Source organism: Rousettus aegyptiacus, unplaced genomic scaffold, assembly GCF_014176215.1.
Source record: "Rousettus aegyptiacus isolate mRouAeg1 unplaced genomic scaffold, mRouAeg1.p scaffold_m13_p_3, whole genome shotgun sequence".
Taxonomy (NCBI): domain Eukaryota; kingdom Metazoa; phylum Chordata; class Mammalia; order Chiroptera; family Pteropodidae; genus Rousettus; species Rousettus aegyptiacus.
In genome coordinates, this window is record NW_023416306.1 from 7,221,569 (window position 1) to 7,509,926 (window position 288,358).

Sequence of the window (288,358 nt, forward strand, 5' to 3'; positions counted from 1 at the left end):
TCATTAGGAGAAAACCAGAGCCTGGCCATAAACTCTAATGAATGCATTAATGGAAGGCTTGTGCGCCTCAAAGGGGAAAAAAAAGCGGGCCTAAATAAAGTTATTAACACAGCCCACCTGTGTTCGGCTCTTGGCCTATATTGTTCAAATAGCCCATTAACTCCTGAAGCATCCAGTCTTGAAAGTGAGCCCTGCCTCTCTGAAGCAGCCGTTTAACTGCGTTCATATAATTCAATTAGATTCCGCAGTCGTGGTCCAAAGGCATTCTCTGGGCTTTCATCTTGGTAATGGCCTGCAGGCCGGAGTGGGGAAGAGGGGGTTAAAAAGAGGGTCTTGCAACCTGCCTTTTGGCCTGGCTCACCCCATCACCTGCAGGGGCCTGCAAATGAGTTTCCTGGGGGCAGAATGCATCCATCACACGCCCAGACTCTGCAGCGGTCTTCTGCGCCTGGAGCTCGAACCTGGATCCTTCTGCCGCGTTTCCATCCAGCATCCAGGCCCCTGCCCGCCCCACCCCTGCCCCGATGCTACTCTGTCCCCTTTGTACTGTGATCCAGCAGTCCAAGGACCCTCAACTCCACTCGGCCGACCCTATTAATAAAGAGTTAAGAAAATTCATTAGGAAGTGGGCCTTTTATAGATTCCGTTAAAGCCTTCTTCCTACTTCTGTCACTGAAAAAGGATAAAAACCCTTTTATCACTCTACAACTTGTTAATGTCCCACCCCGGGAGCACTTCATCTGTAATAAACATCTTCACGAAATATGCATCCCCAGGGAGGTGCCGTTAATTTCCTCAAGGCCTCACACATGTAAGGGGTTTTATTGCCTGCAGGTGCTCCATGATATTGCGTGGGCTTCTAATAAACGTCCAGTAAACCGCAGGTAGCGCCTCGGAGAGGGATGGGCCTGTGCACCTGTCCACAAAGGCCCTCCACACACCGCACCTCCACCTTCTGTGGCCCAGCCCTGGCACGGTCCGCTCCGGAGACCGTCCTGCCCCTCGGGACGCCCGCAGGTAAGTTCTTACAGCTCGCAACTCCGTGCGACCCACTTAGGGTGGGCGAGCCAGGAAAATCGCGCCCTGGAACCCACACACCTTGGCGGGAATGGCAAACACACAGAGACGCACTGCCAGGCTCGTCCTCTGCTTTATTTCTTGGTTTCCTTTCCTCGTTCGCCGTGGGGGAGTCGCCCCCATTAGGATCCGCTGCGGAAGTGTGATTAGTGACAAATCTGACTTCCCATTTTCTTAATAACCGAGATGGAAGGAAGAGAGAGCTTGCCTCTCTTAAGGGCAATTCGTGGGAAATGTGTTTTGCATATCTTCGGGGCAATTTTTGGGACGTTAAAAAATAATTGCTAGAAAAATACGTCGGAGCTCAGTCACTAGAAAAAAAATTACTTAAGGAGCCGTTTTCATCAGCATTCTGCAAAGTAATTAGAAGTTTGCATTTAATAAATATCTCTCTCGTCTCCGGGAGTCTTTCCAAGTTGTGAAAATTAATTGTGAGGTATGTGCTGGGTGTCCGTTTGCGGATTCGATGACATGTGGCAGGGAGAGCTGGGGATGCCACCAGTGGCCTTTCAGTGAGCAATCCCCAGGCTCTTGGGGCTTCACAGAGGCCCCGGGGAGGGCGACAGGGGACGGGTATGGCTCCGAAGCCTCCTCCTCGACAAAGTGTCCCGGCGAGCCAAAGGTCGGCATGGCGTGCCCACCCCTAATCCGAGACAGCTTCTACTGCTTCGGGACGCTTCCACGGTGGTGGGCGGTGAGGGATGTGAGCCGAGGTCGGTGTGGTGGCTGAGGGCTTCTGTGAGCGTGGTTTTTGTCCAGGTCTGTAAATGCTGGACTTCGGCTGCACTGACCTTGCCCGCTCAGTGGCCAGGCTGGCTTGGGGCACGTACACTTCACCGGGGGAAGCCGCCCAAGCTAGGGAGAGAAGGGAGAGGACCCCTGGGATCGGCCCTCCTGTGACCCCGTGGAAAGGGGAGACTTCCCAAATCTTTCTAGAAGCACCGAGGAGGGAAATGGAACTCAGTTGTGTTTGCAGGGCCCCCGCAGGGCCCAGAAGGGCCAGCATCCAGGCCCGAGGTGGGAGGTGGAGCCAGGCCCGGGCAGCTGAGCCCTTGGGACGTATACTTTCTGGGTCTGGGGTGATAAATAATGACACCGTCGTCGTGATCAGCACCCACGTGTCCTAACACTCCCGAGCTCTCAGTGTGAGTCAGGGCTGAGCAAGTTAGGGACCTGTCTCTGGAATCTTCCTACCTATCCCTTTGTAGGTGAGGGAGCTCAAGTTCAAGACGTGAGGTTACTAGGCAGTTGCCCAATGGAGAAGGGGGAATCCGGGGTGGCCCAGAGCAGAAGCAGAGGGCTCAGCTTGTATCATCACCTCCTGGCATCTTCCCACCAAACTGTCGAGGGAGGGCATAGGGTCCCCCATTTCCAGATGACAAGCCGAGGCTCATCAGGCCGTGGGGGAAGCTGGCATGGGCCTGACGTCTGCCTCCTTCCTGAGACACAGCGCTCTCCCCCACCCCTACTTCTCTGGCTGGGAGGAGAGAGGGGTCATTCACCCCTTGCCCCCATCCCCGCCGGTCAGCCTGGCTCGGCCCAGCAGAAGCCATAGGAGGTCCAGGGAGCCTGGAGCGGCTTCAGAGGCCACGATGGACATGATGAAAGCCGGGGAGCACGGGACCCAGACGAAAGGTTAGAGGAAGCGGGATTATTCTGCCTGGGGAGCGGAAGGCCCAGGGGGCAGGGGCCCTGGCTAATGGCGAGCACCAGATGCTGACCAGCTGTTCTATGTCTCCCTGGAGGCCCAGCAGGACCAGAAGGGCTTCTACAGCAGGAGGGAATTAGGGGGGATAGAAGAAAGAACTGGCTAAGCGAGGGGTCGGGAGCCACCCTCTGAGGAGCCATAAGAAGCAGGACTGTGGCTCCTGACAGGGGCCCTGGGCCAGAAAGAGAGAGAGAGCTTGGAAAGTTGGCCGCCTCCTCTGGGGTCATGATTTGAATTAATCCGCCACTCAGCCCTGCCTCGTGGACCAGAGGCCCTACCAACCCAGCAGGGCCGGTGGTCTGAGCTCTCAGGTCTTGGTCAGAAGCCTCTGAGGCCACTTCCCGAAATTCACCAAGCAGTCATGGGTATGGACCCATGCAAGTTGGGGACAGCCCGACCCAGAAGTCAGAGGCCAAAGCCCCTGAAATATCATGATGCACGCCCCCCCACCCCTACAGCTCACCAAAATGGCACTAAACTGTGAAGTAAGTGTTAGGAAGGTGGGCAGAGGCCCGGTTCTCCCCACAAAGAATACTTCGGTGCCTTAAAACAATCCGACCACAGTTTCCAGGTGCCTATGCCCAGCGGGTACCCTAAACCCAGGCTCCGTCTGCTTGCCTGTGACTCAGCCTGGAGCCTCCTCCCTCAGAGTCACTGGCCTCGGGGGCTTGTGAAGCGAGGAGGCGGTGAGACCCTGTGAAGCCCCGCTCGGGGCTGGCACAGAGCCGGACGGCTTCCTTCCTTCCTGCAGACCTCCGACCTCACCCCACCTCCAAGCACGGTTTTTCTGGCGGACTCGATCTTGCTTCTGGATGGATAAACGAGAGTGCTCCTGCTCACTTCCTCCAACCCTTTCGGAACCTAGGGTGGCTGGACAAGATACAGACGCTCTGTTCAATTGTCATTTCAGATAACCGGGAATGATTTTTTTTTTTTTTTTAAGTATAAGTATGTCCACTGCAATATATGGGACTTACTTATACTAAAAAAAAAAAAAAAAGAAAGGTTATTCATTGTTTATCTGAAGTTCCAACTGAATGGCACATGCTGTGTATTTATTTGCTAAATCTGGCAGCTCTACCTAGGGATCCTTCTGGGACAGTTGAGGGTGCCTGTCCCCACCCCCTCTGAGAGAACCTCCCAGGCTTCTCTCCGGCAGGAGGTACCCGGGTCAGAGGCACCGCATCTCGAGACGCCGTCAGCATCCCTTCTATTGTTGCCAAGGGCAGCAAATGAATTTCCTCGCGATATTATTTTCTTTCAGTATATCATTTTGGAGGGGGGCTTGGGCGTTCCCTCACTGTGGGGATTATTTATCGGGGAAATGAGGGATTTTTGAGTTCATCGTTTGTAGAGAACGGGGCAGTGCCTCGGGGCTGCCTCTGATCTCTGGCTTCTTTGGAAGAAGATCGAAAACAGCCGTTGACGTCTCACGAGGGCAATTTTTCCCTCCGGCGCTTCTGAGAGCTCATCTCTATGTAAAACTTGTTAGGACACAGGTGGATCTTTAAGTACAAGACAAGGAAAAAAAAAACAAAGTGCCAGCAAAAGTTCTTGGGGCAACTTCTAGAATACGATTCCTTGGATCAGTGGTATTTTGTTTTTTCAAATTGTGGAGGGCTTTTCCAAAAAAATTATTCCCCGGAAGGCGGTTGTATTCGCATACAGACTTAGAAAGGTCTTTATTGTTCTTTCTCTGTCTCTTAAACTCAAAGTTGTTACACATTATTTGAACTAAGCAATCAAGAATAAAAGATCAACAGAACATGAGAAAGGAAACAGATAAAACGTGAATAAAACACATACTAGAAAGTCTTTATATTAGATTAAAAATTTTAACATTCACCTTTATACTTTGCTGTACTATCGTAATCACATTTAGTTTCAAAATGGTATAATTAAAAATTCAAATCTTGATGGCCTTTTCTCACTTTTTCTAAATATTTGATGGCTTTTTTTTTTTTTTTTAACCATCTCCCGCTGGAGCAGGAGAAATATTCCAATGTGGGAAAATAATGCATTCAGTGTGTTTCCTTTTTAGAATGGCATTCAAAGGCAGTCAGGCTCTGCTCTTAAGTTGGCAAACTTTTGCAAAGATAAAATCCTAGCCCCGATTCATACGAGAATGAGACCAGGGGGAGTTTACCAACATTCAGCCAAATCTGCATGGAAGGAGCGTGTCCTGTGTCACCAAGCAAAGAGCCCAGCTAAAACCCAAGGGACCCAAGCCTCACTCAGCCTGTACCCCCTTTCCATCTCTCACCCACCCTCTCCCCTCTCGGAGCATAAACCCCAGATCAGAATCTTGGCTCCAAGCCTGGAGTTGGGAGGTGCAGCTTGATGTCAATTACGGCCCAATTCCAGAGGTGCCATCAAAGAGTTAGCTAGGATGTCCCAGTGCGCAAATGTGGGATAATTGGGAAACAAATTCTACAAACATCTTGAAAGGGGCAAAAGACCTTTGATCTTTCTATAGAAAGGCAGACATTACAGACGGTGCTGCCTTTTGGGGTCTGCACACATTTCATACCAGGTTAGAGGATGCCATCTTTCTGAGAAATCAGCCGACACCTAATTCCATCGTACCTTAATTATCCTAACTGGTTTCGTATGTCCGAAGGCATTTTCCCCAAAGATTAGAGGAGAGAGAGGGACTGACAAAATAATTAAATATGCAATTTGCCAAGCGTGGGCAATATGGCTTTGAAATCACCTTTTCAGGAAGTTTTACCGCTTGTTCATGGACATGTATATTGCAGGCTGCAGACTTTTATTTAAGCTCTTTTGATTGTTCTAATGGATTAATACCCGAGTGCCATCAGCCAGGAGCTGAGACCCAGGCTGTTTCTAATTTTGCAAATATCGTGCCTGCTTCCTCTGGTGTTAGGAACCAAAAGAAGCATCTAGAATTTGCCTTCTCACTTAAAGCAACGTGACGATGCCCTCAAATAATTGCCCGATGTCAGGATCTGCGTCTCGCAAGCGGTGGTGTCGGGTACAGCAAAGTTCCGCGGTGCCAGGGGCCGGGGCGGTGGCGGTGGCGTCGGCAGGACGGGGCAGGCCTGCCCTGCACGCGGGGCCTGGATCCGTTTTGGGTGGCACGTCCCCAGCGAGTCTGCGTTTCTGGACGGCAGGGCGCTGCTCATGGTAAGGCCCCTGCAGCCGTAGGCGAGCGGAGGAATGTGCTCTCATCCCTGCTCACGCCTCCTGACACGGGTAAGAAGCATTCCACGGGCCAGGGGGCGGCTCTCGCCGGGATCTGGAGAAGAATCCGGGTTTAGACTGCGGCCGCGTCTGAGGGAGGCATCCGGAAACTGGCCCCAGCGCTCGCTCTGGGGGAATAGTTTGCATTCTGTACCCATGATGGGAGAATTGGAGTTCCGAAGGAGCTGGCCAAAGTGGCGGCATTGGTCCCATCTTCTGGCTGAGCTAGGAGTCGGGAGGGCTGTGTCTTGGGGGCCTGTTTCAAGGACGCGAGGGCAGCGTCTCCTGGGGGTGGGGGTGGGGGTGGGAGGGTGTTTGTCTGGTCTGGGAAAGCCGTGGGTACCTGGCGGACAGAGGATGGATCATTACACACATGCAGAGTAGCTCGGCGGTGAGAGGTGAAGGATGGATGGAGAGGAGAGACAGAGAACAGGAAAACAGCCAGAAAGAAAGACAAAAAAGACACAGAGAAAGAAGAGACCCACGTGGAGATTTTCTCATGTGCACGTGCGCGCACACACACACACACACACGCACACACGCACACAGAGAGACTGCCTTTGAAGGCAGAGGGACAAGGCCTAGTTGTCCTGGGGATGTGCGTGGCGGCCCGGCTTTTTCATCGTTCCCAGAACGGCCTAATGAGGCTGTGGCCTCTCCTGGTGGGAACGCTGCTCCCTGGACTCAGCTTTGATAAAGCGGACGGGCCGTCTGGGACGAGTTACCAGGTTTTCCTCTTTCTTCTTTTGAACCCTGCGGTGGTTTTGCTCTTTCATGGCAAACAGAGCGAGGCCAAAAGTTTCTGGCCTCTGTCCTTGTGGGGCGCGGGCCATCCCATCTCATGGGAGGCAGGGAGATGGCAGGTCCAGGATTAGGGATGCTGGCCCAGGCCATGAGCAATGGGTGAGGAGGGGGCTTTGCTGGCTTCCGTATTCAGATCTACTTGTCACTCACGATGAGCCTGAGGTCTCCAGTGTCAGCATTCTCTAGATCAGTGATCCCCAACCTTTTTGGCCCCAGGGACCAGTGCTCCTACGAGAGTCTAACGCCTGACGATCTGAGGTGGAGCTGAGGCGGTGATGCTAGCGCTGGGGAGCGGCTGCAGACACAGATGAAGCTTCACTCGCTCGCTGCTCACCTGCTGTGCGGCCCGGCTCCTAACAGGTCATGGACCGGTACTGGTCCGTGGCCCTGCTCTAGAACATACCTCAGCAGCCCCAGGGTAGTGGCACCATGAGCACACACAGGCCTGTGACGATGGTAACGTGATGACGATAGCATTGACTTCAGTGACCGACAGGTCTTTGGCAAGAACAGTCGAGGGCGGCCCCTGTGAGCCCCTTCTACAGCAGAGAGAATAGAGACTCTGAGAAGTAGGTGGCCTCCTCGTCAGAGTCAGGGTGGGACTGGATCTGTCACCCCACAGCCCAGCTCTTAACCGCGGGCCTTCTCGAAAGGGCTGGAGCCTCAGCTGGCCCTCAAGGCCCCGGACACACCAGCTCATAGCTGCACAGCCCCTCCCTTGTTTCTTCTTGCCCACACCTGCGCTTTCTGTCAGGCCGTAGCCACGAAGTCAGCCAGAGCCCAGTGCTGAGGTCTCCGCCCCACAACTGCAGTGTCTGCAGGTCTCTGAACCCTGACTGCCTAGGTAGCAGCTCCGAGAAGGAGGGGACATGGAGCCAGACCCTGTGGGGCAGGAGAGGAGGGTTTGGTGCCCACAGCAGCTCTTCTTGGCTGCCTGCTGGCCACTTGGGACCCCTGGGGATCCCCAGCCCAATGGGACTTGTCTTTGATCTCTGATGATTAAAACAAAACACTCTCTCAAGTGGTTCTGCGTTGTCAGAGAGGGAGCCCCCCACCCCTTTTCTGGCCAGCAGACGGTGAGCTGCCCGACAGAGGCCGTCCCACCCCAGGGCCTTCACGTGGGAGAGGCCCTGGCTTCAGAGGCCAAGCTGGAGAGGCTCCCCTGGACACCTGGACCTGAGCGGGCCAGCTTTGTCTCCGGCCTAGTGGCCCACCTCACCCCAACCCCCATCTCTGGTCCTGGCTGCCTTCCTTTGCCCTCATCCCTGACACCTGCTCCTCAGGCTGTCCCATGGTGCTCCCAGTGTGCTCCTCCCTTTACTGCTATTTCCCGCTGTACAAATGTGACCCGGAGGTCCGAGGGGACGTGTCAGTGATGGGCAGCAGCTCATTCTGGCTGCTGCTGCCCAGAAAGGCAGGTGACAGGTGTGCCCAGTTGCCCTATCACCACCTGGTCTCTGTGGTCCTCTGGGCTGTGAGGAAGGACCCTCACTTTATTCTAACTCGTGACAAGAGAACCTTGGTTCTAAGCTTTAATTCTTGCCATCAAGTGCCTGCTGTTTGCCAGGCCCTGGGGTGAAAGCAATGAGTGAGTCGCACGTGGTTCCTGAGCTCGTGGGCGCGTTTCTGATTCCAGTTAGCGGTGGGTTCTGCGTCACACACTTCACAGCCGCCTGGGACACCCCTGAGTGTGTTGCCTGGCCCGAGAGTGAGCTGGGGACAGACCCTCACACCTGGTGTCTGGTGCCAGTGCCGCTCATGGTTTTCGTGGGCCCTCGGGGCTGGCGGATGTTGGCGGCGTTAGTTGCATTCTTGCGCCTTTTACGCTCCCACCGAAACCGGCTCCTCCCGTAGCTCGTGGGCGGTCCTAACGTGGCCCTTCCGTCAGGAGATGGAAAGGCGACTATTTCTGGCGGAACGTCCTTTCCATGTCCATCACCGACACGTCCCCTCGGACCTCTGGGTCACATTCGTACAGTGGGAAAGAGCAGTAAAGGGAGGAGCACACTGAAAGCCCAGGATTTCCCCCCAACTTTTCAATGCGAAAATACGCAAACTCATAGAAAAGTTGAGCGCAGAGTTTGCCGAATGCCCAGGTAACCATTATCCAGGTGTATGCTCATCTACGGCTATGCTTTCATTTTTTATTTTTGCTCTAAGTTTAAAAGCGTCTTCCAGATGTCATCTCTAAGTATTTCAGTGGGCATTTTCTAAGAATAAAAATGTTCTCTCCATGACCATAACACCACTACCCTTTGAGGAAAATTAATGGCAATCCGAGACGGAGGGAGTTTGATAATTAGTCAACAGACAAGTGTGGGCGTCTCAGCTAGAAAGCAAAAGGCACGGCAGCGTGATACCATCTAAAACTTCTCCTGGTTTCGGTCTCCGTACGGGGCAGCTGGAGGAGGATGGAATGACGTTCTAGCGGCAAAGTCTGTGAGTCCCGTGGGAGGAGAGCGCCGGCACATAGTAGGTGCTTGGGAGTGTTTGTTGATTGAATACACCTCAGGCCAGAGGCCACCCCTGGGTCCTCGCTCACACTCCTGAGCCCAGAGGGGCCTGTTCTTCCAGCTCTGCCGCTGCCCAGAGGAGAGGAGCCTGTGGGGAGACGGGGGGCTTGAGACCTGGGCTGACTGGGGTACCCCTAAGTCTCCAGGTCCCCTTGGGGCCATCAAAGCTGAGCTGGGATGAAGACAAGATGTGGTGCCTCCTCGGGTGCTGTGCGGCCCCTTCCCCCTGCTGGGTGGGGGCGGGGCGGGGCGGTGGTGCATATTTTGATGCGTACCTGAGTATGTGACTGTGTCCTTGCACATGTGGCCATATATTTGTGTGATGTTAGAAGTACAGTTTGGTCCAAAGGAATAGTATTCAGCCTTATAAAGAAAGGAGATTGTGACACCTGCTACAATAGGGACGACAATGGAAGGACATTAGCTAAGTGAAATCAGCCAGGTACGAAAGGACAAATCTTGCATGATGTCACTTGCATGAGGTACCTAGAGGAATCCGATTCGTAGAGCCAGAAAGTGAAACTGGCTGCTGGAGGTGGGCTGGGGGGGGGTGCGGAGAAATGGAGAGTTTTTGTTTAATGGGGACAGAGTTTCAGTTTTGGGAGATGCAAAGAGCTCCAGAGATTGGGGGGGTGGGGGGGATGTGATGGATGCACAACGATGTGAACGCATTTCATGCGTCTGAGCTGCACCCTTAAAATGGTTCAGGTGGTGAATTTTACGTTATGTGTATTTTACCACAATAAAAAAAAGTAGGGTTTTGGCGCCTGTAACTGGCCACATCGTAAGGTTCCACTTCAGCCCAGTGGTCGCCCATGACCCGGTGAGGTGGCTGCTCACTGTCGCTTGCTAGGAGAGCTAGAATATTGTCAATCGGAGAAAGTCTAATGGAAAAAAGATTCTTGGGAATATCAGACTCGAGCCCCTTTGCTGTGAATGCTGCTGCCTTCGAAGCGAATCTCAGCCAGCCCGGAAATAAACGGAGGCATTTTGTCAAAGGAAAGAACTTGATGAAAAATTGTTTTATGAAACCCGAATTTTGGCATATTTTCACATTTTCGTTTGTCAGGAGGCAGAGTAATAAATGTTAAACATGTTGTTTATTATTATGCACAGTCGATTTCTTTATGATGACGATTTCATTTTGAAGTTCATCACGGAGTCACTGCAGCAAGGGGTGGGGATTCGAGGAGAGAAGGGAGAGATGTTTTATAGTTGATCCCAGCCGGACTATCGAGAGAGCAGTTTCTATTATAACAGGGCAGAAGGGGTGGCCCAGGCCCAAAGCCGCCTCGCGTGCTGGCGCCTGCCCTCGGTCCCTGGTTCGGAGCTCGGAGCTGGCTGCGGCGGGAGCCGCTGGCCGTGCAGGCCCTGGCTTGCCAAGCCCCTCGGCACTGCCGCTCCCGCCGCCTTTGTTCCCCAGGCTGATAGCCGAGTCACTGGTTTGCAGCTAGAAACAGAGGGGGCTGGGACCAAGGGCCCCAGGGCCCCTGAGCCAGGCCTCCCTTCCGCAAAGCCACCATGAAAGCCATCCTAGGGCGAGAGGGACCATTTGCACGAGTTTCCATTTGCACTTTATCTTCACGGTCAGGGTCAGTGGATGGAGAAAAGGGGTTGGTTTCTAGCCCCTGGAGAGCTGAGGGTGGTGGGACCCAGGAGGACACCCTAGGCTGTCACATAGCTGACCCTCCCGCCGTGCACAGTCTGGGCAGGGTGCCTTTCCTCTCAAAGCCTCAGTTTCTCCAACTGTAAAATGGCGTCTCCATTCCCACCCCTCGGGGCTGTTGTGAGCTCTCATTTCCGGGCGCTCACCCAAGGGCTTGTGTTTTGGAGAGAACATTCCACCCCCCTTCTCCCCCACCAACCCTAGGAGAACCCTGTGTCTAGTTCTGACCTCCTTTTTCAGATGAGGAGTCTGGGATCAGAGCGAATCCTGTTACCCAAATCGCTCATCAGCAGGGATGGGAACTGTCTGCTCAGAACCCACGCAGGAAATAGGGTGATGGCCCTGCCCTGGCCAGCCCGGGGTGGGCGCTCAGCACCCACGCGGTGACCTAGCACCTGGTCTCAGGGCTGAGGGGAAGCGTAGGTGCCTGTGGATCAGCCTGCCCAGCTCCAAGCAGAGCCTGAGATCCTGGGCCAAGGCAGCGGGTTCCGAACGGAGGGCAGAGAGACGCCCTGGTCTGTGTCACACAGCATGCTGGCAGAGGGCTCCCTGCCCATTCCTCCCTGAGGCCACTGCGGGGGCACAGGAGTCTGAGGGTGGGGATGGGTGGGACTGGGGAGAGGCTCTCCCAACCCAGCAGCTGCTCCCGCCTCGCCTCGGGCTCCGCCTCCCCTCCTTCCTTCAGCATGGGTGTGTGTGTGTGTGTGTGTGTGTGTGTGTGTGTGTGTGTGTGGTGTGTGTGGTGTGTGTGGTGTGTGTGGTGTGTGTGGGGGCATCTGAGGGCAGAAATGCGCCCACACTCTCCCCCACCCCACATTGCCTGTCACATTCTGCTTTAGCCCCAGGCCTGGGCCAGCGGGTTCGAACACAAGGCAAACTCAGGGTGCCTGGACGGGGCCTAGTTTGAGGTCTTTTTCTTAGGTTTGGCCCAGAAACGCATCCTGCCAACCCTCCGGGGTGGGGTGCTCAGTCTCCACCCCTGCTGTAGGAAACACTTTTAAGCGGCCGTGGGGGGATCGGAGAACCCTCCCACCCCACCGCTGGCTGTTGGCAGAGGGGGCGCAGCTCCTGCCCCTTCTGACCCGAAGCCTCTCCAGCCGCCAGCTAGGTCTCCTCCAGGGTGACAGCCTGATCCTCCGCGAAAGGATAAGAATCACATTCTTCACTTTTTAAGTCGCACAAAAGCCGTATGCATAATTAATGTGCAATAAACGTGAGCGGCTGGAAATTAACTAAATGAAAAAAAAAATAAAGGAATATACTTAATTGTAAAAATTTTAATTTTGCTTTTATTCTCTTTCTTTCTTTCTCTTCTCCCTCCCTACCCCCACCCCCCGGCCCCCTCCCCCGCCCTTTTCGATGTGTTATGTTCTCGGAGCCTTTCAGATCTCACCGGAGATCATATTCTGAAGGACTCGCCTCCTGACCTCTTGCTAGGGAGCCCAGCCGAGGACAAGATTAGTTTTAAGCTGCAGCCCAGTCGGTTACTTTCAACAGAGGGTCGTAGAGTGCCCACGAGCCGGGGTATTATTGAGTCACACAAAGGAATGTGGTAATCACCCCTCAAGACCTCGCTCAGGGGACCTCTGTGGCTGATCTTAAGGGCTTTGGTGGATGCGATTTTGAGAGTCGCCTCTTGAAACTTGGAGTGAGAGCCCGTCGCAGTATTTAAATATTCCTCAACATGAACCCAGTGGTTAAAAAGCCAAACAAAGGACTCGAGACATTTCCATATATTCAAACGCAGTATTTTAAGCAATAGCATCTAAGGCCCCCTTGCTTCTCCTGCTAACTTTTTAAAGGACAAGACATTTCTAGATGATAAGATCGGGTGGTGAAATTTCCCAGCGGGGTAAAAAAAAAATTTATTGACGCATCTTACTTATTGTCACATCTCTTCATAAAACCCAAGGACTCAGCTTCAAGAAACAACCCCATCCACTTGAAAGAGAAAAAAAAATTAGTATTTTTAAAGAATAAAACACTCTATTAACATACTTTAAAATATGATTTATTGCCCACACATAACAACAACAATAACTTAAAATATCAAATCCCTACAAATAAATCACTGCCGATCCTATCTCCTTACACGCCAGCTGTTTTCCTGTTTCTGCCGTCTTTCTGAGCCCTGCTCTATATCAGCAGATAATTTAAAAAGAGGCAGAAGAATCTAGAGACAGACCCCAGAGGCATCAAGGCTGTTTGGGCAAGAATCGTGTTTTCAGAATCTCCCAGTTTGTCCCGGACAGTTCATAACTGGCGCTTTTCAAGTCCTTTCAAACAGTAACAGACTCAGGGTGTTCCTTTGAGTCACTCTGTTATCAGATTAATTTATAACAAGGAAAGAGGCTGTCAGGATGGTCACTCACGCTTGCTGCCACCTCTGTCCAGGTACCTGGTCCTGTTTAAGGCGAGTTGCTGTCATCCAGGAGATGCCTGGTTGTCGGGGACCACGGGCAAGCTGTAAATAACCAGGTCCGTGGCTGCGGATCACGGGGTTCCACCGCAGCCCAGCTGGCAAAGGCGGCTGATTCTGGGAACAGGTGGCCTGCAGGAGCTGCGGCCAGGCGGTGGGCCAGGCTGCTTTTCGCAGCAGCCTTTAAGCACCAGCCTGGTTCCAGCCCGAGACAGCCATCCAGCACTCAGCCAGGCCCCAGCCGTAGACCTTTGCATTAAACAGGTTCTGACACTAAAAATCAAGGCCTGTTGGCCGTTGTCATAGGAATGCAATATCCTCTGGAGGTCCACTTATTAAAAAGCCACGTCTTGCTGCTGCTGCCTGGGATAGAGTTCTATTCCGTTTGTATTGATCACGGAGAAATGTCTCAGTCCCTGGCTGACAGATCCAGCCAGCAGGGAGGGAGTTATTCTTCGATGGAGAACATTTGCCTCCACAGTAATCTGGGGGACCCTGAACTGGAGACGTGGTTGGGTTCCCAAGGTGGTGGTGGGTAATCACTGGCTATGACACAGAATTACAAATGCGGAGATTTCTGGGTGCAGAACGGAGCCTGCCAGGGGTGTCAGAAATTATCTCAGGTAGCTGCTTCATCTCGAGGACCTCGGGCCAAGGGGAGGGACTCACCCATGCCACAAGCAGTGGCTCTGCGTGAGAAAGGATTTTCAGCACAGCACTGTTTGTAGGTGCAAATGTCCATGGCGGGAGATTGGGTAAAAAAAACAAAACAAAACAAAACATTACGTTAGGCAGCACCACGTTAAATCGCCATTTTTTTCTGGCTGGTCACAAATGGCTGGCTACTGACAAATCTCCCAGGGTTCAACCTACTGCATCTAGTGAAAGGAATGGCGTGCAGTCTGAAGGGGAACGAGATGGGGAACCCTCCAAGATGCATTACGAAGGGAAAAAAGGCGAGCTGAGGAGTAGCGTGCTTGTCACGCTCCCTGTGTGTTTTTAGAAAAGAAGTAGATGCACGTTTCCTGGCATAAGCCTGGGACTCTGGAGAGAGACACTAGAAACTGTCCAGAGTGGACGTCCCAGGGAGGGAGGAGAACAGGGGGCCGAGGAAGAGGGAGCGCAAGGTGACCCTTCCCTTTACGGCCTCCGTGCCTTGTGAATTTTAGACTCTCTCTGTGCAGGGCAGATAGAAAATAGAGTTCCTTACAATTTCGAACAAAGATCAAAATGTCAGGGAAGCCCTCGTTCCTGGGGGTGAAGGGCTCAGACTCAGGTCTGAGAATTCTGGGCTTTGAGTGGAAGTGACAATTTCCTTGAGACGTGGATGAGGAGGGCCCCGGGTCGTAGCACGGAGAATTCGGTGAATGCTACACGTCACGATGAGCGATACGTAAGTCATAACAGACACACATATAAATCCTTATGATGACTCGCTCGGTATTTTCATTTTCTTAGATGAGAGAGAAGAAAATAGCTACATGTGTTGAGGGTCAGAAGTGGAGACCCCGAGTGTCCCGTGGAGCTCTGGGGGGACCTTGTCCTGATGCAGGAATGGCCCACGCTGATTTTACAGGGTGGCTCTGACGATTTTCTTCTGAACGAGTAAATGGTCTTTCGCATCCTCGTGTACACAGGCAGGTGAACTAATAGAATTAAGCTTATTGGTTTAATTCCTCTGGGCCCCCTTGGCGAGGCGAGAGCAGCTGGATGAATATTTTAATTAAGCTCCGACACCCAGAAGTCAAAGTCCCCGAGTGGTCCCAGTGGGCAAGGTCGTGTCGTGCAGTTTGGGGTTTAATCAGGTTTGGTTTCAGAGTTCACATTTCTTCCCGGACAAAAATATGTCATTAGGCGTCCACGGTTTCCACTGGAAAAAAAAAAAAATACAACTTGACTGTATTTTCTCCAGAGAATGACACCGTGATTCGATTAGCCCTTTTTCCTTGACATTTTGCCCACTTTATTAACTTCTGCTTTGCTTTTAAGCAGGCAACTACTGTTTTACTTCCCTGAAGAAGCTCATAATATTATAATTCAAGTGTCAGGACAGATTAGGTTAAATGAACTGTGTAATTCCCGAAGGAAAACAAACTTCAAAACGGACGTGGTCCGCCTTGTAACATGTCATGGATCGCATTAGCGTCGAACGGGCGAATCTATCACCTAATGTGCTAAAGTTGGCTCAAATGTTCCCCACTCTGCAAGGTGAGAAATTACTTAGCTAACCAAACATTTCGTTTTCCTCCCTTTGCATTCTTTCTTTATGAGATCCTGAATGTGACATTTTCACCAAAAAATCTCTGCGCTTATTTGTGAAAAATGTATATTAAAACCAAAGCCCATCAAATGGAAAGAAATCACAGATGGTTTTATTCACAAGCAGCAGAATTAATGGCCTCTCTTCTCTTTATAAATATTAGAAGCAGATGAGTTCATTACGATTTCGCCCTAATAAAGAAAAGCTGCTTGATTCTGACAAGACATCGACTTATCTAATACATCTCTTAAATAACAAAGCTACTTCCCGCCCGTAAAACACGGCTCGAAAACACCGGCTTTACCTGGACTGCTTCGAAATTAATGAAAAACACTCAAGTCTAAGGAGAGCAAAAGAATCGGGGCGGTGTGTGTGTGTGTGTGTGTGTTGGGGGGGGGTGCCGTGCAGAGATGGAATTCAAGGGATTTTTTTTTGAAAACGGGATTGGATTCCGAAATGAGCGAGTTTTGAAATGTTTACTTTGCGGTGGCTTGAAATTTTTACATCTTTCAACAGAGCGGTGCAGAGAAGTGGAACCATCTGAAGGGGCTTTTCACGAGAGCGGGTCGCCGCCCGGCAGAGGAGGCTGCGGCTCTTTATCGCCGGCGATCTGCACATATCGTGAAGGGGAGCCCGGCCCTTTCCCCCCTCAGCTCCTCCCCAGCTCGGGGGCCCGCCTCGCCCCGGCTTCAAAGCCCTGCTGGCGGAGGGCCGGGCTGGGAATCGGACACCCCGCTCCGGGGACGAGGGCACGGCTGCCTGATGTGGTCATCTTGTTAGTCATGGAAAGCCGGGGTCTTTCTGTTTGCGCCGCTTTCAGCACTTATTAAGAGAGAAGTGGGAGGCTTTACGCGAAATGGCAAAAGATGTTTTTTCTCCCCAGGGTCCCGGCAGTTGGGGCCACGGCTTATCCATCATTGCAAAGATCTCTCCTAGCAATGGAACCAGTCAGCCCTGCCCAGAGGGGGGGCGGGGTGGGCGGTGGGAATGAGCGGCACATGGGGCCCCTTGGTCCCAGGACCTTCTTGGCTTGGCTCCCATGCAAGGGTGTAGGCTCTTTCGTCTGAAAACTGCCCAGGGAACGCCTTTGGGGGAGGCGAGTCACACGGCTTAAGAAATATGGCAAAAAAAAAAAAAAAACATGTCTCCGCGGCTTTCATGTCCAATTCTACCGTTCAGACTCTCAACTCAGATTCCCAAACGTCCCCCAGCCCCAAGACCAACAGGAGGCTTAACCACAGAGACCCAGACACCTGCACAAACAGGTCACTGCTTGGGGGAGGGGAGTAGAGAAGGTGGAAATTCTATTTCTGAGCAGCTCCTTAAAAGAAAACGAATCCCAGTACCTCTGCCTTGTCTCAGGAACCCGCATCTCTCTCGCTGTCTGTCTGTGCTCCCTTCCTCCAGGTGAGGGGCTGCGAATTCTCCAGCGGGCCCAGGTGCAATTCCGAGTTCTGAGATCATTGGAATCCCTCCTTTAAGCCTCAGTTCCACAAGTATCAAACTTCTGGGGAGATTTTTTTGGGAAGCGACAAGTTTGAGCCAGGAGCCCATGATTGAAATTCTCCAATAAATCCCTCCCAGCTGAGCCCGAAGGGTCTGTAGTTGGTTCAGCATGCAGGGACGGCAGGAAGGGGGGGGAGGTTTGCGAACTTCAAACAGGACTTGAGTTTGGGGTGGGGTGGGGGGGTTGTGCTGAGGGAGGAGGCCACCGACAGAGGCCTCAGAGTTAATTAAAGAGACTGCGTTTTTAGCGCCTATAAACTCAGTTCAGCCCTCTCCATATTAAAGTGCCAGCAACTCAAGTTCTGAGCAGGAATGCCCTCTCACCTAGGGGTGAGCCTGGAAATGGGGGGCTTGAGCTACATGCATTTAGGATGGACATTTGCAGGCATCTGCAGTACCCCGGCCAGGGATACACTGCATTTCTACCAGGAGTTCCAAGGGAGCCGGATTGTGTTCAGAGGCCTTGTTAAACAAGGAGGGTCTCTCGGTCGTCCAGGCACTGGACTGGCACGTCGCCTGGATATAGGGGGCGTCATCTCCCCCATTTTACAGATGAAGAAAGTAAGGCGCAGAGAGGCAAAGTCGGCCGCTCAGGGGTATGCGCTGGTGTGTGGGAAAGGCTGGGTCGGAGACAGAAACCATCGGCTTATGCCCCTGGATGGGCAGAGACCAGCAAAGGACAGGCTATCGGTGCTGACATCCTGCCCTCACCTTGGCCCTGGCCCCTCGCACTGTCCTTGACATTCAATCAGGTGCCGGTGATGTCTGGCCCGGCAGTTGGGGCTGGGCCTCCCCAGCTTCTCCGCGACGAATGGTTCTCATTTGAGAGAGAGGTTATAAAAACACATGCCCAAGGACACTGTCAGGGAACTAAGGATTAATCTCACTTCAGTCAAAGACCATTTCAAATATTTTTTTGGAGGGGATGGGGGTAGGCTGCAGCCTGGCTGGGAAGGAAGGCAGGATTCTCGGGGGGCCCCTCAGGTCAGCGGGTTTGGAGGCACATTGCGACACGGGCTGGTGGCGGTCAGGGGTCACTCCGTACCTGGCGAGGCCGAGTCTGACCCGGGGCGATGCTTTGCTTTGCTCCCCAAGGCCCCGAGGCAGGCCACCCCTCCCGCAGCTGCTCGCACCATGTTGGATGCCTTATGTTTCAGGGCGGTTTAAGTTGCCAAAAGGAAGGGGAAGGATTAGACGCCTGGGACGTTTTCATTTTCTGGATGGTGTCAAAAAGCTGAGTGTTTTTGCCTGGTGACTCAACCAGAGAGGGCCCTGAAGACCGGTGGGGGGTGGGGTTGGGGGTGGGTGCACTGCCTCCTACCCCTCCCCCCATCCTCCCAGATGCTTGTGGGCTGCACAAGCGAGGCCCCATTCTAGCCGGGAACTAGAGGGGGCATCAGCTGTGGTCTCAGCCAGCAGCCTCCAAACCGGGAGGCCTGGGTCCCTAAGAGACCACTGTGGGGTTTGGGGGCACAGGCTGTGGAATGAGGGGCCTCTGCTGAGCTTCCTTAACAACCCCAATCGCTCTGCTTATTGAGAGCTCAGCGGGAGCCAGGGAGCTGCTGCCTTCTCATCTGTGTGCTGGTCCTGTGAGGTAGGGACTTTTATCATCCCCATTATGCATTTGGGGAAACTGAGGCCCAGGGAGGTGCAGGTGGCTGGCTTCAGGTTTGGACACTGGACGACAGTCTCCTTTAACCTTCTCAGTGACTCTGCAAAGTAAGGAGGGTGGACTTCCCCCATTTTATGGATGTGGAAGTTGAGGCTCGGGGTTGAGGCTCTAATGTGACTAGTCCAAGCCCACAGGACAGGGAAGGCGGAGCTGGGGGCTTGCGGTCCCACAGCTGAGGCCCGCGCCCCTCCAGCTGATCTGGATTCGAGAGCATGGCCCGGCCCAGCCTGTTCTCCTTCGGGACTCCAGAGCCCTTGCGCACCATTCCCCGCACGAACTGGAGGGCAGAGCAAGGGTGGGACCCCCTAGAGGCTTGGAGGGGGCTGACTGCAGGCTGGACTCCGCGCAAACAAACGTCCGCAGCCCGCAGCCAACGATTTATTTTTGCAAGGTGGGGGAATCGCCTGCACGCAGTGGGATCGCAGCAAAGCCCGGGGCGGGGCCGGCGCGGCAGAGCGCCCTCATGCGGCCGGACTCGGCGTGCGCACCGGCGGCCGGAGCTACAGGCCGGTTGGGGCCTCGCGCCTAATGTGCGCTTTACCGCGACTCAGCAACCGGCAAAGGAGCTAGTAGGGCGGCCCCCATTTCAGAAGAGAAAACAGGCAAGAGAAAATACAAGAGATCTCCCGGGTTCCCCCAGCCAGGAAATGGGACTCACAGGGGTTTTTGGCACCCTACAAAGTGCCTCCTCCCTGGGAGCTGCAAGAGGCCACCCTAGGGAGCCCCGCCAGTCAGTGGGGGTGGGGGTGGAGCCCAGCCCTGTAACTATGGCCAAATCCACGGAGGCCCCCTACCCCAGCAGGAAACTCTGATGAGTGCAGAAGGGCTGGTGCTTAGCCCAAAAGCAAATTCCAAACTTGGAGCGCTCAGATTTTCTGGCAAATTCCAGCCAAGGAACACAGATGAAGCATCAGCGTGCAGGCTCCCACGCTGGATGGACAGGTCACCTTAGATCCTGTGCCCCACTTCCTGTCCACACTGAAGGAGTCTTCTGGGGCCTCCCCAGGGACAAATGTCCTGCTGGGTGCCCATCAACTCTGCGCGGCACCCTGGGCCAAGCACGTTGTGGGTCTGACCTCAGTTTCTCCTTGGGAAAGCCCTGGGTAGCTGGTGGCTGTGATTGCAGAACCTCAGAGTCACATTCAGGGTTGCTGTGCCCTGAGCCAGGCCTGTCTGACCCCAGAAGTACCCACCGCAGGACAGGACACTTCCTCTGGGGGGCACAATCCAGCTGCCCTCAGCACGGCACTGGGCGTACTTGTGCTGGACGCTCTGAGCTCCTCTGGTTGGTTGTGTGCTTCTGGGTGTCCTGGAGCCTCAGTTTCCGCGTCTGCTAAATGAGGGACTCTCCGACTGCAAGATGGAGGAACACTCACAGGTGTTCGCACCTCTGTCGTTTGCTGGTGCCCTGTGAACAATACCCCTCCCCCTCCATTTGTTTACCCCTCCCTGGAAACATCCTTCACCCACGTCCAACACTCTCTAGAGCTCAGCGCACACCTTGCCTCCTCCAGCAAGCCTTCCCCTCCCATCTTCTGGACTCCTCACCAAAGGACAGTACTGTGGGGTATATAAAAGCCATTTTTAAAGGATTTGGGAGGATAAGCAAAGATTCTTAACACAGCACTAACCATAAAGAAAACGGTTGATCATTGGACTAAGTTTGTTAATACCTTTTAAAAATTATTTTTACTGAGCTATAATTGACCTGTGACATAAATTTCAGGTGTACAACATGAGTCAATATTCGTTTATCATGAGATGTTCACCGCAGTTAAGTCTGGTTAGTGTCTGTCACCATACATAGTTACAAAACGTTTTTTTCTTGTCACAAGAACTTTTAACATCTATAGTCACCATGCTGTGCATTACATTCCAAGGACTTATTTTATACCTGGAAGTTTGTACCTTTTGATTCCCTTCACTCATTTTTGTCCACTCCCTACCTCCGCCTCTGGCAGTCACTGATCTGTTCTCTGTATCTATGAGCTATTTTTGTAGTTTTTAAAAAATTCTACATATAAATGAGATCACACGGTACTTGTCCTTCTCTGACTTATTTCACTTGGTAAATGCCCTCAAGGTCTGTCGTGTTGTTGCAATCGGCAAGACTTCATTCTTTTTCGTGGCTGCATAGTATTCGTGTGTGTGTCTATTACATTTTCTTTATCCGTTCACCCATCAATGGGCACTCAGTTTATTTCCATCTCTTGGCTATGAAAAGTAATGATAAGGTTGTCTCTCCACTCCCAAGGGCGGGGAAGGCATGTTCCACACAGGGATTTTTTTTTCTCTGCATTTAGATGGAGGAGAGTCAGAGACCTCCTCTTGCTCCCGCCGCTGCTTCTCAAGTTATCTTAACTTGAAATAATCAATATGCCATTGTGGGATCTCTTGGGGGGCACTCTGACCTGGGCCCTGATGATGTAAAAATAGACAACTACTCTATACTTAGAATGCACTATGTGTAAAAGACATGCTAGATTCTTCCTCAGTAAAATAGCATTCAAGCCCGTGAGATGAGTTTTATTATACCGATTTTACATGTGAGAAAGTTAAGGTTTAGGGAGCTTAATATTGACTAAAATAACCTAATTAGTAGAGGTCATAATCATAGTTCACACTCATATATCAGAACCCAAAGTCCATACACTCAGAGCTTGAATTATTCTGTTTACATCATATAAAGAAAATTATGATGTATACGGTGGCATAGTTTTTAAGATTTTATTTACTTTTTTTTTTAAAAATAAAAAACTGGATGAAGTAAAAAGTTTAAATCTCTCCTTCCTTGTCTTCTTATTCCACTCTAAAGAATACAGCCTCTATGGAGATTTCCTGACATTTTCTATGCACAAGAAATTACATGGTATCAATCATGGAAATCATAATAATAGCTCAATATATGCCAAAACAAGAGAGAAAAGAATGCTACAAGGAACTTGGAGCATACATCTTTTCGAGTTAGTGTTTTTGTTTTCTTTGGATAAATACTCAGAAGTGGAATTGCTGGATCAGTTCTATATTTATTATTTTTTTGAAGAACGTCCATACTGTTTTCTATAGTGGCTGTACCGGTGTACAATCCCACCAAACAGTGCGTGAGAGTTCCTTTTTCCACATCCTCGTCAACATTTATTGCTTGTCTCTTTGATAATAGCCATTCTAACAGGTGTGAGGTGATCACTCAGGTGGTTGTGATTTGCATTTCCCTGATGATTAGTGACGTGGAACATGTTTTAACATAGCTGTTGGCCATCTGTATGTCTTCTTGGAAAAAGGTCTATTCAGATCCTCTGCCCATTTTTTATTCAGATTTGTTTTTTTTTTGCTGTTGAGTTGCATGATTTCTTTACAAATTTTGGATATTATCACATACATGATTTGTAAATGTGTCTCCCATTCAGTAAGTCGCTTTTTCATTTTGTCGGTGATTATCTTTCCTGTGCAGAAGGTTTTCAGTTGATGTAGTCCCATTTTTATTTTTGATATAGTCCCAGGGTTATTTTTGCTTTTGGAATGAGATCCAAAACCTCATTGCCAAGACCAGTGTCAAGGAGCTGACTGCCTACGTATTCTTCTGGGAGTTTTATGGTTTTGGCTCTTATATGTAAGTCTTCGATCATTTTGAGTTCATTTTTGTATATGGTGTAAGATAGTGGTCCAGTTTCATTCTTTTGCACATCCCATTTTCTCAACATCACTTATTAAAGAGACTGTCTTAACCCCTTTGAATATTCTTGGCTTCCTTTTTCATAAATTAATTGATTCATATATGCTTGAGTTTATTTCTGGGTTCCCTATTCTGTTTCATTGACTTCTGTTTTTATGCCAATATCATACAGTCATATAGTTTTGATTACTATAGCTTTGTGATGTAGTTTGAAATCAGGGAGCATGATGCCTCCAGCTTTTTTCTTCTTTCTCAAGATTGCTTTGGCTATTTGGGATCTTTCGCGGGTCCATACAGAATTCCATTGGAATGTCGATAGGGATTGCATTGAGTCTGTACATTGCTTTGGGTAGTATGGCCTTTTTAACAATATTAATTCTTCCAGTGTTAATTCTAACCCTTTGTGAACATGGAATATCTTTCCATTTATTTCTGTCTTCAATTACTTTCATCAATGCCTTACAATTTTCAGTGTACGGGTCCTTCACCTCCTTAGTTAAATTTATTCCTAGGTATTTTATTCTTTTTGATGCAATTGTAAATCAGATTGTTTCCTTAACATCTCTTTCTGATAGTTCATTATTAGCGCATGGAAGCGCAACCAATTTTTGTGTATTTTCTATCCTGCAACTTTACTGAATTCACTTCTTAGTTTAAAAGGAGTTTTTTTTTTTTTTGGTGGAGTCTTTAGAGTTTTCTATATAAAATATTATCTGAGAATAGTGACCATTTTACTTTTTTTCCGATTGGGATGACTTTTATTTCATTCGATTGCTTACTTGCTCTGGCTAGAACTTCCAATACTACGTTGAACAGAAGTGGGAAGAGCAGGCACCCTCGTCTTATTCTCACTTTTAGAGGAGATGCTTTCAGCCTTTCACCACTGAGTATGATGTGAGCTTTGGGCTTGACATACGTGACCTGTATTAGGAATGTTTCCTGCTGTGCCCACTTTGTTGAAAGTTTTTATCAGAAATAAATGTCAAAGCTTGTCAACTACTTTTTCTGTATCTATTGAGATAGCCGTCTGATTTTTATCCTTTGCTTTATTAATGTGGTGTACCACGTTGGTTGATTTGCTGATGTCAAACCATCCTTGCATCCCGGGATTGAATCCCACTTGACTGTGGCATACGATCCTTTTAACATATTGTCGAGTTGGTTGGCTGATACTTTGTTGCGGATTTTGGCAACTGTCTCCATCAGGCATAGTTTTCTAGCCGTGTCCTTGTCTGGTTTTGATATTAGGGTGATGCTGGGTTGCTTTTTTTTTTTTTTGGCTCATATTTTATCAACTTGGCTACAGTTATTTTTACTTGCTCATATTTTATCAACTTGGCTACAATTACTGGGAGAGGTGTAGTAAAATCTTTAAGCGCGATTGCTGATTTATCCATTTCTTCTTTAGTATGTCAGTATTTCAAAACCGATAGGCTCTTATTCAAAATAACTTACTCCTGTCTCATATTCCCAGTGTCCTGCCATGTTTCTTGGGGGTTTTGTTTTTGTTTTTATTAAACTCATGTTCCGTCTGGTCAGGCAATTCTTTTGGTGTTGTTTGGCCCGCGTCTTGCCTACCTGTTGGTGGACCAGCTCTTCTGGTGTCTGTTTATCCCCTGTGAACTCACTGGTCCTTCGGACTCTCAGCTCTGCTGGCCGGTAACATGGAACTGAGGGGGTGGGGAACGCCCAGAATTTAGCTTGGTGGTTCTTAACCTTGGCTGCACATTGACAGCCCCTGGGGAGCCTGACAAATGACTGATTCCTGAGTCCCTTCTGAAGCGATCCTGATTTCAGTGATCTGGGTGTGGTCTGGGCACAGGAAGTTTTAAAAATTCCAGGTGGTTCTAATGTGCAGTCGAGGTTGGAAAACCTTGTGCCCCCTGCAGAGAAGGTGGGGGACGAAGGTGCTCCAGCCGGTGCTGACCTCGCCCATGTGCCCTCCCTCCCTCATTAGGGAATCTGGGCCTCCAGGGAGTCATTCAAGACCTCTGCCCAGCTCTGCCTTTCCCAAGACCATGGTCTCTGGTTCTGCTAACCTGGTCTAAGGTATGGGGACAGGAGACAAGGGAGCCCAGCTGCTGTTTTGCTGGTAAAAGGATGAAAATGAAAGGATGGTAAAAGGATGAAAAGGAGCCACCCTGGGCGATGCGGGGGAGATGAACGGGCATAGCAGGAAAACTGCCCCCCACCCCGTGCCATCTCTCAGCTGTGACAATGGCCACCTTTTGCCCCTGGTCTGCTGTTGATCCCCATCCCAAGACCTAAGCCCCTCCTAGCTTTAGCGCCGGGTCCCGTGGCCCATCAAGTCTTCTCTCCTTCTCTAACATCCCCCCGAGCTGGGGTTGAGGGAGGGAAGCAGCAGCCCATGTAGTTTACCTTCCTGCCCCCGACGCCCACCCCACCGCCGTGGATGGTGTTGGGCACCGTGACTTCAGAGAAAAGCAGGATAAAGGCCTGGCTCTCCCTCTTGCCTCTGGTCTCTTTGGGGTCGGCATCAGGACTTGTCCAGGGAGGCCTGCCACTGGTTGTCATGGTCCTTGGGGTGGTTATAAGTCTCACAGCAAGTGCCACGGGGGCTCATTCTTCATGGGCTCCTCAGCACCTGAGTTTGGCCCACCTGCCTCTTCACCTGCTTCAAGGAATTCATTCAGAGTGTTTGCTCACACCTGGTGTTTTTCTAGGCCTGTGCTGGGTGTTCAGATGGAGTATGAGTGTGGCTGGGGAGGAGGATATAATAAATGAGACGTATACCCCCTCCTCCAGGAGCAGATAATTGAATGAGAGGATTACAGGACTCCAGTGGAGCCTTGGCTCCAATGCGCAAGGAGGCGTGGAGTGGCTCGAAGGGGAGGAGGGTCATCACCTGTGACTCCAAGGGGTCAAGGAGGACATCGCAGAGGAGGCGTATGAGGCGGGTCTTGAAGGACAAACAGGAGTTTACCAGGCAGAAAATGAGGGAAATGCGTTCTAAAGAGAGGGAATCGCACATGCAAAGGCAAGGAAGCACAGAGTTTAGGGTTCGATGAACCACAGATAATTCAGCAGGGAGGTTCACGGGAAGTGAGGCTGGGACGGGAGGTGCGGGTCAGACGTAGGAGGGTGGTATGCAGAAACCCAAAGGACTTGGACTTCATTCTTAGGGTCAGGGGCAAAGTAAGTGGAGGAGTCTTGTTAAGTGGATTGTGGCCACGTGACTGGGCGCGGAGGGCGCTGGAGGAAGGGCCGTGGCTCAGGGGCCGATGCTGCGATCCAGGGGAACAGCGTCTAAGGCCAGAACTGAAAAAGGAACATCAAGAAGAGGAAAGGGCAGCTGAGTCTGAAAACAAATTTAGGCGAGAGACCCGTCCGGCCGGCGAATAGGTGGTTGCAGACGGCTCCCTCGGGTGGCGTGGGTGACTCGGGCTGTTCCGGAGATTGAGAGGTTGGAAGCAGAGCAGTCTGGGGCTTGGGGGAAGATGGTGCCTTCAGCTCCGGCTGCTGGAACCGTGTGGCTGGAGCTCATTGTTCAGTAACAGAGTTAAGCACGGTTAAAGACACAGGCTTTAGCCATCCTCACAGCCGCTGGGAGGATGCAGAAACGGGGGGAAAGGCAAAGGTGGGCTCAGGGATGAGCCGGTTCGGAAAAACACAGGCAGACACAGGAGGAGAAGCAGGAGAGAGGCCGCGGTGTGTGCGCGCGGGCTGCGGTAGGCTGGGCCGTCGGCTCCCCCCGGGACGGGGTTGTCACTGCTGAGGCCCCAGCGCCCAGCTCAGGGCCTCCGCGTGGGAGAGACTCACACAACATGACTCGGATGGATGGACGGACGGACGGATGGACGGATGATGCATCAGCCACCTCGCCATCCTCTGTGGGTGCTTTTCCGTCCCCCGGGAAGGTCTCCCACCCCCACCCCCACGGTCTCACCCTCCTCTTGCAGCAGAGGCCTCTTTCTGGGGTCTAAACCTAGACCTGCCGCAGATCCCCCGTGATCGCACGCTTGCCCTCCCGCCCGGGCCAGAGCCGCCGGCGGCAGGCGGGGGCACCTGACCTGAGCCGGCCTTTCGGTGCGCGCCCTGGCTCTCTCGCCTCTGGGTCTTCGGAGCTGAGACCGTGCAGACTTCGGTGGCCTGTGCCACGTGTGGTGGTGCACGGAGCACGGGAGAGGGAGGCCGGAGAGCGACAGAACGAGAAGCAAGCAGACGCCCAGGCAGAGGCAGACGGGGCAGCGTGGGCGAGCAGGAAAACGGCGCCGCCTGGCTCTGGCCTCTCTGGGGCTCGGCTGCGTCCCCTTTGGGCTCTGAGCGTCCTCTGGGTCTGGCTGCTAGCCCCGCCTTGGCCTTGGCTATGAGCGGATTTGTTTCTTGCTGCTGGAAGGCCCATGCGTGAGGCGCCTCCCCGTGGGCATCCGCCTGTCTGACCGCCTGCGAGTGTTTTAGGCTTCTTGCAAACAGACTCTGGGGCCCGGATGTCCAAGGCCACAAGTCATCCTCGCTTGGCGACCTGGCACTGGGGAGCGGGAGTGGGGCTCAGCACATGCTGTGGATGGTGACACAGAGCCCGGGCGCCACACGGAGACCGGCGTGGTCTCTGCTCGTGCCGAATGCCCCGTGACCATCCTCGTTCCGCGTTCCCGGGGCAAGCCACCGAAGGAGGCGCTGTCCCCATCCCGACAGGGGTTGGGTAGTGAGCTGAAGGCCGCGTGGTCAGAAAGGGGCAGAGCCAGAGTTCGAATCCAGCTCCTGAGACTCCACATCAAGTGTTTAGGGCGGGTTTCTCATGGAATTCTCTGGGGTGGGGGTGGGGGTGGAGTGAGGGGGGCAGTTCCTCCCCTCCCACTGTGGGAGAAAGACCTGAGAGATGCCCTAGGGCCGGAGGCGCTGACACTCATCGTGGCCCTGATGAGATGAGACGAGCTAAGGGTCGCCCAGCTCTCGCCCGAGTCCGGCGTGCACAGGGCTGCAGGCGGCGACAGCTCAGACGGCGCTGTCTAGCTCAAAAATGCAGAGGTCACGTATCAAGGAGGCAAAGAGCTTTGATAGTGAAACCTGAACTCACATGTCCTCAGGGAGCCCGGCGCGTGTCCCGGGGCCCTGCAGCCCCTTCCCCAACCTTTGGAGTGGCGTCGTCCAAGCAGGTGAGTGGTCAGGACAGGACCGAGCCCATGGGCCGCGTGGTCCCTGCCCAGCAGCCAGACCCTGCCCAGACACGGCTCAGGGGCAGCCCACAGATGAAAGGGCACCCTGCGTTCCTCACGGGGACCGCTGCAAGGCACGGTTTTGCATACTTCTATGGCCACGGGGGTTTTCTCCCTCTGGGAGCAGTCCCGAGGGCTGTGCTGGAGGACGGCAGGGCTCTCTTCGCCCTCCCCTAGAGTCATCCCGGCTTGTAACCGGGCCATGTAAGCTAAATGGGGCGAAGAAGCCCACCGGCTCTTTCTAGAAAGGCTGGAAAGTCAGGGTGGTGGCTGGCCCGGCCGGCGTCTGGGACGAGCTGGAGGGGAAGCTGGAGGCTAGAACACCCCTGAGGGGTGGTACCTTGGGTGGCTTCGGAGACAGCGGCAAGCCAGGAAAAGGTTAAAACAAACATTTATTTAACAAATTATATTAAGAAGACAATCACACAGTGAAACTTCCCTTTGCCAAGTACAAGAGTCACCTCAAATAAATACACGCGGTGAGGACGCTGTTCCCATGGTGAGCGCGCGGCGGCCTGAGGCCCTGGGTGGTCACGCGGCAGCTCACGCGCCCTTCGCTGGGAGAACGGGAGCCCTGTCTCCCGGTGGTGACAGCTGCAGCCGCCACAGGGCTGCATTCGGAGCAGGTGGAGAAAGCTGGGCTGACCCGAGGGCGCCAGGTGGACTGGAGGCGCAGGTGCCCGGCCTCCTGCAGGCCCAGGGCCCGGCAGACGTGAACCGCGTGCAGCGAGCTCGGCTCGCGGCCGTGTCCTCGCCGAGGCCCTTCTCTGCCCTGGTCCTCGGGGTTCCTGGTTCTCAGAGGAGCTGCAGGCGGGGCTTCCCGACAGACGACGGTGGGTGGGGGGAGGTGGCCTGCAGACCCGGGGAGCCCTTGTCTGGGACGCGTGGGATGGGCGGCCGGGTTCTCGCCCGTGCTCAGCGCCCACAGTGCGGTGGTGAGGTGACCCCAGCAGGGCGGCTGGTGGCTGGGGTGTCCACTACTGGCCTGGAAACGGACAGGCGAGGCATGTGCTTGCATTGGGACGACCAGCACCGTGGGCTCGGGGGCCAGACGAGACTCGGGGCCGAATCCTGCCTGTCTCTTGCCACTTACCAGTCTTATGCCCTTGGACGAGTCTCAGCTTCTCCCTCTGTGACGAGGGGCATATAACATCTACTTCTGGGCATTTGTTTTCCGAGGGGGAATGACAGAAAAATGTGCTTTAGGTGCCGGCCTGGCGCCTGGCGTGGAGTGCGGGCTTGGCTGTGCTTGTCCTCCTAGGCCCCGGCTGCCCTGATGACAGACACAGGGGTGGGTGGGAAGGCTGGCCCCAGCCAGTGTCGGGGGCTCCCCCCCTCAGCCACGCAGCAGGGCGGGCTGGGCTGCAAGCCTCCTGGCGGGGGGCCGGGGGGGGGGGTGGCGGGCAGCCTGGTGTCTAAACTGCCATCTCTTCCCGCCGCTGCCCAGATTCTTATCCCTTCGGGAAGGGCAGGGTTGGGGCCGGTATCAGTTCTTGGACTTGGGGTGGGGAAAAAAAGCCTTGTTATGAATTTGTGAGTGAACCTGGAGCAAAGTACTTCTCCTTCTCACCGTTGTGCCATTTCCAGGGCCTTTGTGAGCAATTTCAGAGGGAAAAACAGAAGGCGAGGAGGCCGCTGTGCTCGTGGGGGGGCGGGGGGTGGGTGGGAGGGTCGTATGCGCGGGGGGCGGGGGGTGAAGCCGCGGCCCTCCACGTTTCCAAGAGAACCCTGTCCTCCTCTCCCCACCCTCCTGGAAGCAAAGGTCTCTCAATTCCTAGGCGCGAGCTGGAGCCGGAGCGCCGCCCCCCCAAGGGGTGAGAGCCCACGCACACACGCACCCTCCTCACCCAGCTCACACAAGGCAAAGAAACAGGGTTAGGGGCACCCTAACATCTACCACGGAGCCTACTTGACACTTTCGCTGCTGGGCTGGCTGAAGCTGCCGTTCGTTGTGACAGTCACGGTCTGCGTCCGGCCTGGACGAAGTCTGGGATCCTGGGTGTCCGCTGGCCTGCGCCCACGCGGCTTGGCTCTCTGGCAGGTGAGGCCCCAAGGGCGTGAGTGGGGAGGTGTGGCCACCCCTGCTCCTTCCCCTGACAACCGCCCTCACCGCTGGGCCGCGCCTCCCTGCTGCCTGACAAGGGTCCCCACGGTGTCCTGTTTGGACCATTGGGCCCGTCAGGCCCGCAAATGCCTGTCAGCCAGGGAGAAGGGCCACTGGGCATCATTGGCCAGAGATCATCTCACAACCAGGGTGTGAAAAAAGATCGAAGGACAAAGTCCACAAACCAAATGGACTGAAGTCATTGGAGCTCTGCAGCCCCCTGCCCCAAGCCTGCCGGACGTCACCCTCTGTGGGGCTTCAAGTCACACAGGTCACTTGGTTTTGAACCAGCCACCCATCCAAAAAAGCAGCAGTAGACACAGGTTCTCTGGGCCCCATGGGGCTCCCTCGATTCCCCAGGGGCACAGCTAGCTTATTTCAGTGGGGGCATTTGAGACCAGTTAGTCCTGGTGAAGCACCAACCCCAAAAGGTCCGTGCAGGGGCTGTGGCCCCACCCGCAGCCTCTGCTGCCACCCTGCCATGTGGGAGGCTCAGGGACGCCCTCAGGCCTGGGGGCAGTGGGGAGAGGTGACCACCGCCACCCCGAGGAGGCACAGACGTTGGGAGCCATCGGGGTGGAGCCATGTGTGCGGGTGGGGGGGGGCAGAGGGGCAAGAGCGGGCGGGGCGGAAGGGGTCAGTGAGGCGTTTGGCCCGCCCCGCACGCCCGCCCCGCATCCCCGGTCCCCGCAGGTTCCTCCCCCCGCCGCCCGGGGAGCCCCGGGCCGCCCACCCTCCTGGTGGGGGAAGCTTGCCGCTCTCCACGGCAGCCTCCAGACTCTCCACGGCAGCCTCCAGACACACGCCAAGCCTCCCGTCCCAAGTGCCAACCAGCTGATAGCCTTCCAGGTGGAAGACCCCAAGGTTATCTGGGATCAGGACGAACCCCGGAAACCAGACAAGGCAGGTCACTAGGGGGCAGGGCCCATGCCCCCAGGGAAGGCGGCAAGCCCGGTTCTCGTGGCAACCGTGCGTGAAGTTGAACTTGGCAGCCAGCACTGTGTCCACTGGCCGTTTGAGGCAGAAATGTCAGGGTCGGCCCCAGTTTGGTGACCTGGGTCAGATGGACTTTTTGAAACAACTGTTCCTGTTGGCAGAGGCCCCCAAGACACAGGCCGGCTTGAGAAGCCGGGCGACCACAGGTCCGCGGCCGCCTGGGCTGGGCACTGGCTCACAAGGCCCCTGCCCCCGAGTCGCGGTAGGGCCTGTGCTGGGGTCGCCGGGTCAGGGGGCCAGGCCGAGGCAGTTGGTGCTGCTGTTGGCACGTGGGTGTTGCAGAGAGGAGCCCTTCGGGGGAAAGTGGGTGCGCAGTGGATGAACGCAGCCTCCCGGGCAGCAAAACTCACACCCGAGTGAGCGCAGGTCACTCTGCCAGGGCGGCCAGGCTCCTCCGTGCCGGCCGCTGCGGCATGCTGCTCCCAACCCCGGGATGTCCAGTGTGCGAGTCGAACAATGCGTCCGAGCGGGGGGTGTCCGCAGCGGGGCGGGGAGCCAGGCTCGGCCCGCTCGGGCCACGGGCCTCTCAGGGTCGCGGGAGAACGCGGGGCGCTCGGTGCCGTGGGCGTGAGGGTCGCGCCCCACGGCAGCCCCGGAGCGTCCCGGGGAAAGTGCCGCTCTCTCGGGGTCATCCAGGAAGAAAGCGATGGCTTAGTGGTGGGGACACGGGCGAAGGGATCCGGCGGCGTCCCTGGGCGGCCTGAGCCCTCGTCCGGGGCCCTCGGGGGCGACTCCGCGGTGGGCGGGGTTGTTTGCAGGACAACTGGTCGTCACGCAGACGTGTCAGGAGCCTCGTCACTACACACACAGGTTAGTCGAGTTATGAACAACGTCCCCAGGGAGGCGGGGTGTCACGTCCGGCAGCCGATGGCCGAGCGGGCGCGCGCTCAGCGGCCCGGTGCGGGGGGCGGTCAGAGGGCGCGGACGCGGGCGGGGCGCTCAGGAGTCCGCACGGACGGCGATGCGTCTTCTGGGCGCTCAGGACTGGGGGATCTGCTGACACCGCGTGGGGCTGGGCGGGAGCCGGGCGGCCGCGCTCTGCTCCGTGCGGAAGCTGTACTCGTACTGCAGGGGGACAGAAGCACAGAGCGTGAGGACCCTGGGGACCGGCGCGCCACGCACAGGCCCTGACGCCACCTCGCTGGGCACCCAGGTGCGCGAGTGGCCGCCCCCGCCCGTGGGCGTGGACTACGGTGCGAGCCGGGCGGCGTGAGGTGCGCACAGGCCTCCGCTGCTCCCGCGGGGGGCTCGTTGGCGGTGACGGCCCCCTTTCAGGCTCCGCCCCTCGTGCCGCAAGGTGAGGCCTCGGCACCAGCACCGCCCCGAGCTGCGAGGCGGACCACGTGCCAGGCTGCTTGTCCTCCTGCCGGCAAACGGCCCCTGTCACCCTCCTGTGACAGGAGTCACACCGTGGTACCGGGCAGAGCTGGGACTCCACCCCGAGCCTGACCTGAGGCCGGCCGCTCCCACCAGGCTCGGGAGACCCCTGACTTGCCACTCCGCTCCAGCGCCTCCTGAGCACTGCTGAGAGCAGACGCTCTGGGTGTCTGCTGTCCAAACTGATGAGGACCCCCGGCATCTCGGGGCAGCACCCGGCGGCCACCCGGCCCGGCCACAGTGCACCTGTGCTCAGCCCAGCCTGCTGCCTGCCCTGCACCCGAGCTCGACCCTCAAACTGACCCAGGGTCACAGAAATGAGTCTGATGAAAGTTCAGAGAAGGGACAGTGGCTCTGCGGTGGGGACGGGGCGCCTGAAGGTCACCTTGAAGGTCAGATGGGATCTCGGCACACAGAGGCCGGGCAGAGTGTGCGCAGGCCGGGCGTGTGCGCCCGGCAGAGTCAGGCCCGCAGGCTGCCGGCCTGAGGCTGCAGGGGCCGGGGGCAGGGCCATAGGGAGCAGCCTGGGACTCTACACCGAGGCAGCCATGTGGTCCCATGGGGTTTAGGAACTGAGAGCTTAGATTAGGTCGGTGGTCGTCAGCAATTTAAAGTAACATTTAAAATGTTTTCAGCAGAATTGTCCTAAAGGGGCTTCAATACATCAGACCGCAACGTGGAGCTGCCTCATTGGACTTGACCGCCACCCAAAGCCATCAAGTCGGGGGACATGGCGGGGGGCGGGGGCTGATAGGAACGTGGGGTGAAATCATCCCAGCAGGAGGGCAACTGCTGGGCACCTCCACAGGGAGGGCTGCAGGGCCTCCCCCCCTCCCCGTGGGCTCCACACACCTCTGCTCACCTCCTCCCACCAGGCCTGCCCAGTGGGCTGCCTGCGGCAAGGGGTCACTTCTGGGACCACACTGGGCGAGGAGACAGCTGAGCTTCCGGGTTTCAGGTGTAACTGTGTCCTCGGCTCCCCCCGCCTGCCGGTCCCACGGGACTGACCCAAGACTTGCAGATCTGGGCTGGGGTTGAGGGGTGGGGAGTGGGGGGAGGCCTGGGCGGGTCCCGTCCCTGTGTGACTAGCACAGGCGAGCAGCCTTAAGCAGCCACTGGAGCCACAAGGCCCCGGTGACACTGAAAAGGTTGTGGCTCCTACACGCAGCACCTGGTGCTGGGGGACTCCAGGCAGGCCTCTCCGCTCTAAACCCCAGGGAGCTCGCCTCTGACGTGGGGTCGCGTCAAGAAAGGAGTGTCGCTGAGGAGGTGGACTAAAGCGAACCCCCACGCACTGCCCGGGGGACCGTGAGCCGGAGCAGCCACTGCGGGAAACACGGGAGGCCCTCAAAAATTAAAAGCAGGACTACCACGTGACCCAGCAATCCCGATTCTGGGCACTCGTCTCAAGGAGATGCAAACACGAGCTGGGAGAGACACGTGCCCCCTGCGTTCACTGCAGCAGTATTCACAACAGCCCAGACAGGGGAACGACCAAGTGTCCGTCACTACAGGGACGGATAAGGACGAGGCGGCATGTGCACGGGGGAACGTCCCTCGGCCACAGGAACAATAGAGCCTTGCCTTGGGGACGGCTCAGAAGGACCTCGAGGGCATCGTGCCACGTGATCGTCAGACAGAGAGACAAAAGCACCACACGACTTCTTTTAGATGTTAGATGTGAAATCTAAAAAAGACACACACACACACACACACACACAGACACAACCACACCCATAGATACAGAGAACAGACTGGTGGTTGCCCGCGGCAGGGCGTGGGGGTGGGCGAATGGGCGCTAGGAGTCAAAAGGTACCAACTTCCAGCTGTAAATTACGTCCTGGGGCTGCAATGTACAGCATGGTGACCAGTTAACAATGCCGTACCGTGTATCTGAAAGTTGTTGGAAGTAAATCGTAAAAATTATCGTGAGAAAAAAAAAAATTCTGTATGGTGATGGATGTTAACTACACTGATCCTTTTCTAATACACGCAAATATCGAATCATTACGTTGTATCCCTGAAACTAAGATGTGTCAATTATACCTCAATTAAAAAAAAATGGGGTCACCACTGCTACTCCCGGGGTCTGCTGTGGGGGAGGGATGAGGTGCAGCAGGGTAAGGGCCCGCCTGACCCTGGCAGGCACTCACTGTACATTTGCTGGCGACTCAGAGAAGGAAAGCCACCCCCAGCCCTCTCACCTTCCTGGGGACGCCAGCTCCCAGCGCAGTGTGGCTCTAGAGGAGATGGCCTTGGAGCAAAAACCTGGGCGATAGCGCCACCTGGTGGCTGCTCAACAACATTGCAGCAGGAAGCGTTCCCTCACTGGCTAGGGCAGCACCCACCACGTCCACCTTGTGCCATGCACTGGGGCTGGATAAGGGCCCACGAGGTTGTTGGGGGAGGGTCCTGGGCCGGCTGGAGCCCGGCCATGAACCCAAATGCGCAACACAGGAGGGAGAGCAGGGAGGACCTAGGGCCTCAGCGGGAGCAGTTCCAGGTGGGCCAAGGTTCCAGAGAGGTACAGATGTGGACAGGTGCATGCAGCCTGACCTCAGGGGCAGGGAGATGGTGGCGCCCAGGGCATGAGATGCAGGCCTGAAAGCAGCTGTTAACAGCAGGCCGATAAAACTGGAGGTCCCGTTAAAATACAGACTCTGACTCAGATGGTTTTGGGTGGGGCCTGAGATTCTGCATGTTCTTCCAACTCCTAGGTGACCTGCTGCTGCTGCTCTGGGGCCCAGTCTGGGCAATTCTGTGGCCCGATCAGTGGGGCCCGGGAGCAGATGTGGATGGGAGTGGGCCAAAGAGGGGGGCTGAGGCGGGGAACCGAAGCGAGTGGGGAGGGGGCCACCCGGCTTCACGCTGGCCGTTCCGAGACCACGTCTGGGAGCCGCTGGCCTGGGCAGCAGCAGAGGTGAGCACACCGCTGTGGGCTGTGTCGCGTCCCCTTCGGAGGCTTGAGCTGCACTCTGCTGTGTAGGGCCGGGACTCTCTGCCAGGCTCCCGGGGGTGGGGAGCAGGGGGGCAGTCAGGCCTCCTGGAGCTGCTGGGAGCTGCTCCGCACAGGGAGCCCATGAGGGGAGATGGCAGTAGCTCCCAGAAAGCCACAGCCAGAGGCCTGGGTCTTCCGAAGGCCTGGGAGCTGGCAGGAGTGGGCCCAGGAAGGGCGCTATGGCTTTCTGGACCTAGGCAGGGGGCGTGAGGTGAGTCGGCGGGGTGGGGGTGGGGGTCAGGTGGAGGGGAAACAGGACGTTTCCTAGCCTGAGCAAGCAAGTGGCTGGCCGGAACCTGGTGCGGAGTCCCAAGGCCAGTCTTTGTGGCCAGGAGTGGGGACAGAGTCACTGGCAAGGCAGGCCACAGACGGGCCTTCGGGGATGAACTGCTGAACTCCCGTCTCCCTCCCACTCTGGGGCGGGGGGCGGGTCGAGGCAGGGGGAAGTCCCAGGGCACACAATGCCTTTTCCTGACTCTCAGCCCGAGCACAGCGCTGCCCCCCTCGAAGGGGCCCGAGCCCCACGGTGCACACATTGCGGTCCCCCACCCTGCCCTCACATTTTTCCCTTTTTAGGCTGTCTTGGCTGGAGAAAAGCGTGACTGCCCCCTCTTGTTTTCTCTAACTCCCCAAATGAAATTTCAACATATGTCCCCCGACATAATCCCCCTTAGGCTGCGGATAACCCTTCCCACAGACGCTATCCTCTGCCCGGGGATCCTGGCCCCAAAGTGTTTGCCCAAGAGACTAGGGCGGCTTCTGCAAGCCCTTTCACTCCCGTGGGCAAACAGCAAGTACCTTTGAAGGTGGATTTGGGCCCAGATCTGTTTACTCAAGACATTAGTTTCCTGCATAAGGAAAACCTGCACTCGCGTACAAACAGCAAATCCTTTTTGAATTAAAAAAAATTTTCAATTAAAAAGCATTTGGGCTCGCAAAGCTGAGCCCAGCCGAGTGGCTCTGGGCCGCAGCGCCCTCTGGTGGGCACAGGCTGCCATTGCGGCCTGGACGGCCTCTCTGAGAAAGACTTTGCTATCAGCGGCTCCCTCTGGGCTTTCCCAGGGACCCCAGATGGGTGCCCCTGGCCAGGAGACCCTACGAGAGACGATCTGCAACCGACATATCAGACCTCTCGAGCTGGAGCGCGCACGACCCGACATCCAAAAGCCTTCTGGGGCCGCGAGGCCAGCGTCCCCGCAGTGGGAGGTGCTGACCACAGCCTCCCGCTGCACCCCCGGGGGCCGAGGTGCTTCGTCCCCAGCCTCTCTGGCAAAAGGGTGGCGTGGGAACACCCCTCCCCCCAACCTACGACAAGGTGAGGCACCCCAGGTGAAAAAAAGCCTCAGAACCAGGGGTTTTAACCAGAGCCAGGGGTGCCGGGCCCGGCCTGGGTGGGATGGGGTGGTTCCGGTTTGAGGGGCACGGCGGGGCAGGCATCACCGTCTGCCTGAAAACGTTCACAGAATGCAACAGGAGGAAAAGGGCAAGCATGGGCCCTTCCACCCTTCACTCCCTGGGTCCCGACATGCTCAAATCAGAGGCTCCGGCCAGAGGCGGGGCGGGAAGGGACTGTCCAGCACCTGTGCAGACGCTGAGGCCTGGAGTTGCCGTGGGACCAGCGGAGCGTCCTCACCGACTGTGGTAGTTAAAGGCTCCTTCCAGCTGGGTCCCAGGTCCCGGTGGCCCTGGTCAGGCCACTGGGCCCCCGTGAGCCCTGGCTTGCTCGCCTGTAGCGGGAAATAGTACCAGCTTCGCAAGGTGTGAGGATCTGGTCCTGACACTCTCAGTGCCCGGTGGCTCCTGCCACCCCTGTCACCTTATCAATGGTCATGGGCTGTAATCCATGAGCCCTGAGCTTCAGGCCCATGCTCAGCAAATGAGGGAGCTGGACAAGGCATTCACCCCAGCTCTGCGGGATTCTAGAACCTCCTTGAGGGATGGGGAGGGCGGTCCTGGCTTCTGCCACGTGACCCCACGTGTGCCCGTGGACAACCTTTTGCCACCTGACTCTGCGTATGCACGTGGACAGCTTTCCTCCAGTCACGTGATCCTGCGTGTGTATGTGGACAGCCCTCCTTTAGCCGAAGCAGCTCTACACGCATGCCCCCTTGCCCAGCTGTTCAGACATCTCTGTGGAATCACAGTCCACGTAAGAAACAGGGATTCCTGCCGGAAAATGCAAGAAGGCTCCGGCCACGGAGTGGCCCTCCTCTCATGTCCTCGGTCTCCCTCCGGTAGCTCGAAGACCCGGGGTAGATGCATTGGAAACCAGCTGGACGGGCCCTCCCGCGGCACGCAGAGGCGGCCTGGGGCCTTTCCGAGACCGCTCCGCACGGTGCCACCTGCCCCCTTCCTCCCCCGGGGGCCGGGGTTCCAGCAGCCAGGCTGCGGACACAGGTGGGAGAACACGAGCCCTTGAGGGAGGAGAGGAGGCCGCCCACAGCCACAGTTCCCGGAGGGAATGAACTGCAGGTGGTGAGCAGAACAGGTGTGGCGGGGCGGGGGGAAGCGCAGGTGCCAGGCGGGGCAGGCTCACGAGAGGCAGTGTGTGGGGCAGGCGAGGCCGCTGCTCAGAGCCTCGCCCGCCTCCCTCTGACACGTGGGAACCTTCCATGACTGCGGGGCCCACCCTCGGTGTCGACCGACCCCTGCACCAGGCCCTTCCCATGGGCCTGAGCCCCTTGACTTGCCCTGCACCTGCCTTCACCTGGCCAGGCCCCGACAGGCCTGCCCTCGCCGCGCCACTGCAGGCCTCCTGTGCTCCACTGAGGTGCCAGTTGGTGTTGGTGCACACCTGTCACTCTGCTCCCCTCCCCCGAGTCGCACCCATGGGAGGCGTGGGCACAGACACTCGCCTGGTGCCGGGCCAGCACTGTGCCCGTCCCCGCCGCCCCTGTGGGCTCAGTGCAGCCCTGCTCGCCTCACTCTGTGACCGTGGGACACCTGATGCTTCCCCAGGGCGGCTCCCACGCTCCCCTGGGAACACTCTTCCGCTTCCATGCCGGCTCTCCCACGTGGGTTCGTGAGCCCTGAGAGCCGCGGCCAGCCCCGCTGTGGGCCTCGCCCTGAGTGAGGGGTTGCACAGGCCCCTCTAAGGCCCACCTGCTGAGGAGCGGGTGCTGCGTCTCTCCGGCCACAGCCCCCCCCCCCCCCCCCCGGCACGGAGCCAGCCCAGCGAAGGGCTCCGCGAGCCCCGGCTGCAGGAATGTGCGGCAGGCTCCGACTCAGCCTGCCTCCTCCAAGTCCATACACCCAGCCACCTCTCCCATCCCTGCCCCTTCCCTACCCGAACCCGGCACTCCCAGGAGGGCGGGGGTGCCTGCTGCCATTTCTGCGTCCACAAACAGCCGTGGGGCTCACTTCACTGGCTCAGCATTTCAGAATTTACCTGAATGTCACCTAAAACCCAGACCTTATTATTTTTCCCCTCTCCTAAATCATTTGCAGAAAATATTTAAAACGATGCCACGTTCTGGCGCTGATTTCTGAGTGGAAAATCAGAAGCTGCAGGGTCCCTCCCCTTCTTCACCTCATCTTAATGCTTATTGTTTTTTTTTTTAACCTGCATGCCGGGTAACCTTCTCAGAGTTCAAGTTTGGGGGCTATTACTTTAAAAACTAGGAAGTGAATGTTCCCCAAACCCTAAGAACAGAAAAGTCCTTTTATGAAGGACTTGCATAAGAACGACTATTTATCTTGACCTTAGTTGTGCGCGAGCAGGCAGACAACTCAGGCTGGTGTCTGGGGACAGGTAATTCTGCCTGCCAGACATCAGCAATGCCTCGGCTCCACCTCCACACACTCGGCCGGGTCCTGACGCTGTGGGGCAACCTGCGTGGTGGCTGCCGCGTGGCCGACACTGCTGCCTACGGGACCAAAAAGGGCGTGGGGGGAGGGGCGACTCCGAGACTCTCGGAATTAGGAACTCTGTTAATATAATATACCATATTAGCATGCCCGTGCAGAAAAAAATACGACCATCTCTATAGATGACTAAAGGACATTTATCAAAAGCCGCCATCCATTCCTGATAAAAACAAAACAAAACAAAACATTTAGAAAAATAGAAGTAGATGGCTAATTCTTTAACACAAGGAAGAAAAAGAGACATCCATATGCAGCATGATGAACGTAACCTTGGGGGTCGAGAGAAACTTTCACTGAAAACACGAGTAAGGCCGCCCAACGGTCTGAAAGCGCTGGCCAGGCTGAGGGGCCGGGAAGAGGGACAGGCCCCGCGGAGGAGGGGGTCGGGGTCGGTGTCCGCAGATGGCGTAACCGTCTGCTTGGGGGACGGAAGAAAAGCAACCGAAAACCCGTCGGAATCAGTAAATCGGAGAGAGCGCCAAGTCCGAAAAATACAACGCAAAAGTCAACGGGCTCCTTGATGGGCAGAAAATATGATGGAGGAAAAGATCCCGTTTACGCGAACCACAAAAACATAAAACGCCTAGGAATGACCTGAAAAGGAATGTGCAGGATCTCTACAAGGACCACTGCACTCTGCTGAGCGACACCAAGGCCCAGTGGAGACGCTTCGCCTCGAATGCCAGTCAACCCCCCCGACTAATTGATATGCTCAGTGTAGTTAGGATAAACATCTGAAACGGAAGTTTCTGAACCCCCTTCCCCCCTAAAGACTCTGGAAGAATAGTCACGTGAATATAATTAAGAAAATTTTTGGTGGAAAAAGAACCAGCTCTATCACATACTAAAGCCATGAGTCAAAACCGTGTGGCGACATCCTTTAAAGAAGAGTCAAGAAAACTGGCCATGGGGCTACTTACGTGTGGGGCTGCGGCGTCACGTGCCCCCCAGTGACGGGGACGTGCTCCAAGAAATGCGTCGCCGTCGGCGGGCGATCTTGGCGTCGTGCGCACGGCGCGGGGCACGCGGGAGCCCGGACGGCTCGGCCCGCGCACGCCTCGGCTGCACTGCACGGCGCCGCCTGCCGCCCCCCAGCAGCCAGGGCAAACGACGCGGACGCGATCGGGGACGCGCGGCCCCGGAGCGGAGCGCGGGAGAGGGCTGCTGTAGCAGCACGCTAGTTCACAGCGAGCTGTTCTGTGCGAGCGGAAGGAGCGCTAAGACCAGTTAAGAGCACAGTAAACGTGTGCACCGGTGACGCGGCCGCTTGCTGTCAGTACCAAGCCTCCCGCGCCCTGCGCAGCTGTTTCCCGGTTCCCCCGCACGACCCGCCGAGCCGGGGGCCTGTGTACCCCGGCATCGCCGCGGACGCCTGAGCAACGCCTTGTGCTGTGACGGCAGGAACAGGAACGCTGCGGCTCCGTTATGATCTCACGGGGCCGCCGCCCATCGCGCCACGTGGCCTGTCCATGACAGAAAAGTCATTCTGCGGCACGTGACTGCGACAATGACAACGGTGGCACTTAACATTCACTGAGCAAAGCGGTCTGCGTTAAGGAAACTGGTTGACGCTTTAGAATAAAATAAATGCAGTTCCAGTTCCTGTAACTCCTAACAAATTTCAGATGGATTAAGGAGTTGAAAAGCATTTACCATTTTAATATGTTAAAAAGGGTAGGAGAAAATAGGAGCGAGTATTTTTATCATCTTCTAAGTATGATACGAAGCCAAAAATAAACAAAACTGCAAATAAAAAATTTAGAGCTTTTGCACAGTGGGACGTAGCATGAGCAAGGTGGAAAGCCACTGGCTAAAGTGTGTGCATGTGTGCGTGTGTGTGTGTGTGTGTGTGTGTGTGAACATAAGACAGAGGTAAAGCTGTTATAACCAGCATAAAGAACTCTTAGAAATGAAGGAAAAAAGCTAAAGAAACGAATAGAAAAAATTGGGCAAAGGGCACAAACCAAAGAGATACACAGAAGAAATAGGAATGGCCAATAAACATACGAAGAGACTTTCACGTTTAAATAACCAGGGAAGCTTAGCCACCGTGAGGAGGCGGGACACAGCGCCCTCATCCGCCCGAGGTGGGGTGCTCCGCGGACAGCCTTGTCCTGGGAAGACGAAGGGTCACGCATGTCCTTCTAACCAGAGGCCCCGAGGAGGAGCAAAGACACAGGTTCGAGATGTACTGCGGCCAGCGGACTAACTGGGAACGACTCGACGGTCAGTCAATAGCGGATTGCTTAAATAAATTATGGCATCATCACGAAAGGGGAAAAAAACCCCCACGTAGTCGTTAAAAACATGGGGTTGATCTCTGCAAACGGACATGGAAGGATGTGCAAGATAGACTGCTAAGTGTGCTAAGTGTGGAACGTTTGAAGGTCTGTGTGTGTGTGTGTGTGTGTGTGTCCCAGGAGTGGACTGTGGGGAACTTTCATGTTTCGGAAATGTCTGCATTTTTATAAACATGTACAACCTCTGAACTCAGGGAAAACATCAAATACGAACAAATTGATTCTGATGGGCAGGGTAGCTGCTTAAGATAAGACTGCCCAGAAGATCCGTCACAATTTATGAGCTAGAGCTAATCTTGTCTGCGGCATCGCCGGTGGCTCCTAAAGAGGCTGTTTTGGGCTGGAATGATCTTCGGCTCTGTAAGAATTTGGGTGGCAGCTTTGTGTCGTTCGGCAATATAAAAGAGGGGAGCAGAACGGGGTAACCGCTATTTACTTAACCAACTTTTACATAACAAACCAAAGGAGGGAGCTTTCTTTCCCAACACGTATCAGATTCCTTGCTGAAAAATAAAAGAAAAGGGATCCTGGGTGGTGAAACCATGAAATCTCACAGGTAGAGGGGAGGCAGGTTTATTTCCTGTTGCAGTTTGAGACCTGACCACTAGATGGTGCTAAGGGACCGCATATCTTGCCAACCTCTCCCGCTGCAAAATTCTCCGCCGTCCACAAACACCATGCAAGCTTTCCAAGAGTCCAGAGAACGAACAATTGTGCTGGGATATGAACATTTTGCTTTCATGAAATTGGGACTCTGCCATTTCATTACGGATGCAAAAATCTTCCGCCTCACTTTCTTCCCACATATGCAGGTCCCAAATCCCGCTCTAACCTCATACTTGAGGGGGCCTGCAGACACCCATTGAAAGTGAATGTCCAAAAGTTGAACCCAAATATCCTTTTTTTACCTCAGGCTGCCAAATGTGTTCCCATTTATTTCACCTTAATGTCGTGACGTAAATGCAAGTGGAATCGGCCCCAAGCTAAATAAGCAATAAGCCCCATTTTTCAATACACAAACACATAAAGATGTCAGCTCAAACTGTTTACTAATTAACACTTAAAAAGACACAAATTAGATATGCGTGGCTAAGAGCAATTATAATCAAGACGAATTTCTCTAGTCATTTGGGAACTGAAAAAAAATGCCTAATTGCTGGAACCAATGTTTTAAAAACTGAAATCACGCCAGTTAGCAAATATGTTCATTTAAGGAACATTCCACGTGACTACACTCTTGAGGATTGACTACAAACATGAGAACAAGGAAAATATTTAGGTATAAAATTAAAATTTTAAGCTCCCTTAGATTTATAACTTCTTCATTAAATATGTCTGCAAACACCAGCCCATAAAAACCCGTAGCAATTAAGTGGTTAAACGAACTGCCTCCCCTGTCAATTTTAAGGGAGTGATTAATATTGGATTGTCCCCTTACTAATTAGACTCTCCCTTGTCTTTCGGCTTTAAAGTCGAGTGAAAATGGAGGCCGTGTGCTCGTGGCACGTCCCTTGCTGGGCCTGAGTGTGGCAGGGTGGTGAGCATGGTGGCTTGCGGCGGGTGACGGAATGGCCGTGCATGGAGCTGGAAGGCACACCGGATGCCTCTTCATCACGGGGATCGTTGGCTCCTGTTTTTTAAAAGGCTTGCGGGCTGTTTTGCACGGAGCAGGAAATCTGCAGCCTTCAAGGCCACTGTCTCCTGGCCATCATTCCTTGAGACGAGGGACAGCGTGGACTGTGGGGGGGAGGGGACAGGGTGGGGCAGTGGGCGGGGAGGAGGACCAGAGGGCTCCGGGGAAAGGTAGGTGCGTGGTGGGCGCGAATGCCTGCAGAGGCTGCTGGGGGGGCCGGCGGGGCCGGGGAGCTCCCGCCCGGGCTGCAATGCGATGGGGGATCCATCACGTGGAGAGATGGGGCGACTGCTTACTAGGGAAATAAAGAGCAGCAGAGACGGAGAATATTTATGTGCCCATCTCCGCACTCCGCGGGAAGATGCTTCATCACGGGCGGCGGCTGCGAAATCACACTCTTCCCGACTCCTGAGCAGAGAACCTTTTGTCTGCACGGCGGGGAAGACAATCTGGGCTCCACCGGGACACAGCCCCCAGGGTCGCCACTGCCCAGGGTCTCCACTGCCAGCGGGGCCAAAGTGGCTGCCGCCCAGCTCCACGGGGGTGGGGGGCGGGGCCGGGAACCTTCCTGCTGCTGCCCCCACAGCGGGGCACCTCTCACGGCTGAAGAGAGAAGAGCAAAATCTCACTTTCTCAAGCCTGGGACTAATTTCCTCAGCAAAGCCCCCGTTCGGAGCCGTGGATGGACACGGGTGGCCGGGGCAGCGGCCGCTGCCATCGTGGGGAGCCAGCAGCGGTCAGGCCTGAACTGATGATGAACCATGGCTTCCTTCATTTTCGACAGCCCGCTACCCCTGAGAGTATCTCCGAGCTGTGAGAGGTTTCGCCTTTCCAGTGATTTTTCCCCTTCACACTCTGCTCGACAGTGCACACACCGCGTTTCATCACGACCTTAAGACACGACCTTCTTCGGGTCTCTCACCAAACCCCCGGATTCCCCCGGAGTGGGGTTTGGTGAGAGACCCCACTCGGGCCTGAGCTCCCACCTGAGGGGTGGCGGGTTTGGCACGCCACCCCAGACACCCCGCCATGACAACGGCCCCCGCTCCGCTGGGCCACGTTGCCTCCACCGTCCACAGTCCCCGGCTGTCCCTGCAAACACCTGGCGTCTAAGTGTCCACGTGGCAGGCGGCTCTGGGCCACGCTGTCAGCCACGCTGCCGGCGAGCCTCGTCTTCTCTCCCGATGCCAAGGCCTAGTGCCACACTCTCCCTAGGGCTCGTCGGGGGGCCCGCCCACAGCTGAGGTGACACCTCCTCCCTCTGCAGTGGCAGGAAATTCTCGGGCTGGCAGGCTGGGGTCTGCTACGGCGGGGAGCACCCGGGGCCGGCTCTCTTGGGCGGGCTGCCTGAGGGTCCCCTTTGGTCCCTATCCACCCAGCTCAAGGCCGACATGTGATGGGGTTGGTTCATGGAGTGACCTGTCCCAGAGGCCAAGCAGTGGTGACAGGTCCAGGCTTAGACTCAGAAACACCCCCAGGCAGGGCAGGTTAAGTAAAAGTACAGCTGGAAGACGAGGCAACCCCAGGTCTGGGTGGGGAACAACGCGTCCCTTGGGGGGCACACCTTTCTACTTCCTGGGGCCCCCTCCGTGTTTCTGCTGTAAACAGTGCTGGGACCAGGGAGGGACGTGCCGGCCCAGCATAGGGCCCCTGCTGGGCTCTCCCCGCAGCTCAGGAGTCCCCGGCGTGAGGCCCAGGGAGATCTGGGTGCCCGAGGAGACAGGCGAGGGTCACGCATCTGTCCCCTGAACCCACAGGCAGTCTCCCACCTTTTTGGGGAAAGGAGGCTTGGCTTAATATAGTGTAAAGTATGAGAAAATAGTGACAGTGTACAGGGGGCAGAGGAGGCTGCCTCTCCCCGAGCCCACCGCCCATCCCTCCTGCCAGGGCTCGGACCACGGAGGCGGCAGCCGCCAGAGGGCAGGGCCCGGGAGCCACAGCACAGCCTCCTCTCGGCCTCCAGCTCCACCGGCGAGGCCGGGTTCAGAGGCTAAAAGGAGCGAGTTCCGGTTACATGTGGAGAAAACCCTCTTGCTCACCGAACCGCGTGGACATCCACACTCTCATCGCCATTAAGTGCACACGGACGGCTGGTGTAAGGGGCGTGCGGATCCTCAGGTTAAAGGCGAAAGTCCACGGCACCCCGACTGCCCTGGTGCCGTGACGGGCTACACCTACCTAACGGCTCCAACCTCTCCCCACTTCCCCACATTTAAAGCTACTTTAACTTCCACTTTAAGAACAAAGACCACAGATGTGTGTTTTTTTTTAACCCACCACTAACAACAAGAAATAACCCGAAGCCTCGCGAGCCGGGACGTCACCGGCCCGCAGCACAGAGCAGCGGCCGCCGTGGGCAGGGCCGGGCTCGCGCCGGCGCGCACCCCTCGCTGTGGACGGGGCGGACGGGGTGGACGGCAGCGACGATGCCCGTGACCGCGGCGGCGGCAGCAGCGGCTGAGCAAGCCCGGGCGGGCGCTGCCCTCTGCCCTTTACACGATCGCCTCGGTCAGGCCCCGTGTTTGCTACAGGGAGGGCGCTGTTATCACTACCCCGATCTTACAGACGGGAAGACGTAGGCTCAGACGGGTTCGGTGCAGGAGCTTTGGTGCAGGCCCGGGGCGGCCGACTGCGGAGCCGTCTGCCCCGCCGGGCTCTGCTCGGAGCATCTGACCTCAAGGCAACGCCGTCTAAGGAAACACGTTTTTGGAGCAGATTTCAGTCCTTGGGGTGGGGAAGAGAATTAAAGTTTACGGTGGTTTCCTCCACACGCACCGGGCTCTGCACTGGGGCCCTCTACATCGCCCCATCCCGTAGCTCGAAGGCCAGCAGCGTCCACTGGCCTCTCCCACCCGCTGTCCCCACGAGGGGACACGGAGCCAGAGCCCTGAAGTCACCACGGAGAGGACGCGCTACGTCTTGGGGTGGGCGAGTCACTTCACCTCGCAGTCTCCACTTGTGCTGCACGAAACGGGAGGAGCGCCCGGCCGGGGTCGCGCCGGTGTGCCTGCCGGCCCTTTTTCACGTTCGATTAGTATTTGTGAAGAACCCTGCGAGACGGGTTCCGCTGCCATCCCGGCTTGAAACAGAGAGGAGGTGTGACGTGTCCCCGGTCACCGTGGACACCTCGCCCATCCTACAAGGGTCCCGGGCTTCTGCTCTCCCACCTGCCGCCAGAGCGGGCCACCCTCAGAGGCCTTCCCACACGTGCGCCGAGGGCCACCCAGGGCAGGACCCCACGCGAAGGTGGGCGGGTCGTGGGCGAGAGGCTGGTGGGACCACCCCAGCGACCTGGCTTTCGAGAAGGGCTGACAGGTAATTCTATGTGCATGTTTATCTCTAATGGGGTAGCCAGTCACTCTTTTTCCTAAGTTCTCCGTCCCTGTCCTCACCAAAAAAAAAAAAAAAATCTTCAAATGACAATCAGGTCGGTTTTTGTGATTTACTGAAAATCAAAGACAAAGGGGGACTTTTTTTGTCTTGGTTTTTGCTGTGACAGGTTTAGAAATTTGTTGTACTACGTTGATTCAATTTTCCTTGATTTCAGCCATCTTTCAATAATGCAACCTGCTTCTGCGAGCTGGGTACGCACGAGAAAACCCAGAGGAACTGAGAATATTGAAATGGTTCTACCATTTCCATCTTTGAGACAAATGTCCGTCTCGGAGGAGAACCGGCTGCAAGCACGTGACCGCTCGACAGCCTCCTGTACGCAGAAGGCGACACACGGTAACGCCGTCTGATGAAAACGGGGACCTCGCCGGCGCCTCTCACCCCCGCCTGATTCCCTCTCAACTCCCCCTCTTCGGAGTTGTCACGAGGACCCCGGTCTTGGATTTCTTTCCTTTTTATTAGGAAGACATCCAAACTATTTCAGACCGGGGTGCCAAACGGGGTCTGGCTTATCGGGCACAGTGGCGTGTGTCCTGACCCTCTAAATCATGAAGCGGGGGTGGGGGTGGGGGGTATGGACATGTCCCAAACCCCTGCTGGCGGCCGACAATAAAACAGAAAATGGCAAAAAAAAAAAAAAAAAAAAAAAAAAGTCGAGGCCAAGACCATCCCTCAACCTCTACCTTTTTTAAGCTGAGAAGGTTCTAAAAAACAAAGCGGAAGAGATTGTTCCGTCTGTCACTTAAAACCTCCCCCCTCAGAGAAGACAAGGAAATGCTGGTCATCTTAGACTTTAAGGACTAAACGCATTAGAAGGGAGTCTCTTTTTGCAAGCAATAAGTTTTGAGTAACATGAAAGCGCTTCTCTCAGAACAGTGTCCTGGCCCTCGGACCCTCCTGTTCCGGGCATGACCCCTAACAGGGCTGAGAGGCCACAGGGCGAGTGAGTGAGCACGGGCCCGGGCCCCCCGCCCCCTCTTCCCCGGTGGCCCGCTTACCTCTTTCTCGATTTCTGCCAGAGATTTGATGGTGATTCCCAAGAGATCGAAGGGCTGCATCTGAAAACACAGACACGTCATTCTTTTCGAGGGCCAGCAAATGCTCCTCCATGCTGCGGGGCTCACGCCGCCTGTGTGAGCCAGTGCTTTCTCCGCAGAAACCTGCCAGTGTGACCCCATAGTGCTTAGCGAGGGGAAGTGGACCAGGACCAGGAGCATCCTTCCAGAAAACGTAGCCATCTATGAGCTGGTCCCTTCTGACAGAGACCCCTGTTCAGTCGTCTGTCTATGGCACCCAGGGGAGTCGCCGCCCACCCGAATGACAGCAGCTACCACCAGTGACGTCCACCTCGCTCTGCTCCCCGGCCACGTGGAACACCGGTCTGCTCTCCTCCTGCAGCCGTGGGGCCAGAGCTGGCCAGGGCTTTGGCAGAGGACGCCGACTGCCGCGTCCGCGTGGCGGAGTGCGGCTAAGGAATTCCAGCGGGAGGGCAGGGAATCTCATGTCCAGGGAAGGAGCTGGGGTGTGTGTGTGTGTATGGGCGGCGGGGGCGGGGGGGGGTGATTCCAGGTCTCTGCGAGTATAGGGTGAATGACATAACTTCCCACCAACTGCCATTTGAGAAAACAACAGTGGTGAAAAACAGCACTGCGTTTTAATGGATACTTCTGTAACTTCATGAAGATGGAGACCTTTTTTTCCTTTTTAAAAGATGCTGGCTTTTCAACAGACAGAACAGAAAATCACGTGAACGCAGCAACTGGAGTCAGCTGGAGGCCCCCAGGAGCCTGTGCTGGAAAGCGTGGTGAGCGGCCAGAGGAGACCCCTGCCTCCGAGGCCCTGGGCCTGAGTCCCCCTGCAGGCGCACTTGGGGTCTGCCTTCCCATGAGGGCACAGGCCCGGCCTCCTGGAGCCCAGCCGGCAGCCGGTGGCTGGGGATGGACAGGTGAAACCTGCGGACAGTCCCCGACAGAACCCCGGGGCCTTCGTGCCTCTGAGCTGCGGCCTCGGGGCTGGGCAGAGCCTGAGCCAGCCCGGCAGGGGTTTCCTGTGAAGCTGTGAAGCCGGCCCTGACGTCCCCAGGACCTGGATTCAGAACAGGGCGGCGGGGGGCGGGGGGGGGGGGGCAGTGCCTCCTCGTGATGCTGCTGCAGGCTACATCGCATCACCTCCTCTCCTGTTAAAAAGCAGCTCGGGCGGGCGGGCGGGCCCCCTAGCCTGGCTTAAGCGCAGGGCGGCGCCCTGCCCTGGGCTTGGCCCGCGTCTGTCCGCTGGCCTGGAGCCCTCGCTGAGTCGGCAGCGCCCTGGGAGCGCGGCACAGCACGGAGGGTGATCATGGGACGGGGCCACCAAACCGGGCGCTCAGCTCCCGGGGCTGCGCTGCCAGGAGCCGCAAAGCCGCCCGGCTCGCGCCCGCTGCAGCCCGAGGACGGGCCGCCCAGGGCCCAGCGGGGGCCCCGATGCCGTGCCGCTGGGCTCTCACTGCCCCACGAAACTTTCCTGACTGGAGCTGGGGCGCGGGCCACCACGGCCTCTCCCAGGGAGCTGGCGGGAGCGGCGCCAGCGTCTCCATGGCAACGTGGCCGAGTGGAGTCTGCTGAAGTTACTCACGCTCCGCATGTCACGTCAGGAGCATTTTTCAAGATTAAGCTGCTTACCAGAAGGGTTCAGAGGAGGCCTATTATATTTCATGGAAATGGAGACTACAGAGCAGGTCGAATCACAAGCCGGGTGGTTTTAAGCTGCATCCAAGAAAAACACTGAAGGATTCTTTAGCTGGTGCCCAAACCAGGGCCTTCGCGTTTATTAGCTAGCTACTCAGGGCAAACTTCTGCAGAAAGGGTAAAAAAAAAAAAAAAAAAAAAAAAAACCAAAAACCCAGAAACGAGTCTATTGAGCAGGCGTGGGACAGGCCCGCACAGCTGAGGGAGGCCCAGAGCCTCCCGGGGGACAGGCACCGACGGAGGGAGGGCCCCCAAGTGCCAGGCAGGGGGGCCTGCAGCCCCGGCCCGAGCCGCCCAGTGCCCTGCGGGGTGGGCGCCTCTTACACTGAGCTCTGGCCCAGCCTTCGGTCATTGGTCCCTCTGTCACTAAAGGCTGGTTAGGAGCCCAGCGTGGGCCTGGGTTTGCGCGCAGGTATCGTGGGGTGGGTGCCGGCCCGCAGTGAGCAGGAGCGAGGCCCACTCTGCACTAGCAGGGTCAGCCCTGCCTCCGAGGGACCTCGAGTCAGAGCAGAGGGCACGGTTATCTGGGAACGAGGCGTTGAAATGGGGAAATGGGGGCAACGGAACGGCCTTTCCAAGGGGAGCAGTGTCCTGACTGCAGGACACTGTCCTTGTTAAATTAAAAAAAAAAAAAAAAAAAAAGATCAAGCGGACTTTGGGAGCCAGGCACGTTCACGACCAGTGGAGTTCAGGCCAAGTAACGGTCATGGGCGCGACCACGAAGCTCGGCAGCTCTGCTCGTCCGTCTCCTCCTCTCTTTTCTCTCACCCTTACACGCCTATCATGGGCGGCACCAGCTGAGAGGCCCAGAGGGCAACGCGGCCTGCTGCAGCTCCCGGGCAGCCCTGTCGGGGGCTGCAGGGCTGCGCTTCCGGCCGGGCAGGGCGCGGGGCAGAAATGACCCCCATGGAGGCAGGAGTGTGAGGGCCGCCGGGGGAGGCCCGCGTGCTGCTGGGCAGAGGGGGCTCGGGCCGCGGGTGGTGGAAGCGGAGGGAGCTCAAGCGTGACACTTACACTTTCTGGAACACAAGAAAACTTCTCTGAAATCATAAAAGGCACACCATCCATGGCTGCAAAAGAAGAAAGAGGAAACGGCGTTGTAGACACAACCAGCATTTACGAATTCCGACGTCACCAGGCTGGAGCCCGCCGACCTGCACACAGATGGCATCTGGGGGAGCGTGCGCACGGGGACCGGCCCTGCTCCCGGGGCACACGCCGCGAGGGGGGCAGACGCTCCACACGTGCCGGCCGGCGGCCGTGCAGGCCAAGGCCGCGGGAGCAGAGGCGGCCCGGCGCCCGCCCCTCGGGGGCTGGCCTCCCACCTACGAGGGGCGGGAGCCGCCGAGGGGCCGCCCACAAGACAGAGGTGCGTGCGGGCTGAGAGGGGGCAATGCCGGGCGCGCTCTGTGAGGTGGGCGGCCGCGTGTTCGGCAGACAGGCTCTCGGCCGAGCACAGCGCAGCCCAGGCTGTCCGGCTCCGGGAAAGGGCCCGGGTTGGAGGGAAGAGTGATTCTGGAGTGTCACTGAGTGTGAATCCTGGCCCAGGCTCCGGGGGAGCGTAAGTTACGTGTAAGAGGCTGGCACGGCCTGCATTAAAGGGGTGCGTGTCCCAGCGCCCGGCTCGGAGCAGGTGCTCAGCAGGCGGGGTGGGGGGGGTGCTGCGCAGCACCCCCTGGTGGACCGGGTCCGGCCCCCGGCTTCCCGGGCTGACTCGCGGCTCACCGCTCTGCTTGGTTTCAACAGGACAGGAGAGAAAGGGATGAGTGGGCCCCTAGCACCGCGAACAAGGGGACGGGTGTGGGGGGTGCACTTCCTTCTTCACAACCCTGTCCGCACTGCGTCAGGGCCCAGGTTGTCACCATCACGGGCACGTGGCGAACCCCAGGACTGGGACGAGTGTGCTTTATGAGTCATGCAGAGGCCTCTGACAGCACGTCACTGCGGGGAGCCTTGGTGCTGGGCACGTGTCGCCCTCGGGGCACACCCAGTGTGAAGGCTCAGCAGCCCGAGGCCGGGCGGAGGCTTGTCCTGGGGCCGGGCTTCTCTGTCGCAGGGGAGCAGCGGGGACTGAGCGGAGGCCCGGCCTGGCCTTGCCGGTCCTAGCCTTTGGGGCCGGGACCTGCCACCCGGCCGTCGGCGTGGGGGCCTCACCCCGAGGGTTTTAGAAAGAAACAGAGTGACAGAACAGAAGCCTTGGCCGAGTCAGTTCTCTGGGAAATACATTCTTTGCTTTCCCCCCAACGTACGATTTTTTCCGCCCTAAGAAAGAAGAGTTGCAGGAGCAGAAAGAAAAATAAAATAAACATCGGAAAAGGAAATAAGAGAAAGAAATCTGGGGAAAATTCTCTGATTAGCAAGATGAGCCACATGGCTCATTTTAAACTACATGCATAATTGATCTCAGGGAAGAAAAAAAAAAAATGAAACTTTCTCTGCTAAGAAACGGCACAGCTGGCCCCGGCTGCTGCAGCGGACGCCGCCTCCTTTCTTCCGAGGGCTGCTGTCCAAAGTCTGGCCACCGGCCTGGACGGACACCTGTGGTCTCCCATCGCAGGGGGCCCTGCGACCTGCCGCGACTTCCTGGAAGGGGACCGGCGAGGGGCTGTGAACAGCGTAACACTTCCCCAGACAGGAGGGAGGTTTGGAAGCCGCCCAGAACAATCTCGCACAGCACGCTCCACGGACAGACGCCCCCGTGGAACCCGAGCCGCTGTGCACCCGCGCTCGCGTACAGCTGAGGAAGCGGGGGACAGGAGACGCCCAAAAGGCCACCGCGCCTTCGACGGAGGGGCGGGACCAGGCCCCCCCCCCCCCGAGGTCCCGCTCCCGCCACGGTCCGCCCAACGCGGCACTCGGACTTCGTGCCCCCGCCCCACGGCCGCGGAGCAAGGCGGGCACGTGGCTCTGGCATTTCACGCCATTTCACAGATCGAGGGGCAGAGCTCAGCGAGGTCGGGGCCGCCGAGGTCACGCAGGCGGCGAGCAGCGACTCGACGTCATCCTACGCATCGGCCACTTGGGCGTCTGTATAAATGAAATTTCTGAGAACGAGTCCGCTGCTGCTTCTGCACCAGGACCATTACCACCCCGTCCCCCTCACCCCAAGTTCCCCGCGGGCCTTCTCCGAGCCCTTCCTGCTCAGACCTACGGGCCAGGAGTGTGTGCTGCCCGAATGGCCCCGAGCAGAGCCACTAGTGCCCCCTCCCCGAACCCGCCTTTGCTTGGTCTCCCTCTGCCCTTAACGCACCGCCCTCCCCCCGCCCTCCGAGCTGAGCGCTGGAAGCCCCACCTAGGTCGGCTCCTCTCAATTCCCAGATCTCAGCTCCCCACCGCCGTCACTGGCCATGGCTGTGCCGCTCCGCTCCCTGTGCACGTGTGTGCACCCCGCTTCCCTCTGCCCCCCGGACCCCGAACGCACATCCCCTCTGCCCCCCAGGCCCCGACGGCACGTCCCCTCTGTCCCCCAGACGACGGCGGGTCCGGGGCGGGGCTCCCTCGTGCACCCCATGCTCTGTGCTCGGGCTGCCCCTGCGCCTGGTGGGGAGTTCTCAACGCACAGCTTCAGACGCATCACCGAGCGGAGAACCCCTGATCCGGCGCCCGCTAGGCGCCCCCCCTTCAGCATTTTAGACCTTATTCGTGTTGGGGGTGTCCATTCAGACATGGTGACGGACGCCCCGGCCCTGGCGACGGCTGCATGCTTAGAGGACTTGCGCTGTGAAATGGTGGTCAGGTGACCTGCCAAGGCCTGGTCACCCCCCAGGGAACGAGACCGGGGGGGGGGGGGCGGTGCTGGGGCAGGACAGTAGGAGGGGCCCCTCTGGCAGTTGTACCTGCACCCCAAAAGGGAAGAGAACGGGAGGGCTTCCGGGTGGGGCCCTCCCTGGCAGACGCGCCCCTCGCCGTCCCTCGTCACAGAATGCCGGTCCCTTCACCCCTTGTGTTCACACCCTGGCCATCCTTCCGGGGTCTGCTCGTGCGTCTCCCACAGGCAGCCACCGCCGGAGCCCTCCACGCCCTCCCTGGGGACATGCCCAGGGCCAGGCCTCCTCCCCAGGCGGCCCAGGTGCGAGCCGCCTCTGTGGCCCTGTCCCTGGCACAGGGCGGGGCCCAGAGGGCGGCCGCCCCACACAGGAGCGCCCCCGTGGGCGGGGGGCTCCGGCCTGGGGCACAGACCCCACCCCCTGCAAGTTCGGTGAGCTGCCTGCTGCCTGCCACCTGCCGCACACCGTCCTGGTCGGCGGCGACAAGGCCGCGGGTTTCCTGGAGAGAGCCCCCATGTGCCATCTCCAGGAACTGCGAAGGCCTAGGCAGGGGACAGCGATTTGTTCTTTGAGAATTCACTGAGGCGCAGTTCGCGTGTCGGAGTGAGCACTTGGACGCGCCTGGAACCGTCACGAGGCCGAGCGACCACCACCTGACACCGGGGGCCAACGCGATTCCCTCCGAGGACCTGCCACTCAGTGCCCCCGACAGAGCCTTTCTCTCCCCCTCCAAATGACAGGTGTGACCCTGAAAAGAAAGGCCTAGAAACATCGGGCTGGCTTTCGGGACCGGGGCGGCCGGCCCCCTGGACGCTGTGTTCCTGCCTCGCTCGTGCTGACAGGAGATGATGGGGGAGGCCAGGTCTGCCCAGGGTGGCCGATGGAACTTGGAGGAAAAGGAAAAGACTCCGGAAAAAAGTAACTTGCAAAACTTGGATATTAGCAGTAATAGCATTTTTATGTACACATGTGTATATATAACATATAAAATAAACTTAAATGTATAATGTATCATGTGTATTTTATGTTTACATATGTAACGTTTTTATACTATAAATCCACACACACATGTATGCGTATGTATACACACAACACACACACACACACGCAGCATCTTCAAAGGGCCCTCTCTCAGCTCCTACGAGAGACCGAAGGCAGCGCATGGGGGGGTGCACGGCCCCCCTCCCAGGGGGTCCACCCCTCCCTCCCTTTCAGAGCACAGAGCAGTCCCCACTCGCAGGCCTGGAGGATGGAAGGGAGCTGTTGGGGCTGAGCGGGGTCTGATCCCCCACGTGAGCGATCGAGGTGTGTGGCTAAGGCACACCTTCCGGTCCTCAGGTAGCTCAAAGGCAGTTTTTTTCACATAAACGCTTGTGGAGGAGGCTACAGAGAGAAGGCCAGAAGCGGGTCCACCGTGGGACCACGCCGAAAGCGGCCTGTCTGGGAGGAAGGAAGGAAGGACCGAGGCGTGCCCCAGGCAGCAGGGAGGGGGGGCCTCCGGGACCGAGGGCGTCTTGCTCGGCCCCAAGTCCGAAGCCTTCCCACAGGGCTGAACAGCAGGGCAGGTGGTGAGGAGAGGCGCGGGGACCCGGCCCCACCCCAGAAGGAGCTGTCTGCTGAAGGGAGCGAGATGGGGACTTGGGGACAGATTACCACTTTATTTTAGGGTTTACGATGGGAAGACGGGCTCGGGCGGATGCTCCTCACGTTCGCCTAGAAAACAAAACTCGGAGGAAAAGGACGTGAGTCGCTGGGACCCTGCGGGCCGGGGGCTGGCAGTGGGGGCTGGCTGGGGAGCGGCAGGACACGGTCGCCCACGTGCGGGGTCCCCTGAAGGGAGCCCACGGCCCCAGGAGCCAGGGGGAGTTTGCGCCGCGGGCTACCTGCCAGCCGAACGTCACTTATTTTAAATCTCTAGTACAGCGAAGATGGTGGTAGGCTGGAAGAATGTGGAGTTTGGCAAAGCCTCTGACAAAACCTCTCGTGTTCCCCACGTGGGTCAGAGGGACGAAGGCAGCCAGACAACGCGAGGGCGGCAGAAGCCCTAACCGGCTGGACCCGACGCCCGAGCGGCTGACACGCAGGGTGACGCTGAGTGACCGCTGGGGAAGGTGCCCGGGCGTCGACTACTGCAGCCAAGACGTGCACGGTACGGCTCGTGGGCAGTGGGGGAGGACAGTCGATCAACGTAACAACAGAGAGAAACCCAGTAAAGATCTCAGAAAGTTGGGATCGCAGGCTAAATCGAGCGGATGCGATTTATTAAAGATCAGTGTTAAGTCCTGTACTTTAGGTCCAAAAACCCCAACTGTGTTAGACGGAATGACAGCAGAAGATATGGAAAGAGACTTGTTTGTAGTTGAATAAATTGATACGATTTCACTCTTTATGGGGGGGTGGAGATGCCACTGTAAGTCACAGCGCCACGGTCCTGGTGCCCGAGCCAGGGAGCGGCCACCTCCGTCAGGTCCGAGCTTGAGTGTGGATTCAGGGCCAGGCCCGCATTCTCAGAGGGTCACCCCGGGCGGCCTCCAAGGAGGCCCGGGATGGGGAGGGACCCGAAGCCAGAGCGCACGAGGGAGGAGAGGGAGCCACCAGGCCCGATGCTCCGGGGAAAGGTGACCCTGTCCGTTTCGTTCATCATCGCCCCCCGCCTGGGGCCCCAGAGCCCAGCGCTGTGCCCGGCACCTGGGCAGTGCAGCGAGACAGGGGCTCCGGTCCAGCAAGAGAAGACGCGAAGGTGACTGTAACCTGCCCATGTGCTCACTAGCGGAAGCCGGCATTCTGTCTCTTCCACGCCGGGAGACTGATCTGCCTTTCAGCGTCTGGCCTACAGCTGCGCCCTACTCCGCCCGACACACGGGGAAGCGGCTGGAGACGGGGCCACGAGTGAGGGGACCCCGCGCTCACGGAGCCACGGTCGGGGGTGCTCGCGGGTGCATTTTCACCCCCGGCCTGCCCTCCCAGTCGGCCTGGGGTGTGATGGGGTCCGCACACAGACACCGCCTGACCAATCCGTGGTCACGACCCAGAGGCAGGGACGGGCAGGGCTTGTCCTTTCCTGGATGGCGCCAAAGGTGGCATTCCCGGGGCACACAGCAGTCCCCTCTGCAGGCCCCTTGACTCCTAGTGCGCCACAAGAAAGGCTCTCCGTCCCGAATCTACGAGGCAACGCGACTTCTCCCCTGGCCGAGCCCTACCTCAGAGAGGGACAGAGAGAAAGCCCGCACTTGCTGGCCGCCGACCGGGTTGTGACCCTGCGTCAAATAACCCCTGAAAGGATCACTTCTGGGTTATGCTTAGGGAAACTGAGGCAGACGAGTTCTGTCGCTTGAGGGAGCCAGGATTCCGGCTGAGTCCAGCTCGTGGTGACGCCGCAGTGGGTGTAGTAGGGATGGACGGGCCTGGGCCTTGAGCCCCACTCGGCCGGCGACAGAGGGGTGGCCGAGCCGGCCGCCTCCCCGAGCCCTGGTGGCCCCGGGTGTGGCGTGGGCACGATCCGACCCTCTCTTGGGAGGCCGCTGCTGGAAGCGCCCGGCCCACGGCAAGGGGCGCCCAGCGGACGCTGGTCTCCACTCTGACCGAAAGCCGCGTGCCGGGAGCGTTTCCTTTTGGGATCAGGGCCGTGTTTCCTCCTTTTCCCTTTTCTAATTTTATTTTTTGGTGGCAGTTTTAACAAAACGCTGATCCGCCGGCAACCCACAGCCGAGGAAAAGCAAGGCTGTGCCGCGGGCTCCGTGGCACAATTAGCATTCTCCTAAACAAACGAGCTTCCACAGAGCTGTAATTAAGCAGGCCTGTAATTAAGTATATGCCCTTTATCATAACGATCATGCTTAAAAATGGCATGATGCATGGAACTCTGTTATTAATGCTGTAATCCCAAACTGAAGTGCGGCTACATAGAAATCAGCATGTCAGGCCTGTCACCGGAGTGTTTGTAAAATACATTAAAGAAAAAAAACCAGGAAACAATGAGCTCATTCAACTGTTCTTTTTACAGTCAGGCACTGCGAGTCAAGAGGATTGTGAATGCTTACAGAATCTGCATGGTTTAAACAAATAAAGCTCTAATCTGCTACTGTGGTAATAACCGACCCCTATTTTAAAGAAGGAAAAGGGGCAGGGTTGATTCCCCCACCCCCTACCCCCAACTGACCCCAATACCTGCCTTGGCCGTTCTTGGGGAAGCTGTCCACTGTGCGTGCTGTGTCTGTCTGGACATCGGCTTGGGCCCCCGCGCGAACGGGCAGCTCCGCCGTGCATCGGTGGGAACTCTGCCCGGCAACGGGGCGGGGTCATAGCTCCTGCATCTCCCTTCAGGTGAGGACTATAATTTTACTTGCCAAGGCAGTGCCTCAGAGCTGTCCCTTGATTCTCTTCTTCCAATACACGCCCCCAGACCCAAACCTACCGCTCGGCAGCCCCCAAGAGCTCTGCACCCCGGGCCGCCCCACTGCCTTGGGCGCCCGCAGTTGCTCAGGGCTGCCAGCCCCTTCCCCTCGCCGACATCTCAGCAAGGAAAGGCTCCAATCAACACGTGCGTTACTTTCAACATGCTTGATCAAGAGAGTCACGAAACCCTGTGGTAAACGACATAAACCTTAGAGAAAGGCTCCGTCGCCTGCACCTCGATATCTGCTCAGTGTCGCCAAGCGGTGTTAAGCGAACCTGAGCCGTGGCAGAAATGATGGCGAACAATGCGCTTACCGGCCGCTGGTCATTCTCAGGATAAAATTACGAGTGGTGGCGGGGGGGGGGGGGGGCCTTCGGTTCTGCGTGGCTGCGTGGGGCTCGGGGCTGTGAACAGTCAGCAACCCGGCCCTGTCCTCCCCCCTTTCCCGTGGTGGTTCAAAAGTCCTTCACAACTTGTATGGGGAAAAACAATGCCGTTCCTCACAACTCGAATGCAAACCACAACACCCAGCCCCGTCTCCGTTCCTGGTGATTTTGCTCTGGAGAAGTTCCTTGGAAGGTATCTGCAGACGCCTCCAGCGCTGTCTGCTCGGGGACGCTGAGTTTCCACAGGGCCAGCCAGCGACTTCCTTCCAGATCCCCAAAGCACTTTGTTTTGCCACGTCATCCGTAAAGCCAAGAGCAGTGATTTATCAGCCATGGCGAGAGCCTCCTGAGTCCCGCACGTGGGAGGTGACACCGTGGGAAGGAAGGAGTGGGCGTCGGAGTCAGACACGTGCGAGCCCCGGGCCAGGCTCAGCCACTTGGTGGCCATGGGGCTTTGGGCAAGTCACTGAGCCTCTGAGTCAGACTCCCACCTGTCAAAGGATGATGACGCCCACTGTGCCGAAGGTGTGAACGGGTGATGGAGAGAGGCGGGGCCCGGCCCGCACAGCCCGGCTTGCGGCGGGCACCCCGCACGCGGCCAGCACCCCGCACGCGGCCAGCACCCCGTACGCGGCGGGCACCCCGCACGCACCGGGCACCCCGCACGCACCGGGCACCCCGCACACGGCCGGCACCCCGCACACACAGCCGGCACCCCGCACGCGGCCGGCACCCCGCACGCGGCCGGCACCCCGCACGCACCGGGCACCCCACACACGCCGGGCACCCCGCACGCGCCAGGCACGGCCGTGACTCAGCAGCACGCTGCTGGTGCTTCTCCCGAGGTCGGGTCTTCTCCGGCCCCCCTCTGACTTAGGACAAGCACTTAATCTCTGTGCCTCTCTTTCCTCAACTGTAGAAGGAAGAAAACAACAATACCTGGATCGCTATGCATTTTAAATAAGAAAAGAGTCCCAGGGACAAACTGCTGCTGCTGTCACAGCTGTCGTCATCACTATTACTGCACCAGAGGACAACGCCTTCCCGAGGCAGTAGACCTTTCTCTTTTTCTACCCTGCCTCTGTGTGAAACAGAAAATGCAGCCGCTCTAAACTACGTAGACTCGAGGACGTGAGTCCCAACCCAAAAGGCTCGTGGAGGGGCAGAAGCGCGGCCTGCCCCGGGGACCGTGTCGGGTGTCCCGGCCCGCGGCTCTCCCTGGCAGCTGCCATCTCCGGTGTTTGGGTCAAGCTCCACGGTAAAAGCGAAGGCCCAGCGGGGCCCGGGCTGCTGAGGGTCCCCTGGGAAAGAGCTCCACAAGCAAAGTGGAGAGAACAGCCCACGGCGTCAGAAGTTAATTTGGCAGGTTGGCAGGAAATGCCACACTCTTCAACATAAAGGTGACTTCGCACCACAGACGAATAGTCTCTGAGCTTCGATTTGGCGTGGACGGTTAGGGAGCCCCCCCACCCCCACATTTATTACTTCTCGTTCCCCGATCTCCACACAAAACACTTTCATCGTGGGGCCCACTTCGCCTCTCGGCACCCCCGTTATCCTGGGGGGAATCTGAGGGCCTGCCGACCCTCCTACATGTCCTTCAGAGCAGCCCGTGGGGGCCCAGTGGGGCTGTGCAGCAGGCGGCCTCCTGCTGGCTGAGGGGTGGGGGGCGGGACTCCAGGGAGCTGGGTCACGAGCGGCCCCCCCACAGTCTGCACCCATGAGAACCTCCATGGACACGACCGAGAACACTCGCCCTAGCTACAGACATGCTTTCTAATCTCCCTAAGCATTTCCCGGCTTGGGGCAGAGACCAACCGCATTTTGCTCAAAACAAAGATGATACCGGCTGCCTTCCCGCCATCCGGAGGATGGGTTGGGGATGCCTTCCTACGCGACGTGAAGAAGCCCTCTAAAGCGGGGTGGAAGCGGAGAAGCCGCATCGGGGAGGGTGAGAGGCTGGGTGGAAGCCACGGGGCCGGAGGACGTCACGGAGTGGGCACGAAACGGGAACACCGTGCGTGGCCGAGACAGGTGTGCCCACCTCACAGATCTCCGGGGTGAGCTCTGAGATGCAGGTCTTACCCCTCGTGCATGCCTTTACTTAAAAACTTCAACTGTTTCCCGCAGTTTACAGGGCGACGTCCAGATGCCACCGCCGGGGCCCTCGCAGGTTGGCCCCCGCCTGGCTCGGTGGCCCAGGTCCGCCCCTGCCCCACACCCTGCCCTACACCCGAGGATCCTGGCTACCTCCACCCGCTCACCCTTCTCAGGCTGCTGTGCCCCTCTCTCTGCTGTGGACTCAGCCTGGAGAGCCCACTCCTGCTCCTGAGCCCCCCAAATCAGCTCAAACTGTACCTCATTTGGGGTGCTTTCCAAATGGCTGCTCATCGAATCGGGGGTCTGTTCTCCCAGTTACTGAGCTCTGGCCGCAGGCCCCGAGGTTGTGCCCTGAATGCGAGCTCCTTGCCGGCCTGGGTGAGCCAAGGCCGCTGTGCAGAGGGCTGTTTTGTACTGGGACTTCCTTAGGGCTCTGTGAAAAAGGGACATTCCGACTCTTTTTCTCTGATCAACCGAGTAACCTTACACTTGTTTTTGTTTGCCCAAGTACCTTAGCGATGGGATAATAGGCTCGAATAGCGCACTAACTAGAAAGGTATAAACTTGTATTAAGTTTCCTTTAAGATTTGAAAAGAGACTGTTCCCCAGGTTTAAAACTGTATGAAACGTTGAGTTTTTGGTGCCAGAGCAAAGAGAGCTCCTGACCTTGACCGGTGGAACCCAGCTTCCCAGGTCCTGGGCACCCCCGGGTGAATGCGAGACTCTAGGATGAGGCCTTCAGACCTAAGGCCTGAGTCCTGGGAGCCGGGGAGCCCTGCAGGGCGGCCACCGTGGGAGGCGCCGCCTGAGCCACCAGTTGCCAGGTGACCCCAGAGACCGGGCAGGCATGGGCCCCACACAGACGGAGCTGCTGTGGAAAGCCTGACAGCAATCTAAACCCGATTTCCGTCTACGTAAGACCCCACTGCCTGCATGCATTTCAACCAGGTCGTAACTTGGTAGGAAAACTTAAATTTGAAGAGAGAAAGAAAGGCATCTCTATGTCTTGCGTTTTCCTCACTTTACCGAAAGCTCAAGTACTGGGCTTCCCAGTTCAAAACCAAAGGCCTGGCCACCCTCACCCTCACCAAGCTCAACTGGTTTCATCTGGTTGGGGCGGGTAGGCTCTGACGGTCCCCACAGAGGGGCACAGAATTAACGCCCACAGACGGGGTACAGCACAGGAGCACACACACCGGGCGCACACAGGTGCATTTCCGATGAGCAGAGTTTTTAAGAAACTTGTCCCTGGGAAATGGCTTCTCTTAAAAGCCGTGCGTCACCCTCCCCAAACTCGGCCCCAGTGGACACGCTCCTTGGATCCCTGTGAGATGAGGAAGGAGGCGCAGCGTGAGCCAGGACTAGTGCCCGACCCGACACCCACTCTGATTTGGAGGTGCCGGGAGCATGCGCCCTTCCATCTATCTGGTTGCCGCGTCTAGGAAACACAGTGCCGTAAATTACCCAGATTTCAGATTTAATGCTAACCTTTAAAGGGCATGTCACTGGAACGCATTCTCTAAATGTTGGTTGTTAGTTCACTTTGTAAGTCTATCATGGGCAAAGAGGTGTGAGGCTGCCACCCATCTCTGACTGCGCCTGTCACGGGCACCTCCTGCCACCTGACAGGAATTCCGACAGAGCTCAGCAGTCCCGCGAACGAACAATTCAGCCATCCGCGCTAACCACACTCTCAGCTCAGCCTTAGGATTTAATAATAGAGCCTGCTAATATGACTCTTGTTTCTAGGGCTGATGAACTTTCAGAGGCAACGTGAGGGGAAGTCGTCGGCGCGGAGACGACAAAGAATTGTAATCCAAGGTTCTTTGAACTATCCAGTATAATAAGCACTTGTTCCTTTCTACAATGGGCACATAAAAGAGAAATCTAAATAATAATTGCTGTAATTATCTTGAAAAATATGCGGAGATCAATGGTGATTATGAAAATCTGTGTAATTGTCCCCCGAAATCATCGCTGATCGGGTGGCATCTCGAAAAGGCTGCTGCCAGGGAACTCTTAACGCCGGACACCACGTGGGCCCGGGAACGTGACATGCCGGCATTCTCCCTGCGAAATTCCGCCCTGTGTGCACGGAGCGGCGTCTCATCGCTGCCGGCACCCTGGCCTGCATCTTAACTCCCCACGCCAGGGCCGCCGAGGCGCCCTTAATGGGGTGCGTGTGTCATTGTGGTTCAGAGCCCCCAAGTTCGACTTGTTATTTATTCAAATAATTAATTACTCCTGTATCCATCGAGCGGTTTGTCATGACACATTAATGACTTGATAGACTTCGATGAACTGGTGAACACAGAACAGCAGAGCGTTTTTATCGTCATTTAATTTTAAAACGATCCTGTGTGAAATTATCTCGTCGTGAGTGATGGGAGCATAAAGAACAGACTCAGCAAAGCCCCTTTTGGATCATTGCTTTATTAATGGTAATGTCAGGGAGATGAAAAATGCTAACATTGTCATATTCTGCTGCCGGCTGGAGACGGATGGCTGGGGGAGTGGGTGAGGGCTCCGAGAACACACTGCCAAGACCACGCGGCCCCGCGCACCCGCGGGCCCCCGGACGGCACCTCCGCGCCCCGGCTCCCTCGTGCGTTGGTGGCTCCTGACGTCTGTGACTTTGTGTGTGGGGTCTTTCTCGTTTCTTTTTTTTTTTTTCCTTGAATTTTCCACGAGTGATATAAAGCACCCTCACGAAAACATTTCGCTTTATTGCTTTGAACATTAAACGTTATTAATCCAATAGAAAAACGTTAAGGATATTGCTGTCACCTTTAAATGTGAAATGATATTAGGTGCTAAAAAATGCTGGGTTAGTAGAAAAGATGTTCCCTCAGTTTCTTTCCAGTCTCGAGATAACAGCGCCGGGTGGAAGATACAATATTTCTACATGGCTCACAGCACAACATCTGCTTAAAAGAGACTTCCTGTTCAGCTAGTCTTTCTTTTTTTACATTGTAAAAATAGTTTCTTAATTGTTTTAATTACAAACTTGGGAATCTATACGGAGGACTCTCCAACAGTGTGAGTCAAAGACAACAGACCGCAATCCCTGCCGAGCTACAGCGCCAGGCTGAGGGCGGGACCGCGGGGTGCGGGTGGGACCGCGGGGTGCAGTTGGGATCATGGGGTGCGGGTGGGATCGTGGGGCTTTGGGTGGGACCGCGGGGTGCGGGTGGGACCGCGGGGTGTAGGTGGGATAGTGGGGTGCGGGTGGGACCGCGGGGTGCAGGTGGGACAGCGGGGTGCGGGTGGGACCGCGGGGTGCGGGTGGGACCGCGGGGTGCGGGTGGGACCGGGGGGTGCGGGTGGGACCGCGGGGTGCGGGTGGGACAGCGGGGTGCGGGTGGGATCGTGGGGTGCGGGTGGGACCGCGGGGTGCGGGTGGGACCGCGGGGTGCGGGTGGGACCGGGGGGTGCGGGTGGGACCGGGGGGTGCGGGTGGGACCGCGGGGTGCTCGTCCGGCCTCACGCACCAGCCTACGCGAGGCAATGCGTGAAAGGCAGCGAGGCCTTGTGCCCCCGCCTCCCCAGGAAGAGGAGAAAGGGTGGGTTCCCCTCCCTCACACACTCTGGTGGTTCCTCCCCACCCTGTGCGTAGCTCTGCCGCCCACCTGGAAGTCCGATCCGGGGACCTGGAGCAGCGGGGACTTGTCCCCAGCCCTCGCTGGGCACCAGGCCTTGGGCTAGGTGCTTCCTCTGTGTTCACCGACTTCTCAAGACAACCCCACGAGGCAGGTGTGTACCCTCATCAGCGCCATCGTCCCCATTTTACAGAAGACACTCAAAGAGCCGCGAAGCGACCCACCCCGGGGCAAACTGCTGCAAGAGGCAGAGGCGCAACTGACCCAGGGAGCCTGACTCCTTCCTGTATCTCCGTGGTGCCTCTTAGTTCTCTCCAGCGATCTCCCTGGAACCCAGTGCCTACCCCCCCCAGTGCTCCGGAGGGGGTGCCCGCCCCTCAGGCCCTGACATTAGCGGCTTGGCTGCTCCTGGCTCCGCATCCCTCCAACTCTCCTCCAGAAGACGAACTGGAAAGAAACGAGGCGCCAGCCACTGCTTGCACAGTGGGTGCAAAGTGCGGAGTGCAGCAGAGAAGAGCCCTCGGGGAGCATGCGTAGGATGCGAGCTGACGATGGGGTGTCAGTGTGCTGAGGACAAACGGACGCGAGGACAGAAGCAGGTCCGGGCCGGAAGTCTGCTGGCCCATTCTGTGGCATGCTTTTCCTTCTCAGGTGGAGTCGCCTGGGTGGTCTGCCCACCGCCGTCACAGGGGCATCCCCAGCAAGGGGGCGGCTCAGGCCGCCTTCGCCCAGGGCCTGCCTCGTGATGCCTGGGGGCTGGTCCCCTCACCAGGGCAGAGCCTCAGCGAGCCCGTGTGGCGAGGTGAGATTCTGCCAAGGTCGGCGGCTGTGGGGCGCACGGCAGATCCCTGAGGGAGAGTGCTGGGGGCCCCTCGAAGAGACGGGCAGGCTGAGACCGAGGTACACGAGACTACAGAATGCAGGGGGAAAAAATTGTGCTTTCGAATAGGAGCCCCGAGTGGGCACAGTGCAGGCAGGTCGCTCGAACCACAGGGACACGGCTTCTCGACGGCGGTCCCCTCATGAAGCCAGCTCACTGGCAAGAGCCTTCTCTCTCTGGAGGGCACCCCTGTGCGAGAGGTGCCAGTCCTGGGAGGGAGGGAGGGAAGGGTGGGCACTGGTGGGCTCGGCCTCAATCCGTGGTTTCAAGACGCTCCTCGAAGCTGGCCACCACACTCCAGGAGACGCGCCCGACCGCTCCGAAACTCAGGCGTCGGCATGGCCCAAGAGACTTGTTGCAAATGCACATCCCTGGCCCCCAGACCTCCGGAGACTTGGGCTGCGGACCTCTGGGACGACAGCATCGTGAGAATCTCGGCTCTGGGCCTGGCGTCAGGCTGCTCTGGTGCGGCTGCGGGCAGCCTTACGGCCCAGACGACGGCAAGGGTCTCACAGGCACAGCCCTGGGAAGCTCTCTGTTACCCGCAGGGACTAACCGTGGCAGGGGCAGGTGGTACTGCAGCCCAGGTCACAGCTGTCACTTGGTCACAGCCCTGGACTCCGTGCCAGGCCCTGTGCCAGGCCCTTCCCTGTGCCACGACCCTGTGAGGTGAACGGGAGCCCGGCTTCCGGCCGAAGGGAGGTCACCGCCAGTGACCGTGTCTGCCTTGCTCAGAAGGCGAGGCCCTTGACACTCCTCCGTCATCTCAGACAAGACGCCCAGAAACCCCTGTGCCGGACACAGCCCTCTGCTCAGCTCACTGATCAATGATCGCTTATCACGTACGCCTCACCCTGGCTTCTCCGGTCCGGACCTTTCTTGGACTGAGCCTCTAAACTTGCAAGAGGAAAGGGACCCACGTAGGTCCCTGGTCTGTCCTCTCTATCTGCAGTTGAGTTTTGAATACTCAGGGTTTCTGTGGCTTTTACCTTCAATAGTGGGGGGAGGAGGGGGAGGGATAATAAATTCAGATGGCTTCTGTCTTCTCTGGAACCTGGACAGAAGACTTTTTCTCTCTCTACCCGGCTCAAATGGAGCTCTTTGTGTTCTGAAGCGAAGGAGCGTATTTCTAACGTGCCCTGGATTCTCGACTTTCCTCCTTCGGTCTTGCTGTGCTTCCCCGAGTTATGACTTCCGGCCACTTGAAAACGCGCCCTGAATTTTTCGGAGGGACCCCTTAGTCAGAACGAAGCGTGGACACGTTTCAGTGGAACCTGACGGCTTCGAAAGACACACGCACGCGGTTTCTCCAGCATTCAGGGCGGCTGCGGTGACCGGGGCCGGGACCGACCGCGGGCCGGAGGGAACCAGGTGGGATCCCTCGTGAAACGCGAGACCCGGTAGGAAACCAGGGGCCTGTTTTTCAAAAGTACTTTCTTTAAAGCTCCGGTAGGGGGAATATTACATAAAATTAAAAAAGAAAAGAAAAAAAAATGAACGAACGAATGAAAAACCCAGACTCCTCCGGGGAAACAAAGCCTGCAGGTAGCCAAAGCCGGCGAGGAGGGAGGAAGGGCGTCCACAGGGCAGGGAGCAGCTGAGGAATGAGGAGCCGTCGCTCACTCGGACACCCCAAGGTGTAAGAACTTTGGAGTGAACACCTGCGGTGCCCGGTGGCTCCCCTGTGGGGCTGCACGCCCCTCGGTGACTCCAGCCCCGTTTCTGTCCTGTGCCCGGGGGGCTGACCCCGGTCCAGGTTCACCATGACGACACCCGGGCTTAGAGCTTTACTGGCTTGCTCAACGTGGCCCCGTGGGCCAGTAACAGAACCGGGTGTTGAATACAGGTCTCCTGACTGCTGTGTAATCATTTATTGGGTCAGTGGAAAAACCGGGTGAGCAGAGCCCTGGATGGGACCCCAGCACCCGAAGCCGAAGGCTGCCTCCCGGCGAGGGAGTGACATTCGGGGGTGCTGGTCTGGGTTCTCAGGGGACGCGGGTCACCAACAGCTGCTCCGTCTTTCCTGAGAAAGAATTTCCAAATCGTCTTTTGACAGGCTCGCTTCGAAAGAACACCTTTTTCTGCTTGTTTTTATTGTTCGGTTTCGGCCGGGGAGGGGGCCGGCCTGAGGGTTGGGGCTCCCAGCTTGATTCCATCCGGGCTGGACACGCGCCAGCTCGTGATTTCATTTTCGCCTACGGTCGTGAAAACACAAGGTGGCTTTAAACATTTCTGCCCGTAAAACCCCAGGCGCGAGGGGTGCTGCTCGGCGCGCCCCTCCTCGCCCCTCTGCAGAATGAGGTGGGGCACCCCCGCATTTCTGTGAAGTCCACCTGCGGCCCGTCTCCGTCTCTGGCAAGAGAAAACGCAGAGGAGGCCGAGCAGAAGGGCTGAGTCCTTCTGCCCCGAAGAGCATGGCATTTGTGGCGTCCACACCTGGTGGACATCCTCAAGGTCACGGCACGAAATAATTCTGCCATTTGTCCAACCAGAATTCCGCGAGTGGGGTGTCTGGCCGGCGAGTAAGCCTGTGGACCACTCAGCACCCGAACTTCAGCCTGACTGGGCTAACTCCCCACTCTCCTCCTGCAAAAGCAGCGACTTCCTTGAAGCGATCTTTTCTTCATTTTAAAAACTTGACCCCACCCAAGAGCCGACCTCTGGTGCCGGAAAGGAAGGGGGAGTCGCAAAAGTCTGAGCTGGGGTGGGGGTGTGGGAAGGGGTCCGGGACCCATCACCGACAGGGTGCGGCTTGTGAGGGAGGGCTCCCCACAGCGGGGTGTGGCTGGGGGCCCTGCTGTGTGAGAACAACCCGCGAGTGGGAACCTGGCTAGCACACTGACGGCCTGGGTCCTGGCTCGCCGCTTTTTTACATAAACGAACTCATAGTTAAAAATTATGAACGGTGATGTAATATATGGAGGAATTTATTTTAGTGACAAAATTTATTTAACTCATAAATGATGTCGATTTTTATGTATAGAATCATTAGTTCTAAAGGGTCACCGAAATGTAGTAACTTTCACGTTACTACATTTTGGGGGAGAAATTACTTGCTAAAGAGCTCTTTTTAAATTTGGGCGTTTGGGAATATCTTGCGGAATTAGCCTACGAAAACATTTACGGCCTAATTACTGCATCGGGAAGAGACTTTCGAGATGACTTATCGCCGTTCGCAGTTTTTACGTCACCCAGGACAGCATGGCACGGGGAAGCAGAGGCTCAAAAAGCGGCCCTGCCCCTGTTGCTAAGCAGCATCTTTGTGGGGCTAAGGACCAGCAGAGTGAAGAGTCGGCCCCAGCCACTGCAGGCTCATCCTTCCTCTCGAATTCCTTGGGCTATGACCAGGGCCACGGTGCCATTCACCCGTCCTGGGCCGCTGTGGTCTCCACGGTAACAGAGGTGGGGGAAGGGGAGGGGTCCATGGGAGCAGCCGCAGAGTTGTGAACAGTGCCCAAGCAGGGATATTTCTTCCAGTAGTAGTAGTAGTAGTAGTAATAATAATAATAATAATAATAATAATAAAAAGACCACTTTTCCCTACTCGCCTTTCGCTGAACAAAAGTCAGACCGGGGCGGGCGAGGCCGGAGGCTGAGGTTGCAGCAATGGGCTGCGTGGGCGAGGGAGGGGACCGGCATTTAAGGGAACGAAGCGCAGGGGTCGTGGAAGCTTTGCAGTGCGGGGGGACCGAGGGGCAGCGCACACGCGTTTTAACAGCCAAACTCCTCCTTTCACACATGTGTAAAACCTTAGGAATGTCCCTGGAAAAACTTTACTTCCAAAGTAATCTTTGAAGTTTGAAAATTAAAGCAGCGAGGCTCTTTCTCAGGGTGGAGAGATGGTTTCAAACCGCTGACGGGCCCACAGCAAGGCGCTAACGGGCGCTCAGTGCCACCGACTCAGAGGTACGTGCTCGGCCTGCTTGTCCCAAAGGGGCCACGAGACACTTGTTTTCTCTCGCTCGGGGGTCCTGTGCCCCTGCCAGGTCCAGACTGGTGATGGTGACGCAGAGAGAAGGGTGGGCGGGGGTGTGCGCGTGGAAAGGTGTCGAGGGCAGGAGAAAGACACAGCATGAGTCTTGCCGGTGCACAGAGGCCAAGCCCGTGTGACTCAGCACCTCCTCCACGCAGCACCGGGGGGCATGAGGGCCAGCGCCATCGGGGTGCAGGGTGATCACGGTCCGCGGGGCCAGACAGCAAACAGCCACTGAAACTTCCAACCTCAGAGAAAACTCCAAACTTAAGGAGTAGCAGCGGCTCCTCTGCTGCCCCCCTGAGCGCTCGCGTCCCCCAACCCCTCCGTTCTGCTGGCTCCCCTCTGGCCTGCTCATCCTCCCAGTGTGCGCTGGGCCAGCAACCGGGTGGGCCGTGGTGCCGAGTGCCTGCGGCTCTGGGGAGGGCTCAGAGGGAGGCGGCACCTTCACGGGGTTCGTGTGTATGACTTCGGCACAGGCCAAAACGGAAGCTCACTGAAAACCCGCCCAGGGAAGGAATCGGGGTGTTGTCGCCCTTACGTGTCTCACGGCTGACAAGGAGCTTTTGGGGAGTCCTCAGTCTTTTCCACCATCCCCACCTGACAGAGAGGACCGGCCTGAAGCTCAAAGAAGGTGACCTGTCTTAGAGGCAGAGCTGGGACTCGAGTCCAGCGTGTTTAGAATGAAACCACGTTGTCTGAGAGCCCCTCCCCCGTGGGTCACTTGTCCCAGAGAAAGAACTGGACTGTAATTTGCAGCGACGGGCTGGAGAAGAAGGCCTGTGAAGTCGCTAAGCGTTTCATAGCTCTTTTATTTTTGGCACCAGTTGGCAATTACCCTTGAACTCCCCTCCTTCCCCGCCCCCACCAGATATTTCAATTACTACTCCAATTACTTCAGCCAAGAAACTCGCCCAAACGCAATTCACCCCGCCTCGCCCCCCACACCCGAACACAAGTCAGAGGGCAAAGGCGCGGGGGGCGGGGGGGGGGGGTCGGGCCGACAACGCTTGCCACTCACTAACCCAGCGCAGGGAGGCTGAACAGCGGCCTTGCTATTCCCAGCGATATTCGGAATGTAACCAATTTCCAGTAGAGCCAAACAAACTGTGGAGGCCCTGTGGAGGCTGGCTGCCCCCAAATCACCAAACAGACTGTGCTCAGACGGGGAACACGTTTCCCTAGCTCCCTGGCCAACTCCGAGGGCGGGCCACACACACACACACACACACACACCAGGGAGCGGAGCGCTGGCCGGAGCAGAGGGCAGCACTCCCCGGGCCAAGGGCAGGCCTGTCTTCTTTGCCTTTATGGCCCAGAATCAAGCAGTGACCGGCAGGGAGCAGGGCTCGGGATTTAACAAATGACTGGCTCAAAGGCCTGTGCCCGAGCACCAGGAACTGCGCTGGTCCATTTTTCAAGACGTGAATTCTACTTGGGAGCCTGTGTGTACGTGAGTGTGTGGCCATAAGGCTGGGCACGTATCTGCGCGTGTGTGTGCATGCCTGCATGTGTGTGTGCGCACGCGCACACACACACAGACACGCGCGCGCACACACACACACGAGATGAAGCTCCTCCGGGGCACTTGGCGACATCTTTCCTTGTTTCGCCCACCAGAGGAAAAGGAGGTGTCTCTGCTGCTCACCGACCCCTCGAGCATCTGGAGAAGGCTTTGACGAGCTGACCCCCTGCCTCCACTCGTGCGGGGGCTGCTGGGAACGGCGGTTTTCCTGTACGACTTTGGTATGAGCAGTAAGAGGGGCCGAGGAATGAAACAGTGTGACTTTCATAACCGCCAAGCCCACGACACTCCGGGTGTCCTCGGTCAGCCAACCTGCATGGAATTTACACAGAGACTCGGCAAACAGCTTGGGATCGGTCGCACGGCTCACCTAATCTGCTCTTTATGTGCCACCTGGCTTTTTGCGCTTACCTGCGACCATGGGCTGTGAGTTCCCAAGCATCTTTAAAGTTAAATCTGGAAGGTAAACGAACCCTTTCAAAGGACGCGTGTCCTGGGCACCCAGCCCAGGCCCTCACGAGTGTTCTCTCTTCCTAGCTCTGGAGGGCAGGAGACGAGGAAAGTCCCACCCGGGAGCTCCCTGCGGCCCTCACTCCTTTCTCTGCCTCTGGCCCTGGGCATGTTTGAACTACTGCCGCCTGTGGGGCTGGGGGTACAGGCCCGACTGAACCCGCTTCTCTCAGAGCCCTGCTACAGTCTGGTCTCCGGGCTCCTCCTCGGGGCACTAACGGCTCTCAGAACCGCCCCCTCGACCGTGCCCGCGGTGCCCGGCCCCGCACCAGCGGCGGGCTGAGGGGCGCGGCCCATCGACGAGTCTCCCCCTCCCTGCTTTCCTCTGCCCTGAGCGGGCACCGAGAGTGGGCCACTCTGCGAGTTTCGCCTTGCTGAATCTTCGCTGTGTTCGTCGAGGAGGCTCTTCCTGCCTCCATTTCTACCTCTACAACTGAAGAAGCCGAGGCCCGGCTGGGGAGGGGCCTAGCTCCTGCTCACAGTTTAGGGGTGAAGGGCAGAGCTGGGGGACACTCGGCCTCCCAGGCCCCTTGCTCCTCCTCTGACCCCTGCCTTTCCAGAGAGGAACAGAGGTCGCCATCGAGGACCTAGGCCATACCCTGAGGACACAGGCATTTCTGCCCAGCACGGCCACAGCCTGTCACCACGGGGCCTTGCCACTGGTGGGAGAAGCCGAGATGCCTCTGCCTTAGTGCACCCCCCACCTCCCGCCGAGGGGAGCAGCTGGTCTGCACCCATGAGTCCCGCAAGACGTCTCTGGGCTCCCTCAGCTGCCCTAGTGGTCTGGATCCCGGGTGCCATTTCTCATGCTCAGGTGCCAGCCTGGAGCAAAGGACAAGGGCCCCTTCGGACTTGACCGCGACAGAGCAGGAAGTTGAGGAGAGGCGGGACCGGCCTGCCTGAGCTGTGTGACTGTGGGCGAAGCGACTAAGCTCTCTGTGCTTTCGCTTCTGCGCCCATGAGCTGGGATGAACGGTGCCTGCCCCTCTCAGGACTGTTACGAAAATAGACAGTGTTAGTTACTGTCACTATTATTCACTTCCCAAACACGAAAGAAAACGACCCAGGCCTGCTCTGGAAAGCCTGTCTCCGCGCCTTCCCCTGACCCTGTAATAAGCAGTTTCCTGTAAATAATCCTCGCCCAGGGGAGGGAGCAGGACCAGGAGAGGGGGTGTCCCTGATCCAGGAGACTGCCGTGACATGACAAATAAGCTGTAGGCTGACAACGTCTCCAAGACATATTGGAGTTTGCTTTGTCATTTGGGCTTGCCATCTGTGCCACTGCGATGGGGCTGGCCTCCCGTGCTGCTCTGGGAGCATCGGAGAGTCCACTAGTCCCCGGACAGACCTGAGCGCTCAGCCGGCCATCAGTTAGGCTGCCTAATGAGAGGAAATAGAGTTCGCCCACTGCCTCCGCGGAGCCAGGCCTGCCTTCCCGGGGAGGGCCCCGGGCCTTGGCTGTGCACTGTGCAGGTGACCGGCGATGCTCGGCACTAACGAGCCTTCCCGCCCGCGCTGCTCTGCGGCCGTCGCTGTGGCCCGGGCCCGGGCCGTCAGCCAGAGGGGAGACCGGACAGCGATGTGAACTTGCAGGCAGAGCCCTCACGGACTTTCTGGACGCCACGTCCATCGGAAGGCTGGGGGTGTAGACCGAGAGGGCCAGGCTCTTCCCTCATGGCACCAACGGTCTAGGAAGTGAGAAGGAAACTTAAAACTAAGAGCAGAGGATGTGAGAGGCCGGGAAAGGCTGTTACAGACGGAATTCTGCAGAAGACACAATGGCGGTGCCCACGGGGCACTGTTGTGATTTACCGTGAGGCCTGGCGGGGCGCGAAGGTCTCTTGTCTCAGTTCCTTATTTATAACACCATGCGCTTCCCAGGGGGGTTGTGGTTAAACGAGTTCATACATGAACGTGATTTCGCTCATACATGTTAAGTGTTATTCCTACAGCCAAACAGACACAGGTGCCCCTTGCTTCTCCACGACCAGTCCTTCTCATCCCAGGTAACGACACAGCAGTTTCCGCGGCCTGAGCACGGCTGCCCACGGGACTCAGGGCTTATTGGGCCCAGGCCAGCTCTTCCAGGTTAAGAAATATCCCTAAGTCTCTGGGCAGGAAAGGTAGGAAGTGGCTAAATTTGCCTAAATTATAGGCTGTCCTTACTTTTAACCATGAAGAATGACTCTCTGCCTTCCTCTGGAAATGAGCCTTAGCAAGGAGCTGCTGTGGGCATATTCGCTCTCATCTAAAACCACACTAATGACAGGAAATGGGAACGGGGGGGGGGGGCGCACCTGTCTGTCAGACAGACATTCTTAGGGAGAAAGGGCCTGCAGATCTCTGTGGCCCCATCTGCCATGATCGCTCAGTGGATGGACGTCTGTGCTACGTGCCTGTGGTCACCGAGCCTTCACCAATGACCCATCTGAACACACTGACGAGCGCCTCTGATTTCCACAGCTTGTATTTGAACTTTTATGGTGGGTCATATCCAGCTGGTGTGTGTGGGGGGCTCCTTGCTCTCCAAGCACCCGCCTGCCACCAGGCCCCGTCCCACACAGGGCATGCCACCAACCAGACTTGTCTCAGAAACTGTCTGCTGCATGAGTGAATGTCCTTGTGGAATTCTCACCACCCCTGCGTGCGAGGTGCCAGCAGCCCTGCCACAGACGGGACCACGAGCCTGAACGGGAGCCCCTGCCAGTTACCGGATGGTGCCCGGCCTGAAACGTGGGGGGCTCCAAAGCCCCACCCCCTTCGCTGTGCCATGCTGCCCAGTGCACATCCCCAGAGCGTCACCGGGAAATGTGGTCAAGCTTTCAAATAGCACCTCCAATGATCGAAGTTTTGGAATCAGTCTCTTGAAGTACTTTTTAAAAAAATGAATTGGTGTTTCTTGATTACCTCCTAAGAATGGAATAGTCTAATAGCAGCGATCGAACGGCCCCCTCAATAATGAGACAACTACTACGTAGCAAAGAAAGACTGAGCAGAGCAGGGCTTGGTCCCACGTGCTGGGGCCGGGGGCACTCTGAAAGCAGAGCTCCTGCCCACAGGCAGCGGACGGAGCTGACGCCCGGCAGCGGACGCGCATGCGCAAGGCGCTCAGGCGATGCGCTTGCGCTCAGGGTACCAAGGTGGACTGGCGCTGCTCACAGAAGGAACCAGAAAAAAACAGCAGCCACCAGAGATGGCTTCCAGGAAGAATGGGGCTGGAGAGAAGCTGGGGCCTGGTGAGGACGAGAGCGAGGAACAGGAAGGCTCCTGGGCGCAGGCGGAAAACCAAAGCGAAGGCCTCAAGAAGGGCCTGACTTGGCCAGAACGGAGGGAGGAGGGATGGGACTTAAGCCAGGGCTGTGGGACCCTTGCACAGCACCTGAGAGCCACCAGGCACAAGCACATTATAGAACCTAAGGCCGAGAACACAAAAACGAAATAAAACCGATGCTCAAAAATGACAATGACGTAAGAAGAAATTTACAAAACAATAAAAGCTACCATTTTTTGGCCAAGTAGGATGGATGTGTGTATATGCGGATATGAATATGGGTATCCATCCATCCCACTTGATCAAAGAATCGTGGTGCGTGCGTGTGTGTGTGTGTGTATCTCAAACATTGTGGCTTACAGAAAGAAGACCTATTTTCATGTCTCAATGGAACATTACTAAAACTGATCATATAGTAGATGACAAAGGAAGTCTAAATATATTTAAAAAAATAAAAAATTACACAGGTCACATTCTCTGACCAACATTTAATAAAATTCAAAATTAATAAGAAAAGATCAAACAAAATCTCAATCACTCAGAAAAAAAAGTATTTTCTAACACTTGAGTCCAAGAGGCAAAGTTAAAATTACTATATATTTATAAATGTGAGTACTATGTATCACAATACCATCAAAAATAAATAAAAACTTATATTGCTTTAAATACTTGTATTAAAATCGAAAAGAACTGAAAACAAATGAAGTGACCAACCTAAGAAGCTATAGGAAATAAAATGAGCAAAATCAAATGAGAAAAGAGGAACTAAAGAGAAAATTAAATAGTGAAATACAAATCAAAAGCCTGTCTTAATAAATAAATCAAAACCTGGTTGTCTGAAAAGATAAATAAAACAAGTAAATCCTTATCAAGTGTAAACGCTCCCCCTTCCCCAAAAAAAAGGAAGAAAAAAGAATATTGAGTACATGTTCGCAGATATGTTACTTTTAAAATCAAAAAGGCTTTGGCACAATTCTGTACCACTAAACTCTAAAATTTAGATAAAAGGGTCGATTTTTCTTTCAAAGAAAATATGGTTGATTCAAGAACAAGCAGAAAGCCTGAAAAAAAAAAATCAATCATTGTGAACGAAACTGAAATTGTTGTTCCTCCCTCTAAAGTATCCTTAGCCTCCCGAGTGCTTCCAGGTCCATTTAGTTGTCACAGGTAAATTATTTTCATTTTCTCCCTCCCCAAGTAGCAGAAATTATAAAACTTTAAAAAATATTCTTGTATCTGGAAGAAAAAAACTCTGATTCTTAGATCACTCAAAAATAATATCTTGATGAGCACTGAGCCCAGTCTCTTCTTGTATAAAACACTCATATAAAATACCAAAATCCTGACTTCAGTAACAGCAGCTCAAATCTAGAACTATATTTAAAGAATAACGCACCACGGTAAAGTAGAATTTATTTCAGAAATGTAGCTATGATTTTCTAAATGCTAAATTATCAAAATAAAAAGATTCGTATCGATAAGCTAGAAGAGGAAGACTACAATACTATATTGCTAGATTCTGAAGTTATTTTTATATGAAACTGAAATCCAAGTCTGAATTTTTAAAAAACTCCCAGGAAAATAGGGATAGAAGAATCGCTTCTTTAGCATAATCAAACTGTCTCTTCTAAAGTGCCAGCCTAACTCAGACCTGATGGCAGGACACTAGAAACGTCCCCATTGAAGTCAGAAACCAGATAAGAATGCAAGCTATCACCTCCACCATTTTCTGCTTTAGATGTTCTGGCCAATAATATAAAGCAAGAAAAAGAAATGAGGTACCAATGTTATCAAAAAGACAAAAGTATATTTCAGATGATATTGTTGTCTACCAAGAAAATCCAAGTAAGTCAACTGGAAGCTCCTGGAAATAATGAGCATACAGAGCAGAGCCATGGCCAGCTGCAAAATGAATATTCGAATTGCAACGGTATGTTAAAAAATATATATACAAAAAATTCTCAGTTAAAACATAATGGGCAATGCAACAAGAAAAAAAAATTAAAACCTAGGAATTAAGTAAACTATAATACTTAGCCAAATGATATAAAAGAACATTTGAATAGTCACATTACATTTCTAAAAAAGAAGATCAAGTATTTTGAAGATGATTATTCTCCCCAAATTAAGTTATAATGTCAACAAGTTCTCAAAATCCTGAAAGTGTTTTCCTTGGAACTTAAAGTGGTTCTAAATTTCGACTAGGTAAAAAATTGAACTAGAATTACCAGAAACATTTTGAAAGAAAAACTACAAAGAATAATAAGACAAGATATCAAAACATATACGTTTATAATAACTAAAAGTGTGATCCACAAATATAAGTCAATGGAACAGGAGGACACAAGCCACAAATATATCATAGAAAACAGGAGGTTAATATAAGATTGTTTTCGGATGAAGGATTATTTAGTAAGTGATGCTCGGATGATGATAATTTGGAAAAACATAGTCAGAACCTTATGCCATACATCAAAACAAATTACAAATGAATTTTAGATTTAAACATTTTTTTAAAAAGGGAGAAGGTGCCAGAATACACCATGAGAGAGAGAAGGCCTTTCTAAAATGAGATGGCAAAGGCACAGAACATAAAGAAAAGCAAAATTAAAGGTCAAACCACAAACTGGAAAAAAGCAGTAGTAACGTGAGAACAAAAACAGACCTTTTTCCATAAGGAGCTGTTACAACTCAATAAATAAATAAAAGCCAGACTTCAATGGAGAAGAAGCAAGGGTGTGAGCAGACGAGGAGAGGGTGCTCATGGCCACTCGACCCGGAAGTAAACCCCTCCCTACAGTCAAGGAGATGTAAACTAAGAGTAAGATGCCCTCTCATCTTTCTGACTGATAAGGATTTCATAAAACAATAGCGAGTTAGTAAGGCTTCAGGGCCACAAACCCCTTCATATATATGGAAGTGTAAACGAATTCAACCATTTTGGTGGTCAATTTGTCATTATATATCAAAATGCTTTAAAACGCACTTACCCTTATAAACTACATAAGCGTCTAACCAATGAACTGTATACTTGAAACTAATTAAAAAAAAAAAAACAAAACGTACTTAGCTTAAGGAACAAAGATTTATCTAAGGGAATGTTCACCAAAGTTATCACTTTTAGAAGTGAAGACAGTGTTAAGCAAGTATCTAGTCATGGAGGACTACACTGCATCTATGAGGGACGATCACATGACCATTAAATTCGCCCTGAGGAAGACTACTACTGAATGACATGGAGAAAGCAGTGTGACCAGGTCTCAAAATAGAATGGACAGGCTCGGCGGTAAAAAGGAGCAAGCTACCGATATTTGCGACGACGTGGATGAACCTCAAAATCAGTATGCTGAGTGACAAAGCTACGCACTGTATGACACACAGACATAGGACTGACTGCCAGGGACTGGGCGCAGGGGTGGGAGGGGACTAAACGCAGGAGCAACAGAACTTTATAGGGCGCTGGAAAAATTCTGTATCTTCAGGTGGTTACGTGACATTTATCATGTAATTTCGTATTAGTCACAACACACTGAACTATACACATGAAAAAGGGCACATTCTATCGTATGTAAATTACACCTCAGTAAATCTGACAAAAAACCCAAAATGGACAACTGGTGAGAAACATACTTTTCTATATAAATATATATGAAATGGAAAAAAAGATGAAAGGATTACTCTAAACTACTGTTTCTCTGGGTAATAAGATTATGAATATTTATTTTCTTCCCTATACTCTGTTTTCCAACTTTTCTAGAATGAACATGTTACTCTCGTAATTTGAAAAAAGTTTGTATCTGTTTTTGATGAAGAAAAGCATATCAATGTACCGCTCTGTCTAGTGACAAACTGTAAGGCTGTTCTAGGAACTGCGGAGTCACACCGGCCCTGAGGGAGAACTTTCTGGAGCGCCTCCATTCCGGCCCCTGCAAGGTACCCGGCTTGCGAGAGGCGCTCAGGGGCCGGGGTAGAAGGGCGGAGCGGCAAGAAAGGCCCCCCTGGTCCAACGGCTTCCTTCTGCAGCTGGGCTAACTGAATCCCAGAGAACGGAGGTGACTTTCCCAAGTTTGGAGGTGTCAAAATGCGCCTTAGCACCCCAAAGGGCAGGGCTGTGAAAACCCTAGAGTTAGCGCCTAGAGACCCCAGGAGAATCCGAGCTCCTGAAGACTCGGGGACGAGCTACGGACACCCTCGGTCGATGTTTCCCAAGCTTGAGGACACGCTGTCTCCTGTCGCAGCCTTACCTGGGATAATTGTTAACTTTATATTTTTCTTCACGATCTGAAAACGTACCTTTAAAATTCTTTTTAATTACAATTTATTTTTGTTATTTTTGATTTTTTCTGAAACTCACTTTTTACAACTGCCACGGGGAGGTGAGGGCCTCGTGGGGGAGAGGATGCGCCCCGATGCACTCACTGACGCTGGCTGGCCTGGACGCCGTGCCGTGTCTGACCAGAGCGCCGAGGGCCCCGGGGTGTGTCTTCCTGCCTCTTGCTCTTTCCCTAGGAACAGCACATTGCAGGTGGGGGCTGCCCCTTCGGCTTGGGTCCCAGATCTAGAGGACATATGGAGAAGGACCCCAGCGATCTGCAGTCCCCGACTTGGAACCTGAGTGACGTACGACATGGTGGCCTTGTCAGCCGCTGTGGTTGGGGAGGGGGTCATGTGTCACTCGCAGCAGAACCCAGCCGAAGACTCACCAATACGCCTACCTCAATCTTATCCAACTAAGGCTATCCTCTGATATGCTAATGTGGGTGAAATAAAAAGATTAAAATGGGCATGGCGGCCATGGCGTCTCACTGTCCCTCACGGGCACACGCCCATCTTTCGGGAAACACTGTCACGGCCTGAAGGAGGGAGCCCTGAAGGAGGGAGCCGATGGATGGGTACCAGACGAGATGGAGCTAAAGAAGGAGTTCTAACGGGAGGGGGACTAGGGCCACCCGGACAGAATTCAGAAAGCTCTGGATCTTCCCCCAAGAGCTGTAAGCTGTACCATCAATTTCATAATTTGCTGTGCTCATGCATGACTGCTGTAAAAGTACATTTTAATGGTAAGTCAGAGCAGATGCTCAGAGATGGTAAAATGTATAGGAAAAGTACATCTAAGCTGCAAAGGCTATGCTGGGAAGCTTGGGGAAATCAAAGTCAAGGGGATGACTGTGTGGCTAGCTGTTTCCCGAAACAGTTGGCTTCATTTCTTAGCCCTACAGCTATTAATTCTCAAAAGAAAACCCACCCTGACCGCCTAAATATAAAAGGTCTTACCTGCTCTACTGCTCAGTAATTTAGATACTCGGCATAATGGGTACCATTCAGCTATCTAGAACTTTCAGTCGGCTTTATCACACTCTAATCATTAATGGTCCACTTGTTTGGCTCAGGTAAATTACATTTGCATATGCAAATCACAACTAAATACTCTGTACTATTAATGTTATCACTAATTACATAATAATAGTTACCAATTTCCACACGGATCAAACTTACAGTTTTGCAGCTATTAGGGAAATTGTGCTTTGTAATTAAGATAATCCTCATTTCCAGATGCTAATTAACTATATAATAATTAGTCTCATTCGCTAATGCAAATTAAGGATTTTCATTTTTATTGATAAAGGAGTTGCTGCTTATCGGTTAAGGAAAGATAGCCCCCAGAAATCTTGCAGAGAAATACTTTTTTCCCCTCTAAAGGTTAAAAGGTAAATCCATTTTTATCAGTCTCATTTGAGAATGCAAATGAGGTCTGATTAATCGAGTCAAAGATAAATGTGCTGGTCTTCTTTCAGGACAGAATGTATAGCTTACCTAGTTCATCTCTCTTCCCTTTATAAATACGCAGATAAACAGAGTGCGCCGGGCAGAAGTCTTCCTAACGGGAGTAATTCGTCTGTGGTCAGAGGAGAGAGTTGTGATACGTGTGTCTCTCCATTACTCTGCCTTATTGTTTCCCCTTCAGACATCACGGGGGCATCTCGAAATAGCTGTGCATTCAACGGTTCGGCCACAGTGGGGACGGGGCGCGAGGAGATTTTTTGTGAGTAAATACGGAGGAAAAAGGGAGAGCCACATTCGCTTGGATTATTAAGTTTTCCGCGCTCCAAACAGAATACAAACTGGCACCTCCCATCATGACTAATGAGGGCTGCCTCGGCGAGAACAGAAGGGCTGACAGCCAGCGAGGCCTAGTTGGCAGGCCCCGGCCCAGGCCGGGCTGCATTCATCATCCGCTAAACCAATCCACCAATTCCGCACCACCATTTGTCATTAATTATGCTAATCAGCCCACCATTACTCTCCGATGACACTGTAGCTGTTATTAGCTAGTTATGGCTTTTCGGAGGCACAGCTGATTGTGCATGCACGGGCTGTGCGTGCATTCGCCCACGGGGAAGAAATGTCCAATTATGAAAAGAAGAAATTTGCTATTATCTTTTTATAACAAACCAATTTAGTAATTAGAAAAGTCTCTGAACTCGTAGGTTCTTTTCTCCCTCTGCCTTAAAATAACCGAAACAAACAAAAATCTGCTCCTCAGTATTTTTCTGAAAGAAAAGGCAATTCCAACACGGAGATTTTTCGCTACGCGCTTAACAGTGGGGCCTGGGGCCGGGTGGGGGGTGGGGGTGACCACGTGTGAGCACGGGGCACACAGAGATTCCCGATTCCCGTCGGGCTGCTTTTTTTTCCCCTTCCCGATTCTGAATTAGCAGGGCCACTTTATTACGTGCAATACTGTCACGACGAATGCCTGAGAGATGAAAGCGCACCCATGTGACCTTTCACAGCTCGCTTATGGCAGATCGAAGCTGCTGGCATGACGGTGCCAGACTGCGCACACCTTCCTTGGCAGCTGCTTCCAGGGGGGCTCAGCAACAGCCTTCTAACCCTCCCAGGCCCCAGGGCCACGGCTGGGAGCGTCGCCGCTGCCCACACGACCTTGGAGATGTCCGGTTTGCCCAGACTAGCACACGTCCGGGGCTCGGTTTCATGGGGAGAAAAAGGTCTGTTCTCAGTCTTGTAGAAAAATGGGACCCTCCGGGGTCAGGGCCAGACCACAACTGAGCAGGCCATTCTGAAATACAGGGCTTGTCTGCGGGGCCGGCGCTGACCTCGGGGTGTGGGTGGGGCTCGCCCCGTGGGCTCTCGTCCACACCAGGCACTGACTCCGAGTTGTTGTGTTCGGGCTGGAGTCTTTTCCATGAGTTTTAGAAGCTTAGTCTGTATTAAGAGCTCATTAATATCATCAGAGTAAATGGGCCTATTAAAACATCTTTAAGCAATATCTGAACATAAATCTCCCTAAACTATATTTAATGACTGTACTTAAGATACATTATATGCAAGTCTTAATGAGACATTAGATAGCATTTTGAAGATTAAAATGAGAGAATCCATATCAAGTCTGTCCACTTAATGTAGCCTTAAGCTATACTGATGAAAGCATTACTACCAAATTATTACTGCATTAGAACAAATATTTTTAATCATGTCTGATTTACGCATTCTATTTTTAAAAAGACTTTTCGTTTTCACAAAAATGTGTTTTGAGTTTTCAAAAGACGGCATGTGACAGGTTTCACATTTCGGAGGCACGGCGGAGGCCAGGCAAGTCCAGAATTTAGCTGGTGCCGCTGGCCGCCAGTGCCGTGGAGTCCAACTCATGTCTCTACGTTTGCTTTAATTAGTCATTCTGGTGCTGCAGCTGGCCAACCACACTCATCTTACTATGAAACTTCCTTCAGGCCTAGACTAGATCCAAAGTCGAACTTAACACCCCCCCCCAAAAAAAAAAAAATTGAAGACCAGAATGTAGCCCAGTGGACATGGCACAATCTATGTGACACCAGCCACAGCGACACCTGGGTCCCCGTGGAAACCCCACACTCCCGGAGAGCGACCGCCGGCTGGCACCCCCCGCCCCCGCGCCCTCTAAACTCCCAGGCCTGTGCCCTTGTGTGTCCAGTTCCCTAGAGCTGGCCACAGAGGTGGCAGTGAGGTCCTGCTTCCACTGCAGGGCCCCTCTAAGAAGAGAGATCAGTGTTGCTAGTGGAAAAATAATAACAACAACAACAATAACAATAATAATAATACGAATTTTAAAAAAAGGTTTGATTCCCCCAGGGCTGAGGAAATTGAACCTTTTAAATAGATCCAAGGCCACCTCAAGTCTGTTCAAACAAGGACGGCCTGCGGACCACAGACGAAGGGGTGGGTGCTAGACCGAGCCACCGGACGCAGGTCGTCAACTGGCCACGGAGAGAGAGATTTGTGTGATTCTTTCTGTGCCTTGGTTCCTACCCTATTTAAAGTAGAAAAATACAATGCGAGTCTATAAAATTCCAGATTAGACTTAATACACTGTGGCCTCTTTTGAAAACAGGTCAAACTTCAGATTATATACATGGAAATATTTTTCTTTCTATTTATCTGTTTTACTTAAAAGTCTACACAGCCAGCCAGGATTTTTGATGCAGCAGCAACAACAAAAAATGATCCCCCCGCCCCCTCCCCAGCCCCTGGAAAGTGTATCTCCCCTCCACCTACAATCCTATTTTGGGGTGAATCTGCCGAGTCCCGCATATTCCACTACCAGCTGAGCTGCAGAGAGAATGTTATCTGAGAACCTGGCCAAAAATTAGCCTAGATCAATGGCACCTGGAGGCATGCACAACCTGGGCTTGCAAAAATCAACACTTTGGAAAATGCTACAGACGAATTATCGAATTATCGTTGAAGCTTTTTAGGCTTTTTTTTTTTTTTTTTGGTACTTTACATCAAAGTGTAACCACCTTTTATAAATGCTATTCAATTATGAAAGACTTCTGGGATTATGTAAATCAAGACAAGTCAACCGGTGACACCTCTCTTAATAGAATGAGATTAGCTGGCTTTTTTCCCCCCTCACCCTTTCAAAGAAGAAAGTAGCACAATTTCAACACTCTGGTCATTAAAAGAAGACCCCTCCTTTGGCTTGTAAAATCAGTAGCAACAAGCCTATTTCCATTTGCTTCTCCCAGATATTCTCTCCCCCAAAAGAACTACTTCATAGTACAATTTTGCATTTTTAAATGCGTGAATTAGGCATTCTTCATAAATAACAGCTATGTTCTATGCACAGGAGCTCCTTTTATTAGGGACACAGTAATGAACAATGAGCAATGTGTTCTATTATTCTTTGTCAAATCACAAAATGCTACATTAGAATAACTGTGCTGGTCAATGTAATATAGTAGATTAAATTCAACTTCTGTGGAAAAACCACTGTAAAACAGCATGATAAGAAGGCTATAAAAAATTTAATTTTACTCCAAACTCCATCACAAAAAAAATGGTGTGAAAAGTAATTTTGCATAATCAGTACACGCCATCTGGAACAATTAACCGATTTCTATAGAACTAGGAGGATCAGTCATATCTGCTTATTAAAGATCAGAAATTATACAAGTAATAAATCCTTGAAAAAACTAAGCGTACTCCCGCCTGTCAACGCTATTTTAACTTCAAATACTGAAGAACGCCTGATAAGGCTGAAAAGAAGAGATTAATATATGCAAATTACATCCAGCATTTAAAATCCCCACAACTGTCTCCGGTTTTCTGTCCCTTATTGCTGCCTTTATGTTTTATTCATACACCAACTCACCTGTCACTTCATAAGCTATAATATTATGGGGGTATTATTAAACAGCATAAAGCCGTGCTTTAATTGGAAAGCTTCATTGCATTTTCCAATTATTTGGAGTAAATTAAAAGCAGATGCACATAGTTTAATAAGGAGTCTAATATCAGTTCCGGGAAATCAAAATTCATTGTCATTACTATGCCGTGATAGTTTTGCAAACTGTACTCAATTTCAGAGGTTTTCAAAAGAAAATCTGTCTATGCAATCTGTTAATTGTCATTCGGTTAATAACTGTTTAAATATCCAAACTACACAGCAGCTTCCTATTAAAAAAATTAAACTATCGGGTTTACGCAAGCAAACAGATACGGTGTGCCACGGCTGGGCCAGGCCGGGATGGACTTCTCAGACTTGTCTGTTCAGCTTAAAACAATGGAGGCTGGGAGAGACCTACCCACGCAGCGGCTCAGCCCACAGGGGAGGACAAAGGACAGCAGTTTTTGACTTCTGGGAGGATCAGAGGTTGCAGGGCGATCAGACAGCTCTCGGTGGAAAAGGGCAGAAGCCGTATTATAAATTGTGTTTTCAGAGGACTGCACTGCTCAGCAAAAATTTAGCTTCCAAAGTTTTAATTGGTCCACTTAAAATAAATCCTTTTAATGAGCGAATTAACCGATTCAGGACACAAACAGGGGGAAAAGAAAAAAATCAAAGAAAGCAAATGTTGTGAGCAATTTGTTTTTAAAAAATTGACCCCCGAAGGGCCATCTCTTTACTGGTTCATGACCTGGGAATGAAATGGTCCCAAGGCTCTGCAGAGCTGGCCACAGTGCCTACAAGTGGATTAAACTGCCAGACAAAGGGCTACATCCTAAGCCATTATGGATTTAAAGAACTAAATCTTAAAGGTTACTCTCCATAAGGAATCTTGCTCAAGGATGGAGTTATATAGTGCAGCTCTGCAGCTACAAGTTGCATACATACAAATACATGTAGCTAAAGCATTAACAATTGAAAAGTCGCAGGTATACTCCAACGAGTACATGTAACCTTTTCGTTTTTATACTAAGTGACAGACTTTTTCAAATCCTAGGTGTGTAAATTATAATAGGACAAGCCGTAATTGACTTTTAAACTCCACCCACTGCGAGGGCTACAATTAATCTGTTTTTAGCATAAGAACTGCAGCTCTGCAAAGTTCATAACTTATAGGCTCTTTCCCCCAATCCAATTAAAACCAGAGTCGTTCTAACAGGTAACAGCAGAGCTCTCTCTGCATCTCCTGTTTCAAAGGGCGTAGGGACTAACACCCCAATCATCCCAAGGCAAGCACCACCCCCACCCCCGCTCCCCCCACCACCAGAGAGGACATCAAATGCTTGAACAAGAGACTTCTGGCAAAACATCCAGAAACTATGCTCAAAGATGAAGATAAAAGCAATTCTTGTGCAGTGATCCAAAAAACAGCATCTTTTTTTTTTCTCAAAATTACCTGTTTTAATAAGTAGACACACTGCGCCAACTGAACCATTTAATTATCTGCAAAAATGATGAATCAAAACAATAGTTTGCAAAAATAAATGACTAACCTCTGATTAAAATGTCTGTCCTCATTAACTCCAAATAAAAGGTGCAATATCTTTTTTAAAAAATGTCGCCCGAAGAAAGGAGCCGTCCCTCGGCATCGGTGGACAGCTGGGCATCCTCCCATTCGACGGGACCTCTGGGGAGGGTGTTTGCTTTACCCTCCCGAACGCTGAGAATGGACGCCTTCAGCATGCCTCACGGCCTGTTGCTGCGCGGGCCTCACAGCCCGAGGGCCGCCGGCCTGGCAGCGGCTTGGGAGCTGGGGCCTTCATGACGAGCTCGGTGGGTGGTGTGACTTTCATGTACCCTTAAAACCCAGCCCTGGCTCACAGCTATGCAAGGATTCTGGGTCAAGGAAAGAGGCTTCCCCCCACCCCCACCAACCCCCACCCCTTTGGTTAGAGGGTCCTGGGATGGGAGGGGCAGGAAAGAAAGAGCCAGAAACCAACAGGCAAAGGAGAAAGAAGTCGACACATTACGACGGTTGAGCACAGGCACGATCTTTTCTCAGTCAGAGCTGACGGGATGAGGAGGCAGGCGGAAACCCGAGTTCTCTTTACACCCGCATAACCCGGCAGCAAGAGAACGTCTCAAGTGATTACGGGTTTCTGAACCGAAATAGGGGGTGGAGGGTGTCTGCCTTAGGGTGTCTGAACTGGGCAGGGTCCCTCTGGGTGAGCTCCCTTCTGGCTCCACCTTAGTGGGCCGGATGTCCCCTTGACTGGCTGCATTTGCAGGTGGGATGGGTGGCGGGGGGTCAGGTCAAACCGGAATGAGAACAGAGCTTCTTGAAACAAGAAGCACCTCACGGGAATAACAGTGTTTATGAGAGTCACACCAGCTACCATTTCGGGGATGCCCACTCAGTACTAGGTACTTCACGCCCATGAACTCGAGTCCCCAAATTATAGAAAAGAAAACGAGATGAAATGTTCTCTCAACTGTCCAAAAGTCACACAGCTGGGCAGGTATGGAAGGGTGGATGGATCTCAAAAATCGAGTGAACAGTGAGCATCGTTGTGGGCCAGGCCCTGGGCTGGGCGTTAGGCACAGGAAGGTGAAGGGGACATTAGTGTCTTACCCTCGCACAACAGACCTTGAACCCCAGCAGATGACTGGGCCCCGACCAGGATGTTGCAACCAAAGATGAACCAACTTTCTTGGAACTGGGAAACCGATCTGCTGGCCAGCATTTTACAAGAAGCATAAATAGCCAAGAGGCTCACGGCCAAAGCAGCCGCCCATCGCGGGCCTGGAAAGGCACAGCCACCTTTGGCAAGAGAAGGATAAACGACGTCTGTGCGATTCGTGAGTGAAAAGGACCTTCTCACCAGAGCGACGGTGACACTGTCAGCACGGGGCGTGTCTGAGGTGACCACGTAGGGCACTAGAACGGAGAGCTGGGTGTGTTTAGTGCCCCCGGGAGCGAGCGATCGAGCTCTTCCTAGTGTTGTGGCCAGAAGCAACGCTTACGGCCAACGAGGCAAGCGTCACTCGCTCGTGCAAAACTACGGCTGTTGCCTCGCGGGTGGATCGTGAGATCGCTCGCGCGCTGAAACAAGCTGGGTGTGAGAAGCCGCCCTCTAACAAAGGATCTCAACCTTGGGGGAGAGAGCCACATCACTCACTGTCCCCGAGACAATCGGAAGACGAGTCTGAGAAATAAGGAGTCTCGTTCTCTGTGTGATTAATATATTCCATCCACACTCTAGGCTGGAGCGCCTAGAAGATGTGTTTTGAAAAAAAAACAAAAACAAAACAAAGCAAAACAAAACAAAACAAAACAAAAAGGATGAACAGGTTAGGACCATCACTGGCCATTAATAAAAAGAGGGGGAAAAAATAACCATGGGACATTCCGGACACAAACACGAAATGTATGACCACAGATGCGTGCAGGTATCCTGTCCACGGGGAACGTGGCTTCGCTGTTCGGAAACGGATCAGGATTGCGTCTGTCCCGATGGCAGCAGTTAAGTGTAACCAGTCCAACACAAAAGAAAGGAGGCTCATCTTGTGTGAGAGCCAAAGGGGGACTTCTGATGTCATCTGCGACTCCCGTGTGGCTGTCCGGCTTCTCCCCAGGCTCTGCCGACACCCGCGTCTTTGCTCATTAAGCCATCGGGAGTTAAAATATGCCCACCTGGAACCTGACCCCCTGTGATGGTTGTCGTAGGTCGACGAGGCTGGAGCACGGGACTTCCGCCACAGTGGCGGCAGGGAGACTCGAGGAGTTGGAACCAGGCAAGGCGGGGGGAGCTGGTGGGGGACACACAAGGTGTAAGCTGGCTCAGCGACCTCGGGCCTGGTTTCAGCGGAGGCTGGCATCTGAAGAGGCCCCGACCTAGAGAATGCAGCTTCAGAGCAGGGGAGGCACTGAGGTGACTGTCAGTGCCAACCAGAGCCCTGCCATGGGCAGGGTGCAAGAGGGCCTGGGGAAGGGGGAGAACAACAACTGGGGTTCAGTCCCAATACGATGGATGGTGGACTTGGGGGGCCCGCTATCACCACAGAGCTAAGGGAAGGCCACGGCAAGGCGACATCCGGGTGCCCAGAGCGACCCTAGACAAAGGTCTCCAACAGCAAGACCAGTGGTAGCCCCACCCACTGAGGGAGAGGGGGCTCCTGGAGTATTCCCTTTCCGGGTCAGGAAAGGCTCTGGGAAGGAGGGGCTGTGGAATAATGACCGTCAGAGTCACACAGCTGCCGCAATTTCTAGGACCAGGGGCGATTCTAATCCTCACCACGAACCACTGTCACCCCATTTAACAAATGAGGAAGCTAAGGCACAGGAAGGGGAAAGGTCCTTGCCCGAGGGGCTCAGCACCGAGTGAGGGGGCGGTGTGCTCGCCCTTCAGAGTCCTGCCCAGCAACGGCCGGCGGAGGGCATCAGGGACGTCCTGTGGGCTGGCGCGGTGTCGCCAGTCAAGCGTCAAAGGCCTCACTCCCATGAGGTCCCAGAGGCGACGGGCCAGGAATCATCTGGGAGTTAAACAACGCGGAGACCTCGTACAGCGAGGTAGTCCCAGCGTCATTCACTCCCGGTGCGTGCGCCATTTTCAACTTCGGTCGGGCAAGTGCGGAGGAAGGGCCGCCCGCCCCGCACCCGCGTCCGCGGCGCCGGGATTTGGAGCTTAGGCCTGGCGTCGGGGACCTGCGTTCGAGTCTTAGCCCTCTCACTGACTAGCGGTGTAACTTTGGGCAAATCACGATCTCTCAAAACCTCTGTGTCTTCCTCCTGGTCAAATTAAAAATATTTATAAATGCAAACTAAAGATATTTATGACAGGTGTGTACCTGACAAGGCTTGGGCACGGGGGCTCGGCGACATGGGGGGCCATGCTGCATCTACAAAACAGCGATGCTAATAAGAGTGATCGTACAGACCCTGAAGAGTTCCTGTAAGGTTTTCTTGGTAAGGATTTGTCGGGATTAAATGGCAAAACGCATGGAAACTGCTTACTATGGAGTCTTGTGCATAGTAAATGCTGAAGGAAGGTTAGGTATTATTAAAATAAATTAACATAATCCATTTTAATAAAGGCAAAAACAACTTCGGCTCCCTAAATGTGTTTAAATTAAAGAAGTTGCCTTAATTATATCATTTTTCTCTCTCGGCTGATAAGTCTATAGTCTACAAGAGAGACAGGGACAGAAAAAGAAACAAGAGGCTAATTTGATACAAGCTGCCCCTAGGCAGGAGTGTTTGGTAAACCAGACAAGTTTATTCGCCCCAGAGTGAACCTCTGAAAAGGAGCTAAGAGCAGAAGAAGAGCTGGGATTAAGCGTCTGCCCTTTGTTTGCAGCCTCGCTCTGGTTAGGCCTTCAGAAAGGACCCTGCCGCTGGCCCACGGTCACGCTGCCTGCCAGGAAGGGAAATCTGATGGGGAAACGGGGCAAATGTCTACTTAAAAACTAGATGAAGAAGATAAATAATATACCGGGAGAACGGTGTTAGAGCCGGTTTTTTCTCTAGTCGTCCTGTGCTCTTTTGCAAGCAAGGCAGTGTTTGGACGGAACGTCCGTGAAGTCTGGGGCCGACAACTGCACTTTTGCTGGTCACGTCTCGGGTACCCCATCTGCAGCACGCACAAGGCTCTTTCCCGTATGCCCCTGGCCCTGGAAGGTGGGTGTCATCCTTGTTACCTTAGCTACAGGCCAATGCCCGACACATAGGAAGAATCCAATAAAACGTTAGCTGAACTATGTTTAAATTACTGATGTTGTTAGTGAAATTACTGACGTTGAGACAGGGGGGATTCAGACCCAGGAAGGCTGGGTGGCGTGCCTGGCTTCTCTGGGCTCGGCGGCGGGAGAACCAGGGCTTGGACCCGGCTTTTCTGGCCGCTACCATGGTTCCTCCCGCTGCGCCCCCGGGGCCTGCCTCGCTCTCGGATTTAAGAGGGGGATGTGGCCCATTAAACCAGTGCCGCCTAAACTCTGCCATGCTTAAAAACCAAAGGGAAATGCAAGCTCAGTGGGAGGGTGGCCACCCTCTTAAGAGCACTGAAGTATCTGTCACCTAATAATGTTTTTATTTTTCACGATGACGAAACTGGAAAAAGTCTTAACTTTCTCCTACCCATGAAGCACAGGAAAAGCAGAAATGAAAGTCTGGAGCAGAAAGCAGACCCCTAAGCACTTTCCTCCGAAACACCAAAGGCACATGGGAAGATTTTATAGAAGTCTGGGCTCATTCTGCCAGGTACTTCTCTCCTTCCTGCCCCCAAGCCACCATTCTGTCACCTTCCTGAGACAGGGCTCGTGGGCTGCTTGCCACGGAAAACAGCCCGCTCCTAAGTGATGATGCATGACAGAATGTCTCAGTCTGCAGACTCGGGGTGCCGAGCTGAGCCGTGCCAGAGAGCCTATCGCCAGTTTCTCTGGACTGAGCAAGAAATTATTCTGGGAGTACCCGGAGCACTGATTCTTGAGATGGAGTGGGTCTACGCAGGACATCATATAAGGAGCACGGTGCTGGAAAGGCGAAGGCCACGCCGGGCAGTGTGTCTCAAGCAATAATTCTCAACAAATCTTTGGGCTGCAGCTCTGATCGCAGCCCCGCAGGGGAGGCGCGTGCGGAGAGAAGTGACATTCCCCGCACCGCTTGCCGATTTACAAAGAGTTCTTAGGTCTGGGACCTTCACGGCAGTGGTTACTGTGTTACTTTACAGGTATGAGTAAGGGGCAATGAGCGACTTGCATGTAACGCAACGCAACGCAACGCGGGGCCCCGGCAGCGTGCTAAGGCTGTGCGGCGCACACGTGCGGCCGATCTCAGTGGCCCTGTGTGACGGCCGCACGTGCTTCTCGCCCCAGATGCCCCCCGCCCCCCGCAGTCACACGCAGAACCTTCTTCCGCAGGCTTGTTACTGTTGCGATGAAACACGAGGCCTGGCCACACGGCAGTTCTCAGGATCTGCTGAACGAACAGAGGAGTAAATGACCTTTGTCTTTGTTTAATTGCATCCTCCTTGATGCAAAGGGGATTGAAAGCAGCCTCCATCCTCTCTAAACATAATCTCTGCCTCCTCGAGGTGCTCACAGTTGACCTCTTTACAGCAGCGGCCCTCTACCTTTTTTGGCACCAGGGACCGGTGCTCCTATAAGAATCTGATGCCTAATGATCTGAGGCGGAGCTGAGGCGGTGATGCTGGCGCTGGGGAGCGGCTGCAGACACAGATGAAGCTTCGCTTGCTCTCCTGCTGCTCACCTCCTGCTGCTCACCTCCTGCTGTGTGGCCCGGTTTCTAACAGGACCGGTACTAGTCCACGGCCCAGGAGGATGGGGACCCCTGGCTCTACAGCACAAAGTGGCATGGGACTAAACCAGGAAGAGAGTATCGCCAGCTGGAAGGGAACCAGACAGGCGTGGTGGAAGAGGCAGTCTGTGAACACGCCCTCAAAGGTGGGTCCCCAGAGAAGAAGGGGGTCAATCTGGGCCATGTGACTGGCAGAGACAAATGCACAGAATCACGAAGGTAAGGAATCAAGGCTGCTGGGCACAAGTGAAGAGGAACGGCGAGGAGGTACTGGATAGGGGCACACTGGCCACCGACAGCCTCGACGCTGGGCAGGTGGGGTCTGAATGAATGCAGCGGGCGGGGGCGCGGCAGGAAGCTCCGATCTGAGGAGCCGCGCTTGGGGGACATGAGTCTGCCACCTGGGCGACTGGACCGGGCGCAGAAAAGCCTGGCTGAGGAAGGCGCCAACACCGGGTCCCGGCCAGGCCCAAGCCCCGCCAGCCCCTCGGGTGAGAACGTGGGGCGGCAAAAAGAGGATCGATCGCCCTGGACGCCCAGCTCCAGGAGACAGACCCGCTGGGCGAACCGGACACGGCTAAGGGCTCGCTCTGCCGTGAGGCGGCCCCGAGCGCGGCTCAGGGGTTGCGGGGGCTCCCTCTCTGTGAAACCCTGGAGGGGGCGCTCGCAGAGCGGAACACCTCCACGTTCCCCGAGCGCCCCGAGTGTGTGCCCACACACGCTGCTCATTAACTCCAGTGACACAGCTACCGCAGAGGATGTAGGAAAAGCACATCCAATTAGCCGGGCCTGCCTGCATATTCGCACTCTTAAATCTTTTTGCATTTCGAAAGGGTTAAAGCTTATTATTAGCATATAATTTACAGTCCTTTCTCCCAGGAAAGGAATAATGCACAGTAAATGCCACATTCATTTTAATAATACATGTTACAGTCTGTGCCCAACATCTGCACAAAGGTAAAGGAGACAGATTTTTTTGACATGTCCCACTCTGCCATCTAAACACAGGCTTTTTGTTTCTTAAGTGACGGAAGGTTTAATCAAGAAAGCAGGCAATTCATCAATCGAAACAAGGCAGCGTGCGTGCGCCTGACAGCACACACATGGCTGTGTACAGAGCGAACCTGGCCACCTGTCAAGTGCACCTTTTACATCGGGATATACAAATACGCTGCGCTCGAGTCCCCGTCCGCTCCCATTCATTTCTTCCTTTCCTTATTATATTTTCCTTTGTACTCAATGCTGTTGTCAGGGCAAGGATGGATGGAGAGACGGAGGACGCAGTGGCTGCTAGGGGTGATGTGAAAATTTACACACCTGTAAAACGTCTTATGTCCTCCTTGATTTGAGCACCGTTGTTATATACGTATATATCTAGATATAGATATCTATATCTATCGATCTATCTATATATGTATACATGCACACACACACACAACGTCATTCAGGGATTTTCCCCTTATGCCGTTATCTGTGGCTGCGTCAAACTGATGTCCCTCTCTCAGATCCCTGCTGGCCTCCCACACGCTCACCCACCATCTCTCCAACCAGCCCCGGGTGATTCTGAACATCCTCGGCAGAGGCTAAAGGACAGCTGAGGTCAGAAACACAGGCCACGCAAGCCACACGGACGTGCCCGTCACAGACAAAGGCCAGAGGGAAGGCCTGTGGGTACAGAGGTCGACTGGGATGGCTCGGGAGGCTCCCGTCTGTGGAAGCGGCTGTCCCCCCTTTGTGGTCATCGGTGACGCAGCCACTTCACCCACGCAGGGGCCGACGCGTGCCCAGATGCGCAGGGAAGGGAGGTTCCCCGGGCGCCCGCACACAGAGCGGGGGCGCGAATCCTGCAGCGTGACAGGGCGGAGCCCGCCCGCGGGGCGGCCGCGGGTGAGAAGACCTCGCCCGGAAACTTCTCGAGCACCCGTGCTTGGGCTACTAGCCTTTGTTTTCCAATCTCTGTGATCGCTAAAGTCTTAAGTTTATTTTCCATTTTCCAGGTGAGTTTCTTCTCTCCTTAATTAGAAGGTAGAAATAACGTAATCACCGTAAATAGAAGGAAGATAAATTTACAGTGGATGAGTTTTGTTTTTAAGGATCATATTGTTAAATATAAGGGTTGCTTTTTTTTTTTTTGTACTGAGATGAAGAGCTGGTAGCAGAAATTTTATCCAATTGGATGAAATATATAAATCACGAATTTCATAATACTGATAATTAAGTGTCCATCTTCCAATTTAAATGAGGACTAGATTAAAACGGCATGGAGAAGGCTGATATTCAGAAATCATTAATTATTTTTAATTGCTTTGTGCTTTCCTGGTCTGAAGTCGGAGCCGCGTGGCTCGTACACGGTCGTTGCAGATACCCCCCACCCCCTTCACGCTGCACGAGGGCCGCGAGCCGAAGTCGGGAGCGCGCGGGCTCAGGCCTGTCCACGCTCACGCGCGTGCTGGTGCCAGACATCTTGGAAGGGGGCTGGTTTTTACGAGGGCACAGCTGAGGAGGCCGATAGGCTGGCCTTTCCCAGCAGTGAAAAAGAAAACTGGGGGGAAAAAAAAGAGAGAGAGAGAGAGAGAGAGAGAAGCTAAAGGCAGGGCGACCGCACCCTCCTGGCGGCCGGGCCGGCTCTGGGTTCTGGCTTCTGCCCTGGTGCCGCCGTGTGGCCCTCTGACTCTCCAAGGCCATGACGTGGGCGGCGCATCATATGGTCAGCCTCATGCTGACGGGTAAGTGGAGGTGTTGGCAAGGCCGCCCGCCTGCGGGCCGAAAGGGAAGGCGCGCGCCCCCATAGCTCCCCGCGCCGCGGGGCCTCGGGGTGTCGGTGCGTTGGGGCTCCTCCTGGATGTGCGGGGGGCGGGGGGGGGGTGTCTGGTTCGATTACACGCCGGTCTTCATATGCCTTTCTGTCATTTTACTACCATCTTACACTGCTATGTCGATGTGTTCAAAAGCGAGAGAAATAAGGTGGTTTTTTCCTTTTTCGGTAAAAATTCTTCACTCGGTGATACAAATCAGTTTATAACCACCACTGCAAAAACAAGAGACCAGCACAGATTGGTTTCCCATCCCTAGAGTTACCTGTTCATTAAGTAACACCTGTCATAAGACTGATAAGAGACATTCCCAGGTCAGAGAAAACCACCCTGGGCTCCTCCTTACAGGAAGCTGGGTGCTCCTTACAAGAAGCTTCTGGCACGGGCACCCCTCAGGCTGGACAGGAGGTGGGGAGCCCTCCCTCCCCGACACCCCGTGGTCTCCAGTTCCAAAGGCATGGGACACCTAGCACAAGAACATTTCTTAAGAAACATCTTACTCGGCTCCCAAACATTCTAGGGGTTCAAAGGTGAGTGGATCCCCCCCCCCCACATATGGTCATACCGGAGGTCCTCAGCAAACTCGCTGAAAAGCAGCTGCTTTATGGTTCGCAGCATCTAACGGGGCTCTCTTTAGGAGGAAGAGTTCAGTAAAAGGAACAGTGAGGTTTCTTCCTGAGCAACTAGCTCGTTTTTACGGAGGCGGTCCTGCCTCAGAACCAAAGCCCGCATCCCACGCATGTAAAACCTCGCCCACGGCTGCACCCTGCTTCTCTATCCTGTTTTTTCATTCGCTCTTTTTTTCACTTTCGCTTTTGTTTTGTTACATGTCTTTCTGGAGCTAACAAAAATCTTTCCAGAACAGGTAGAATCAAAACGAATGAATGATCAGATGTCTAAATATCTAAAAAATAATTCTAAGGAAAAAAAGGGTAGAAGACTATCATTCGGGACGAAAACAGAAGACTTTTCAGGAGAGAGGAGATATTCTGAAAACAGGAAACTAAAAGCCACTAAGAGTCCTGACGAGGACACTGAGGCGTGACGCTTGGGGTAGAATCTAGAGAAATCGACACGGCCCAGAAGAAAAGGCCTTCCGGGAGGGTAGGAGCCCGAAAGGAACACCCCAGTTAGGACATCGCCAGGAAAGCACGAGCCGCCATTCGCCACGGACAGGCAGGCGGCAAATATTTCAGGTCGTGCGGACTTCACGGGCTCTGTCACACTCAACTCCGCCTCTGCCGCGTGGAAGCGGCTACAGACGATCTACAGAGAGACAAGCATAGATGTGCTCCAGTAAAACTTTACTGAGGAACACTGAAATGTGACCTTGCTAAAGATTACGCATCCCTAAATATTTTTTATGGTTTTTTTTTTTTCCCCAACTACTTAAAAACATGAAACCACCCTTAGTTCACGGATCGTGTTAAGGACAGGCGGTGGGTAAGAAGAGCTGGCTGTGGGCCGCAGTTTGCCGGCCCCAATACAGGCAAAGTGAGCCAAACCGGGAGCCTCCTCTCTTATTTCTATCTCCTCTTTCAAGGAAAACCGTCCTCAAAGCCTAAGAAGCAGGATGACACGGGGACGGGGGACGTGAAGAGCAAGGAAGGGGAGGGGGCGGCTGGAGCAGCCAGCTGCTGCCACGCGGTCCGCGTCCGCGGGGCGAGCGGGTGTCAGAGGCGCTGCTGGGATTGCGGTCAGTGTCTCTGGCGGACGCCAGGGGACAGGAGGTTCCGGGGGACTGGACAACCGGGAAAGTCATATTCTCCAAAAGGGGTAATGTGAAAATTATTGGGGGGGGGGGGGGGAGAAAATTATTGATCTGGGTCTGGAAATGATTTCCAGGGGAATCTGAAACTATATTATGAGTCAAAAGTACGAGCACTCAGAAAAGACACCGCGATCGCAGAGGGCCAGCAAGGCTTACGCGAACGCGCCAAGTTAAAACGAGGTCTATGTTTTGTCCTTATTCCAAAAGCAATACACGCAGTCACAGAAAAATGAGACACTGTGGAGAAGCAGAAAGGGGCGGGAAGGTCCAGTGACAACCCCTATGAACACCTTGCAATGCACCTTTCCGGACCTCTGTATGTATTAATGAGACCACGCACCACACGTTCCGGTTTATCGCTTCACGATTTTTACGCAAATCTCATCTAAATCATCATTTTCTGATGCCTGGAAAGTTAAGGCCACTGTACAGATGTTTCAGGATTCGACCAGCTGCCTTTGTTTCGGACATGTAGGATTATCTACTCCCCACCCCCACCCCACACACCCCTTTTCCAGAGTATTAGTTTTGAAAAGCAGCGGTGCTCGTCCTTGTGGATACATCTTTTTGCGTCTCTGTAAGTGTTTTCTAGAATAAATTCCCAGACGAGGAAGTGTGAGGGTCACGGGTGTGCTTCGGGGTACGTGACGGCAGAGCAAGGGGCGTAAGCGTCTCGGGATTTCGGCTGAGTCAGCAGACGTCACTTGCCCTTCTGTGGGCAAGAGGGAAGTGCTGGCTGGGCTGCGCGGAGCCTTGGTCACGTGCTGGCCGGCGGGGCGCACAGCGCCCCCGAGGCCGAGGCCGGATGGGTATGAATGAATGAACATACAGGAAGGCAGAGCCCGGCTGTACGAGGGGGACCCCTGCAGAGATGCTACGGGATCCTTGGAGGTGGTGGCCCGAGCCGCTGGCGGCATGTGAGCAGCCAGTCGGAATGATCACCTGGCCCGGAAGTCACAGTGAGTCATCCGGGCCAGGTCAGCACTGGGCTAAATGCTCGCCCTCCTCCCTCCCTTTCTTCCGTAACATTTCATGGTCACCTCTGGTGCCGGGGACAGAGCTACACAATGTCTCCGCTGGTTTCTCCAGCAACTCTGAGCAGGGTCCTTCTCCCTTTGCGGGTGTATTTAGGGATGGACCGTCTTAGTAAAAGGTACAGGAGAAGGGACATATTAACAGGTATGTCCTTGGGAAAACATTTAAAAGTAAATATTACTTTAATGACCATTCAAGTTAAATGTGGGCCGCTTTTCAAAATTCTAATTACGCTGTTTGAAAATCTGCTTATCTTAAGAAGACAAATACCATTAACCGCAAACTCAGGGGCCACACGTTTTTGGGAACGCATCGGAGCACACCAGAGGTTTGCGTCTAGGGCCTGCGCAGCCCCTGAGGTCTGCAGTGAGCATGTGGCGGAGCCGGTTTGGAAGGAGAGCGGTCTGATGACTCGTTTCGTGGCCAGCAGAGCTTTCACGGTCATGGCACCAGGCGCTGGGCAAGGGCGGGGGCCTGGGGCTCGCTTTGCCTTGACTGTTTTTGGAATAAACCACGGAAACCTTAACTTTACAATACGAAACTGAGAAGTACCACTCAGTGCCAAATGCTGTTCGTACGGCGGGGGATGGGGTGGTCTCTGCTCCCTCCCGGCCAGAACGACTCGCAGGCAGGCTGCTGGTGGGGAGGCGGGCAGGCTTCCCAGCTGCACCGTGGTCGCCCAGTGCTGAGCTTGCAGGCCTTATGGAGCCAGCAGGTCCTGCGAGGTATTTCTGGCAGCGTGACAAGGAAGCAGTCCTGGACCCTGGCAGAGCAATTCGGTGACTACAGCCACCGTGGGGGCCGAGCAGCCTGCTGCCTCTGTTTGGAAGATAAAATCCAATTGACTGCCATTTACATAAACGTAACAGGAAGTTTCTGAATGGCTTCCCCTGTGTCTTGAGGCTGTTACCCCCGCATTGCTAAACTAACAGCTGAAATGAACCCAGACAACACCTCATCAAAGCCAGGGGGCGAGGAAGCAGTGGTCCAGAGGCAGACAGGAGCATTCCTGCCAAACCAGAGGAGCTTTCGCTCTGTGGGCCCTGTTCTGCAGAAACGTCAACGGCTGGGAAAGCCATCAGAGAACCCAGGTGAGCGGGGGAGGGGCGGGACAGGAGAACGCTGGCTGGAACAGGATCTGCGGGCTAGAAGGAGAGAGTCATCGCGTTGACGGAGCCTTCCTCCTGTGCACTCAGAACGGGGCAGCCCTGCTGGCTTCCACAGACCTCTGCCACTAAGCGTCTGGGGAAATAGTCAGCTTTTCTATAAAATAGGTCATCTTTCCACACTTGTTACGCTCCTTGTCGACTCTGCTGAAATTGCCACAGCGCGAAAGGCAGCTCTCCCTGGAGATGCTTTTCTGAGACGACATGTGCCTCCCCGCTCTGGGACCCCGGCTCCTGGAGCGCAGCCAGGGACGAGAGCTCGGGGGACCTCCCTGTCCTCCCCTCTCCGCGGCCGGCCGGGGAGCCACCCAGAGACGGAACAACTGGCTTCTGCTTACGCTTCCCGGCCTATTAGGGAGCGATCATAACAAGGAAAACCGATGCTGACACGAAGCCCGCCATTGTTCTATCTCATCTATTTAGTAAACCGAAGTTGCAATTTTTAGAAAAAAAGATTACCTTTTAAATCACCGATTCATTAAGGTACATGAATGAATGCCATGTTCCCGTGTTCAAAGTGTCACTCACCATTAAGAATGTGTGCTGGTAAGAGGCACCGATTTGCCACTTCCCCCTTAGATGCCGACGCCCCTGACGCCCCCCCCCCCCCCCCCCCCCCCCGGCACAAGCGGGGGCGGGTCTGTGGGTTTCCTCAGCTCTTAGCAAGTCACCTGCCCTGCCGGGCACCTCATGAATCTCAATCCTGTAATGGGGCTTGTAAGTCTCTCCTCCCCGCCCGTGTGAGGGCGATGGACCGACGATGTGTCCGCCAAGGTAACACCATTGATTTCAGGGTCGAGTTCAGAAATCGCGGGGCCGCGTTCGAGAGGGGCCTGACGGGGGGACCGCCGGGGCACCCGCCGGCCACAAACCGGGCTTTGAGAAATGAGCGGTGAGGACACACCTGGATGCGGCAGGGCGGGGGGACCCGGCCCGACTCTGCGCGGCTCCCTCGACCCCGCGGGAAACCTGCCCGGCCCCGGCGGGTGAACAAAGCGGGGACTATTCTCCGGAACCCGCCCTTCGAGCCTGCGAAACCCACACGCTGTTTTTCATCATTAGTTTCGAAACATGCTGAGTGTCTGGCCCTTCTCTAAGTGCTCGGGTGACGCAGAGGGAAGACGAGGCCTGGCTCCAGCAGGGAACGGGCCCCTCGCGGAGAGGAAAACGGAGAGGCAGGGCTGAGGCCATGGGAAGCCGGGAAGCACGCGGAGGGAGGGGCGCCCGGGACGCGGCCGCCGGGGCCCCACGTACCTGATATGGCGTACAGGTTGGAGTGCTGGTACTCGTAGTCCGCCCGAGTGCTGTTCCTGCCTCGGAAGGTAGCGGGGAGCGTCAGAGAGATGTGCCTGCGAGAGAGACGGGAGAAACAGGAGGTTACAGGGCGCGTGGAGCGGCCCCGGGCGGAGGGCGGAGTGCGGAGGCCGGTGAGGCCCGGCCCGCGGCAGCACGGAGCAGGAGGCGCTTCTCCACCAGTTCGGGTCCCCCCCACGGGTCCCCGACGTCAGCAGCCACGTGTGCTCACAGCGGGAAGGACGTCCGAGAGGAGGAAGGGGCTGTCCCCAGGCCTGAGGCACAGCCCTGGCTCTTCCAGGACGCGGGCGACTTCGCCCGGTCGCAGCCCCCCAGGCACAGTGCGGCAGCGGGACCGGAACGCCTCGGCGCGTCCTGCTGCCGGGGTCCCGTGGTCCACCCCGTCGGCCTCCATGCCTGCCCGGCAGGGCCGAGGGTGACAGCGCAGGACGCTCTGTGACCGAGGTGCTGGCCCTGCTCCCGTGTGAGTCCGGGGGAACGGGAATGGCACGCCCCTCTGAACTGCCCCGTCCGCATGTCCCTCTCCAGCGGGAGCACACAGTAGGTGCTCAGGAAAGCGCCTTCGGTTGATCAGAAGGTCTTTTACGGCGCAGGCGTTGGCCGTCAGAACTCGCAGTGCGCACAGAGCACAGGCGAGTGTTCAGGCGAAGCAGAAAACCCATTTGGTGTGGTCGTCAGCTGCCTTTAGGGACGATTAAAATAATAGGAGAAATACTTAAAACCCAGCAGGTCTGGGGGAAGAAACAGCAAAAACACTTCTTTTCGGCACGACTGGGGTTTGGTCTGAAGTAGCGCAGTAGCTTGAGCTTTGGCTGCCCTCGGCCATTTCCCAAAGGAAGGGAGCACTAAGCACTTAAAGAAAGCTCTGCGTTTTCCACGCCGCCTTTTCCACGTAACAACTGGGTGAGCTCCGGGAAGTCTCCGCACACGGACCCCCGGGAGGACCTGTTCTCCAGGCAGGGCCCGTTCCCACCGAGCCAGGCGTGAGCGGGCGGCTCGGGGGCCTGGCGAGAGCCGAGGGCCGTGAGGCATGTGTGTGCCGGCTGCAGACTGGCCTCTGGTGGCTGTGCCGCCCGCCGGCCCGGCCGACCGAGCAGGGGGCCTTCTCCGGCGCTGAGTGTGCATGCAGCACAGCAGGCGCCGGCACACGGACACGTGTCCACGGGGCGCCCTGGCATGTGCGCCGTGAGCGTGCACTGTCTGCCCGTCGCTCATGCTAACGAAGGGTCGGGGGCCAGTTCCCCGAAGCTGAGCTCTGGCTCCAGGGGAGAAAGGTGCAGGACAAAAGCCCCGTGCGACGTGACACTCGCCGGGGGATAAAAACTGAGTGCCCAGTGACCGTGAAAGGAGGGAACGACATGTTCAGGCAGAGGGGACAGAGCTTCCAGTGACACCCTCTCCGCGGAGGGCATGGATGCTGAAGGAGACGGGACCCGCTGGGAGTCAGGGAAACCCAGCACCGGAGCAGGGTCAGGGCACACACGGGGGACGAAGCTGGGGAGATGGGCTGCGGCCGGCCTGGGAAGGGCGCCAAGTGCCTCAGAAAGACGTTTGGGTTCCACGCCCGGGGATGAAGGTTCCCAACTCTTCCCACCCATCGCGGCACAGATCAAGGCCACTGAGGCACCTGGGAACTTGCTGACAGTGCAGACTCTCAGCCCTGGCCCCGGGGAGCCCCGTTCAGTGGGCCTGGGGTACAGCCCAGAAGTCTATTTTTAACAAGCTCCAGCGGCGACTCTGAAGACCGGCCAGGTTTGGGAAAGCCGAGAGGGCGAGGAGCAGCTGCAGGAGGGTTTTAAGCGGTTGATCAATGCCTCTGACCACAGCACTTAGTCAATGAAACTGCGCAAACACGAGAATGAATTATCGACTGTGGCTATGGTTGAGCAGAGCCAAGACGATGACAGGTGACCCTGCAGAGAGCGCGCGCCGTGTGCCGGGCCCCGATGACAGGTGACCCTGCAGAGTGCGCGCGCCGTGTGCCGGGCCCCGATGACAGGTGACCCTGCAGAGAGCGCGCGCCGCGTGCCGGGCCCTGGAGGTGCGCCGGTCTCACGCCTTCTCCGTGGCTCCTCGCAGTGCCCCTGCGGGCCGGGTCCAGGGCCAGCGACACGCCGAGCCGGCCCGGTGCAGGGCGACGAGGTGGCGCTCTGGTTCCGATGTTACTAAGAGCGTCAAGATGGTGACCGCGGAGCATGAAGCCCAGCGCCCTGCTGAGCACGGGGCGCTGCGCGCAGGGCGGTACTGGCTGCAGGGCCAGGGACCAGGCCCCACGCAGGTGCTGTCGCTGCTCCCGCAGCACCGATGGGGGCGGAGGGGGGGGGAGGCATTGCAGGAGCCAGGGGAAGGATGTTTCTGGGCTGCCACACCCTAAGATTTCTAAGCCTTGAAGGATTTACAAAAGGAGCGTCCAAGCTCACTCAGGACACAGAGCACCCGTGCAGTGGGGCAGGGCTGGAGGCGCTCAGGACAGCTCAGGACGGCTCAGGAGGTGGGTGTCAGTGGAATGTGCAAGGCAGGCGGACCAGGATGATGGCAGAGAGGCCGAGCGGGACTCAGAGGGGAAAACGGGGCCAGCCCGGCCACCCGGTGGCCGAGCGAGCGCCTGGCACTTGTCAACACAGATCTGTGGGGGGCTCAGCAGGGGCGGGACAGGCACCCCGCTTTCGCAGGGCTCACCCTGCAGCAGGGAATGTGAAAACATCCGCGAAGTTACAGGGCACCTGCTGACAAGCGCGATCACGTGTGGAAAGCGGGAAGCCTGGCGTGCCGTGCAGGGCTCCTGGAGGCTCCCCAGGACGGCGTGGGGGGAGCCGTGAGGGCAGCGGTGCCTGCAGGCCCTGCGGGGGGCGTGGCGGGGGGCGTGGCGTCCCAAGCAGCAGGAGGGGGGCTGAGGGAAGACCCGGATGGCCAGGCCCTGGGGGACAGTCTGGGACCAGGCTGGAGAGGGCTACAGGGCCGCAGTGCTCAGTGCCCTACACAAGTCCCGACTTTATCCAGAAGGATTTTTAGGCAGCAACATGACAACATCCAATTTGAAATTTTAAAGGGTTGGCTGCCTGTGAGAAAGCGAGGGGAGGAAACAGCCGCCTGAGTGAGGGGAACAGAGCAGCCAAGGATGATGCAGATCGTCACGGAAACGCAAACAGTTATTCGGTCCCTACTGTGCCCCGGCCGTCAGCAACTCCTGTCAAAACGACCTGCTGCAGGCCTCTGAGCGAGCAGTGTTGGGGCGACTCTCCCACACGCGGACTTACAAAGCCGTCCGCGGCAGCGGCCAAGGCACCGGGCTCCTCGGCTGCCTTGGCCCGATGTGGACCTCCTGGTGTGAGCATCCTTGCCTCTCCCGGACAGCGGCGGTCGCCCGGCCGGCCTCACCCGCAACTCTGCCACCCACGGCTGTGGCCAGGCTCCCCTGGCCTCTTCGCCGACTGTCAATCCACGCCCTCCCCCTGGGCAATCTGACCCACACCCACAGCCCGGTGTCAGCCATCTGCACGCAGGGACCCTGCCTCTCCAGACTCTGTCTCCCATCACTGCCTGCTTCCCCCACACCCAGGAAGAAAGAGAGAATCACAAAGCCGCGACCCTGCCGTGTTTTTTCACGTCTACCTGATTCTTTATCCAGGCGGCTCCCTCTTCTCAGAATCTCGTCTCCCTACCTAACCCTCCAAACTCCCGCCCATCCTTCAAGACCCCACCTAAGTGTCGCCTCTGTTAGAGCCTTCCCTGGGCTCGCCCCAGGCCAGGCACTGCTGGGATCACCTCCCTCACTCCACTTACCACAACAGACGTCAGTAGTTTGATACAAGCCTGTCTCCCCAAACATGCCTGTGACCTCCTCGAGAGCAGGATCAACTCTCATCGCATTTGTACCCTACTTTCTAGGACAATTTCTGCCCTAGGGTAGATAATCATGGGACATTTGTTGACCAAATCGAGTGTGGCATCTACGTGGTGAAAAGCCCTGGGTTCTTCGACATGAACTGCTGCGAGCCTCTGTTACTTTATTTCTCTGTGTGTGCGTTTGCCCAATTAGACTCAGGCGCTCGCTGGGAGACCCAGCGTGCTGTGCATCTCACTCCTCTCTGCTATGGAGGAAAACGGGTAACGAGAAAATCGGGGGCGGCAGTGACCAGGAATTTACGAGGCGGACGAGAAGAAAGAGCAAGTTTCTGATCACATACAACAGACACTGTGGTGCTGCAGGAACTGTAAAATTAAAAGAGAACTCAGCTCACAAGCTTGACTGTATCTCTGGCAGAGTCATTGCTCAATAGGAACCTCACGAATTGAAGTCAAGCGACTGAGAACTCCAGCGGCAGTGGCTGATGGCCGGGTGGGCGGGGCGCAGCGTTCAGGGCACAGGCAGCCCCCGAGGACAGGGTGTTGGGGACCACGGTCTCCTCACACCGCCAACAGCTGCTTGTGCATTTTCCCTTCTGCTGTTCCTGGGCGGCAGAAGGAGGGGACGTGGGCACAGGAGGCAAATCGAGGCTTCCCGTTAATGAGAAGGAACAGTGTGAACGGTTTGGGCCAAGGGACAGATCACCTGCGGTGAAATCGGAAAAGAAAAAAAAAACAAAAACCGCCTGCTGAGAGAGGAGTGGCCCAGGGGTGCCACGGCGCCCGATCAGCCTGCAAGTGACGGACACAGGACCCTGAGATCAGCTGAGTCTCCTGAGTCTCAGTGCAATGAAGACTCCAGTTCCCTGGTGTGTGGTGGGGACCCTCACACACACACACACACACACACACACACACACACACACGTCACCTTGCCTCCTCCTCCTGGCAGCCTTCCATGTAGCAATCGCTATTTTCATTCAACAGAACAGGAAACTGGGGCCCCCAGACAGAAAGCTGACAGAGAGAAAGCCGGGAATGAAGGACGAGGTTAGTCCCCATGTCCTCCGGAGGCGGCTGCCTGACGTGTCGGCCTGTCCATCAGGCATACGGGGTGAGATTACTCGACCAGGAGAGCAGGGTCCGGGCTGAACGCCCTTTAGACACCGAGGACGCTGGGGACTCAGCGTCTCTGCTTCTCACTGGTTCGGTGACCCCGACAGGTCGCGGTCCCGCTACTATGGACAAAGGGAAAAGCAGCGTATGGACTTGAGCCATGGTCCGAGCACGAACCAGGGAGGCGGAGAAGTGGCGGCGGCTCAGAACGCGGACCCTGAAGTCTGCCGGGCAGGCCCCAACCCCAGGGCCACGGCCAGCAGCTGGGCGCCCTTCGGGGGGGTGGGGGGTGGGGTGTTGCTCCCCGTGCGCACCTCGCTGCGGGGCGGGCCGAGCAGACAGCGCAGAACCAGGCGTGCTGTGAGCACGCGGGCGTTTCGTTCCCGTGACAAGTCCACACGAAGCTCCTGCCCCCCGCCCCGGGGTCATTTCAGAATCCCGCTCATGAGGGCCTCAGTGCAGAGCCACCGCAAACCCCGCTGGCACCCCCTCTCTGCCGCAGGATGACACCCGCCCCGCCCCGCCCCACCCCGCGGCGCGAGGTCCTGCCAGTCCCGGCCCCGCCCGGCTCACGAGCTCACACCCCCCAGCCCCGCTGGCTGCTCTCTGCCCCTCCATCCCTTCGTTCCCGTCTTGTCCCAGAGCCTTTGCGCTTGCTGTTTCCTTTGCCTGAAACACTTCCCCCGAGTCTCCAGAAGCTGCCCGCCCCCTCAGGCAGGCTACCCCTCAGACCCCCGCCCTGACCGCCCAGCTGAGGACGCACCTGCCTCCACGCTGACACCACTCGCCTGCCTGCAGAGCCCGTCCCCACCTATGGGACTGTCTGACTTGCTTACGGGTCACCGGATACGACCTGTGACACTTTCTCTTTTCACCACATCCCCTGTGCCTGGACCAGTGCCCTCCACACAGTGGGCACTTAAAAATTATTAGGAAGAACCCTGTAAGATTACCTAACGCTAGCGAAATGAATAAATGAGTCTGATTCCGACTTGTAATTAAAGGTCGTTTTGGGCAACTTACAGGAAGGCTCCCCACTCGTCTCCTCGTCTCGGGGACTGGGCCGGTAAACGACTTGGGGAACGCAACTGTTTTGGATTCGTGGATATTTTTACATGAACAGTAAATACATAACTCATGGCGTTGCTTATACAGCCAAAACCTGGAATAAAATGAACTACCAAATAAGAGGGGACTGCTCAAAAACTATGGTACAACCGTCTGATAGAATAGTTCACAATCATTTAAAATATTTCGGAAGACCGTAACGGCCAGAGTCCACGCCTAACACCGGAGCATCTACGGAGAAAAGATGCACGGCCCCCGTTTTCACACGTGGAGCTGCCATCGAGTTCCTTTCCCATAACCTGAGCGTCTGACGGGAATGGGGGGACGCCCCGCCATGGTGCTGGGCCTCACTGCAGGAGCAAAGTGAAGGAAGCTTCCAGGAGGCCGGCTCTGCTGGGCGTGGCGCAGGGAGCCCGAGGCCTTCTGGAGCCACCCCCGCCGGTCGCCGGTCATGAACCGCTGGGTACGGGCCTGACCGTCGGGGGCCGACTACTTCCGCCACCCGACCCGAAGGATGGGTTACGATGCCTAAATCTGTTTGCTGACTGGAGAGTTCCAACCAGAACGGCCCCTGGATGCCTGGGGAACTTGCCCCGAGGAGACAGGACCCGCCCCGCCGAGCAACCCGCATCCCGCAGGCCGACAGATGCTGAGGGAAATTTCACTCTCCCCACCCACCCCGTGTCAGTCGTGGGCACCTTATTCAATTAACACGGCCGCTAAGCTGCAGACAGCGCCATGTAAAAGCCCTTCGGTGCAAGAATACGTTTTATTACGTGACAATAGTTGCCAGCACGATTTATTTCCTTCGATGGGATTCTGCTTTTTCCTTGTTAATTCAAATCTGTATTTTCTAGTGCCGAATCCGGGTCCGCGTGAATTTTTAAAGCGTTACCATCCATCTTCCCGACCCAGTGGCCACGGATAGTGGAGACGGCGCTGCCCGGGCCGCCGCGTTGCTTGCTGACCCCTCCGACTGTCGGAGGGCAGCGTCGAGGGGTGGTGGCCGGCGAGGCAGAGGCAGACTCACGGTGAGAGACAACGGTCACTTTCATTTCCCACCCTCTACACACACGTGCGCGTGTGAGCATGCACGCGCATGCACACGCACACACACGTGCACACGCACACGACCAAAAGAAACTCTGCGACATGAAAGGACAGCTCCTGTTCTGGCTCTCGAGGCTGACGGTCACATTAAACCGCCTTCTGGGGCAGCAGGGTGCAGTGTGCACCCCGGGGACCTCTGAGGGATCCCAAGACCCTTTTGGGGGAGGCCCATAGGTCACAACCGTTTTCACGGTAACACGAAGACATCACTGGCTTTTTTCACTTTCATCCTCACGAGCAGACAAAAGAAATTCCCAGAAGCTACATACGACGTGATATCATTGCAGCTTATATGTTCTTGTGTTTTACGGTTTTTCATTTTTGATTTCGAATAAGGTAAATACAGATAAACATAACCCACATAAACAAACGCTCTTTGTGGTCCTCGGGCTTAAGAACATAAGCGTCCTGGACCAAAAAGTTTCAGAGCCAATGTCCTAAGACGCTGTGTCAAATGTAGCTCTGCAGAAGACTGAGTTACGAGGCTCACGGGACTGGGCTGTGATGGAGAAGGAGCAAGGAAAGGAAAAGGCTGGTCTTATCTATATCCATAATCAAAGAAAAAGATGCTGATGAAAACGAGTTAGTAAATTTTCACAAGTGGAAGGAAGATAAAGGATGAGATTCGTTTGTTAAGGTCAGGCTAATAATCATTTTAAAGAATTTAATTCAAGAATAAAGTCATCGAAGACATTTGAGGGTTCTGTTTTTACCTACTGTTCATGTGCCTGAACCCATGCAAAGGGGAACGGCAGGCTATAAAAATGTTTGTCCAAACATGTAAAGGAAAAAAAAAAAAAAAAGTCCAGAGCAGGAATAGAAATAAAAAATGACCCAAGAGATTCATGGGACCATTCTAGAAAAAAAAGAAAGGGAAGGGATGAAGTCGTTAAGTCCAGAAGCCCAGGGTTTGGTACTTTTTGTTTGCGTACATCTGGACCGAAAAGGCACGGCAGGGCAGGAGAGTCACTGCTGTCCTCACCGGCGGCCAGTGAAGAGGGGTCAGATGTCTCCTTGAGGGCGGCTGTCGTGTCGCGCTGCCTCTGGACCGCGACTCTCCGTGTGCCCGAGCCACCTCTGCGCTCCCCCGCGAGCCCGCGGACGCCTTGCCCGGCGGCAGCGATGAAGCCCTTAGCGAGCACGACTTGTGTTTGTGAGATGAAGCAAGCGAGAATGACGGACTATGAGAGATATTCAAATGGCACATCCCCCAAATAAGGAGGGGTCGCGTTGGTTTATTCACTTTCAACTGGTATAGAGAATCGATGGTTGAAAATACGTAAAAGCTTGAAAAAGCTCAAATTAGGAGGATGAAATGGTACCAGGACTGTGTGAACTGTAGGGCCAGTGACGGCTCTAGCCAGTCTCGTGTCACCGAGGTTCTACGAAAAACTAACGAGAACAGAGAAAGGTAACAACGATTCAGATTATCTATGCAGGTCAATAGATAATGAGCACCCAGGTGAGATGAGGGTAATCCACACATCCTGCCCTTTGGCCAGTACCCAGTCTAGAGATATACAGCCTCATGAAGAAAATGCCACACGACAGCATAAAAAGAACGTTACCTCTGGAAAAAAACTATTTACTGTAGGATGCAGGAAAAAAGGTGTCTCCATTAGAATACAGAAATAAAATTCTAAAAAGCTGAATAAGGAATATTGTGGATGAGCTCCCCCAAGGTTGTCCAGAATGCACGAAGAACAGAAATGCCAATGGTACGGGAAAACATGACAAATATGGAGAAGGAAGACCAACCCAAATATTCTAGGTGTCAGAAGGAAATCGGAACAATTAAAAGAAGTAACAACTAAAAAAGCGGCATAAAGATACGCAGATGAATGGGACGGAATGGAGAGTCTAAACATAGACCTACACACGTGTAATCAGTTGATTTTCAATAAAGGTGCCAAGACAACTCAATGAGGAAAGCGTGATCTTTTCAATGAACGATGCTGGAACAACTGGATATGCAAAAAAAATGAAACTTGATACTTCTCTCACACCGTATACACACACGTATAAAAAAATGACCCGAGAGATTCACAACTCTCTAGAAAAGAGGAAAGGGAGTGGTAAATTAGTAAGTCCAGAACACCTAGGGTTTAATACTCTTTATTTAACTGCGCCTTGATTTAAGAGGGACAGCAAGGCCTTTTCTAGAAGAAAACACAGGAGAAAGTCTTTGTGGCCTTAGGTTTGGCAAAGATTTCTTAAATAGGAACACCAAAAAAACACAACGTCTGCAAGAAAAAAAATCAATGGATGGGACTTCAACATATAAAACGCTTGTTTGGCGAAAGATGCTGTTAAAAAATGAAAAGGCAAGCCATGGACCTGAAGAAAATACATGCGAAACACATACCCAACTTATAGCTAGGGTGTTCACAGAGCTCTACCAACTTAATAGAAGACGAAAGGCCCGATTAAAAAATGGCCAACAGCTTTAAACAGACACTTCACTAAAAAAAAATAAACAAATGGTAAATCAGCACACAAAGACACATCCAACATCACAGGTCATCAGGGAAATGAAGACTGAAACTGCTATGAGATACTACTAAATATCTTCTGGAACGGCAAAAATTAAACAGACCGACAACAGCAATTGTGGACAAAAACGCGGAGCAACTAGGAGTTACGCATCGTTTGCGGGCATGTAAAATGGTACCACTTCAGAAAATAGCTTTCGGTTCCTTAGAAAGTTCAACATACCCTGATTGCACCCACTGGCCATCATGCCGCTCAATTTTTACCCAAGAGAAATGAAAACATGTGTCTATACAAAGATTTGCCTGCAAATGCACTGAACGGCTTTCATTATAATCATAAAAAAACTAAAAATTTACAAGCCGAATGTCCAACAATGGGTGACCAGATAACCACGTGGTCGACTACTCAGCAATAAGAAGGGACCAAGCTATTCACACACACAAGATGCACAGACCTCAGGAAAACTAAGCTACGTAAAACAAGCAGGATCGGAAAGAGTACACGTGGTGTGATTCCATTTACACAAAAGCCCAGAAATCGCAAGCTAATCTGTAGGGACAGATGCAGATCACTGGTTGCCTGAGGAAGTGTGTGTGTGTGGGGGGGGGGGGGCGCTGTACCGCAGTGGAGTACAAACTTTTGGGGTGCTGGACATAGTCATAATCTTGACTATGGAGACGATATCGGAGAGGTGTATTTATATATGTTAAAGCTCATCAAATTATACTTTGAATATGTGCAGTTTATCGTCCACTGAGTATACCTTTGTAAAGCTGAAAATACCTCCCTGATCTAAAGAAAATAAAAACCTACGTAAAGACTCCGGCAGGGTTCAGAGTACTCCAGAGAAGGCAGTGAAGAGAGAGCCACAGCTAGATGAATCCCGGCAACTACTGATGACGATTTGGGACTTTTCCTCTGTCCCACTAAATGCCTGGAGACAAAGGAGCCACCGAGTTTGGACAGGGAAGAGAGTCATGAGTCAGGAAAGTTTTACTGCTTCAAGTTGTCTTTGACATGTGAAGACGACGACCGAAAAAGATCATTCACGTCCCTTTGCCTGAAAGAACTACATTACGACACGCTCCAGATGAGTCGAAATCTAGACTTCGAGACGGGAAGGGGGCGGGACGCAATGACCGACAGCGATTTTTTTTCCCCTCTGGGAATCTACACTGAGGAAATAACCTGAGATGCAGGAAACGACTTATTTAAGATACAAACGATAACATTAGCTGACATTTCCACGGGGCTCGCTTGCCCTTCACACGCACCACGCAATCCCCACCCGCGCCCGACGAGGACGAGGCTCCGAGGCTCCGAGACCGCCTCCCATTGACGGATGGTCTCAGAAAGGTTCAGCAGCTGGCCCGAGGGGCCACGGCTTGGATTTTGAACCCCGGCGGGGAAAATTACAGAATTCAGCCCTGAATCATGATGCTCTACTCGGAAACTGGAAATAACATTACAAAACGTCTGATTCAAAATATCAGATGCAAAGTGGTATTTATAGGTTTTCTGGATGAAACTGAGGGACGGTGCTTAGGACGTGATCCTGGGTCAGGAACTTGGGACGCAGACCGGGCGGGGAGAGTGACCGCGGGCCGCAGCGGCAGGAACCGAGTCCTTGGGGCAGTCAGTGTTTGTTGGAACAACGTGTCGGAGAAATGCTCATATAATGAACAAGGAGAAAGAACGAGCCAGACATTTTTATAACAACATGAGCCGATCTCGAAGAACAAAAAGAAAAAAACAAAAAACAAAACCAAGTTGCAGAAGGACGCGCAGCACGTGAACACAGCACAGACACCGCACTTCTGTGGTTACGCGTGGCTGCACACGCCACGGCACGGCAGGGCCCCGGAAGGCAGGGCCAGCCCAGCAGTGACGGCCGTGTGCCCCAGGCGGGGCCGGGAGCAGAAAGGGCGCTCGTGCGTGGCCGGCGGAAGCCTCTGAGATGAGACTGCGGAGTTTTCACTCCGGCTTTTTCATATTCGGTGTTACTTTTCTCCAAGGAGAACTTATTTTTCTATTTATCGGGAAAAAAAGAAGAGGGCAAAAGCTAGGAGGAGAAGTCTTCTCGAAGCCGTTGGGAGCGTGGGCAGAGCGAGTGGACAGGAGAGCGTCCGGCACAGCCCGCGGGGCCGAAGGGACACCTTGTTTTCCAGATAACGTGTCTGCTGGTGGACGAGGACCAGAGGTAACATGCAAAGGAAAGGACTGGAGTGGGGCTGGGGCGGGGGGGACCTGCGAAAGCCACAATAATTGAGTTAAGGTGGTCGGGGGGGTGGGGAGAAAGAAGAGCAAATGGCTAAATGAAATTCCACTTTATTCCTGCAAAACACCGTTGGGAAGAAGTCATCTGTGACACACAGCTTCTGTGCCAGGTGTAAGGACGTGCTTAATGAATGCCATTTAATGAAGAAAAAGGCTCTTATAAAACACCTGGCACAAGCAGGGTGAGGGAGTCACAGGAAAGGGGGCCTCTGCCGCACCTGCTGGCATTTTAATCAGCACCTTCTCCAGCACCAGCTCTCCAAGGCTGGTCACCGGTGTCAGAGCGAGGTCCCTGACCACTGCCCGCACTCACTGACAGTTTAGGGAAGATTATTTCTTAAGGACCATATGCTTAGGTATCGGATCGCCCTGGAAGGCAATTAAAAGGAACCGTTTTCCGCCGGAAGGGCCTGGCGGGCACCAGCACCCCGGCCTCACGGCCTTCACAGCCAGGTCTCCCGCTGGGGGGTCCCTGGGCTTCCAAACGGAGGTTCTAAGTCAGGATCCAGACCTTGAGGGTGTAAGAAAATCTTGCGATTTTTTTCTTATAACTCGATACTACTAAAACAGAAACTCAGTGACTTTCAACAGCCCCAGGCCCTAAAATACTTGTAGGTGTGGCGATTTTTCTTTTCTCATTGATTTTGGAGCCGACGACAGAAAGAAATCACCGTGTACAAACTTTGCTATCACTTCTCACGGTCTTAGGAGATTTTTTTGCTGTTGTTGATGTTCTCTTTTGTCATCGACACTAACAAAGTCAAGTGAGGTCCGGTAAAGCCTAAAACAGACCAATTTCCCCTGCGACGACAGTCATTAGCTCATACACTTTCTATGCCCGGACCCGAAGCTTAATTCCAAGTGTTTCCAACGAAACGATGCCCTTTGAGGGGAGACGGACCGTGGTGTCGACAGGCACGCGAGGCTGCTGTAATTAGATGTTGTGATTGGTTCAGTCCGCCAGTTTTTAATTGAGCTCCTGCCGAGACGGTTTTTTTTTTTTTTAAATAAATGATAAATGCATATCGCCAAGGGAAAGAAGCCAACCTAAAAAGGCTACAGACGGTATAAGTCCAACTCTGAATGGAAAAGCAAGACTACAGAGACGGTAAAAAGATCCGTGGTTACCAGATGGGGGTTGGAGAAGACAGAGCTCAGAGCACTTTTAGTGAAAATACTCTTTACGATGTTGTAATGATGGACATGTGTCATTACACATTTAGCCCAGACCCACAGAATGTATAATGCCAAGAGAGAATCCTAAGGGAGATATGGACTTTGGGTGATTATGACGTGTCAATGGAGGCTCATCCATTAAAAAAGAAAGAAAAAGGTACAATTCTAGTGGGGTTGTTGATCACAGGGGGTATCTGGGAAATCTCTCTACCTTCCCCTCAATTTTTTGGTAAACCTAAAATTGCTCTAAAAGAGTAAAGTCTTAAAAAAAAAAAATGAGACTCCTGTCTTTCCCCTCCAGGAATTCATCTACGAGTACATTGAAACAAAGGCACAAACCCTCTACTGCCATACAGAAGCTCTAAACAATACAAGGCCTGCAAATGAAGGACTATAAGGTTATATGCTTCCATTTTAATTTTTATTTTTTTATCATTATTATTTTGGGGGGTGAGGCTCAGTAAGTGGTGACCGTCCTAGATGGTCACAGATTGGTTGACCTCACAGGTTGCAATGCAAGGACCATGTCAGCTTACAATCCCTTATTTTTTTTTATTTTTTTATGCCTAAAGCACCTGGTCTCCCTAGGTGGTCTCCCATCCAAGTACTAACTAGGCCTGACCCCGCTTAGCTTCCGAGATCAGACGGGATTGGGCTCGTTCAGGGTGGCATGGCCGTAGACATATGCTTCAATTTTAAGGCCATGGTACAAAACAAACAAAAAAAACAACGAACATCTGTTGAGCAACTAGCATGCACCTGGCAGTCCGTTGGGCCCTGTAGAGTGTCCAGGGACCTGGGAGCAATGGCCCCACCTGCAAAGAAGAATACAGTGGCAGAGAAAAGGCCAGAGCAACGGAAAGTAATTCAAGCGTCAAGACAGACCTGAGAGATGCCACAAAGTTAAGACGCAGGCAGCCAGGGCTTCTGGAGCCAGGGAAGTGGGCGACAGCCTCTGACTCAGATGGTCGAGAGTGGCTTTCTGGAGGAAGGGGCACTGAGGCCGTTGTTCCTGTGACCATCTAGGGCAGTCACCATTTACTGAGCACCCACGCTGTTCTCATGGGTCACATTCATCTCTGACCTTCACGACCCAGCAAGGTAAGTTCCATTCTACAGGTGGGAGAAAGGAAGGTTCGGAGAGGTAAAGGAACGTGCCCGAGGTCACGCGGCTAAAGAAAGTGGCTGCGCTAGGACGTGAGTCTATGCTTTCGCCACTAGGCCACGTTGCTTTGCCGAGACGATGCGAGCACAAAGCAAGTACAGACACAGACGTGTCCCATTTCCATTCGAGCAACCCATTTGCCATGATCGATATAACTTCAAGCGACCAACTTGGCTGTATAATGAGTTTTCCTCATGGGCAACACAGACTCAGACACGCACCCCGAACAAACCACTCTGCCCTGGACGAGGGGGAAGAAAAAAAAAAAAAAAAAAAGCTGCCACCAGAAGACTAAGGAAGTCACGACTCCAAACTCTCCAAGTTCCACAACGCAGGGCTTTAAAGTACGTGCGGCTCGACAGCATATGGCAAATCAATTACTAGTTTAAATCTTAAAACGAAAACATGGCAAGTGCGGTGCAGAAATAATCAAGAACAACGGCTCGGTTTAGATTACAGTGAGCCACTAGAGTTTTGAATACAATTAATCATCATTCCAGGCAATGGGAAGCCATATTGACACTTATTCCTAATTTGAATATTTAATTAGGGTGAAGTTCTTCATCAAATTATCGCAGAACTGGGAGAAAGCCTGGAAGACTCACGCGGTTACTACCTTAACCCCTTGCCGGCTGCTCACGTGTGAGCACAGCGTGCTTCTTGCCCCCACTCGGCAGGGGGGAAGGCCCGCGCCCACGGGCGGGTCTGTGACGACTCGGAGGGGACTTCTGGTGACTGAAGCCACAGCGGGGGCAGGGAAGGGCTAAAGGGCCACAACAGAAAGGTCTAAGGGGACAGACTTCCTGGGCCCTGCGTTCTGACGTGAACCCCGACAGACACGGGGTGCCCGCCGTGTGCCTGCATGGCACTTTTATACACCCGCTCCCCCCCCCCCCCGCCCCCGCCACCTCGCTCTCACAAAAACCCCGCAGAGGAAGTATTCTCATTCCCATTTCACAGAAGAGGAAACTGAGGCTCGAAGGAGTCATCCAACTTGCTCGAGGCTGCACTGCCTGGAAACGGGGTAAAAAAAGGTGGCCGAGTTACCCGTCATGCACACGTGACGTGGGCTCACCAAAACCAAGGAAAAGGAGAACAGTTAAAGGTCAACAAAGCGATACATCCCAAGCGATATTTTGGAGATTCCGCATTGTGCAAAGAACTGGGGAGCGACCCGGACCCAGGCCCCTCAGCCTGTAGCCTCAAGCTTAACTCTTAGATTCAAAATGCGGCGCTGAGCTCCCCACGCTGGTGTCACAGGACGCTGTGGCCAGCAGCTCGGGAGCAGGGGGCGAGGTGGGAGGCAGCGCAGCTCAGGGACACGGCCGCGCGCGGGCAGCTCGAGACCGGGCGCGGCGGTCCAGGCCCTGGCAGAGGTGGACACTAGGCACAGCACCGGTGTCCGACGGGGGAGGAAAGTCAGTGACAGGGCGAGAAAATGGGAATCTGTTTTTCTTCTCTGCAAACGGTAAAAGCTCAATAACAGCCTTTATCAAACATATCAGTTTAGACCAGAGATAACATTTCCGCAAGGTCCTCTTTTTCGCGATGTATGACTTTGAAGACTTTTATTGACGTTCCACAGACGCCACGTGATTCTGCGTGACCAGAAATCACACGTTTGCCCACACGGTCTCCCCCGAGGCCCCCAGCAGGAGACCGAAGGCTGACTTCACACGCTGCACTTGGCCATGGTAGGTCTACAGGCCTTTCTGCTTCGGGACTCCACGGAGATGCTGAGAATGAGAGACATCCCGATAGTTTCCGATCAGCAATGTTCTCTTAAACCCTTGAGACAAGTTCAGTTAGCCTCTCGTGGAAATAGTAACAAGCTCCTTTTGCAGTGGCCACTTTTGGCAAGAAGCTGATCGAAGGACAGAAGGAAAGAGAGGCCCACGCAGCCCCGGTGCTCGGCCCCCTGCGTGGGCCAGGCCGGCGGCGGGAGGCCCGGGGTCCGGCGGCTGGAGGCCCGGGGTCCGTCGGCCCCGCTCCGAGTGTGCGTGTTGTGGGAGCAAATGGCGTCGGGAACTTTGAAACTTTCCTTTGTATATTACATTAATCCACATAAGAAAATCTCTTTTAATGAGGAGTGATGTAGTTACAAACTCTCCAGAGCCATAATTAGAGCAAACTAATTGAAGTTGTGTTTTGACACACTTTCCAGATTCGCGGGCGCCGGATGACATATTCACAACACTGCCGCCGCACAGCCATGGCGACGGCAAAATCATTAGGCTGATAACGCTTGTTTGCATGCTGATCATGCCGGCAGCTCTCCCTTAAATACTGCTTCTGCTACTGCTCCTTTGCCGTGAGTTTCCACTGGAAGGTATTAGCAGTCATTATTAGTGCTTTAGTGGAATTTTAACGTTAAAGACTAACAACGTGCGTTACCATATACACTGCATGCCAATTCTTCTCCTGCACCACCACTGCAAGGTTTGGGGGTTCTTCCTCAGAGCCGTCCCCCCCGCCCCCCGCCACCAACCAAGGGTGATGACAGGATTTCAGCTTCCTCTGGGACAACCTCTCAGAACCCACACCCAGTGGGATCTGAAGTCGGGATTTCTGAACACTATTCTGTTGTAAATGTTTTTGGTGAGAAAAATTCTTTTTTTTTTTTAAGTACATTAAAATGAAATAGTTAAAGGAGAAATTTTTTCCGAGCAGTTAAACAAAAAAAAAACCCCAACAGTTTACAACACGGCCTGTGGTAGTAACACTGATGGATTCCAGAGGACGCGCTTTAACCCCTCTGCTGCTGCCCTCTCGGCGATGACAGACAGACCTGGGACCACTCGACTGTGCAGCCGGCGGGTGGGGGTGGGGTGGGGGGGGGCCGGCCCGGATCTGTCAGTGTGGGGGCCCCGTCTGCCACCAACAAGGCCAATTTTTTGGATGCTTAACTCAGACACTCACACACGCACTGGAAGACTCGACAGTTCTAAATAATGGTTATTAATGACTCCCTCCTCTAAAGTGACAAATTACTTCTGAAATTTAGAACCGAAGCGGTATGAAGAGTGAACAGAACATGACAGGACACACCGGGGCGGGCGCGGAATTCCCGCTCACTGCAGGGGACGGGCGGGGCCCTGGAAAACAGCGAAGGTCAAGGCGGCGACCTGGGCTGTCCCTCCCCCCCCCCGGGCAGCCCCGGCAGCCCCGGCAGCTGGCTCGCGTTGGTGACCGGGGAGCAGTGAAAACCCCTCTGGTCTCACCTCGCGGTGGAGAGTGTAAGATGCTGGCTGCACAGTAACGGGCGGCCAGACCTGGCCCCAGCTCTGTCTCTCCTCATCCCCTCCAGGGTCCCTCAGCGGCGTCTCAGGGTCGGGCCTGACAGCCGCGAGGATCCTGGGCTTCCATACACATCTCGGGATCGGGAAACGCAGCCACCACCACGAAGCCTCCCATTCGCAATTCAAAAGGAAGCGAGGGCCGAAGACGGCACCGTCTCCACTGAAAATGTGCACTTGGGCAGAATTCAAACTGCTCAGATATACATCGCAGGATGGATGTCTCCTCTCGACCCAGGAAGATTTAATTGAGTGAAGAAAACGTTTCCTCAGAAAAACGACAAGGGCTGTACTCCTTTAAGGCCTGGGAGTTTGGGGTTTCTTAAATTACCATCCTGTACCAATCTGCTATTTTTCAAGTCGCTGATTACTTAAAAAAAAAAAAAAAAAAAAAAAAAAGGAAAAAAAAAGGAAACTAACTTTCATAGCTGCGGCAACACTCCAGATCATGGCATTTATTCACTACATTTAAGTTTTATTACGCTTGAACCCTGCCATGCTGAAACACCTACCTCCCATATAAAAGAAATGAAGAAAAAAGCTGGGTCTGGGGCCGCGGGCACCACGCTTCCATTCCAGATGATCTAGTCTGATCTTATAAACTGAAATATTTAAAGAGTCTCTAAACCTCGCTGACCCTACTTTAAAAAAAAAAAAACAAGGAACATATGGGCACAGCTAGCTTTTCATCTTCTTCCAGCCTACTAAAATATCCGCCTTTCCAAAATGCACGAGGAGCGAGGCTGCCAGACTCAGGTTCATAAAAGGCTCGAGTGCGGGCGTGGGGCAGGCAGGGAAGGGGCCCGGCTGGGAGGGACAAGCCCCTAACAAAGAACCCTGGTGACACACTCCCCTCCGCCTTGCCCGACCTCGGGAGCTACGGAAGCCACCGGCTCACCAAGGGAAGCAGCGACAGATGAGGGTGTGGAACGTGGGCCGTGGGATCCAGGCCTGGACTAGCTGTGTTCGGTCCGGGTGGCGCCCAGTGGCTGCAGGACACGCTGAGGGAGAGAGTCCCCCGAATTTAGGAAGCCCGGAGGCCCCTCGAAGGTGGGGGAGAACACGGTGGTGGGACCCGGGCTCCGGTCCTGGCCCCCCCAAATCCTGACGCTCTGCCTTGGGCAACGTAAGCCACCGTCTCTCGGGGCTTCGGCTTCCTCATTTGCTAAAACGAGGGGACTGTGGTTCACCTTGCTGTACGGCTGTAAAGATGACGCCTGGCGCAGGACGCTCGGGAAAGTGTAGCTGAAATAATAATGATGATGATGATAATTGTATTTATTCTAATAATAGTTATTAATATTATTATTCAACTGGAAACAAAACATCTGCTGCTCGAGAATGAATGCTCGAGTCCAGCCAGGGCTGCCCGCCCCACGGCACGAGCCCTGCCCCAAGCGCATTCACAGGGCCTTTTAAAAGTTACTGCAAACGAAGGATTTTGTTTAAATGCCCAAATTAATAATTGAAACGGTGCCTTGAACTAAAACGGCACGGGGGTGGGGCGGTGAAAATCCCGGGGAGCATCGCTTGTTTAACACCCATTTCACTTTGTTTGGCGGCTAGATTTACACCAAGAGACCCAGGTGAAATATTCCATCGAGCCACCTGCAAATAGACTGTCAGCTTCCGCTCTGATAAAAGGTAAAACATCCTCCTCTAAATGGTCTGGTTCACAAAACCGACCCTAAAGTGAACTGATAAATCTGCTCTGACACACGCAGAACTGTTTTCATAATCCTGAAAAAGGCCCCTCTCCAGACCCCTGAGCTTACGGCAGCCGCACAAAGAGCTCGTGCGCATCCGAGCGCCAGGCGTGGGAGGAAGTCGCTTCGCCTTCCTAACCCTGCGTTCCGGGACAGCGACAACCAGAGGCAGGTGTGACCGCCGCCGGAACCACCGAGAGAAAGAAGACGCTCACGGAGTCACGAGACTCGCAGAGACAACGCACTTTCGAGCAGCAAATGCCGTGTCGAGATCTGACGGGCGAGGGCGGAAAGCCGAGCCCAGCGCGGAGGTGGGGGCCGTACTGACGGACAGTCGATCCTTCACCAAACGGAAGCTCTGACTCCCCAAGAAGCCGCATTAAAAATTAATATCGAAAAGTGTATTGCTCAGCCTAAACTCATCATTCATCTCTAACAATACCAAACTGCATCCTAATGAAATTTTCGCCTTCGAAATTACCCTGACACCAAAACCAAGTTTGATGCTATGACAAAAGCAGCCACGGCTCCGTGGCACACGCACTTTAGATATTCGAATAACCTTGCTCTGCGGGTCTCTTCCACGCCACTCCCCTAATCGCCAGAATACACCAAGCTGCTTGCAACCTGGCTTCACCGTGGCTGTGAAGCCACCGTGGCTGTGACACTGGGGCCCTGCCGTGTGTGGCCTGCACATGTTTTCCTTGGTCATCCTTTAAGGCTCAAGTGGCCTGGACTCCAGCCAACGGCTGCACGGCTCCCTCAGAGCGGGAATGCAGGCTGCCTCGGGGGCTTCCGCCCAGGGGAGCCCATGGAAGACGATGAGCTCCCCACCCCCGTCCGCTCCATGCCCACGCTCTGGGACGCCCTTGTCTCCCAGCCGCTGGGCAGAAGCCTGAAGAAGCTGCAGGTGGTGACGGCGGGGATACCTGGGCGGCTGCGCCCCAAGCACCAGCCCCTTGAGGCACATGCTCGGCTCTCAGTAAGATGATTCACAACCAGGGACAACCCTGTGACCACGGGAACGGTCTGCAAGCCAAAGAAGGCTCGGGCTCAAATCCTCGCTCTTGACACTTAGCTGTGCAACCCTGGGAAAGGGTTTCGACCTCCTTGCTCTCAGCATCCTCATCTTAAAAGTGGAGGTGATAACGGCGCCCGACTCGCAGAGCTGCTGCTAGGATCCAGTGAGCTATTATTTGTAAAGCATGAGGGACGGTGCCCGGCACCTGGGTAATATCAGCCTCTGCTGGACTGCGGGATGAGCAGACAAACAGATGAAAAGAGAGACGGACCAACATGTGACACCTGGTCCTATGTATCTAAACCGGCTCACTTTATACATTCGATAAACGTTTTCCGAATTCAAAGGTCCCAGTTTGGGGCGACACATTTTTCACCGAATGCTTACTCTATCGGATGAGATGACAGTCAACAGCACTTGCTGAACTTCGGTGCACAGTGATGCAGTACCCTCGTCGTTACTCCTGTGCGACTGGCCTTTTCGGAGGCTTCGAAGGGGGAAAAGGAAAATGAGAATCCCTGTCATCGACAAGCCAGCCACTCTAGGCGTAAGGCCACACGTAACTACAGGCAGCGACGACGGGGACTGTGAAGTGTCACACCGTCCGTCTGGCGCAGGCGGCCGGAGGAGAGGAGGCGCGAAAGCAACAGGGGCCAGGCTTTCCGGGGGAGGCGAGGGCTCCGGCGGGCCCGGAGGGCGGACAGGACCGGCCTCGGCATCCTGGAGTCCAGGCTGCCTCTCTCGGCGGGGCGGGGCCGGCGCGCAGCGAGGCCCACAGTGCTGGCCAGCGCAGGGAACCTCGGGAACCACGCGAGGACGCGCCCGGTGAGCGCGAGATGATGTGGGAGACGCGTCCGGTGACAGGAAGCCCGGGGCGGGTGGTTCTGCACGAAGAGCAAGTGCACGTTTGAGAACCCCAACGGGACGGCGGGCAACCCAGGACTTCGAAGGTGCAGGCCGAGGATGTCGATGAGGGCTAGTGAAGTAACGGCTGGGCCCAGGAAGCCCAGCCTCTCATCCAACGCACTTCGCGTTCCGGTCCCGCCCGTCCCGAGGGGTCTTCTTGGGAGACACCCCTGGGTGCCGGTACTTTTGTCTGGAGCGGGTGGGACGCCGCACCTGCAGGGTGAGGATAATGCAAACGCACGCGGCCAACGCGTGCGCTCCCCGTGCAGAGAGTTAGATGCTGCATTTTAGTCTTCATCCTAAAAGGTGTGTCACATCGAGGAAGGATGTGAAAATGTGCGGCCCATCTTCAGAGTCAAACAGAGAAACAAACATGTGCGTGTGGTTTTAGTGTGAAGGCAAAAACATCCGATGATGATTTCACGCAGAGCCAGGCACCCGGTGATGCCCGGACGTGCCGCAGAGACAGGCGCGTTTCGGCAGGCGCCCCGTCAGAGGCTCCGGAGCAGAGCGCCCCCTCTCCCCTGCTCACCTACCCCCAAACCGCTTCTTGCTACTTCGCAGGTGGAGTCGAAATTCAAGTCCTGATTCATGTGCTATTAGGAAGCGAGAAAAGACTCACTGGGGTCAACCCTTGGCCTGGCCTCCTAATCTGAGCCTGATGCAGGACACACGCAGCCCTTCTCGTAAACGATGAGCCTGATGTAAAAACACAGCTTTCGATTCTAAAACAGACATCCCTCCAATCCTCTGTGCTGAGCCCTCTCCCGTGAAACCTGTAAAAGAGGAGAAATTTCTGGGCCTTCTCGTAGGCAAATGCCACCTGCGCCAAGCCTCCTGCCGCTCGGATGGGTGGCAAACATCTCAACGGCAAAACGTGAACTCGGCCTCCCTGACCTCTGCGGCTCTGGGCCTCGCGTTCGAGTCCTGTCGTCTGTGGCACAGAAACCCTCTCGCGACTGAGCGCGGGCAGAGGCGGCCTGAGGATCGGGTGCTGTTCGGTCGGCCTGGGCGACGGGACCCTCGCCCGGGCGCTGAGGCTCTGTCCTTGCTGCCGGCTTATGCTGCGGGTTGGTCGAGGAGCAGAGTTGATCCCACGTGGTAGGAAGGCGGGGTCGGCGAGGCCAGGACAGAGCGCGGCCGCTCGCGGGCTGCTGACAATGGATGTGACAGGGTGTGCACGGCCTGAATTCTAGATCACGGCCGCCTGGTTTTTCTCTCTCCTTTAGGAGGAGCCATTAACCTTTTCGATGACAGCCCTGGGATCGGAATGACGGAACGATTTTTGAGGTCAGCAAGGATCTATGTTCTCGAAACCTGACATCAACATGCAAAAGTTGTGACTGAATCCCGGTGTCCCTGAGAGAAACACTAAATGCAGGTGACAGATCTTCTGCAGTCAAAATGCCCCATTTCCCAGAGTATCTGTCACAGATTGATAACATCCATGCAAAAAGTTAAGTACAATTATGTCTGTCACTAAGAAACATACTTGGGAACCGGTGACTGACATCTCGCTGGAAGCTGACAAATCACCGGGAGATTGCTGGAACAACTCTGAGCAGCGCCGTGGCCCCTCCCAGGGAGGCCTGGCCCGCGGGACTCCTGGGGGAGGCTCCGAGGAAGCAAGCGGCACCTCGCCCACCGAGGCTGCAGGGCGGGGCTCCGTGGCTGGGAGAGGAGCACCGTGCTCTGTTGCTCTGGGAGGGAAGATGACACTCTCCCAGGGGAGGGACAGTGTCAGTGGAGGGTCATGGGACGTGCCTGGGGCCTGAGGTCTGTGCAGAGCGAAGTCTGGGCGCGGCGTCTCTGTCAGGACCACGGTGGACAAGGCTCGGCACCCCAGGCCGACGGGCGGGGCAGAGGGGAGCTACTGGAAGCACGTGCTCCACGTTTTCTGAGACGGGCCCAAGCCCCACGTCCGCATACACCCGAGATGCCCCAGAAATCCCAGCACGCCACAGTCCAGACCGCTCATTTCAGGCAGATGGCTTGTGCTGCCAACACTGGGACGGGGAACGGGGCACCAGCACGGCCGAGGGCCTCCCGTGTCCCAGGGAGGGTGCGGCAGCAGCCGCCTCGCAGCCATCCGAGCCCTGCCTGACGTCAGAACTGGTTAGCAAGAAGGCGATGGCCGCACGTCAGGGGACGGGGAGGCGCCGAAAGCCACGTGAGCAGAGCGCAGGGACAAACGCCCACGGCTCCGCGCCCTCCCTGCCCGCCGGCGCTGCCCGGAGTCCCCGCTTGCAGGGGGTCTGCTGCCCTACCCTGCAGGCCTGTGAATCTGGACTTCCGACGGCGAGCACGGGGAATACGACGGGTTTCTTACGTAAGGCTGAGGAAGAACCACGGAAGGTCTGAAAAATCCAGACGCTCTTTGAACATCGTCAGCGGCGTGGCATTTTTACTGTGGGAAAGTTCTCTTTATCCATTCTTTAACACACTCGGCCCAAGTCTACCTCCTCCTAACGTCAGTCCACCTCGTCTCATTTTGCCTTCCGGGGCTCCCGACAACCCATCCCCACCTGGAAACACTCCTGCGTATTGACCGTTTAAACCTCCTCCATGTTTAAACCTCCCCCATACTCCCCGAGCAAACACCTGAAGCCGGCTGCTGTGTCTCAGGTCGAACCTCGGCGATCCTCTCACACTCGAATTCCACACGTGGGCAGGTAACTTCTACAGGTGGCGCCTGGCAGTGGACATGGCCCTCCCCACAGACCGGGCAGGCGTGGGACACCATGTCACGAGACGAGACGGGCCCTGCTGTGCACGCCGCTGCCTCCGGCGCACCTGGGCTCGTGCCCGGCCGGGTCCTCGCACGCACGGCACTGCTCACGCAGGCCTCCTCGGTCTGTCCCGTGCGACTGATTTCTGCACCTCGGGCGGCCCTGTCCACTCCACCGTCACCTTTCACCTCCCGGTTCCGGCAGGGTGTTCGGCTGTAGGGGAGACGTGGAGTATCGATTCTGTCACTCGGCACATCAGCTCTCCCTAATGACTCTGTGTCATCTGCAGATTTGATAAGCATGCTTCCGATGTCTTTATCAAGCCACCGGTCCCGCCACGCAGCAAGCCGGGGGCGGCGGCTCGGCAGGGAACCCCCTCTCGGGATGTGCACCCACCCGCCAGGGCCGCCGGCCTCCATCAGCTGCGAACCCGCCTGCCTCCCGGAACCTCTCCAGGCGTGGTGCCAGCAGAGTCACCTGCGAGGCCCGGGACGTGAGAGGTGAGTGCGGGGGCCGCTCTGGCTGAAGCGGGAAGGTACTGCCTCTGTCTGCCCCACGCCCCAGGGCGGTGGCCGGGAGAGGATCGGAGAAGCCTGCACCAGGCTGACGCCTGAAGCTAAGGCCAGCTGGGAAGACAGAGGGGAGACGGGGCTGTGCCTCAGTCCCAGGCCTGCCCCACCCTGCTGACCAACGTGCGTGAGGCAGACGGGCAGAGGACGGAGCAGCGCCGGTGCCCGGACAGAAGCCCACGGCTCCAAGTGCCCTCCTGCACTTGGAAAGTTCAAGAAACCGCGCAGAGGTGTTTGTGTGCGAGATAAAGTTTCACTGAATGAGGAAGAGGCCCTCTGCGGAGACACCTTATCCTGCCTGTGACACAAACGTCACCTAACACTGCGTGGAATTCACCAGACACGGCCCAGGGGCAGCCCCGGCCTCGCCAGGCTCCGGCTCGGACCCCACGAGGAAGCACTCCGCAGCAACAGGAAGCTCCGGGGGCTGCACCTGCCTCTGCACAGAGAAGGCAGTTCTGCTTGGACCAGGAGGTCATCGGCTGAGGACCCATCATCTCTGAAATGGTCCTTCAACTGCCCCTTTTGTCTGAAATGAGCAGGGGACCACGGCTCTCAAAAAAAAAAATGGCAGGGAATTCTTTGAAATGGGAGCGACGACATAAGAAATGGAGGCTGAGCGTACGATTTTAGCTTTTGAGACAAAGACTCGAGCTCAAGAAGGCAGTAAGGGCTGCTATCAGTCCCTCCCTCGGTTCCGGCCCCCCAAGGGATTTGCTGGGCAGAGGGCCTGCTGTCCACGGCTCAGGAACCCGAGCGGGTCCTCCCTGCCGCTGCTCCGAGTCTGGCCAGTAGAGGGCGCCGCATCACCACGCTCTCACTCTAGCCTTGGTTTTGCAACTTGATCCTTGCAGCCACACAAAGACCCACCGCTCTTGAAGAAGTATTTCTTATGCTTGGGGTTTCATACTACATGAGAAAGCAGCAGCGAAACACAAACCTGCAACCATATGATATCACCCATGTAAAAAGTACACAGAAAAATGGCGTGAAGGGAACATAACTAAGGTCACGTGCCTTTGCTCGCTGGAAACGGAATCTGTGTTTTCATGTTTTCTATACTCTTGTCAATTTGCTACAAGCTTGTGTTACTCTCGTAATCAGAAGAAGCTCCAGGAGCGCTCAAGGGCTTGAGGGTCGTGGGGCGGGGGGAGGGCGGAAGGGGCTGGTAACCTGGTGGGGAAGCCTTTTTGCAAAACCGGGTACGAGCCTGGATCTGGGCTGAGCACTGGGGAATAAAAGGAACGGACAGGGTCCCTGCCCTCAAGGAGTTCATGACGTCACCCCAGCACAAAGTGAAGGCCTAACAGCAGAGGGGCGCTCAGGGAAAAGAGCCCGGCACAGGCCCGGCCGGCCCCGCCGAGTTCACGGAAGGCTTCCCGCAAGAGGAGGCACTTGAACTGCTCGCTATCAGAGGCAGGGAGGTGAGACACACCCCAGGCCCGGGTGTCCACGCGAGCAGAGACACGGAGGCACGAAACGGGAAGGGAGGAGACCACCAGTCCGTCTTAAAGCCTGAGGCTTGGGGATGAGGGAGAGGACCAGAGGTCACGGGGCCACTGCAGAGCCCCACGCTGGGGTCGAGAGCGTCACCCACGGCTCACCGTCAGAAGGAAAGCTGTCGGATTCCTCCGCTGGCGAGACCACGGAGACAAGCAGTCTCAGGGAACAAAGCAACGTACTCATCATTTCGTAAATCTTCGATGGAAAATCTGAATGAATAACCAGCAATCCTTTTTTGTTTTTGTTTTGTTTTGTTTTGTTTTTTTAAATCGAGATACTGGATAAGAGACCACCACAAAAACCAAAGACACAAAAACCCTGACGAATCAGACGCACGTTGGTGTGCGGGCCACCTGTAAATTACGGCGCAGGGAGAGAGGGGAGCTTGGGGCAGACAGGTGATTTTTACCGGAAAGCATTAATATAATGTTCAATTATCCCACTGCATCCTGGCTGACTTAACTCAGCCAAATTAGAATACATTTTATATTGACTATTTTGACATTTTTTTTATTTGGCAAGTAAAACAAAACTGATCCAATTTCCTTGCAGCCATTGTAAACTATAAACTGTACGAGAGGTTATAAAATATAGAAAAGCCTTATAAACACCGTGTTCCGATGCTCTCCCTCCAGCTCTGCCCGGCGCCCGGCACCGATGCTCTCGGGCCCTCTTGCCGCAGTTGCCGGTGACCGTCCTCCCGCCGGCTGGCGAGCCAGAGAGAGCACTCCTCCTGCTGGCACCGGGGCACCGGGAGAACCAGTGTTCTTCCTCGACAGCAACGTGAAACCCGCCCCGAGGTCCTGCCGCTTCCTGGGCCCTTCCCACCCACATGCTGTCAATGGGGAGTGGCCGCAACTGCTCCAGGGTGATGGGCCCGAGATAACATCCCACCGCCCCCGCATGGGTGACAGTGATGGCAGCTGTGACAGGGCTTTGGGTAGTGAGAAGGGAACGGGCAAGTGCTGAACTGACCTAAACCAAACGGACACCCAGGTGCTCGACCTGCCACTCCGGGTAGCTCATGGGCTAGTCCTATCTTCTTATGCTAAAGAGAACCGGAAGGCCGCTTCTGAAGTTTCAGGGGACTGTAGGGCTAGTTAAGTCTAAGCGCCACTCTCGGTCTATGAAACTGTCCCGAGGAAGCCCGGACTGCCTCCACGGGGGACCTTCTTCCGGGGGAGGGGGACCCGCAGCCAGAGCAGTGCCGAGAGCTGGCGGCCACGCCCCTCCCCCTGCACCCCCAGAGGCCAGGTGTGGGCTGTGGGGGCCCTGAGGGGGGAGCCCGCCGGTGACGATGCTGACCTGCTCCCGGCAGTGCTCGTCCCCGTCTGCCCACGCGGAAGCTTTAGGTCCCTTCTCATCGCTGCTACGTCAGTCCCCAAGGGATGCCACCTCGCCGTGTTTACTTGTTTTATTTACTTTTGTCATCCCTTTCTCAAACTCGATCCGTCACTGCCGTCTGTCCCTCGTCCTCCAGCAGTTTACTGGGGACGCGGAAGCTTTTTCTCTGACAGGCTCCTTTTTCCCAGGTGCTTCTTGCAAGGAGCGTAGAGACCACCACCCCCTTCGTTACAATAGGCGCCCGCCACAGGGCGACTCTCTGCTCCCCCACATTTCTTTATGGGGACAATTATTAATACTAACATCGCCTGAAAAACGTCTCACTATTCTCCCATGCAGAAACTGCTCAATTCTGAGCTCACTGGGAAAAGAAACAACATGAAAATGAACATAATTACTTAGCGACCCTCCTGCATTTCAAAGCTTTCAAAGGAGTCACTGGCCAAGGCAGAGGAGGAACCTCCCTTCTCACGGCGCACCGTTCCCAACTGTGTGGCTACAAACGTGTGTCTGTGTGTGAGTAGCTACAAGCTCGCTAGAATAGCAAGCCAATGTAGAGTTGGCTGTTCTATTTCAGGAGCCTTCAGAATATGTACAAAATAGGACACAGAATGGCCTCTACATTTGAGTAATGCAAAGATTTCGAACTGGCTTTTAAAAAGCAGAGGCGCACTGCTTCTGCACCCCGTCGGCGGAGTCTAAGTGGCGGTGCTCTAGAAGGTTGTTCTGTGGGACCCAAGACCACACGACCGTAACACGCACGGCAGCCCGGGATGCCGCTGGCGAGCCTCACCTGGGAAGGCTGGGGGCCGGGGTGGAGGCGGACGACGACTGGGAAGGCGTTGTGGGTTGAGAGGAGTCGTGATTTCTCGGGACTCGGCCCATTCGGTACCAGATCCCCATGCTGTTCAGTTCCCTTTAAAAGGAGAAAAGAGACATCTTCATGGCACCGTGTAGCACGAAGCAGCATTTACCCGGAGTGACGAAGCAAAGCGACTCCTGCGAAAGAATCACAGCCCCGAACCCTGGGGAGTCAGTCGTCTTCCACGGGATCAGTTCTGTCGCCTCTCTCTGTGCTCTGGGTACCACGGCTCAGAGCCAGGTGTGAGGGCGACTGTCCCCGTTAGGCAGGCCCTCTGACACGGCCGCCTCCTTCGCCCTCCCCGGAGCTTCTCTTCCGGCTGCACTCTAGACATTTTCCGTGTTTCTCGGTCTTTACAATTGTTTTCATTTTGCCATTGAATTGTAGGTGTTCATGTGACGACTCGCTTCGAGTCCTTTGTGTGGTCTGGGTGAGAGAGCAATGGGTTTGACCAAGAGGAGAATTAGCCCCACCTGCTCTGGGACGTGCCCCGACTTCTGGATAAAGCTCCTTACTGTCGAGATGTCCCCTGTAGTGGCCTCATTCTCTGAGTCAGTTTGGGAGACATCTTCCGACCACAGAGCATGTGCCTCATGGACCACCGCAACTAAGGGTGGGCACAAAAGGGCTTGACAGATTTGCTAGGCCCGCCCACCGCAGCCCCGCCCCACAAGCGTTTATGAGACGGGTCTGCTCTTAGGAATTGTACTGAGATCGTCTTAGCCACATCCAATTTACAACTTCTCAACTGCCTCCACAGAACTGCATCTCGGGATGGAGAGGAATGTCATCTGTTCAAAAAATGAGAGCAGACTTATTCAGTGGATTCTTCTAGCAGCTTCTCAGTCCACTACAGGGATGATCCTAAACCGCAATCCTGTCTCATTAGAGAGATGGCTGATTCCCATCGGCTACACTGACTTCACTCCGTCTTGGCTGAGGCCCCATGTGCAGCCTTGGAAGAGCTGTTCCCCGTCTGGGATGTCTGTGCCCCCTGGCAGACAACCCAGCCCTTGCAAAGTAATATGTGGAATTGTGCCTGTTTTTTAGAAAATGTGACTTAGAGTTCTGAACTGAATTCTCTTTCCTTACTTAAAAACAATTGTCTGGCTCTGGGAAAGAATTTTTGCCCCAAGATGAAACAAAAGTATACTTTATTTAGCAATCTTTTCAAAATGATACAAAAGATTGTAGTTTTGATTATCAAGATGTATTTGGTAAGAATCTATTCTTTAGAATTGTTTAAACTGTTAAAAACTGAACCTCTCAAAGTAGTATAATTTGTAACTAAAAATACACATAGTAGCTGAAATTAGACTGTAAAAGTTCATCATTGAATCCTTGGTTTCCACAGTTTGTATCTAGGTGGCTGCTTCTAAGGCGCCCGAAGCACGTTGTCCCCTGACTACTTCCTGCTCCTGTTACATAGTCCTGTTTACGAAATCTACTTAAACCATGTTCCAAAACAGGATTTTTGAGAGTGTAAGACGGGAATGACCATAGAGGCCTTCTTAAGGACCACAAAGCCTTGGGACAGAGCATTCAGATTTCATAGCTGAAGCGTCTAAACAAACCCTTGTGCACCAAGGTGGAAACAATCTCTATTTCTATGACATCAGCTCTCCACGCATTTCAAGCAAAGGCCACGCTCCTCCAGTGCCCTGGCTACGGGGAAGGCCCTGGCATCTAGAGTGAAGAGGGGGGTCTGGGCTCAAGGGGCAAGAAGTAAAACAGAGCAGCACGCAGACCCAGAGGGCTGACTTCAGGAGCCGAGGAGAACTCGCCTGCGGGGACCCACCAGGACAAGTGAGATGCCTACAGAGCCGGCGTGTGGCTGAAGGACTGAGAACCATCCCCCACGCTGATGAACTGCAAAGCCTGAGTATAACGGGACTGAGTATAACGAACGTCCACTGCCCTTCGGACGTCCGGCATTCATCCCCCACCCCCACCCCCACCCCCACCCCGTTCTTAGTCCCCGAGTCCCGATGGAACTGGCCCCGCTTCCAGCTCAGGACTGAAAGAGAGAAAACATTTTCCAGGTAGCAGTGATGGGTTCAGGGTAAACAGAACTCCAGTGAGCTCAATCAAGGCCAGCCAGTGAGACAGAATTCTAGGACTTCTAGGAACACAGACTTGCTTGCTCTTTGGCTTGGGTCTTGACCCTGGAGGAAAAGTAGGTGAGCCAACAGCACCACCATTCCTCCACTAGGGGAGAACATGCCCAAGAATTGAGTCTGCCGTGAGGAATCAGAGCAAGGCATTGGGGTGGGGTGGGGGTGGGGGGACACTAGATCCTAGTGACTTCCTCTCGGTGACTACTTCCAGCCACATCTGAAGCCAATCTGCCCCTGAATTCTGCTGTTCTGTCAGCCAACAAATTCTTCCCTTGGCTTAAGCCAGCCCAGGTTGGGTTTCCTGTCACTTACAACCCAAAAAGCCCAGAGTGAAATCCTATTCCTTGTACTTAGTGTCTATGATGCGGCTTCAGAGCCAGGCCCGTGCCCAGTACTGGGCTTCCAGGCAAACAAGCCACAGTGGGTCCAGGCCTCGCACGCCTCTGCTCATCAGAGACAACAAACCTCAGGCCAAAAATCTGTCCCCCAAATTGTCATGTGGTCATTTAATATGTTTCCCCCGGACTCAGAACCCCCCGAGGGCTTCCCAGTGCACCTGGCATAAAACCCAACCCACTCTACGAGGTCCTGCCAACTCCCCCCCTCCCGACTCCTTGCTGGGCTGCTTTCTGCTCCCCGGGCGCCATGTCCATCCCCACTGCTCACCCACTCTTCTCCTCTGCCCAGAAGGCCAAGAACCTCATGGGCAGCACAGACAGTCTCAGGGCTACGTCCCCAGAAGCGGCGTGAGCGCTCTTGACAGAAAGAAGCCATCTGTGTCACGGAGGCTTACCCAATAAACGTGTACTGAGGAGGGGCCTGCTTGGTCCGGCCCATGATCCGAATGTCACAAATTGCGGCTTCGGTCGAATCTCGCGGGATGAATTTAATGCACAGCCTCTTCTTTCTAAACGCGACTTCCTCTGAAGGAAAGAACGAGAAAAGGCATGAGTCTTCCCGAGATGCCGACATCTCTATTCCGAGTACCGCATCTCCTGTCTCATACTCTTCCTGTCAGCGGAAGCGACCGGTCACCCGAGTGGCCTGACAGGAGGGCCGGGTTCTACCCCTCCTGCCCTCCACAGGGCCGCAGTGGACAGACAGGCGGTGACTGCAGAGTGGGCGTCAGTCACCCTGCTCTGCGTTCGCGACCTGACCCCAGACAGCCCCTGCCGAGAAGGGGCGCTCAGGGGTACGTCCACTTCTGCAAGGAGCGGCAGCTCGGCATAAACCGTGGGGCCGGCTTCTAGAGGCCACGACCACAAAGAGCCCGCTCCCTGCACCGGCCGTCAGACACACACGCACAGAGAGACCCCGAGTGTTAACGTTTTACCACGTGGGCTTCTTTCCCTTCTTGCTGTAGAAAATTTCAAACATTTCCCCAACGTAGAGGGAATAGTAAGTGAATCCACATGTTCCGGTCAAACAGTTTCAACACTGTCAAAAATGGACAGGCTGCTCTCGTCCCTCCCCGTCACCTCTGGTCTTGCTGGAGAATTTAAAATGAATTTCCGCCACCACAACTTCTCGCCCATGGATATCTGTAGGCTTCTGTGGAGGTGACTTTTTTCTTTTTTTTTTTAAAACCTGATCACTACGCTATTATCATTCCTAACAAAACGAACAATGATTTCTCAATATCGTCCAATAGACAGTCTAGACTCAAGTTTTCTCCATCATCTCAAAAAATGTCCTTTAACCGCTGGTTTATCTGAATTTGGTTGTTAGGGCTCGTAAGTAAGTCCCTTTCATTTTGTAACAACCTCTCCACCCTCCCTTTGTCCTCAGGGCACTGGTCAGTGGAAGAAACTGGGTCGTTCCCCTGTACTTCCTGTAAACTGGCAGTGACAGCTCAAGGCTCTCCGAAGGCTCACGGTCCATTTCGTTAGGTGAGAACACTTTGCAGGTGGTGTGCGTACACCCCGTGGCATCGCACCGTGAGGCAAGCCGTCCGGCGGGGCCGCCCCGGGCTTCCCGTGCTGTGAGCCCGGCGCCTCAGCTATAAAGTCCCCAACAAACAGTTCCCTGGGTAATAATGTTTTCTTCTCCTGATGACTGCTGCGTAGATCCGTAATTTCATTAAAGTTTTCAAATTGGTGATTTTCTAAATCCGTCATTCCTTCTACATTTATTAGCTGGAACTCTTCTATATAAAAAAACTTTTTTTTCTTCAACTACTTGAGCTGAGATACGCTTGTATAGAAAAAAAAAAAAGTACATGACTCCTTTATTTATCAAGTCTTAGAGTAATGAGTCGGTTCCCTAGCAACCTCCAGTGGTGACCAACCGGGTATTTGTTCTTTCGTGGTTTTTAAACATGAGTTTTAATCAATTGCCGTCTCTCGATACATGAGTTAGATGGATCTGAGTTAAAATCCCACCTCCATTTTCCAGGACCATGACCTTAATTTCTCTTAGCCTCGGTTCCATTACCCGCAAAAGGAAGTTAATGAAACGGGGTAACGCGCGTGCCGCGCTTAGCCCGACGCCTGGCACCCAGGAAGTGCTGGGTAGGGGATGGCCGTGGGTGTTCCCACCATGTTCACGAGTGAGCCTGCAGCGCACCGTGGGTACCAGAGTCCGGCAGTCACGTTCGGGAACTCTCGGTTCCTGAAATAAGGACACGGGAAGCAGGGAGCAGCGCGGGAGGAAAGGGCAGTCCTGGTTCTGGAACCGATGTTAGCAAGGGGCGGGCCGAATCCGCGGTGTCGAACTGTTGTTGTGGGGGCGGGGGGCGGGGGGAGCTGTTTAAAAGAGCCGAGCGGAAACTCGGAAATCGTGTGGGTTCTCTTCCTGAGTGAGGAAACTGAGGGGGGAGAGCAGACCCACCAGCTGTGAGTAATAACGTCCCGAAGCCAGACCCCAGGCGTGGTGTCCTGCGGGAGAGCGAAAGCGTCCAGAGCGACCCCTCCCCTGTGAAAACTATTAGGTGATCAGGTCTGGCCTTGGCAAGTGTGAAGAAGGTGAGATCTGTCCTCAAAGGAAACGAAAATGCAGGTATTTCCCTTGTTTTTGCCAGGTTGCTCTTTGCTCCATTCCTCCCATCTACAGCGAACTCTCAGAGATGGAGCCGCTGATTACACAGGCTCAGACAGGCCTGATTTTAAGTAAACAAGTTATGCAGCGTCCACAGAAGAGTGTTCAGCCATACTAATGAACGCAGAGAAAGGACAAAGCACTTTACTGAAACAGTTCTCCGGTTTTTAAGTACTATGTGGATTGTGACAAACTATTTTAAATTAATGATAGAAGTCTCATCTTTCTGGCTGACTTTATAAAACGAGGGCCTTAAACGCATTCAAACTGCACAGAGCTGACCACAGGTTTATCTGGTCAGCTTGTGCTCACCTGTCCCCTGCGTAAAAGGCTCCAGAAAATGACCGTATGACCCAAAATAAATAGGCTACCCTAAACCCACCCTCCTTGTGTGATAAGATGCCTGTTGGAGATGCCAAGACAACCTCAGAATGTCCACAGGACAGCAACCAATACACCCCTACTTGCGGGGAGTGGCTTCCCACCCAGAATCACTAAGTGGGGTCACCCGACAGCAGCTGGACACAACCCCGGCAGGAATCAGCTCTGGGCCGCCTCACTTAAGTGGTTCGGCAAATTGAGAGAAAAATGGGAAACGCCTCGTGTCTCTACAGTGTATCACTATGAAGACATTATCAGTCAATGAGTTGTCAAAAATGAACACCAATGCAAATTTTAAGACTAAGATAAACACTGGAGAAAAGTGGGAAATAAACACAAGTCTACGGGCAATTTTAGTTCTCGAGTGGATAAGTCTTTTAAGAATAAACAAAAGTGGCCAGCAAACATTTGTGAAAATGTTCAGTCTTGCTAATAAATAATGAAGTGAAAATTAAATAAAATTAGGATAGCAAAACCAAATAAAAAATTTAAAACTCATGCTGGCAGGCCTATGGAACACAGGTACGAGCCTGTATCATCAGTGGCACTGTGAACGGACATTCCTGGAAGTCAATTTGGCAACAGAGAGTAATAAAGCTTATCGTTGTTGGGCCCGTCCTCTGAGCAAGGCACTGTGTACGGTGGGCACCTTAGGTGATTCGCAGATGAATTAAACATGGATCTTGCCCTCAAAGAAAGAGATAAGTAGCAAAGACACGGAGAAACCATAGATGTGGCTAAAATGCAAGCTAAAAGCAGCATTATGAGATAAATAATATTCCTCCCACCCCCATTTTACAGATGAGGAAACTAAGGCCCAGGACGGTGAAGTCCTACGGCGGGACGTAGCAGAGCCAGAGGCAACATCAGGCGAGTCTCGCTCCAGAGCACAAGTTCTCCAACTTGCCAAGCTGCAGGTTGTCCTAACGGGATTCAGAGGCAGAGCCGGCCACTCGCGCGGGCTTCCCACTACCGTGACTTGCATGCGCTTACTTATCTCCGTCCCTTCCAAAAAAATGTGCGCTGTGCCAGGCGCAATGAAAAGCAATAAGGAGGGCAGGCCCCTGACCGATTATAGGCCTGGCCAATTACGCTGTAATGCAATTCCTTGTTTCCAGGTCCAGGTCACCCACTAGACTACGGTCCCTGAAGCAAGGGCCAGTGTCTTAGTCATCTTTATATCCCATAGCCTGCAGTGCCTACTAGCCACTCATCAATCTTAACTGGCTGTGGAGAGGAAGGAGAGCTTGATTCAAACCGGGATCTGTCTGATGCAGGTGGGAGAACTTAGGCTCACCCTTGAGAGATACGGGGTGCGGACATTCAGGGTTGAGGGAAAGGGTTTTCAGGCGGAGAAAACAATAAAGCAGATACGTAGATTCAGAAAAGAAAGGCGTCTGTGAAGGGCTCCTTTTGGGTAGAGTATAGGGAGCTTGAAGGTGAGGAGTATGTGTTTAGAGGGAGGTTGGAGACAGACTGCAGAGGACCTATTACCCAGCAGCCTCAAGGACCTGGAAACTTATTACAAGGAACTCATCCAAAGTCTACACATAGCCAAGCTGATCTACAGATAGCACCATTGCCACCAAAATCCCAGCTGACTTCTTTGCAGAAACTGAAAAATTCTGAAATTCATATGGAAATTCAAGGGACCCAGAAAAAGTAAAAAAAATTCAAGGGACCCAGAATAGCCAAAATCATCTTGAAAAAGAACAACCAAGTTGGAAGACTCATACTTCTGGGTTTCAAAACCTGCTACAAAGCTACAGTGATCAAGACTGAGATACTGACGTAAGAAAAGACATACAGATCGGTGAAAGAGAAGAACTCAGAGTCCAGACACTAATGCCCACATTTATGGTGAACTGATTTTCAGCGAGGATGCTGACACAATTCCGGTGGGGAGAGAAGGGTCATTCAACTGGACAGTCACATACAGGACAAGAAAGCTGCGTCCTTATTTCATACCACAGACAAAAGTTCACTCAAAATGGTTCAAAGATATAAATGTAAGAGCTAAAACTACAAATCTCCTAGAAGAAAACACAGGCATAAATCTTGGTGACCTTGGATTAGGCAGTGTTCTTAGGTATGTCACTAAAATCATAAGCAACAAAGGAAAAAATAGATAAATAAAACTCTTGACAAATAAAAACCTTTTATATTTCAAAAGGATATCAAGAAAGTGGAAAGAAAACACATGGATGGGAGAAAATTGTGCAAATCATATAATTAATAAAGAATTTACGTTTTCAATATAGTTGACCCTTGAATGACGTGGGTTGGGGGGGCAACTCCCTGCACAGTTGAAAATCTACAAATAGCTTTTGACTCCTCTAAAACTTAACTACAAATAGCCTACCAGTTGACCGAAACCCTCGCAGATAGCAAGAAACAGTTGATTAACACATATTTTGTACACCATATGTATTACATATTGTATTCTTACAATGAAATAAGTGAGAGAGAAAAAAGCATTGAGAAAATCATAGGGAAGAGAAATACATGTATACTATTTATTGAAAAAAATCCATGTATAAGTGGACCTCTGCTATTTAAACCCATATTGTTCAATGGTCAACTGTGTATTAACACATTCTTACCACTCAATGATGAAAAGACAACCTAAATTAATATGGCAAAGGATAACAGCAGACATTTCTCCAGAGAAGATACACGAACAGCCAACGAGCACATGAAAAGATGCTCAGTGTCCTTTGCTGTCGGGGAAATGCAAATCAAAACCACAACGACAGATCACGCGACGCCCACTAAGACGGCTGGGATAAAAAGGAATGACAGTAACAAGTGCTGGTGAAGATGCAGGGAAATCGTAAGCCTCATACGCTGCTGGTGGAAATGTAAGACGGTACTGCTGCTTTGAAACACAGTTTGGTGGTTCCTCAAACGTCAAACAGAGAGTTACCGCGTGACTCGGCAATTCCGTGCCTAGGTACGTACCCGAGAGTTATGAAGACGTTTGTCCCACACAGAAACTTGTACATGAATGTTCACGGCAGCATTATTCACAACAGCCGAAAGCAGAAACAACCCAAATGTCTATCCATCGACTGGAGGCATAAGCACAACGTGGTACGCCCACGTAAACGGAATCTCGTTTGTCAAGAAAAAGGAAGGACGTCCTGGTACGTACTGCAACACGAATGAACCCTGGGAACGTGATGCCGAGCGAAAGAAACCCACCGAAAAGACCACGGACTGTACGATGCTATCATATGAAACACCCAGGACAGGCGAGTCTACGTGGAAGGTAGATTAGTGAGTGCCCAGGGCGGGCGGGGGCGAAAACACAACGGTCGGGGAGAACCGTTAAGTGCCTGTGACAGGGGAGGGGTTTTCTGGAGGGTGACGAAATGTTCCGAATTGACTGAGATGATGGCCGCACGACTCCACGAATAAACTCAAAACCACGGAATCACGGGCTATAAATGGGTAAACTGTACGACATGGGACTCATGGCTCAACAAAGCAGTCACCGTAAAAACCCGATACACGAATATAGAATACGAACTATCTGTGTGAAAGGTGCTTAAACACACGCTCTTACAGAGGGACACTGTGGTTACAGGCGTGGCTGGAGTCAGACTCGCACGCATGTTCCAGTCGGTCCCCTACTTTGAGATGTGTGTGACCTCGGATACGTTCTTTAAGCCCCAAGTAGTTACTGTGCCTCATTTATTTCATATGTACGATGGGTTTAATAACACCCGTCTCCAAACAGGGGTCTCCTAAAGATTCGATGAGATCGGGTATGTAAAGCATCACAGAAGTTGGCACAGAGTAAAAACATGCCCAATATCAGCTATTATAATTATTAGCTGATACATATAATAGCAAGTAAAAATCAAAATGTCCAAAAGTGAAGAGGCTTCTAAGAAAAATAAAAACATGCTATGATGGAATCTATTTGTTTCACTAAATAACGGCTACGTGGGGTCTGTATAGATATGGACGGTCTGGTCTTTAAGAAATGTTAGCAAGAAAACAGCAAAAAATGGTGGAAACGCAAAGTATGTCTGACACAGAATGAGACACGGAATGTCACAAATAAATCATGTGTCACAAAGAAAGGATTCTCTGTGTTTGTGCTTTGTCCACTGCTTCGCTGTTGTGGGGATCCTAAAGTGGGTCAGAGTAATTAAAACTAAAACACGTCAAGTGGTGTGACATCGAGATGGGGGGCTCCAACGTCCCGAGGCTTCCCAGCACTATTTGATGACTGGCGAGCACGACAAGGGCTTGGAAGCACCCCAGGGCCCCCGAGGAGCTCCCGATTCACCAGCGACTCGCTTCTGCTCTGCTCTGCGTGGGGCCCAGAGCCCTCACTCAGAACGGAGCCTGTGTGTCCCAGCTCGCACCCTCTCTGGTTCTGGCTTTTCTTGTGAGCTCCACGGCCCCGAGACGGGGGACATCACTGTGCTCGTATTCCGCGGGCGGCTTTTGAATTTTTCCCCCTTCGCTTCTGGGTCTCGTGCCAAGCTCGGCTTCGCGACACCCGGGGCTGCGCTGAGGAAAACCAGCGCTGGTGTCTTTGTCCGTCCGTTCCTAAGCGGCCGATTCTGCAGGGAGCCCCATTCTAGCAGAAAAGGACATCCTGCTCACTTCCATGGCGCTAACGAGAACACGGCTAACTCCTTGGGGAACCGAGTCAGACACGCGTCAAGAGCTGCAGGGTTTATTCGTGGGCACGCGGTAAAGACTCCTAAAATGTTTCCAAAGAAAAATGCACATAAAAACATATCTGAAAATATACCTGGAGGAAGGAAACGCTCATTGCGGTGAGCGGCACTAAAGGATGACTCACGTGTGTCCACCGTCTCCTGAATTGGGATGAAGCCGACAGGCAGAGTGTCCTTGATGTCGATGAGCTTCATATCCACTAACACGTTCCCGAGGTGACTCTTGGGAAGAAAGGAAAGAGATACAGACTATTAATCTGAACGTGCCTGCGGTGGGTCTGCCATTTTGGCTTCGAGACGCATTATTTAGCACAATGACTCTCGCGGCTTGACGGCAGCAGGTTAATTAGAGTAGGTGCCACTTCACGTCCCCCAGCGGTTACACGGGGACTCGGTGGCCCTCGGGAAGGAGTTTCATCTGCAGGACCTCAAAGCCGCTCACTCGGATGTGGCCTTGGTCAGGCAGACAAGTGACCCAGGGGATGCCAGAGACATAACCCGGCAGAGGGCAGCGGTGCACAGGTCCCGAGGAGGCTGCCACTCAGCCTGGCGCGTCAGCTCTTGGGCACCGCAGATTTTATAAAGAGCAAATTCCTGGGGTAGTCCGTCCTGTTGGGGACAGAGCTGCATATAAACCTAACAGGGAACCAATCACATTCCTAAGGGACTGCCAGTCTGCATGTCGACACGCATTTCTGCTGCTAGATACGTTCTCGTAAAATCCCAAGCATCATAAACTAATAGAGTGAAAAGCCCTACTGCCTCAGTGTTACACATCTTCTAAAATGACGTGCACCAGAGCCTCTTAAAGCCTCTATTTAGTGGTGGTATATGGGGTCCACAGTGCGCAATTTCGGAAACCACTGCAAAAAAACCTCCCAAAGATGGCACGCACCGCTCTAATTGCGAGAGAGAATTCTCTGCAAACACATCGGCGCTTGCCGCCCGCATTTCGGAGTGGAAGCGAGCTCGGGAGATGTCTACCCTACAACTTAAGCATGTGGGGCCACCTCGGAGAGTTCATCACAGTCTTCACGGCGATCTGCAGCTCACTTCCCCCTCTCTCGTTAGAGCCAGTTAAGGAAAGACTTATGGCTTCCGATCCCAAGTCTCTCCCGCGACGATCCTCGCGATGCTCTTTGCGTGCCCAATTCCCAGAAGCCCCTCGTCCCCGGAAGCCCAGCCCGAGCACGTGCTCAGCTTCCCCGTCCTGTGCTCCTGGTCCCTGTGGCCTCCGCGCTGACCCTTCGGGCCTTGGTTCTGTCATGCTCGGAGAAGGGCCTCGCACCTCCCCGTCTGTGCGTCATTGGAGGTCAGCCCCTCCCCGCTGGATGACAAATCTAAACCGCGCCAATCAAAACGTGAAAGGCACATTTGATAAATATACTATACGCTCGAAGTGTGCGAATGAAATCAAGTCCTCGGAATCCCACTACGAAGGTTAACGTGTCGCGCGTGGACTACGGCCAGAGCCGTCACGGCGAGCGCCGTTGTTGCAAACCCGCTCCGTCCTCTCAGGGCCGTCGTGTCTGCCAACAATCCTATACCGTCCCATGCCAGGGGGCTGGGCCTCGGGGAGACGGGGCACAGTGCACACGGCACGCGGAAGGTGGACCCTCCCGGGTGGGGAAGGACTCTCTGACTGTGCGGGGAGGGCCTGGGCCTGAGCACTCAGGCTGACGCGCAAACGGCGGCGGCTCTCGCGATCGCCTCATCGAATCCATCGTAATTTTTTTTTTTTTTTCGTGGCAGTTACGTCTCCATGTCATCACGGCTTTCTGCACTGAGAGACCAGCAGCTGGGTAGGTGCCCCTGCCCCGGAGATAGATGGGCGTCCGTCAGTATCCTCCTCGAACGCCTTCCGCGTGACGGGTTGGGTTTTACGGAAGCCCACTGCAAACCGGTTGGCGACCTCGCCCTCCACATGCTGCACGTCCCCGATCAGAAAACCAGAACGTCAGCCGTGAGGCTGTTTAAAAAACGCATCAGGAAACCCTCCCGTGAGTACGAAACGGGGGGCTGTGCCGCCAGGGCTTCCGGCGGTCCAGGGGGGCGCCCTGGGCACACGGCTGCCGCCACCCGGGGTTTCATGCAGCAGGTCTGCGAAACCATTAATTTTGCGAGCTCCTCTCCCAACCCCCATCCCGTGCTCCCTTTCATTTCCTCCTCATAAATATGAAGAACGTATTCCCAATCCTTGTTGAGCAAATGATTCATGCCAAAAGCCCAATACGCTCTGACTCAGGGTGTTTATATTGTCTCTGGTAGCCAGTATTTGCTAGTATACTGTAATTATTTTTGACAACCTTGCATTTAAGGTAGCCACAGATAACCAACTTAATATTCAAATGTTCATAAATCCTTCTGTTTAATATCCTCCCTACCTAATCTATGTACATTATTATTACAGGTAATGCAGAAAGTACAGGGCATGAAAAGTGCAATTAATCTCGATCCTTCCCCAGGAAGCAATGTCACTCCAAAGCTCGGTTTCTGTATTAACAGCGTTATAGGGGAAAAGAAATTTAGGTTTCAAAGGAGTCTCCCCAAACTCCTACACTGGGAGTCTCGAGTCACCTAATTAAGAATCTGTCCAGTCTGGAGAGCCCACATCCCTCCTTTGCCGTTGTAAAAAATTATGCTCTGCAAAGTCTTGGCTCTGACAGCAGGGCCGGCACAGCCCGGCTGTGGCGGCCTGAAATACACCTCGCTCCTGCTCTGTTCCTGGGCCGACAAGGGGCCCCCGGCACCCCTCCCCGAAATGGATCCCTTCGCATCTCACTACAGGATCCATTCATTCTTTCTCGGAAAACAAAATGCACCTATTCTGTATGCTGGTTCACGGGAGAGGTGGGGGTTCCCCCGCTACCTTCTTCCTCATCTTACACCCCTCATTGCACCGCCCTCCCCCCACCCCGCCACGCCTGGCCCTCGTGGACCGAGACACACAAAGTAGACAGTCAATAAACATCTCTCTAATGTTCAACAAATGTGGACCAGGTCAGTGCATTTTCTGTAATACGTTTACCTATGACGCCCCAAATTAACAAGGCCCAGTGACCTCTCTCTGTCATTTTTAGACTTGTCACTGTTCCCACACCAAGGGATCGGGGGACTCTTCTGGCCTAGAATACCAATAACCCACAGCCTTCGGGGGAAATACGGCAAAAACACACTGAAAACGATCAAAGAGGTCGCGGCTGTCCTTTGAGGGCGTAGTTTTGAAATAAAGCCTCTTCCGTCAGGACAGGCGATGGCTGAGCAGATATCAGCAGTGACACCGCGAAGCCACTGAGCAGAGCGAGGGTGTGAACGGGAGCAGCTCACACCCTCGGGAGTCCGTCCTTCCGGCCCTGAGCAGTGGTGAACGTGCGGGCCGTCTGCAGAAAGCGGGGGCCAGCGGACAGGCCAGAGGTGACGAAAGCTAAAAACAGAAGTTATTTCAAAAAAGGGTTTGGGTAAACGGCAGGGACAAAGGGGCGCAGAGCGCACTGTGCAGATGTGGACGCAGGAGGAGAGGAGGGGGTGTGGGGGACTGCCTCACACGTCATGAGCGCACGTCTGTGAAGGCAGCCCCGGCCTTCGGACCTGGCCCTCGGAGTCTCGTCTCCTCGGGCTGCACCGGGAGCCCCAGGGACCTGCTCACACTCGTCGGAGACTCAGCTGCCGCCTTCGGGCCTGTGTGCAAAAGATTTCCAACGTCTACTGCCAGGACTGTCCCTATGCCGCTGGAAACCCTGCACTTTATAACCATGTTACTCTCGTAATTGTGTGTGTGGGGGGAGGAGGAATTAAAGCAAGGTTAGCACTTCTCCCCCAGTCCCAAATATGCGAGAGGTAATTTTCCTAACAAAGGCTTTTCAACAAACGCAGGAAAGGCTGGTGAAAGAGAGTGATGGCCAGAGAGCCTCACGACTGTCCACACCCAGGGAACGCTGGCGGGACACACAAGGACCCCGTGACAGGTCCACAGGGCCGTGGCGGGGTGTGACGAGGAGAAAGGCTGTTGCTTTTCCCCTTTCATGCTTCTAAATGAGGATGTCTGAAGTTGTTTTGCTTTTTAAAGCATGAACATAAATTACTGTTATAATAAAATTTATAAAAATAAATAAAAATATTTCAAAAAAAACTTTGCATTAGAAAAAGACAAAAACATTTAGGCCAAAAATAAACTGCCACCCCTGAAAATGACAAAGCGACTGCTCCCTTATTTGGGGCTAGGGAAGACAGGTGACCTTGGATAAGCACAAAAACTGTCTGACCTCAGGAAAGGAGCTAATCCTTCAAGAGTCTGTCTCGGGACGGAAGAGGTGTTATCTGCAGGGTGCCTGGGCGGGCCTCGGACGGGGTGGATGCTCAGGAAAGCTAGTTCCCTTTTTTCTAAGCCACCCCTTAAAACACAATTGGAAAAGCCTTAGAAGATATCTTTAAAGTTTCCTGATTTATGGGCCCAAACATTAACAGCAGCATACTAAAAAGCAGTCTGCACCTGTGGATGCCTCCCTGCAGAAACAATGACATGTCAGAGGTCACACAGAGACTCAGGGAGGAAGCGGTCATTTTGGAAAGGCCGAGTCTGTGGTAAGGAGTGACCGTGCAGCATCTTAATCGTGGCCCCATGGGCAAGTTCCCACGTCGCCACTACCTGTGTGATTTGTTACTTGGAGGGGGTTGGGGGTGGGAAGGCATCTGAGACGGTGAGAGAAATTTCCCGGTTTCCTTCTGCGCACACATTTTAATGAAATTCACTGTACACTTGGGTATGTGGTTAATAATACTGTTAATAAATGAAACACAGCACTAGCTGCTGATTCTACCCAGTCCACTAAAACCACAGATAAATTAATATAGCAGTAAAAATAAACCACCGCCACAACAAACAAGCAAACAAACAAAAAAATGAGGAAATTTCCAACAGGAATGTAAATGGCTTGCGCTCATTCGGCCAATGGTAAAGCGCTACTGGACTTACATTTTCTTTGGAAAATGATCTTGTGAAACACAGGTATCTGGTCACCTTGGATTTAAACAAGCCGTCTTTCCAGAGGTCAGCATCCACACCATCTGCTGTCTGGGCAACCTGCACCGGAGAGACGGGGGAGAAGGACCACAGGTAAGGCGGGACGGAACCGGAGGTGCGCGCGAGCAGCTTCTGCATACCTGTGCCAATTAACACCGGCCCGAACTCTCATGGCATCTCATTAGTTCATTTCACTAGGCCCTGGGAAGAGATTTTTCCAAAAGGGGAAAAGGGAGAGTGTGAAAAATACAACTTCTAAAAATATTGTCCCCGGGGAAGCCATTGATTAAAGACACTCTGACAAAAATGGTTCTAATGAGGAAAGAGCAACTTTTGTTGTAATGGACCAAGAAGGGGCTGGAGAAGTCAGCACATTCAGTGGCTCATTACCATCTACTCGGGGGGCGGTGTGGGGTGCAGAAAACAAGTCCAAGGTGGCGTGAAATGCCACCTGAGAGGGTCGCTGCCTGTGGAGACATTGACACACGGCCTCCTGCCCCGGGACCCTGGGGCAGCCAAGGGGCTTCGGTCAATGGGACTCTACCGGGGACCGGGGGCAGGTGTCAGGAAAATGTGCTCCTTACTGTATCTTCTTGGTACAAGCACTGAAAGTGATATTCAAGGTCAGAAACCGGACCATGATAGGAAAATAAAAAAGCACCCAGTTCCTTGTTCACAGTCTCACTAAGAAGCCGTTCTCCCATGTACAGCTACAGAAATTTTCCTCTATGAAGTAAGTGCTCAGGGACGAAGCCAGCCTAGACTTGAGTCCTATAGGACCTGGGTCCGGGCTGCAGGGTGGGGGCTCTGCGTGAAGGTCCGCGCGTCGTGGGGCAGAGTTCGCGGCGAGCCTGGCGAGGAGGCGAAAGGCTGGATGGGGACGGCATTCCTCTCGTCTTTTCCAGACTGCTCTGTGAGCCGAGTCAGGGCTCGCTCTGCCTTCTAGCTCAGCAGCCAACATGACAGCACTGCCTGCGCCGCACCCTGGCTGGCGCCCCGAGAGCAGGGACATCGGGGAGGCTGAGGGGGCAGCGCTGTGCAGGACGAACTCTGCCGCACCTGCTCCCTGCCGTCTCCCGTCTCCCGAGTCGCCCCTGGCAGGGGCAGACTCTGGGATGCAGCCCTTCACCTGATAAGCTCCCGGCCATGCGGACAAACGGCCAACAGCGCCTCCTTTCTTTACACAAAACACGGCCTGGACTCAGCCGCACCCCGTGCACCTGCTCACAGCGCCACCAGCCTGCCATGGGCACAGGCCGGGCACGTGCGGGGTTCCTCCCCCAGGACATTCCCGGGGCCCCCCACAGCTACGTTCCCTGAGGCTGCCTCGGAAAAACCCACAGGCCAACCGCCAAAAGAAAAATGCTTTTCCCCACAAACCCAACAGTTATAAATTAGCGATTACAACAAAGGGAGAAGAAAGCTCCTTCTGTTAAACATGCAGATATGTTTGACCTGAAATCTGGAGGAATGGTATGAGGATAACTTCAGGAACTGTTTGCTACACGTATGTCACCCACGTAGAAAGAAACACGCGGGCGTGGAATTAGGCCTCGTCAGCATTTTTTTGGTCCATAATAGTCATACATAAAGTTTCTTGGAAAACATGACATTTAAGGCAGTGGCCCCAACTCTCCACCACGAAGGGTCCCTTTTGTTCGTTTTCTCCCATGGATTCCATGTTTTGAAAGTTTTTTTTAATAAACTCTACTTATACTGTATTTCCTCAATTCTAGGATGTAGTCATTTAGGAATCACTGTGGATTTAAAGTATACCACTTAGGGAAATCAAAAGAAATAGTATCATATCAAAATGTACAATCTATTTTAAGATGCATCCCAATTTCAGAATCGCTAAAATAAAAATAAAAAAATGCTATAGGAACAAAGAAATAGGAAACCTGTACAGCTTCTCTATAATAAATGCATTATTTTTGATACATTAAAAAAACACATAGTCTGCAGAGCACTTGCTGTCTGTGAAAGCACAGGCTAGGGGGCCTCAGAGGAAGGACGCTATGTCTTTAACCTTCCACTGGAGAGGAACGGGGAAGGGCTCTCCTGGAACCTGGAAATTCCCGGAGAGGCGGCCTGTACCCTAAGTCAAGGCTATTGTTCCCAGCGTGTGAAAACAACGATGCCCTCCGCTCGCCTCTGCTAGGGTTGTCCTCTTCCTGAGTGAGAAGACACCTCGACATGAGAGAGAGGCCAGTGCAGGGGTGCTGAGGGCAGCGGCCTGCCCTTCCCCACTCTCCCCACCCCCCCCACAGCCCCCACTAACGGACTCCTCCCTCAGTGCCCCTTCCCTGTCCTGGCAATTACAGTCTCCACTCCCAAGTCCGAGAAGCATTATAGAGGGACAACCATAGGCCCAGCTTTGCCCTGAGGCCACAAATCATTTGCAATGAAGTAAAAGCTTGTAATGCCCTCCAACCCTAGCCAGGAGGTAGGGAGGGGAAGTGGGGGGGGGTGTGTGTGTGGAGGAGTGTGAGTGTGTGTGATTGCGCGCAGGCGCGTGTCTGAGCGGAATGCAGAGGTGCCCGAAGCCTGGGCCACAGGAGCGGGAGCCACGCAGGGGCCACGGCTCCACGAACGGGAGGAAGTGAGGAGGCCCCCGGTCCCGTCTCATCAGCAACGCTAGGGAGGTGGCCTTGGTGTCACGAGGCGGGGCGTTCCCAGCCTTGTCTTCCCCTGGTGGCAACGCGCTGTACCCAGAAGCGCCTCTCCAATCCTGTCACATAAAGGTGTTCACTAGCCTAAACGCTTCCCATCCCAAGTCAGACGAGTCGAGACGAACTAACGACACAAGACAAATTAGGCAAGGCAGGTATCTGCACGCGGCGCTGCTGCAGGAGCTCCCGTCTCAACTCCGATCGCGTGAACCCAGCGGCCAGCCCAAACCCTGAGATGGGAAGGGCCGGGGGGGGGGGGCAAGGGGCGGGGAGTAGGGGGGCCTCCTGCCTAGGGGACTGTGGGGCGAGATGGTGTGCGTGCCAAGTGCCTGCCCCCGTGCACCCAGGGAGCACCCACACGGCCAGCGGTGACATGTCTGAACTAAAAACGGGGACGTATGTCGAACCAAATATTGAAAATGATGTCACGCGACATCGAGATTCGAAAAGTCCTAAACTGTCATGGCAGGACTGGGCTCCAAGCTCTGGCCTCCTGGGGTTCCTTCGCCATCTCTGGGACTAGATCTGGTCTTCAAACACACATGACCGTCCCGTGCGATTTACGTTCACCTGCCCCTGTTATCCACAAGGATGGCGCCTGCTCTGACCACAGCTCAGCCCCTGCCCTAGGCAGAGTGCGTGATGCATACAGGCTCTGTCAAAACTCACAGAAGGAATGAATGAAGTAATCGGCCGTTCAGTCGAGAGCAAAGTGGGAAAAGCCACAGTCCCTGCCAGCTGCCCCAGCAAGGTAGGCAGAATTTTTTAAAATAAAATTTCCAAGATTTCATGCCTTGAGCTAAATGAATCCTCTTCCAAATCAGCACTCTGCGAGGCCACCTACCCATTTCAACAACCAGGCCGATTTTTGATTATCTTGTTTGTCCTGTTCCCCCAGTGACTAGAGTATGACCAATGCTGCCACCGATGCAGTGCCTCCAGAGTGTCTGTCACAGGGCTTCACGTGCACACTCACACGCTCTCACACACTCACATGCATGGTCACACACACTCACATGGTCACACACACATATACAGACATATTCCATATGCTCAGACTCATTCACACACATATGCACACTTACACACTCTCACAGATCCACACTCACATTCACATGCATGTTCACACTCATACACCAACTCACACTCCCATACATATATTCCTGCTCACGCTCACTCACATGGTCACATACACATACATTCGTACACACATATGCATACATATTCATACACACACTCGCATACATATTCACACTCACCGTCTCTTACACACACACACCTTCCCTCTCTCTGCTCCCTGAGGGCAGGAGCTGCTTCTGGGGAGGAACAGGTTGAACACATGGGTTTCTCTCTCTTCTCTGCCAATATTCTTCTAAATGACAACCAAGTGGAGAAAGAATGAACCCCCTAAAATAAGGAGCAAGAGAGGGTGCCAACAATGTCTGGAGGTGCGATGGCGCGGAGCAGGGGTTGGCATCCCGGGGCCTGGAGGGGCTGATGGGTCGCCCCTCAGGGCCCCGGGCCGGAGCCAGCAGACTCCGCTGCAGGTGAGGGTGGAGGGCACGGAGGTGGGTGGGAGGGAGTTCAGGGCTGAGACAGGCCATCTGGACGAGGACTACAAACGCGGGGTTAGACTCCCAGGCCCCCGCCCCCATTTCAGATGTATTTTCTGCCGGAGCAGGGCCAGGGAGGCTCAGGACCCCGACGCCAGCCTGATCAGTGGGCATGCGGGGGAAGGAGGAAGTAATGCCAGAGTGAAAACGGGGTGAGCCAGGCTCACAGAACAGTGGGGCCCCTCCCCTCCCCCGCCACCGCCAGGCTCACTTTCCTGCTTCTGGCGCCTCGGCAGCCAGCTGTACCCTCCGAACGCTGGAGAGTGAAGGGTTTGTCTCTGGGGAAACTACAGAATGCCTGGGAGACTCTGGGCGTCTCCTGCGTGAGAAGCTCGGTCCCCACTGTGCGGCCCCACCCCCAGACCCCCGCGGCTCCAACTCCACAAGCTAACGTGCCTCCCTCTCAAATATAAACTGACAACAAACGAACACCAGGCTTTGGGGCAGAGTCTCAAATATGAAAGACAAGGCCCAGATTAGAAAAAGGGGAACTTGAAGGTAGCGCAGACAATGTGAGGAAACAATGACAGCTGAGGAACAAACGACCAAACCTATAATTAATGCCCTCAGGGGGACAGGGAATATACCACGCCCACCGAATGAGAATGGAATACTGTAAAAATGTGTTTAAGAGGAACGATTTAAGAACAGAAAAAGTGCATAAAGAGTTATAGCTATGTACTTTTTCGTTCTTAAATTGTTATAGCTAAAAGTAAAAGACTTATAGCTAAAATTTTAAAAGAGTTATAGCTAAAATTTTAAAAGAGTTATAGCTAAAATTTTAGAAATTCAAAAAATATATTGGAAGAGAAAATTGAGGAAATCTTCCAGAAAGTAAAATGAAAAGATGAGATAAACTATAGGATCAATACAACATCCAACTAATACAATTTCCAGAAAGAAAAACAAAAAATGGAAGAGAATTGAGCCTCATACAAAAGAGGTCCTGGGCGTTCTAGCACAGTGAGCAAACGAGTCCCGACCCGAAGCCAAAAAAGAGAGAATCCCACCAAATTTGAGATAAAGGAACCACCTTTAACACTTCCAGAGAGAAATAATAGGTCACGTGCAAAGGAACTAACAGGTCACACACCACGCTGTGCACGACATCCCCACGGCTTAATTATTTTATACCTGGAAGGCTGCACCTTTCCACTCGACATAGCTTTTGCATGAGGAAAACCACAATTTAAAAGACTTCATTGCATGGGGTAGGAAATAAAGATCTGCTGGCTTTAACCTTGAGGCGCACTCGGCGGATCAGCCGCCCAAGGAGCTGCCCGGGCGCAGGCTTTGCAGTGACTCCTGAGTGCTGTCCGAGGTTGTTCAGCGACAGCATCGCATCGAGCACTCTTTGCCCAGAGGACAGCTCCGGAAGGACAGACACCAGGGCTAACCAGCAGATTCTTCGCCCTGTTCACACCCTGGTGCTTTAAGAGGGCCCACCCACAATTCAAAGATGTATCTGGCAGACAGAAAGCAATCCAAGGGGCCAGGAAACTCTGCAGACATTCCAAAGGGAAGATCTGGCTGACACCATGAATAAGAATGAAGTTCAAAGGGCCCTTGATGTGTTAGATCTTGCTCTGTGGAAACACACACACTTGGCCCAGGTCAGGCGGTGGCCAACCACGGAGACACTTAAGCTCTTAATCAGAGCTGTGTGGGCACACCGCGGAGGCAGCGAGCCTAAGTAATCATCCGCTAGATCAGCAGTCTCCAAGCTCTTTGGCACCAGGGGCCGGCACACCTCATGCCTGATGATCTGAGGTGGAGCTGAGGCCGTGATGCTGGCGCTGGGGAGCGGCTGCAGATACAGATGAGGGGTGACTCATCAGCCCCTCCGGGCTGAGATAAAGCTTCACTCACTCACCCACCGCTCACCTCCTGCTGCAGTGTGACCAGGTCCCTATCAGGCCACGGCCCGGGGGGTTGGGGACCCCTGCTCCAGAGCCCTAAGAACAGGTATGCCCAAAATTCTTTCTAAAACCTGTAACGTGGAAAGAGCCATTTGGCGCATCTGTTGGTGCATGGAAGAACTCTAGGCTGTTTTTCCGGTTCCGAGTTCATTCGCTTCCGTCCATCACTTTGTATCCCAAATGGAGAGCTCAAGCTGGCCACAGACCTTAGGCTGAAACGTCTAACATTTCTGAGCAGAAGAAATGAGTGGGTGTCTCTATCCTTGGGACAGCTGCCTCTCCCTGACCCTGGGGCACAGGGGTGCTGCCGGCCCCCTCTTGCTGGGCCTCGCTCCTGTCCCGGCTGCTCCATCCTGGCTCTCCAGCTCTCCGTCCTCGAGCTCTCCGTCTTAAACCTGCCCTTGACTTCCAGCCTCCTTGGCTTTGCTCCTGCAGCTCTCTCTTAAATCTTGTCACAGGGAAGGTTCCCGTCACTTCGGGCCTCTCTGCAAATCCTCCCTGACGATTCCAGCCAGAAGGACACACTCCCTTCTAGGATCTTCCTTTCCCTTCCTCTTCTTGCATTAAGCCTTCCCTAATATAGACAAAGCCATACGAATGTTTTATAATACAATTTTTTACTTAAAAAAAATAAGATCATAGAGACTTAAAAAAAAAAAAAAAAGAGTAGGCTTTCAAATACGTGCAAATGTGCACAAAGAGTTTCCAAAGAGAACACAAGATGCCCGGTTATATCAGAATTTCAGATTAACAATGAATAATTTTTTCAAATTTAAGGAAATTTCAAAATTTTCAGACTTAACTGGGCTCCTATATTTTTAGTTGCAGAATCTGGCAAATTGAATGAGGAGGCACAGACTAAGGCTCTGTTTGCTAAAAAACTAGAACAAAACTAAAAGTTGAGCAGCAGGAAGATGCTCGTGTGGCACGTTCAGACTACCACAGACCACCGCGCACCAGGGGACGGGGACCACCTCAGCAAACTGATGACAGTGGCTAGTAGAAATTAGGGGTGTGGCCGAAAGGTACTTGAACTTTGGCCGTATTATTTGATTTTTTTAAAATAAGATTTTCGTATTCCTTATTTAATTAAAAATAAATACAATTTTTGTGTGTGAAAAGAAAAAAGTCTACAAGGATCCTTCCAAACTGTTAATAATATGGGTAAGATTAGAAAAAAGGATAGGTATGACTTTCACTCTTTAGTTTATATAATTCCACATGATTTGGATTTTCTGATATGAGCTTTTACAGTTTTCTAAATGTCACGAAGATATTTTTAATTAAATAATAATAAAAAAAAAAGGTAGGGTTCGCTGACCTTCTCTACCATAGATCCTGGAAGGAAGAAAGAATTTCCCTCTGGAAGATGCGTCTGCTGAGCAGAGCTGCACAGAAAAGGGGAGCTGCCGTGTGAGGCCGGTGCCTGCAGGCCGCCCCCCCCCCTCCCCCCTTCTCTGCTAACCGCGGCCAGTGTCCAAAGTTCTTTTCCAGCTGGGCTCTGAGACAACGACCGATGCCTCAGACCGCCCAATACCCACTCTCCTAGGCCAGCGAAGCAAGAGAATGTAGCAGGTTAAAACATGGGCTTTGGTACTGAAAAGATGTGAATCCAAATCCTGACTTCACCACTCAGTAGCTGTGTGACCTCGGCTGACTTCCTCAACCTCTCTGAGTCACAGCCTCTGCCTCTATAAATAGAAACAACAGATTCTATCTCATACGGCTGCAGTATTGAAAGAGACGGTGTAAATAAAGTGCTTTGCCCAGCACCTAGCACACAGTAATCACTTAATCAATGGTAAATATTGGTGTTGCTGTTGTATCAGGGTGTGCAAGCCGACCTGGCTTTAAATAGAGACCCCTTCCTACATATGCAGTCATCACAGGTGCAAGTCATCCGTACAAGCCAAGTCTTTGCTTTTCTTTCAGCAAATATTTACTAAGCACTCATGATAAGTCAGGCAGTGCACCACGCACTTCAGCGCACACAGATACGCGTCAGGCCCACCGATGCGGTGGATCAGCAGCGAGGGGACGGTGCAGGGGCGGGAGACCTAGGTCTGGTCTCAGCTCATCCACACCAGCTGCGTGACCTCAAGAAGAGCCACGGAGCTCCCTGAGGCTTCGTGCTCTCATTTGTAAAAGAAGACTATAATGGTAATTTTCATGGGGTCATTGTGGGAAGTAAATACCGTCCACGGGAGCAGCTGGCACAGGACAGACACGGCACGGAAATTCCGAGTTAGGAGAAGGGCGAGGCGGAATCAATCACCCACCGTAGTGCTCTCAGGGAGCATAAGATCCGGGGTGTGTGTGTGGAGGGGAGGGGTGAGGGGAGGGCAGGAAGAGGAGAAACAAAGGCAGCATTACGTGGGGTGCAACGGGCAGAAAGGGAGCAGAGAAGAGGGGCAGGCAGGCCCCTGGCAGAGACAGGATCAGAAAAGGCACAGGTGGGAAGGGCTGGGCTGGCTGCGCTGTGGCCAGCGCAGGGTGAGAGAGGAGACGGGTGGCAGAGGTGGGTGGAGCGGGGCATGTGCAGGAGGAGGCATTCTGAGAGTGATGCTTAAAGGAGAAAGCCTGGAGCTGAGGAGGGAGGGACCAGAGTCTCCCAGAAGAGACAATGCGGGATGAGAATGGTGGGGGCCCCAGCAGGGGGGTGGGAGCAGAAGACGAGGATGATGTGGAAGGCGGAGCAGGTAGAATCAGGAAGCTGCCTGGCAGGGCAGGGGAGCAATGTGCAGGGGAGCCCCAGGAGGAATCCGGCCCGCTTCAGGAACATTCAGCTTGAGTGTCAGCCAGCTACCATACGTGGGCCGGTCGACCAGGCAGGCGAAACCAGAGGCCTGAGGCAGGTGAAACCAGAGGCCTGAGGACAGACGGCTCGGCTCCAGCGTGGTGGGACCCAGTGGAAGGCCGGGACAGAGCCTGGGGACGTGCTGGCTGTGGGAGAGACCACCACAGAATACTACCAAGGAGAACAGGCAGAATGTAGGTAAAATCACATTTAAGGGATAGGAAAAAAGTTTTAAGAAGAATGGGCTATCGAAGAATATTGGATGACCTATGAAAATGCTGCAATTATACAGCGAGAAAATGTAAGGTAATACTAAGCATGTTATAAAACAGTCCTTACAAAAGAGTCCCATTATTGTAGAACACACGCACGTCACACTCACAGTCGGGCACAAAACTAAAACTTAAGGATATGCGTATGTCGAAATGTTAATAGCATTTTTCCCAAGTGGTAGGATTATAAGTCTCTTTTATTTTCTTACTTATACTTTTCTATATCTTCCAATGAACGTGTGCTAATTCTGTATTCAGAAAATGAATATATTAAGGAAGAAACAGTGTCCAAAGCTGAAATGAGGTCAAGAAAAATAAGAATTAAGAAAAAGCTAGAGAGTTAGACAGTTACGAAGGGCTCCTACAGACAGACAGCGCTGGAGGGGCTGGCCGGAGACGGGCAAGAGGTGGCAGCGGCGTCTGCTTGTTTTTAGGGAGAGAGGGCACAGCAGCAGGGCGCTGTGGAGAGGAAAGGGGCGGAGGAGGGGGAGAGAAGGAACGGGATTTGCACCACAGAGGGAGTTCCCAGCAAGAACCCAGGCAGGGAGGCGTGGAAATGCAAACGCCTGGGGAGTTCATCTTGGGAAGGAAGAGAGCCACCCCGAGGGGCGCCACCCTTTGCCTCCTCTTTTCCCATTTTCTCCCTTTTGTCTGGGTCTGTAAATCACATGCAGACAGGGGCTACATCTGCCACGGGGTTCCCAGGGCCTAAGCATGGGACCTGCTAATAAATGACTACCTCTCTCCTGCTCTACCTCTAACGTCTCGGGAAATCCCCCGTGGACCCCGCAGAGCGGGCTCTTGCAAAGGAGCACGCCAGTCGACCTGAAGAGGCTACAGAAATGCTCACTGACGAGCAACTGCGCAGGTCAGAAAGAGTCTGGGGACACCCACGCTGAGACTCCGAGACACCAAAGTACCTTCTTAACAACAAGAAGGAAGTCTTCCTATTAAACCAAATCAACTGGCCTCAAGGCAGGTCCAGTTTTAAACCATAATTTCTGAGTGCAATTCATAAAGCTAAGAAAACAAAATGGGTCTAAGATGAAGATGCAACATCTTTGATAGACACCGCTGTTTTTGCCTTTCCTGTGGCCCTAGTGGGATATGGTTAAGAAAATAGTCCAAACTGCAATCCTGGGAGAGCAGAAATTCCAGCGACCCTGTGTGGCTTCCTCAGGCCTTGGTCTGCGCACTGGCCCAGATGCCCCCTACCCCATGCTGGCTCCACCTCTGCCCACGCTCCCCACCCAGACCACCTGGAGTGGGGAGTCCAGCCTCCTGCTGGGGCCAATGACCTCACCGCAAGGTGGGGCTCCGGGCTGCTGGCTGGCATTAACAAAAGGGCCCTGAAAGGGACTCAACCAGACAAGGAAGACAGGAAGAGTTAAAGTGATGGGATTTAAGAGGAGAAGAGCTGAACTCGTGAGCTCATGAGTCACGCTCAGTGACAGGAGGCAAGAGAGCAAAGAGATGAACTGGCACTTGTGACTAAGTCACCCTCCTTATTTACTCCATTACTCAGCTCTCAAACCACATTGCCAGCTGTAATTGCATTTCAATTCATGTTTAACACAAACATAACTTAGCTGGATGTCGGCATTCACTATCCCAGACACAGAAAGGCAAGACGCACAAAGGAGCCGGCTTATTCAATTCGATAAGCGTACTTCGCATGCCCGGCGGTGTATGTGTGCGCCCAGGCACCGGGCTGGGTACTCGAGGTAAAGCTTACGAAAGACACTGTTCCAGGGGCCTTACGGTGTGGACAGAGATACATGCTAACCAACAACTACAGAGTGCTAAGAGCTGCAACAGAGGAAAGTAAACGCACTATCAAGACACAAAGAGCCAGAACATCATTCCTCGGGGAGAGGAATGGTGGGTAGCACAAAGACACAAAGACACAGAGGCAGGAGCGAGAACAGAGCATTTGAAGAACTACAAAGGCTCAAGGGGATAGGACGAGGGCTAGAAAGGTAGGGAAGGGCAAACCAAAATCAATCTCCGATGCCAGCGAAGCCCATCCATTTGATAAACACCTCCTGAGTGCTAGGGGCTGAACATTCCATTGTAATTAACACAATTAATTTGTCTTCGAATCTAAAAACAGAGAGCTGGAGAACAGCTCTGAGAAGGGGAGTAGTCTGACCTCTTAGAAAGCTTCCGCCCGCAGTAATGTAGGAAGGATGAGGTTAGAACGGAGTTAAGAGAGCTGTGCTGGTGACAGTTCCACAGGCCGTGACAACAGGAAGTGGAGAAGAGAATTATCGGATATTTGCTTAGTCAACAAGTCGATCTCCTCTCAAACTTTTCCCCTCTCCTCTGGCCTCCTCCGCAAACACTGGACTCTGCAATCACATAACTAACTCCCTATCGCGTAAACCATACACGCTTGCCAGCCTAAACCATGATCCAGAGAACAGCCCAGAAACCAGAGAGTGAGGGGTGGGTCAGGATTAGAGGCAATAAAAAAAATCAATGAGGGTGTTGGACATAAGAAAAGTGTATTTTTAAAAAATCACTTTCCTCTACACAAACTGAGAAGCTTCCTATCTTTTTTCCAAAGCTTTAAGATAGTTTATAGAATGTGGTTATTACCTGTTCCTTGACAATTTTAGGGAATGCTACGTTAAAACAATTTGGGCCTAGCGCTTTTCTTGGAAAAAATTCTCTAATGGCTTTTCTAATTTCTTCCTTTGATATGGGTTTGGTATTAGATTTCTTCTTAAATAGCAATAGAAATGATCTAACTCAAAGATTTTCAGTTTTAGTCACATAAAGCTGCATGTAAGAGCTATACATCATATTTTCTTATAATTTTCAAATCGCCTTATACTCTTCCATTTTTCAATCTAAATTCTGCTTATATTTTATTTCCTCTTATCGTATTTGCCAGAAGTTTAACTACTATGTCAATTCTCGATTAACAACTCTTCTTCTTTCTCTTTTTAGTTCTAAATTCTCATGTTATCTTTGTTATTTCCTTCCATGAGTTTGTCTAGGAACTTGAGCTGTGGGACAGTATCAAGTGGTCTAATATACATGTAATTAGAACCCCAGAAAAAGGAGAGATGGAGAACTATTTTAATAATGCCCAGAGATTTTTCCCACTGCAACAACAGCAGAATATACATTCTTTTCCGGTGTCCATGATACATTACCAAGACAGATCATAGTCTGGGCTGGGGCCAATGCACTATAGCCCACAGGCCAAATCCAGACTGTAGACTATCTGTGTACAGCCTATGAATTACAAATAATTTTTATATTTTTAAGGGTTAAAAAAATCAATATGCAATAGAAACCATGTGTGGCCCACAAAGGTTAGAATATTTACTATCTAGACCTTTACAGAAAAAGTTTGCTGATTCTTATTCTAAGCCATAAAACTGAGTTTGTTCTCTGACAACATAAAATTAAATAAAATGTCGATAAAAGAAATATATCTAGAAAAATCCTCAAATACATGGAAGCAAGACAACACACATCTAAATAACCCATGGGTCAAAGAAGAAATCAAAAGAGAAATGACACAGTGTTGTGAATGAAATTAAAATTAAACACAACAAGAAAAAAATCTGAGGGCTGCAGCTAAGACAGAGTTTAGAGGGAAAGTCATAGCATTAAAATGCTTATGTTAGCAATGAAGAGAGGTCTCAAAACAATAACCAAAATGTGCACTTTTAAAAACCAGAACATTAAACCCAAAGTAAATATAAGAAAGGTAATAAAGAGAAAACAGCAAACAGAAAATAGTGAAAAATAAAAGCAAAAGCTGGTTCTTTAAGAAGATTAATAAAATTTTAAAAAGTCTAAGCAGCTTGAGGAGGAAAAATGAGAGATGACACCAATTACCATTGTTGAGAGTGAAGGCGAGGTCCTGTTTCTACAGGTCCTAGAAATATTAACAGGGTAAAGAAATATTATGAACAAATTCAGGCCTAGGCATCGAAAAATGCAAAACATCCTTAACAGACAAAGTACCAAAGCTCATTCAAGAATAGATAACTTGAATAGCACTATAGCTATTTTAAAACTTGAACTGTTATTTAAAAATTTCCCACATTTAGGTCTAGATAGCTCTACTGGTGAATTCTACAAACATTTAAAGAAATAATACCAATTCTACATTAAATATTCCAGAAAACAGATGAGGAAGGAATACTTCCCATCTCATTACATGAGACCAGCAATACCCTAACACCAAAACTAGACAAATACGTAAGAAGAGAAAACCCTAGACCAATCAACATTTCTCATAAACACATATATAAAAAGTCTTAACAAAAAGCTTAGCAAATCAAATCTAATGATATACTGAAAAGACAATATATTATGTCTATGTGGGGTTTATCCCAGAAATCCAAATTTGGTTTAAAATCCAAAAATCGATCTGTATATTTCACCATATTAAAAGTCTAAAAAGGAAGAACATAATCATCTCAATAAAAGTATTTAGCAAAATTCAACATCGACGTAAAATGAAAATTCTCTGCAAGGGTACTTCCCAGGCCTATTAAATAATACCTACTAAAAAAAAAAAAAAGCAACAACAAACATTATATTTAAGTGCTGAAATACAAATGGTTTTCCCCAAAGAGCCGGAACAAGGCAAGTATGTCTGCCGTCACCATTTCAAGAGTGTACTAGCTGTTCTAGTCAGTGCTGTAAGGCAAGGGAAAAAAAAAAAAAGGCAGACTGGACAGTAAGAAGTAAAACCGAATAGTTTATAATAGCATCAAAAATAAGAAATGTTTAAGGATAAATGTAGCAAAAGATCTGCATGATTTATACATTGAAAAATAATACTGATGAAAGATGTCGAAGAGGACTTAAATAAATGAAGAGATATACTGTGTTATTGAATCTGAAGACTCAATATTGTTAAGATGTCAATTCTCTGCAAATCGAGCCATACATCTGATACAACTCCAATCAAAATCCCGGCAGGCCTTTTCTGCAGAAATTGACATGCTGATGCTAAAATTCATATTGAGTTAAAAGACCTAGAATAATCAAAAGAACTTTGAAAAAGAACAAAGTTAGAGGACAACCTGATTTTGAGGATTATTATAAAGCTACAGTAATCAAAAGGTTTGGTTTTGCTACATAGACAGATAGATTGATCTATGGAATAGAATACAGAGTCCTGCAATATACCTATACACACAAGACCAACTGATTTTTGACAAAGGTGTCAAAGCAATTCAATGAAGAAAGGAAAATCTTTTAAATAGATGGTTCTAGAACAATTTGACAACTACATGTAAAAGTGACCTTTTATCCCTATATCCTACCATATATATAAAAAAAATTAACTTGAAATAAGTCACTGATCTAAATTTAAGAGCTAAAACCATAAAATTTCTAGAAGGGCTTATGGAGAAATATCTTGACCTGAGTTTGGCAAAGATTTCTTAAATGTAACATAAAAACACTATAAATTTAAAAACTAATAAACTAAACTTCATCAAACTTTAAAACTTTTGCTTTTCAAAAGTACTATTAAGATAAAGAAAAGGCAAGCTACAGACTAGGAGAAAATATTTGTAAAACAAAGGGCTTGTATTGAAAATAAAGAACTCTTCAAAGTAAACAATAAGACAACCAACCCAACAAAAAACAGGGCAAAAATCTTTTTTTGTTTGTTTTGTGTTGTTTATTTAGCTCATCACCACACAAACTCCCCAAATTTTACTGTTTTATTTTTTTATCCCCCCAAAAGAGGCACTCAGCGAGTGCCATCATCAGCCTGTGCTCAGAAGTGGCAAACGCTCTTACATGAAGATGGAGGCTGGATATGATCAAGTCATCTTGGAAATGATCTACTCTTCTGGAATTTTAGATGATCTGATCTTCGTTGTTTTCATGGCGCCTTGATGCCTTAAAATGTGGTTTTCCTAATATATCTGACATTTTCTGGTTGTTACTGCGGAAGCATTAGGCTATTATGTCCAACCTTCTACCTACATGCACAAGCATAGGCTGCCTTAAGTTTTTCAAACAGATGGTAGTCTTTCACTTGTCTGGAATCAAGGCTCTAGAAGGCTCAAAAGAGTTCTTTAGGTCTTCTTAGTGTTTATGAATGTCATCCATTCATCGATTTCTTTTTTAAATCAGGAAACAGTATCTGCTGACTTTAGGTGTCTGATAGTCCACCGAGCTGTCATACATTCCCAAACTGGGTTGAAACAAGAATTGCTTTAGCTCTCCTTTAAAACATAGATTAAAGGCCCTTAGCCCTGGAAATTCTCCCAAATGACTGGTTTGAAGCCAATAGTCTATAATTTTAATGTACTCCCAGGAAATTCTAATGTGGCCCATCCACGCACAGACATTTGGAAACTACTGAACTCGACATGAAGCAATTAAAAAAAATAATGTTCTGAGTTCCTATTTTTATGATGGAATGTAGGAAATTTCAAAGACTCTAAATGGAGGGGGGGGGGGGATCAATTTTTAGTTCCCACCCTTAGTAGGTATGAAAATACAGATCTCTGAGAAAAGTTTAAAACCACACTTCCCACCATCACAGCTCATAAAAGAAAGCAGGGATGATAAAACGTGAGGGCCAGAACTAACACATTACGATCCTACGGACGGAGCACCATCTCTTACCTGAGGCTGTGGTTAAGTTTTCCTGGAAGCTGAAAATCCGTGTCTAAGATTATTTAGAAAAGACCAAGAACCCTGGCTGATTAGTTAATAATGGCCTTAAAATAAGAAGTGACTGCGACTGAGCGGACCAGATTAAGAGGAATGAGAACATGCATCACACGGGCATGGGCCCGCACGGGGCCGAACCTGGTCTCGTAGCCGCCCCACGACTGAGTATTGCTCTAACCATTATTTTAGTGAAAAGGAACTGAAATTTTATGTTAAAACCCAATTTTTTTTTGCAAGTAATTATATAAATCTACATAAGACCTCATTTGAAAATATAGGTTTATTTTCCATAAATCATTTTAGTATCTTCATAGTTCTCATTTTAAATCTTTGAAAGTTTTTTTTTTTTTTAAATACTCTTCTACTTGGTGATACTCCCTACCTATTGAAATCAAGAGTCTGACAATCGGAAATGGCAAAGGAGGTATGTCCAGGCAATCTTTATCATTCTAAACGATGCCTTACTTACGTGTGCCACACATCAGGTGGCGCACTGGATATGCAGCCACTAACTCAATGGGCTCAGGATGAAAACAAGCAGACTTGATGTAAATCACGAGTGTGGCTGTGAGTGTTCACACAGGAGACTATGAATGCAGAAAAGTGGGTGCTGAATTCTGTTTGTTGGAGGAAGTAAAGCCAAGAAGATTCACACCAAGGAGAGCATCTTTAATGCATTTAAAAAGCTAAGTAGGAGAAACAACAGGTGGATAAATGTTTAACGACAGGAGGATCGGGCTCAGGAGACAGCGTGTAGGAGAAAACGATCACCTGCACCACTGTGAAGTGCTCTGAACAGGTCTGATGGTCTCTTGAACTGACTGACACATCGGGTATTAGCTAAGTTACAGATGGGGAATGAGGTTGGATAGTTTAAGAGATATTTGAGCTCAAGTGACTTTTTAAACAATGTTAATAAGTTTGGACTTTATTCTGAAGATTAAGTACAGACATTTAAAGATTTTAAACAAAAGTGTGGCATGAATAACTGTTTTAAGAACATCAGAAATGAGCAAAAGTCTTGAACAGACACTTCGCCAAAGAAGATATGCTAATGGCAGAAAAAGCACAAGGTAAGATACTCAGAATCATTAGTTATTACAGAAATGATAATTGAATGTCACCACACATCCACTAGAAGGACTTAAATTAAAAAGAATAAACAAACACACCAACTGTTGACGAGGATATGGAACAAACAGAAATCTAACGTACTGATGAGGAAACTGAGGGTCTTTATGACTTTGATTAAAGTTAGCTCTGGAAGTCATCTCTCTCTCCCTTTTCCTCTCCCCCACAGCCTTCTCCTCTCCTTCCCTCTCCACCCATCAGAGACCCAGCCTTTCCCCTGGATATTCTGCAACCCCCAAGGCAGCAGAAGACAGTAGCCCAGACCTGACTAACGTCACACAGGATGGGACCTCTGGCAGGCTACAGATAACATCTTGACTGAAGTTAGGTTTCATCTCCTGAGCCCTAAGGTGCAACAACTCCTTGGCTACTTTTCCGTGAGATCGAATCTCTGGAAAAAGATCTCAGAACTGTCACCAAGACCTGATACACATGATTTATTACCCTCCCCTCACCTCCGACCAGTTCCCAACACAACCCCAAACCGCTAACCCACGGTGTCTGGTGATTTTGTGCTGTATAATCTGTAATGTACATGCCATGGGAGAGCTGGTCTTGAGCGCTAGCTCACCTATGTCTGCAGGCTTGGCACCATTTCCCTAATTAAACCTTTAATTTCTTTGCTGCAAACCCCTGTTCGTGTCTCTTTTGGCTTTGATGCACACGGGCAAAATGAACCCCCTTTATTTTGGTAACAATGGTAGGAATATAAAATTATATAAGCAATGAAAAAAATCATTTGGCAGTTTCTTAAAATGTTAAACATCTATTTACTATTCAATCCAGCATCCAGTGCTGTGTATTTACCCAAGAGAAATAAAAGCATATGTCCTTGCAAAGATTTGTATCTCAATGTTCACAGTAGCTTTATTTTTAATAGCCCAACCTGGAAACGACCCAAATAATTTTCAAGTAAATTGTTGTATAAGTATTCAATGAACTACTTACTACTCATTAAACAAGCAAACGAAAACTGATATACTCAATGATATGAATGAATCTCAAAATAATGATTCTGAGAGAAAAAAACTGTATTAAAAAATCCATATGAAATTCTGAAATATATGGCGCAGTCTACAGTGACAGAAAGCAGACCAGTGGTATCTTACGGATGGGGCTGGGGAATTGGGAATGCACTACGAAAGGGCATGAAGAAAGTCTGGGGTGTGATGGGCACGCTCATCATCTCTGACTGTGATGATGGCTTCACATACATCAAAACGCATAAGACTGAACACTTTAACTGTATGTGTTATACTGTAAGTCAACTACATCTCAATTAATCTATATAAAAAGAACCCATACAAAACGGAAACAATTTTGAAGCATATACAGAAATAGTGAGATGTACGAGGGACACTAAAAAGCTTTACTGAAGGACATAAAACGAGACCTAAGTAAACAGAACTGCAAACCATGTTCTTAGAGGGAAAAACGTAATAGTGTAAATATGTTGATTCCCTTCAAACCAACTTATTAACTCAGTGCAACTGTATGAGAGTCAAAACATACTTTGTGGAATCTGACAAGGCGATTCCCAAGTTCTTTTAGAAAAGACAGTATGCTGTAATAACCAAAAATTTTGAAAGAGAACAAAAAGCAGATGGCTCTATCGAGTCTCAAAACATGCTACGAAAACCTTGAAAAAGTCATGCGGAGTGAAAGAAGCCGAACCAAAGGTATCGTGTATTATAGGATTCCATTTATCCAGGTAAATCCACAGAAACAGAACCCAGATTGGGGGTTGCCAGAGACTGGGGGACTCGTTCTGGAACCAGGTAGAGGCGACGGCTGCACGACACAGTGACACACGAAATGCCACTGAACTGTTCCCTTTCAAATGGTTAATTTGACGTTGTAGGAATTTCAGCTCAATTTTTAGAAAATCAAAGAATTGCTAACTTCAAAAAAACCCACGTGCTATAAAGTTTCAACAACGGAAACAGCGTGTGATTGTGTAAGAGTAGTTGAACTAGATTAATGAAGGGCAATAGAGCCTAGAAACAGTCTGTAAATTCCCCTGTTTGGGGCTCGAGCAAATGTCACTCTGCAACCAGATATCCCCGCCCTCCCCTCCCCCACAGTCACCAGGGTGCATCCTAAATCAGCTGATGCCACCGGCCTTACGTGACAGGCAAGATGTGCCAACGCTGTCCTCTTGCCGTAGTTTAGATTTAAGCACAGAGCCAGGGCTGAATGTTAAGGGCATGATTTGCTGTTAGTGGTAGGTACCATCTGACCCGACTGAGGTGGTTCCAACAGCCCTGGCCTGGCGGCCCACTGCTGTGTCTACTGGCAATGCTCCCGGGCCTCATTTCCCAGCCCTGAAGGTAAGGCCTACCCAGCATTCCTTGCAGGCCCCTGGGATCAGCTCTCCTCCTCTCACGCCCCCACCCCCCAACCTGGCGGGCAGCGGGGTGGGGAGGTCAGCAGGGGTCAGAAAGAGGCAGTAGCATGGCTGGGTTTTGTTTGCCTGTGTCCTGTACCTTTCTGCACCAGGGCCCTACCCTCCTAAGGGAGAAGCTGCTAAGACCCATTCTTGGGGCAGGAAATGAGCTCTCAACCAGACTAAAGCACAAACCTGTATGTACGCAGGGATCTAGTTAATGGCTACGCATTTGGAAAAAATAAGTTAGACTCTACCCTCTTACGTTATACTCCAAAATAAAAATCTGGATGTTTAAAAAGCCAAACCGACAAAACAAAGATGAAGTCAAGTACTAGTTAAAAAATGCAGAATGTTATTTCTACAATCCTGGGGTAGGAAGACTTTTTTGTGTCTAATTTTTTTTTTATTTTGAAATAATTTAAGATTTAGAGATCAGTTACAAAAATAACAAAAAATTCCTGTTTACTACTCTTCACCTAGATTCTCTAACATGTTAACATTTTACCACAGTTGTTCTTTTCCTTCCTTTCACTTTTTTTTCCTTCCTTTCACTCTCTCTTCTATATATGGAATCCATACACTCATACATTTACTAATATGCTGTATTCTTCACAGTGCATCATATCAAGAGGCACATAGTATCTGTATGTCTCATGACTGGTAATGCTAACCAGTCGCTTGCTTAAGAAGGCATCTGCTGGGGACCCCACTTACTCTTTTGTAAGTATTTTGTAAGAGCTACTTTGGGACTATGTAAATGTACAATTTCTCATAAAACTTTCACCTATTAGTTTAAGCATTAGACATAGCCTTTAAAGCATTAAGACCAAAAAAAAAAAAAATTGTCAGATGTCACTACATAAAAACTAGAAAGTTTGATGAGACAAACAAACACCAACAAAGTCTGATACTATGAACAAAGTGAAAGATGATGGACTAAAAGAAAAATGTTTTTAAAACATATAACAGTCAATTAATAACTAGAATATATGAGGGAATCCTACAAACTAATAAGCAAAAGCTAATTATAAAATGAGTCAACTATAAAATCAGGAAATAGAAAAATTCAAATGGTCAATAAACATGAAAAGATGCTCAACCTCATTATTAATAACAGAACTGCAAATTCACACAATGAACTTCTAGTTTGGAAAAATAAGAAGACTGATAATAAAGAGTGATGGTAAGGATAAGGGTAAACAGGAACTTTTGTATATCTTTTACTGGGGATATACATAAATTGGTAAAGCCGTTTTAAAAAGGTATTGGTGGTAACTATTAAAATTTAAAATGTACATACTCTTTTATCCATTAGCACACACCCAGAAACATATATACAGGGATTCTTATCACCGCATTGCCTTTCAAAAACCAAAGAAAAAGTTAAATTTTCATTAGCAGAGCAGTGTCTAACAAGTTACTATGCAGTACAAAACACAGCCATTAAAAAGAATGAGATTGATCACATGTCGCGGCATGGGAAGATTTCCTACATACACTGCTAAGGAAAAGAGGAAGGTCAAGGAATAATGTATATAGTATATGTATTAATGATGATGATGATATAGTGAAAGCTACATAGCTTGAGCTAATGCGAGTCACTATTTCAAGCACTTCTTGAACATTAGCTCATTTAATCCTGACCACAATTCTATGAGGAAAGTTCTGTTAATGATCCACACTTTAGAGACAAGGAAACTGAGGCACTAGGAGGTTAAGTACCTTGACCGAGGTCACACAGCTCATAAGTGGCAAAGCCAAGATTTGAACCCAAGTAGGAGGGTTCCAGAGTCTATGCTTTTGATCACTAAATTACATAGCTTCTCCTCTCTCTCCCTCTCCCTTTCTCTACACACACACACATACCCCAAACTGTTAATAATAGTTACCTGTTACTAAAACACTACAAATAATAAACTAATTAACAGAACTGGTAGCTAGACCCCTGGACGTCTGCCTACTTCAAGAGTTAGAACAGATTCTCCCTTCTAGTCTCATCTCCCTCACTTAAAGAGATCGCGTAGACTCTTTCTCCCTTTCGGTGATCTCGATCTTTCAATTCTCAACTCCAAGTCTCAACCCACGATTCTCCTACATCACCCGCAATTCTCACCTGCAGCCACATCTCCTCTTCCTAATATGCACCATCTCTTACGCAAACAATGTCTTAACACTGTAAACCTGGACCACGAAAATTGAGAAAGGTGGCCCTGAAGTGTTTTGAGTCTTGAAGACATTAATGAGCGACTGGCAAGTATTTTACGAGCATGCAAGTAGCATATTTCTTGTCTATGCACATAATAAGGCTGAAACATAAATGTTTCGGAAAGATTTCTGACAGGCTTCAAAATAGACAGATTCTCTGGTTAACCCTGAATTAAAATGAAATTAAAGCAAGCCAGGACTTACACTTCCAGGAATATGAAATAAGATATACTTTTTCCTGTTCTTCCCGCTAAGTACAACCAAGATTCCTAGACATTATATGAAGGAAACATAAGTGAACTCTGAAAGGGGAGAGAAGGCAGACAGCTAGGGACCTCGGGACCCAAGGAACAACATGACGGTGAGTTCTGTGGGTACCTTTTTGCCCCACGTATCCCAGACTTGGAGCTGAAGAAGCTAGCAACCCAGAAACGGCACAGACATAGACCAAAAAAAACCCCATGAAAGCCTGTTTTTTTCCAGACGATAATTTATATTTTAGACAAGAACAGATCTAGCCTAGCCAAACACCATATAAAACACTTCCACCCCTGCCAGCAGTCAGAAGAGGGAGGCCAGACTACTATAGAGACAATCTATAGAGACAAAATCAGGATGACATGTTAGAATTATCTGACGGGGAAAAAAAACTTTAAAGCAGCCATCACGAAACTGTTTCGCTGAGCAATTAAACCAACATGTTTGAAATAAATGAAAAGTACAACGTCTCAGCGAAGATATAGGAAGTCTCGGCCAATAAGAAATATAAAGAAAAACCAAATGGAAATTTAAGAACTGAAAATATAATAACTGAAATAAACTTCACAGGTGGACGCGACATCAGAATGGAAGAGAGAAGGAAAGAAGCAATGAACTGGGGGATAGAACGGGAATGACCTAATGTGAACACCAGACAGAAAAGAGGCTGAACCAAAAATGAACAGAGCCTCAGGGACCTGTGGACTGTAACAAAAATTTCTGTCACACTCCTGTCACCGGAGTTCCAGGAGAGGAGGAACAGAGTGAGGCTGAAAAAGTACCTGAGAAATAATGGCTGAAAACGTCCTAAGTTTATCAACAGGCTTAACGCTACAGAGTCGAGAAGGTAAGCCAACTCCAAACAGAATAAATCCAAATAAATCCACACCGAGACGCATCATAATCAAACTTCTGAAACATGAGGACAAGAAAATTTTTTGAAGAATTGAGAATAGAACAACACTTTACTTATACAGAGGAACAGTAATTCGAATGATGGCAAATTTCTCATTAGAAATCGCAGTGGCCAGAAGGAAATAACACATCATTTTTCAAGTGCTAAAAGAACTGTCAATCCGGAATCCTATATTCAGTAAAATACCCTTCAGAAATGAACGGGAAATAAAGACATTCTCAAATAAAGGAAAACTGAGAGAATTTGTCACCAGCAGACATACTCTAAAAGAATGGCTAAAGAGGTTCTCTAAACAGAAAGGAAATGATAAAGAAAGAACTCTGAAACAACAGGAAGAAAATAATAAAACACGGTCTGCACAAACATGGGTAACAGACTTTCCTTTTCCTTTTTAATTTTCTAAATTATGTTTGATTGTAGAAGCAAAAATTATAACACTGTCTAATATAGTTCTAAATGTATGTAGAGAGAAAACTTAAGACAATTATAATATAAACGAGGAAGGGTAAAAAGATATGAGAGAGAGTAAGGGTTCTATGCGTCACTGGAACTAGTTAAATAACGTTACCACTAGACTGTCAAAAGGTACACAAACACACGATGTCATACCAAAAGCAACTCCTAAAAATGCTACACAAAGAAATAATACTAAAAAAAAATTAGATAAGCCAAAATAGAATTCTAACAAATGTTCAAGTAACCCACAGGAAGGCCAGAAAAAGAGCACAGAAAATAAAAAATAAAACGGCAGGTTTAAGCCCTAACATGTCAATAATTGCATTAAATATAAATGGTCTAAATATACCAATTAAAAGACAGAAATTGGCCGAGTAGAATGAAAAACATGACCTAACTACATACTATCTTCAAGAAACTTATTTCCACTATTATGTTATAGGCAGGTTGAAAGTAAGTATAGAAAAAGATACATCATGAAAGCATCAATTAACAGGAAGCTATATTGATATCAGATAAAACAGACTTCGGAGCTAAGAAAATTACCAGACAGAAAGGAATATTATATAATGATAAAATGGTCAATACACTAAAAAGACAGAGCAATCCTAAATGCATATGAACTAGACAACAGGGCTGAAACACGTGTGTGAAGCAAAAACGGATAGAACTGAAAGGAAAAAAAAAGACAATTCCCAAATCGTAGTTGGGAGACTTCAACACCTCTCTCTCAAAAAGTGATAGAGTAAGTGGACAGAAGATCAGCAAGAATAAAGAACAAGACGACACTCTCAACCAAGAGGACCTAATCAACAGGTAAAGAAAAGTCCGCTCAGCAACAGCGGGATGCACGGTCTTCTCGGGCCATCACGGAACACGTGCCAACACAGACCATTTCACGGACTGTAGCACAACCCTCAGCAAACGCTAAAATCTGAAATCACACGGGGTGTGTTCTCCAATCACGATGGAATCAAACCACACGTCAATAACTGAAAGGGTAAAGGAAACTCTCTAAATGCTTAGAAACTAGATAGCACAACTCTAAATAATCCACGGGTCAAAGAAGAAGTCTAAAGGGAAATTAGAAACACTCTGACCAGAATGAAAATGAAAATAACAGATCTGAAGACGTGTGGGGCACAGTTAAGCAGCGCCAAAAGAAAAAGTTACAGCACTAAACGTCTGCATTAGAAATGAGGAAAAGTCTCAAGTCAACAATCCAAGTTCCTATCTCAAGAACCTAGAAAAAGAGCAAAATAAATCCATAACAAGCAGAAGGAAGTAAATAATAAAGATAAAAGCAGAAACTAATGAAATCGAAAACAGAAAAATAGGGAAAAATCAATGAAACAAAGAGCTAGTTTTTGAAAAGGTTAATAAAATTGACAAACTTCTATACAGACTGACAAATCAAAAAAGAGAGACTACACAAATTATCAATATCAGAAACAGAGACTATTATTGCAGACTCTGCAGACATGGGAAGCATAATAAGGGAATGCTACAAATAATTCTACACACGTAAATTTGACAACTTAGATGAAAAGCAACTATTCCTCAAAAAACACAAAACTACCACAACTTACCCAATATGAAATAAATTATCTCGCTGGCCCTATAACTAGTAAGGAAATTGAATTTGTCATTTTAAAACTTTCAAAAAATAAATCTCCAAGCCCAGATGATCTCACTAGAGAATTCTACTTAACATTTAAATCCTATCTAATATTTTATTAATACTGATTCTACACAATCTCTTCCAGAAAAGAGAGAGGAAGGAACACTTGCCAATCCGTTTCACGAAGCTAGTATTACACCAAACCAGACCAAGCGTACCAAAAAAGAAAACTGCAGATCAGTATCTCTCACGAATAGACACAGAAATTCTTAACCAAACATTAGCAAAGAAAATTCCGTGATAAATAAAAAGAATTATACACCATGACCAAGTGGGATTTATTCAAGGGATGCAAGGATGGTTCATTATTTGAACATGGATCAGTATAATCCACTGTGTTAACAGGCTGAAGGGGAAAAAAAAAATCACATGATCAAATCAATCAATGCTGAAAAGGCTTTTGACAAAATTCAGCACTCATTAATGATAAAGATTCTCAGAAAAACAGGAACAGAAAGTGTGGACAAAATAAATAAATAAATAAATAAATAAATAAATAAATAAATAAATAAATAAATAAAAAGGGCCACATACTAAACCTGCCAAGCTCAGAGGGGGCCTGCATGGTGGGCCTCACAAACTCAAGAGACCTAAAGTAACCACATAGGATGGTCTGAACATAAAAATCCCTAACTAAAAAAAGCTAGTCGTGGTGGGTGGTCAGGTCCTAGGCCTGTAGCTTCCTGACAAAAGCCAGTCTTCACCTTAGGTCAGCCTATTGTCTTTTCATATCCAAGATAACACACCTTCGAAACGTCAGAGGGATCTTTTCCAGACGCCTCAGCACCAGAGCACAGAGCCCTTCATTGTCATTTTGTGCCCGACAAACCACCCTTATGTGCGGTAAATGTTCATTATTAACTGTCTTGCATCCACCAACCTAAGGGAAGTACGTGTTTCTCCATTTTATCCAATCCCAATCCCAGAGATTCCCCCCACCCCAGTTTTGCTTTCTCTCACCCCCTTAACCTCCCGCCAATGGATTTCATGTAACCCTCCTTAAGTCTCCTCCTTTGATTCTAACGTATAAAATAAACTGTAAAGCTGCCATTCTCTGGAGCATTTTCCCAATCCATTGAGATTTTGCTTCCTGGCAATGGTCCTCAGTTTGGCTCAAATAAACTCATAAGAATTCTCTACATGTTTGGACGTTTCTCACATCAACAAAAGGAAATTCCTCAACTGATAAAGAGCATCTACGAAGAACCTTACAGCTGATGTTATACTTAATGGTGGCAGATGAACTGCTTCCCCCCAATGATCAGAAATAAAACAGGAATGTCTACTCTCATCACTCTTATGTAACACAGTGTTAGACGCGTAGCCATCATAATAAGGTAAGAAAAGGAAATCGAAAGTGTACAGGTCAAAAGGAAGAAAAGATGACATGATAATCTACATAGAAAATCCCAAGGAATACACACTAATATGTTCAGCAAGGTCTCAAAAGTTCCGCAAAGATAAATGCACAAAAATCAATTGTATTTTTATATAATAGCGATGAACACATGGACATGAAAATTAAAAATACAATTCCATTAATAATTGTTCAAATTAAAAAATAAAGCACGTAGGCTTAAATCTACCAAAACATGTATACGGGTCCTCTGCTGAAACCCACAAAATGCTAGTGAAAGTGATCAAAAAAGTGCTAAATAAATGAAGAGACACACTATGCTCATGAATTGGAAGACTCGACGCAGTGAAGTTGTGAATCCTCCTCAAACTGATGCACAGATTTAACATTGTGACCTTGTGATTTATAGTAAGAAATATATATTTGGTCTCCACCCATGGTTCACTCTTGGCTCGCAGCTCCCAAAATTCTTGGAATTTCTTAGGCAATAGAATAATGGGAGAATCTTTTTTCGTAACATTTGCTTTTTTTGTCCTCAGTTCCTGAAATCACTTCAGAGCCATAAAGGTGGAAATCGGTGTCTTGCTCTGTATGCACAACAAGTCCCTTTCTATCACGACTGGGTTTAAGTTAATGAGGTGACTTCTGGAAAGCACCTAAGGGGGTAGGTTGCCAGGGAAACTTTCAGGCCAACCCTCTCCTTGATTTCCAGGGATGGGAGAGTTGAAGTTTGAATCAATCACCAATGGACAATAATTTAATATATCATGCTTATGTAATGAAGCCTCCGGAAAACCCCAAGAGGTTTGGAGAGCTTCCAGGGTGGTGAGCATGTGGAGATTTGGGGACAGAGGCACGCTGGAAGCCAGGGCGTGGAAGCTCTGTGCCCTTTTCACGTACCTCGCCCTATGCATCTCTTCCATCTGACTGTTCCTGAGTCATATCCTTTCATAATAAAACAGTGATCTAGTCAGTAAAACGTTCCTCTGAGTTCTATGAACCACTCGAAGTAATGAAACCCGAGGAAGGGGTTGTTTGACCTCTGATCTATAGCCGGTCAGTCGGAAGCACAGGTGACCACTTGGACTTGCAACTGGCATCTGAAGTGGGGGGCGGGTAGTCTTGTGAGACTGAGCCCTTGACCTGCAGAGTCTGATGCTGTCTCGTGGTGGATAATGTCAGAACTGTTGAGTTGTAATACACCTGCAGCTGGTGTCTGAGCCTTGCTTGTTGGTGGTGTGGGGAACCCCCACGGTGGAACTGGGTCTGAAACCCCTTTTGAATATTAATTACCATTTAAGTTCCAGCAAAAAGTTTTTATAGACAAAATTATTCTAAAATTTATATGGAAAGATAAAGGAAATTGAGTAGCTAGCTAAAACAATCTGTATAAAGACAAAAAGGAGGTATTGGTCTATCCAATTTCAAGACTTACTGTACAGCCGCAGTAATCAATGCTGTATAGTATTGGCAGAGGGCTAGACACACAGAATGGAACTGAATAGAGTGTCATCCAAATATGACCAATTGATTTTTTTCAAAAGGAAAGGCTGCCTTTTCAACAAATGGTATTGGAGCAGTTGTTCATACATGGGGCGCAGGGCGGGGGTGGGGGGGTGGGGGAGAACTCTGACCCAAGTCTACGCCTTATATAAAAACTAAATCAAAATGTGCCACGGACTTAAATGTAAAACTGTAAAATACGCAGGAAAACCAAAAAAAAAACAAAAACAAACAAACAAAAAAAAAAACAGAAGGCAATCTTCAGGATTTAGGGCTAGGCTAAGAGTTCTTAGATTTGACACCAAAAACATGATTGATAAGTGAAAAAAAATGATAAATTGGACTTCATTAAAAGACTCTGTTAAGATCAAAACACATACACAGACTAGAAGAAAATATCTGTGAACCACATAACCAAAAAAAGGCGCATACCTGGAATATACAAAGAACTCTTAAAACTCAACAGTAAAAAACCAAACAATTCAATTAGAACATGAATAAGACATGAAGTGGCATTTTATCGAAGATACAGAGATGGCAAATGAGCACGTGAAAAGATGTTCGACATCATTAGCCACCAGAGTAACACAAATTAAAACCAAATGAGTTATCACTACACACCTACTGGAATGGCTAAAACAAACAAAAAAAATTGACAATGAAAAATGCTGGAAAGGATGTGGAGAAGCTGGATCATTCATGCGCTACTGATAGAAATATAAAATATTATAGCCAAAGAGGAAAGTAGTTTGGCATTTTCATAAAAAAAAAAAACTAAATAGGCAACTACCACACGACCAGCAACTGCACTCCTGGACATTCATTCCAGAGGAATGAAAACTATGTTAGCACAGAAACCTGTTCATGAGTGTTTACAGCAGCTTTATTCAAAATAACTAAAAATGAAACCACCAAGATGCCCTTCAGCAGGTAAATGGTCATACAAATCATGGTACAGGCATATCAATGAACACTATTCAGCAATTAAAAGGAACAAACTATTGATACCTGCAATAGAATCTATGAATGACTCTCTATAGAGAATTATGCTGAGGTTTTGGAGGAAAAAATGTAAATCACAAAAGGTTACATGCTGTATGATTCCATTTCTATAACATTTCTGAAATGACGAAATCAAAGAAATGGAAAACAAATTAGTGGTTCTCAGTGGTTAAAAAGGTTAGCTAATTCCTAGAGATAGTGAGCGACTTGGTTACCAATGGTTTTGACATGCAAACCAAGCAATCCTGAGTCCCCACCTCCACCTGCCTCCTTTTATCAGGCTTCAGTCTGGGACAGGAGCCCACTGCCCTAAATCACACCAGAGCCAGGCATCTGACAACTAGAGACCACACCTACAGCCCAGAGCCTTCTGAAATTATCTAAACAGTCCCAAGTCTGCTCACCCTGCCTTGCCTTGCCCTTCTCACAGAAACCACAACAAAGGCTCTTGCCCAGGCTTTCCCCTCGCTCCCTCTGCCTCCTGACCAACCCTGGTGCTTCCCCGTGTAGCCCTGCATGGGATGGTGTGTGCGCCCCCCCCCACCTTAGGAATCAATGAGAACAATCTTTTCAGTGACAGTTGTCTCCTGATCCGTCAATATCCTAGTTGTGATATTGCACTAGAGTTTATAAGATGTAACACTGGGGGAAATGGTTAAAAGGGTAAAAAGATCTCTCCATATTATTTCTTAAAACTACATATGAATCCACAATTATCTCCAAATAAAAAGTTTAACTGCAAAAAAAAAAAAAAAGTAAAATTAAAGCAAGTCCCTCATCTTTTCCATAAATCCACTGAGTTGAGGTTTCATTGTCAGAAGGCTTTCTGAAGAGTACATAGGGAATTTTAGCCAACAGGAGCAAATACCAGAACACCGCGCTGTTCCCCGTACGTCCGCTCCACTCTCCAGATGGACCAACTATGAATAAGTCATCATTCCAATCTTTGGGGCAAAAACCAAATTCTTAGCTAGTAGGGGAGAGATGCCTAGAAGGAGGCAATTTAAGCCACTATTTCTGATACAGTCATCGAAAGGATAGCCAGCGTTTGCTTCTCTCACACCTCTTGGGTACCAGCCACTGTGCTAAGCACAGGCATCCTCTCCAGCCTGCTATACTCCCCGAGGCTCTGCAGGGTGAAGGGGAATGGGCAGGGGAGATGCAAGAGGTCGGGATGTTTGCTAATCCAGGCCACAGGAAGCGAGGGCCTGGGGGCTGGTCATAAAACCACTCTCCACGTTTTCAGTAAATATTTTCTAACGAAACAAAAGGGAGGAACACCTGGTACATTTTATCAAAACAAGCTCTGGTTGTGAAAATAAACCAGTGTGTGAGGGTGGGCCTTAGTCTGGTTATTTCTGACCTGAGAGTGGGCCCTGGATGCAGAGCTGTGCGGAGTGAGGAGGGGGCCAGGGGCCCAGGAAGAAGCACCCCTCCCCTCCCCCCTCTGGGTTCTGCTTTCACTTCAGAGGTGGAGCTTCAGGAGGGGGCAGCTCCTGGAGGTCTTGGGCCTGCATGGTCCTCTGGCGTCTTCCTGCCCTGCTCCGAGCCTCTCCGCCCCCACCCCCACCCCCACCCCCACCCCCAGCCAACTTCAGCTTTCTGGAGATCCATGGACAGCTGTGATTAGACTGGACATATGGTTATGGCCCACATTTTTCACTTGTTATCTGCCATATGTTTTTAATAAGATATTATTGCCATCTTCACATGCTTTTCATGTGATTTTTTAAAGTTTTTCTGAGCACTCTATAAAAATATCAGCTTGCTTGAATCTGCATCAGTATTTTTTTTTTTTTTTTTTGCTTCTACCATTTGGTGAGTAAAAAAAAACAGGGCCTCACTTGCAGGTTTAGGACTTTAAAGTTATCCCTCTCTGCGTCCCCTAGACACAGCCCACTGGTCCAGAGGAGAGCTGACCTCTCCTAGGCCCCCAGAGCCCCTCACATTTGACACTGAAGCATCTGAAACTTCCAATTACTTAGAAAACCCAAAATATATTTAGGGCACATATAAATTACACGGATCGACAGTTTTCAAGAAATGGTTTGCTGTCTAATTAGGTGCAGGGATAAACAGGAGCGCTGAGAGAAAGGGAAGTGGGGGAAGGGGGAGGAGAGCTGGAAGAAAGAAACGGGAAGTGGAGGCTTTCGGGATGCAGGGTCCATGAGCCACCCGCCTGCCTGCGGAGGCCACGACCAAGGCTGGGTCCCCAGCACGCGGCGGCGGGAAGTGACAAGATCCACGTGAACGCGACCTGCCGGCTCCCCTCCGACCGGGCTGTGGATGCCAAGGCCCTTGCTCCGCACGGGCCCTCTCTCCGGGGCCTCTCTCCGGGGCCTCTCTCCGCTGCTGTGGCCCCTGCCTCACTGCTGGCTCCGCCCACCAGCGCCTACACACGCACAACACTTTCTAACTTAAAACAAAGAAAAACAGACTTGTGGTGCCACATCACCCTCCAGGTGTCACCTTCCCCCGTCCTCCCTTCCTGAAAGGTTATCCGTACTCGGCCTCCCAGAGCTGCCTCCCGCTTCTGCTGGACTCATGCCCCCTCCAGTCTTGCTGCTGGGCCCGCCACCAAGTTCACGGCCACCTCCTTGTTAGTAAAACCCAATGGGAACCTTTTGGTCTCATTTTACTTACCCTTTAGGTAACCTTGAACATTACGGACCACCCCTTCTTGCAGAAATAACTCTTTTTCCTGCAGCTTCTTACTAATATTCCTCCTACCTGGTGGATGCTCAGCCCTGGTCCCCTTCGCAGTGCCTCTGTCACACCCGTCCCTAAGCAGTGGTACTCCAGGGGACTCTGAGTGGACTCTAAGATGACACCTCGTCTCTTCTGGTTCCACAGCTTCTCCCTGGACCATCTCCATTACGCCATGGTCTCTGCGTGTGACGAGGACACTCATCTCTCTCTGGACCTTCTGACCTAGAGCTGCTTGACACCTAGACATTACACAAGCACCTCAAATTCGGTGTGTCCAAAACCGAACCAGGGGGCTTCCTCCCGCCCCCCGCCTGCCTGATTGTCTATGTTGCTGTCTCAACAGACAGCGTGACATGCTGGTATCGTTCTGGCCCATCCTCTCCTTAACCTCTGCATCCATCTCCCAACATTCCATCTTATTTTTTTCTGTGAAAGAATATGTATTTTGATCCCCACGGCCCAAAGCCCTCAGATCCAGCCACTTCCTTCCATCCCCACGATTAAAGGGTTAGGCCACCCCGACCCTCTCGCCCTGCACTAACACAGAACCCACAAACTTTCACTCGCCTCAGTCTATGCTGTCCAGTTATTTTCCTTGCTGCACACAACAAGCAAACTTTTAAAAGCACAAGCCTAAGAAAGAACCTCTTCTCCTTAAAGTCCTTGAATGACTCCGGCCACCCTCAGAATGAACTTCGTGTGGCTTACAATATTCTGTTGTGGCCTGGCCTCATCCATCTGTCCATTCTCACTCATCACCTTTTGGGACCCGACCTTCCAGAATACTCTGATTCCTAGTGCCTTGCACAAAAGTAGGTAGTCAATGAATATCTGTGAAACCAATGCATGAATAAATACGTGAGTGAGTAATGCCAGGAAAAGTTTCACTAAGGAGCTATTCGAACTGGGCTTTAAAGGATGAGTAAAATTTTACCAAAGCAGGAGGGGTACAGGAATCTCGGAAACATGGAAAAAGCAGGATCAGAGGTGTGACGACACCAAGTTCATGCCTGTTCTGAACGTGAGAAGATGAGAGGTTCAACAAGCCCAAAGAAGACGTGAGTTGAAGCGAGACTAGATGGCACAGTGAAACTGTGTGCGCCAAATTGAAGAATTTAGATTTCCGTCCTGTATCTGGTTATCAAACATGAGAAGCCTCCGGGGGAGAAGACCCGCGGCGACCACGGAAACAAGTGCGCACATCGGCATTCGGCCCCTTGCTCTCAAAAGGTACGCCCGGCTATGAGAAGAACAGGAAGATGGTGCTAAGCCTCGAGGGGGGGAAGGGGGAGACACAGCCGACTCCCCCCCGCCCCCCCACCGAGCTTACTGTGCTCGCGCTCCCTTAACGAGAATCGAAAACGACAAAATGCCACAACCTTTCTGGAAGGCGATTGGTACTATTTATCGAATTTAAAATGTGACTGCCCTGACCCGATGATTCTAACATATGAGATTATGGAGCTAACACGACAATCATGTCGAGACATGTACACACATACAAGAATTTTTTTTTTATCATATTAAAAATACAAAATGGAAACAAACTGAATGTCCTTCAACATGGATTAGCCAAATTTTAGTATAGCCAGATAATAAAATAAGCATTATTAAAAGGACGAGATACACCTATATAGATTGATATACTCATGCCCGCAACATTGTATTATTTTTAAAGTTATAAGACTATGAATAGTATCATCCCATTTAAAAAATATGTTTCTAAAAAAAACCCAACAACATTACACACACATCCCCAGAGACCTCTTGAACTTTAAATCAAGAGAGGCTGAAAACAGGAAAAGCCAGCACAGCCCTTCCTCAAACAGACTTGTGGTGACCAATGTAGCTATTATTTGGGAATGCCTTAACTTAGACCAATAGTTCTCAACATGTGGCCCCTGGACCAGCAGCATCAACATCCTTGGGGACGTGGTTAGAATGCAAATTCCCAAGCACTACCTTAGACCTGCCACAGCAGGAATCGGGACATGGGATCCTCCATGGAACCGAGGCCCATAAAGGCTTGAGAATCCCCCATGTGGACGTCTGAGAATAGTCACCGAACTAGAAGACAATCTGTTACCTCTGGGTCACGTGCCAGGAAGACTTCCATGGGTAGGTCCTAGATTAGAGTGAGGAAGAAGAAAAGAATCTCCTAGTCTCTTGGCGGCCGAGACTTGGTTTGGCCAGGACTCTACGGATGGCAGTTGTAAATGCCATTCTGGGTTGGAAGAACGAAGGCGACCGAAAGCAGGACAGAGGCTGGGCAGGCCACGGGCCAGAGGACCGACCTGGGCCTCAGCCGCAGGCGTCATTATTCTCTGAGATTTTTTTTTCTCTCTCTCTCATTCCCTTCATCCTCGAAGCTCCAGAAAAGTCTCCTTAAAAGTAATTCTGGTCTCAGCCGTTCTGTGGGAAACCGTGGAAGGTCACAGAAGAACGGAACAGGAGAGAGAGAGTGGTGTCCATGCCCACTGAGGCCAGACGGCGGACGCCGTCGCTGCCGGGTTAGCAGGGGCGCCGTACCCAGCCGGGCGGCGACCCCGCGGATGCCACCGACAAAACCTGCACGGTGTGCTGACAGGGGAGCGAGCGAGAACTCTGAGCGCACCTGAGGTGGTGCCCTGGGCAAGGCTCGAAAACACCTGGAGGACAGATGCTTGGCAGGGCCCGGGGCGTGGAAGGGAGTGACATCTAGGAGTGAGTTGGAGGAGGGTCATGCTATCATTGTCTGGGAACGAGCAAGAGAAATGGCCAGATCCGCAGAGCTGGATCTGAGAGAGAGAGCGTGCCGTCTGCCAGGGCTTCCCTTCAGAGCGCTTACCATAATTTCGGTTTTACATTTATTTGTGGGATCGTTTAATCGCCCTTCTCTGCCTCTAGCCTGCCAGCTCCGCGAGGGCGGGAACAGTGTGTCCTCACTCACCACTACAGCCCAGCTCCTAGCTGGCGTACAGCGGGTGCTCAAAAAATAGGCTGGAGAGATTAAGATTTTTAAATTAAAACACTCTGGAGTGTTTGATTGTTCTTTCCTTGTATTACTGACGTTTTGTTTTTGTCCCCTAGAAATATATTATCACGTGAAAGTATATTACCAAAAAGAGTGTTATCGAAGAATGAACTCTCCTTTCTGGAAAGAGTCATCTCATAAACACAGCATTGTGACTTTAGTCTCTGAGTTGTAAATACTAGTTTAGAAAGGCAAAAGAATTTAGGGAAAAGGCAGGCTGGATTTCACTGGAAATACACAAAAATACACCCAACAATGGTCATCGGTGACGTCCGGCCTAAGGCCTTAGACATTCCTGAGCGACTTGGAAATCCAAGCTGAATTCCGTGCACAGGAGTTTCGGCACAAAGTGTCTCTACGGCATCACAATTCACTGAAAACTGACCACCCACACGTGACAAAACAGCATGTTCTACCTTCGGCCAACGCCAAGTGTCTACGACGGTCAGTGGACCACGCACTGTAGCGTCATGAAGACACGAGACCCATCCACCCTGACGGCAGGGAGTACCACTGCCAGTCACTCCGGGAGCTGGGGACCAGAGAGGGGAGGCTGTTTCAGAGCGCACTGCATTAATCTAGACGATAAATGGAGAAGTTTAGCAAATGATCTCCAGCCCCCTGGCCTAAGATGCTTCCCCTGACCTGGAGAGAAGTTATAAAATTTAATTTTCATAAACAAACATTTGGCATCTTTTACTTTGGACAGCAACAGGGCCCATCGTGGCGGTGCCACTGGGGTCAGCCATCCATCTGGGGTCGGCTGTCCATCCGGGGTCAGCTGTCCATCCGGGGTCAGCTGTCCATCCGGGGTCAGCCATTCATCCGGGGTCAGCAGTCCAACAAGGGTCGGCCATCCATCCAGGGTCAGCCGTCCATCTGGGATCAGCAGTCCATCCGGGGTCAGCTGTCCATCTGGGATCAGCAGTCCATCCGGGGTCAGCTGTCCATCTGGGGTCGGCCGTCCATCCGGTGCCTCGCTCCCGGGGCTGTGTGGCCCCAGGGCTTGACGTGAGTGCACAGGGGAACGACTCCTACAGCAGATGTGACACAGAGCTGACCCCCCGTCCCCCCCCCCCCCGCCGGCCACGGCAGTTCTGGGGAAGCATCTCTGTGGCCTGGCCACTACGAAGAGCCCTACGTTTTAGTTTGGATGTTAACTTCACACAAAACTCCGGATAAAGGGGATGGGGGAGTTGGTCTCCCCACCCCCACCCCCCCCCCACACACCTCACCCTATTCTCCTTGAACTCAGGGTCAGACTTCCGGGGAACCAAATGCCCAGATGCTCATCTGAGAGTCCAGCGATCAGGACGGGATGACTCTGGCTCTCTCCTGAAAGGACCTTCCCAGGGAGCCTGGCCACCCTCCATCTCGGCGGGGAGGCTGGGTAATTGCCAAGGCCGACCCCTGGAGCCTCTGGCCCTGCTCACCTTTCACTGTAATGCATGGCGCAGCATAATCATGAAATGTGCTTATTAATTTTACTCATTTCCCACTGCGCCCTTCTGCCCTAGGCTGGGTGTTAGGAGAAAATGATAGGGATAGATTCCGCTCCTGTCAGACTTACCAAGACTTTCAGAAAACCAGACTATCAGAGGCCATCTGCCGCCCACTGGCCAAGCATTCAAGATGACCCCAAAGGTCCAAGCAGAACGCGAAAGACACAGACCAACACAAGAGAACAACGAGAAGGCCGGGAGACCCGTGCCCTGGGTGTGAGCCCCCCGACAAAGTGCCCCCAGGAGAGCAAGCCCGGGGCCCGCCCTCCATGCCCTGGGCGTGAGCCCCCCGAGAAAGCCCCCCCAGGAGAGCAAGCCTGGGGCGGGCCCTCCATGCCCTGGGCGTGAGACCCCCGAGAAAGCCCCTCCAGGAGAGCAAGCCCGGGGCGGGCCCTCCCAGACACCCAGGCACCCGGCTCTGCCCTGATGTACGGCATGCCGCTTCGTATCTAATTCATCAAAAGACGTTCTGGCTTCTCAAATCGGGAACGTTTTTATTAGCTTCCCCAAGAGTTTATGGCACAAAGCCATACCTAATGATTCTATTTTATGGCAAGTTATACATTCAAACAGTGCTTTGAAGTCAGACAGCAGGTAAGACTCAAATCTTCGTCAGAAAAAGACTCCCTCATCCTCTCACTTTAAAAATGTTTGTAAGATTTCAAACAGTTGGGAAAGTGACGTGGAGCGTTTTAACCGGCTTCTCCTCCCTCGCTGGGGACCCGGTGCCGGCCGACCCCGCGCCCACTGCGCTGTTGGCGCTGGGGCTGACTCTGCCCACCAACCAGCCCCCTCCTCCTGGGGCGTTCGGTAATTTCTGGACACATTTCTGGTTGTCACAGCTGGGGGCGGGGAGAGTGCTTTTGGCATCTAGTGGGGAGAGATCAGGGATGCAGCGAAGCACCCTTGGGTGCACGGGGCAGCGGCCCCACAAAACATAATTATCTGATTATCTGGCCGAAGATGTCAACAGCGCCAGGCTTGGGAGCACCGCCTCAGGGCTCCTTCTGGGCCAGGCGCCGCGTCCCTCCCGGCCCCGGGACACCAGGCACTCATCCAGTCACGGCAGCAGGTTCCACCTCCGGCTGCAACTCGCATTCCTTCGTTCTTAAGTATTCTTGGGGCACGCTCTCAGGGAACGAGAATAAAATGCTGTCGTCGACAAAAGGAGGAGAGTGAAGGCGAGACCACCTTAGACTCTCGGAAAGCATGACGACAGAATTAAACCCTCCTAATGTTACTCTGCATTTTTCAAGCGCCGCTCGAATCGGCATTCATCAATTGAAACAACGAAATAACCAATTCCGGCCACGAGCACTACCGCGCACCACAGAGGGGTCCGCTGAGAGGCTGGGGGAGCTCTCTGCCCAGCTGCAGTGCTGCGGTCAGTCAGTCCGTGCTGGACTTGGGAGGGGTCTGGCCCTGACTCGCCACCCCCGAGGGTGGGCACTGTGGCACTTTACTGGGTCCTCCTGGTCAGCCAAGCGGAGAGAAAGCTCCTGGCCCTCCCGGTGCCGTCGTCGTGAGAGCTGAATGAGTCCGTGGGGGAGGAAACGGCTTTGTAAACTATGGAGAGCTGCACGAATATACGGCAGTACCTTTACACCCGCAGGGCGAGCGGTGACAACCACCAACGGCCCTTCGGACTCGTGGAGCCTTTTCATGAAATGTCACAGCTAGACGTGACTTTGGAAATCAACTAGTCCGACTCCTGAGTTTTACGGAAGGTGAGACTGAGCATCACAGAGGTCAAGCGATCAGCCACAGAAACAGCCTTGGTGGGCTCAGGTACTGTGGCTCCCAAACCAGGACCCTCCCCACACTGCCCATTGGTGACGCGTCCCCTCCCTGCTTAAGTTCCTGGAGGGAAGAAACATATCCTACACACAGGTTCAGAGAGTCTTGAACACAGGAGATAAATATTCGCTGGATCAGTGAACAAAAGGTACAAAGCAGTATCCTGACTTACTACATCATAGCCTGTCGGGCCTCGGTTCCGAGAAGCCACCACCCCCACTCCCGTGATGGGGTCCATTGACGTCTCTGGCAAGGCTTCCGAAAGGTCTTTGACTTCAGGCATGGTGGATTGGTCCTGGTTCCGAAAAGGGGAAAGAAAGCACAAAATTCAAACTGAGTGTTTAAAGTGAACAATGCAAAGCCTCAAATAGACAGAGCCAGGTTCCTGGGGCGAGCATCCCGAGCTAAGCTCCATACACCTGAACTGGCTAAAGGAGCCCTGACCTTACCTGAGCCTTTCTTCAGATCAAGAATTCAAAACATCGCTGGCCCCTGCTCCTCTCAAGTTATACTGATAACACGGTTAATGAGGGCTTGTCCCTGCTCTGAGTAGGGAATTTTGACTCAAACCCAAAAGCAAAACATCCTCAGATCTCCCATCCAGCTGCCTGACTTCTGAACAAATACCAGCAGTTCTCCGAGGATAAATCGGACCTGGCCAAGTCTAACCCCACCTTGCATTTCTCTCCCTTATTCTACTTCCTTCTGGAGGAACAGACTTCCAAACCCATAACCAAGGGTGGACCGTTCCGCTGGAAGAGCTTTGCACACACACACATGGAAGAAAGTCTTCTGGGCACGGAGTGAAAGGAATGGAGCTCCAGTACTGGCTCCACGACTTCCTAGCTGGTGACTCGGAGCAACAAGGTGTCATGATACTGACGCTGAGCCATCACGAAATCCAAGAGTCATGTAAGTGAATGGCCTGGAGAGGTCCCTGGCACACAACAGGCACTTGACAAAAAAGCAAATGTGACTGGCGGGGTTTGGGGTACACTGGTCCAGTGTAGCTGACCAGAAACGTGGCAGGCACCATTCCCAGGAGGACCCCTTTGTTGTGTTTAATCCCTCAGGTCGTATTGGGCATTTACTCAAAGCTAAGCACTAACAACGACCATAATTCTCGCTGGGCACTGTGGGAGAAAGGGAGGGAACACGGAATTATTATTCTGTCGCCGACTGCCTCTTGATGTGAGCAGAGGAGACAAGCAGTATATAGAGAGCACTGGGCCTGGGCGGCCGGAGTGGCAGCGCACCAGAAAGCAAATGAAAAAGCTAACACCTTATGTAAATGGCTCTTCGTACTTTTAAAAGGACAGGCAGTGAGAAAGAGCAGGTTAAATCCCGCCTCCTTCTGCAGCAATTAAATTCCACTGGCTGTAGGTCGGCCAGATCTCCCGAGGGCTGGTTCCTGCTTCTGAAGCAAACCAAACCCCAGCCCAACTAGGCAAGCAGGAGGAATATTCTTAGTTCTCAGCCTTGAATCGGAAGAGGCAGAGGCCATTAAAAATGGCTGCACCTCCTAAATAGGAACAACCAGAATGCTGTATGCAAGTCACTTGTGTGATCCGCACTAAAGGCTCAAGGAACAGACTTGTCAATGCAATGGAGCCAAGTCTCCAATCAAGACAGGGAAGTGCCTGGCGGTACCTGGACCCTCGGCTCCTATTTACGACAAAAGCCAAACTAAGTTCCGCTTTCCTTAATCCTACTGAAAATAAGCTTCTAGAAGCTCAGGGCAAGGAGTAAGGATACCACACCACACCACTGCGTCATTTTTTAATTTTCAGACTGCATTTACTAGGCAGCTTTATCTGCATAAAGCACAGGGCTTGGTGCTTCCTGCACACAGTAGGCATTAAGTAAATATTCATTGAATATGCATGCACAGCCCCAATGAAGAAGGTTTAGAATTAAATATGGGCACCGGCCCAATTCAAAGCAAACACTGATCAAAAAGTATCTTCTCTTGGAAAATCCCATATTATTGGTAACATGACAATAACATTGCTGCAGTTTGCAAAATATTGGTACCTGCTGTTGGTTACCAAAATGCTTTGCAATTAGCAAGTCATTAACAGAATGTAAGGATTCTGCCAGTGCTAAAATATCATGCTGTGAATTTAATAAAGAACATGCGAGGTAAGTTTTTTTATTATTATTATTATTAAGATAGTACTGCCTCTACTATCTATGAGAGAGGGAGGGGGAGATAAGCATGGGAATAAATAAGAAATATTTTATTTGCTGATAGATTCCCGTCCTTGGCTTAAAATATCCTCCACGAGGTACTGATGACGATGTCTCTCTTTTGCTCTGAGGCAGGCTATCAAATACGGCAGGGTAAATTCACTCTTAAAGCAACGATGCTGCTCCCAGAATGCACCAGGGAAGCAGCCCAGCAGCAGGTTCCAAGATGGCTGCAGGCTGCCTGCAGCTGAGGCAGACAAAGGAGCCAGCGGCCTGTGCCCGTGTGCGCCCGGTCACAGCCCGGCCTGCAGGATGGGAGGATGCCCCGCGCAGAGCATTAGCACGGAGCATCTCGCGCGCCTTCGTCTTTCCTTTTCCCCCAGCTGCGTACCCTGGGGATCAAGGCAGCCTTTTGTGAAATACAGACAAATGACTCCTCGCGACGTGGGGCTGAGGCCAGCTCGGCGGTGGAGGAAGCGCCACCACCAGCAAAGGAAGCTTTTAATGAGAAACGCCCAAGATATCCATGGCAGAGGCAATCGCTCAAAGCGGCTTGCCCTGAATTACATATTTTCTGACTGCAAATTACTTTTAACAGCGTCTCTACCGTCACTTCAATTGACCTTCCTAACAAAAGGCCATTTATTAACTAGCACTCCACATTTCCCAGGCTGCGTGGAGCCTTGAGCCAGAAGGGATGGCACTGCCGAGTACTCAGCCACCCGGGGTCACAGGCCAGGCCTCTGAGACGGGGAGAAGAGGCCATTAATGCTGGCCTGCAGAGCAAATCTGCCCGGGGGGGGGAGGGGAGAGGGACAGGGTGTTTAAGGCCAACATTAACCTGTCTGGCAAGAGGCAATGCTGGCTGAAAACATAAAATACCAAGGTCTGCTTGCAACAATGCCTGGCTTCACCGTCAGCAGCTCCCCACCGGCGCCTACCTCTATCTCAAAGTCCTAACTGCACGCAAAACACGCTTACACACCTCCCCTGCATGTGCAATTCGCAAAAAGCCTTCTCAGGATCCTTCTCAGGCAATGCTCACGTGAAGCCCGGTGGTGGCTGGGTCATATTATCCCTGTTTTAGAGGAAAGGAAACTGAGGCCCAGAGTTCTCAGATGCCATGTGGGTGGCAGAGCTGAGCAGGGCGTCCAGCCCTCCTTCCCCAGGCCGGTCTGCTTCCCACGACACTGCAGAGAGGCCAACGTCCCATCCGGCTGAGAAGGCAGTTTCAACACTAATTACATGTAAAATGCCAAAGCTCTCCCTTCTCCAGCCATAGCCCAATAAGTGAAGCAAGGAGGGAAGAAAAGTAGAGAAAGATAAAAGTAACATGGGATTAATTTTCCTCACACCTCGGTTTCAAGATGCAACATTTCCTTCATAAATAATTTACAACAATAAAAATGAGCGAAGGCCATGTTTGTGTAGGACGGAGGTAAATTTAGGCCTAATGAGGGACATTCGCGCCCTGCACAGGAGAGAACAGGTTGATGTATGGTGCGGGGTGAGCTCCGGCAACAGCACGCGGGGGGCTCCATCACCAACCACACGTCGCAGGGCCAACCAGGAGGAGTGGGGAGCAATGTGGGAAACCTCCGCCATCCCCGCTGCGGCTGCATGAAGGGTCTCTACGGTGAAAGCCAAAAGCTGACCCAGTATTTTAGATAACGAGGCGACAGATGTGGAGATTACTCCAACCACCGACTGAGCCAGCCCGAGACTACTACGTGAGTGCTCCGTAAATGCCAGGTCAGGAACGAAGGGGGTGCCAGCACCTGGGAGTCACACCTGCTCCTGGGTGTGGAGAGAGTGCTCTGGCGACACTGACCTTGAGCTAGCCCTCCTGACTGAACCGCACAGGTCATCTGGTCCCTGTACCCACGCCGGGCCAGCCTCTGCTAGCTAGATCATCTGCAAAGCTGGGGGCTGCAGAGCTTGGCTCCCGGCAGCTGTTCCTGTGTCTGCCTGGGGGGATTTTGCCTGGGAAAGGCAGGAGTGTGACCGTGACCGTGTGGATGTGCGCACGCGGGCGTGCACACTGCATGTGCTCACTAGGACTAGCTGGGGTCAGTGAGGGTGTGGTGTGCTTTCCAAGCAGGAGGATTTTTTTTTTTTTTTTTTTTATGTCATGCTGGATGAACACTACGCAGCAACACTGGGTGGGAGAAACCCGTTTCCTGCTTCTGCCTGCAATGCTGCCCACAGAGCCTGGGGCGGCCCCAGCTCCCAGCACTGCAGCGCCCGCCAGTGCCGGCATCCTGGGTTCACAGAGAAACGAACTTTAACTATAAAGCCCCTTCGCACAGACAGCACACTGCTGCCTTGTAGCCGATCAAAGAATTACTACAACAGTGTGCTTAATCCCTAAAAGTCAGCAGTGCCAGGCTTAACCGCTGCCCAACATTGTTTCAGAATCAAAAGCGAGCCTCCCGCCCCAGGTCTGGGAGGAAACTCAACTACTGTATCACAGCTGAAAACTCAGGGGAACTTTGATATCATCTCTGTTTAATTTCCCTGGCCCCCTGAGCCTGGGGTTTATCTCGTTTTATCAACTCCGGTACTGAAATCAAACCCAACTAACAGAGCTCAGACCTCTCTTCAGCGAGGCCCTTCCAGCAACGGAGTGGGGGTGCAGGCTGAGAAGTGTAAAGTGCTGGGGGTGGGGGTGGGGTCGTGGGCAACAACTGCAAGGGGCAGGGGGCACTGCCTTCAAAGCAGGCACAGCGGGAACCCCGCCAGCCTCCCCGCCAGGGCCAGCGGCCAGCACTGCCCAGGGCCGAAGGCCTGACGGGCCACACAACTTCTGAAGAGAGTAATTTCAAAGTATTGAGGAGGGGGGCAGGTTAAATTGGGCTACTGTAATTGAAATGACAAAACCGGTGGGTTAATTAAGTTCCAACAGAAGGACGAAATTGCAACCGGCCTTTTTGAAATCTAAAGTCAAGGGCACAAAAGACAAAGTGTCTGAAGTGTCTGCCTGCAGCTACCGGCTTTCGGGGCTGGGGCAGAGCGGTGGATAAATATTTCGCTCGCCGTGGGAAACAGCCCAAGAGCAGGGTCTCACTAAGACCGGCTGTCCCCCAGCAGAAGCCGCTGCCATGGCCATCGGCTTTGTGGGTTTCCAAGTGGCAGGGGTGGTCCACGCCCCCCTCCGCTGTCCCACAACTACTGGCACCTTTCTGCTGACAAATCTTAAGCAGGGGACAATAGGACACTGTTCTGTCCCCATGGGAGGGAGCCCCTGGCCAGGCTTCACCAATGCACACCACAGCAGCGCGCGCACACACACACACACACACACACACGCCAACCGGGACTCCTCCATGCAGCCAAGATGCAGAGACCTACCTCCTGAGGAAAGCGGAGGCCAGGGCCCATGCAGCACCCAGGCGAATGGCCAGCCGGCTGGCGGGGCCACGGGGGAGACAGTGCGCGGGCTGAGAAGCGCCACTGTCGGACCTCAGGATAGCATCCTGGCACCTCCCGCACTTCGGTCTGGACCACTTACCAAATGACCAGTCAGAAGCCAAACCACCCTGACAAACACTGTTGAGTGTGGTCAGGTGGCAACAAGCCACAGGCTGCTAAGATGTTAGGAAACGAAAGCAAATATTTTTCTAAGCTCTTTTAGATCACAAAGAATTTTCCACCTAGGGAACTAACAATGGCAAGCACTTCCTCTTCCCCAGTAAAAGTCAGTTGCTTCTAATAGAAGAATCTGGTGTATAAACGCATCTACTCTGACCTGCGCTTACACTTACATTAACCATTTGATTACCAAATAGATTTGCCACAAACCACGTGAGACAGGCCTGGGGTTCAGGTTGCTGCAGCCCGTACGGTGCAATTCTAGATACCGGAATTCACTCTCCAAAAATAAATCCGGTTTCAAGTTCTACGGCACTGCAGCAGCCAAACGCCTGCCCGTTACAGGCCTGACTCTGCAAAACCAGGATCCTGGTGCTGGCGGGGGGAGCGGCATTCTCCAGCACACTGTGAGCGCCACACCACCCTGCCCTCAGTCACCACAAACAGGGGTCATCCTTGCCCACTTCCATCAGGTCTGAGTGCCACACTGTCCCTTAGAGAGGGGGAGGACAGAGGACCCCAACAGAGGCAGACGCCCTACAAATGAAACCATGCCAGGAGGCCAAGAGCGATGCTCTCTTGATGTTCAGTGACATGAGTCGCACCCTTGCCCTGATGGTCACAGCATCTACAGAGGAAGGAGCAGCCAATACGTTATCGTAACGCTGGGCTCAGGGGATCCCAGGCCCGAATCATCAGAACACATGGCCTCGGGTCCGCCAGGCGAGCCCCACCACCGCCACCCCTCTGTGACTTTCACGTGGGTTTTGAGAGTTTCTTTTCATACATTCGGGCACCTAATTATTCTACCTGTACACTGATGACTTCCCAAATACCCGCACAGACCAGAATTTTCTGCTGAGACTCAGGTGTGTATCTAGTGTCCCATTAATACCTCGAAGTGGGCTGACCTTGCCATCATCCCCCCAAAGCCTCTCCCAGATTCCCAGGACCTGACAGGACTGGGCACACAGCAGTCAGTCCACAAACATTTGTGGTGAGCTTTCATGCCAAGCACTGAGGAAGATGAAAAATCTGACTCTCTGGCGCAGCAGTTACCAAATTCTAGAGTGCATAAGAGTCACCTGGAGTTTGTTAAAATACAGATTCTTGAACTCATTCCCAGAGATCCTGATTCAACAGGTGTAGGATGGAGCCTGGGAAGCTGCATTTCTAAGAAGATCCAGTGATGCTCAAACAGCTGGCCCTCAATCCAAACTTTGAAAACAAGACAGTGTGCACTCATCAGATGTCTGATGACTGACTGAATGCATGAATGGAAAAAACCTGAAGGAATCAACTGTAGGGAACAGCTCCAGTCTTTCCCTCTGCAACACAAGTCAGCCAAGACAGCAACGGCAGCCACCCAGTTCCTCCCCTATGACACCCATCCCATCATTCCAAATGTGGGTCACATCTCCCATTCTCCCCAAACCTTTCCCCAACTGCCCAGCCAGACGGGTACTGTCACTGAGAATCCTAATGTTGTCCAAGGACATGGTCTCAACAGATACATGTGTACACGTGTGCATGCGCACGCACGCGCGTGCGCGCGCGCGCGCACACACACACACACACACAACCTTTCCTCTCAGAAGGTTAAAACACACTTTTCCTAGCAGAACATAAGTTGTTCAGAGGTGCTGTGTCCACCACAATGGTTACTCAATAAATGGACTGTGGATAGATGGATGGAAGAAGAATGAATGTTTGAAGTTCCTATCATCCTCTCGAAACTACTCATATCTCTTTGGATAAAGAAGGGCACATAAAGCAGCCCCATGCTGGACAAACAGCATAATTCTAGGGACGGGCCACCTGCAGGGAGGCAAGACTAAAGTACTGGGCAGCTCCAGAGGCAGGTCTGACTCAAGTTCACATGGGCTGGAGGAGGACCTGACGGGGCCCAGTGGACCCCAGGCTGGCTGCACAGAAGACTCCCCAAAGGAGCTTATTAAAACCACAGCTGCCCCTTCCAGTCCCGTCTTCCGATTTAACAGGTCTGGGGCCAATGCCACTATGCTGGGTGATACTGCAGAGAAGAGGACATGGCCACCACTCGTGGAGCTCAGAGGCTGAAGGAAATAGCCAGGAAGAAAGGGACTGCAAATGAGGGGACACTCCCTCGTGCCTGGTGAGTCATGGAGACCTGAGAGGAGAGATGCCACTCGATCTGGTCCCCCTGAAAGGCGGAGGGTACGGAGTGGTGAAGACATCACAGGCCGAAGACATGGACAGAACACGGACTGTGGGGGCAACTGTGAGGAGCAGATGGGCTCTGAAACAAGCCAAGGAAATGCTTAAACAAACAAATGAACGATCGAAACAGTTAAAAACCTGCCTGCACTTCTCCGTCGTTTCTAAGGTCTCGGCAGTAACACAGATCTACTGGTCGGAAGGAAGAGATTCCCAAGTCTTCCATTCATAGTTCCTCTTCTGTAACTGAACGCTTCTCAAAGCACCACTTCCTGCAGACCCCCGCGGGGCCTCCTGATGCTGTTAGCTCAGTGGGGAAATGAGAGGCAAAGCGGAACAGCGGGCTGCAAGCTTGGGAGTCAGAGGGACCTGAGCCTGCGTCTCAGCTGACACTTACAGCTGTGTGACCCCAAGCACGTTAACTAAACTGAGCTTAAGTTTCCATCCCCATAAAAATCAAAATGATAGACAATACCATTTTTTTCTACAGGGTTACAATGTATATAAAGACTATGTAGGACATGGTTCCATAGTGTAGCGGTGAGCACATCTGCTTTACACGCAGAAGGTCCTGGGTTCGTGCCCCAGTGGAGCCATGGTCCATGGTCTACGGCCATGCCGCCCTGGACAAGCCCGATGTCTGATCTTGGAAGCTAAGCAGGGTCGGGCCTGGTTAGTACTTGGATGGGAGACCACCTAGGAAGACCAGGTGCTGTAGGCATAAATAATAAGCAAGAAAGCAAGCAAGCAAGCGTGCATATGTAGAAATGTAGAACTTACATCAAAAGACACACTTCACAGTGTGAAAAAGTCAACCTAGGGAATGGGAGAAAATATTTGCAAACTATGTATCTGATAAGGAATTAAAATCCAAGTCTATAAAGAACTCCTATAACTCAACAACAAAAAACCAAACACCTCAATGAAAAAAAAAATAGGCAAAAGACTTGAATAAACATTTCTCCAAAGATGATATTCAAATGGCCAATAAGCACATGAAAAAATGTCCAACATCACTAATCATTAGGACAACGCAAACCAAAACCACAATGAGATGTCACCTCATACTCATTAAGACAGCTATGATCAAAAAAACAGAATGTTAGTGTTGGCAAGGATGTGGAAAAAGTGGAACCCTGGAACCCTGTTGGTGGAAACAAATGCAGCCGCTATGGAAAACAGTATGGAGGTGCCTCAAAAAATTAAAAATAGAACTTCTCTACGAGATACAACATCTGGGTGTGTATGCCCAAAGAACTCAAAACGGGGTCTCCAAGAGTTATCTGTACATCCATGTTCACAGCAGCATTATTCACAATAGCCAAAAGGTGGAAGCAATCAATCCAAGTGTCCACGGACAGATGAATGGACAAGCGAAACGTGGTACATCCACACGGCCTTAAAAAGGAAGGAAATTCTGATGCGTGCTACAGTGTGGATAACCCTTGAAGACATTATGCTAAGTGAAATAAGGCAGTCGCAAAAACACAAAAACTGTATGATTCCACTTATATGAGGTAGTTGGAGTAGCCAAATTCATAGAAATAGAAAGAAGAATGGCGGTTGCCAGGGGCTGAGGGAAATGGGAGCACAGAGTTTCAGTTCTGCAAGATAAAAAGGTTCTGGAGATGAGCTGCACAATGTGAATGTATTTTATGCCACTAATCTGTACAGTTAAACGATTAGGAAGGTAAATTTCATGTTATGTGTATTTTACAACTTAAAAAAAAAAAAGCATCTACAATTGTGCTTCTCAAATTTCAGTAAGCACAAGTGCAACCCAAGGATTGTGTTAAACATGCACATTTGGGGGCCCCTTCCTTAGAAATTCTGATTCAAGGTCTGGGTTTAAGGCCCTGAAATTTACATTTTCATAAACATCCTAGGGATGTTTAGTTCATTAAGAGTCCATTTATGTCTCTCTTCTAAAGGATCAAGGGATATTCTTCTGAACATTTTGTTTTGCTGATCAGTATCTGTTTTTTAAAAATGTGTATGTGTACAGAACAATCTTACATGGTTGATTCTAGCCACAAGCCCAACAAGATAGTCCCCCAGTCCCCAGGGAAGTATGAGCTACAAACCTCCACTGTGCGACCCCTGGGCTCCAGGCCCACAGCCTCTCACATTTCATCCTGGATCTTGCCAGAAGTGTGTCAAGTAAGCCCAACACATGCCCACAGGATGTTCCCAACAAGGAGGTAAGATCAAGCACACCCTGCAGTGTGTCCGCCCCCCAAGTGGCTGGGAAGAGGAGATCTGATGCAGGCAAGTCCACTGCAAACAGAACAGACAACCAGAGAAACCAGGGCTCCCCAGGGCAGCCCAGGGAGCAAAAGACCAAGGAGAGCCAGTGAGGCCAGTGAAACACTGGCCAGGGAGGGCCTCAGAGCGAGGGAGAACAGCCTGGGGGAGAGGCAGCGTGCTCAAGGAACCCAGGCCTCCCCTCCCACAACCTAACCCACAAAGGAGGCTCTGCCCACTCAACCATGGCCAACTAAATAGTGTGCTCGACCCATCACATCCAGCCATGTAGTCATCTGTTATCTTCATCATCATAATAGCACCTTTGACATTTCCCATGCTGAACTACAACACCGTCATTACTTTCTAGGGCAGCAAGGATGTTGCTCTTTGAGCGCGGAGCACTTCTAACCTGCTAAGGCAGAAGGGCCCAGGACATCTGGATTCTGATGCCCCCAGAAGCAGATCCGTCATGAAATTGATAGATTAACTTTCAGCCCCCACCCCACACCTTCCAAGGCCCTGACAGTGGCTCCGGCAATGTCTTTAGTTATGTGGTTTTGTGAAATGTACAAAGCAAGATATTCTTGTATTTTTCTTATGCCCCTCCCCCACATAAAAACTGTCTAAATGGCAGACGCATAAAAGACAGACCCACAAAATTCGCATCTGTGGTTGGACCCCACTTGAATTTAGTGAAGACTCCCCCACGCCCTCTACAATGTCACCCACATTCACACATATTAGCTCATTCCGCCTTACAGGGTGGTTTTATTCTTAAGCCACTTCTACGAATAAGGAAATGGGGATTCAGAAAAGTTTCACAAGGTTCCATGACTTGCCTGGGGTCCCCCGGGTTCCAGCAGGTAGACTGAGTTCAAATCGAGCCCTTAAATCCAAGCCCAGTGCTCTTTCTCCTCTAGCACCACTTCCTAGTTGCTCTGAGAAGAGCTAAATAATAACCACACACGGGCGCTATAAAAAAAAAAAAAAAAATGAAGCTGCTCTTCTGATTAAGCTGTTAACAAACACTTACTAATAACTGCTAACTTTAACTGACCACTTGCCCCGTGGCAGGCATAGATCTAAGCACTTCTCTTGCGATATTTCATTTACGTCTCGCCATAATCCTATGAGACAGGTATCATTAGCCTCACTCCACAAATAAGGCAACTGAGGCTCCGACAAGTTCGTTTATTTGCCCAAGAACACATGGTGAACAGGAAAGCCAAGGCTTAAGATGAGGTCTAAATCTAAAATTCTTGCATTTAACATGCCGGCTAGAAGTGGGGAAGGCCCAGCAGCTGGACGGAGGCAGGGCAGGGAAAAATGCCTTCGGCAGAAATCAGGAATGTGGCCTAAGACCCAGAAGGAAGGAATGAAAAATGCGAATCAGAGGTGACTCCAGGCTCAAAAGAACCAATAATTTCCCCATCACGTGGATGTTGGTGCTCAGGTCCCAGCCGAGGCCCTATCTCTCGGGAGGCCCCATTTAAATATTCTTTGTATGGCACAGTATCTCCAAGCACCCTGCACAGTTTCGGAGAGCAAGAAAGGTGTCACCCATCTCCTGAAACTAACCTTGCGAATACACTGAGTTTTTAGTCTAGGCTTCCACAGAGCTTATTTCTTAACTTTTCTAAGGCTTTTCTGGTGCAGCTGATAAGATTTTCTAGCCCTGTTAAAATGAGATGAGATCCAGCCAGCTGTCCAGAAATGTACAATGAGATTATATTGAGAAGGAACCACCAGAGACAAAGGCTGCTAAAGACACTGGCCTGCTGTCGGCTTTTGTGGCAGAAATCTGAGTGGGTGCTGTCTTGGGTGGGGGCAGGGAGCAGAGAACAGGCAACAGCCATGTGCCTTTTGCCCTGGTGTGGCCTTCTTCTGTGCCTTGCTGAACAGGCTGCTGAGGAGCGAGCTGGGAACAGAATGGTCACATCTTTAATTGTGAGAAAGGCTGATAATTTAGTTGTGTATTGGTAACACAGAGGGCAACGATGCTCATGGGTCTGCCTTCTTCACCTGGACCTGTCTCTGGGGGTTTGATGTCCCTCTGCATTAGGCCATAGCTGTTGTCCCAGCCCCTGCCCCTCGCTTAAGCTGGAGTCTCCACAGGGTGCTCATCAACACGCCCACTATCTTTCCAGGATGAGTACCCCGGGTCGCCCGCGCCCTGGCCTTTGGGTGTCCTATGCGGTACCCAGGTCACAGATGAGGCCACACCCCAGATGATGCCCGAGGCTCAGGTGCACGCTGGTCTGCACCCACGTGACCGCAGAGAGCTGGACCCCAGGCCAGGGCAGTCAAACGACTGTCCCCAGTCCGTGCCAGGTGGCCGCGGCGGCCTGGGCACAGGTGAGCCGCCTCGCCTTTCCAGCAGGCGGAGGGGGCTGTGGAGAGGCCCTCACCTGTCCCGGCCCTGGGGGCGCTGCTTGCACTCGGGTCCCAGAGCTCCGTCCCGCCTGCACGCGCAAGGCCACGCCGGGACGGGATGCCGCGGCGCCGAGGGCCGGGTGGAGAGCGCCGGGCCTGTCCCCCGGCGGGCCGGGCACGCAGCCCGCAGGCCCCGGCGCGGCCCGGCCCCGCCCGCCCGCCCCTCGGCCCGGGGCCCGCGCGCGCCCGCCCGCCCGCCCGCCGGGGCAGCAGGGCCGGCCCGGCCGAGCCTCCGCGGCGCCCGCCCGGCCCGCGCGGCCTCACTTAACTGTTCCCCGCTGGGGCGGCGGCGGCGGCTGGGGCGGCGGCGGGTCCCGGCTCCGTCTCACGCAGAAGCAGCTTCTCATCGCCCGGGCGGCGCGGGAGGGGCCGGGCCCGGGGCCCAGGCGGCGGGGCCGGCGCCGCAGCTCGAGCGCGAGCCTCACCGGGAGCGGCGGCGGCAGCGGCGGCAGGGGCGGGGCGCGGCCTGGCGGCGGCGGCGACAACGGCGGCGGCGGGCCGGGCTCCGGGCCTCCCGGCGCTGGCGCTGGCTCCGGCTCCGGCTCCGAGGGAGGCGGCCGGCGCCCGAGGCTGCCTCGGGCGGGAGGGAGGCACCGGGAACCCTGGCGTTCGGAGCCCGCGCCGCCGCCCAGCCGGCACCCCGTCTCCCCACCCCAGCCTCGCCCCCGGCCCCCGCCGCCGCCCGGGCCTCGCGGAGCCTGCAAGCGGCCCCCACCTCAGGCCCCCGGGAGCCCCCGGCCTCCACGGGGCTGGGACACCAGCAATCCCCTCCCCCAGGCTGGTCTCTTGCAGGGACCCGCGGTCCACTCAGCTCTCTTAGGCCTCACTTTATCCCAAACCAGTCCTAACGCTCTGCCGCAGATTCCTGGGAGCCCCCAGGCCACTTGGAGCCCTGCATAACCGGTACACACGTACACACACACACATGCACACACGCGTTGGCCTCCTGCAGGGACACCTGGCCCACTCTGCCCTCCTAGGCTTTACTGAACCCCAAGCCAATCCTTCAATTCAGCTCACTCCGATTCAGGACATCCCACTGCCCCACCTGACCCAACACAAGCTTAGCCAGGCTCCAGACCCCACTGCTAATCTCGGGCCTCTTAAATTGACCCCAATCTCCTAGCAATTTCCCATCTCCCCATATGCTGGGCAAATGATGTCCCCCCAGAGGCCTAGAGCCAGGGGTATGGGGCCAGCTTCAGGGAGGCATCTAGAGGGAATGTTTTAAGCAGAAGTGCTGCCCTATAGAACCTGAAAAAAGTATGAGCCAAGAGGATAAAAAGGTGCAACTGGTTTAAAAAAAAAAAAAAAAAAAAAGCAGAAGGAAACTATACCCTTAACCAAATATGCCCTACGCAGCCCCAACAGGAGTAGAGAAACCTGTTCAACCTGGCATTCTCCAAACTCACCTGAGCCAGGACCAGAAGTTTATCAATTAATTTCCAATATATAAATCACTACTGTAGACCAACCTCCTTAAGTATATAATAGTTGCAAAACTACTAGATAAAAATGGAGCAATTTGAATCTGGCTTGCTGTAAAACAAGCCAAACTCATCATGATCAAGATTTATTCTGAAAGTACAAGGATAATTCAACATTAGGGAATCTGTAAATTCATCACAATGTTATAGGAAAATAAATCACAGGATATCATCAACAGGATAGATACTTTAAAAGTATTTAATAAACTTCAACTACTTATAAATTTTTAAAAACCTCTTAGTAAGCTAGGAAGAAAATTTAAACTTCTTAACATGACAGTTTATCGAAAGCCATCAAGCTTTTAATAGTGAAACACTGAAGGTATTCCCATCTAAGTCAAAAACAAAACAAGGATGCCTACTATAATTGCTAATAACTGAAGCCAGTGCAAGAAAATAAAATAAGAAATACAAATATTGGAAAGGAAGAGACAAAACTGTCATTTAAGTGCATACCTAAAATAAAAATTGAAGAGCATCAAATAAAAATTCTAGAGAATTTGGTAAAGTGGCCAGTTATGAAATAAGCATCAAAATCAATGGCTTTCCTAAATACTACAGGAAAAATCTTCTCCATACAGAGGGATTTTCATTGGAATAAGAAACTTGGCCTCTTTCCATCCTAGGGGAAGACAAGTGATCTGATTAGTGACTTTGGGAGAAGGAACTGGACAAGAATAGATGTTCTCCTTTCTGGCTTTGGCTGATTGCAGGGAACGAATATTTTCATGTACTCTCCACCATGTGGTAAGTGGACCTGTTTCTGGGGCAGAGAGAGAGCATTGTCCAGTACTGCCTGCTACTACAGAAGCAAATCTACCCAAGTCAGGGGGGAATATAGCAAGCCCACATGGCTACAAGTCAAGGGCGACATGTTCCAGTCAGCTTTGTTAGTAATAGAAGTTTTCTCATTTCCTATGTCTCTTTCCTATATCTTAATGCCTCAGTTTCTTCCAAACTCAGAAGAGAGAGCAAGGTATTATTTATGGGAGACCCTAAATACAACACTAAATACCGGTAATTTCCATTTAGAAAGTATAATTTTTTTGAAAGATGATATTCACATTAGCAATGAAAACTATAAAATACCTAGGCATAACCTTAGCAGGAAATGGCAAGGCACACAGAAAGAAACTATAAAACCTTACTAAAGGACATAAAAGAAGTCCTTAATAAATGGAAAAACATAACAAATCCCTGGACAGGATGTCTCTATATTGCAAAGCTGTCATATCTCCCCAACTCAATTTATAAATTCAGTGGACTCCAAATCAAAGAACTAATATAATTTGGGGGATGGGGTATAATGGAACAGGAAAAGATTATGCTATAACTTATTTTGATAGACAAATATGGGAACACATCCAGGACCTTTTTGACCTGAGTAATTCTATTATATTAATATAAGAATATTATATTAATAATGAATATGAAATAGAAATATAAGCTCTACATTACATCTGTTAAAGCATTATTGTATACAGGAATATATACTCTTATCACATATTAAGTTCTGTTTATAAATGCCTTGTTTTTATCCACTGATTTATGCATATATTTCTAATACCCACCTTCGAACCATATTATCTTGCCTAGACCACTTCAATAACTTACTAGTCTCCTAGCTTTGCCTCCGTCCAAATAATGGAAAATAGCAACCAAAGTGATCATTAAAAAACGATAATATTAATAAAACACAGCAAGTCACTCACTTGCTTAAAGCCCTCCAATGACTAACATAAAATAAAGTTCGAAGGCTCCGACATGACCTACAAGATCTCGTTCGGTCTGCACCTCGCGCTCCCGGCCACCGCCTCCGCAGCTGCGCTGGTCCCACTGGTTTCCTTTTGGATCCTTAAACATCGGAGCTCTTTCTGCCCTGGGGGACTTCGCTTAGAGCATTCCTCCTCTCCATCTGTATGGGTCCCGGGCCTGCTCATCCTCACACTCTCAGCTTCAGGGTCACCTCCTTGGAAGCCTGCACCGGTCATCTATCTAAATAGGGACTCGTTGTCTTCATGCCACACGAGTTCATTTCCCACTTATCGGTCATCACAATTTGTAACTACCTACCATTTGTTTACCTGTTCGGCTGTCAGTCTTCCCATCAGACTAACAGCTCCATCGAGGTATCTGTTCATCAGGCTAGATGTGTGACACATACTAGCCCCTCAGTAAACATTTGTTTAATAGACAGATGTGTCGGCGTTTACTATGTGCATACCCTTTGTCCATGTCTAATAATTATCCCAAGTAAACACTCAGGCAAGTGCACACAGATGTATGTTCAAGGATAATTATTTCAGCATTGTTTATAATGAGAAAATATTAGATGGATCCTAAATGTCTAGCAATAGAAGAGTGAGTTGTTTAAAAAAAAAAACGAAGCTCTACTGACGTAGTAATAAAAAACAGCTTATAGAACAGAATGTATTTATTCTATCAGCCTATTAAATTTATATTTAATAGTGATTATTTATATATATATTAACATATGTATAAAATACTTAGGAAAATGCATTCCAATATTAACAATTTAATAGTGCCTGTATCTGGAGGGAGGTAGAGGCTTTATTTTCTCTTTCGGCATATCTATCTCTATATGTTAGTATATCTTATATATATGGATGTGAGTAACAGAGCAGCCAGCAACAGTGGCTCAAACAACAGGCATTTATTTTACGGGCCAGCGGCCATCTACCTCAGTCTCATCATTGGAGAATGAAAATGTTAAGAACACACGTCCTTCCATCCTTTGCCGACATCCTCAGATGGTTGTCTTTTATTCTCATGCTTGTTGCCTCATGGACACAGGATGGCTCCTCCGGCTTCAGAAGTCATGGCCGCCTCTTCTACAGCAGGAGAGGGGATGAGGAACAAAATTTTTCCCAGAAACTCCCCAGCAGACTTACTGAAATCCCATGGGCCAGAAATGGGTCACATGGCACTCTTAACTGCAAGAGAGGCTAGGAAGTTGGTTTGGTCAATCATGGTCGCCTCCTGAGGCTGGCCATATTGCCAGGCCAATAAAAACCACCATTTCCTTGGAAAACACTATGGAGGTTTCTCAAAAAATTAAAAATAGAATTCCCATGTGACCCAGTAATTCCTCTTTTGGATATATATCCGAAGGAAATAAAAACGGGGTCTGGAAGAGACATCTGCACCCCCACATTCATTGCAGCATTATTCACAGTAGCCAAGACATGGAAATAACCTAAGTGTCTGTCGGTGGATAAACTGATAACGAGAATCTGAGAGAGATATACAAGAAATATTATTCAACCATAAAAATGAAGAAAATCCTGCCATTTGTGACAACGACAGATAAACCTTGAGGACATCATGCTAAGTCAGACAGAGAAAGACGAACACCAAATGAGCTCACTTACATGGGAATCTAAAAACACCAAACTCCTAGAAACAGAGAGTAAGTAGATTGACACTTGCCAGGAGTGGGCTTGGCGGGAGTGCGGGGGGATGGGCGAAGGTGGTTAAAGATACAGACTTTCTGAGATGAATTTATAAGTGAATGTGTTCTAGGGATCTAACTTCAGCATGGCGACTGTAACTAACAAAACCCTACTGTATGTTTGAAAGTTGCTAAGGGAGTAGATCTTAAGAGTTCTCACCACAAAATAAGTAACTATGTAAGGTGATAGGTGCGTTAACTAACCTTATTGTGGTAGTCATTTCACAAGTGTATATGCATACCAAATCATCATGTTGTATACCCTAAACTTACACAATGTTCTATGTCAATTATATCCCCATACAGCTGGAAAACAAAACAAAACAAAAAACAAAACAAAATAACAATCACTGTTTCCTTATCAGAGAGGAAGGCAGTTAAGATCTTAAAAAATTTTCAGTAATGAACATATATAAGCTTTATAACAAGAAAAAAACAGTGTTAGTGTATTTCAGACATGAAGAGACCCCAGAGGGTATTCAATGCCACAAAGCGCTTGTTCTGAAAGAGGTGCATAAAGTGTGGCCAACAGTTTGGAAGGCAAGTCCTTCCTGCTTACCAGCCCTGCTCCTACCCACCCTTCAACCCCCCTCGAGAAGCCTCCTGAACTTGAGATTCCTACCTCTCGTTTTTGTCCTCTGTGGTCTTCCTCAAGGGCTCTCTCAATTAATACACACATCTTTACTCCTACGACTGTGTTCTGTTATCGATCTGTGCGAACTAGAGCGGATTGATTCTGCCTTGCAGAGAGTGAGGGGGAAATTTCATCAGTTATCAGCCTTGCTGGCCAAACACAACTGTTCCCTGGTCTGAAGTTTTTGATCTGATCTCTGCTCCTAGATTGAACACAGCTGCTTGTAGGAGGAGGCGGCAAACAGGTGGGGTTGACGTGCTTGTGAGGCAGGTGTGTAAATATGGCTGGCTCTTTTTCACAAGAGTTTGACTAGAGGATGTGAAAAATAAACACAGAATAACCACAAACAGTGCTGTTGAAACGAAGAAACCCATACCACGTGCAGAAGTGCTTTTAGTACATAGAGGCACCACATGATGACAGACCCAGACTGTAATTTTTTCCATGCCCTCCCTAATTGAGAGGAAATTGACCCAGAGAGCTGGCACAAAGAAGGCATCACAGAAAAAGCCGCTTTCTCTGCTTTTAGACTCCAACCCTCGTGAAGGCAGGGGACCGAGGGAGTCTTGTCTCCAGGACACCATAGGTACTCAACAAACATTTCTTGAATGAATAATGTCAGTTCTTAACAACAGTTGTTAGGAATCGTGATAACTCCCACTCAGAGGGCACTGGGCGAGGCCCCTCTGCATAAATTACATCCCTGAGTACCAACATTGATCCAGGAAGCAGGACTGTGACCCCCACATGGTAACTATGGAAAATGCAGCTTCCTTTGTCACACTGTGGCAACTAACCTCAAAGCAGATGCTTTTAATTTTGTCATACAAAACTCTTGGACAGGCTATTCCAGAGCCCCACCTGCTAGTCTGTGGATAGCCATGTGCCTTCGGTCCCTCACTAGAGTCCTGGCCAGGCTCCCGGGTTCAGGGAGGTGAACAAAATCATTCCTCCTTCAAGATGCTCAGTCTAGAGGGGATTCAGGGGCTTGTTGGTCCACAATTGTGGGGTCGTTAGTAACAGAAATGCATTCGTATCAGCTTAAGGCAAAAGAGAATTTGCAGAACAAACGAGGATTCTCGTGAAAGCAGTGACAAAGCAGGAAAGTTCTAGGGTTTTTCTAGGGCCACTCGCCTTCCTGTTGCTCCAGCTGGTCTTTGCCTCCATTCTCTGCGCTAAGAGACCACATTTTTCTTCTTCTCCTGATTCGCTATCTAACGGGGCTACCCAGGTGGTACCCTCAGCCCCCGTCTGTATCGTGGCAGTTCCAGTGACCCACAGACACTGACGAGCGTCTCTAAGCCCCAATTCCAGACAGATGGAGAGAGAATCTGATAGGCCCAGAAATGGTCAGGTTTAAGTTGGAACCAATAAACTGGGACGCAGAGCAAGGTCACATCTCTTTGCCTACTCCCGGGTACCAGGCACTGTTGTTTGCAAAGATTGGCTCCCAATCCGCGGTTTGTGCTCTTATTTTCTTCACACCATGATTTTTAATAGTGAAATTTGAAAGTTAACCCTTTGTTTTGCTGTTTGTTTTTTCTTTTGCTTCGTATCATTTCTTCCCTGAGGTACTGAGCCTCAGGAAAGAGGCTTTAAAGAGGGAAGAGGCTCAGGCTGAGACCCTAGAAGGAATTGCCAAGGAGAAAACACATTGGGTAATCTTTCAAAATATTTGTTGATGGCACAGGTATTACAATAGGGTGTGAAGTAACCTGCCCAAGGGTATTACTACATATAGTCAAACTGCTGTTATAATCGTGAGAATAGAAATATTCCTTCTCCCAGGAAGAAGCTACAGAGACGGATGTATCCGTGGGCCTTGAAGAATGAGGAACAGTCAATAAGCAGGCAAAGAAGGACAAGCTGTACAGATACGCAGTGTAGAGGAGGGCGAGAGGTCTGTGGAAGCCACGGTGAAGGGTACATGGCTGGGAGGGGACAGAGTGAGCTTAAGTGGTGGCCAAACCAGCTGGAAGGATCTGGTGTCCAGAGTGAGGGCCTTTGGGAGCCATGTCCCACGCAATTGCATCCGAAAATGATTTTAAGTACAAGCCTTGTACTGATGACTCCCAAATTTACGTCTCTGGCTCGGTCCTCTTCCCTAACTCCAAACGTGTACATCCAACAGCCGACCTGACCTGTCTAGTGGGCACCTCAAAAGTAACACATCTGGCACTCAGCTCCTGATCCTCCCTTCCAAATCCACTCCTCCGCTCAGTCTTCCCTGTCTCAACTATTAAAATCTCCATCTTCCCAGGTGCTCAGCTAAAAACCTGGGAGCTGACTTTGCCTCCTTCTTTTCTCTTGTATCTCACCCGTTACGTCAGGCTCAAGGCTCAGGGTGGTAAAGGAGGTGTCTCTCCTGAGCGCCAAGTTTACTTGCATCTGTGTGGAAGAAGGCAGAGCGCGTTCCATTGGAAGGACGCACACGAGCTGGCCAGGTAGGAAATGGTGCTCCAGGCAGAAAAGACATGTGTAAAGGACACACACCTGGGTGATTGGTGACAGGCTCTGGAGGGGCCTGCGGGGTGAACTGAGGGACCTGGAGAACCCTGGACAGGACCTGCAGGAGTTGGGCGGATTCCACCTGCTTCTCCTGCATTCACAGGGACTAACGCCTTTTGCCTGTTTGGCTGCCCTAGGCTCTCAGCATCCTAGTTCCTAAACTTCTATGTTTGGCTTTGGCCCTTGGCTGCTGTCTGTCATTCACCCAGCCCCGTAGCCTCCAAGTACCACTTCCTGGACCCATCCTAGTCAATGAGACAGGAAATGCAAATAGGAAAATGAGAAAAATGAGGACAACGTGGCACGGTAAAGGCAGGATTGCATTTCCCTCTGCGTGTTACCACATCACGGGAAAATGGCTGAACATACTGAAAGCGTGTGGCATGTCTGGAATGCTCGGGCTTAACATTTAAGCTACATGATGTACACGAAATTCACGTTAGGGGCCCTGAGGGGAAAGACACTTCAAACAGGTGAGCAGTTATTACAGTAAGAGGCCTGTATGGCCATCAGTCGAGAAGAACGTGAGAGCATTAAAACCTCGCAGCAGGAGAAGACGAGCGGTGATTTCGAATGTGATTCCCAAATTGAAAGTTTTGAGGACGTTCTTTGAATAAAAAGTGGTAATTTGCCTCAAGCAGCTTCTTACACAGGCAACTTCGAATAGGTTTACAGTGGGTCACAGCACAGACTCCCTTATTTGATGACAAAAAGTTCTCATGGGCCATTCCAGGAAGCCAACTAATGTACAGTATCTGTGTACACCCAGTTAGCATGTCCGTGCACACACGCTGTGCATGCATCTGAGCGTGTGATCTGTGTGAAGTTATCAACTGTCTTTTCCATGAAAGGAATGTTCTTTATTGCACTATCATTTCCTTCTGGCTTATAAATATTAAGATGCCCTTTATTCTATGAAGTGATGATGATAGTATGGCCTTCTGAGATAAAAATAGCTCTCTGTTGCTTTCTAAATTATTTCTGGAATTTACCAATCCATGATCCCAAAGTCTGGGAATCAGGACCTCCCTGATTAAACTTTTGGTTTTGAACTCTTAACTCCAACTTTGATCTGACTATCTCTTCAAGACACAACTTCCAGTGTTTTTTGCCCCAGGAGCTAAAATTTGCATGGTATTTAAGGTTACAAGGGACAAAAATTCAAAATGGGAGGGAACTAGGTTACGATTTAATAGCTTGGTCAAAGCTGGGACTCCCACTGTTCTCATGACTCACATGCTTCACACAGTAACCAGAGTACCAGTCTGCAATATAAATCGGCTTCTATCACTATCCATGGTAGAGACTGCTGGGGCTCTCCAATGCACGTGTGTGCTCCTTTACATTTCCCAGCCTCCCTTGGGGTTAGCTTAGCCATGTGACTAGTTATGGCCAATGGGAGGTGAGCACAGTGATCTGTGTTACTTCAGGCTAAGGTAGATAAGTATCTGGTGTGTCTTCCACATTCTATTCCCTCCTTCTACCTGCCCCTATGGAGATGACACCAAGGTGACCTTGAAGCTACAAGATTACGGAGCTGTAAGATGGAGTCAACCTAAGTTCCTGAGCTGCCATTTAGAGGAAAATCTTCAGACCATAGTAGACTGTTAGGTAACAGAGAAATAAAATTCTATTGTAGAAAGCCACTGAGAATTGAGTATTTATTACTGCAGCATAGCCTATCCTATTCTGATGGACATACTGCCTTGCTAAAATACCCACCAGGGCCAACCCACTGCATTCGGAAAAAGATCCAAAATCTTTTCCTTGGCCTACAAAGCCTTACCTGTGGTGACCCTACCTACCTCTTGGCACTCCCTTCCTGTCCTTTGCTCCCACATTCACTATGCTCCAGTCACACCAGCTTGTGAAGGATGCCCAAACGTACCGAGCTCATTCCCACGGTCGGGCATTTCCACTAGCAATTCTTTCTGCCTGGGATATTCTGCTGTCAAATCTTACTCCCTCTTAGCATTCATCTCAACTTAAATGCCTCAGAGAAATCTTCCCTCATCACCCGAGTCAAAAAGCCTCCATTTGTCACTCCGTCTCATCGTGTTTTATTTTCATCTCGGCGTTGATCACTACCTGGTATTTTCTTTTTTATTTAATTGTTCGTTTGGTTTCTGCCTTGTCTCTCTTATTTACCACTGAATCCCCGGTGCCTAGCAAAGAGCCTGGGGCACAAGCAGGGCTCAAGTGATACATGTCTGTTGAGTAAATGGATGAATGAACAAATGATGCAGCGCCATCTCCTCCGCCTGCCCGAGGAGCTAACGGCGCCTGGCGGGCAGTGGGTTGGAGTTCCCGGTACCCATTGCTTCCCAAAACAGGGACTTAGAATAACAGCGATCGTTTACTTTGCTCACAGATCTGGACGTTGACTGGTTTTTTTGCTAGGCAGTTCTAACTTGGGGTGTCTCATGAGGGTATATTTAGATGGTGACTGGGGGCCGGGGTCACTCTAAAGACCTCTTCACTCACATGTCTGGCTCATGGGCTAAGAAGACACAGACATCTGGGGTTTCATCCACTGACCAGTTGTGTGACTGACTTTAGGCCAGTTACATAATCTCTCTGAGCCCCAGATCTTTATATGTGTAATAGAACCAGAAATGATAACTCCTACCATTTATTGGACACCTACTACGTTCCAGGCACCATATATGTTAAATTCTTGGCACACCTGTCTCACATTCTTTTAACAGCCTTTTTTGTAGATGTTCCTATTATAGGACCTCCTTATTTTATAGATGAAGAAACTCAGGTTCAGAGAAGTTAAGTGTCTTGCTCAAAGGTTAATCATGCCAGAAACTTCCAGACAATGTGGTACATTGAGCCAATATTGAAAATCCCCTCTCCTACTCTACTAACATTAAAATACTAGATAAAATATATCAAAAAATAATGTAAATGCATAGCTGAGTTCAGAGCCAAGGATGAGGAAGCCACAGGAACCAGACGAAGAGAGAATCCAATGTTGGAAGGTGAGCAGGACCTGAGGTTGAGGGGATGCATGCCTGGGCAGGGGGAGCTTTGGGTCTTCGGAATGAAATGGGCTAGAACTGAGCTATGTGCATAAAGCCAGAAGCCCCAGGGACGTGCTTGCTAAGAGACAGAAACACCAGGACAACTGAGCCCAGGGCTCTTGAGCCACCAATTCCCCATGAGCAGCCAAAGGCTCCAAGACCTTCAGTGGAGCTAGAATATCCAAGCGACAGGGCTAAACCAAGCCTGGTTCCACCTGGCTACCAGATTCCATGCTTGTGTGTTTACCGTGAGGCAATCTCGCTTTATCTAAGCATCCAACTTAAATAAACCATCTCCAGACACCTCTGCTTGTCCTTTCTACTTAGTATCCACTCTAAACGTCTGTTAGAGCTGACAAATGATAAAGGAAAAGGAAACCTTGGAAAGCAAACAAGGCACCTGTAAATCAATGAAGGGTCAAAGACAAAATTGCAATGGCCATTAGAACGCCAGAGTTAGAAAACATTCCTTATCAAAACTTGTGGATTGAAGCCAAAGGCATAGTTAGAAGGGGACTTTTACTCTCAAAGAAGGCTGTGGTGGAAGAATCAGACTGTAAATAAGGCTACGTAGCAAGACTCAGGTAAGAAAACAGACAGCACCAACATGGCGATTGGAAAGGAGAAAGAGAGCTAGTCACGAAGACGGTTCCAGATGGCAGTCAATCCAAAAAGACACCATCGTGGAAATTAAAAAGTACCACACTTACAAATAAATGAAGACAGAAACACTGCCCATCAAAACGGATGGGGGACATTCTACCCACTGGTCTGTGAAAGAGGCAAAAGGACTTGCCATCCACTTCTGCCAAGAATGGAAAAGAAAGCAGGTGTCCAGGGCTGCGCCACGTGCCAGGGTAAACCCCAGAGCCATGGAGACTGATCCTGGGAAACTAATAAGCAACCTCACCTGGAGCCAGAGAAAGACCTTGGGGTTCCCAGTGGAGGCAAACTTCAAACGGCTCCTCAGGTACAACTAGGGCCTGTGGGACCTCCAGAGTCACCGAACCCTGCTTACTGTGGGTCCATGGACCATTACGAAGTATACAAGAAAACAAGCCACCGAGAGAAAAACCCATGGGTATATCCAAGGGGGCCATTCGTACCCCCAGACCTGGAGATAAAAGAACAACCCGAAAGAGCATGGAAGTCTGTTCAATGAAAAGGTAAAGCAAAAACGGAAGAATAAGGAATGTGGACGGGTAAGTGCAGGGTGGAGCTAACACTCAAACCCGGGTCCACGGCCGAGCCAGACCGATGCTGTGTGTCGGGGGGAAAGGGGGGACAAAAGGAACTCTGTTCTGACCACCCCTATTTTATTTGTTTCCCAAGAAAATGTCTGCTCCCTCGGTTAGAAGCCACCCGTGTCCACCGCCTCTCGACTGCCACTGATTCTCCATAAAGAATAGAGCCAGGTGGTCGGCCCCATGTATCACAGGACCGATGGGGATAACGTCGGGGTTAGCGACTGCCCTTCGGGGCGTTAACTAGGACTTGAATGTAGATTCTACCTCAAAGTACATTCTTTCATTCATGCATTCATTCGTTCGTTCATTCAGTTGTTTTTATCCAAACTCATTCATTCATTCATTTATTTTTAACCAAACACCATCCCAAGAATCCTGAGAGCAATCAGACACACCTCAGTTCAAACCCCAGATGCCGTAGCCTTGACCAAGGCCCTTTCTCTCTCTGGGTCTCATTTTCCTCAACTCTTAGCTGGGGCTAATTACCTTCTTGCAGGCTTGCAGGGAGGAACAGAGAAAAAGCACTGAGCCAGGCCTGAGAGGGGCTCTGCGTGTGAGGGGCTCTGCCTGTGAGGGTCACGCCTGCCCTACTGCTCCAGGGCTCACGGTGCAGATTTGTTTCAGCCGGAGAGAAGTGGATGGAGAGCGAGAAAAAGACAAGGCGTCCTTCATGATGTCCCCGCCTCCCAGACCCTGCTGCTGCCTCCGCTCCCTGCCCCTGCTGCAGATTCCGCGCAGTCCCATTGTTTTGCTTCTGTATCAGGTTTGGTGACAGTTTTAAAGACATCAACACGCCACAGCATTCACACCTGGAGCCGGCCCAGCCTCAGCTGCTCACCGTCGGCGCCGACATATGTTTAATCCGCTGTTCTTTCGTTTTCGTAAACATACTGTCTTCTTTCAGATCTCAAATTAACATGATCCTTCACCTCTCCTTTCAAATGCTGCCTTCCAGCCACATGGCTGGTCAGATTTCAGATTTTACAGACACACACACAGGTTCGCACACAATAGGAACCACGTGCATAGAGACCCAGAGGTGAGCAGATCCCGTTCCTGCAGGCCCCCCGCATCCTGGATCAAACACCAGTTTAGACACACTCACGTCACAGGTAGGTTGATGCAGAATGCTATCGAGGCCTCATGAACGTAGGCACCCGGAGACCCAGGAGCCCCAGCATCGTGGACTCGCTCACAAGGACAAAGTCCCCAAAGGTCAGACACTCGGAATGACAGATACGCAAACACTGACTCAGAAACACAGGTGTGCAAATATGCGGTCACAGAGACCCGCAGAACAGCCATGTGCCCACAGATGTTGTTAGGGGCAGAACTGTGTCTCCCAAGAGTCGCACGTTGAGGTCCTAACCCCCAGTGTCTCAGGATGCAACCATATTTGGAGACCAAGAGACGTCTCCCCTCCTCAAAGTCCCCCCAAAACAACCCCGGACCCACTGCCTCCTTCGTAGCCTCGCGCGGTGTCCCAGAGTCGGCACAGACCCAAAGCCCGGGGCCTGGTGACGAGCCTCATTCCCCACAGCCCCTTCCTCAGCACAGGGACTGAGTTGGGGCCAGTCCTCCAGTGTCACCAAGATACAAGAGGAGAGGGCACCCAGGGATTTCTTCGACTGAACAGTGAAACTGTGTTAAGTGCTATAATTACAGTAGCTCACACATATCGGGTCCCAGTTGTAGGTTACCAGGGCTTGTCCCAGGCACTTTGCAGGCATTTATTGATCTAACTTTCTCAACAACGCTTTGAGGTAGGCACTGTTATCAAAATCCTCATTGGAGAGATGGTAAAACTGGGGCAGAGAGAGGTCAAGTGACCCGTCTGAGACCACAGAGCCAGCAAAAGCAGAGCTGATACTTGAATCAAGACAGCCTGGCTTATGCCTAGCTCTGAACTGTGGAGTAATCGGCCACCCGGATTGGACACAGAAGAGGTCAAACACCTGGGCAAGAAAAAAGCGAGCCAGAATGCTTTCCCAAGGGCACAGATTCTCTTGGGTCTTAAGTCCTAGGCGAAACCCTGAACTCAGGGCTGGCAACATAAATTTGTAGGGCCCAGTGCATTCGAAAAGTAAGGGAGAAGCGCAATGAAAAATATTAAAATACAAAATTTCTTCCTTTCTTCAGTGGTCTTCCTCCTGACTTACCATAATATTTTTTATGTGCTACTTAATGCCACTCGAAGAAATAATACAATTTAAAATTATTAGCATGAATTTTACTTTATATTTTCCAATGCCACTTTTAAATGCAAATAGAAGATCATTTAACTCGTATGCAGAATCACCAAAATTACACACGTATTTGGCAGCTCATAGACATGTATTTATTCTTATCAGAACAGCAAGAACGCTGTACGAAACTAACTCACCTGTTGTTTTTTTCACTTGATATGTGCACGTTCTCCTTCCACTGTCTACCTGGAGCTTACTAATGAGTAAGGAAGGACTGAGAGGAAAGGGGACTATGGTCGCTCTGTTTTCCTTTCCTCCCGGGTCATGGTTTTCAACTTGAGTGGCTAATACAGAGAAGTAACACGAGTCAGAAAGGATATGACAGAGTTGACCGTAGCTCATGTTTCTTCGAGCACCACACCGTCCACGTTCCGAGCAAATTCTTATTTGAAGGGAACGTGCAGCCTCGTGGGCGGCGGGCAGCCCGCTTAGCCACAGAAATCACACGCTTAGCTTCTGATTGCTTTGCGTCTCACTGGGCTCCCATGCGCTGTGGGTTCCCTGGAATTCTGTGCTCGGGGGACATCACCAAAGCAACACGCCGACAGGGGCGCGAGGAACAGCGGACTGGCGGGTCGTTACGAATTTCACAGTGACAACAGCTCAGCGCTGAACTAGGCTCAGGGCTCTCCTGAGTGTGAGTGTGACTGCGGGGTCGCCTGCCTGTGACTCCAGCCCTGCTCGTCTTGAGCCCGTTCCTGCCCTCACCACAGCCCTAGCTCACGGCTTCTCCACCCTTGGACCCAGCTGCTCCCGCTCAGATAGACTACGGCCCAGCTGGGTGCTACCCCCCCTGCCAGGTGCTTCCCGGACCGGGCCCAGCTCTGTGCCCTGTGTCAGAGATCACTCAGTGTCGACACGTCCACCCTTTCAGCTGACCCAAATCTTACGATGCTGGAATTACGAAAACGTATTTTTTTGCCTGTTTTGAGGAGAGCTGAGTGTTTCTTGGTCTTTTTATGACACAGACTTCCCTGTGACCCAATCACTTCAAATACCACGTGTAATCCCCGCATTGTTACCTGTAGCCCAGACCTCGCGCCTGAGCTCCGGATGTGTTCACCCAGATGTCTGCAGGATACGCCCATCTAAACGACCAGACATCTCAGGCCCAGCTACCCGCCTCCTGCCTCAAACGCCCGCTTATCTGCCACCTTCCCGCCACCACGCAAGGTCCTTTCGGCAATCCCAGAGGCTGCCGCTCTTACTGAATCCTCTGAACCGTCCTTTCAAATATTTTTATACATTTATATCAATAATTTTTTTAAATGATTGTCCCTGCTTCTGTCTCTACATTAAAACCGTCCTCCTGCCTTAAGTATGTTTTGCCACTTTATTCACCCAACACTATTTCTTCATGGCATGTCACAGACTTACCTCATTCTTTTAAACAGTTGTGTAGTACTACATAATATGGCCATGCTATGGTTTACGGAGCGAATCCTCTGTTGATGGACATTCAGGTTTTCACCACTTTTTTACTCTTTTGAACAACACTACGGTAAACATCCTCATGCATGTCTCCTTGTGCACACGGGAAAACATTTTCTCTTGGGGAGAAACGAGCAAGTGGATTTGCTGTCCCTTCGAAGTGGTTGTGCCAATTTACATCATCCCGAGCAGAATTCAAGAGTCCCTATTTCCACGCACCCCCACCAACATTTAACGTCAAATTTTAATTTTTCGTGTGTGCCAATCTGATGAGTGAAACATAGTTCGTGGTAGTTTAATGTTTTATTTCCTTAATTACTAGTGAAATTGAACATTCTTCACGTTTATTGGCCATTTGAATTTCCTTTTCCATAAATCGACTGATTTTATTATTTGCTGAGTGTTCTACTGGGCTATTTGTCTTTTTCTTATTGATTTGTTAGAATTCTTTATATATTCTGGATGCTAATCCTTTATCTGTTAAATAAATTGCAAATACTTCCTCCCAGGCTATCGCTTGTTTTCAGCTTGTTTATGGTGTCTGTTGTCATCTAGAAGTTTTACGTTTTCATACGGTGAGATCTATCAACTGCTTCTCCTTTGCTGCTTGCTCTCAGCCAGTGTGTTTGCAGCTGGGACACTGCGAGGCAGGAAACCGGCGGCGAGGAACGCAGGCCCTCCCTCTTGTGGACAGATGAGACTTCCTGATCCTCTCTCTAAGGCAGTACCTTCAACAGACTCCTGGTAAGGAACCTCAGACTTAACTTGGGGTGATGGGGGAAGACTCAGGGATCAGGTGCCGTGAAAAGGGAAGACAGACGCTCTTTCTTCTGCGGGGGTATGCAGTGTGAGAGTCACTGGATGCTAAAAGGTGATTTGATTTTACACTCTCTGTGCTGGTTAAGCTAGACATATGGCTTCTGGTTCAAGTTCTTTATGATCTGGCCCCCCTTTTTCATTTTTATTGTCAACTCCTCCCCTTCATGTGAAGTTCATTTCGTGTGAACTTCACTTCAGTTACACTGAATTCGTTACCAAACCAAAATCATTCTTCTGCCTCCAGGCCTTTGAATGTGGCTCTTCGGCTTTCGAGAAACAAACAGGAAAAAAAAAAAAAAGATGGCACTTATTCTGAGCCAGGCTCTGTGCTAAGCTATTTGCATAGCATCTTATCAGTAAAGATAAGCCGGGCTATGCTGCAGTAACAAACAACTCCAAACTTCCAGGGTCTTCCAACTGCCAGAGTCTATTTCTCACTCACACTACCTGCCCAGGGCATGATGGCGATGGCTTGGCAACATTTCTTCTTCCTCGCAGGACTCAGGCTTCTGGAACATCTTCTGTCTGGAACATTGCTGGCTGCTGGTCATCTTCTCAGCAGGAAGGAGGTGGCGAAGCACAGATTAGCTCTTAAGAGTTTCCGCCTGGAACGACACGTCATTTGCACTCACGTTTCATTGGCCAAAGTAAGTTGCGTGGCCAAGACTGACCTCAAAGGGCTGGGGCATCAGTGACCAATAAAACAATCTACCTCGGTCCGGCCTTCTGGTCACCACACGCTCGATTCCCTCTATCACCCACATGAAGAACCCATTCACCTCGAGGTAAGCAGTCCAAAGTCCCATCCAGTCACCGTTCAAGCTCAGGGTCCAAGATTGCTGTGTGACACAGAGATTTCTCTTCTCAGAAAGAAGAGAGAACTGGAGCATTATAATTCAGAGATCTATGAACCAATAAGATGAGCCCCCTTCCACCCAGAGGCCCAACATACTATGGTGAAGCGGGTCGAGGCGATCACAGTTAGACACTTCTATTCTGAAGGGACAAGACTAGGGGACACCTGTCAATCACAGCTCTGTAGATTCCGATGTCATTCTGGGCACACGCTTTGAGGGATCTATCCCCTGGTCATGGGGCATGCTCTTTGATTAGGCCCTGATTCCATCTCCTGGGAGGAATGCCCCAGCGTTCTCTGTGGCTTGCGGCTCTTGGGGTATCCTTCCTTTTCTAGGGTTGAACCATCTGGAAATCCACTTTTATGGGCCAAAATGGCCATAAAACATCGAATTGAATATTGACAACTTCATAAGGCCCAAACCATTCTCTTCCACATCTGAGAACATTGGAAAATATGGTCAGTTAAGGGTTGAACAGATTTCTTAGCCTTTTTTCTTTTCACAAAAGTTTGGAGGCCCGAGGGTGGGGTTGAGGCTTAAACAGTCACAACCTCTTTTAGATCAGGGTGGTCCTTCTTAAGGAGGAGGAGATTGGTGAACGGTAATACAATCTGCTACCACCTCATTGAATCCATACAACTTTCTAAGATAAATGCTTTAATGATCTCTATTTTATAGCAAGTAAATTGAAGCTCAGAGAGGTTAAGTATTTTGTTCGAGGTCATACAGCTAATATGTCTCGGAATGAGAAGTCACATTTAATTGCACTGCTATACAGGTTCCATCCCAGATGATAGTAATAAAGTAAATACCGCAATAAAGTGAGTCATGAATTTTTTGGACCCAGTGCATATAAAAGTTATATTTACACTCTAGTGTAAATACAACTAGTCTATTAAATGTGCGATAGCAAAATCTGAAAATGTAGATACTTCAATTAAAAAAATACTGTATTGCTAAAGAAAATGCTATCATCTGAGCCTATTGGAAAAACAGCGCCAACAGACTGGCTTGAGGCAGGCTGGGCACAAACCTTCAATCTGCAAAAAACGCAGTATCTGCAAAGTGCAATAAAGCCAACACAACAAAGCGGTGTGTACCCGCTCTCCTCTTTGCAACAAGAAAAAAGAATTAAAACCTTCTATCATGAGGCTACAGATGGGGCTGGGAGCTGAGGCATCTGAGGCATCTCTGATTCCTCGTGCTTCGCTGTAATTTCTACTCTGTTGTGCAATGATATTTCCAGCTTTAGCTTCAACTCTCCTGCCAGTTCTTCCCATGTCTCTTCAATCAAACACCCGAGAGGAAATCTGATTGGCCCAGCCATAAGTCATGGGTCACTGGCCAGCCTGTGATTGGCTCTTACTGGGTCAGTCACCCTCCCCTGATAGACTAGCTCAGGCTAAGGTTATGAGATACGAAACACACTTGTGAGGCAACAGGGCATCAAGGGGAATGATTTTGGTGCCTCGTAAATACCTGCACACATGCTGCTCCCTTCGCCTGGAATTACCAAGTTTTGGCTACAGTAGTAATGCAGCTTAAGAAACTCTCATTATATGCACAATGCTAAATACGTTTAACCTTCACAACAGCCCCATGATGTAGGCACCATCGTTTTCCTCATTTGACAGATAGGGAGGCTGAGGCTCAATGAGAATAAGGGAGTAGCCAGCCCTCTGACTCACATCTTAAGCTCCGTGGCTGGCACTTCTGAATGAAAGCACTTTTCTACATCAGAGGGTCTGAGGGTGCCTCTTCCTAGAAGCCTTTCCTGATTCCACCTTGTCAGAGTGGCTTCTCTTTATCAAGCACCCACAAACCTTGCTCCTGCCCTTAGAGATGAGCACATTTTGCCTCGTGCTATGTCTGAGGGTTGTGTGGGATTCATCCGTGCATCTTCATTCATTCATTCATTCATTCACTCATTCATCGAATATTTATTGAGTGCCAGGCCCTGTGCAAGGCACTAGGGATGTATTCAAATAGAGTCTCTGCTTTCACAGAGTTTATTGTCCGGTGGGGAAGATAGACATTAAACAGATAATGACACCGATAATTATTTAATTACAATTGTTATAAATGTTATGAAGAAGTCCGAGGGGATACGAGCATTTATAACAGGGGACCTGGCTCTAGAGAATGGGGATGACGTCTCTGAGAAAGCAATATTTCAGCTGAGTTCTGGAAGGGTGGGTAGGAACTGGCCGAGGGCAAGAAACGGTGTGTGTGGAAGAGCCCTCCAGGCAAGGAAAACAGCTGGAACCAGGCCCTGGGGCTAAAAGAGAGTGGTAAGCCGAGGCGGGCACGGCGGGCCAGGAGGGCAGGGGCGGAGACCAGCACATGCCTGGCACTGCCGTTCGATGACTCTCCCTGCTGCATCCGCTCGGCCAGCCCGGCCAGAGGCTGCTGGCCTTGGCCGCAGGGGCTGGAGCAAGGGGTTGCAGGCATTTCGTCTCTGGCAAGCCAGCGACTGGAAGTGGCTGCTACTCTCTGGCCATACCCCGTGCTCCTGGGCCAGGAGGCGGGAGGGAGAAGAGGACATGCACAGCACAATTTTTATATATGTGGGGCCATAATATTTAAGTGTCTTGGCTGTAAGCCTGCGTCTAGGTCCCCCGACAGCCAAGCCTTGCTCTGCACGCTCTAACAGCTGTCTGTAAAACCCGTTTATGGAGCCTCCATAAATTTCCCAGCTGCCGCAAACATAGGGCTGGGGACAAAGAGTCGCGGGGAGGGAGGCGCAGGAGAGCTGCAGCTTCAGCGTCTCTGCTGGCTCGTCCTCTGGGCCCCGGCGTGCCCCCTGCCCACCCGGGGCTGTCTTACCCTAAATTCTTTTATTGAAGCTGATCTTAACATCGACCCCGTGGGGCCTGGCTGGGCAATCCAGCTCGGCACAGACGCAGGCACTTTCAAGATTGCAGCAAAAGGTACAGTAAATCAGAATTAAGTGTCATGATAGTGATTTGAACTGACACTGTTTTCACCTTGTCCATTTACTGGGAAATATATAACAGGAATAGATTGAGCCTGTCATATTGTACCTAAAAAATACAGCTGTTAGGGTAGGAAAGGCAGTGGCACTGAGGCAGTCTCAGTGGACAATGGGGCACATGGGGGGTTGGCCTTGTTGTCGGCATCCCACTGGGAAAAGGCTTGTCCGGGGAACACTGCGAATCAGACATAGGGACCCTGCAGCCAGCTCCATTTCCCTGAGGGCCTGGAGTGGCCAGACCACAGGGCATTTTTTAAAAACTTTCTATAAAATATACAGATACAGAAAAGTACACAAATCATAAGTATATCACTTGATTTATCGTCACCAACTGAATATACTTGTGTACCCAACACCCGGATCAAGAGACAGAACAGAAGCCCCCAGATGGCCTCCTGTGCCCCCCCCCCTTTTCTCCCCACAAGGGGCACCACTATTCCGATGTCTCAGGCTGTGGACTGATTTTGTACGTGGCGTTTTAACGAAGGCATTTAAAAATTCCCGCCTGTTTTAGGGGCTTATACGGAATATGAGCAACAGAGACCTTCATCTGTCTTCCTGGAACACCCCATGGGATCTTGGCCCCGATTCACAGGCAGGGTTGGGGGAAGGAGGGAAAAAGATCCGGGATGGGTGTGAGATGGCGTGGGTGGGGCAGGAGTCAAAGATGGGGTAACCAAAAGGGGGAGGGGTGAGGTTCAGGCCTGGGGTGGGATGAGGTCGGTGTGCAGGGTCAGGGAAGAAATTTCAGGATTGGGCCAAGGCACAGAGTAAGGGTCAAGGTTGAATTGAGGGTGCAGGTTCAGGGCACATTCAGAAACCGGTTGGAACCATGTGGGAGAGGCTCAGGGAAAGAGGGGGTGAGAGGGTCTGAGGGACCCAAACTTTACATGCAAGAAGGTTAAGTCCTGGGGCCAAACCACTAGCAAAATGCAGAGGGTGAGCTCTCTGCAGCCAGGACAGGCCGCTTCACTCACCATCTTCCAGGCCCCTGGCTCTGCCTCCCTGCCCCTTGCAGCTGGAGCCCCCTTTCCACCAGTCCTACCTGGGTGGAGGGCAGCTTGCTGGCGGCAGCGCCACCCTCAGGTGGCCTTTGGTATTACTAGCTGCCTCCAGCTAGGGCTCTGGATCTGTACAGATTTGGCCACTACCCTCCACTTCCTCTTTCTTGCTGGACCTTGAACTCTGCCCTGAGCCTGCCCTTGGTGGCTGGGGTTTGAAGCACCTGCACAACCCAACCTCCCATCCCCCAAAGTCACAACCACTCCCTGAACTTCTGGCTGCTGTCTGGGGACCTTGCGTGAATCTGCCATTCTGGTGCTGCTGTGACCTGACTCTGAAGTGTCTCCTGTTGCGGAAGGACACTCTCAGGAGGAGATATCCCTCTCTCAGGTGTGGATCGCTGTCCTTACCAACCTCCGCCTTTAAGCCAGTCCAACCCGCCACCCAGCCGGATACTGCACAGCGCAGATCGCGAGGGCCACCTCCCTCACCCAGGAGACCCCCTGTTTCCTTCTGGTCACTTTCCACCCACATCCACATCCTGACCCCGTCTTCTGCTAATGCCACATGGAAGGCCACTCTCTTTGCTCTGGCTTTGACCTTTAATGCTTTGACTTTCAGTCCTGGATTCTCTCCATCTTTGGTCACCTCAAGAAAGACTTGCCCTAAAGACCCAGTCCACTCGGGAGGGGGCTGGTGTCTCCTCGCGTAAGGGTGAGGCGAGATCCCCCGCCTCCTCGGGGCAAGGCCTTCCTGGAGCACCCTGTCTTCTCTCATTCTCACTAGGGCATCACGGCCACCATGTTTGATGCCACAAGACCACAAGCTTCATGAGGGCAGGAACGGTGTCTGTCTTACGTATTCCCAGAATTCCCAATGCCTGTCACAAAGACGCCGTTTTACACATATCAGCGAAATGGCTGGATGACGGATGGCTAAAAGCGCAGGTCTGACGGCAGAGAAACCCGGAGCTGAACCCCGACCCCTCCTCTGGGAGTATCATTTAACTGCTGCAGGCCTCGCTCTTCTCTGTACAATGGGGCGATGCCACCTTACTCCATGGGGCTCTGGGCGGACTGAACGCGGTAATGCGTATCCACGTCTGGTGTCACGCCTGGCACGCGGTAAGCTAACGAATGGCACCGGCGATTATTTACGTGGTTCTCTCACTACAGCAAACGCCACTCACATTCCTAGTCCTAGAACCGCTTGGTCCCAGCCTCCTCCACACACACAGCCTTTGACGTCCTATGTCGCCTTAAGAAGGCACTTGCTTACAGCCTTGAGGTGCATGCTGACACCCTCCTTGGGCTCCCTGGAGCTTCAAAGTCAAGGCAAAACCTTAGCAGACCCTGCCCCTTCCCTCTGATCCCCAAGGGCCCTGACTTCCGTGGCAGAGCTGGAGAAGGCCTGTCCCTTCCTTCATGGGACCCTCCCACCCCATCTGCTGGGCACGGACCTTGTCTCCCCATCTCCTATGGGCATTCCAGGGCCAGCCCCGGGGGGCGGTGTGGCGAGGGCAACCAGGGCCTGCTGGCCTGCTGAGCGAGGCCGCAGTTCTGCTGATGAAGGGCCTTTATCGACCTCCCTCCGCAGACACGAGCCGCATCACTCACGGGCGCGGGACGGGAGCCCATACATCTGGGGCCCGGAATGCACGGGGGCTGGGATTTCTCATTCTGGGCCGACACGGAGTTCACATCAGGAAATATTAGTCTGATGAGTTCCCTGCGAGGGGAAGGACCAGCAGGCATTAATCACAGGCGGAGGGGGAGGCAGCGCTGGGCCCTTGGTCCAACTCCCCAGGGGCTCATCCTTTCTGGAACTTCAGAGCCTTGCTGGGCTTGAAGACAAGGATAGAAATTACCCTTGAAGTACCTCGGGCTGCTCTCCATCACTCTGTGAAGCCTTGCTGCCTGGGCCTAGCGCCTTTTGTGAGGACTTGGGCAGGTGGCTTCACTCCCCGAGTCTCAGTTTTATTGTCTGTAAAATGGGAGGGGAAGCCCCTCGCTCACTGGGTGAGGACAAGAGGCCAGGTATGTCGGCCACCCCACTGGCGTCCTGCACACGATAGTCCTCTCCCGCCTTGGCCCTTATTCACAGCTAAGTCGCAGAGTCCCTACACAAACTGTGGCCTCTCCAGCTTCTAGGCTTGGGGATGTATCACCAGGACCCTTTGGGGACCTGTCCCTCTGCTTCCCGAGGCTGGCAGAGGGTGTCTCCCAAAGGCCCCATGTAAAGAGGAGGCTGCCGAGAGGCTGGCCACAGAGGCTGTTTCCTCAGGGTCTTGCACCTGGATGTCCGGGGGAACAATGACGTCCAGCCCCCTGAAGTATTCATGAGCTAAACTGGAGTTCTCTGCAGGCTGGACAGGAGGCCATGGGCGGCCCCAGCTCACTAGCTACTGGGCTCTGGGGCTGGTCTGCTCCCCAGTGTCTGGCACTGAGTGTGCCTTGGGAGTTCTAGGCAGTAGCTGAACCCACCTGGGGACCAGGTGCCCTCCCAGCCTCTCCCTCAGTAGCCAGAGCTCTCTCCACCCCAGCCCCTGCTCGCTCTAGCTGTATAAGGCAGAGAGCATATCCGTTCGCCTCAAACTGCTGAGGACCACTAACCTGTGACCCTCACCCCACAGCGTCACCACTGTCCCAGCTGGGTTGCTAGGTACCTCAGGAACCCTGAGGGCTTTCCCCACTACCCTTGTCTCTTTAGTGTGTGGCTACAGAAGGCCACTGCTTATGGTATTGAGACGCTGCTCTGGGAGGCAGGGTGACCGCAGAGGAGAGTGTGGCCGGAGCAAAGGGTGCCAAGCCAGGCATGTTTTACAGCTCTGCCCAAATAGCTAATGGCCTCTGTGACATTACTGCTCCAAACAGTGGCCTTGGAGCAATCATGTCGGGAGCCACCTGCCCAGCAGTCACCACCCCCTCCCAGAACATCTGTCCCAGGAGGGGAGCATTGCCAGGTCTGGGGCTCTCCTGGCCGAGGGCTGCAGGGTGGCCCAGCCACGCCAACCCAAGCCGGGCTCGGCAAGGATGTGAAAGCCTGGGTCCGGCAAAGGCGGTTTGTGCACCGACACTCAAGTGCAAGTGTGCGGTAGGTGTTCATTTATGTCCGTACACCTGCATGTCTGTGTGTGTGACCATGTGAGCATGTTTGTGCCACTGTACGTCAATATGTCAGTGTCTGAAACTATACGCATTAATGGACATGTGTCTAAAGATAAGCATGTGTTATTGCGTGAGTGTATCTGCTTTTGCACGTCCCATGTGAGTGTGTGTGTGTCAGTAGGAACTACAATTGTATGCCTGTTCATGGCTGTTTCTACATGACTCTACTTCTCTACATGTTCCTCACAGCATATGTGTGTGTCCTCTGCGTGAGCGTGCGTTCATATGTGCAAGCATATCTATGTATATGTGTTTGTATCGGTGAACGTCCACATTGTTTCATTCAATGAGTATTTATTGTGCCTCTACTATGGGTTAGGCTTCATTCTCAGTGCTAAGGATACAGTGTTAACTAGACAAAGTCTCTGCTTGGAGCATGTCACATTCCAGCAGGCAGACACACACAGCAAACTAGCACCAAGAAGAAAATTAAATTGGGTCAGGGAAAGAATGACTGGGTGGGACTGGGGAAACAATTTAAGTAAGGGGAGGCAGGGAGGACTTCTCAAAGTGTGAATGACAAGAAAAAGGAATCCATGTGAAAATCCGGGGTGAGCGTTCAGAGGTCAGGAACAGTCCGTGCAAAGGCCCTGAGGCTGGAGGAGAGCGAGTGGGCCAGAGGCAAGAGGTGAGGATGGAAGGCTGGGAGGGCCAGACCTTGGAAAGATCAAACTTAGCATCGCAGATGGTGAAATATGGGACACATTTTGAACATAGACCTTCCAGGAATTGCCCTTGGATTGAATGGGATTGAAGAAAGCAAGAAGAATCAGGACAAACTTCCAGACCGGCGGCTTGATCACATGGTTAAGCGGTGGTACCACTTACTAAGATGGGGAAGACTGAAGCAAGAGCCCATTGAAGAGGAGAGAATCAAGCCATCCATGCGGGCTCTGTCCAGTTTGAGATGTCCGTACAGGTGGAGTTGTTGATCTGACATCTTGGGCTGTGAACCTGTAGCTCTTGGCAATGGTTGGGAACGGAGATGGAAATTTAAGAGTTGTCAGTGTACGGGTGACCCTGAGCTAGATGACTATCTAGGGAGGAAGCCAACTTTTGTAGCTTTAAAATCTTTTTTTTTTCATGATAAAAATCGCTTTCATTTTTCTATGATGTGATTTATACACATTTAAGAAATAATTTTTTAAAAAACAGGAGTACAGAGAACAAATTAATAACCCCTGAAACCTAACCATTCACATTTTGTCGATCAGGTCTTAACACCTTTCCATGACTCAGCTTTCACACTCACATTTGTACATAAATGGATCATATTTTTTTCATGCACGCTTTTAAAATACATTTTAAACACTTTTTAATCTTACCCCTTTCCCATCCCCCTAGTCTTTCCCTAATATTCCAACAACCAAAGTAAAAATCTGGTTTGAACCCTTCCATACACTTTCACACGTCCATTCAGTCATGTACACATAAAGCTTGCAGATCATTGTCTGTTTGACAGAATGGATCGTATTACATATACTTAATTTCTCAATTAATAATTTTATGAAAACGCTTGCAGCTTGAATCTACTCTTTTTAATGGCTACATCTTTTTTCATGGCGCAAATGTGTCATGGTTTAAACACTCCTATTCATGGACTCGTTCTAATCCTTTGTGCACTACAAATATTTCTGCACCTTTACATACTCCTCCATATGAGTGCTTCTGTTTATTTCTATGAGACGAATTCTTACTAGTGGCATTTGGTAGGTCGAAGGGAACTTGAATTTTTTGAACAGACTTTTTTCTACATGGCTTCCTGAAAAGGCAGTATCAATTCTCTTTTTGAAAGAGATATATGAAAATACGCTTTTCCTTTCACCCCCATCAGTAGTAGGTGTTAACATTCTTTTGAACTTTTGCCAATCTGATGAGCAAGGAGTTACTTCAATTTGCATTTCCCTGAGTCCTAGGAGTTTGAGCCATATGTTTATTGGCCATTTGGGTTTACTGTTCTTTGAGCCTATTCATACCCTGGGAACATTTTTCTATTGGATGCTTTGTCTTTTTCTTAACAATTTGTGAGAGCTCAAAATTAACTCTTTGTCAGTCATATGCATGGCAAATATATTTTCCCCAGCTTAATATTTGTCTTTTAACTTTGTTTATGGAAATCTTTAGCCAGCTAAGAAAGTTTGAATTTTATGTCTTTGAAGAGTTCCATCCCCAATAATAACAAAATACCTGGTAAAAGATGATCTGTTTGACAGGACAAGACATGTAAAAGGCGATGTAAGGGTACTGAAAGTGATCGAAAGCCAGCAGAAATTGGAGAGACTGACACTTGGAAGAAGGGAATGACATTCAACGAATTTCTTGTTTTTACATATTTGTGCCAAGGCCAGGCCCCAGAGGGTGTTACATGAGTCAGCTAAAATTTAGATAGAAATCTGCATTCTTACTTGTTGAGGAATCAGAGGACAAAATCTGGGGCTTCGAAATAGTTGCAAAGTGAAAGAGGAAATCCCAGAAAGGAGAATCCATCGCGGGAGTGTTTCAAGTTTTCCTTATAAACCTAATGCAAATCTCAGGGTGTTTTCTGAACTGTGAATTCAGTGGAAAAACTCTGAGAAGCCTAACTGCCTTCTGAACAGAGATTTTTAGCTGCGCCTGCCACAGGCAAGAGTGAGTTTGAAGTTTGACTTCAGCCAAGTTAACTGCCTGGTAAACTAAAACAACAGTCATCCAGAGGAACATAACAGAATCCAGAGTCTCTACAATTTATCATTGACGGTATCCAGGATATAATCCAAAATTACTAGACATATGAAGAAATAGGACAATCTGACCCACACTCAAGAGAAAAGGCAATCATGGAGACCAACCTCAAGGTGACCCAGATCTTGGAAAGAAGATATAAGCATTTTAAAGCAGCTATTATAACTATGTTCATAGATATGAAAGAAAATATGCTAGTAATGAATGAATAGAAAAACTCAATAGAGAAACAGATAGGAATTCTAGAACCAAGATGTACAATATCAAATAAAATAAAAAATTAACTGGATGAGATTAAATTTCATATAGTAAAAAAAAAATGATTATTTTCTTTCTTAGACTCCATATTTCCTGTCACAGGTTAAAAATGTCCCCTCTAATCCCTGGATTCTGCATATATTCACCTAAAACTTCTAAATTTTTTATTTTATTTTTTACATTTGTCTTATTAATCCATTGCAATTTGATATTTTATACAGTGTGAGGAGAGGATACAAATTTACTTTCTTACAGATGGTGCTTTTTTCCAGCATTATTTATTAACTTTTTTTTCTCACTGAGGTGAAATATTTATTAGGTATTGAATTCTCATATATACTGGGATGTATTTCTAGGCTCTTTATTCTGTTCCAAAGTTTTCTTTCAAGTCAATAATCCTATCCCAACGCCATACTGTCAAATTATAGTGGCTTTACAGTATATTTTATTATCTATCAAGTAAGATCTACTCCTTTGAATATTTTTTGGCCATTCTCAGATATTTATTCTCCCGAATAAACTTTATGATCATTTTTACTTACTTAAAAATGGTACTATAATTGGAATTACATAAAAGTATATGTATGTTGGGAGAATGGACATTGTTATATTAAGATTTTCCATCCGCCTGCATTCTTAGTTAACCGTTAACTTCTGCTGTTTCAATTACGGGCTCATTTTTATTCAAAAATAAAGATTAATGACTGAAGATAAAATGGTTTAACACAAAAGACTAGTCGCGCTCAAGGCCGCGGACCAGGCGGGTGGGTCTCGGCTGCCTGCCCTTCGTGTCTCCACACCGTCTTTTCACATGCTCAGTTATCTTGACCTCGGTCCACCGATTCGTTCATTCATCTCAACTTTTGGTGGATCCGCTATGGTCTTTATGTTTTAAATTTGACTCAGTTCAAGGTAAAGTTTCCTTTACCTCATTTCTTCTCACCCCCAATAAAACCACTTTCGCATTCCTAAAAAAAAAGATTTTCCACCCAAAAATATGGTATATATTTTCCATTTTCACATTATGTTTTATGTTTTTAAGTAAATTTTCATAATTCGTGGTTAGAGAGATTGATAAGAGACTTTATTTTACACATTTCAGTATTGTTTGAATAATGATGATCACAAATTTTTTGAAATAACTTAAAATAATTCTTTCAATTAAAGGAGTATATATGTGGATCTGATTGGTGGTTTCATAATATTTCATCACATTATCAATACTTTTGTACGTCTAAAAGATTTAATTTTTAAAAGTGAAAAAAGACTAGTATATAAGCATTGAAATTTTTTTTAGACAATGCATAAATTTAAAAAAAAGAAATGGCATCTAAAATTCCACTAACCAGTAATAACTACTTACTTCAATTGTTAATTTTTTGGCCTATTTAATTCCAGACTATTTTCCCATTTTCTATATATATACATACATTCACATACAGATACACACACACATAATAAATAAGGTTGGTTACATACGTAATAATGTATATATGTACCTAAGATGTGTGTATATATCTAAGATATGTAGAGATAGGTACCTAAGATAAATGCATGCCTCTAACACACACATGTGTGTGCGCATGTGTGCGTGTGTGCACACAGACACACGCACACCAAAATGGGTTCCTACTGTTCTAATTTCTAAAAGTGGCTCTTTTACATGATATATCATGAACATCTTTTCCTTTCCGAACATACATGTCATCATCTATCACCACCATTTTTGGAAAACACATAGGTTCCTTTACATGGATGTATAACATTTTACTTCACACATCCATCTTATTTTTTTGACATTACCTTTACAGATGGACACGTAGATGTAGATTATTTTTAATTTTTCACCATTGTAAATACAGGTGTCCCCTGCTTTTCGAAAGTTCTCTTTACCCCACTTCGCTTTTGAGAAAGACATACATTAGCACTACCTGTTTTTGCCAATCAACAGAAATTCAGAGAGGATTTCTGCGCTTACAGGGGGAAAAAAAAGAAAAATGGTGAAAAGCAAAAATAGTGTTCAAGCGTTTGGTTTGCAGTACCCAGTTGCGGGAGTGGCGCCACCAAGCTTCTTCCCTGGGAACTACACTCAGCGTCTCAGCCTCAGGTGGCCTCAGCTTTGGACAGTTCCTGTGAGCATCTGTGCTTTATCTCGATTTATTCCGTGCATCCGTTAGCAAGATGCGTGCTAAGGTAATGGTTTCCTCACTTTGCGCCGTTTCGGCTTACAAATGGTTTCCTAGGAACACTCCACTCTCAGATAGGGGGGCAAAGCTGTACCGCTATGGACTTGTCCTGCAGCATCCACAGGTAAATTCTTAGAAGTAATTTCTAGGATTCCCCGCCTGTTGTTGAGACACTCTAGCAACAGGACAGTGGAGATGGAGAAGTGGCCAGTGGGGACCAGGGGTCTGATCAACCTGCCAATCCTAGAAAATTCTGGGGGGCCCAGAGTACTTGCTTCTTTGGGATACTCAGTGCTTAATGGGTATCAGGTAGTGGTAGGTCAGAGTGTGGCCTAGAAATTTGCTCTCCAGACTTTCAAAGAAGGAAAAAACAAAAAGAAGAAGAAGAAGAAGAGACCTTTTCTTGAGCACTTACCACATTCCAGGAAGTTTATACTTATTATTTCACTTAATCCTTAGCATAGGGTTACTAGACTCATTTTACAGAGAAAGAGGAGGACCAGAGAACTCAAGGCATTTGTCCAGGTTAATTCTAGGGATTTTACTGGAGGCTGCACTGCCATAAATGGCCCAGGAGAAGCCTGGAATTATGGCTCTACTGTCCCCTCCCATAAGCGTGAAACTAGGTGACATCACTGGATGGCCATCTTTCTCACCATCCCTTTCCCCAAGCCACCCCGAGGCCTGCCAGCGTGCCCTCGCGTTTTATCCATCGTCCTCTCCCCATCTGCACTGCCACCAATCCAGTCCAATAAACCTTTGTTTCCAGCTGTGTGGCTGCAATATTCTCCTAAGCAGTCTCCCTGCATCTGCTCTTGACCTTCTCCAGTCTAATTTCCACTCTGCAGCCAGTGACATGGGCAATTTGAAAAACTGTATCGAAATATTATATGTCATGGTTAAAAACAATATATCTCCCCCTCCTAACTCCCCCAATCCCCTAGCCCTCATCCCAGAGGCGACTTTCAGCTCCTTTAACTATTTACAGCATCTCTGGTCCCTTCCGACAGCATGCTTCTGTTTCTTGATGCATGTAACTTAGACAACACTAACTGAATTCCTGCCGTGACAGGTGAGGGTTTAGCTCACAGAAAACACTCTACATACTGTTTTCCTTTGTGAATACCATTTTCTCCCTGGAATATCCACCTGCACTTTTCCTCTTGTGCCATTTGCCATGGTCATATTTCCGTTCATTTCCAGTCTCCTAGTCCAGTTCTGTATTTTGTTACATTCTCCCTTCCCAGGAGACTCCTTCTGGTACACCAACTGTTTCCCCCTGAGATCTGCTACATTGCTTCTCTCCTCGAGTTTCTCTCTCCTGTTTTTCTGGGATGGCCCATGGTTACTTGGACACTATGTTTTCCTTTACTCTGGTTTATTCTCTTGTCTTGCTGAAGCACAGATAATTTCATGACAAGGTCTCTTGTATTCGCTGTCATTGCTGATCATTCTATGGGTCTGTCTATTCTGGAGGCTTGGATCGTTCAACTGTGGGAAATTTTCTTGTATTATTTCTGTTAATTCTTCCTCCCACCCCCTTTAAAAAAGTTTTTTTTTTTTTTCTGGAGCTACCAGTAGTCAGCTATTGAAAACCCCTGAACAAATTTCTTCATTAGTTTCATTTTCTTCTCATATTTTCTGTCTCTTTTACCTTGGTCTTAACATTCTGTGAGACTTCTTTGGATTTATCTTTTAACTCTATTGGACTTTTCATTCAAGCAATCCGGTGTTTAATTTCTCAGAGTCCTTTCTTATTATTTGATTGTCCTGTGCCCTCTCTGTGTAGGCGTAGGGTTGGGAGGTGGAGGTGTAGATGGCTTTACCTGCCAGCTTTCAATTAAGCCCCTGCTTTAAGCCCCACCTGTCCCTCGTTCGGTTGCCTGCAGGTATTTGAGACCGCCTCTGCCCCAGGTCCCCTGGGATCAAATCCTTTGGTGACAGACGCCCTCTGGCAGCACTGGGGCTGCACCAGCCCGTCTCTCCCACCTGCTTCTTCGCTTGCGGAAATTTAGTGAAAGGTTTCAGCTCACGATCGCTCTCCTCCTGGTTTATTTCATCACTGTAAGTGTATGCCCTGTTTATTTCTTTCCATTCATTTTGGTGATGTCTCAGGAGAAAAAAAAAAAAAGAGAGAGAGACAAATGCATCTTGAAATCAGTCATCTTCAAAGTCATTTTTGGGTGACCTGCGTGAAATGCAAAACAGAGCAGTCTCCACCTTCCGACTCTCCATTCCCAGCCTGACTTTCGTTCCGATGCTAGCCTCGTCGCACGGCCAGCCAGGCCCTGCGTGGCTTTCCCTGTCTCTTCAGCCTCACCCTGCTTCTTTCACTTGATCTTCTTCGGCCACGCTGGACTCTTCCTCCTTCTTCCTCTTACCTTTTATTGAAGGATAACACAGAGAAAAATGCAGGCAATTATACAGCTCAAAGAATTCGAACCAACTGAAAGCGCCCACGTGACCAGTACCCAGAGTGTGAAACAGAAAATCAAACTCCGGAAGCCACCTTCGTGTCCTTTTCCCGTTACTGCTTTCCCTGGGGTGACTGATCTCCTCGCCTTTAACACCATGAGTTAGTTTGGGCTGCTGTGGTACTTAACAGAGATGGAATTATCCAGTATCCGAGCTTCTGTCCGGTCTGCTTCACCTATAAATATACTGATGAGATGCATCCACGTCGAATGTACCCGTCATGTGTTTGTTTACATTTTCGTATAGTGTCCCCAATGCATGGGTATACCACAACATCTATTTTGATAAATTTATCTTGCTATTTACAGGCGTCTAGGTAGTTTTGAGTTTTTAACTATGATAGGTGGTACAACTCTGAACACTGTAGCCCATGTCTTTGGTAAACATTTAACGTGATACACATCCAGGAGCGGGACTGCTGGGTCACAGGGCGTGACCGTAGTCGGCTTGAGCAGATAATGACAGGCAGTTTGCCGAGACACCGATACACGTCCCAGGGGCAGTGTGCCAGCGTTCCTGTCCCCCACGTCCTCTCCAATACCAGATACTCTGTCTCTTCGATTTTAGCTACGCTGGTGCGTGGTAGTGGTATCCTGTAATTTTAGTATTTATTTCTCTGATTACTAATGGAGTCTCTAGTACCTTGTAGTAGGTTTACTGGTCTTTCGAATATCTTCTTTTGTGCAGTGTCTGTTGAAGTTTTTTCCCCTTAAAAAAAAAGGGCTGCCCGCCTTTTTTCCTATTGATGTGTAGGCTTTTTAAAAATATATTCCAAACCCAAGTTCTTTGTTAAATACATGAATCGTGAACATCTTCTCCCATTCCTTTACTTAGCTTTTTAGTCTCTTGCTGGTATCTTTGAGTAACTAAATTTCTTGATTTTGACGTGTTCAATTTATGAATTTTTTCTTGTAGTTAGCTTTTTTGTATCCTGTTTTTGAGACATATTTGCTTACTCCAAGGTCACATGACTGCTCTCCTGTGTCTTCCTCTAAAGCCTTTATTGTTTTCCCTTCCACATTTTGCTCTGTAAATCATCTGGAGTAGATTTTTGTGGATATCGTGAGACAGGCGTAGAGACATACATTTTTTTCATAGGGAGAGCCAACTGACGCAGCACCATTTATTGAAGAGACCACGCCTTTCCCACTGGACTACAGTGTTACGTCTGTCATAAACGTGGTAGCTGGACTTGCACGGATCTGTGTTCAGACCCTGCCCTCTGTGCTATTCGTCACTTCATTTATCCTGAGCGCCCGTACCACACGGCCTTCGCTGCTACAGCTGTGTAAAGCCTGGGCATCCTATGGCTTTCTTCTCCTGTCAGAGTTGCCTGAGCTGGTCTTGGGCGCCAGCCTCCCTTTAGGTTCATGGGCCGTGGCGCCTCCACCTCCAGGGCTTGCGCGTGTCCCTCCCGCTGAGACACCCTTCTCTCCTCTCCTCGCCAGGTCAGCTCTTGCTCTTCAGATCACATCTCAGCGGTGGCTTCTCAGAGAAGCTTCCACGCCCCGCGGAAGCCCTCCTGATGCCACCTGCCTCTCATTTGCAACACTGCTCGTAATCTAGCTTCATATGGATTCTTGTGGTTATATAATCAACGTTTAGTCCTTCTCTAGCCTGTTGGGTTCCATAAGGAAGGGAACCATATCTGCTTTACTGATCTTTATATTCCAAGGGCTGAACACAATTAGTCTCTTAGTCAAAATTTTTGAATAAAGGAAGAAAAGAATGAGGTGCATTTGTGTCCGCGTGTGTTTGTGTGTACGTGTACCAGCAAAACGCGCGTGTGTGGGAACGACGGCCAGGAGGCCCACACGGGAGCAGCGATCAGGGTCAGGGACCCCGCGTCTCCTCGCCAGTCCTCTTCACTTCTCCCTGTCCCCTTCCTTCCCCTGTCCTCCCCGCCCGGCACTGTCCAGAGCTCCCGGCAGCCTTCTCCCCTTCCTGCGTGGCTGGAGGAAGACGCTGGTCTCCAGCTGCCTTCGCTCGGCTGCCCTTGTGCAGTTGTCTGCCAGTTGTGCACGCCGATTACTATGAATGCCACCATCTGGTACGCCACGTGGACATCATAATCTTTTCTTAATTACATTAGCAGCGCAATCAGTTACTGCATTACAAGGCCGGCGATGAGCTTTTAAATCTTGGTGGAAATCATAAATAATTGCACTAAGTACCAGGCGCCAGATGTGTGTGCCAACTTTGGTTGCACTAGATAAATAGTAACCTTACAAGAGTGTTAGACAGCAGGCAGTCCGGCCGGCCACCAGGCCACACCGCAGCTGGGGCCCTGCTGCGGGAAAGCCCCCACCGACCGTGCACCTGAGGAGAGGCAGGGGGAGGACTCAGGAATCCTGTGTGTGTGCGGGTTCCGGGGAGAGAGAGAGGCAGTCTCAGAGCCAGGGCCTGAGAGGGAGCAGGAGGGATGTGGAGAAGGACAAAGGGAACAATGAGGTGGGTGGAAGCGAAGGCAAGATGGAGAAGGGGAGGAGGGAGGTGGGAGGGGCGGGGGAGGGGAGAGCAGCACAGAGCAGACCGAAGCTCAGCTAGGGCGGGGGGGAGAGACGCGGAGGATGGCTGAGGCCCAGAGAGAGTGCCAGCGACACAGAGAACCAGAGTGTGAGTAAAACGTCCCAGACGAGCAGTGAGGCTGAGAGGACGGGAAAAGGGCTCGTTGCAGCTGAACTTTGGCTCTTGGTCATAGCTGGGAGGGATCTCAGGGACTAGCCCTGCTGCTCAGGACAGCGGACATGGGGTCGCAGGGTGGAAGAGGCTGTGGCGAGGACTGAGCAGGCTCCCAGCAGGACCCTCAGGGCTCTGGGAAGGAAGCCCTCCTCTTTTCTTTTTTTTTTTTTTTCTGAAAACCTCCTGAGTTGGAGAGGGGGATGTTGGCCATAAAAGATGCAGAGGAAGCAGTTCTGGCTCGTAAAGAGGCAGCTCCTGGAATTGCTTTAAATAAATGAAGGCCCAGGATTGCTGAAGTCTACTTGAGTCTATCGGATATGAATCTAGCTTAAAAAGTCTATCTGACTTTTAAGTTGAGACATGCATGACAAGTCACAGTTAGACAGATGAAGAGCAGGTAATGAAAGGGGAGGGTGTGCCAGGGGAAATGGCACGTTCAAAGGCCCAGAGACAGGAAGAAGCTTACCATGGGTTAAGAGTCAGAGAGATGCTTAAGAAACAGCAGATGTGGCTCAGGTAAAGAAAACAATGATTGATAAAGGTATAGGACTTTAGGTGAAATAGACTGAAGATGTATTTATTTATACTCACTCTTGAAATCTTATCAAAATAGACTTTTATACAATTTAAATATGTAAAAATCCACAGGATAAAAATAACGGGAGAGAAAACAAAAGTGGACACGGGTTATCAGCTAAATTTTGGAAGCTAGCAAGAAGACGGATGACGATAACCAACTTGCAGATGCTGGAACCTAAGCCTTCAGGAAGGAAAGCCAAGTAGGAGCACACGAATCATCCTCACCGAGCTGGAAAAGGCTCAGGGATGCAGGGATGGAAGCCTGGGTACCTCTGAAGGGGCCGGGGAGGCAGCCAGAGTCCACAGATTAAAGCCTCCTTAGCCAGGGGGCCATCGCCTCCCACCACAACTGAAGATGAGAAGACCACCTTCTGAGAAGGTGACTGGGGAGGCTATGGACTTGCGGCACTAGCTAAGGAAAGAGTGAGGGAGGAGAATAAATGAAAGAACGAAAGCGTGAGACGTCTACCTCCTTCTTCCCACGATGCTCGTAAGATGCTGGCAGCCTGAGCTATCTCTATGCCTCCTTCTCCCTTCGGGCCAGGAGACTGGAGAATTCTTTTCTAAGGAAAATGCCGGGCACAAGGGAAGAATTCTACAGAGACCGTCAAAGGCCCTCCAGTGAAACAGCAGGTGTCTGCCTGATCCCCCTTGGGCCCTACCCAGAGCTTCCAGTCAGCCCTTTATGACTTCTACGCCAGTTATCACCAGGTATCGGTGGGAAACTCTAAAATGAAAGACAGACACCAAAGATTCAGGAAAATAGGAAAAGGCAACTAGGAGGAAAGAAAGGCAACATGGAGAGCAAGGAAACATTTAAATAAACATCTACAAATAATATCCACTGAAAGATAAGAGGAGGCAATGCAGCCATAAAATAAGATTAAAATGCTGTCTATGTATTTTTAAAGGGAATGTTGAAGAAATATGAAAGGGTTGGAAAATAAAGTTAAGATAATCCAGAAGTTAGAATATAAAGAAAAACAGAATTTTTAAAAGTAGGAAATAAAATGAGAAAATTGGAGCATCAATCCAGGAGGTCCAACATCCAAATAACTGGAGCTCAAGAAAGACAGAATAAAATAAAATCAAAATAAAATAAAGTCAGGAAGTCTAGAATAATGCTAATAGGTGTTCTAGAAAAAGAAAAAAGAGAAAAGAGAACATTATCAAAAAAGTAATACCAGAAAATCTCCCATAATTGAAGAACATGAATTTGCAGATTGAAAGAGAATGCTCCAGCTCAATGAAAAATGACCTACGATTAGGCAAATTATTGTGACATTTTAGAATACTGAGAATGAAGAGAGATCCTGGAAACTTCCAGAAATGAAGAGAGTTATATGCAAAGAATTGAGAACCAGAATATTATTGAACTTCCCAATAGCAACACTAGAAGCCAAAAGACGTGAAGCAAAGACTTACAAATTATAAAGGATAATAATTTCCAACCAAGAATTCTGAATCTCACCTAGTCATCAATTAACTGTGAAAGAAGAATCAACACATTTTCAGATTTGCAAGGTTTTTATAAAAAAAATATATTAGCTGCTCTGCATTCCTTCTCAGGATGCTACGGCTAAATGAGGGAGAAAATCAAGAAAGAAAAAGGAAGGGACGCAGGAAGTGAGATCTAACGGAAAGACAAAAGGAAAACCTGCAACGGTAAGAAGGAAATGTGTCAGGATGACAAGGTATCTACCAGCAGGTCTTGAGAAAAATCACCCTGGCCAATGGCAGGAATGTGGAAGGCCACAGGAGGGCCGTCGTCGTGTGTGTGTGTGTGTGTGTGTGTGTGTGTGCGCGCGCGCGCGCATCTAAGCAGTGATAGATTGATTACTCGATGAGTTTGACCATTTCGGGAGGAGTTTTAGAGTTCATTGGCAAGTTCGACGCTGAAGTGGTGAAAGAGTCATAGAAACTAGGCAAACGAAAAAAAAAAAAAACCAAAGCAATTTTTAACTCTGGGAAAAACAAAAGTTGTAAAAAAATGGTGTATTAATAGTGCACGACATGGTTCGGCTGTGGCCAATATCTATAAGATCCTAATTACGTAAATAATAAATATTTGATTGACAAAAATTGTGATGAACATTATTGGAAGGATGGGCAGAAAAGGGGAAGTTTAGTGTGATGTAGAAGAGTTAAACCCTCATTTTTCTTACTAGAAAGTCAATATATTTTTCTTCAAAAATGTGGAACTAGCACCATAAACAGTTGTTTCGAAATACAGAGCAAAGGTAAAGAGAAGAGATCATTAGAGAGTTAAAAGTTGTCTCATGGGAGGGGAAAACTGAGGATGTAGCAGGGACCATCGTGTTTTGTTTTGTTTTGTTTTAATCATAAGCCTTATGCTGTCATTTGACTCTTTTAAATCATGTACATGAGCTACTATATAAATTTTAAAATTCAATTAAAAAAAATAAAAGAAGTTCAGAGGCGACTTGAAATGAGACTGGCAAGATGAGCAGTCACCAGACCCGGCAGTCACCACATGGCCACCTTACACAGTTGGAACTTTCCCCAAGAGCTATGAGGAGCCAAAGGGAGGGTTTTCAGTAGAGGAGTGACAATGTCAGATCTGTTTTTCCAGTTGCAATGTTTAGGGCAGACCTTCTTCCCGAATAACTAGAGACTGAAGTATGGCGAGATGACGCGCTCTAAGGTTAGTCCCCCCGGGTTAGCCCCCCAATCTGAGTCCCTCCCACCTTGCGAGATCCACACAGGCGCATGATTCTGAAGGCCAGATGCAGTTCGATGGGGGGAGGGGCTGTACACAGCGAGTGGAAAATAGAGGAACAGCTGACCTCCCCCACCCCCGTGCTCGCTAGAGCTCGACCACAAAGCTGCCCTTGTTTCTGGAAGAGGGGTCATGTGGGGTCAACCCCAAAACATAGTGGAACAGATTTCCTGCTGAATGGTTGGGTAGAAGCACAAAATTATTTTAGTAGCTGTTGTCATGCCGGTATACTTAACTAGTTTTTTCATCAAAAAAGCACTAAACATAGAGGTATTTCATCACATTTATTTTTTTAATGAAGTTTTGAAAGTTGGGGGCTAATTCACAGTATAACATTACAGATATTGTGGTCACTAGTCTCTTTGGCGACTATATGCTTGATTTGTTTCTTTCTTGTGCTGTAGGCCATTCTGTTTTCTCTTTGACAGCAATTCTGTTCAATCCTGGAGAGTATCAGACACTGACTATACTCCACTCAGCCATGACACATCGATGACTGGGCCTTGTCTTAAGACCTGGTGTGTAAGCAGCATTTGCACAATCACTGCTACCAGGAAGTCCACGTCAGAGGATGCGGCGTGGCAAGAAGAGTCCACATGGTTTTAACCTTTTTTGATTAAGTGCATAAAAAGCCAAAATCTTGGCAAAAAGTCGTATCCCATTTAATGCCACCTTCTACAGTGCTCACGAACCCATAATGCTATTTGTCTCTGAAATACTTTTCTTAAAAAAAATACGTATGTATGTCATATATATAAAACAACCAACTACAGATACTATAAAAAAGTTATTTTTTTTTTCCTTGCTCAAGTGCTCCTTTATAATTCAGTCAACCAAAGCCTACGAGGCAGGCTGCCTCTACCATCTCAGATTTGCACATAGGACTAAATATGGTTTTAGCCAATCAGTGTTCTCCTGGGCTATCAGGAAGCGATATATTCTGCAAAGAGTGCGGTTGGCCTCATTCCATCTGTTCCCGCCACCATTTATTTTAGAGGCGGTGGGAAATACGGGCATGGAACATGGAAGCCCAGGGCTACCACTTCTTAGCTGTGTGACCATGGGCAAGTTAGCCTTTCTGAGCTTCGGTTTCCTCATCTGAGAAATGAGGATAATAACAGAACGCAACCCGCGGGGTTGCTGTGAAGATGTACATGGTATGTATGTATATTCATATGGCACCTAAATTCCTTTCTACCTCGGGATTAAAAATATGCATAGAATAAACTGCTGTAATAGTGGAAGAAAAAAAAAAAACAACCTTCCTCAAACAGCATATCCATTTAATGTGCTCCTGTCCAGGCTTACCTCTCCTGTTCTAAATGAGATAGTTTTGCCTTTTTAATATTTTAATTAAAAAAAAAATTTTATTCAGACTGGCCTGCGTTTGAATCCCACCTTTGCCACTTACTCGTTATGAGAAAATTGCTTCGCTCCTGATTTCCACTGCGCTGGACGATAACGTGAGGAGACTCTATCTTCATAGGGATGCTGTGGGGTTTCGGTAAGATGGACTGTAAAGCACTCTGGGCTCAGTGCTCGGTACACAGTTAGTGCTCAAGAGATGTGCTAAGTCTACGGCCATGCCACCCTGAACAAGCCCGATCCCGTCTAATCTTGGAAGCTAAGCAGGGTCGGCCCTGGTTAGTACTTGGATGGGAGACCACGTAGGAAGACCAGGTGCTGTAGGTGTAAACAATAAAAAAAATAAGGGGTTGTAAACGGACAAGGTCCTTGTGATCTGTGAGGTCAACCAAGGGTTGCCTCGCCAAAAAAAAAAAAGAAAGACACGAAAAGAAGAAAAAAAAAAAAAAAGAAATGCACTAAGAGAAACCTGTCACTCACACTCTTGGTGTACCGCGCCTCCAGGAGGGGGCTCCCTCGGGGCAACACTCCGGGCGCCCACTCAGCTCTCCCTGTGGAAGGGTAGTGAGGGTAGTGACTGGCGGGATAGGTGAGTTTGGATGAGGAACTGGGTGTGTGCAGCCCAGCCCCTTCCTCCCCACATTCTCTGAGCCAGCTGTCCCCAGGAAGCACTCATTCTGGTCACCTCAAGCTAAAAATATGTAGGGACAGGCTTGGTCCTCAGGGGGAAGAAAACTCCAGTTTGGGTGGGTAGGTCAACTCATTCAGGAGATGGGTACTGTGTGATACACTGGGCCTAACACCTAATGGGCCAGGAGCAGAATTTGGAGAGCAAATCAATACCTAATGACTGAGGCTTTTGGTGGGGCCAGGCTATCAGGTTGTTTCCACAGGAAAGTTACTGCATTTATACAGGAACAGGCCATAGCAAACGTGGGCTGTGCTGGTACATCCAGGCCTAGGGTAAGGGCTGCTGCAGCTCGACCCGGGTACACGGTGTCTGCTTCAACGTGGGCTATAAGGCTCTCAGCAGATGCCGGCGGGCTGTGAGGCCTCTGAGCACAAGCCCAGCGAAGGGATGCTTTGCTTACAGGGAAAAGAATGCCCGTTGACCCATACACAGACTGCATTCATTTCTTACTGCTGTTGTACAAATTACGACAAACTTAGTGGCTGAAGACAACACAAACATATTGTCTTACAGTTCTGAAGGTCGGAAGTCAAAAATGGGTTTCGCTGGGCCAAAAATGAAGTGTTGGGAGGCCATGCTCCCTCTAGAGGCTCTAGAGGGATCACTTCCTTCCCCTTTCCAGCTTCTGGATGCCCTCTGCACTCCTTGGCTTGTGACCCCTTCCTCCATCTTCAAATCCGGCAGCATAGCATCTTCCAATCTGTCTCTCTCTCTCTCTGCTTGTGCTGTTACCTCTCCGTTTCTTCACTCTGACCCTCCTGCCTCCCTCTTATAAGGACCCTTGCGATTACAGGTAGGTTCCACCATGATAACCTAGTCTGATGTCCCCATCTCAAGATCATTCACTTAATACAGTTGCAACTCAATTTTACCATAAGATAACAAAGTCACAGTTTCTGGAGACTAAGACACAGACATCTCGGGAAGCCATTATTCATCCTACCACATAATAGACCTTTCAGACGTCAAGGAGAGGAACAATACTTTTTGCTTTTATGGTTTTTTAATGACATTTATACTGCACCCAAGTTCCACGCCTGCTATACAATGTGCATGTGTGAGCTTTCACCTTTATGTCGTTAGTATGAGGCTCAAGAGGACAGTGCAGGTAGGCTGCCAAAATATATGCCCTTCTTTGTTGTCTTATGGTACGTTCAGGGCCGAGGGAAGCCATGTGTTAATGTGGCTTCCCCATAGGTTCTTATGGGTCACACACACCACCATGTGGCCTAAAGTTGGCTCTGGGATAATCATGGCCTTGGATTTCAGAGATCCAAATTACAGCCTCTCTCTCTCAGAAGAACTGCATGTTTTAACATACAGATAAAAGGAAAGGGAACCTGTTATAAAGAGTTGTGCTATCTTCTTAGGTTCATAAAGAAATGACTCGATATGTTGTTTCGAACCCAAAAATTATAGGAGGAGTTAAGGAAGCCTGTTCTTGAAGGACTCTGGAATTAGGCTGTCCAGAAAATCAAGGTACACAGAGAAAAAGCATACTGCAGACTATCAGATCAGGAGCAGAGAAGGAAAGAAAAAAATTTAAAACAGCCCTGCTGAGCAGGAAGGAGAGAAAGACAGACCTTGGGGCTGGACTGGATGGATATGAAATGGCAAATGTGATCTTGGACGCAGAATAGACTGATATGAAAGAGAAAGGTAGACACATCATCAGAGAAAAGGCCACGTCTTAGCTGTTACTACACTGGAAATGGTGACTGAGGAAATTTACCAGGGGAAGAGAAGCAAGATCTGAGCGAGGAGACTGGAATGATTCTCTCCAAGGGAACCAGATTCGGGAAACCATCGGGAGATGGCCTCTGACTCTGTCTGCCTGTCTGTCTGTCTGTCTGTCTGTCTCTCTCTCTCTCTCTCTCTCTCTCTCTCTCTCTCACACACACACACACACACACACACAGAGTATGTCATGAGAGCACATGGGAACTCTCCCCTTAGATACCAGGGCATCTAAACCAACGAGTTACAAAGAATCCAAACAAATTTGAGACGGAAGAGGGAAAAGATCACAAAATGCAAGAAGGATCACAAGGTGAGTTTGAAGGTGATAAAACCCCGTGTGGCTGGAGAGAGCAACCTGGTATCTCGGGAACGAGGACCCTCTCCGGCCGAGGGTCGCAGTCCCGGTGGCACACCTGCATCATCTGGGGAACCTTTTCCATCTCATGATGGTCGATTACCTCCCAGGTCAAATAAATGAGTCAGCATCTGACTGATGCTCCTGGGCAGAGCGTCTCAAACCCAAGCGGGCAAGCGAACCCCCTGGAGGGCTTAATAAAACACTGATTTCCGGGCCCCGCCCCCAGAGTTTCTGATCGGCAGCACCTGAGTGGTGCTGGAGACTTTTGAATTTCTAACCAATCCCTAGGTGATGCCCAAGGACCCCAATCTGGGAACCGCTTTTTCTAACCATTGCAAAGATAAGACAGGCGAAGCGGGGCCACGCAGGATAATGACAGATGCAGGCAGGCAGGCCCAGGTTAGATGTTGATTGACGGGGAACGTATCCTGGACAGGATCATCTAATTAGGAAGTGAAGACGGGACAAGATTTGTTTGCTCGATGGATGCTTTTAGCACAGCCGGAATGCTCTGATTTCATCATCTCTCACTCTGGGAGAAAACAGTGGCTCCTGAGAGGAGAATGGGAACACACAGGGGTGAAAGCTGCAGCGACCCGCCCACAAGCGCAGGGAAAGACAAAGCAAAACGTCTCCTTTGAAGTCTAAAGCGGTCTGCGCCCTGAGAAGCGCGTGGTAGAGGTCGTGGTCTTCACCAGGACCCCCGCAGAACAGGTCACGGGAGTGTCAATCACAGCTTCAGTTCGGACATCTACCGAGAGCAATTCTGCAGCAAAAGCAAGGTGTGGAGACGAGGAAGGAGGCTTCTCCTTAAAAGTGGTTTGCTGTACATTAGAATTACCTGGGTCTGCAACCCATACAAATTAAGTCAGAATTTCTGGGTGTGGTACCCAGGCATCCAGATTTTATTAAAAAACTCCCAGAGAATCCCAAAGCGCAGTCAAGTTTAAACACAGCACTTGCTACTCCAAGTGTGGCCCCTGGACCGGCAGCCTGGGTATTAGCTGAGAGCTTATCGGAAACACAGAATCTCAGATCTTACCCTAGGGCCCAACGAATTAAAGTCTGCTTTTTATCACTATCTCTAGGAATTTGTATGCACATAAATGTCCAAGAAGCACTGTTCTAGGAGGCAGGTTTCATAGGTCTAAGCAGTTCCAAAGCAAGAGGCACTGGCAACAGGGGCTGGGCCACAGCTCCGAAAACACCTGCTCCGAGACCCCATGGGGCCACGTCATCAGAGAGAGCCCGCGATCTGTCCATCACAGGTGTTCTAGCGACATGACACTCAGTGGAACGATGCTGCAGGGAAAGGTGATCGTCAGCGAAACTGGTCAAAACGTGAAGAGTAGTTACCTTTCTGAAGGGGGATAGGGAAGCAGGAAGCTTGAGCTTTTGTTTTCTGGTTTTCTGAACAATTTGAATTTCCTGTGTGTGTGTGTGTGTGTGTGTGTGTGTGTGTGCACGCACACGCATTTTGGGAATTGGTAAGGACTATGTCGATGGTGGAATTATGGGATATTCTTTAACATTTTCTTTATTAAAAAAATCTAATAAATGGTATTTTAAGAAAAGCAATATACAAAATAAAAGCTATTAAAAATACCTAGATCAATTTAGCAAAATCATAATCTTAATAGGATACCTTAATATTATTGCATCGCTTTGTCTTTGTCAGATCAAGTAGGCAAAAAGAAATAAAAATATGGAAAATACGAATAGCTTCACTAATAAGATTATTTACTAGAATATTTTAAAACCTGTAGTCTGCATATATTATAATCTTAACACATTCCACTTAGTATTTTTTTTTTTAATGAAACATTTTTCTAGCCCACATAGGAAATGTTAATACCTTGGAAAAGAGAGGAAGTTTAAGCCACATGAGGGCAAAGAACATGTCTGTCTCGTTATCACCGATCCTTATCACCGGGTAGTAGCCTAGCATGGTGGCTGCTACGAAGTAGGTGACGATAAATATTTATTGTTGAAAGAAGTCTATATTTTCTCCTTGAAATGCAATAAAGTTAAAAATTCATAACAAAAAATCCGAACAAATAAAAAGCCCAAAGCATTTGGAATAGAAAAGAAATTCCTCCCTTGAATAATCTTTAAAGTCAATATACCAATTGCAACTCAGTAGGATTTTTGATGGATTTTACAAGCTGATTCTAAAATTAATACAGAAGAGAGAATGTACATGAATTAACCAGATAAATATTAAACATAATCTATTTTTTGTGAGATTTATAATTTTATATAATTATAGAAACTTAAATGGTGTGATATTGGGGCAGGAAAAGACAAATTACTGAAAAATAGAATTAAGAGAGTTTGGATATGTCCTGTCCCCTGACTTATTAATCTAAATAAGATACAGTGTCAAATGAATGAGGAAATTATTTATGATTCAGTAAATACTGAGACACTTGCCTCCCATTTGGAAGATATAAAATTAGATCCTTACCTCACACTATCCATAAGGAAAATGTTCCAGTGGGTTAAAGTCCTAAAAGCAAAACACAAAACAACTGTTAGAAAAAGTATAAGAGACTGCATTATTAACCTAGGGTACAGGCAGCTTCTTAGATAAAGCACAAAAACCAAAAGCCATAGATGCAAAATTTAATAAAGTTGACCACACTATAAGCCATAATTCTGTGATACCACAAAAGTTTCCGAAGAATGACAAACATGATAAAAATATTGACAACCTATTTAAGAGACAAAGGATTAGGATCAGGAATAAAGAATTCTTACAAGTCAATAAGAAAAAGATAAACAATCTAATAGAAAATGGATAAAGGATATGAACAAACGATTCATGGAAAATAAAATACAAATGGTCAGTGATCGTATTTAAAAAGATGTTTCTTTCACCATTAATCAGGGAAATAACTGCAAAGTAAAACAGAGATACTATTTTTCACTCATTAACAGGTTTTTTTCAAGTTTAAGTATAACAAGTGTTGGCAGGATGGGGTACGAGAGTCATACATTCCAAGAGGAAATATAAAATGTATATGAAAATGTACATAAAGTGGCATTGCCACTTTGAAGGCCATGTGACAGGACCCAATGAAAAAAATGGACACTCTGTAACATAATGATGCCACACCTTGGCTTCTGTTGGAGAAATATTGGCACGCATTCCTAAGGCGGCTTGCACGTGATTTTCGACTGCGCATTCCCTATAATAGCAAAACCTGGAAATAATCTAGGTGTCCGTCAAATAAAATGTGGTTGAATAAACTATATTAAATCCATACTATGTGATACACTGTAATGGTTAAAATGAATCAGTTAGATGTATAGATTTGACAGGAAAAGATGATTATTACTGATGAAAGGAGATGCGGAATAATATATGTGATATATTAAAAATATAAATGTTTAAAAAATTTCACAGCAAAACAAACCATATTTTCTCTAAGTTCATATATATAAATCCCTAAAAAATCTGGAGTGTCATTCAATATGGCAAACTGAAGAAGAGTGGGACCCCCTTCTTCTATCACCTAGAATCTTCCTGGAAATCTGTATAAAATATTCCACGACATTTTCAAAATACGAACCTATTTATTCTTTCCCTCTTACACACATAAATACTCATCAAGGAAAATGCCCAGATGTAAGAAGTAAAGAGGGATATTTTCAAAAGCCAGAACTGTAGGTATACAAACTTCAGTTTAGCCCTAAGGTAAGGACACCAGGTATTAAATCTGGAGGGTTAAAACGATGTGGAATTAAATTTCTAGATGAGAGTAGCACAGACAGTGTGGGAGGGAGTGGTTATCAGATCCTGTTTAGGACAAGGGCATGGATATTGATTAACTTCAGACTTTAGTAATTCAAGCATACCTTATAAAAACTTAAGCATATCTCTGAAAGCAGAGAAGTAGATTTTAAAACTTCCAAGCCACTGGGAGAGAGAAAAAAGAGGCGGGGAATAAATAAGTCTGATCGATTGAATAGAAGGCAGAAAATGAGGTGAAAAGGAATAAATAAAGAAAAAGCATGGCAAACAGAAAGCACAAAGTAAGAGGGTGGAATATGTTAGTGCTCAAAGGAATACGAGTGGACTAACCCTGGCAATTACAAGACAAAGATGCTTAGGCTGGGGTGTGGAGAGAAAAAGTTATATACAAAGTAAGACTGTCTCAGACTGAAAATAAAAGAACAGAAAATGTTATGCCGGAGAAATGTAATTTAAAAAAAGAATTTAAAAGCTGGAGTAGCTGTATTGAGGTCTGGCAAAATAGATTTTGAGGCAGAAGCACTTATAAAGAGTGATGTTGCATAATGATAAAAAATGACTAACCAGAAAGATGTAAGAACCTTCGACTTGTACACACCCAACAACCACCTCAAAATGCATAAAGCAAAACATTACTGAAATTACAAGGAAAAGCAGATACATTCATAATCATAGAGGGGAGTTTTTAATGTACTTTCTTTTACTTATATGTCAAGCATATGAAAAGTAAAATCAGTAAGGATGAAGATTTGCACAACACAGTTAAAAAGCTTGAACTTATAAAGTTGTTTGGAACACTGTACAAAATCTAGAGAATAATCACTCTTTTCAAGCATGTATGGAACAGTTAAAAAAAAAAAAAATAACCGAGCAGTAGATCAGACTAGTCTTTGAAAACTCCAACATCATGCAGGCCATATAATCTGATAACAATGAAAGAAAAATAGAAATCAATTACAAATAGATTGTTAAAACACCCCAATAACTTAGAAAATGAAACAAAAACAAAAGTACTATATTTTTAAAAGATATGGGAAGCAGTACTGAAAGAATGTACTTTAAAAAGATGAAAAATCAATGGTTAAGCATCCCATTCCAGTAGTTAGAAAAATAGAAACTAAGTAAACACAAAGTAAAATAGTAAAAATAGAAGAAAATAATAGAAATCAATTAAATATAAAAGTAAAGATTTTAAAAGTCTCTAAAATGGTTCTTCACAAAGATTAGTAAAATATACAGACCCCGAGCATGACTTATCGAGAAAACAAGAAAGCACAAATAAACAATATTAAGAGTGAAAAGGGTTCGGAGACAAAACTTCAAATGTAATAAATCACAGGATACTACGAAGAAATTTATAACAATAAATTAAAATTTGAATGCATTCATTAATAAGTATAATTTGTAAAACTGATCCAAGAAGAGAGGATAAACCTGAACAGATCTTTAATCATTAATAAAATTATATCACTATTTTAGACTCTACTCACGAAAATAAAATTATTAGGTACAGGTGATTTTATAAGTGAGTTTCCAAAATTTCTAGGAATAGCAAATCTTTATCATTTACAACATATTCAAGTGGATAGAAAACAGGGAAAGTTCCTCAAAACATTTTATGAAGCTGGTACAACCTTAACACCAAAACAGACTAGGAGGCTACAAACTCTACATGTTATAAGACGGGCTTACTTATGAGCATAGGTGCAAAAATCCTAAATAAAATATTAAACAAATTGAGTAATAAAAAAACAGGACCACACCTTATAACAAGTAGCAATTATTTGAGGAATGTAGAGCTAGTTTAGCATTTTTAAATATTAATGTAATTAGCCCAGTAATATACTAAAAGAGAAAAATGATATTATCATCTCAACAAATGTGGGGGAAAGCATGTGATAAAACTGAATGCTCATCTCTGAAAAGTTATCTAGGGAAGAGATGATTTTACCTTGTCTTACAAGGAATATTTATTGGTCAAAGGGTACAAACTTCAGCTATAAGATGAATAAGTTCTGAGATCTAATGTACAGTATGGTGACTGTAGTTAATAATGATGTACATTTGAAAATTACTAAGAGAGTAGATCAGGTAAAATCAGATTTTAAAAAGATATGAACAGTATGCTACTATTCATATAAACTTAAAACATGCAAAAGAATTCTATATATTGTTTATGGATACATATTTATGTTGTAAGCATATGGAAATGATACCCCCAGACTTACAGAGAGCAGTGTCCATGGTGGGAGGAGGGTAAGAAAAGGATTGGGGGCGGGGGGAGCTCCCAAACTCTGATGATGGTAAAATGAATACTTGTTATATTATGTTCTGTACTTTTTGTATATTTTAAATGTCATAATTAAAGATTCCTTTTTAAAGAAGATGCATTGGTTTAATATCCTCTAAACATTATCCTTGTCATACATTAACTAAAGATGATATGATTTTCTATTTGGGAAAGCTCAGATAATTAACTGAAAAATACTTAGAACTAATAAGAAACAGTGGTTATCCCTAGGGGTAGAATTATCGAGGTACTTTCACTTTCTAATCTTTTGAATTGTTTGAATTTTAAAATGATGAACATGTATTATTTTTATATTCAGAAAACAATAATATTTCCATTTTGAAAATTAAATAAAACGGAGGGGTAAAAAGTCAAAAAACTAATAAAGTTCAGTAAGGTAGCAGCTTATAAAATAAATGTGGCAGCAGTAAAAACTTATAAAGCAATATTGGAATAAAAATACAATTCAAAAAAGCAACTCGAATTATTAAATAACCAAAAAAATGTGCAGACATATGAAGAGAACTATAAAATGTTACATAAAAGGAGACTTGAATAAATGAGAAAAGTACAAGAACGGGAAGAGCTGATATTCTGCAGATGTTGAGTCTCAGTGCCTACATGCACACACATCACAAAAAGGAACTCGATCCAACCATTCTATCTTTAAATACCAGCACTTCCGGTTTCATGACAATTAATGAATATATTTCCATATCACTAAATATTTCACGGCATTTCTTAAACCTGAGCCACATGAATTCCTGGGGAGTCCAGGGGGTCCTTAAACTCACTGAAATTAAATGCAAACTTTTCTGAACGTGTGAAGTTTTCTGGGAGAGTACCCAAAGCTTTTAAGAGATCCCCAGGTGGCCCGTTCAGAAGAAAGACTAAGAACCGCTATTATTGATCTTTTTTTTTTTTTTTTTTTTTTGGTAACAGCTTTATTGGATATAATTCACATACCATACAATTCACCCATTTAAAGTGTACAATTAAGTGCCTTTTGGTGTATTCAGAGTTGTGTGACCATTACCGCAATCAATTTTAGAACATTTCATCACCCCAATAAGAAACCTGGACCCTTTAGCGATCACCACCCCATCGCCCTCAGCTCTCAGCAATTGCTAATGTACTTTCTGTCTCTATAGGTTTGCCTTTTCTGGACATTTCGTATAAATAAAATAATGCAATCTGTGGTCTACTCGCTGTGACTGGCTTCTTACACTTGACATGGTGTTTTCGACATTGACCCATGTCGTAGCATTTATCAGTGCTTCCTTTTTTATGGTTGAATTATATTTCGTTGCATAGATAGATCACATTTTCTTTATTCGTGCATCAGTTGAGGGACATTTGAGCTCTTTCCACCATTTGGCTATTGTGAATAATGCTGCTTTGAACATTTACATAAGTTTTATTCTCTGAGCTTATGACCAACAGCCATCTGCATTTCCTTTTCTGCCAATCATTTGCTTAGATTTGTATTTCTCAACCCTTTTCCATCATCGACCCCATAAGGAGGAAATGCTAATTAATTTAATTATATTAATTAACTGATTTAGGAAATATTTTCATTATTAAGTCATTACAGTAATTTATAATAAATTTAGTTGTTCAATTAACCAATTAAATAATTAAGTTTAATTTCTTCCTAACAAAAGAAATTAAATACTAAGGAATAAAATTTATTCCTTAGGGTGGAACTTTGGAGGGTCACAAAGCATTGTAATGTCTAAGATACTATTCCCCCCAAGAAATAATTTTTGCCATATTACCTCACTGAAAACACATGCTTTTAAGGCTTTGCACATTTCCACTATGAGACTGTCATTCTTACTCTTCATTTTTAAGGAATGCTTCACTTGGCTCTTCAAGATATAAATTGCAAATAATCCCCCTAGTTTGCAGTTTTGTGGTATTTAGCTTCTCACGGTTTTTGCCTTACAGATTTTTTTTAAATGTAGTTGAATTTATCAATCTTTTAATGGCTTCTGCATTTTGGTAGTACTTAGAAAGAAAGGCCTTTGCCATTCCAAGATTATAAAAACCTTGTTCTATGGCTCATGGTTTCATTTTCCACTTTTAAATTTTGGTCCACCTGACATCTATTTTGGTGTAAGGTATAAACTAGCGTGGATGAAAAAGGAGCCACATACTAAAAACCTGGCAGGCTCGGGGGTAGGCCTGCATGGCGCACCTTATAAACTCAGAGACTGAAAGTAATCACATAGGACGGCCTGAACATAAAACTCTTAACTTAAAGTGGGTCATGGCAGGTAGTCATGTCCTAGGCCTGTAGCTTCCTTGACAAAGGTCAGCCTTTACCTTTAGTGAGCCTGTCTATTGTCTTGTGCATCAAAGATAATGGTATCTTTCAAATATATTAATCTTTTCCTCAAGGCACAGAAAGCTTTATTTTGTCCCCTGCACACCATCCCTGTGTGCTGTAAATGTTAACCATTAACTACCTGTACCCACTAATGTAAAAGAAGTGTCTCCCTATTCTACTTTTTATCCATTCCCAGAGATGGCCCCCCACCTCCCCCTTTTGCTTTTTCCCATCGCCTTAATCGACCACCAACGGATTTTATGCAATCCTCCCTACATTTCTTCCTTTGATTCTAATGTATAAAATAAACTACAAAACTGCCATCGTCTAGAGCATTTTCTCAATCCATTGAGATTTTGCTTCCCAGCAACTGTTAACAGTTTCACCCAAATAAACTCATAAAAATTCTCTACAGGTTTGGATGTTTCTTACATCAACATTAGCGATTCAACTTTTTTTCTCCCAGATGACTTTCCAATTATTGTAAGACATATGATTGAATGATCAATCTTTCCTGCACCGATCTGCCTATATATGCTCTACTTATTGCATATATGTTTTATTATTTGGTGCCATATTTCCCTCTAATTTCTTCACATTTAAAAACTTGGTTTCCTTTTTTGGTTTGTTCATTTTTATCTGAACTTTAGAATCATCAGGTTTCATTAAGAAAATGAAACTGTTGGCATTTTGATAAGATCCCATTACACTGTAAATTAATTTTAAAAGAGCTGACATCTTTGGGTCTTCTACCCAAGAACATGAAATATTTTTCCATTTTTTAAAGTCATCACTTGTGATCCTCAGTATTCCGAAATGTTATGCAAATATATATCACACACTGCTTATTTTGATAAAGCATTGAGTATGTTAAGTATGAAGATTCTTCTTTTAATTTTGTACCCAACCCACATTATTGAACTATCTTATTTTAATAATGGTTTTTCAGTTGAGACTCTTGGGTTTTGCAGCTATAGAATTATATCATCTCATCTTATCAACTGCAAATAAAGATAATTTAATGTCCCATTTTCTTGTTTTCATACCTCTAATATCTTTCTTTAATTACATTGGTTATTTCTTCCAGAACAATGCTAAATAATAGTCCAATAATGATATTGGACATTTCTGTTTTATCTTCACTTTAATGGGAATGCTTTTAGTGTTTTTCCCATTAAGTATAATGCTGGCTTATGGGTTGAGATGAATCTACTTTATATGTTAAAGAAATAACTATCTCTTCCTATTTTATTAAATGTTTTTAAAATTAAGAATAGATATTGAATTTTGTCAAATACTTTTTCAGTGTTTATGAAGATGATCTTATGATCTTTCTCCTTAGGCCTATTAATATGATGAATTATAGTAATAGATATTTTCACCACATTTTATTATGAAATTTTTCAAACATATACCAAAGGTGAAAGAATGTTACACTGGACAAGCATATATCTACCACCTACATTCTACCGTTATCATGTTACTATCCTGCTTTATCACACTGAGGGGCAAAGATTTTAAAAGATTTTAAGTGATTCTATTAGATTTTAAAATACTGAACCATTCTTGTGTTACTTGACACTTGTGTTTTAGTTTTGTTTTTAAACACTGTTGTATTTTGCTTACTACTATTTTAATTTGGACTTTGTATCAATATTCATAAATGTATGTATATGTGATGTGTACCTACATCCGTGTATCTGTTTGCTTCACAAAAACAATTTGAACAGTAAAAAAATATATATATATATAGGTACCAAAACAGTTTCACTAGCACTGAAATTATCTGCCAAAAAAACTGTTAGAATTCCCCTGTAAAACTGTTTGGGATGGGCTATTTTTCAAGAAGATGGGTGAATCTTTAATAGCGCTCTCTATTATTTTCTCTATGGTAATTTGTTGATTATTTCTTTCTCTTCTGAAGTCAATTTTTATAAATTATTTTTTCCTAATAAAAGTATCAATTTCTTATAGTTGTCAAATGTATTTGCATCAAGTTGAACAAAGCGTCTCTTACAATTGCCTCTGCACTTTGTTATGATTGTCTATTTTTTACTTTCTTATTTTTTTTATTAGTTTACCAAATCACTGATATACTCATTTCCCCCCAAAGAACTAACATCTGGACTTAGTAGTGCTATTTTTTTCCTATTTTTTAATATATTGGTATCTGCTTTTCTCTTCATTTCTTTCTTCTGATTTTTAAAGCTTTATTCTAATTTCTTGAGTTAACATGATGCATTTTTGTTCTTTCCTAATTATTAATATGTATATCAAAGGCTATGAGTTTTCCTCTGATTGCTGTTCTATCTCTATCTCATAGATTTAAGAGCTAGGATTTTCACTATCAATAGTTTTTAAATACTTTGAAGTTTGGGGTTTGATTTCTTCTTGACCCAAGAATTGGTTGAAAGTTCTAAATTTTACAGGCAGAAAACTTTTTTTTGTGTTTGGGTATTATTTTTAGTTTGACTACACTATAATAGAGAATGTTGTCTCACTATTCTTTGTTTTCTTTTTAAATTAATATATGGTCAATTTTGTGAATCAATAGGAGTATTTGAAAGGTATGTGCAATCAATTTTTAATGTTAAATAAGTGTGGTTATATATTAGACTTACCTCGTTATGTTTTTAGGTGTTTTATATTACTTTTTTATGTATATGTCATGAACTTAGGTGAATAAAAGCCTCCTACTACTAATTTGTCTCTATTTGTTTCTTCTTGTACCTCCTGTGCTAAGTGCACAGATATACATAATTGTGTTTTCATTATGAATTGCAACATTTGACATTATAAATTGCTCACCTTTATATACCTTTTTATGGTTGAAACATATCATTGAATCACAATTTCTTAGTTACATTGTATTGCTAGGTATTGAGGTTTTCCTAATTTTTCTTCTATGTAAAAGAATCATATTAATGTGAAAAGTGAAATAATATTTCATTGCTGTTTTGATTTGTACTTCTCAGTGTTAAGATCTAAGATTTTCTGATCATTTGCACTTATATATTAATGAATTATTAATGTTTATAATAGCTAATAACTGGAGATAAACTAGATGTTCAACATTAGGTCAGATTTATAAATGTCAATATATTAACATAATGAAATGATATAGTTATTGTTTACTGTACTTTACATACATTATACCATTGTATTCCTATAACAGTCCCGTGAGGTCATTAATACCATTTTCAATTGATTCTAAGATTAAATTTTTATACACTGACATAGTTAAAATTGATTGCTTATGTGTTATAGTTTAATTGGCAGTGTTTTCTTTCTTTCTCAATGGCAAATAAAAGGTAATTCCTACAATTGATGGCATATTAGATTTAATGGAATATGTTATTTCCCTTTCATAGACGATGTTAAGTAATTTGACAAAGGTTAGCCAACTTAAAATGCCTAGAAGCATATACATCAAAATGCTAAAATAGTTCTCGCTAGGTGGGAAGATTATAATTTTTTCCCTTTTGCTCATCCATATTATATGTCTTCTTCAATATATACATATAACTTTTATAAAAAGTAGAACTGCTTTAAAAATGGGGGGAAAAACATGAAATCCCCAGTTCATGCTGTTTATCAAAATCAATCCCAGATAGATTAAAAAATTAAATATAGAAAATGAGAGAATTACAGTCAGACTCAGATTGTGGCAGCGGTATAGTTTTTAAATTACCACAAAATGTTTCCTGAAATTCAATAGAGCAGCAAAAGGAAAAAAAACTCCATAGGCAACCTCTTCAACAAAACGAGGTGATGATTCTCCATCACTCCAGTGTATGGGCAGGTGTGGCTGACCTGCCGAGAGCAACAAGTACACGACAGGAGAGCAGCTGTGAATCTGGAGCACCGGGATATTGATAGACAGGGAACCCCAAAAATCTCTAAAAGATCTGCATACCCAAACACTCCATCCTGAGTGGGCCCTGGGCAAGCAGACCCGAGAACTGCCGGCGAAACTGGAATGCGTCTCCCAAACTGCAGGTTGTGGCTGGGTACGAAACGGCAATGCGCAGGAGTGGGGTCTATTAGGGTGCTTAGTGCTCAAGGATTTAACAGATGGCCAGAGAAGACTCACTCCCTGGCGTCGAACCCTGGGAGAAAACTGTTAGAAGCAAAAACCAAACCGAACGAGGAGCGAACACCAGGGAGAAGAGAAAAGTTTCGACAACAGAAAGGAAGCAGTTGAGAGGAAGCAGATTTTGCTGCATTGTGGCAGCAAAACATGGAGTCTAAAGCAGCCACGGATGTCAGCCACTAATGTCAGTTTATATTTTCCAGTAGCCACAGTCAAAAAGTGAATGAAAACGGGGGAAATTAATTTTAGTAATATACTTTATTTGATCTAATATGCTCGAAATATTATTTCAACATGCAATCAATATAAAAATTATTAATGAACTATTTTACTTTTTAAATATTGTCTTTAAAATCTGGCGTGCATTTTACAGCTTGGTATGGATTAGACACATTTCAAGTGCTCCATAGACATGTGTCTTGCCATAATGTTGGACAGTGAAAGTCTAAAGATGAGAGCATTGTCTTAAAGAGCAAGGCTCACAGAGCAATAGGAAATCCAGAAATGGAGGCAGTAAGCATTTTCGGGGCTCGGTTCTGCAAAGTGAGAAAATAGTTACACAGAGAGACCACCATCTGAGTGTTTCATAGCAACCTCCTCCTAAGAATCTAGGAAAAAAACATCTTTCCTATTCAAGAAACGAAGAGAAATATAACTCCAATGAATGTTTTACAAGAAAAAAAAAGAATAAAAATGTAAATAAGCTGAATACTATTATGGCGGTCGAAGAGAACATTATTCTGGTAGACAAAGAGAACACATGTGGACACAAAGCAAAATGAGTTTAAAGCAATTAGGAAAACGTGAGAAGCTTTGACAGAACAGCACATATCAGAAATCGAAGCACTCGAAAATGAAATGGCTGAAATATAGGAGAATTTTAAACATCTGATATGATTGGGAAACAAAGGGAGGGGAAAAACAATTCAGGAACAAAAGCGTGAGTAAACATCTAAGGGAAACAGAATATACAAAACAGAGAAGTGAAGAAAATCAAGCAGAAAAGATAAAAAGGATTTGAGAGAAAGCGATAAATATAAAAGTTAGATAAAGGAAATCCAACACAGTTATAATTGAAGGGCCTAAAAAGCCAAAAACACTGAAACAGAATAAATATTTAAAATCTAAGAAATATTTCCTGAAATATAAGATGTGAATCAAAATATGGAAAGGGCTGGTCAACACTGACACATAGCTAAGTGATATTACTGTTCTTTAAAGAGAAAATAATCCTTTAGGCATTCAGGTTAAGTAGAAATTAGTTCCAAAGAAAAGTAAATCAGGATGGCATCGAGATTCTAGCTGGCAATATTTTGTTTCAAAATAAAGCAACATTTTAAAGATACTTAAGGGGGAAAATGGGCCAAATATTTTTATATCCAGGCAAACTCGAACATAAAGGCTACCACCAATCAATCGGTTATGAACATGCAAGACCCCATGGGTTGTGGGTCCACCAGGAATCTGTGCCTCCGGAACATCACAAAGGAACCATGGCGGACTACATGTTGTGCACATCTCCTCTGCTCATGCACATACTCCTTTGTCCCATGGAACCTGACTCACAAAACACAAGTTCAAAGACAAAGCTAAGAATCTCAAGATAGCAAAAGCAAAGCATCAAGCCAAATCTCCTTTGGAGTGCAGGGCCCTGTGTGACCGCACAGGTGGCATGTTCATGAATCCATCCCTGGTGACACCTGGTGTCTGGTAAAGGTCAGATCCCTTCCAATTTGTCTCCCTCCTCTGCTCTCTCCCTACAGCCCATTCTCCATATCACAGTCAGTGGATTCCTAAAACGCAGAATTAACCATGCCCAGCCCCTGCATAACACTGGCCCTCATCGTTCTCTTTGCGCTCATAGAATATTCATACTCTCCAAGATAAGTTACCTGGACCTGCTCACTTTTCTCCTCTCTCATCCCGTCCTCTCCTGCCCTGCACCCAAACTCCACACACCAGCCAGACCAAACTCACGCAGCACGTGCCCCATACTGAATCCAAGCTCTGCACTCCACCTCCCACGTTGCTCCTTTTCCTGTCTCGGGAACCGGCACTTCTATCCCTCGAGTTGTCGGAGCCCTGGAGTCAGCCCTGTCTCCTCTTATCCCTCAGTCCCCACATTCAATCGGCTCTGTCTTTCATGAATCATCTCTTGAACCTTTTCTCGTCCATGTCCTTGACATTCTTGCCCATTTGTCCTTCCTTTTCCTCTGCCTTGTGGTCTTCCACCCTGGAGGCAACCTGCTGCCTTCCTGCTCACACCCAGCAAGGCAGCTTTGGGGGAGACTGTCACAGCTTCCAAGATGGCACCCCTGAGATATGAGTCTTCAACTTCACGCTGGCCCATGGTTTCCTCTTCTGTCTTTCTCAGAGCCTTCAGGGAAGCTACCCTTGTCTAAGATTAATATTTTCCTAGAAATTCACAATGAAAGAATCGCTAGTGTCCCACGTGCTTGAAAATTTTAATAGCTAACATTTACATAGCACTTGCCATATGCAGGCATGTTCTGTGTTGGTCGCTGCATGAGCTAATACTCATTTAAATGTCATCATTATAGAAATGAAAAAAGTAAGGTACAGAGAGGTTAAGGGACTTGCCCAAGGCCAAAAAGCTAGTAAATAGTAGAGCAGGGATTCAAACCCAGGTGAAGAGGCTCCAGGACCACTGGCCTTTACCACCCATAACACAGCACTGTGGGACTGAGGAAGTGTTCAGAAGTAAATGATAATAGAAACAGTATTTGTCAAAGCCATGGACACAGCTAAGAACAACAGTGGGAAATTCATGGTATCGGATATATTTATTAAGAAACTTAAGAAAATGAGAAATAACAAAACAGTGAAAACCAAAAACGGAAAGATATAATAAAGACATTAATTGATAAAATAGTGAAAATAAAAAGTAAAGATTCACAAAACCAAAAGTTTTTTCTAGAAAAAAAAAAAAGAGAACTTAATAATAATGAGTATTATTAAGAGCCAGATGCTAACAAATTTAAGAACCTATATGAAATGCTTAAAAACACAGGAAAACATAAAATATCAACATTTGTGCAAGAGGAAGTCAACTTGAATGAACATATAAATAACCTTGAACAGACAAATAAATATTAAAAACACTGAACTAGTATCGAGTATCTTCTCTCTTTCATTCCCTTTATCCCCCAAAACACTTAAATCCAGATGGTTTTAGATGGAGTGACATATGAATTCTACTATTCTAAGGAACAGTTATTTTCTAATTTATTCAAGTTCTAGAAAATAAAAAAATAGAGAACTCTGCCGAGGTAATTTTCTGGGGCTAGAATAATTCTGCTTCCAAAACCAGATAGGAGCTACACAAAAAAGAAATACTTCACAACAGCAACAAAAATGATATAGCATCTGAGAACATATAAGACCTCTATGAATTAAAATTAAAATTTGAATAACTGACAACCCTTAGATAGGACAACTTAATATTATAACCAAGTCAACTCTCCCCAGATTAATTCATAAATTCACTGCAGTCCCAATCATAAGTATAATTATATGCATACAAATGCATGTATTTTCTTTAAAAAATAAATTTGGTAAATCAACTACAAAAATTATATGGAGTAATGGAAAGTACATGAAGAACTAAGGCAACTTAAAAAAAAAAGAAATGAAGTGGGGTGGGTAATTTTCCCTACTAAATAGTAAAACCTATTATAAAGCTATTGTAATTAAAAAATAGTGTAGTGTTGGCACAAGAATATATCAATAGAACGAAATGGAAAACTCGAAGACCTATCTAATAAAGATAAAGGGGGTGGTTCTGCAAATTGATGGGAAAAGGATGGATTGTTTTCCTCACAACAGTGAAAACCGGCTCCATCTACTAAGAAAATTATAACCGCATCCCTGTTTAGCCGCACATACGAGGGGACTTTAAGCGAATTAAAGATCTCAATCTGAATGTTAAAAATCTCAGGGTTAATAGAAACTGAAGTGGGAGGATATCTTTGGGCTTCGGTAAAAGCAACGAGGCTCATTTAACAAAACTTTTACAAACCATAATGCACAAATTTACTGAATCTGATTACATCAAAATTAAGAAGTTGCATTTAATAGAAAAATAATATGAGCCAATTAAGAGTGAGATGATAGGATTGAGATTTTTTTCAAAGTCTAAAACTGACAAGGGATTAACATCTAGAATATACAAGGAGCTCTATAAAACGACAAGAAGAGGACATCAACTCCAATAGAAAAATGAGCAAATGATATGACAGGCAATTTACAGAAAAGGAAACCCCAAAAGCTAATAAGCACATGAAATGATGCTCGAACTCATTAGTAGTCAAAGAAATGCAAATTAAAACAAGATAGCACTTTACACCTTTAGACAGGCAAAAAGCTAGAAAGCTGGGTAATACCAATTAATAGCAGAAATGAGGAAGATAGGATCCCTCACACATGGCTAACAGGAGTGTAAATTGGTAAAGCCTTTTTGGAGAGCTGTCCCAAACTACTTATGCAAATTAAGCGCGCGAGCGCGCGCGCACACACACACACACACACACACACACACACACACCCTAGGACCCAAAGAAATTCTAACATTTGTATACGACGTGAACTCTCCGAGAAAGAGAGATCCTAACAATCTGGATTGGCCCTCACTATTATATGAAGCAAAGGATCGTATGTACAAGTAACAATAGGAATCAATCTTAAAAGCAGTACTGACTGAAAAAAATAAGATAGTAGTGTTACAAAATAATATTTACACAAATTATGAACACATGCACACTGTGCACGTGTATTCCCCAAACCTCCAGTGAACTGCCCACTTTTTGCTGGTCATTTTGCATGTCATTGATGGAATGGATCAACATAATTTGTGTGTGTGTGTGCGCGCGCGCGCGCACGCGTGCCCGTGCATGCCCGTGTGTGCATGTGCAATCCAGAAGCAGGCCAGATCTCCTTGGACTCTTTTATAAGAGAGGAAGAGAAAGTTAATATAGCCCTGGGGCAGAAACTACAAATAACTACAGTCATACAGTTTCAGATTCTCTTTTCTGATTGGAATAGAAAAAGTGAGTTCACCAAATCAATGGCCACATCCCTCATACCTGAGGACTTATTAATCCACTTGCAATACCATACCCTACACAGCAGCTGCCCTCAGGGCCACAGTGACTGACAGGCAGAATGAGGGTCTTTGGGGAGAGGGGGGCTGCCTGACCCAGAGAGGAGGAGGGCAGCTCCTCTGCTCAGCCTGCTGGGAAGGAAGAGAGCAGGTGCGGGCACCGACCCTACAGTCCAGATGACTGGCGACTGTGCGTGGAGGGAGTATGAATCTGATGGCTTCTCTTTATGAAGAACTGCCTTTTACCTTTACCATTATTTTGAAAATTTTTCCCAAATAACTACCTATTATTTCTTGAAGAGGCCACTGTTGAAGATGACCTTGTACTTCGTGGCGTGGAGATACCCAGTCCCTTGGACCACGCCCCTGTTTCGGCAATGTGGGCACCACCTGTGCAGCCGGCGCTCGCTCGGCCTCACCCAGAGGGGCCCATCACTAACGGCACCTCCTTCTCCATGAGATCGTGGGCGACTGGGCGTTCCCTGCCCGGGAGTCCTTCCACGAGCTTCTTCACCGAGCCCTGCCTGCGGGAACCCCACCTCCACCCCGTCCATCCCAGACAAGCCCGTTGGCAGGGGGCTGGCCTCCCTAGCACGGTCAGTCCACAGATATGCACATACAGACACATACCCACTCAGGCTCTTCTTAAAGACGAAGATGTTTATCCATAAACACATACAGAAACACACGGACCCATTTGAGCTCGTGGTGCATCCAAAAATATATGCAGACACTCGCATACACATGCTTATACACACTCACATGCACACAAGCTCACAGACACATGCTCACAGACAGCACGCACGTACACTCAGGCCCACATGTACGACCCCCTACACACTTACACACTGAAGCATATGCACACACTCACATGTACACACACTTGCACATGCATGTAACACACACGTATTATTCCAGTTATCTACTGCTGCATAGCAAACCACCCAGACCTGGTGGCTTGCCGCTGCAACCAGCTAACTGTGCTCGTGGATTCTGTGGGGATGGCTCGTCTCTGCTCCACCGTGACCAGGGCCTCAGCTGGGAAGACTCAAATGACTGGAGGCATCTTCAATCACATGTCTGACACCCAGGCCCAGATGACTTTAATGGCTGGATGCCCATCAGGCATCTCTCTCCTTGGGGGTCTCAGGGCCTCTCGATGTGGTCTCTCTCTGTGGTCTCTCTCTGTGGTCTCTCTAGTAGGTTGGCCTGGGAGTAGCTGGGCTTCTTAAATAGCAGCTCAGGAATATAAGAGTGAGCATCCCTTGAAAAAGGTAGATGCTGCATGGCCTTTTATGACCATGGCCTTTTATGACCTAGCCTAGCAGTCACAAGTCCACCCAGATTCGAGGAGGGAAGACATGGACCCCACCTCTCAATGAGACAAATATGAAAAAGTCTGCAACCATGTTTAAAATGGCCACATATGTGCATGCACAGGAATGCTTATACATACATACCTATACATACACACACCCACACACACAGGCCTGGTCCTCAGAACCCCTATTCTAAGAGCAGAGCCAGGCAAAAGTATATGTGCATATGAACACACGTGTAACACACACACATTCACACAAGTACACCGGTGCATGCTCACACACATGCCCACAGCCCCCTCCCCTGGATATGCCTTCTCCAATACCTGCAGCTACACCTGCTTGCCCCTTGCCCCATGCATGGCTGAGCTGGAGGCCAGGAAGGGCGAAAATGTCTTGGCTGGTATGGGGTGGGCCTCCACCCTTCTCTTGTGGCAGCGGCCTGGCAAGAAGGAAAACAAATAACCTTGCAGTGTTTAAATAAGCAAAGTTTTGTGCAAAGCAGAGGTTAATGTACTTTATTGTTCAATGTCATGTTTATAGTGGATTGGTGGAGGGAAAAATGTGATTAATTGCCCCGAAGCCCACGGATCTACAATTATTTGGTTGTTGTGAACAAATAAAGGACTACAGTATTCATCATATTCAAATGAGGCAGCAGAATAAATGATGGCGGGGCGGGTAGGAACAAAACCGAGGTGTGTTCCTGCAGAATCGGAAGGCGACTGGCACCTTGTCAACCAGACGCGGGGTGGTGGCAGGAGCTGAACCCGTTTGTCTCTGTACCTCCAGCGAGGGCTGGGCTGACCCTGCAGGTGCCAGCGTTCATTCCTGTCACACCTTGAGCCTCCATCCTGCGCGGCATGAAAACCAGGCGCCAATTGCGTAATAAAGACTTGTTTCCGACGAGGCCCAGTTTGGGGCGGGGGCACAGATCTTCATTAGACAGCCCCTTTCCCGGCCGCGCTCGCTACAGAGGACAGGTACTGGCTAAATGTGTCCGATCATTCATCATGATTTTGCCCTCCACTTTGTCACAGCGTGGGGATTTAAGGAAGATAGATGGTACAAGATGTTGTCTCCTCCACAGACGCTTTCTGCTCTGGTAAGTGTGTCCGATGCAGAATTATTTTGCCACTTTATTATTTCCTAGTGAGTGTTTGTCAGAGCTTCGCCTCTTGGAAGGAGCGAGTTGTTTCCTGTCACTCAGGGATGTCGCGGGAGCTGTGATGCTTGGCTGGGCTCGCCAGCCAGCTGGAACCTGGGCAGGGTCCCCAGGCAGGACTGTGGGGGGTCCTGGGAGTCTGGGCCACAGGGTGAATGTCAAATCCAGCAGAAATTGCGGGGGAGGGGGGAAGGGGGAGAAGGCGGGGCTCAGGGCTTTGGGCACGTTGGACTGAGGGAGGTAAAGGGGCATCTTTCAGGATCTGGCCTGGCTGTGGGCCAGCCCACTGGTCGGGAAGCTGTTCAAACCAGTGTCCAAAGGGCTGTAAGAGCTTGGCCTTGAGCTGGGCCAGCTGGAGATGGTACGGGCAAGGCTGGGATCCTGCAGAGCTGCTGATGGCCTTAAGGAAGCGTGGCCAATTCTGGTGCCCACTGCTGACACCAGATGAGTTTTCCGCCCTGATCGGGATGGCCAAGGGGCCATGGGGTGACCAGCGAGGATGCCAGGTGGGTGAAGGTTACATGAGGCTTACAGATAAGAATGAATTGAAATTGAAGCCCAAAGTCCATCCAGCCCAGCGCTCTGGGAATGCTCGAGAATATAAGAATGTCATTCCTGGCAGTGTTGGGTCACAGAGGAGTGGGCCCTGGAAGGTGAAGGTGAATCTGGCTCCAAGGAGTAGGTGAGGTGTCCAGGAGCCACCAGCCTATCCTGTGGTTTCTCCTCACTTGCGTTTGCTCTACAAAGGTCTCTGCACTGGCCCCGCCACCAGGGTACCCACTTTCCACCACCACCGCTGCCTGGGCTCGGCTGCCCCTGCCTCTCCTTTTTCTTTGCTTTCCCCCTCAGTGCACGCCGGTCCAAGTTGTGAAGCAAGAAGGAACTCTGCATGGAGGTTAGGAGAAACTTATGGGGATAAACTCAGGAAAAGCCCAAGCAGAGGTGCCTGGGATGCAGAGACCTAGGTGAGGGTGCTTGGCCTCTCTCTGGTCCCAACTACCCTGCTGGAGTCCACCTTGCCAACGTGCCCATGTCTCTGACCTCAGCTAAAGAGCACGGTTTAGAATCAGGCAACCTGGGCTCGAAGCACTGCCTAGTTGCAATGTTTTCCCATCTATAAATACAAAGGATGAGATGCCATCCTCCTCGGAAGGCCTGTGGTTCCTGGCATGTTGCAGATGTTCTGTTTACTCGGATGTCGTCTCCCTGCCTCCTCTCTCTGGTTCCTGGCTGCTGGTGGTCCCTCACTCACTCCTGACCTGCATCCTACGGGCCTGGCCAGCTCTGCCAAGCGCTTTCCGCCAGCATCCAGAGGGTCTGCAGGTGAGGAAAGCTGCCCAAGATGGCGGCTGCCTTTCTGCCCCACGCGCTCCAGCGCCCTCCCTTTACGGACCCCATAGAGAACTACCAGTTCGCAGCTTATTGCCCAGTCACCCCCCAGCCCTCCCCCAGCCAGGCCCTGGCTGGGTTCTGGGAGAGAATCCCAGTGCATAAGCAGCTAGAGGGGTGGAGGGGAAGAAGAAACTGAGCAGATCATTACTCCAAAACATGTCACTGCCAGGGGCCTCTGCGGCTGCAGATGCCAGGCGCAAAGCCACAAGTGATGGCCATTCACTTACCGAGGCCCCACTTCCAGCTGGACGTGGTGCTGGTGCTTTTCCAACTGCCCCTCGCGGTGTCCGTGGAGCTCACGAGACAGGAGGCACAGCTCCCACGCTGGGAAAACTGAGTCTGCTGACAAAGTAACGTGCTCGAGATCTCGCGGTAGTCAGAAGTGGAGCAGCGATGGATTCCGATCTCCGATGCTTCTCAAGTCTTAACTTAGTCATTGCCCACCAGCTGATTGGCTCATCGGATGAAGCAATAGTGATTGACACCCACTGCAACCAATCAGAATTCAGCCCCCTTCGCAGCTCAGGTTTTCCTACTCCACTGTCTTCCGGAAGCATCTTAAATTCCTGCCTCCCCATTCCTGCCAGAGTTTGAAACCCCAAATCTGCTAACTGTGCAGTTTTATGTTTAAAATATATTTTCCTTTTTTCTCCCGTAGTTTATTAGGAATTTTTTTGTGGCCTGTCTCCCATTCATTTATTCACACTCATTTGTTCACTCAGCAAACACTAAGAACCCATTATGCGCAGTGAGTTCGAACCAACAGGTGGAAAGAGCAAGTGAGAGCGGCTGACAGGACCCCAGCCAGACGCCCGGAAGGTGGAGGCAGAGCCACCTGCAACATAACTTCTGAGGCAGTGGACCTTGGAGGAATCAAGGGAGCTCAGAGGAGTATGACTCGCACTATTCACCACCCTGATGCCCCAGTGTCAAGGAGGGGTGGCTGGGCTCTTCCCTAAAACCCCCAAGCACTGCCCTGGGTTGGGCGGCACCCATCTCCACCCACGGTGGCCACAGCTACCTCATCTCCTCCTGACCTTCCTCCTGCCTTCCTTTCTATTCTGCAGCCACTACAATTGTCCTTAAATACAGAGCCAATGACGTCACCCCATTTCAAAAGCCTCAGTGGCTCCTTTCAACTGATAGTCCTTGGTGGCACTGCTGGGATCCCTAATTTTGGGTGCAGCGAAGGAGGACACTCCATTTAATGCAAACAACTCAACTGTAATGCAGTATGGATGCAAGAACAGCATGGTTGTGAAACAGCTCAATTATGAAACAGCTTGGCAGCAAAGCCACCTGGGGGCCATGCCTCTCTCTGGACAGGCAGCTCTGCTCCAGTGAGACAGCTTCCTTGTTTCAGCTCCAAGGAGACCAACGATCTTCAGCAATAAGTAAAGGTACACTCCAGAAGCTAGAGTAAAGCTGACTTATATAGACAGAAGTTCCCATCCCTGGTCCCTGATTGGTTTGTCCCGGTGCAAATGAGGACTCCAAATCCTTGCAGTTTGATTGGTCCAAAAGGCACTGTCCTGATTGGTCAAAATGGAGCCACTATGATTGGTTGGTGAAGATGCCGATGGGGCTATCTATAGCTGTATAGCTCCAATTGGATGGGGGAAAGCCTTGGTCCTATTGGTTGAAATACTATTCCAGGAATACCTTTTTAAGGGTAGGCTCAGATGGCAGGAACGCAATACAGGCAGGCAGATCAGTGCAGGCTTTTCTCCGAAGTGCAGTTTGGATGAGCGGTCCTGTTTAGAAATGGCTGCTAGGCTCTGTTTTTATATTTGCACCCAGTTAGCCACCAGGAATCCTTCTTGGTAGTTACCTTCTTTCTCAGGGTCCACATTCCCATTAGCCACCTATTTTAAACTTACACCTTGAACTTGGCACTCCAGGCTTTTCATGATCCAACCCACCAACCCACCCAATGCCGCTATTGACGAGCTTGATCTTAGCCTGCCACTTGAAGTCTTTCTCTTCTTGTGTGTTCTCAACTGTAAAATGGGGGTATCTACTGTGACAGACTGCATTTTCCAGAGATGTCAGCCGCAATATATATCCCATGAGTTCTTCCTACGAGAACCATTGACTTTTCCCAGGGAATGGTGGGGACAATGTTACCTCCCCTTGAATTTGGGTAGACCTTTGTCACTGCCTTGACAGATATGGCAAAGGTAATGTTACACAACTCCCGAGGCTAGGTCATAACAAAAACACCATCTTGTTCCCTTGGAATCCTGCGGCCATGCAGCCATGTGGAAAGGCCATTGTAGGTGTTCTGGTTGACAGCTGGCACCAACTGGCCAGCCATGTGTGTGAGGCATCCTGAAAGCCACCTGTCCCAGTTGATTCTGTGTGGAGCCTAGTAGAGCTGCCAAGCCCTAGAGCAAAATATATGGTAATTGTTGTTTTAAGCCACTAAACTTTAGGGCACCTTGTTATGCAGCAAAGGATAACTGAAACATCTACTCTTATAGGGATAATAATTGTTTGCTCTGGTGGCCATACCAAAATGCCACAGACTGGGGGACGTAAACAACAGAAATGTATTAAATGTATTCTCTTACAGTTGGGGAGGCCAGAAGTCTGAGATCAAGGTGTCAGTAGGGCCGGTTCCCTCCGAGACCTTCCTCCCACCTTGTAGACGGTCAATTCTCTCTTCCTTGTGTCTTTGTGTGGTCTTACCTCTGTACATCTGTGTCCTAATCTCCTCTTCCCCTAAGGACACCAGTTGTCCTGGGTTAGGGCCCACCCTCGTGACCTCATTTTAATTTATCACCTCTTCAAAGACCCTAGTTCATATGTCAATTATATCTAAATAAAGCTGGGGGGAAAGATTTCATCTCCAAATACAGTTACACTCTGAGGTAGTGAGGTTTAGCACTTCGACATTTGAACAAAAGGGGGAATACAGTTTGGGCCACAACAATAAGCAAATACATATGAAGTACTCAGAAGGGCAGGTGCCTCACACAGAGAAAGCACTCCACATGTGGTAGCTGTGTTATTGTTCTAACTGCTTTCACTACCACCACCGCTGTCATCTATGTGGCCTCGAGTCACACCACCTGCCTCCATCCATGGGGGACAGCTCTGCTTCTAGGCCGCCCCTTCAGCCTGCTGTGCCCAAGTCTGTCTTTCATCTATCCAAATCCTTCCTGTCTTAGGAGCCCCAGCTCCTTCTGTACCCCTGCTGTGGAGTCTCCCTGATTCCCTCTACCCTTGCTTTGTGTTCCTACAGCTCACGTTGGGGACCGATTAGCAATTATTCTGGTTTGCCCTACCGAAGAAGCTTCGGCTTTTTGAGCTGTGCCTTTGTTTTCCAACGTGAAATAGGGGTTGTTGTTATTGTTTTTAAATAAAAATATTAAAATAATTGATAATAAAAATAAGTTGCGCTCAGTTTATAACATTCAGACAGTACAGAAAGGTTTAAAGGAGAAAGTGAAAATCACCTGGAATGAATGACTTTTAACATTTTGGCTTATCTTTCTGGCATTGCGTGTGTGTGTGCGCGTGTGTGTGTGTACATATCCTTTTTTTTCTTACTTCTAAGACAACAGTGATTGTAGGATACACCATCGATTTAATTACATAGCTTTAAGGGAGAAAGAATACTGCATTAAACATATAAACTAATCGCAAAATGTAGATTCTAATTTCAGAAATTTAAGATGTGAAAAACGTGACCTTAAAATCAAGAAAATATAAGTGCATCTCTATGTTTTTCAAAATGGGAATCTCTATGAATACTGTTTAATGGCTTACTTTGGAAAAATCTGAATGACCAAGCTCGGCCACCTTTCCACATTAATAAATTAATGGCCATATCATCCATTTTAACAGCTGTATAGTATTCCATCAAATTGATATATGATAACACATTTATTCCTCGCTGAAGGGCATGAAATTTTATTATCATCGGATACAAACAGATTTATAGACTCTCACCCTTATTTTCCTTAAGATAAATTCCTCTGATCAGCGTGCCTGGGCGGCAGAATTGACACTCTTTACCCGGAAGTTGGCTGCCATCAGCCACACGCCGCCCAAGGACAGGAGCTGTCAATGAACCACCACCCGTGGGTCCTCCAACATGAGGTCCTGTCACTGAGCCTGGTGCACAATGGGACTCTGGGAATAGCTTCTTGGTAATAATAAGTCAGGAAACAGACCTCGCGTGACTACCACACCTGGAACTTAGGTGTGTAATTAACTCGACTTTCTGTAATGAGAGTTTTAAAAAATTAAAAAGCATAGTTTGGGGGTCAGTCATGGTTTCAACTCCTAGAGCATTTACTCAGCGTGTGACTTAATCTCCTGGAGCCTCAGTTTCCCTGTCTGTACAAGGGAGAACATGATGTGTCCTCAGTAGGTCTGTGCGGCTGGGTGTCTGTCCTAGCTCTGTGCACGACCTAAGAAGATGGAAAGCCTGGGCATGGTCCTCACAGACACCGCTCTTCCAAGGAAGCCCACCGCTGGGGAGATCTAGGGTATAAATTGGGGGAGGGGTTGCCCGAGGGCTCCGGGGCCTCTGAGAACCAGATGGAGAACATCTGTGTCTCAGAGGGCTCTGGGCCCCATAAGTGAGCTTGGCCCCAAGTGGCACAAACCACTGGAATCCGCAGTGGGTGGTCCTTTGAGTTTCTAATAATAAGAAGATAAGGAGTCACGGCTGCCATTTGTTGAGTGGCTCTCATCTGTGTGCCAAGCATCTACCAAGTGTTTTATTTTCATTTTCTTATTTCATCCTTCTCGTGAGGTGGAAATTACAGCCACACTTTAGAGAGGCCAAAACTTGGCCCAGGATTTCAACTGTGCTCACTTCTCCCGCCTCTTGCCTCCCCTCCCTGCCCCTCTGCCCAGTCCTATCCCACTCTGCAGCAAGTGAGCCTTTCAAAGCACCAAGCTAATCGTGACATTCCTCTGCATATGACCAACCTTCTTCAGTGGTGTCTCCCCAGGACTGTCAAGGATAAGTCCAAAGTCCTAAATGCAGTTTCCTATGGTTCAACCTGAGAGAGATTTATTGTATTATGTCCTCAAGGTTGGGCCCCCTGGCATTCAGGAGGTGCTCACCATAGGTACAGTGCTCCCCATTGCATCACCCGAACATTGTACCTGGACACAGAAAAGAACCTCAATAAATTTTGGCAAATAAATGATGAGGATGCAAGTTGGGATTGAACCCCAGCCTCTCTGGGAGAGTTTAAGCAACTTGGTACCCAAGCTACACTACAGTGAGGGCTCCCTGCCCACCACTTGGCACCAGCCACAGGTCGCATAGACATGTGCCAAAGGAGGCAGCCCAGGCCCCGCTGAGTGGACAGCACCGGCCCACAGCAGCTGGCTCCAGATGCCGCACAATCTGACCCCAGTTTTCCAGGACCGTGTCTGGTTTCACTGGGAAGTAGCCAACATGGTAGCCAGGCTCATCAAGAAAAAAAAGGCGCTAGTTTGAGAGGCAAGACCTGGGCGCTGTCCTTCCCTAGTCTGGGCCCCGCTGGCCGACATTCCAGAACTTGCAGCCTGTGCACTGTGTCCCCAAAGCCACACGGTGGCAGTGTTTGCACCAACTGGGCCCCAGAGAAGCAGAAGCTTCAGCCTAGCTCCTGCAAGATGCCCTTAGAGGGCTACGCGGCTGCGTGCACACACTGTGTGCACAAAGGGTATGTATGCAGGGCGGGCCGCAAGGGTGCACTTCTGTCAATGTGTGGGCACTTGCCTGGGAGGGGGGATGTCTGAAGGCTGGAGTCTGCATGCACAGGTAGCAAGGTGAATGAGTATTTCTGTGTGTGGGTGTGTTTGTGTGTCCACGTAAACCCGTTTATCAACACATCTTTGGCTTTGTGTGGGTGTCCGTGTGTATGTGCGCATGCATGTGTGTGTGGGTCTTTGTGCCTAACAGGGTGTGTGTCTGACTTCGCGTGGGCTCTTTCTGCCTCTCTGCACCTCTGTCTTTTAGTGTGTTGGTCTTTGTGACTGTGTTGATCTAAGGGTGTGTTTCCAACTGGGCCTCTGGGTACAATGAGGAGAGAGCCAGTAGTTGAGAGGGTTGTGTGTCTGGGTGCCAGGAGACACTAAGGTTAGGGACCTCTGAGATTCAGGGTCCCCGTCCTCTGGCCCCTGCCCCACCCATCACCTGTATGGACAGCTGCTCTGACTCCAACTCCTCAGCCCCCGGCCTCCTCAGGCTCCACCCGCTGGCCCCCTCGAAGCACCCGGCCCTCCCCCTGCCTTTAGAGTTTTCTCTCTAATTCCTCCTCCACCAACCACTAGCTCCTGGGGCTCAGATATTTATTCAGATGTACCTGCAGGGTTCCAGTCACCCCCTGCCTCCACTACCCTGATGGAACCAAATCCCCTCCCTGGCCCCCGGGCCCCAGCAGACTCGGGTCTGCCTGCAGTTGGGCAGGACAAGGTCCTTCCAGCACTCACCTCCCTGGAGAAGCTGCACCTCATCTTGGCCTGAGCATCCTGATGGAGCAGACTTCAGGGCATGGCATGTCTCGGTTCTCAGACTGGAGGCACCTGGAGGAGGGGCTCTGCCTCTCCCCCCTGACCTCAGGGTGGTACCTGGTCTCTGATTCTATTGCCCAGTACTGGAGAGGGGGTGGCCCTCTGGTTCCTTCTCCGGCCCCCTGGCCCCCGGCCCCCGGCCCGCACAGGCATTTCACAGCACCCATGCCAGCCCCTCCCTTCCCCCCGCCAGGCGAGGGCCCAGAGTGCCACGTCAGGCCACATCTGGCCACCCTTCCCCCATGGTTATTAATAATTGGGTATTAGGCGAGAGGCAACTATTGATTCCGGCGCGGGCGGCTCCGGGTCGGGGTAATTTATGGAAACACTGGCGTCCCTGGTGATAAATAATGAGGTGATCGCAGAGACAGGTCACTAGTGAGTGGCCTCCAGCCCGCTGCCCTGTCCACTCACACACAGGCTCATAAACGGAGGGAGAGAGGGAGAGAGGCCCGGGACCCCCGTAAAGACAAAGGACGCCGTGGTGGTGCGAGGCGCCAGCGAGGCAGGCGAAGCGGAGCCACTGGCCGTGCGACCCGGCCGCAGGGCTGCCGGGAAGGCGGCAGGAATGCACGGAGGGAAGGACGGAATGACGAACAAGGACAGGCACACAGAGCAGGGCAGGGCAGGAGGAGAAGGCAGATGAGGGGGCAGAGGGACGGGCGGGGAGAGAGGGGAAAGGCACAAAGCCGAGAGGCCGGGACGCGGACAGCGCGGGGGGGGGGGGGGGGGGGGCCGGCGAGCTGGGGGTCACCTGCCCACTGCGTGCCAGCCCCGCTCTGCGTTCTCACTTCAGCATCCTGACATGCCCTGAGCAGCGAGCGACTCAGAGCACAAGTTCCAGAGTCTGCCAGTGTGGGTTCAAATCCCGGCTCCACCCTGGGCACACCCCCGCCCCCCCCCCCCCCCCCCCCCCCCCCGCTGCATGACCGTGGGTGGGTCACTTCACTCCCAGGTCCCCACCTGGAAAGAGGAGCCAACATGACACCGAGGCCAGCGGCAGTCGAGAGGACCACACAAGTCAGCACCTGTGCCCCCCCCCCCCCCGCCCCCACCCCGCCCCCCACTGGCTCTGCACTGCGGTTTCTGTATGAGTGTGTGTTACTGTTGGGCCTGGCTCTGGTCGGTTTCGTGCAATTCCAGCTGATTCGATTCTCTTCCTCGTGATAGGGTGTCTAGTTCCCAATGACTGAACCGGGAAAAACGAGGTGAGCTCTGCCCCGCAGCTCTGGGGAGACTTACAACCTTACTGTGAGCAGGAAGGCTGGACTCGAGCCTTGCGGTGGAATTGGGAGGAAAGGTGTTCCGGATGGCAGGCGCGGTTCACGTGAAAGCTTCGAAAATTTCAGGGCTGGGGGGACCCTGAAGGCCTATGGCATCCACCGATATACGGATCCTTCTATAATGTCACCCGGCTTTAACTTGGCCACCTCCAGGGATGGGGAACTCATCACCTTCCTTGGGGAACTCTGACTTGAGAAGGCCCTTCTTTAAAATCAGCCTCCCCCACTCCCCGCCCCTTCACCCACCCCGGCTCAGCCCTGCAGATGTTTGCAGTCATCAGCCGAGAGCCACTTACAGAAACCCACCCTTACTCCTCTTTTTGATGATTATTATTAGGTGCAGCTACTCTCATCCCTCTTGGGATGGCCAGCCGGTCCCCTTCCTGCGCCAACTGCCCTCCTGGCCAGGTCCAGCCAGGCCTCTCCAAAGGCAGAGCCAAGGACCTGCTATGTCCTGAGCAGGGCAGACATGGCTGGACTGTTCCCTTCGCCCTAAATGCACAGAGTTCAGACTCTGCTCCCAGAGCCCTGAGGTTTCACGGACAGGCCCAGGGACCCCTGCCCCTGTCTTTCCCTTCTGTGGTTTGTTTTGTGGAGTAAAAAGTATGAAAACCCCTAGCATACAGGCTGTTGAGGCTGCCACCTCGCTGGGAAGCAGCTACGAGCAGAGGGCGTTCACACGGTATGTCCTGGGTTGGGGTCCAGTCCTGCTGCACAGGTGGTGACCTTACGAAGGTCCTTTGACCTGCCAGAGCCCCCGTTTCCTCCGGTGTAATAGAGCCTGTGTGCAAGGGGCCCAGCGCCTGATGAAAAGCAGCGGTCACTGCTGCTAGCATCCCCTCCCCTCCCCCACCACGCTGTCCCCATTCACACTGGGTGCCTTGGGGCGCTCTCCCTTACGTCGTTTCCAACTACAAGAGCTCCCACGGTTCCCGGTGCATGTCCTGACATGGCTGAGCTCGTCCTTCTTTGCTCCTGCTCTGGAGCCAGCACAGCTCTCTCCCCCAGGCCCAGGGGACCGGCAAATCTACCTCTCTAGCTTCACGCATAGCTGACCAGGACCGAGCCCTGCGGCCTCCGCTGGAGACGCCCTGTGGACACAGGTTGACATATTAGTAGTTATTCACTTGGCTCTTGGTCCAGTCCACGTTTCCCCATTCCTTCTACAGGCACGCCCCAAGCAACCTTGCCATCCCCCTCCTAGGAATCTAGATGCCTACTCTCAGCCTCATTTCTGACCTATGAGACCAAGCCTCCTGTAGACAAGAACACGAGCCAGTCAGATGTGGCCCTTTCTTGCCAAAGCCATCGCTCTCCTAGGTTCACATGCTTCCTCCTCTCAGGCGCTCACAGATCACCCCTTTACATTTCATTCAAGAATCTTAACTGAGATACTGAAACTCATACAATAGTACTACTATCGTTGATAATAGCACCTAATTTTTTTATTTTCCCAGAAGAGGATGCTCAGAGGATGTTTAAATGTCTCACTCCAAGACATGCCATTTGTTGGCCTGTGCTCTTCAAATTCCCCTTCTTCTGCCTTAAAATTTATATCCAAGGGACATCGCTGAGGATGGGCGATGGGGCCAGTGTGTGTGTGTGTGTGTGTGTGTGTGTGTGTGTGTGTGTGTGTGTGTGTGTTGGGGGCATGAGTGTAGAGGGAATTATGTTTAGAATAACGGGTCAGGACTAGCTATGAGGAGGGGCGGGCACAGAGTCAGGTTCCCAGGCCCGAGTTGTATTGCGTGGGCGGTGGAGAGCCACGGAAGCCTTCTGAGCTTACACCTGAGTGGCTGGCAGATTAACCTGACGATGGATCTAAGCTGAATGGGGTTAGGGGAGAGTAGAAGCAGGAAGATCTGTGAAGGGTCTGGGGAAATAAGGCAGGTGACAGAGAAGAGAGGCCAGTGCGGGTCCAGAGGGAGCACCTGGAGAGGTGAGGAGAGATGTGAGACAGGACTGGCTGAATTTCAGTTGACTGCATGGGGCTGGAGATGGGACAGGGAGAAACCACACAACCTGTCCCCGTCGATGGAGGTGTGGTGCCGCCATTCATAAGGAGGAAGCAGTCTGGCCGAGAGTAAAGGCCAAAGGACAGGTAGGGAGTGTAGTGTGGACCCTGCAGAGGCAAAGGGCCTGGGAGATGTCACGTCCAGGGGGACCTTGGAGGCCGGGTCTAATGCTCACCCAGCTCAGAGCCCCCGGGGCTCAGCGCGGTGCCTGGCACCAGGTGGGTGTGTCAGTCCCTTGGGGAGGCAAGGAGGGTACAGTGACGGAGCTGAGGAAGGCACAGGTGGAGCGGCCAGAGGAGGGAGAACTGCGGCCAGCGGTGCCACGGGGGTGGGACACCCTGGATTTGGTACCCGGAGGTCATCCGTCGGAGCCCCCGGAGGAGCGGAGGGGACGCACCAGAAGGCTGGCTTCGAGGGGAAGTGATGAGAACAGACATTGATGATCAGCCTCTGTGCTTTTAATGTCTAATCGTTCCCTCGACAACCCTGCAAGCTGTCGAGGATGATATGGACCCGGTCTATGACTTTGCCTTTATGGATGAGTGAGAGAACCAGGGCTGGAGCCCAGATGCTTAAGGAAAACAAATCCTTGGCTGAGAGAAAAGTGAGGACCCCTCGCCCTGGGCCTCAGGCTCCCTTTCCGCTCCTGGTGAGCCTTCCCGGCCTCCAGCACCCCTCCTGGCTTCCCATGCAGCGAGCTCTCACTGGGCTTGTCCCTGGTCTTCTCTGGACCCAGGGATAGCGACGAGACAACCACAAGGTCACGAGGCCGGTGGCACAGGCAGGGTTGACCCCTGGTCCATCTGGCCGCGGCCTCTCTGTACCTGCAGTGCCTGGAAGGGCTTCCCTTAGCTCATGCTGAGGGACGCATCCGGGACTCAGGAACAAGGTCTTCCCTCTGTGAAGCCTTCCCATGGGCCTGGGGGCACTTGTCCTCTCTTCCAAGCAGCTCAGCCCTTTGCACATCATTCTGTTCCTCCCCATTCGTAAGGACGACGGTTTGTTTAGGGGTCTGTCTCCCTACTCCCATGCTCAGTAGCCCCTCGGCAAGCACGGGGTCCTCCTGTCCACCTCCATGTCCTCGTGCACGGGGCCTGGCACGGGGAAGGAACCCTATCGGCGCGCGCTGGACCAATGAACAAACGATGGAGACGGATGGGTCCCCTCCAGGCCCTTTGGGAGGAGGCGGGCTTGGCTCCTGCCACCCAGGTTCGCCCCCAGACCCCCAGGCCCCCTGCTGCAGGCCGAGGTTGGTGGGGGCGGGGGGCGCTTTGTTCCTGACCTCCAACCACAGGGAGAATAAAAGTTTGTGAAATATTAGTTTAATAAGACATGCGACTACTATTAAGGATCTGAGCAGTCCTTATTTATTATTCATGGGGCCGCGTGATTTAGGGGCGAGCGGGGGCCGCTGAGGCTCCTGCGCAGTGGCTCCCCAGCCTGGCTTCCCCTCCTCCCCTCGCCCCTCCCCCCACCCCCAAACCTGCCAGCACCGAGCAGTCAGGCGCATTCTCTCACCCCTGGCGACCTGGGCGAGGGCTATGACCACCGTCCATCGGCTTCCTGGTGACTCTGCCATTATATTCGAATCTCCTTAATGTAGGTGGATGGCCCCGGGCTGCCCTACTCCCAAGTGCAGACGCCTCTCCCCAACTTTTTCTCGCTTTTACTCCACCCTTCCTTCTGTCTTCCTTCCCTCTTTTCCTGGTGGGAGGCCTCCGAGAGCAGGGCGGATTGGGAGAGTTGAGAGGGGACTCGGTTCCAGCTCTTCCTCCCGCCCCGAGTGGCTGAGTGACCTTAGGCCGGTCCCTTGCCTTCTCCGGACCTCGGGGATCCCTCTGAAACTAGACGTTGGAGTGAATCACCTTGAAAGTTTCCCAGCTGGGGGTGGGGGAGGGGGGTGGGGGGAGGGATCACATACAACGAAACGCGCAGACCTTGAGTGTACAGTCCTCGAATACGGATACATGTTATGTACCCACAAAATCACCACCCCAGTCAAGATACGGGACACCTGCCTTACCCTGCCACATTTTTTTCTTGCTCCTTTACAGCCCGCCCCTCTCCCTAGTCCCAAAGGCAACCACAGTTCTGATTTCCTTTGCCCCAAATTGCTGTAGTTGTTCTTGAACTTCATACCAGTGAAGTCACAGAGCAGGTACCCTCGTGCTCTGTACCAGTGGTTTGTGTGTTTTATTTGCTGAATAACACTCCATTGTGTGGCTGTGCCGATGCATCTACCTGTCGGTGATCACTTGGCGATGTTTGGCTATTATGAAAAATAGTTTCTATGAACATTTGTGTTAAAATATTTTTGTGGAAATGTGCTTTGTTTCTCTTGGATAAATACTTTGGAGTGAGATTGCTAAGTAGAATAAGTGTGCGTTTACCTTTTAAAGTAACTTTTAAACTGTTTTCCGAAAGGCTGTGTAGTATTTTATACTGTCATCGGCAAAGTTAGTCCTCTAGCTGCTCCACATCCTTGCCAACGTTTGATACTGTCGATCTTTAATTTTCTCCATTCCGTTGGATGTGGTGGTATTTCATTGTGGTTTTAATTTGCAGTTCCTTTTAACTAATGCCATCGATCACCTTTTCATGTGATTTTTGGCAATTTATACATTTACTTGTGTGAAGTGTCTGAGTACTTCGTTCTATTTTATTTATCTTTTCATTATTGAATGGTAAGACATATGTATATGTTAAGAATACAAGTCTTCTGCTAGGAATATGTATGTCAATATTTTCTCCCAATCTGCCTTGCCTGTTGCCTTAACAGTGTCCCTTGAGAAGTTTTTAATTTTGACAATGTCCCATTTATCAACTTTTTTCTTTTACATTCCATGCTTTTTTGTGTCCTCTCGGATAAATCTTTGCTGACCCTAAAGTTGTGAATATAGCTTTCCTATATTTCCTCTATACTTGTAGCTTTTATGATCTCTCTTGATGTAATCTTTGTGGGTGCTGTGAGGTAGGGGTTGAGTATTTTCCCCCCAAAATTTTATCCAGTTGTTCCAGCACTATTTGTTGAAAAGACTTGTTCTGCTCATATCGAATAGTCTTGCTACCTTTGTAAAACACCAAAACAAAACAAAACAAAAATCGATTCACTCTGTGTGGATGGGTCAGTTTCTGGGCTCCATTTAGTTCTGTTGATCCATTTAACTTACCTTTATGCCAGATCTCACAGTCTTGATTACTGTATCTTTATAGTAACTTTTAAAATCACGTAGAATAAGTCCTCTTAACTTTATTTTCCTTTTATAAGACTGTTTTGGCCATCATAAGTTCTTTGCTTTTCCATAAATATTTTAGAATTCATTTGTCAATTTCTACTAGAAAGTCCTCTGGGATTTGATTGGGATCTGAGTTTTCCTGTAAGTCGCTTTAGGAAAGGTCCGAGGAGTTTAGCTGGTCCCCCACCCCTGGCTTCTGTGCCCTATGCTGCCAGTCTGGCCCAAGCTGCAGGCGTGGTACTCTGGGAGTCCCTCTGCCTGAGCAGCCACTGCCCTCTCCGCCAATGTAATTTCCTGAAAGATCAGCATTCCACCAAAAAACACTGTCTTTAACTTGAAACCCAGCCCAGCAGGTGAAGGCTGGGGTGTCCAAGGGACCCCAAACCCATTCTGGAACCTAGACTCAGAGCCCAGTCTGGTCCCAGGAGTAAAGAAACAAGAGACATAGCCTGGCCCATGGGAGCAGCTCTGGGTGAAATTTAAACCCCATATGTCACTAAGACATTTAAGGTTAAAATGTTATTATGTCTGGGACTTGCTTCAAAATAATTGAGGGGGAGTGGATGGCAATATAGATGAAACAAAACTGGTCATTAGTCGATAATTGTTGAAACTTGTTGATGGGCGCAGAGTACTCATTACACTTCGTAGTTTTAAATGTTTATAATTTTTTATGATAAAAATTTTAAAGCTACACCCTCTCCAGGGAGGCGACCCCTCCCCCATCATTGTCCCCAAGTCAGAGCCTGGACCCTGCTGCTCTCCGGCTAATGACGACCCCTTTGTCATCTGCGGCTTTCTCAGTGGCTGCTCCACGCCCCCCCCCCCCATCCTGTGCATCACGGGGCAGACACCGACCCGGTGGGAGCATGACCTGGCCGTGCCACTGGCATCTCCTGATGTGGGGTTGGCAGGTGGGTTTCCACGTCACCTCGAATGAGTTTTGAGAGGATTAAACCACAACAGCTGCCGCCCACAACCCAAAGCAAGGCCCCCAGGCAGTGACAGCCAGGGCAGCTGGAGCAAAGCGAGGAGAGAGAGAGAGAGAGAGAGAGAGAGAGAGAGAGAGAGAGAGAGAGAGAGAGAGAGAGAGAGAGAGAGAGAGAGAGTGTGTAAACGGGAGATGGTGGCCGGGAAGTGGGCAGGGAGGGGTGTGGCGAGCAGATGAGTCTGGCCTTAGAGGCCATGGCAAGATCTTGGCTTTTACTGGAAGTTAGGCGGGGCCCCCTGGAGGAGCTGAGAAGTGACATTGTCTGATCTCTGGATATAGGATGCCTCTGGCTGCAGCCTGGAGAACCGCCTGGAGGAACGCACGGGGAAGCAGAGGCCGGTCAGGTTAGGAGAGGATGTGGGCTTGCACCGGGGTGGTGGTAGTGAAGGCAGCCAAGGGTGGTCTGCTTAGGGATGCATTCTGAAAGCATGAGTATGGTTTCCTCGCAGACTGGATGCGGGTTGAGACAGTAGTGGAGGCGTAAAGACTGACTCCAAGGGTTTGGGCCAGAGCGACTGGTTAAATGGAGTTGCCATGTATCATCTGGGGAAGACGGGGAGGAGTGGGTTCAGGGAGGCCACTGAGGACGGTGGTCGTGGACGTGTTAGGTTTGTGGTACCTGATACACAGCCGTGTGGACAGTTGAGTGGACAGCTGGACGCATGAGCCTGGAGCGCAGGACGAGGTTGGGGCTGGACAGTGCGTTCTGGGAGACATCCATATGACGTGATTTAAGACATGAAGGTATTACCTGAGGAGTGAGCATCCCAAATGTCTGAGGCCTGAGCACACAAACGTTTTAGGATGTGAAGAGGAGGAATCAGCAAAGGAGTCCAAGGAGCACCGGCCAGGGAGTTAGAAGGACCAAGAGTATCTTGGAAGCCACATAAAGACAGTGGTACAAGAAAGATGGACGCCTGCATCCCATGCTAGTGATGGCGTCTGAACGCACCGAGAACCGGCCTCGGACTGAGCAGCATGGAGGCCACAGGTGGCCTTGACAAAGCTGCTTTGAGGACATGACAAGGTGAAAGCCCGGCAAGAGAAGACACTAGAGAGGATGTTAGGCTCCTCTCCCACTCTCAGCAGTTATTCTGATGTCTCCCCACATCCCAAGCCTCCTCCCTCCTCACCCCTCCGCTTGCTCGCGGCTCATGGGAAGAGCAGAGGCTCCGGCCGGAGCTCCCTGGCTTCCACCTAACAATCTCGCACATTCACATGCTCCTGCCTGCATCCCTTCTGCCTCAGAGAACACAGGCCTCTCTTCCTACCAGGGTGGTGCCTCCCCCTGTGACCCAGGGAGGCTACCCCTCCCCCATCATTGTCCCCAAGTCAGAGCCTGGACCCCCATTCCCATTCTCTCTTCTCCAGAGGCCTCACTCCACATTAACCCTCCTTTTCCCGTCCCCAGCCATGCTCCCCACTCGCTGCATGTCCCATCATTAAACATTATGCCCAAGTCTGCACTATCTTAAAAAGTTCTTTTCTTGAACATATTACTCTTTCCATCAAAGCTCTCAATCTCCTTTCTCTGCAAGTTTTCTTAAAATAGTCTACATATGATACCCTCGCGGGCTTACCACCTGGTCAGGGCGCATGGGGGACGGCAGGTAGCAAAGGGTGCAGGTGCCGCCCCCCCCCCGCGCCCATTCTCCCAAAGTTGCACCTTTTCAGACATGAGATGCACAGAAAAGGTGACGAAGGGCGACACCTGGCTTATGGGTCTGTCCTTCGATTGTGGATCCTGGCATGCTACTGTGTCCTTCCCACTGCGGCCTGAATTTGTTTCCCATCTCTTCACCGAAGATGTCCAGAAAGATGCCTCGTTGGTCCCTCTTACACTCCCTCGGAGACTGATTAGGGATTAAAGGGGCTGGACAAGACAAGGAGGGCCTTTACCCAGAATGCCCCGACAGAGACAAGAAGCCCACCAAAGTCATGGCCGACACTTGCCTGGGTCTGACTGAGTAGGGTGGAAAAAGGCCCAGGTCAAGGTGAGTGGTTCAGAAGGAAGGCCGTCAGTGGGATAAGGGAGGCAGAGGCATTTTATGTGGTGCTGGCCGCACAGACGGGGCTGACATCCAGGTTTAACTGAGACAGGTGCAGAAGTGACAGTTTGCACCAAAGAAAATATGTGATTGTCACCCCGGGGCCAGGTTCAGGGATTCAGTACGAAGCCCTGTCCCTGAGACCCCAGAATCCCCATTCCCAAGTGGGCCTCGGAGGAGTCAGCTGGCGTTGGAAGTCAAGCACCCTGGCCCCCACTGCCCACACACCCCAAATCAGGGCCTCCTTCTCCTGCTCATCTTCCTCCCCTTCCCTGGAGGAGGCCCGGCGCAGACATTATCACTGCACCCCCAGCTCCAAGTCAGGAGAGGGGAGCTGAATATTCAGTGTCTGGGGAGACAATAAAAGTCCCAGGAAGAACCTGGCTAAGGCAATTACCTCTGCATAAATGCATATATTATTCATCCGTGGCTTTGAATATATAAATAATACTGATACAATTTGCATGCGTTAAAAGGAGATGTAATTACCCAGTATGCCTGTGAGCGCCTGGTACCCACCGGCCACATCCTAGGCCTGCTGCCCCGCCCCAGAAGCCCACCTTTGCCCTTTCTGGACACAGAATATATCACACACATGGGTTTTTCTCCAGTTGTAAGGAAACCAATCTTTAATGTCCTTGGGGCTTTGGTTGAAGTGTGCTTTTTTTTTTTTTTTTTTTTATGAACCTATGGGCTGCTGTGGCTACTCGACATTGTTCTTAAAACTTTAGGCTATTTTAATGTGATTATTTGTTATGTTTTAGAACACATTTTTTTTGTTGTTACAAAAAGAATGCACATTGTATAAAAACTGGAAAATGCACAAAAGTTTGAAAAATAGAACTGATTCCTTGTCTCACTGCCCCGACATGAGCATAGTCCATATTTTTCTTATTTTCTGCAAGTCTTATTTTTCTATGCACATATAAACTTTTTTTTTTACAAACTTAGAATCATATTATACATAATGTTTTGTAACCTGTTGTACAATATGTCGCGAACAGACGAAGAAATATAAAGGGCTAATAAATATGAAAAGATGCTCAACCTCACTAGTAATTAAGGAAAATACAAATGACAATAACAGTGAGATAAATTTTCACCTATCACATTGTTAAAGATTTAAAATAACGATAATACCCACTGCCATTATATGCGTGTAAGAAACAGGCTCTCCCAAACAATTGTTGCTGGGAGGAATGTAAATTATGATACTTTTTTGAAGGGTAATTTAGCAATATGGATCAGAAGGCTTAAAAATATGCATGCCTTTTGGCCTCAAAAAACCCACTCTTTAGAATTTAAATAATCCTACAGATAGGAGAAGATACATTATAACAATGTGAATTGTGGTATTTTATCATAACAAAAAATTAGAAACAACTTTAATAGTCCGGCATTGGGAATTAGTGTAATATGTTATGGTCTGTCTACATAGCAGAGTCCCATGCAGCCAATGACAATGAACACGCGCGCGCGCGCGCACACACACACACACAAATATCCTATACAATCAAGGGTAAAAAGGTGTTTCTGAAATATTATGTTGGGACTTATGGCTAAATGTGGTAGGTTAAAAAAATATTTTTATCTCTGCTTCCTCCTGAAACCCCAGGAAAAGAAAAGGTATCAAAACGACAAACTCAGTAGCACAAAACGAATGTAAAAGATGAGAGACGTCAATACATTTTTGGAAAATGAAATAAGGATGAGGAGTCGGAAAGGTTGGAAGAGATGCACATCACGAGCCAGCAGAGGGGATACCAACAATGAGCCCCTCGAATCACAGCACAGCACCCAAAAAAAGATGCAGGAACCGGGGGTGTCAGCTTCCAAGAAAGACAGGGCTGAGGTGCGGGGCTGGATTCGTTCAGTTACTCACTCAACGGACAGGGCATCGTCTATGCTAGATTTCTGCTCTCGCGGAGGCTGCATTCTAGTTGGGGAGGTAGACCAGGAGTCAGCAAAACATAGATATCGGATAGTAAGAGCTCAGGAGAGGAATGAAGGAGAGTAAAGGATAAGACGTATTGCATGGGGAGGGGTGCGATTTTAGAAAGCGTGTCCAGGGAGGCCTCCCAGAGAACGTTACAGGTGAGTAAAGACTTGGAGGAGGAAACGGAATGAGTCGTTCAGAAAGCCGGGGCAAGAATATCCCATCGGAGGGCACGAAACAGCAAGTACACAGGCCATGAGGCCGGGCTGTGCCAGGAACGTCTGAGGAACAGTGCGGAAGCCGGCGTGGGAAGGCTGGGGGGAGATGATGGCGGGGAGGCAGCATGGTTTCTATTAGGTGTCGATAGTGTCGAAGGCCGTGAGTGGTTGAGATCACCAAGGGAGATGAGGTGGGTAGACAAAAAAGTCAAGCACTGAACTCTGTAGCTCGGCAACACGCAGAGGTGGGGTAAGGAAGAGGAATCAGCAGAGGGGCAGTCAGAGAGGCAGGAGGGAGACCTCGGAAGGGTGACGTCCCGCAGTGCAAGTAAAGAAGGGATCTCGAGTCAGAGAGGGCGACCAGTCGTGGCGTATGCTGCTGATGGGGCGAATAAAGACGAAGTCCGAGAACTGAGGGTTAGCTACATGGCGGTCGGTCATCAGTGAACCTCAAGAGAGTCATTTATGGAGCGGCTGAGGTGGAAACCAGATCAGAGTGAGTTCCAAAGGGTACGAGAGGGGAGGATGAATTCAGACCAGCCCTGCCCAATACAAACAGAAAGCGAGCAACGTGTGAAATTTTAAACTTCTTAATGGCCCTATTTTAAAATGGAAAAAGAAACAGATTAATTTTATTAATAGATTTCCCTCTAACCTAATACACCCAAAATATTATCACTTCTATATGTAACCAATATGAAAATTATTAACGAGATATTTTGTATTCGTTTCATACCAAGTATTTAAAATCTGGTGTGAATTTCACCTTTACAGTGCATTTTTAGTCTGGCTGGCCACATTCCAAGCACTCAGTAGCCACATGTGGACACCATATTGGACCGAAGACAATTCTTTCAATGAGTTTTGCTACCTTGTTTTCCAAATCATTGATTCGAATCTCTGCTTTGTCTAATGTGCTGTTGATTCCTTCTAGAGTATTCTTCACTTCTGACTGGTCCTTTTTTTTTATGGTTTCTGTGCCCATTTTTATGCTTACTATCTCTTTGTTGAAGTTCTCACGAAGTTCTCTGAGCATCCTTATAACTAGTGTTTTGTACTCTGTATCTAATGGATTGCTTGTGTCCATTTCGTTTGGTTCTTTTACTGGAATTTTCTCCTGTTCTTTCATTTGGGAAATGTTTCTTTGCCTCATTTTGGCTGCCTCTCTGTGTCTGCTACTACGTGTTGGGTAGATCTGTTACATCTTCTAGTCCTGGCTGGGTAGCCTTATGTAGTAGTGCCCTATGGGGCCCAGTGGCACAGTCTCCCCAATCACCTGTGCTGGATGCTTCAGGAATGTCCCTTGTATGCGTTGTGTGTGCCCTTCTGTAGTTGAGCCTTGATTGCTGTTGGCGCATTAGGTGGGGGGACTGACCCTCAGGCTGACCAGCTGTGTATAAGCTGCTGTGTGGGGCCTGACCCCATGGAGCAGGATTCGTCCCAGCAGGCTCTGGCACCTGCTGAGACTGCCCTTTGGGTGTGCTCCTTGTGGGGCTAATTGGGTGGTGCTCTGTTGTGATCTGAAGCTGACCGCCACCTGCATTGGTTCTGGGGCCTCTTGAGAGAGGCTGGTGCAGGCCAAGGTCAGCTGCTGCCTGTGACTGGACCAGGGCTACCCAGTAGGAGCTGCGACGTGATCTGCAGTTGGTAGCTGCCTATGCTGAACTAGGAGGCATGTGGGAGAGGCTACACTGCAAACCTAGGCTGGCTGCTACAGGGACCAGGCCTGGGGCAGCCCAGCAAAAGGCTCAGGGCATTCTGATGCCTGCCACCACTTGTCAGCTACCCGGAAGGCTCAGCCACTGAAAAAGCCTCGAGTGACAGACGTTGGATGAGGTGGGTTCTCAGGGAGTCACCGGGGTAGGAGTGAGTGGTGTTCAGCAGGTCAATGCAGATTCCGATTTGGCACCAGGGTTGAGCCTGGGGCGACTAAGCAAAAGGCACAGGGCACACTGAGGCCAGCCACCACCCTCCTGGGCCTGTGGACCCTTGAGAGTTTTTAAAGAAACACTGCATAGCGGGGCAAGGCCTGCTGCTCGCCAAAGAAAGAGCCTCTGACAATATGAAGGTTGGGTGGGGTGGGGTGGGGTGAGGTCTCAGGGAGAGTGAAGTCCATCAAGCCAATGCAGACTCAGATTTGGCCATGTGGGAGGAGGGCTCAACACAGTGACAATAGTGGCACCTCCAGAGCCACTGTCCCTCCACCGGAGCCCAGCGTGAGTGCCTGTGAGCTTCTGGGTCCATACATGAACCCTTTCAAAGGATGCCTGGGTTTCCAGCCACCCTCCACTTCACTCTGAGAGACAGAATCTCTGCTAATTTTCACAGCGAGATGTTGTGAGGGCTCCTCTTCCCAGCACTGGTACTCCAGGCACCAGTGCAGGGCTGGGATGCCTCAGTCCTCATGGGGTACCTCTGCAGCTGAGATATCCCTCCCAGTTCTCAACCACCACATATAGATGTGGGGCCATTTCTCATCTCCGCCCCTCCTACCAGTCTCGATATGGCTTCTTCTTCATATCCTTAGCTATAGGACTTTTGTTCAGCTAGACTTCAGATGGTTCTCCAGGTTGATTGTTCCACAATTTAGTTGTAATTCTGATGTGGTCATGGAAGGAGAGAGACATAGTATATGCCTAGCCTGCTATCTTGATTGGAACTCAAAAATGAGTTTTGGCATAAAGAGAAAGGAAAGATGAGATCAGAAGCTAGGAAAGGGAGTGGGAGTGAGGTTTTTTTGTCTTTCGGTCTTTCTTGTTTTAAGAAAACAGAAGGATGCTTATATGTTGGCAGATTTGGTTGAGAGAATGTAGAACGAGCTGATCTCCGATCCCTTCTCAAAAAGAGAGAACAGAGCAAACAGCAGGGCGGAAACTATCAAAGAAAAAAATACAAGGCAACTTCCCGTAACTTGAGGACATGAGTTTCCAAACTGGAAGGTCCACCAAAGATCCAGAGCAGTGAATGAAACGCCCATCGCAAAGCCAATCACTGTGGCATTTCAGAGCAGTAGGCCCGAAAAATCAGTCCTAAAAGCTTCCGTAGAGTGAAAGAAACAGACTACGCAAAGAATGACATCGACGTTCTCAACAGTTACAAAACCAGAGGTAATGGAGCAAATGTTCTGAGGGAAAATTATTATTTTTAATCTGGAAGTTCGTAGGCAGCCCCAACAGTTACCAATCGTGAGAGAGAAATAAAACATATTCGGAAAAGTAAAGCCTCAAAAGATGTTCTTCCCAATACACCCTTTTCAGGGAGTTGAAGAAGGATAGATGCTGTGAAATAGAAGAAATAAAGGAGAGAGGGAATAAATCAGGGTCCAGGACACAAGAAAGAGGCGAAGGACCGTAGCTATGCAGCAGGCCCAGTGGGCAGGCATTCCAGCACAAAAAGGGGCAGAGCACCCGACATGTTCAGCCCCGTGAGAAGAAGTGTTTATGAGGCCTGACAATTCTTTTGTATAGTGACGTTGACATAAAAATCTAAGTGAATAAGAAAAGCCAGCAGCTTTCGACTCCAAGTAGCATAACAAATGAATATAAGTATAGTACACTACCTGGCTCAGCAGTTAAGATAAATGCTGACTGTGAGACTCTAAGCGGAGAACCCACCTGGACCCATTCAAACTTCTAACCTGTAGAACTGTGAACAAACTAACGAATGGATGACATGTTAAGCCACTAAATTCAAGGTGATTTGTTACACAGCAAGAGAAAACCGATACAGTTTACAATGAATAACTATTTGTTTAGTTCATGAGTTTCCTCTGGGTGGTGCTTGTCTTAGCTGGGTTCACTCAATTGTCTCTGGCCAGCTGTAGGTTGGGTAGGAAGCTCTGAAGATCTGGGCCGGGTTCTCTTACATGTTTTGGGGTCAGCTGGCTGTAGGCTAACGGTGGATGGCCTCAGCTGGGATGCCTGGGTTCTGCCACATGTGGTCTCTCAGCCTCTAGAAGGCTAGCCCGTATTTGTTCCTGTGACAGCTGGACTGGGTTCTGAGAAAGGGCGGGAGCCGCTGGGCCTCTTGAGCTACTGGCATATCATTGCTTCTGCTGAATTCTATTGGCCAAAGAAAGTTGAGAACCAGCCCAAAGGCCAAGGGTGGGGAAATAGACTTGACCTCTTGATAGGAGTTTCTGCAAAGTCATTGCAGTGGTGTACCTACAGGAAGGTGGGGGAAAATTCGGGCCATCATCAATTTCTCTCACTCTCTCATCCATGAAAAACCCCTGCTTTGAAGGTCAAGTCATCAGACAAATCGACCCTCTGTCCCTGAGTGTTCCTGCAACCTTCTGATGCCACATCACTGCTTCTCATTTCTGATTGAGTTTAGCTCCTGCTTTCTGATTCTCTCTCCCACACCGCTTACGTCTTATTCTTAACGGTTTCAATATGCCCAAAGGTGGTCCTTCTAACATCTTGGTCTTTGGGTGTCTGGGTTTTCTGTCCTACCATCTCCTCTACCCTCCCTCAGCCACTCACCCTCTGGCCATACTCTAGACTTTCTCATTGCTGGTAGCACCTCCATAATTTCCACTTTATATAGCTCATTCTCTGACCATCATCATCTCTCTCTCTCCATCCAATTCCTTCCAGTGCCTCATCCCCAACTATACGTCCACTCCAGAGACTTGCAATCATTGGTGACACCTTCTCTCGGTCCATACCTGCTTTCCTTACTCAGCTTCGGACTCACAGCCAACATTAACATCTCTCCTTGTCTTTACCCTCACCTCCTATCCCTCTCTCCTACTGGGATACTCATGTGGTTAAAACTACAACTCGAGTTCAATCCAGTTCCTTCCCTGCTTCCAATCAGCTCAATGTGTCTGGAATAAAACACACGACCATGAACCATGCTCTCACTTTAAAATTATGACTAGGAGTCTCAATGAGCCTTGAATGGCTCAGAAATTGTACTGTATATCCCCAGTCCATTCCTTCTCCCACTTTCTAGTCCCTTTCAAACCTTTTCCTGTTTCCTCATCCCTCTAACACCTCCTCTGCCATCCTCTCTCTCTCAGAACCCACCATCGCCTCCACTCACCAACATATGCACCATCTACCCTCTGGCTTCCTTCCTGTCTTGCTAAACCAACTTTCAAACCCTCTACTTGAGCATTAGACTCTACCCTTCTTGTTACTTGAAGGTGGGCATTGCCCAGACATTCTGCCCCCTCTCACCCACATTGCCAAATTTCTCCCAGTGGATCATTCCCATTGTCCCTATGAACATGCTGACATTTCTTCTATCTTACAAAAAAACACAACTTTTGATCCCATCTCCCCCTCCAGCTGCCCTATCTCTCCACTCCCTTTTGCAGCAAAATCCTCAAAAGTTATTACCTGTAACATTTTCTCTACTTTTCTTCCTTCCATTCTCTGATAAACCTACCCTTCCCTGGAAATCGCTAACATCCAAGCCACCAGTGACCTCCATGATGCCAATTCTGGGGATTGGTTCTCGGTCCCTACTTTCTCTGGCTTCTCGGCAGCATTCAGCACATCTGCTCATCCTCTTGGAAACACGTCCTTTGCGTGGCTTCCGGGGCGGTACACTCCCCCACCTCACGGCTGCTCACCTCTTTTACTGAGACAGCCTCCCGGTTGCTCTGTGCTTCCAGTCTTCTTCCCCCCGTCCATTCCACCTGCACAGCCAGAGCGGGCTTCACAAAGCCCAGACCTCATCTCTGTAGATCCCAGCGAGAGCAGACCTTCTTAAACCACGGACTGGTACAAATATTATCATCACCGTATTTTTGTGCCATCACGTGAAAAAGGTTAGGAAGAACTGAGCTGGAAAATTTCTTAATTTTTTCAGGATGAGCCTACGGTTGCGGACTTTTCTGGTTTTTTTTTTTTTTTTTTTTTTTAATCCGTAAAAGTACATCAGCTGCTTTCACACTGGACAACACGGGTATAAAATTCTTTGCCAGAAAAACCTTCCCTCGTAACACTATAGATTTTGCTCTATTGTATGCAGTGTTTTGAACAAGTATGGATCCTCTGGACCCTGGGTAGTTCTTTCCTTATAGGAAATTATTAATGAACTACAATCCCCAGAATGCACCTCTCCTCTCCTGCTGTTCTTTCAGGTTCATTTTTCTCAAGTGCCTTTCACCCCCACACTGGTGGCATGCAGTAGCACTTCTCTGCTGAGATCTATACTTCAAGGAGGCCTCACCTCAGACGTGGGAGAATGATGTGTGTGTGTGCAGTGGGCGAGGGGTCCTTGTATTGGCTGCTGAAAATCTTGCCCAGGGGCTGGCAGGTTTTTGAACCAAAGCTCTGGTCCTAAGCACTGTTGAAATTGTCTGTTCTTTTTTGTATCTGACGCGGGATGGTAGGAGACCATAAGGCACACCTAGAAAGCCCTTTGGCTTATTTTACAAACTGGCAGAGTCCCTGCTATGTTCTAGGTACTGTCATGCCCATGTCACCATTTTATTCAGAGCAATATGGTAGGTAAGGACTAATGTTATCCCATTTTGCAGATAAGGACAGTGAAACTCGGAGAGGTTATAATAACTACATTTCCAAGGTCACCCAGCTAATGAGTGACAGAGCTAGGAGTCAAGGGTAAGCACATGGAGCTACATGGCTAATTTCTTGATTGAAGTAAGAGCCACATAACATAAAATTAACCATTTAAAAGTGTACAATTCAGTGGCCTTTAGTGCCTTTACAATGTTGTACGACCACCACCTCTGTCTAGTTCCCATTTTCATGATGCCAAAATAAAACCCCAAACCTATCCAGCAGTCACTCCGCATTCCCTCTTAGCCATTCCCCAAACTCCGTCTTTGCTGGTGGCCCTGCTGCCATCGCAGTGGGGGGAGGGTTAGCCCTGTCCCCCCTGTCTGCTTCAGGCCCTTCCCCGACCCTCCCCAGCAGCCTCGCCCCAGGCCAGCCGCCTCACCAGCACAGGGGAGAAGGCTTGCCCCGGTCAGTCCTGCTCCCTGCAGGACCCCTGCAGCCTGGTGCCCTCGCACTGTCCCCTCTCACCTGGAGCCCCTCTCTGATGCCCTGTCCTAGCTGCTAGGTGCCTGCCTCAGTTGCCTGCCCAGACCCGGCATCGCTCTTTCATGAAGGCCTGGAGTCCTGCTCAAGTGGGGTGCAGGCTCTCTACCCTTACTACCACCTCTGGGGTTGAAATGAGGAGTCTGAGGCTCCCCAAGACCGTGCAGCTGGGAGCACAGAAACCACTTTTCCCAGTCCTGGTCCCCCCTAGCCTGGTCCCCTCCCTTCCTGGCCTGTGGCCCTGGGTTCTGCACGGCTCCCTTGGGGAGGTTCACTGTCTGGGAGACAGCTCTCAGCCCCACGATATCCTCCCATTACCCAGAGTGCCTCAGGGTCAGCGGCTGTGAGTGGTCATTGAGCCTTATGCCGGGAGCCAGAGGATTTTGGTTGATGTTCATCTTCTTTGAACACGTATACTTGGCAGCAATCCACGCGCCCCTTTGGAACCATTTGTCTCCACAGAGAGAGGCTTCTGGAGCTGAAACATTTTCAGTCTGACCTTGCTGTAGCCAGAGAGAAACCCTGTCTGACAAGCCCCCAGACAGGTCACCTGCTTGTGTCTGGATTTAGTCCACATTAATGGCCACATAGTGGCCTGACATTAATGATGAGGAGACCGGAAGACCACTCCCATTAGCTGGCCTTGATGGCGGCATGGCTGATGGGGGTCTCTCTTTGCCCTCCCCTTCCCAGCTACCTGAGTCAGCCAGGGCTGCATCCCAGCTTGTGTAGGGTCAGTTACAACCCTGTCGGCCAGACTGCAGGCTGGGAACGGAAGGTCTTCCCAGGATTTCCGATGCTTAGAGGACCCATGCTAGGCACGCGGCGAGCCCTGGAGAAATAGTGCCGGTTATCAGCATCACTACGGATGCCTCATGCAGTGGGTAAGGGCGGGCCCCGGTTCAGCCTAGTAGATCTGCTCAGCCTGTCTTCGACCGTGCCACCTTGGGCACCTTTCCTGATGTCTCTCGGTTTCTGTAGAGCATCCGCACTTTTCAGAGCTGTGAAGGCAAAAATGAGACGATAAGTGTGCAATGCCTGGCTCGCGGTAAACTCAATAAATGCCAACTGCAGTGATTTAGGGTAAACCAGCCTTGCAGGAGGCATTAATTATCACTATTATTAATTATAGAACGCTGCACGCCGTCTGTGGGTTCGCAGGCTATGTCCATATATGCACATCTACAGGTTTATGTTCCTGTAGCCTACGCCGGCATCTCCATCCACTCGCCCTAAGTCCGCCGGCCCATCACTGAGCAGTCCTGTAGGGCTAGGGGGCCAATCGGGGGAGGCGCAGCCTTGGTTTAGCAAGGTCAGCGTATGTCCCTGGGTGCCTGGGTGGGTGAGCAGACTGGAGCACGGCTGTGGGGACACATCCGTCGTGACGTCCCCATCGGTCTGTGTGTGTTTATGCGTGAGTGTGTGTCCCTGGATGTGGCAGTCTGCTTGGGCTGACTTAACGAAATTCCAGACCGAGTGGCCTGAACAACAGACGTTTGTCTTCTCATAATTCTGGAGGCGAGAAGTCGAGGATCTAGGTGCCTGCGAATTTGATTTCTGGTGAGAACGCTCTTCCCGGCTTGTAGATGGCCACTTTCCCACACCTTCTCACCATGTCCTCATGTGGCCTTCCCTCTGCGGACGCAGAGAGAGAGATCTCTGGTGTCTCTTCCTTTTTTTTTTTTTTTTTTAATAAGGGCACCAGTCCTATTATATCGGGGCTCCAGCCTTTTGACCTCATTTAACCTTGATTACTACCCTCAAGGTCTTATCTCCAAATATAGTCACATTGAGGATTAGGCCTTTAACACATGACTTGGGAGGCTGGGGCACAATTCAGTCCATAACAATGTGGGATGTGTGTGTGTGCACGTGCACGTGTGTGCACATGTGTCTGCTCGTGTGAATGCATGTGCGTCTGTCTGCGCATGTGTTTGTGTGTTTCTTCGTGCAGCTGGGTTGGCGGGGAGCAGTGAGGAGTCACACCTGTCAATCACCCCCTCCCACCTGCGGCCAAGGCACCAACGGAATGAAGCGTGGGCTCCTCTCTGCCGATCAAGATCTATAAATAAAGTCATCTCCCTGGCATGTTCCACACCACACGCGGCTCTTTAATAAAATTGGCGGAGATTTGTGGATAAGCCTGAAGCAAAGTCAATGCTCGGTGTCAATCCCACGCTAAGAGGGGCCTTCAGGGGTCAAGCTGCTTCCTGTATATGATTCCATATCAAAGATATGTCAGCTGGGCGCTAACCAGCTCCTGAAGTGCAGGGAGCCGCCAGGCCCCAGCCAGGTTGACATGGGGGTCCTCGGGCTGGGCGCCAGTGTGCTAAGTGCAGAGAGGGGAGGGAGGGGACACAGCCAGAACCACTTCCCAATGGGACTCAGCTCCTTCTCAGAGGCTTTGGGACTAACTTCCTCTTCCCTGTCTGAGCAGCAGGAAGGAGGGCAGGCAGCAGCTTTTCCACAGATACTCTTCAAAACCTCCATCTTTCAGGTCTAGAAGAGGCATATTTTGAGGAGTGCAACCAGTGTCTTCCCAGGCCTCTCCTACTCCACAGAGACTGCAAGGATCCTCCGCCCAGAGCCACGTGCAGTCTTCCCAGGGCATGTATGGGTCACCTGGCTCCCCCGAGCTCCCAGCTGATGGCTGGAATAACTGGGGTATATAGAGTACGTGGGGGATTCTGTCCTCTCCAGGTCACTCAGGGAGGAAGAACATCTAATAGGCATGCTGGCCACACTCAGTGAGGCAGAAAGAGGGGAAATCAAAAGAAGTTTGGTTTAATTAAGTATCAGGGAAGATTTATGCAACTTCCTCTCCTTGTCATAAATATTAATGAGGGCGGCCAGCAGCCAGCTCCTGCAGCAACCATAGCCCAGTAGCTGGCTGGGGAGAGCTGAGAATGGGCCCGGGGGTGAGGAGGGCAGCAGCTGCCCCTTTAAACACACACACACACACACACACACACACACACACACACACACACCCCTACCTGGGGCAGATGACGGATTAAATCCTCTGCCAAGCACTTGGCTAGGAGGTCCGAGAGAGGGAGCCAGCCCCTTCTTATCCCCTGGTAAGGCTGGGGTTTGGGACAAGGCTCCCCCTAGCCAGCCCTGCACCTTCCCTCTCTTGTGGCTGATCAGCTCCAGCCTTAGGGGTGGCATGAGTGTGACAGCGAGTGACAGGGTGGGAGTGTTTTGGGGGACCAAGGGGCAGCACTGCAGGGTCAGGGGGTCTGGGAGTGGAGCTGGGGGTAGTTAGTGTGTGTGTGAGTGTGAATGAGGATTCCCATGAGAGGGCTACATTAAGATGGAAAAATTGGGGTTGGGCACAGCAGGGCCGGGAGCCAGGTTGGGGGCAAGCGGGCTGTGATAGTGAGCGAAGTCTCGCAGAGGGCAACTGTTAGGGCTCTCCAGAGAGACGGAACCAACAGAGACAGAAGATAAGGAACAAGCTCACACAGTTATGGAGACTGGCAAGTCCAAGACCTGCAGTCGACAAGCTGGAGGCCCAGGAGAGCTGATGCTGTGGTTCCTGCCCGAAGAGCCGATGTTTCAGTTTGCCTGAAGGCAAGGGAAACTTATGGCCTTGCTCAAATCAGGCAAGTGGTTCCCCCTCACTTTGGGAGAACTGTCCTTCTACTTTTTGCTAGTCAGGCCTTCAACTGATTGGGTGAGGCCCACCCACTGTGGGAAAAGCAATCTGCTTTACTGAATCCATCATTCGAATGTAAATGTTATCTAAAACACCCTCACAGACACACCCAGAATAATGTTTGACTAACTCTCTGGGCACCCCATGGCCCAGTCAAGTTGACATAAAATTAACCATCACGACCATCTTGGCTCAATCCAGCAGGGGAGCTCTGGGGATAGCTAGGTTATCCCTGGTGTCCTGATCAGAGCAAGGCTATTGGAGCACTTACCCCAACCCCAAACTCCTTTGTTCATTGGTTAAAGTGCTTCAGGCACAAAGCCAGGCAGGAGAAGCTGTCAGGAGTGGATGCTCTGGGATCCAAGCAGACAGGGATTCCAGCAGACCTGCTCCGTGTGGCCCCGTCTCCAGGCAGGGGTCAGTGTGGCACAGAGGGGTTGAGAATGAGAGGAACAAGAACTATAGCCCCTTTTTACTCCTTTGGCAGATATGGACGGAGCACCCTACTCTGAGCAGGACACAGTTTCTCCTAAGCCTTCTTTGGATCTGTGCCTCGTGCAAGCGCTCTAGGAACATGGCCTCGGGAACCCCCAGCAACTCGCAGACTAAACTGCTGTTGTCGTCGCTGTTACAGAGAAGCAGAGGAAGGCCCAGAAGGGTTTCCAAGTGGGAGTGAGAGGCTGGGACTAGAACCCAGTTCTGCTTGGCTCCACAGCCTAGTGTCCTGGACTTGGGCTCCACCCAGCAATGGGTGCAGCCCTCTTGGCTGAGGACCCCATTTCTAGGTATCTCTGCATCTGGGGTATGTCTCTCCAGCTCTTTTTTGCAGAAAGATGGAAAACCCAGCTTTCAGACCTCCTCCTCTGACTACAGGGGTGGAAGATGGAGTTTAAGACAGTCACCAATCCACTGACTCCCTCCACCCCCAGCCAGACCAATACCTCCCTTTTTGCTACCCATGAGGCCAGTCAAACCCAGACTGAAACCTTCTCTATTGATGCTGAAGTCACCGGAGACTGACAATAATCAATCACAAATTTTTCAGGGCTCCCTAAATGCTAAGCATACTAAATGCATCCTTTAGCTTCATTCCCATTTATGAATAAGTCAAGGCTCAGAGATGTTATGTGATTTTCTCAGGGTCACACAGACCTAAGTGATGGACCAAATTAGAACTTTGGGGTCTGTGATGCCAAAGTCCTACATTTAAGCCTTCAGTTGAAGGGCATCCCCTGACTAGGATCTGCAGCATCTGGGGACTAATTAGAAATGCAAATTCTCACGTTCCTCCCCAGACATCCTACATCAGAACCCAGGTTGGGGGAGGGAGGCATGATGCTGGTGCCCCTCAAGTTTGAGAACCACTGACCCAGGTGAGCTAAGCCACCTGCTGGGCAAGGCCATCCAGGCTCACCCTAAAACACACAGGGCCCCCAACCTGGGGGAGGTCTGCTGTCTTGGAGTCCTGTTCTTCTCTGAGCTAAAGGGGAGGGCAGGGAAGGGAGCGCACCTGCACCCCTAATGATGTCTTCTAAGGTTTATTGCCCAGCTGCCCGCCCCTACCCTAATCTCCACCCAGGCTCTCTGCTGTCTACTCTCTTTCCTATATCTGTGTCCCTGGTTTCTTTCTCGGTGAGGAAATATCCTTGCCTCCCATCTTTCTTCCTTATCAATAGTCAGAGACAAAAGCAGCCTCGTTTCTGGGTCTTCTGGACCCAGGCTTCGCCCTGGGCTTGGGGCAGCCCTCACATCTCCCTTTGATTTCCCTGGTCAGCCAGGTCCCACATGCAGGGAACTGTGATGGGCGGCTTTCTGCAGGCCAGTCCCAGAGCCAGTGGGCATCTGGGCTCTGAACTCTGGATGATGATTCCTGCCCTCCAGCCACTTTCCAGCATTAAACATCAGCCAAAGTCCAGCAGTGCACGGGGTAGGCAGCCTGAGGCACCCTGGACACCCCCCTGTGTCAGTTAGCTATCCAACGAACCCTTCTAAATTTTAGTGACTTAAAATAACCATTATTTGCTATGACACATTCATCTACAGGTGAGGGGGCTGATCTAGTCTGGGGTCCCGCCCTTAACTCCAGTCAGTAGTGAGCAGGTCAGCTGGATCAAAAACACTATAACGGAAATGAAAAATGCCTTCGACGGGCTTATTAGTAGACTGAATATAGCTGAGGAAAGAACCTCTGAGCTTGAGGATCTATCAACAGAAACCTGCAAAACTGAAAAGCAGAGAGAACAAAAATTGAAAAAGAAGAAGGAGAAGAAAGAAGAAAGAAGAAAGAAGAAGAAAGAAGAAGAAGAAGAAGATCCATGGAATGTGGTACAACTACAAAATTATAACACACACATGATGGGAATACCAGAAGCGAGGGGAAAAGGAACAGAAAAAACATTTGAAAAAATAATGACTGAGACTTTCCCTAAATTAATGTCAGGCACAAAACCACAGATCCAGGAAGCTCAATGAACACCAAGTGTGATAAAAGCTGATAAAAAAAAACAAAACACCAAAAACCCCAACTATACCTCAGCATTTCATTTTCAAACTACAGAAAATCAAAGAAAAAAATAGATATCCTGAAAGAAGCCAGAGGAATAAAATATTCTACCTAGAGAGGAACAAAGATAAGGATTGCATCTGACTTCTCCTCAGAAACCATGTCAGCAAGAAGATAATGCAGTGAAATATTTAATGTATTAAGAGAAAAAAAAAATCACCAGCAAAGAATTATGTACCCTGTGAAATTA

The 288,358-nt window shown here is 50.1% G+C and overlaps 1 protein-coding gene, 2 long non-coding RNA genes and 3 pseudogenes across 10 annotated transcripts; 3 read left to right on the top strand and 3 right to left on the bottom strand.

The window, feature by feature from the left end:
- Positions 1–29,486: 29,486 nt before the first annotated feature.
- On the bottom strand, positions 29,487–198,285 carry MVB12B (multivesicular body subunit 12B). Of its 8 annotated transcripts, none has more exons than XM_036238466.1 (10): positions 192,784–192,930; positions 180,030–180,152; positions 141,949–142,056; positions 137,102–137,198; positions 129,653–129,782; positions 126,674–126,796; positions 98,496–98,590; positions 50,085–50,140; positions 47,346–47,405; positions 29,487–31,844 (listed from the first exon to the last, which is right to left on the bottom strand). In XM_036238466.1, the coding sequence occupies exons 1-10, from the start codon at positions 192,859–192,861 to the stop codon at positions 31,758–31,760; spliced, it is 957 nt and encodes a 318-aa protein (XP_036094359.1). In that variant the 5' UTR covers positions 192,862–192,930; the 3' UTR covers positions 29,487–31,757. The 8 variants fall into 8 exon arrangements, with proteins under 8 accessions (XP_036094359.1, XP_036094361.1, XP_036094360.1 ...); XM_036238468.1 differs by lacking the exon at positions 29,487–31,844 and adding an exon at positions 42,352–43,557; XM_036238467.1 differs by lacking the exon at positions 29,487–31,844 and adding an exon at positions 45,438–45,644.
- LOC107506630 lies at positions 110,094–115,624 on the top strand. The gene is made up of 3 exons (XR_001595964.2): positions 110,094–110,388; positions 111,943–112,039; positions 114,392–115,624. It is a non-coding gene; the product is annotated as an uncharacterized LOC107506630 (long non-coding RNA).
- Positions 112,205–112,323, bottom strand: LOC118601498 (annotated as a pseudogene).
- LOC118601291 lies at positions 188,440–188,555 on the top strand (annotated as a pseudogene).
- A 34,337-nt stretch (positions 198,286–232,622) lies between the features above and the next one.
- Positions 232,623–232,741, top strand: LOC118601009 (annotated as a pseudogene).
- A 2,219-nt stretch (positions 232,742–234,960) lies between these two features.
- On the bottom strand, positions 234,961–257,035 carry LOC118614969. Its single transcript, XR_004956210.1, has 3 exons — positions 256,898–257,035; positions 237,671–237,712; positions 234,961–235,755 (listed from the first exon to the last, which is right to left on the bottom strand). It is a non-coding gene; the product is annotated as an uncharacterized LOC118614969 (long non-coding RNA).
- Between the last annotated feature and the right edge of the window lie 31,323 nt (positions 257,036–288,358).

Excerpts from the sequence above, each read along its gene's own strand:
- MVB12B (XM_036238462.1), bottom strand. The coding sequence starts at position 192,861 with ATGAGAAGCTGCTTCTGCGTGAGACGGAGCCGGGACCCGCCGCCGCCC. Across the intron at positions 142,057-180,029 it reads GCCCGACAGGCTATGATGTA|GTTGCCCAGACAGCAGATGG; the intron begins GTAAGTCAGGAT and ends TCTCCGGTGCAG. Across the intron at positions 126,797-129,652 it reads CCTCAGTACACGTTTATTGG|GGAACTGAACAGCATGGGGA; the intron begins GTAAGCCTCCGT and ends CTCCTTTTAAAG.